This window comes from Oncorhynchus masou, chromosome 5 (genome assembly GCF_036934945.1).
Source record: "Oncorhynchus masou masou isolate Uvic2021 chromosome 5, UVic_Omas_1.1, whole genome shotgun sequence".
NCBI classification, from domain to species: Eukaryota; Metazoa; Chordata; class Actinopteri; order Salmoniformes; family Salmonidae; genus Oncorhynchus; species Oncorhynchus masou.
Genome location: NC_088216.1, coordinates 60,249,221 through 60,498,016, shown reverse-complemented (window position 1 = coordinate 60,498,016; position 248,796 = coordinate 60,249,221). Strand labels below are relative to the sequence as shown.

General features: G+C 43.3%; 9 protein-coding genes, 1 long non-coding RNA gene and 2 pseudogenes across 18 annotated transcripts; 6 read left to right on the top strand and 6 right to left on the bottom strand.

The window, feature by feature from the left end:
* Positions 1-10,441: 10,441 nt before the first annotated feature.
* Positions 10,442-13,911, bottom strand: bysl (bystin-like). The gene is made up of 7 exons (XM_064966316.1): positions 13,493-13,911; positions 13,113-13,272; positions 12,712-12,850; positions 12,450-12,583; positions 12,180-12,340; positions 11,600-11,702; positions 10,442-11,358 (listed from the first exon to the last, which is right to left on the bottom strand). The coding sequence occupies exons 1-7, from the start codon at positions 13,758-13,760 to the stop codon at positions 11,004-11,006; spliced, it is 1,320 nt and encodes a 439-aa protein (XP_064822388.1). The 5' UTR covers positions 13,761-13,911; the 3' UTR covers positions 10,442-11,003.
* A 178-nt stretch (positions 13,912-14,089) lies between these two features.
* On the top strand, positions 14,090-15,825 carry med20 (mediator complex subunit 20). Its single transcript, XM_064966317.1, has 4 exons — positions 14,090-14,187; positions 14,502-14,647; positions 14,786-15,039; positions 15,150-15,825. Exons 1-4 carry the CDS (start codon positions 14,174-14,176, stop codon positions 15,369-15,371), a joined length of 636 nt encoding a protein of 211 aa, XP_064822389.1. The 5' UTR covers positions 14,090-14,173; the 3' UTR covers positions 15,372-15,825.
* Positions 15,826-16,163: 338 nt separating this feature from the next.
* Positions 16,164-24,227, top strand: usp49 (ubiquitin specific peptidase 49). 2 transcript variants are annotated; one of them, XM_064966314.1, is made up of 7 exons: positions 16,164-16,298; positions 17,577-17,690; positions 17,875-19,347; positions 19,551-19,761; positions 20,457-20,565; positions 20,767-20,972; positions 21,444-24,227. In XM_064966314.1, exons 3-7 carry the CDS (start codon positions 17,944-17,946, stop codon positions 21,545-21,547), a joined length of 2,034 nt encoding a protein of 677 aa, XP_064822386.1. In that variant the 5' UTR covers positions 16,164-16,298; positions 17,577-17,690; positions 17,875-17,943; the 3' UTR covers positions 21,548-24,227. The 2 variants fall into 2 exon arrangements, with proteins under 2 accessions (XP_064822386.1, XP_064822387.1); XM_064966315.1 differs by lacking the exon at positions 16,164-16,298 and adding an exon at positions 16,305-17,274.
* Positions 24,228-25,345: 1,118 nt separating this feature from the next.
* LOC135527595 (transmembrane and coiled-coil domains protein 2-like) lies at positions 25,346-32,488 on the bottom strand. Of its 2 annotated transcripts, none has more exons than XM_064956087.1 (5): positions 31,745-32,488; positions 28,687-29,061; positions 27,417-28,030; positions 26,870-27,005; positions 25,346-26,734 (listed from the first exon to the last, which is right to left on the bottom strand). In XM_064956087.1, the coding sequence occupies exons 1-5, from the start codon at positions 31,760-31,762 to the stop codon at positions 26,435-26,437; spliced, it is 1,443 nt and encodes a 480-aa protein (XP_064812159.1). In that variant the 5' UTR covers positions 31,763-32,488; the 3' UTR covers positions 25,346-26,434. The 2 variants fall into 2 exon arrangements, with proteins under 2 accessions (XP_064812159.1, XP_064812166.1); XM_064956094.1 differs by lacking the exon at positions 31,745-32,488 and adding an exon at positions 31,602-31,651.
* Positions 32,489-32,780: 292 nt separating this feature from the next.
* Positions 32,781-46,318, bottom strand: cdkn1a (cyclin dependent kinase inhibitor 1A). Of its 3 annotated transcripts, none has more exons than XM_064966313.1 (3): positions 46,095-46,318; positions 43,166-43,614; positions 32,781-43,003 (listed from the first exon to the last, which is right to left on the bottom strand). In XM_064966313.1, the coding sequence occupies exons 2-3, from the start codon at positions 43,599-43,601 to the stop codon at positions 42,948-42,950; spliced, it is 492 nt and encodes a 163-aa protein (XP_064822385.1). In that variant the 5' UTR covers positions 43,602-43,614; positions 46,095-46,318; the 3' UTR covers positions 32,781-42,947. The 3 variants fall into 3 exon arrangements, with proteins under 3 accessions (XP_064822385.1, XP_064822384.1, XP_064822383.1); XM_064966312.1 differs by lacking the exon at positions 46,095-46,318 and adding an exon at positions 44,149-44,300; XM_064966311.1 differs by lacking the exon at positions 46,095-46,318 and adding an exon at positions 44,214-44,293.
* A 5,719-nt stretch (positions 46,319-52,037) lies between these two features.
* Positions 52,038-56,847, bottom strand: LOC135540016 (serine/arginine-rich splicing factor 3-like). The gene is made up of 7 exons (XM_064966310.1): positions 56,739-56,847; positions 55,915-55,979; positions 55,462-55,672; positions 54,885-55,025; positions 53,137-53,175; positions 52,779-52,865; positions 52,038-52,595 (listed from the first exon to the last, which is right to left on the bottom strand). The coding sequence occupies exons 2-7, from the start codon at positions 55,919-55,921 to the stop codon at positions 52,568-52,570; spliced, it is 513 nt and encodes a 170-aa protein (XP_064822382.1). The 5' UTR covers positions 55,922-55,979; positions 56,739-56,847; the 3' UTR covers positions 52,038-52,567.
* A 30,266-nt stretch (positions 56,848-87,113) lies between these two features.
* LOC135540015 (S-adenosylhomocysteine hydrolase-like protein 1) lies at positions 87,114-157,640 on the top strand. Of its 3 annotated transcripts, XM_064966307.1 has the most exons (17): positions 87,114-87,529; positions 133,940-134,051; positions 134,147-134,290; positions 136,029-136,129; positions 138,313-138,415; positions 143,321-143,415; positions 143,557-143,663; positions 143,769-143,885; positions 148,176-148,239; positions 149,034-149,122; positions 149,490-149,560; positions 149,788-149,882; positions 150,062-150,160; positions 150,240-150,308; positions 153,988-154,066; positions 154,449-154,569; positions 154,790-157,640. In XM_064966307.1, the coding sequence occupies exons 1-17, from the start codon at positions 87,341-87,343 to the stop codon at positions 154,794-154,796; spliced, it is 1,662 nt and encodes a 553-aa protein (XP_064822379.1). In that variant the 5' UTR covers positions 87,114-87,340; the 3' UTR covers positions 154,797-157,640. The 3 variants fall into 3 exon arrangements, with proteins under 3 accessions (XP_064822379.1, XP_064822378.1, XP_064822380.1); XM_064966306.1 differs by having other exon boundaries at positions 154,449-157,640; XM_064966308.1 differs by lacking the exon at positions 87,114-87,529 and adding an exon at positions 118,088-118,296 and having other exon boundaries at positions 154,449-157,640.
* Positions 157,641-163,639: 5,999 nt separating this feature from the next.
* On the bottom strand, positions 163,640-167,260 carry LOC135527585 (uncharacterized). 2 transcript variants are annotated; one of them, XR_010453460.1, is made up of 4 exons: positions 166,938-167,260; positions 166,347-166,510; positions 165,637-166,200; positions 163,640-164,398 (listed from the first exon to the last, which is right to left on the bottom strand). It is a non-coding gene; the product is annotated as an uncharacterized LOC135527585 (long non-coding RNA). The 2 variants fall into 2 exon arrangements; XR_010453459.1 differs by having other exon boundaries at positions 163,640-166,200.
* Positions 167,261-167,314: 54 nt separating this feature from the next.
* LOC135540012 (striatin-interacting protein 1 homolog) lies at positions 167,315-181,572 on the top strand. The gene is made up of 21 exons (XM_064966305.1): positions 167,315-167,445; positions 172,051-172,120; positions 172,221-172,295; positions 172,389-172,523; positions 172,666-172,786; positions 172,916-172,984; positions 173,082-173,188; positions 173,276-173,403; positions 173,483-173,665; positions 173,779-173,999; positions 174,145-174,210; positions 174,342-174,405; positions 176,424-176,495; positions 176,599-176,673; positions 176,776-176,873; positions 176,964-177,090; positions 177,233-177,333; positions 177,417-177,483; positions 177,666-177,770; positions 177,884-178,088; positions 178,288-181,572. Exons 1-21 carry the CDS (start codon positions 167,338-167,340, stop codon positions 178,533-178,535), a joined length of 2,445 nt encoding a protein of 814 aa, XP_064822377.1. The 5' UTR covers positions 167,315-167,337; the 3' UTR covers positions 178,536-181,572.
* A 69-nt stretch (positions 181,573-181,641) lies between these two features.
* Positions 181,642-201,802, top strand: LOC135540014 (tripartite motif-containing protein 16-like protein; annotated as a pseudogene).
* Positions 201,803-202,541: 739 nt separating this feature from the next.
* On the top strand, positions 202,542-207,237 carry LOC135529526 (potassium voltage-gated channel subfamily C member 1-like; annotated as a pseudogene).
* A 4,290-nt stretch (positions 207,238-211,527) lies between these two features.
* On the bottom strand, positions 211,528-236,861 carry LOC135540011 (sodium-dependent neutral amino acid transporter SLC6A17-like). Of its 2 annotated transcripts, XM_064966303.1 has the most exons (12): positions 236,753-236,861; positions 225,687-226,130; positions 223,454-223,611; positions 221,348-221,474; positions 217,194-217,375; positions 216,770-216,880; positions 216,078-216,319; positions 215,689-215,881; positions 215,034-215,226; positions 214,223-214,382; positions 212,996-213,158; positions 211,528-212,831 (listed from the first exon to the last, which is right to left on the bottom strand). In XM_064966303.1, the coding sequence occupies exons 2-12, from the start codon at positions 225,964-225,966 to the stop codon at positions 212,436-212,438; spliced, it is 2,205 nt and encodes a 734-aa protein (XP_064822375.1). In that variant the 5' UTR covers positions 225,967-226,130; positions 236,753-236,861; the 3' UTR covers positions 211,528-212,435. The 2 variants fall into 2 exon arrangements, with proteins under 2 accessions (XP_064822375.1, XP_064822376.1); XM_064966304.1 differs by lacking the exons at positions 211,528-212,831; positions 212,996-213,158 and having other exon boundaries at positions 214,227-214,382; positions 215,034-215,107.
* Positions 236,862-248,796: the final 11,935 nt, after the last annotated feature.

Here is a 248,796-nt window from a genome sequence, read left to right as displayed (position 1 = left end):
GCATATATACATTTTTTTAACCATTTTTCATCCTTAAAATGTGGAATAAGCAAAGGCTTTGATTTCTGGTCAAACAGATGAAAAAGGGGTAATTTTTACTTTGTACCAGAAAAAGTCTTAAAAGGTATTAGAAATACATCAAAACACAATAATGACCCCTGCCAACTAATATCAACACTTATATTCAACTTTTGAGAAATGTTTCTGCCTTCTGTAAGTTTAAGAAACATTGCCTTGTGCCTTGAAATTCTGTTTCCAAAAACCAACATATCTTATGTTAAGATATTTTCAAATTTCTCTCCCTCATGAGGAGGGGGGATAATGAAAGTTCACAGAAGTAACAAGTAAAGGTAGACCTATCAATTAGTTAGTGTTTTTAGTGATGTATATTTTGTTGAATTCTTAATTTTACAATGAATCATTAAGTGATTAAAACTCAAAATTCAGTATCTACACATGCTACAATGACGCACTTAGCGACTGTTCTCTCTTTATGCTCAATCACCATGTTGTAGGCCATCATTGTAAATACGAATTTGTTCTTAACTGACTTGCCTGGTAAGATAAAGGTAAAATAAATCAAATAAATAATCAGACAGATTCATCTGGGCCTGCAGAGCTGCAGGGTCTACAACTGACTTTTATTGTCTTTAGCATGTATGGTAACTAGTTAATATGTAACTTCCCCAGTGAACTGAAGAACTAGTCCAAACCAATACATGGGACAGTGCCTAGGAGCTGCCTAATCAGACTATTGAAACCTGATGATTATATCAAATGTTTATCAGGTTTCACTTGAATGTGTAACAAAATGCACACAAAGCTTTGCACAAGGGGCTGCAACATCAAGTTGCTATTCAGTGACTGGAATCTGATGATTACTTAGTTGCATTTTTAATAGGATGCTTTTAAATGTAAAGGGAAATACAGTATAACTCTTGGTTTTAGATGTATACAAGAGTGGTCGACAAAGGAGGTTAAGGCACAGATATTCACTTTGATGCTCAAACAGATTCAGGTGATTTTTCAGTATTATACAGGAACTACAAACCTTTCAAACAATTCCCTTAAGTGACCTAAATACGTTTTTGTCAATTGTTTGCCAACTCATGTCGACACAACCTTAAAAATATGTTGCCAGGTAATAGATGCAGCATGCAGGTTAATCTAAGCAATGATATGTAGGTCGTGATCCATGTTTGCCAAAGTTCCCAGCTTATCTTTTGCGTCACCTTATGCTCTATCCCACTGATTAATCATTTTAAAAAACGGAAATGAAACTATCATTGTCTTTGACCTTGTTTGCGACATATGATAGTTGTGGCATTACAATTGATTTAGTAGGCTGATTATAGTAGAATGCTGATACCAAAAAAACAATGCTTGGTTGTGCTGGCATTAGTCAGCATAGAGGTGTATTACAACACTCGTAACAGTCCTGACTTACTGATGTTCGCAGGATGAGAGAGATGTCAGAAGGGGTACAAACTAAAAAGCAGCATTTTAATAATAGTGAATAATGTCTTCACCAAGCTCACACAGTGCAAACATTGAAATAAAAATGTAGTGCAAAACAGCTGGCAAAATCACAAATAGCATATTTAAGTTAAAAGGATACCCCTCTGTGGTAACTCTTCAGAGAGCTTCCCTGAAGCTAACAACAGTAACTTCAACGTTTTAAAATGTCCTTAAAACACCAAGAGTATAGCAATGAAATAAAGAACTCAAACAAATGTCAACAGAAAGAAACATGGACATCTTATCAAAAAGATCACAATTCATCTTAAAAGACATGTTTCTTTATATCACATACATTGTTTTAGTGACTGAGCTAGTACTTCTCTGCCAAAAATTGTTGTAAGGGGTAGTCAAGACACCTTTCTCATTATGGTCACTATGGTAAACTAAGCCCCAGTCATTGTTAAGAAAGACCCATTAAAGTGATTGTCTGCTTGGTGTCATCTCTATCCCAGTAGGTCTTGGATGTCAGTGGCGGTCTAGCTGATCTCTGGGACGGGCATCCCTGAACGACAGCCCCTGGTGCCTGGGGGAGGGGGGCAGGCTGAGCTCCAGCACACCCTCCAACTGGTCAGAGCAGCAGCAGAGAGATTCCTGTTTGAGGACAGAGCAGTAAAGAAATTGTCTAGGAAGGGTGAAATGAAAAGCTGTAACACATCAAACTTAGAGTCCTCACCAACCAAGGCCCAGAGAAAACAATTACATTTGTACTATGTTTTTAAACTAGTTTGCTTCCTTATTGAATAAAGGAGGTCTTTTTTCTTCACCTTGTGGAATGAACGACCAGATTGTACTTCCAGGGAGAAGCCAGACAAACAAGGAAAATACAAGTGTATATATTTTTTATCAATAAAATGTTATTTGTCACATGCTTCTTAAACAGAAGGTCTAGGCTAAGTGTGAAATGATTCCTTACAGGTCTTTTTCCAACAATGCTGAGTTGTGACACGAGGAATAAATACACAGTTACTAACAAATAATAGAAACTAGTACAAATAACATAGCTACTGGTATATACAGGGAGTACCACTACCAAGTCGACGTGCAGGGGTACGAGGTAGGGGTAAAGTGACTAGGTACCAGGATAGATAATAGACAGTAGCAGCAGCGTATGTGTGTGTGCGTGTATGTGAATATGTGTATGACGTAAGTATGCATGTGTGCGCATGTTATGTGTGTATGTGTGTGTTGGGGTGTTAATGTAAGTATGTGTGAGTGTGTGGGTAGAGTCCAATGTATGTGCATAGAGTCAGTGCAAGTTACTGCAACAAAATGTATTGTTTAGCAGTCATATGGCTTGGGGGTAAGAAGTTGTTCAGGGTCCTGTTGGTTCCTGAACTTGGAATGTTGTTCAGGGTCCTGACACTTGGTTCCTGAGTTAGATGGTAGGGAGCTGGGCCCCAGTGATGTACCACTTGGAATGTGGTAACAGAGGGATGCAGCCATTCAAGATGTTCTATGACTTGGGTCTGAGGGCCTATGCCAAATATTTCAGTCTTCTGACACTGTCATTTTTTCAGCCTTCCTTAGTGGTGTGGACTTAAACTGCCTGGTTGAAGAGGTCCTAGCTCACAATCAGTTGCTTTGTCTTGCTGACGTTGAGGGTAGCTATCCTGGCACCACACAAGGTCAGATCCCCTCCTCCCTAGTGATGTATCAGTCTGGGTCGTCAGCAAACTTTATGATGGCGTTGGGGTCTGTATGCGCCTGTTAACCTGTTTAAAGGTCTGGTGGCTACAGAGAGCGAGATCACACATGTTTGATGAGGAAACAGACAAGGTTTAAAGCTCCTCACCAGATCAAGGGCCAAGATGTTTGCAAGGATGCAGCCATTCAAGATGTTCTCAAAATTTATACTCTAAAGACAGGGATCTCATGGGATCAGCAGAAATATGTTTGACCAGTCTTTCGTACTAATCTGTTTAGATGACATAGCAGTTGACAGACCCACTTTGTGGACAAGGAACATAATACCAGGTTGTGCGACAGAAAATAATGTATTTAACAATTGGGAGTTAGTGAGTCGGGAGCAGCATACATCCTTAATCCCTGAGGCAGGATTTCATAGGAGTAGAGGAATAGGTTTCAAATTCAGGAGTCAGGAATGGGCCGAATCCAGATACAATGAAACAGCCCAGTCAAAATGGCCTTGACTGTATCCCAGTGACTAGTTGCCTCTGGCAACATCGTGTGAGATTCATGGGAAATCAGGCAGTTGAATGTACGGGCATGGGTCTATAACACCGCATAATACAGGATTACACAAACTCAGCCCCCCGTCTCCCAAATGAACCGCTGACACATAATCAAAGTAATGGTTGCTGTGTACCCTTTGCCACACACAGGGCTGCATGATTTCTTTGAATAAATGAAACACAAGCTATTATCATCATTCATCAAATAAGTGCCATGCACATATCACATAGAATAACAATGATATGTTTGTTTTTCTATGCTAAAACTACTGGTGGGTGCTTCCTAAAATACTTGACTTGTAGGCCTAAATGTTTCTGCATTGCTAGTATCAACAGTCACACCTCGCCATGAGCTACCAAATGTCTGCCCCTACCTGTGGCTGCCAGTGCAATGTTGGAGTGGACATGCATGCGCAAGTCATGGAGGTTGTGAGAGATTATGGGTATGCCATGAAGAATTGGCTCCGGGAAGTCAGAGGGTAACACAGAAGCCAGGTCCCACTTTAACCCTGCCACCACCACAAGTTCCCACTGCTGCAAAACACACACATTACATTAAATCAACCATAAGCTCCAGCTGCTGCATAACAGATAAATACATGTGTAGGCTATTACATCAACAGAAAACAGGCTCCCACTGACTGAGAAGCAGAACATAGAACCAAAATGACAGTATATTCAACCTGCTATAACAAACAAAGTAATAACACACTTATTGAGTCAAAACTCATTCTTATGGCAAAAGCGAATGGAACTTGAAAATAAATCTTGTGTTTACCAGGAACTCTGACACTGGAATGACATTGTCAGCATAGATGCATAGCTTGCTGGCGCTCAGGGGTACTGTCTCTTAAGGTTTTGAGGCCAGGAACATGCAAACAGCACCTAAAGGCTGCAGGTTGGCCCATTGAACAGGAAAGAGACTCAAGTAATGGTCCAGTTAGTGGATGACCAAAGGAAATAGCTCACCCTCACACTTCTGCTCCCTGCAAACCTGTTGGAGGAAAGAAGTATGTTAAGCAATGATAAACTGCGACTACACTGGCTTCATGGATGGATTTGTTTCTATCCTCATGCATTAGTATCTAGGCAAAGGAGCTGATGAATATGGCCAGATTTTCTCTCTGCTCAAAAAGCTACCATTCACCAACTCTGCAAAGCGTTATAATGTCAAAATACATTCGTCACTCAAAAAATATGCATATTGTAATTTACTGCGTTACGCCGTGTACTTCCCATAAGCCTCCCAGCAGTGGGGTAAAGTACTTAAGTAAAAAATAATTTAAAGTACTACTTAAGGAGTGTTTTGGGGTGTCTACACTTTACTATTTATATTTTTTTATACTTTTACTTTTACTTCAGTACATTCCTAAAGAAAATAATGCACTTTTTACTCCATACATTTTCCCTGACACCCAAAAGTACTTGTTCTATTTTGAATGCTTAGCAGGACAGAAAATTGTTAAATTCACACACTTATCAAGAGAACATCCCTGGTCATCCCTACTGCCTCTGATCTGGCAGACTCACTAAACACAAATTTGTTGTTTGTAAATGATGCTGAGTGTTGGAGTGTGCCCCAGGCTATCTGTAAATTTAAAGAACAAGACAATTGTGCCATTTGGTTTGCTTAATATAAGGACTTTTTATTTTTACATTTAGACTTTTACTTAAGTAGGATTTTACTCTGTGACTTTCACTTTTACACAGTACATTCCTCATTTTCTATTAAGGTGTCTTTACTTTACCAAATTGTCATACTGAGTCAATTTTTTCCACCATGTCTAAATAAAAATGTACAAGCAACCAAAACAATGTCAATTTCTTGTTTTGACCGAAGGAGCGGTCAAATACAAAACATTTAAAAAAATAGGTTGCTTGTATTTTGACATAACTCTTGCAGAGCTGGTGAATGGTAGCTTAAATGGTAGCTTTCTGGTCAGAGAGGAGATCTCATCATATTCATAATCTGTTTTCTTGTAGCTTTTGTACTGTAGTCCTCCAATGTGTCTCTATTTTGTGAAACTATTTAGAGATGATGGTGATGCCCAACTGGTCTTTTCCAGGGACAGAAAGTTATACAACGTTTGAAGCAAACCAGATGGCACCATTTTCTTGCTTTTTATTTATTTACGGATAGCCAGGGACACACTCTAACATAATTTACAAAAGAGGCATGTGTTTAGTGAGTGCACCAGATCAGAGGCAGTAGGGATGTTCCATTTATATGTGCATGAATTGGAGCATTTTCCTGTCCTGCTAAGCATTCAAAATGTAATGAGTACTTTCAGGTGTCAGGGAAAATGTATGGAGTAAAAAGTACATTATTTTCTTCAGGGATGTAGTGAAGTAAAAGTAAAATATAAATAGTAAAGTACAGATACCCCGAAAAAACTACTTATGTAGTACTTTAAAGTATTTTTACTTAAATACTTTACACCACAAATTATGAGATAGTAAGTAATTTTTGTGAGATATGTAAGTCATAATTATGAGATAAGTCATTATGAGATACGTTTAGGCGATCTGTATCACATGAATCCAATGTGCACTTTGCATCAGGCCCTCCTTAACTTTCAAGGATAACATTATGTATATCCTTTAGTGTGGGTGTTTGTGTGCGGACGTGCGTGAGAGAGTTTGTGGTGATATTGTTCCATATTAATGGATTGGAGAGTTTTTTTAATGTGAATTGGTGACTGTATGATGACATCTGGATGATGTCAGATTTAATTAATTCATAAATTCAAGAATATAAATTGAAGAATAAAACTTAGAAATGCCTCATGAGCAATGGTCAGAACCCAAAATATAAGCTTGTTTTACTTTCCATTGTTTATAAAGAATGGAATTGTAAACAAACACTGTATAGCTTCAAAACATAGTTAAAACAAAGGTTACTTATGTAACCATGGTTATGTGAGCTTTATGGATCACTCCAATATATTAGTATCACTCCGCGGCGGAGGGATACATCCGAGGTGAGGATTTACAGATTTACTCCCGTATACACCTTTGTCACGTTCTCTACATAATTTTTGAGGCGCCTCTAGCACTGTAGAGGATTGGAGTGATCCATATAGCTCACATAACCGTGGTTACATACGTAACCTTCGTTATGTGAGCTATTTTGGATCATTCCAATACATTGGTATACCCGTAACAGATTAGTCGGTATTAGAGGGACCTGGCCAGCCAGCGGTGAAGTCCCAGCGCGGGACCAAGATGCAGGGGCCGTCAATGTGGAAGGGGGGTCCCGGCACAGTCCCCAGAAGGGGAGGCGACTCCCAAGACCCCTGAACCAACGACAGATGGAGGTGCCACATTTACCCGATAGTACCTAGCAAAGGTGCAAGAGGAAGCCCAGCTGGCTGCAGCACAGATATCAGTGAGAGCCCAGAATGCAGCCATACCTCATGTTGAATGTGCCACCACAGATCCCAGCACTGGCCTGCCAGCCAGGCGGTATGCTGTCGTAATCGTTATTGCAGCCAAATACCCTCTCAGTGTAGAGGCTGTTAAGCCCTCATCTAAGTGAGACTGCGGGTATTGGATGACATACTGCACCCCGCATGACTCGGGCACAACCTCAATACCAGTGCACCAAGAGCAGAACAACCGCCAGTGCAACTGGTATGCCACGGTTGTAGCCGGAGCCCTTGTGCTCTACATGGTGTTCATTTCATCCCCTGTAGTCCTAACATGGACCATTGGTGCCTTTCAGTGGCCAAGCCCACAGACTGAGGCGGTGCGGCCTCGGATACCACAGGGTTCCCCCGGCCTGAGGCAGCAAGTCAGGTCTCAGGGGAAGATGCCAAGGTGTCCCACACAACAGGACAGGAGAAGGCTGAACCAGGGTTGTCTGGGGCAGTATGGGGCAACCAGAAGCAGACAATGCTCTGCCATCCTGGTCCTGTCCAGCACAACCTGGATCAGGGAAAAAGGGGGGAAATGCGTAAAGCTCCAGCCCTGGCCAATCGTGAGCCAGAACATCTGACATGGAGTACCAAAGGGGGCAGTGTGCATTGTCCAGGGAGGCAAACAGGTCCACCTGCGCCCTCCCGAACTTGTCCCACAGGTGCTGCACCACCTGGGGATGTAGGCTCCAGTCCCAAGGAGGCAGGCCCTCCCTTGAGAGCATATCCGTTGCCACACTCAGGATGTCAGGTACGCGCGCTGCGCATAGACGTCCCTGAGCCAAGAGAAGTAGCTCCCTTGCTTTAAGATTGAGGTGGTGTGACCTAGGTTCACCCTGATGATTGATGTTAGCCACCACTGCGGTGTCGTCCGTTCTCACTAGGACATGTCTTCCCTTCAGACGCGGAAGGAAAGACAGCAGGGCCGGCAGTACAGCTCAGAGCTCTAGTGTATTGATGTGCCTGCCGCTCCAAGGGGGTAGCCAACAGCCAACCTGCCCTTGGTCACCCCCCCGGCAGCACATCCTCAGCATCTCTACCCCACCTGAAAGGAGCGACAGCGCCACCTCAACAACGCTGGGGCCACCCAGCTGGTGGTGACGGTGGAGAGTTGAACCACCTTATAAGAGGCCAGAAATGGAGCAGGCCTAGAGGAATATCAGCCAAGGCATTGGCAGGTCCACCCGCCCCTGCCGAAAGTGGTCGAGGCAAGATAAGATCTGACTGAGTCCAATTCTATGCCAATGAAGGCCACCCCCTGGGTGTGAGTCAGATGACTCTTCTTGTCGTTTACAGTAATGCCCATCCTGCTGATGTGGGTCAGGAGCATGTCTCTGTCTGACAGGACCTCGGTCCTGGTTGGGGAACAAATCAGCCAATCGTCCAGGTAATTGAGGATAAACAATCCTGAGGAGCCAACATGAACCGTCTCAGGGTCCCTGTGAACCTTATCGGTCTGCTCTAGAATGTCATCAACCCCTGGGCCAAACGTCAGGCCTGGGGTGATGGGGTGAGTGACAAATGTGCTCTAGAGAGCAGGTGGCAGGCGGGATTGGGCCAGCCAGAGATGGCGCCGGGAGGTAACCACCTGCACCATGGCCCGTCCGTTGACGTGGGCCACATCCCTCTGGAGCAGGGAAAGCAGACGAGTCACCTCCATCACTTCCCAGAGGATCTCCTATGTGCCCTTCTGCAGCCAGGAAAGCAGATTCTGCAGGTAGGCCTGCAGAGCCACTGGGGGCTATGAAGCCCTGCTGGCGGCTTCTGATGGTCTGTCAGCCTGGTAGCCCCGCTCAAGGGGGTGAACAGTGCTGACATCGCCCCCCAGGAACAGCCTATCACTGGCCAACAGAGAACAGCTGTCCTTGCCATCGAAGTTATCAACCTCCTGACACAGGGCATGCGCCCTCCGTTCAAAGTGGTCCCAGCAGTCCGACTCATGCTCCTGTCCAGGACTGGTAGCAGGCGGGCTCTGCCTGCAGTGGCTCCGGCCACGCTTCCTGGGAGGGGTATTGGGTTTAGTGGAGAGACTAACAGCTCGCTGACACACCACTCCTGAGGGAGCTCGTCCCCAGCCTGAGCCCGAGCCTGGCTGACCCACTCGCGCATGGCCTCCAATCGCGTCAGGTGCAGGCGTTCTGAGAACACCACACAAAACAGGCATCCAGTAGGGCGCTCCACCGCCCTAACCGTGTGACTCAAACACAGGCAGGGCATACACTAGGTATGGGGATGCCACCATCATACCTGTCACAAAGGGAATCCATAAGTTCAGCCAAGCCAACAAGGTCACAGAGCAGGGGTCCGACGCCCTGGGAGAGCTTATGTTGTGACCCCTTGGAGGAATAGGAACCCGGTGAGAAATAAATTACCCAGTACCTCTGCAAACACAGGGGCAGACCCCTGTGGGAAAAACAGGCAGACAGAAAAACAGCAACCAGGTAATGGATTTGATTAGGTTTTTTTTGTTTTAAGCCAACTGCAATATTACCTACCGGTTTAATGCACACGGAGTTGTCGTGTAATGCTAACGAAACGACAAACCACGGGCAGAAGATACAGATCAACCGCGCGCGCAGCACTCAAGAGGGGCTGGGCATGTGGCCAGCTGCTCCAGGATGCAAACAGCCTGTGAGTATACATCCACGCAAGATATTACACTTACCAGTGACATACCAAGCGAACTTCAGAAAGTTTATTCCTCAAACCATTACGGCCATCCGCCGAGAGAATTAAAGAGAACGTGTATATATAGGGGCGGACCCCAGCCATGACACACGGGAGGTGTACACGGGAGTAAATCTGTAAATCCTAACCTCAGATGTATCCCTCCACTGCAGTGATACGAATATATTGGAGTGATCCATATAGTGAAACACAACTATCATTTTGATCTCATGGATAGGCAGTCCTTGTATCCATATGTGAGAGTCCTTGTGTATACTACCGGTATGTATTTGAGAGTGGTTACATTTCTCCTGCCCCATTCCTCAGCTGTTTACCAATTACAGTGGCAGGGTGGGTGCTTTGTTAGTTTGAATCCCAGATTGCCCCTTTAAAGGGGGCAGATCTGCAGGACTATTCAACGTCCATTGATCCAGACTTACTCTCTCATAATCAGATTTGTTTTTGGGTAGTGGGAACAGGCATCCATAGGTACGAGTACTAGCTAAATGTCCTCTTGCCTCCTAATGTCCTCCAAACACTGTGGGAATTTCAGAAACACTCAAGCTGTCACACCTGGCCAGGATATCAGTCAGCATCTATGGGATTTTTTTGTGAATGGTGCCAATGCAACTTCCGACATTTCACTTTTAACCAAGGAAATCATTTATTCAAAATGTTAATTTTTACAGTAACATTTGAATAGTATTTTGTATAATTTTCCTTCATTAAGTTACTTATCCATGTTACAAACATGCACTCATTGAAAAGTTTTTTTTCCACCAAAAGGGTCAGTGTGCTGTAGCTTCTCTAAATTCCTTCGGAAATGTAGGTATCATACAAACAAGTCAGCTGTACATTATCTTTACCTGTGAAACCGACATTGCCTCAAAACTGGCAAACACAGCTCTATCATTTCCACTCAATAAATGTAATGTATGTTTACAACAGTTATGTATTTCAGTTTGTAAATGACATGCTTACTTGCACATCAGAAAGGAATTCCATAATATCACTTTGATAGTCAGGATGTTGAATGAATGTTAATCTGTGGCCTTTACTCTTATCTCCATAGCAATGATAGAGCATTTGGTAGGGGAAAAACAGTTTATACGTGTATGTGTTGTGGGCAGTTTAGTGAATGATGGTACGTTGGGGAGAAAGAGGGGAAAGGTGGGGACAGAGGGTGCAGCCTTGCTCAGCTCCATACTCAGTCCATGGCCATTGTGACAGGCATAGCGGTTTCCAGATCACGGGACTCTGAGTTCTGCAGCTCCCGGCGGATCTCTGCAGAAATCTGGGTGTGTGTCTGCACCTTAAGTAGCTCCAGTAGAGCAGCCTTTTGTTCGGATGCCAAGTCGGCCTTGTAGCGCTGTGCCAGGGTAAGCAGACTCTGGTGCCACAGAACAGGAAGGACACGCTTCTCACTGCGGAAGGACAGGAAGTGGCCGACCAGGGCATCCAGGACACGGAAGGGCAGGGCGTATTTTTTATCCAGTAGGAGTCGCAGGAAGATGCTGTTGGCTCCATTGTATTCCATCTCTGCCAGTTTCAGCATGGCAGCGCTGCAGAGAGAATCAGTCATTTGTTATCTGCATTATTTTCTGACAAGCCATGCTGTTCTACTACCTTAAATACTGTTGTACCATATATTCACATGAATTCCCACTTACATGATCAGCAACAGTCAAGCTGCAACGGTTAAAAACCAAGTCCCAAGCCAAGTGGCAAGCCGAGCAGTCGCATTAGGGCATCATACACCTTACAAAATTGCACACATAACACAGGTAAAAGAGTGTCTCTTACCTGGAGTGCAGTACAGGGATTGAGCACTTAGTGAGTATGCTGCCAATGATGATAGCCTCCCTCAGAGTACATGTTCCAGATTCACAGAGCGGGATGAGGATGCCTGAGTGAGAAAAATAGAAATGTGTGAACACACAGTAACACAAACATATGCTGGGTTAAGGGGTACAAAGTCATTACCTGCAAACAAATAGATAAAATACTGTACAACACATAGTACAAATGCACAAGAAATGTTAAAAGCTGCAGTATGTAACTTTTTGGGCAACCCAACCAAATTCACAAAGAATTGAAAGAACCTTCTCAATCTGATTCAGTCTGTGAACTGGTTAGACAATACTGCCACCTAGTGACAATGACTATCTTTTGGCTGATTGTCAAAGTGAACTCAGAACAAAACTCACTAAGTGGTATCTTTGGCAAAAATGTTGAATACCTGACAGATAATGTGTATTATCTTAATTACTTTCACCCCCCATTATTACATCATGGCAACCATACATTGATTATCAACCAAGCTTTTAAATTATCTACCTGACTATTTCTCTCCCCTTTGATACATGTTCTTGATTTGTCTCACCTTTGAACCATGCCCCTGGCTTGAAAAGAGCCTTCTTCAGGGCCATGTACAGGTGGAAGTTTAGTTTTTTATATTCTGCAATGTCATCTCGTATTCTTGGCAGTAGCACCAAGTTGTAGAACCGTTGGGCCATTCGCTCCTTCAGATTGGATGAGAATATTCTGTTCAGAAAAAAGAAAAATCAAGAGTCAATATCCATAAGATGCTTTCTAATAATTAAATAAAGGTTTTTGATAAAAAATGAACAGGATGATTTGTTATCTATCAGACCTTGTTGCCTGGTACATAGCAGCAGCAGTCCAGGTCTCAGGCTCTGTCAAGTACAGAACCTGCTCCCAGTTTGACAGTGCTGGAATGATCTTGAAAGCTTTGGGCAGCTTGCCGCTACGATATCTTGACAGAACCTGGAGCAACCGAAAAAAACAAGTTCATAATAGTTGGTAATATTCAGCCTCTGACTGAAATTTGATGAAGTGGAAAATAAGATGTGGCCAAGCAAATTAATACAGGAGGACGCAGGTGCATGGCTTACCTTGTTGACACCTTTGTACACTTCAATGATCCTTGGGTCCAGCTGGGGCATGGGTCTTCCTGACACCTCAGACATCACTGTCCCCACCTCTGTCTGCTTCTCTGTGATCTTCTCCATGATGATGTCTGCTAGAGTTCGTCTGAACAAAACCCCAGAACAAGGACAACACTGAGGAAATCCATATTCAGCTACAAAGTTATGATTCATTTTTGGAAGAGACAACATGAAATTCCCTTTTATGGCATGATAGAGCTGTTGTCATTCAATTGAATCTAGGTGTCTTTAACACACAAAATAAAAAAAGACAGAAAATGGCAAATCATTCATCATCAAGACTTTTCACTGCAATAAGTTTTTAGCTCAGTGGTTTGGCTCAAGAGTTTTGGGGCCTCATGCTGTACCTCATGGGAGGATTCTTGTTCATGAACATCTGCATAGCTTTCTCATCCTCTGGGTCCACCAACACTTCTGTCCCACAGTTAGCCTCTGCCTCCTCACCGGCCCCGGCTTCACCCAGTGCAGGCCACTCCTCATCAGAGTCTGCATCCTGAGAATCTGGCCCTGCAAGGATATAAGACAACATCGATATTCCATGAAACTACCACCAGTATAACTGAGCATAGCCCAACACTTCAAGAATAACAATGACTGGAATTGACCTCCATGCAAAAGTTCTCAGTAGTCAAGTGTAAAGTAATGTGTGGTTGTTGTGGATAGCTAGCTAGCAAGACAAAAAAAACAGATAGGCATTTTCTGGCTTGCAAATCCACCTCAACGTTACCTAAAACAGTGGCTTGCTTTTTCTTGACCTCTGGTGCCAAACCATATTCTGTCTGTAGTTCTTCTTGTTGGATTCGTGCCTGCTCCAGGATCTTCCTTGATAGGCGTTCGTCCACGTACTCGTCCTCATCTTCTCCCCGTTGATCCCTGGTCTTCACTCGGCCATGTACTCGAACCATATCCCCTTGAAGAATCTGGTCAGCAAGCGCAACCATTCCGTCGCCACTTTTCTCCCCACCTCCACATTTGGGTTTCTTCACTTTCGGCATCTGTGCTAGTTTATTATACAGACCTGTTAGAAATGTACTATTAATCTAGCTAGTTAGTTTAACAATTCATAAAGTAGCTAATGTGGAAATTCTCACTAAAGTTCCAGTCAACACACGTGCTTTTTTTTAATCCAACGGAAGTGACGTACTATCGGAGACGAAACATAATACCAGAGACATTTAGAAAAGGAAACATCGCATATGTCTTTGGTATGTATTACTGGATATATTGGAATTGTTCCATCTTCAAAAAATGTATATGAACAAAATGAGTGTATTAAAATGTTCTTCGCACGAGAAAAACGTCGGCGCAGACAGATTACCTAATTTCCTCCTAATACCGGAAACAGACCTTTTTTCAGCAGGAAGCGTGTACATTTTCTTAGTAAGAAAATAACAACCGTCTTGAATCAATGGGGGTGACTTGGTGAGATGCTATTGTTTGCTCTTTTTTTTATCAAACTTGTATCTAACAAAATATAAATTGCTAGCTAGCTACGTTACTTATCACACCTGGTATTTTACATAACCGTAGATCCCATGTGGATCCACATGAAACAGTTCACAACTCAATGATCTGTCACCTGGTTCATTTTTCTTCCAAGCTTCCTATCATCTTACATCACCATGCAGATCTGACATTGTTTCAATATGTGATTTTTGGAAATCAGTAAGTTAATGCTGAACAATATCTTAATTTTATTAACAGTTATACTCTGTTGTGCTGTCTCCCTTGCTTAGTGTGTGTCAGGTGCCTTTGGCAGAGGGAAAGAGTGTGCAGCAGACAATAGACATTCTGCACAAGAAGTTAGAGCAGTTGAGCGCTGTGAAGCAGGGAAACTTTACTGTGGACTGTGAGACGTACCATGCCACAGGAAATGCCAGCGGTAACTAAAGTTGTACTGCAAAGCTATGACATAAACAAAATTGTCTTTCATATCTTGTCATGTAATTCATTGGACTACATCATTTAAATACCCACAAGGGGGCAACAACCGTATTTCTTTTCTCTCTGTTTGTCACAGGCCAGCCCACCAAACTCCTGTATGTGATGCATAACTCAGAAACCCCCCTGAGCTGCTTAGCCCTGTTCGAAGGAGGTCCCTGCCTCACAGCAGATGGAAACTTTGACGTGCTCATGATTAAGCTGAAAAGCCACTTCCAGAACGCCAAGGGGCACAAGGTAGAGAGCCGTGGTTCCCGCTACCGCTATTGTGATTTCCTGATAAAGGTTGGAGCAGTAACAATGAGCTCCAGCGCGAGGGGAATATCAGTAGAGGTGAGTGGTCTGTACAGACAATTATCAAAATGGAGGGTAAAGGTTTTTTTTGATCTGTGTTACACTTTTTCTAAACGGATGTCCACGATCAAATCTCTTTATTTGTTTAGGTGGAGTACTGTCCCTGTGTGGTCCCTGGGGACTGCTGGAACCTGATGAAAGAGTTCATGCAAAGCTTCCTGGGCCCCAGCATCCCGGAGCTGCCCTCTGTGTTCGCCACCAAGCCTGAGGGCCTCTATGTGCCCGCGGACTGTGTTGACACCATGACCCAGTACCTGGAGTTGTTCAGCAAAGTGCGCAAGCAGCAGGTGCTCCCAGGGACCACACGTTGACATCTTCATGGTAGCAGGAATGTCCTGGATAATCTCAGCTGATAAAGAAGCACCACCAAGAGTACAGCAGTATTTCCTCCACACCCCAACACAAGCAACATGTAATCTTAAACCACAATGTTGTGTAATTTAAATTGTACTGAGTGTCAGTACAGCAACTCAAGCTTTTTGAAGCATTTCACAACCACTGCAAGGAATATATCATGGCAAAAATGAGAACAAAACTTTACTGGTTGAAGTCTGAACTCTTGAAGGAATAATGATGTGTCCCAAATGTGTCTTGTGGATTATCCTTGTGAGTAATCGGTTTAAAGGACCTTCAGTTTAGATACCAATGTTGTATCTGGGCATTATGGTCCTACTAATAGTTGGTTATTTTTGATAAAACAATTGTCTCACAACACTTAGTAACACTGTTTGTTTGTTTTTACTCAATAAACCTAAGTTTACCTTACTTGATTAAGATCCTCTTTTTCATAACTGTATTTTTGGAAATATATTAGATTTATTAACCATATGCATATTTTGTATACTGTTGCTGGTGTTTTTCACCAAGTACAGTCCTGTCATGAATGGTTTATAGGGGACTTGGTCAGCTGTTATGAATGGGAAAAGTATTTCAATAATGTATCAGTCTCCAGGTGAAAAGCCATGACTTGTAAAAATGACATAGGGTTTACCAACTGAGCTCACGGGGACTACTATGGGTAATAACAAAAATGGTTTGGTATGGTAATAATAACCATCCGATCAGTTTGGATCTTTTCACGACCAGAGTAATGAACGCTACATCCTGTCTGTACCAATGAGAGCTAAAGCTCGACGGAAGAGGGATCAGCTCAATCCAATCAGATTGACTTGATTCCAGGACCGAAATAGTTCGGTTGTCTCGAGGTCTAAAACAGCTTTCGCGTGCAGATGATGGCGGTAAATAGAAGCGAAATTCATTTTGTATTTTTTACAAATACAACAAACAGTTATTTTATGGATCAACTACTGACATTGTCGTGTACTGTTTTGTCAATCTCTGAAAGTTATGGGTTCATGTAACGGTTAGCTAGATAGCTACATTGCAGGTTTTCTGAGTATCTGTGACTTTATTTGTATGTTGACCTCTCGGTGTGTTGTTTGAAGATGTACTCAAAAGTTTATATACGACACATTTAGCTTTGTTTACATTGCGGCTCTGTGGATTCTAGCTAGCAAGCTAGATGACAAAACCGCAGTGATTTTTTTTTCACCCCCTCCGTGTAGTCAACCATATCAACTAGAAGTTGTTCAGTGTTCACAAGTGTGGATTTCAGACTAGTCTTTGTTCTGATGGCTAGCAAGCCTAGCTAGCTTAGCAAATGCTAGCCATCAGGCTATTGTTTCTCTGCAATGTGTTAAACTAAATAAATACATTACACCGGTATAAGGGACAACATTATGAGGACATTTTACATTTTCTTTATTTGATCACAATGTCGGCTATTGTACCATTCGCCAAATGATTGAAGAAATACAGTGAATGTGTTGTAAAACTTAATCGCCCTAGCTAGCTAACCATCATAGCTAGCTAGCTGGGTAGTTAACGTTCGCTAACGTTACCAACAAGTAGCTAGATATCTGTCTATTGGCGAGCTATGTAACGTTAAAGCTAATTAAACATGACAATAAGTTGGAACTTGCTAGTTAAGTGAACAAGAACACACTCTAACCCGCGTCGAGTGGTCAGCTGGAGTGAGTAGCTAACGTTACATTTTCATTGTGGCACGAGCCGAGACGCCACGTTATATGGCAAAACTGGTGCAAGTTGGCAAGCCAAGATGGAAAACTGCTAACCTAAGTTAACTAGTTAGTAGTTTGAATCGAACGAAATGATTGGTCGCCAAACCAATGCATGTTGACCAGCAGAAAAAAAGTATGCAGTTTGATTCCTTTGTTTGTTGTTATGGATAAATCGATTGTTTCTTAATTTTAAATCAGACGAATAGTGTTAAACTGCTCAACTCAATTGCCTAACATGATTATGATTTGTTTATAAACTGTTAAATTCTGCTCAGAAACTGTCGAGTAAATGTTCAGACATAGTGAATTAGCTACATGCTTTAAGTTAGTTAGAAACGTGTTTGCTTTGCTCAAATTAATGTCTTAATCTGCCAACTGTTAAGTTAAAAAAAACTCGCTATACAAGCACAACCTCTTTTCCGATTTTATTTTCAGTTTATTCAGGATCCCGAACCAGACGTGAGTGAAGCTGATTGATTGTACCTGTGAAGGTCCCTTTGCTTATGTTGAAAGAACACTGACCTAAATCAGCCCACGGTGTTTTTTACAGTAAGTAAAACAAGCTTACATGGTGTGCAAGTTCATATTCTTGGTCCTCAATCTTTTCCACACACTACACCAGCCAGTTTACGTTCAAATAGAGAACACATTTTGTATTTAGCATATCTGAAATGAAGCGGTTGATTTCTATCCCTGTGATTTACTGAAGTTGATCTCCTTTTCCCTCCTGCAGGATGAGCTGCTGCTTGGCACAGAGGCGTGTGTCCTGACGCTGTGGGCAGGCACATGTGCATTTGGAGAGATGGACCGCTGTAAGCACGTGGGGCGTCTTCGCCTAGGCCACGAACACTCCATCCTCAACTCACAGAAATGGCGCTGCATGGACTGCTGCACCACCGAGTCAGTGTGGGCCTGTCTCAAGTGCTCTCACGTGGCCTGTGGCCGCTTCATGGAAGAGCACTCCCTCAAACACTTCCAGGAGTCAAACCACCCCCTGGCCATGGAAGTGCGGGAGCTGGATGTCTTCTGCTTCGCCTGTGGAGACTATGTGCTCAACGACAATGCTGAAGGAGACCTCAAGCTCCTGCGGGGGGCGCTCTCTACTGTGCGTAGTCCTGGCAGGCGCTCCCTGCGCTCCTCTGCAGGGGGTGACTGTAACCCCTGGGTGGGTGAGAGCGGGCCCCAGCCTGCTATGCAGACGGCCCTGTGGCACCGAAGGAAGGTGCTGCTGGGGAAGATGCTGCGCCGCTGGAGGAACAGGCAGCAGGAGGAACAGAGCCAGCGGGAGGAGAAACTTGAGCAGGAGAAGGAGGAGGTCCGGCGCCAGAAGAATGAGATGAAGAGGAGACTCATGGGAGAGCTGGCCAATGTGCCGCCCAGGAAGAGTGCCAGGCTGCTCACCCAGGCGCCCCGCTCAACCATCACACTTATCCCCCTGAAGTTCCGCGACCCTCCGGAGCGTCTGCCTCCGCCCAAAAAACCCTCCCTTCTATCCCTGAAGCCCCCCAGCAATGGCAGGACTCGTAAACTCAAAGTACGGAGGTACTACTCCTCCCATAAAGCGACCCGTCGTAGACTGGCCCCGGGGGTCACTGGGCTACGCAACCTTGGGAACACGTGCTACATGAACTCTATCTTACAGGTGCTGAGCCACCTGCAGAAATTCAGGGAGTGCTTCCTCACATTGGACATGTGTGAGACTGAGGAGCTGCTGGCCAAGACAAACCAGGGTGTGGCTGGGGCTGTGGTGGGGAGTGGTAGTGCAGTCACACCAGGCTGCCCTCTGGGACGTGGCATGGGGAAGGCAGCCAGTGGGGGTCTCCCTGCTGTCAGCAAGCAGAGCTCGCCCCCCTGCCTAAATGCAGCAGAGCTGGTCCAGCCCAAGGAGCCGCGATCCTCCACCCGCCAGCAGATGTCACTGTGCCACGAGCTGCACACACTGTTCAGGGTCATGTGGTCTGGCCGATGGTCGTTGGTGTCTCCCTTTGCCATGCTGCACTCTGTTTGGAACTTGATCCCAGCATTCCGCGGCTACGACCAGCAGGATGCCCAGGAGTTCCTGTGTGAGCTGCTGGACAAGGTGCAGCAAGAGCTGGAGTCAGAGGGCAGCAAGCGCAGGATCGTCATCCCTATCACCCAGAGGAAGCTGTCCAAGCAGGTGCTCAAGGTCCTCAACACGATCTTTCACGGACAGCTACTCAGCCAGGTAAGGGACTCTACTCATTCCCATGACAACAGTACTCAACACATTCATTTAGGTTTGACCTTCAACACCCTATCATGGCTGAGGGTAGTCACTTGTTTATTAATCACAGTTGCAAACCAGGACTTAGATGGTGGCTCTGTCTGGGTTTTCAAACAATAACCCCTTGGTGAAATGTTTGCTTGGTTATCCCTTTATCTCTCCAGGTGACTTGTCTGTCCTGTAAGCACAAGTCAAACACGGTGGAGCCGTTCTGGGACCTGTCCCTGGAGTTCCCGGAGCGCTACCACAGCACGGAGAAGGGCTCGGCTGCGTCTCTGGCCTACCAGCGCAGCTGCTCCCTCACTGAGATGCTGGCCAAGTTCACTGAGACAGAGGCTCTGGAGGGCAGCATCTATGCTTGCAACCACTGCAACAGTTAGTACTGGGACAAAGACTAATGTCTGTTAATGGAATAGACAAATCCTCCTGTACTTTATTTTGCTGTTCTTTTTATTCAGCTATTCGACCGGAATCATCGTTAGGGAAGTAGGCCTATAGAGAGCAATAGTAATGGCGTCTTTTTGTAGGCACTAATGCCGCCTTGGTTTGTTAGACAAAGCCTATGGGGTAATTCATGTTTTTGTAGGTTTTGGATACATGCTGAAAATAAGGTCTGTGATAAGCACAAGCTTAGGAGATCGTCTACATTTTGTTCTATGAGATCATAATCAACTGAAGTCACTTTTTGAATTTTTAAGCATTTAATTTTTAAAAAGCACAACAGTGTCATAATTCATAAAGACCATGTTAACTGACTGATATTATCTCATAGAACAAAACCTATAAGATCTCCTAAGTATGTGTTTCCCCATAGGAATGGTTGAATGAACCCGAGGTAACTAAATTCTGTTTTCTAGGACTATACGCTGGGGAGCACTATTGTGTGTTTCTCTCTTTTCGGGCTAGATTTTATTTGACTAATTAATCAATTGATTGATATTGAAAGTGAAACTGAGTTTGTTCTTTTGGGGTAATCACAATATAGTTCTGCTTTTCTAGTGGTCACGTCCTGTACCTCCATGTCACACACATGTTACACGTCTGTGACCTGTATGTTTTATAATTGTCAGGGAAAAGACGGAAGACGTCCCACAAGCCCCTGGTTCTGTCAGAGGCATGTAAACAGCTGCTGATCTACCGCCTACCTCAGGTTCTACGGCTGCACCTCAAACGCTTCAGGTTAGCTTCAAACACCCAGTTTGTCTACTGCATTTGAAGACTTGGTCTGCTTACACAGTCAAGATTTACACCCACCGATTGTCTGTCCTTCTTGGTTTCCAAATGTGTGTTATGGTTTAGTTGGTATGATTGTATATTTCTGCAAGGGGATGTCTTGTAACAAGGACAAGCATAAGATAACCAATCCCTGTTCTGTGACAGATGGTCAGGCCGGAACCACAGGGAGAAGATTGGCGTCCATGTGGCCTTTGACCAGGTTTTGAACATAGAGCCCTACTGCTGCACAGACTCAGGCCAGTCGGTTCACAGAGAGGGCTACACCTACGACCTGTCTGCTGTAGTCATGCACCACGGGAAAGGCTTTGGCTCAGGGCACTACACTGCATACTGCTACAACACCGAGGGAGGTAAGTGGTACCAAGATACCAGACACTTGCATCCAAGCTAATAGAATAGCCTGTAGTTTAAGCAGGATTTTCACTTGGTCTTTTCAGATTTAAAAAAACATGATGAATTGGTCAAATGTTTAGTTGTGTAGTGCAGTTGACTCTCATAAACGTTTTGCTCTGAGTTTTTTTTATTTTTTTAAAACCTTTATTTACCTAGGCAAGTCAGTTAAGAACAAATACTTATTTTCAATGACGGCCAAGGAACAGTGGATTAACTGCATTATTCAGGGGCAGAACGACATATTTTTACCTTGTCAGCTCGGGGATTTGATCTTGCAACCTTTCGGTTACAAGTCCAACGCTCTAACCACTAGGCTACCTGTTGCCCCATATAACCTGATACTGTGAGATTACATGAGTTGCTGTTGGGACTGTAGGTGGCACAGTTTACCAAGCTGTAACCAGCCCTCTCCCTGTGTGTGTTTCCAGGTTTCTGGGTCCACTGTAATGACTCTGAGATGAACGTGTGCAGTGTGGAGGAGGTGTGCAACACTCAGGCCTACATTTTGTTCTATACCCAGAGGTCTGCCTAGGCCCTTCTCCCTCCTATACCCTAGACCAAGGTGTACTACCTGACTGATGTCTACCTGGTCTGGGGGACTGAGACCTATATCTGTGTCTGTTGCCTAGAGGTCTGCCTGGGCATGTTACACTTCCTCTACCAGGCTACATCCTGGTTTACACCTAGATTTCCCTTGGCTTGAAACAACTCAGCCCACATTTGTTGAGTCTGGTATGCTAACAGCCATCTGAGAGTTACTGAACGTTGTACCACAAGGGAAGGCAATGTTGATCACGGTTAGTTATATATTTCACCAGGTGTCAAAGTGCTTTACATTGTATAGGAGTTAACTTGCCTCATCCTCCACCAATGTTTATCTCCCTCCTGGGATGATGAACACCAGCCATTTGGAACGGAATAGGAATTCTTCTGTGGCTAAACTAATTGAGTTTCCCTTTGTGGCTCAGGATCAGAGATTCAGAGCCTGGGTGGATTACGGCAAGCCTGCAGATACTATCAGACACTCCATAACCAATGTTGCCTAGCCTACCTCTGCTCTGTATTCTCAACCACAATGAGATGTCAGCCAAGGGCATTTTAGTTTCCAACCCAGTGTCATCTGTATCTCACTATGACCTCTTTCGTTCTGACACGTTCTGCTGTGGATATCTCAGGCTGTAAGGCCTTGGTCTGGGCCAACAGAATGAACGGTATAGATGGTATGTAGATATTCCTGTATGTACTCCGTTTCCCTACCTTGAACAGAGGTATGGAGTTGTGTGGCAGAAAGCTACCTTGGAGATGGATGGGAATTGTATTGAGCCAACTGGCTTCATGCTGCACCTTTATGGAGGAGGGGCTTAGGTCGTTGATCCCATGATCAATGGGCTCCTTCTGATCTTTTATTGACTTCTATGTCATGTGGCAGCTCTCTTCTCCTACCTTAATTGTAGAGGCTAGTTTAGGCTCTGGTTGGAGTCCGGTGCACTGTAACTCTGTTCATGGTTAGAAATGGATGGAAGAATGAACAAAGGACTGAGATATTGGAGAGTGTGTTGTTGGGATAATTGTTTGGGTTAAGAGGGGTATCCATTTCACTGGAGTGGAGCACCTGCAAGCAATATATGTGTGACATGACATGAAATCAAGATAAAATCAGGAATTCTTCAGCTTTGTAATACGTTGTTTTTTTCTACTCTGCTGTTTCTATTTGGGGTCTTAGTTTGCCAGGTTCTCAAGAGTTATTGTACTGCTGGTCTTGATATGAATCAAATACACTGAACAAAAATATAAACGCAACATGCAACAATTTCAAAGATTTGACTGAGTTAGAGTATATATAAGGAAATCAGTCAATTTGAATTAATTTGCCCCTAATCTATGGATTTCACATGACTGAGAATACAGATATGCATCGGTTGGTCACAGATACTTTTTTTTTAAAATAGGGGTGTGGATCAGAAAACCAGTCAGTTTCTGGTGTGAACACTATTTGCCTCATCTCAACATCTCCTTCGCATATAATTTATCAGGCTGTTGATTGTGGCCCGTGGAATGTTGTCCCACTCCTCTTCAATGGCTGTGTGAAGTTCCTGGATGTTGTTGGGAACCTGAACACGCTGTCGTACACTTCAGAGCATCCCAAACATGCTCAACGGCTGACATGTCTGGTGCGTAAGCAGGCCATGAAAGAACTGACATTTTCAGCTTCCAGGAATTCTGTGCAGATCCTTGCAACATGGGGCCGTGCATTATCATACTGAAACATTAGGTGATGGCGGCAGCTGAATGGCACGGCAATGGACAGCAGGATCTCGGCACGGTATCTCTGCATTTTTAAATTGCCATCGATAAAATGCAATTGTGTTCGTTGTCCTAGCTTATGCCTGCCCATACCATAACCCCACCGCCACTCTGTTCACAACGTTGAAATCAGCAAACCGCTCACCCACACAACGCCATACACACTGTCTGCCATCTGCCCGGTACAGTTGAAACCGGGATTCATCCGTGAAGAGTACACTTCTCTGGCATGCCAGTGGCCATGGAAGATTATCATTTGCCCACTGGTCGGTTACGACGCTGAACTGCAGTCAGGTCAAGACCATGGTGTGCATGCAGATGAGCTTCCCTGAGACGGTTTCTGACAGTTTGTGCAGAAATTCTTTGGTTGTGCAAACCCACAGTTTCATCTACTTTCCTATAGTCAACATGCCAATTGCATGCTGCCTCAACGTGAGACATCTGTAGCTTTGTGTTGTGACAAAACGGCACATTTTAGTGGCCTTTTATTGTCCCGAGCACAAGGTTCACCTGTGTAATGATCATGCTGTTTAATCAGCTTATTGATATGCCACCTGTCAGGTGAATGGATTATCTTGGCAAAGGAGAAATGCTCACTAACAGGGATGTAAACCAATTTGAGAGAAATATGCTTTTGTGTGTATGGAACAGTTCTGGGATCTTATTTCCGCTCATGAAACATGGGACCAACATGTTGCGTTCATATTTTTGTTCAGTGTACAAAATTCATTTACGTGAACTGTAAAGTTGGAATAATCTAATGACGATGAATGTCTTACTTTTTAAGGTCAGGTATGGCCTTTCCATTGGCCTGTCATGATCTCTTCTGTATTGTAAAAGCACCTGTCATCAATGTAATTGTCATATGGGGTTTGCCTGACAATGATTAAAAAACAAGAAAATACTTACGTTTTTGTGTGTCACTTGCATATTTTGTTTAATGTACTAAAAGCTGAAACCTCTTAGATTGATGGGCTGTCTTAAACTGTCAGTGTTTCTCACTATTAGTTTACTGTGTTTTTCTAGAGTCGATTTTTCAGGTTTCAGTTAAGTTCTTGATTTTGTCGTGGAAACTACTAGCACATCCAATAAGAATTCCCTTGAACATGTAAGACCTCCCTTTATCAATTTTCAAAAATAATATTCATATCCACAATCCCATAGGTGATTTTCATCTGCACAAAGGCACGTCCTGGTGGAAAATATGGATATTATTTTTATAAATTGATCAAGGGAGGTCAAACTGCACCTGGCAACCATGACAAATCGTTTTTTTTAGGGCTCAGTCTTATCCTTTAAGTGTTCCATAGTTAGTTTATTTTGTACTATTGCTAAGAACAGTGAACTCATAAATTTTGGCAACAGAACAAACCTATGTGTTGTCTTTCCCAAACCATTTGAAATCCAATTGGTTACCTGGTCACATATGTGGATTAAAGGATTACAGAATTATTTTTAGAGGCTGTTCACGGCATGTTTGTAAGCACATACAGTATTTTAGATGTGAAACTAATTGTAAACTCAACCCAGCCCACACTGAATTATTATTTTTTATTTTATTTAACTAGGCAAGTCAGTTAAGAACAAATTCTTATTTTCAATGACGGCCTAGGAACAGTGGGTTAACTGCCTTGTTCAGGGGCAGAGCGACAGATCTGTACCTTGTCAGCTCGGGGATTCAATCTTGCAACCTTTTGGTTACTAGTCCAACGCTCTAAACACTAGGCTACGCTGCTGCCCCATGATGGACACTCGATTAGTAAAAAGATGCACTTATTATAGGTTACTGCTTAAACAAACTGTCTCCTACAGGGAGTTGATATACAAACCTTTAGCTTGAACCAGCCTGGAGTTCAATTTTGCAGGGGGTTACATTGAGGGACTGTCTTTGAAATTAGTACCATGATACAGATCACAGGTTATCACTGATTACTTATTATTCTTCTCTCTGGAGTCAATACTGTTAGATATACACAGTTCCATGAAAACCATCCGACTTTCCAATATCATGCAACATTAGCATAGTTTCAGAATTGATTTATTAAGAATGGAACAGAGTTGTGATGGAGTTAGCAAACTGGATAGAAATATGGAAGCAATGGTCAAACGTGCTGTGGATCTGACGTTACATATTCTTAGCTGCTCTACAACAGTGGTTATGAAATGGCATTGATGCTCAGAATAGCTAATAGATCATTCAGTAGTTGTGAGGATCCACCTCACTAGAATACGTCCTGGCCCTCCAAAGTTCTCCTTTACATCACACATAAGAGACGAAAACGATTGATGCGCCCAAAAAGTGTAGTTTAAACACCAGAAGTGATTTAGTTGACTGTTTTAGAATTAATATGGAGAAGAACATTTAGGTACAAACTGTCTATAGACAACAGAATAACGAGAAAAGAGCAACGTGTATTTCTGTTGGTGTTGGAATGTTACTCATGCCAAGTGCATCACACAGGTACAAATGCACAAGTGAGGACATGCATGAGTGGTACATACCCTAACATTCAGCAAAAAAGCAATCCTTTTGCTTAACCATGTCCTCCAAATATACAATTGGCTCAGTACAAAGGAACTGTAACAGCAAACATGATTTAGCAAAGCATCATTTGTTATTCTATCTATTATCATTTTTAAGTGTTGGCCTACACTACAATTTTGAGATGTCAAAGAATTTCAACATTAATTCCCAAATTGTAATGAAATCATAGTGACTACGATGGTGAGTTGACGCCACTAGATTAGTCAAGAGAAAGAGCAAATGCTTGAGTTGCCAAGCGACCAGGCAGATAGTTTCTCGGGTTCCTTGTATTGTAATCACAATTAAATCACCTCCTAAAAAGTCTCTCAACCAAAAATGGCCACCATCTGCCATCCAACGGGAGTCTACGTCAGTTGCTTTGTAAAGAAAAGGTTTTGTGCCTTACAACACTCATAAGTTCAACTCTCCAAGCATAAACCCTATGAAAAAAGTGCAACGGTTCCCTTTCAGAAATATGACTGAGTTCCAAACTTTTAGTTTGTCTGGGGCAGCTTAGTGTATCAACGTGGTCCCTCTGTCCACATCCTGGTCACTCAGACACAGGGGAGTGGGTGATTGGCTGTGGGGAGCTCAGGTGGGCAGTAGCCACAGCTCCAGGAAGTCCCAGTGCTTCCAGAGGATGAACAGGAAAAGGGCCAGCATGACCGTGGCGGCCACCCGTGCTCGGGTCTTCATGAGTGGGGTGATGAAGTTGGCCAGGGTGGAGACAAAGACCAGCACTACAGCCATGAGTGCCAGGATGATGTTGATGAGTTTGCCCAGTAAGGCACGGGCGTTGGCGTTCTCCACACCCTCCAACTGCACCACCTGCTGCTGTTGCTGCTGGAGCTCCAACTTAGTGATGCGAGTCAGGCACGACTCCACTGCTTCCTGCATGTATACACACCACACAAACACACACACAAACACAAAGTTACAACAGAATTAGGGGTTAATTTCTGGAGTCACACAGAAAAGGTGTTGTGCTATCTTACTACATATTATACTGTAAATCTAAGTATCTACCTGAATGTCTCTGGCTCTCTCATAGGACTGGTAGGCCACTTTCTCCTCTATGCTGGCCAGCTCCTGTTTCAGATTAGTCATCTCGTTTTGGTGCAGCTCTGTCAAGTCATTCAGCTGCTCTTCCAGTCGCTCGTACCTAAAAAGAAAGATAGATAAAAATGTATGTATAATTTAGACCAGCAAAGTGAAGACCAATTCAACGAGTTAGAGAAAGATTTGTACATATTTATGGTGTTTTCAAGGTGTCACTCAATCCACTTAATTTGAGAATCTATTTGATGTGTTAAAACAACTACTTCTGATTTTGACCATTTGAAATGTACCAAACCTGTTGTACCAGTTTTACTGACCTATTTAATTATCCTCATGAATATCATTCAGCATAAATCATGTAGAATGAAAACACTGATCATGATTTACACTGCTGGTCTGAAACAAGCTAAAAGCAAATCAGCTTGCTCAGCAGTTAGTGTGAGAACAATGTATACCACCAAATCTCATTTCATACTATGTGTCTTGGCCAAGGTGTGTTGGTCTGTATCTGTACCTGTATCTCTCCTCCTGTAGGCACTGGGTCATGTAGGAGTAGTCACTCTGCAGCTGACTCTTCATGTCCTCGATGGCATCCTCCATGTGGGCTTGGCTGGCCTTGATCTCCTGCAGGCCTTCCAGCAGAGTGTCCCAGGAGCTGTGGATGTGGTGGTGGTGGTGGTGGTGCCCTTCCAATCTGGGGCTCCCCAGGCCAGCCTGCCCATGCCCCAACATCCCACCTCCTCCCCCGGCCCAACCTGAGTGACTGCCTGGTGCTGAGCCAGAGGAGGCACTGGAGCACTCGTCGTCGCTACCGTACTTGGGGCTGGAGACCAGGGTGGCACTGCCACTCAGGGCTCTTTGAGCAGGCACGTCCTCCGAGTGCCCTCCCACCCCATCCTCTATGAGGTGGGAGATGTTGTCTGCACTGCCAAATTTGTTGCGGATCAAGCTGGCGAACTCCCGTGGCTTAGACACCACAGCACCTTTGACCCCTTCCACCCCTCCTTTGACCCCATCCACCATACCCCCGCCAAAGCCATGGAACCCTGCTCGTACATTGGCCCCCATGTCCTTCAGCCCCTGTTGCATGTCCCGCAGCACATCCTTAGGCTGACGAGCTGGACCATTCTATAAGGAGGGAAGAGGGAGGACGGGGGATGGAAGATGAGAGGAGAAATGAAAAGAAATGGGGCAGGGGGAAGAAGAGGGAAATAGATTGGCAGGATGTGAAGGAGCAGTAGATATATGGATGGAGAAGTGGTGAGAAAGGGATGGAAATAAAAGTGGAATGGTGGAGGTGAGACAACAGAGGTTGGAGATCAGAGAACATAAACACATCAATAAGAGGTCTGAACCGAATACTCAGATAATCTAGTTAGGGATAGGGTTGGGCAAGTATATGATAATACTGCATACCAGGGTATTTTGAAGTACTGGTGATATGATTTACAATACCGTGGAAATGGTCAATATTTGTAAATTCTAAATAAATACCTGCAATCAATGTGTGTAGTGGTTGAAAGATAAAGCGAATCATTCTTATTTGTTTTTCTATTATACAAGTTTTTCTTTAGGTAGTGAATAAGTGACATCTCATGTCTTGTTTTTTCAAACCCAGGTATTGAAATAGGTATTTTTGACTACTCGCTGTTACGGCACTACTTCCACAAAAATTATATGGGAATCAATATGGTACTGTAGATACCATCAAACCCTACTTAGAAAGTAACAATGTGCCATCTCATCAGAAAGCAGCAGTCAGGGTAAAACACACACACACTCACCTGCTCTATCTCCTTTAGCTTCTTGTGGTAGTGATCTAGCTTCTTGTGCAGGTGGGCGATGGTCTGTGCAGACTTCTGGTTCTTCTTCTCAAACACCTGTTTGATGCGCAAGGCCTGCAGCTTGTCTGCGTTGTGGGCCAGCTTCAGGTACTCAGCTACGTTGTCATCTCGCGCCTCCTGTTCTATGCGAATCTGCTCTGTGATCTTCAGGGTCTTCTGCTGCAGGTGCTCCAGAGCGAGCCGTGTTCGTTGCGGATCGACGACCCCTGAACCTTCAGCCCCCACCCCGGCCCCATCCAAGCTGATGTTACTGTCAGAGCCACCATGGCTGGCTGAGGGAGGCAGGCACAACGTTGTCACTTCGCTTTTATCCAGCTAAGCAGGGAAGGGGGGGGAGGTAACAGAGTGCACAGACACAAAGAAAGTGGTTGCCATGATTGATGTGAAGTAACCACTCTCAAATTCATAAACAGTGCTATGGATGCAAGGATTGACCATCTAGCCATATTTGGAGGCTATACAGTGTTTGTTTACATTTACATTGTTTACAAACATCGGAGAAAAACAAGTTTACTGTATATTTTGGGTTCTGATAGGGAACTCATGAGGCATTTATATATTTTATCTTCAAGAAGTCAATGGGTATATATCATACATTTATGATACCAAAAATGGATGTAGTAACTAAGGACACTAGCTTTAATAAACATATCTCATTCCCATCACGGTTTACTCAATAAAAGGGTTTTCATAGTGCATACTGTACATGTAAACGCAAACTATATAGACTACATTACCAAAAGTATGTGGACACCTGCTCGTCGAACATCTCATTCCAAAATCCTGGCCATTAATATGGAGTTAGTCCCCCCTTTGCTGCTATAACAGTCTCCACTCTTCTGGGAAGGCTTTCCACTTCCATTCAGCCACACAAGAGTGTTAGTGAGGTCAGGCACTGATATTGGGCAATTAGGCCTGGCTCAAAGTCGGTGGACCAAATCATCCCAAAGGTGTTCGATGTGGTTGTCAAGTCAAGTTCTTCCACACCGATCTCGACAAACCATTTCTGTATGGACTCGCTTTGTGCATGGGGCATTGTCATGCTGAAACAGGAAAGGGCCTTCCCCAAACTGTTGCCACAAAGTTGGAAGCACAAAATCGTCTAGAATGTTATTGTATGCTGTAGCGTTAAGATTTCCCTTCATTGGAACTAAGTGGCCTAGCCTGAAACATGAAAAACAGCCCCAAACCATTATATCTCCTCCACCAAACTTTAGTTGGCACTATGCATTGGGGGTGAACTGCCAGACGGTGAGGCGTGATTCATCAATCCAGTGAACGAGTTTCCACTGCTCCAGAGTCCAATGGTGACGACCTTTACACCACTCCAGCCGAGGCTTGGCATTGCGCATGGTGATCTTATGCTTGTGCACGGCTGCCCGGCCATGGAAACCCATTTCAGAAAGCTCTCGACGAACAGTTATTGTGCTGACATTGCTTCCAGAGGCAGTTTGGAACTTGGTAGTGAGTGTTGCAACCGAGGACAGGCAATTTTTACGCGCTATGCACTTCAGCACTCGGCGGTCCCGTTCTGTGTGCTTGTGTGGCCTACCACTTCGCAGCTGAGCCGTTGTTGCTCTTAGACATTTCCACTTCACAATAACAGCACTTACAGTTGACCGGGGCAGCTCTAGCAAGGCAGAAATTTGTCAAACTGGCTTGTTGGAAAGGTGGCATCCTATGACAGTGCCACATTGAAAGTCACGGAGCTCTTCAGTAAGGCCATTCTACTGCCAATGTGCTCGATTTTATACACCTGTCAGCAATGGGTGAGGCTGAAATAGCCAAATCCACTAATTTTAAGGGGCATCCACATACTTTTGTATATATTGTGTATATTTTAATCCACATGAATATCTTAACACATTGCCCTGATGATGGTGATGATGAGGGTTAGGCCTAAGACAATGATGCATACCATGATTATTAGCTATTTTAGTTAATAAAACATAACAGTCGCCTGCATTGTATAAAAATCTGCACTACCAATTCTATCCTTTTAAAGCTTGTGTGATGTATGATTTAGTGGTGTGATGCTGCATGACATAAGCCTGGGAGGGTACTCCATCACTTCAACCCTGCAACGTGGCAGGCAGCTCAACAAACAATGGGTCTAATCTCCCTCAGTGATGAACCTCGTAACAAGATCTAACTGAAAGACAACCATCTGTGGACTGTTTACATAGGATAAAAAAACATCTAGTTGTTTCTGATGGGGGATTTGTTGTGTTTAATTATTGCCCCATGTTGACTGGGCAGACATCACAACATTACTGTCACCAACCCCAGCAGAGCAGACAGGAACCAGGGAAGACAACCTACACCACACATCTTTCAGTTAGTGCTACCCTAATTCACCTAGTCAGGCCACTGAGGCTTTATTAGCATTTTACTAGCATGTGAAAGAGGTCTCAGATAAGCCCAACAGCCCTGAACTATTTTCCAACAGATCCACTGACAAGCAGGCGACACTTTAAGAAAGTAGGTTACAATCAGGTAGCTGCATTGAAACATAAGCATATGATTTTAAAGGACAAATTCATCTATTCATTTTATTCCAATGAGAGCTAATGAAAAGCCTATGAGGTTACAGACTGGATGAAGAAGGGAAGAAATACACAATGTTCATTCCTCTCTGGATGGATAATAAGACAAAAATAACACACACACACAGCAATGACCGATGTTCCTGGAAACCAGAGCAGAAGCAGGGGGATGACAGACGGCTGTGGCATAAAAAAAGTGGTCTTCACATGTGAGGAGGAGACATGCACCGTGTCAATGAGAATGGACGTCAACATAAAAGGATGATGAGACAAAGCCTGTGCAGTGACAGATTAATTTTAGAACATTACCATACTGTTTAATCCAAGATTGGCAGTGCCACTGCAGGTCTATGTTGGAGGCCCATCCTTCACCCCCCCACCCTCTCCGTGGTCACACGAGACCCCCTCTCCTCAATGTCACTCCCCTCCCCAATGTCAGCCTATCGCCTTACCAGAGCTTCATGCTCCATTGTTGATAGCAAAGATGTCTGCAGCCTCCCTGTCTTCCATCTCTCTTTCTCTCGCTCTCTCTGCTCTTGCTCTCTTTTGTATATTGTACGCTCGCTCTGTCTGCCTCTGCGTCTCTCTCTTTCTTTCCCTCCCTCTATTTCCCCTTCTCAAACGTTAGCCACCCTGCTCTATCGCAGCTGTCTGAGTTGAGTCACAGATGATGGGGGGACAGTTTAGCTCACGCGTGCATGTGACTGTGTGGGCTGAGACCAGGGAAGCATAGAGGGGGAGGGAGGATGGGAGAACAGAAGGGCTTGTGTCAGGACCTATCGCAGCCCATGCATCCATTAAACCCTGAATATACACCGCCCCACGCATGTTTATGGAGGGCTGCTGCAGTGGTTTGTAAAGAATGTGGAGCTACGGCCAGGCTTAAAAATTAGTGCCCTATCTTCAGTGTCCCACGATGCAGCAGCATTATACAGGCCGATATACAATGAAAACCATTTTCATACAAAATGAAAATAGAAATACACACTGGTTATAGTGTGCTTGGTGCGGGATTCCAAAACAGAGAACTAATATTAGTCTATTTGTGATGGAGGGGTTCATATTTGATGCCCTTATTTCTTATATATTTCTTTACTTCTCTGTGGTAAGGGGTTGTGGAGTCTGTAGGGATTTGGAGGGTTGTCAGGAGCTCTCCTCAGACTTCCTGAATGGAAAGGTTGGGGAAAAGGGGGATGTAAACTAGTTATTGTCATCTTGACAACGAGTTGGTCACCAAGGCACAAGTAACTTTAGTACCTGGCTTGAGGATTTCACCACTTTGATGACAATGCTTTAAATACAATATTTTTCTCTCTTTTTCAGATTGACAATGGATAACTTTGACTTTGTCAAATTATTGAATTACTCTAACAGTTTGATACATCATGTTTGATACATTATTTATTACTGATGGCCTGTCTCACACAGTCATACTTACATTCTCCGTTATGTTTATAACATAATTTGTTTTTATTGAGGGTTGTTTATGAATAAGCACAATAAAGGATTTTATTTTTTGGATTAACATTTATTTTCAACAATATACAATAACCTGCGCACATACTGGAGGATCATATCACAGATATCAGCAATCATGAAAATCCACACAGAACTAAAGTTCACATCACCATTCCTTGTTCCTTAACAGATTCTATCCACAATCCATAAGACTGAACAATTTATCAAATGGCCACCCGGACTATTTACATTGATCTCCCCTCTCCATTTGTTTTTACACTGCTGCTACCTGCTGTTTATTCTGTATGCATAGTCACTTTACCCCTACCTACATGTACAAATGACCTCTAACCTGTACCCCCGCACACTGACCCAGTACCAGTACCCCCTGTATATAGCCTTGTTATTGTTATGTTTTTGTGTTACTTTTTATAATGTTTTACTTTAGCTTATTTGGTAAATCTTTTCTTAACCAACAGTGCAGTTCAAGAAGAGTTAAGGGCTTGGAAGTAAGTCTTTCACAGTTGTATTCAGCGCATATGACAAATAAGGCATTCAGTTGTACAACTGACTAGGTTACCCCCTTTCCTTTTCCGTTCCCAGTTATTCATTCATCAGAGGTGAGGAGCAGAGCAGAGGCATAAGAGCACCTCACACAACAAGAAGAGACAGCATCAGAAACATGAACAACACAAAGTAGGTCATTGCTCTTCCCCTCTTCCTCCCCCTTAGTCAAGTCCTTGCAGCTCCAATGGATGAAATGAACAGCTGCCCCACCAACATCTGGACTGAACTCCTGGCTGTCAGAGACATGGTAGTGGAGCAACGCATAGTGCTGAGAGACACAGATGTCAAGTTGAGCGCCATAAGGGGTGTGGTGGACAAACTCAGCATATACTGTATAATGAAGGTACAGTCAGATATATATAAAGTCAGCTACTGTTGTTTTATTTGATAAATATCCTTCAATTATTTATGTCATTATAGCCATGGAGGCCAGGCTGAAAGTGAGTGGGGGCTTGGTAGCTGAACTGGAGAAAGAAATACCAGGTACTGTAATGCACAAAGCTAGATTTGGATAACTATTCACTGTTTTTTTGTCTGCTAGATAGAAGTAACTAACATTTCTTGCTATTTTGTAAAAATTAAGTGTTGCCATCAGTACAGTACTTTTTGGTAAGTGTCCTTGCCCTGAGTCCACAGAGAGGTCAGCAGTGGTGTTCTCTGCTGCACTGGGTAGCACCATAGGGCCTTCTGACCAAGATGGACCTTGAACAGAGAGGTGACCAAGAACCCAATGACCACTCTGACAGAACAGAGTTCCTTGGTTGAGATGGGAGAACAGTTTCTACAGCACTTCACCAATCTGGGCTTTATGGGAGAGTGGCCAAACGGAAGCCACTCACGAGAAAAAAGAATGTGAAAGTTCTTGAGTGGCCCAGCCAAAGCCCAGGTTGAATCTGTGGAAAGACTTAAAGATTGCTCTTCACCGCCACTCCCCATCCCGAACTTAACAGAGCTTGAGAAAAGGAATGGGGGAAAATCCCCAAATCCAGATGTGCGAAGACACAAGATGACTCAGTTGTAATCGCAGCCAAAGGTGCTTCCACAAAGTATTTACTCAGGGGTGTGAATAATTATGTAAATAGGATATTTATGTATGTCATTTTCAATACATTTGCAAAGATTTCTACAAAAATCTTTTCACTTTGTCATTATGGGGTACAGTGTGTTATGTCAAGTTGAGGAATAAGTAAAGGTATATTAATACTTTCTGATTTACAATCGCCATTTTACAGGTTTTACTTTATCATGTCTTACACAGTATATAGTCAAATTTCCTCATCTGTTTGTATGCCCTCTATCAAGGTGTTTTGGTGCTTCCCTTATGCACTACCCTTTTTACGTGCACATACTATACCAAAGGTATAGTCAACTGTCTATCCTGCGCTCTATCTATAATGACAATAATGGTAGTTGGATCGTTTGTTCAGACCTACAATAGGTTAAATAGCAGTCATACCACACATAAAATCATTAAAATCTGCACCAATGTTTAATATACAGTATATCCACAAGATAGAGGTATTATCTGATAGGCAGGTGAGAGGCCAGGTGTGTCATTGCTCTTGAAAGAACAGTGAAGAAATGCAGGTCAAAAAGCTCCCCCATTGATCTTGTTTAGGAACAATAAAAGTATTGTCAGGAAAACTATGATATATGAAGACTATGATATATCAGTGCTCGTCTATGTACTCATCTTATTTTATGCCCAGCTGTATTTATTGTCTTTTTTATATATTATTGACTATGATGACTATGATGTTACTTTAGCTAATACGGAGACAACAATGTAGGCTGTGTGTAGCGGTAATGATATGGTTTGGCTTAGAAAGGTTTTTACACCTGGACACATAAAGGCGATGTGTTGTGCATTGAAGTCCACAAGCAATTTTTATTTTATTTAACCTTTATTTAAATAGGCAAGTCAGTTAGGAACAAATTCTTATTCACAATGACGGCCTAGGAATAGTGGGTTAACTGCCTTGTTCAAGGGCAGAACAACAGATCTTGACCTTGTCAGCGCTGGGATTTGACCTAGCAACCTTTCGGTTACTGATCCAACGCTCTAACCACTAGGCTACCTGCTGCCACAAAATGGGAAAAAGTGAGAGGAGGAGAGCGCATAGATGCAAGAAGGAACACAACGTGGCTGCTATGAAAGTGAACTGTTTACGTGTGTATTCATTACGCCAATTCTGTTGAAAAATAAATCTTAAATGGAAGCAAATGGAACGAAGCGTGGATAAACAGACCTGAATTTGTCCAATAGAAACTCTCGTTTGCAACTGTTGGACTAATGATTACGCCTTAGATCAGCTAGATGCAGGCAAGAGTGTGCAAGGAGGTATTGAATGTGTCACTGTCTGTCCATGTGGCACTGTCTGTCACGTTGTAAACTATCATTCATAGGCTAGGTTGTAGCAATCTCATGATGGGTATAGGGTCAATGTTAGTATGATGTAGTAGCAGTGGTGTAAAGTACTTAAGTAAAAATATACTTTAAAGCACTACTTAAGTCGTTTTTTGGGGTATCTGTACTTTGCTATTCATATTTTTGTCAAAATTTACTTTTACTTCTCTACATTCAGGAGATGCAGCAGCAGCAAAAGCAGCAGCAGCAGCAGCAGCAGCAGTGGGAGAGGCTGCACTATTTGGAAAAATGGACTTGGGAGGAGATCCTAGATGGGAAAGGACCCTGGGCAGAGCCTGGGGAATATTGCTGCCCCAAAGCCGAGCTGGAGGCAGCGAAATCAGAGAGGCAGCATTATGAGGAGCTAGCACGGCAGAGCGGCTGGAAGCCCGAGAGGCAGCCCCAAAAATTTATTGTGGGGGGCACAGGGAGAGTGTGGCAGAGTCAGGAGCCAGACCTGAGCCAACTCCCCCTGTTTACCGTAAGGAGCCATGGATATTATCGGAGCTATCGGCAAAACTGAGGGCTGAGTCTGAGAAGGTCGAGGAGTTATTGGACAGAATGGAGGAGAGTGAACTGATGGGAGATGAGGAGACACTCGAGTAGGTGTTAATAGAATTGGGGGGAATGTGAAGAGAGAGACCAGTTGATTTGGCGTAGTATGCAAGGCATTCACCCTGAGGTGCGTGTCCCCAGCCCGGTACCACCAGTGCCGACACCCCGCAACAGGCTGTCTTGGCTGTGTGCTTAGGGTCATTGTCCTGTTGGAAGGTGAACCTTCGACCCAGTCTGAAGTCCTGAGCGCTCTGGAGCAGGTTTTCGTCAAGGATCTCTCTGTACTTTGCTCTGTTCATCTATCCTGACTAGTCTCCCAGTCCCTGACACTGAAAAACATCCCCACAGCATGATGCTGCCACCACCATGCTTCATCGTAGGGATGGTAACAGGTTTCCTCCAGATGTGACGCTTAAGATGTGTTGCCAATGAGTTCAAACTTGGTTTCATCAGACCAGAGAATCTTGTTTCTCGTGGTCTGAGAGTTCTTTAGGTGCCTTTTGGTAAACTCCAAGCGGGCTGTCACGTGCCTTTAATTGAGGAGTGGCTTCCGTCTGGCCGCTCTACCACAAAGGCATGATTGGTTGAGTGGTGAAGAGATGGTTGTCCTTCTAGAAGGTTCTCCACAGTGGGACTTTGGAGCTCTGTCACAGTGACCATCGGGTTCTTGGTCACCTCCCTGACCAAGGCCCTTCTCCCCCGATTGCTGAGTTTGGCCAGGCAGCCAGCTCTCGGAAGAGTCTTGGTGGTTCCAAACTTCCATTTAAGAATGATGGAGGCAACTGTGTTCTTGGGGACCTTCAAAGCTGCAGAAATGTTTTGGTACCCTTGCCCAGATCTGTGCCGCGACACAATCCTGTCTCTGAGCTTTATAGACAATTCCTTTGATCTCGTGGCTTGGTTTTTGCTCTGACATGCACTGTCAACTGTGGGATCTTATATAGACAAGTGTGTGCCTTTCCAAATCATGTCCAGTCAATTTAATATTCCACAGGTTGGAGTCTACCTGATAGTTTTCAGTCTCGTGTTTTCTATAACGACCTTAGTGATCAGTTTTACAGCCTGTGTTCGTAATGGCTGCTCAGTCAAAAGACCTGTCCTGATTTGTTATAGTCGCTTGCTAAAAAACTTTAATGAGCAATCCTTCCTTCATGTCCTGGCCTCATGGCAATATTTTCAATGATATTGTTAACAAACACGCCACCATAAAGGAAATGAGAATTAAAAACAGATGTATCCCCTGCTTCGACCATGATCTTGCAGAGTTACTCAACCTCAAGAATTGCATTTGGCGAAAGGCTCGGCACACACATACTCAGGCTGACTGGCTCGCATTGAGGCAAATGAGAAGTAAGTGCACTCAGGCTTTCCGGAAGGCCAAAGTTAGTTACTCTCTTTGTGGGTCTAACCCCAAGAAGTTCTGGAAAACGGTTAAAGACCTGGAGAATAAACCCTCCTCCTCACAGCTGCCCATGTCCCTTAAAGTTGATGATGTGGTTTTTACTGACAAGAAGCACATGGCTGAGCTTTTTAATCACCACTTCATTAAATTCCTATTTGACTCAGCTATGCCTCCTTGCCCGTCCAACATTTCCTCATCTCCCAACCCCTTCTTATTCTAATAATCGCAAAGCCTATCTCTGACCTTTTTAACATGTCTCTCCTCTTTGGGGAGGTTCCCATTGCTTGGAAGGCAGTCACGGTTTGTCCTTTATTTAAAGGGTAGATCATGCTGATCCTAACTGTTATTGGCCTATTTCTATTTTTCCCTGTTTATCAAAAGTGTTGGAAAAACTGACTGGCTTTCTTGATGTCCATATTATTCTCTCTGGTATGCAATCTGGTTTACACGCAGGTTATGGATGTGTCACTGCAACCTTAAAGGTCCTCACTGATGTCACCATTGCCCTTGATTCATACAATGTTGTGCTGCTGTTTTTATTGACTTTGCCAAAGCTTTTGATACGGTAGACCATTCCATTCTTGTGGGCCGGCTAAGGAGTATTGGTGTCTCTAAGGGGTCTTTGGTGTGGTTTTCAAAGAGTGCAGTGTATAAAGTCAGAACATCTGCGGTCTCAGCCACTGCCTGTTACCAAGGGTATACCACAATGGCTTGATCCTAGGCCCCACGCTCTTCACAATTTACATCAACAACATAGCTCAGGCAGTAGGAATCTCTCTCATCCATTTATATGCAGATTATACAGTTTTATACTCAGCTGGCCCCTCCCCAGATTTTGTGTTAAACGCTCTACAACAAAGCTTTCTTAGTGTCCAACAAGCTTTCTCTACCATTAACCTTGTTCTGAACACCTCCAAAACAAAGGTCATGTGGTTTGGTAAGAAGAATGAAGAATGCCCCTCTCCCCACAGGTGTGAGTACTACCTCTGAGGGATTAGAGTTTAAATAGCCACCTCATATAAGTACTTGAGAGTATGGCTAGACGGTACACTGCCCTTCTCTCCCTCCTCTTTCACCTCAGCTACCAAACTAACCCTGATTCAGATGACCATCCTACCCATGCTAGATTACGGAGACATAATTTATAGATCGGCAGGTAAGGGTGCTTTCGAGTGGCTAGATGTCCTTTACCATTCGGCCATCAGATTTGCCACCAATGCTTCTTATAGGACACATCTCTGCACTCTATACACTTGTGTAAAACTGGTAATCTCTGTATACCCGTCGCAAAACCCACTGGTTGATCCTTATTTATAAAACCCTCTTAGGCCTCACTCCCCCCTATCTGAGATACCTACTGCAGCCCTCATCCTCCACATACAACACCCGTTCTGCCAGTCACATTCTGTTAAAGGTCCCCAAAGCACACACATCAGTGGGTAGCTCATCTTTTCATTTTGCTGCAGCTCGTGACAGGGACGAGCTGCAACTCAAACTGGACAGTTTCATCTCAATCTCTTCATTAAAAGACTCAATCATGAACACTCTTAATGGCTGTTGTGGCTGCTTTGCGTGATGTATTGTTGTCTCTACCTTCTTGCCCTTTGTGCTGTTATCTCTGCCCAATACTGTTTGTACCGTGTTTTGTGCTGCTACCATGTTGTTGTCACATTGTGTTGCTGCCATGCTATCGTCTTAGGTCTTTATGTAGTGTTGTGTTGTCTCTCGTCTTGATGTATGTTTTGTTCTATATTTTTAAATCCCAACCTGTCCCTGCAGAAGGCCTTTTGGTAGGCCGTCACTGTAAATAATAATTTGTTCTTAACTGACTTGCCTAGTTATTAAAGGTTAAAAAAAAGGTTGTAGAAACATCATGGATGATCAATGGAAACCTGTTTTCGCTTTGTCATTATGGGTAGATTAATGAGGGAAAACGCTTTTTAAAAAAAATCAATTTTAGAATAAGGCTGTAACGTAACAAAATGTGGAAAAAGTCAAGGTGCCTGAATACTTTCCAATTGCATTGTATTTATTGTCAATTAACCAATTACACATATCTACTTTGTTTTACAATAAATAAGAATGTCTTAGTTGTAGCTATGAAAACACTATGTAAGCCTGGGCACCAACATCTATAAAAATAGGTGCACTTTTGGGGTAATGTATGCTGATATTTGCATAGCAGTGCATAAGTTGCTATGAACATTAAGCAAAGCTATTAGTTAAGTTTGGAATGTTGCCATACAGTGATGTTGTCTAACCACCATTCAAATTACCCATAGCAGCAGGATCAGCCATCATAACAATAAATAACCATTATGCACCAATAGCTTACAGTTTGAGGCAGATAAAGACTTAAAATAGAAGAGGCTGTAGCTCAGTCAAAAATAGCTATGTTTTTGAGGACACAATTTCTCTCTGTTTAGATTCAAATACCATACAGGCGCTTGTACCTGCTGTTGGCTACATGAAAAAAAATGTTGTGCAATACTGCAAGAAAACTTTAAATGTTTCACTGCTTAACAGTGATATTAACATCAAGATAAAGCTGATACTTATAGTCTATAATTTTAATGGTAGGTTTATTTGAACAGTGAGAGACAGAATAACAACAAAAAAATCCAGAAAAATGCATGTCAAAAATGTTATAAATTGACTTGCATTTTAATGAGGGAAATAAGTATTTGATACCCTCCTCAAAACATAACTTGGTGGCAAAACCCTTGTTTGCAATCACAGAGGTTAGACGTTTCTTGTAGTTGGCCACCAGGTTTGCACACATCTCAGGAGGGATTTTGTCCCACTCCTCTTTGCAGATATTTTCCAAGTCATTAAGGTTTCGAGGCTGACGTTTGGCAACTCAAACCTTCAGCTCCCTCCACAGATTTTCTATGGGTTTAAGGTCTGGAGACTGGCTAGGCCACTCCAGGACCTTAATGTGCTTCTTCTTGAGGAACTCCTTTGTTGCCTTGGCCGTGTGTTTGGGTCATTGTCATGCTGGAATACCCATCCACGACCCATTTTCAATGCCCTGGCTGAGGGAAGGAGGTTCTCCCCCAAGATTTGACGGTACATGGCCCGTCCATCGTCCCTTTGATGCGGTGAAGTTGTCCTGTCCCCTTAGCAGAAAAACACCCCCAAGGCATAATGTTTTCACCTCCATGTTTGACGGTGGCGATGGTGTTCTTGTGGTCATAGGCAGCATTCCTCCTCCTCCAAACACATCAAGTTGAGTTGATGCCAAATAGCTCCATTTTGGTCTCATCTGACTACAACACCTTCACCCAGTTGTCCTCTGAATCATTCAGATGTTCATTGGCAAACTTCAGACGGACATGTATATGTGCTTTCTTGAGCAGGGGAACCTTGCAGAAACTCCTTCACGGCGTAGTGTGTTACCAATTGTTTTCTTGGTGACTATGGTCCCAGCTGCCTTGAGATCATTGACAAGATCCTCCCGTGTATTTCTGGGCTGATTCCTCACCGCTCTCATGATCATTGCAAATCCACGAGGTGAGATCTTGCATGGAGCCCCAGGCCGAGGGAGATTGACAGTTCTTTTGTGTTTCTTCCATTTGCGAAAAATCGCACCAACTGTTTTACCTTCTCGCCAAGCTGCTTGGCGATGGTCTTGTAGCCCATTCCAGCCTTGTGTAAGTCTACAGTCTTGTCCCTGACATCCTTGGAGAGCTCTTTGGTCTTGGCCATGGTGGAGAGTTTGGAATCTGATTGATTGATTGCTTCTGTGGACAGGTGTCTTTTATACAAGTAACAAACTGAGATGAGGAGCACTCCCTTTAAGAGTGTGCTCCTAATCTCAGCTCGTTACCTGTATAAAAGACACCTGGGTGCCAGAAATCTTTCTGATTGAGAGGGTGTCAAATACTTATTTCCCTCATTAAAATGCAAATCAATTCATAACATTTTCGACATGCATTTTTCTGGATTTTTTTGTTGTTATTCTGTCGCACTGTTCAAATAAACCTACCATTAAAATTATAGACTGATCATTTCTTTGTCAGTGGGCAAACGAACAAAATCAGCATGGGATCATATACTTTCCCCCCCTCACTGTATCTAAGGAAACGTGAATGTCTGGCTTTGTGTTCAGATGCTAAATAGACTGAAAATACTTGAAAAGCTTGAAAGAACATAGCAGAGGTCCCTATCAACAAATTTCCAAGAGTATTATAGCAAGAAGCCCTAGTTAGGTAGAAAGGGGGACATTGGGTGGCAGGTAGTTTAGAGCATTGGACTAGTAACTGGATGTTTGCAAGATCAAAACCCCGAGCAGACAAGGTAAAAATCTGTAATTCTGCCCCTGAACAAGGCAGTTATAACCCGCTGTTCCTAACCGTCATTGAAAATAAGAATTTGTTCTTAACTGACTTGCCTAGTTAAATAAAAGGTGAGAAAAAAAAGAGTGCCATTTCTATATAGGAGTTTGCATAATTTTATGCAGAGCAGTACCCTTCAAGTAGATTCCAAGGAGTACATGTTGAGACACATATTTAAATTGTGAAATCTCATGTACAACAATACATACATTGGAAAGGAAGTGCTTGCAAATGACAGACAATAACATGATTCCTGGCCCTCTTCATGAGAGACACAGCATAATGAAAAAACATCAATCCATACATTTGGATATTTGAACTGGAAAGACTGTTGAAGACTATTGTGTTGTTGTGGTCATTTCTTTCAAGCGTCCTCTCAATGTGACACCATATTACAGTAGATTCAAACTCAGCACCGTAAACAGTATGGTTTCATAATTTCAACATGTCATCAAAACAAGCCGATTTATGCGTAGACCCAGAGGCATGGTTTCGATTGGTCTATATCAGTGCTGTGGAATGCAGGACCTTAACTGTCCAGACTTAGATTTTCAAGTCTTCCTTACACTAAACGGTCATAAAGGTGCAGAGGATGTTCTTTCATGACTCACAAATGGTCATGGATGCACGATTAGAATGTCCCTCCCTTACCACAGGGAGAACACAAGCCCCCTTACATTGAAATCAATTGTACATCGGTTAACCTACATGGATATTAAAATAAAACGGTATGCATCGGTAATGGATGCAATAAAATAGGTTGTTTCATTTTTCACTGCGTTTGTTTAGAGGATTGGTTATGTATTCCTCCTGGTAAGTGTACTGTATGTACTCAGTCTATTCAGCGTGTGGGTTCCTGAGAGAAGTAGTGCTTGCTGTGGTTTTGTCCGACTGTTGGCTCCCTGGCAGCTGTGACTGTGTCTCTGAAATCACCGGCCTGACTTAAGCGACGTACCCACCACTCTCTTCTTGGCTTGGTAGAAATCTGCAGACACCAATAGATGTTTTATTAGCATTGGACTCGGTGTTCAAAACTTAATTGAAGTAAACCAGCAGTTCAACCCTAACAACTTATAAACCCTCCCCCCAAAATATCCCCTACCCAAAAAACATCCCCTACATCCACTCACCACACCAATCCTCCTACCTGTGAGGTTGGTCTGTTTCCTCTTCAGTTTGTTCTCGTTCTTGTCTTGCGGTTTCTCCAGGTTCTGGAGGTTGGCTCTGTACTTCTCAGGGGTGCAAGGGATGTTTTCCTTACCACGGTGCCATGGCCCCGCCCTGACCCTCCCTGTGGATGCTGCCGGCCCTCTGATCTTCTGTGCCTCCCCCTGACTCAACAGGCAGGGCAGGTAGAGGAGAGGCACCTTAGTGCCCGGTACCTCTTCCCACTGGAAGTCTCCCCCAGCCAGAGGCTTATCTGACAGGAAGTCGAAGCCCCAGCGGCGACAGGCGTCCTCCAGGTCTCTGCGCAGGGTGTCCTGGTACTCCTGCTGCAGCTGCTCACGGTCAACTGGGCCAAACAGGTTCTGCCTGGCAGGACTTTTCCCCAGAGAGCTCAGGATGCGCTTACGACTGGCCATGGTTGTTCTGGTTCTAGATTGCAGGGGACACAGGGAGAGGATAGCATGGTTAGTTGACTGGGCACATAGAGCACAGCAAGTGGATAGTGGTCTGAGCCGCTGCCCAGGAAACAGTGACATCATCAGTAAGATCATGTGAAAAGAAGTCATATCAAATGTATACACTGGATGTACTTTGAGTATGTCACACTATTGAGTCTTCTACAGAATAGCAAAACTATCTAAAAGCACTGAAGTAGTAAAAAAATAAAAATCATGCAATGTTCCACTGCAACCAAGCAGATACTTCTCTGAACATAGGTAAAGATGATAGCAAGAATATATGTAAGACCAAGACTGTTTCTCACAGATTTAAACCTCAACTACTAAACTAACATAATGAAATGATCTTAATCACCAAAAACCATCAAACCGAAACAAATTAGTAAATGGCATCCTATAATTTGATATTCCAATATAATTCAAAACCAACTATCAAACCATAATCACTTAAACAATACTAAATGTAACAAGTTGTATAGCCTACCACAACCAATAAAGAACTTACCATTTATGCACAAGTAAACCGCTCTCAAAATTTGCACCGCTCTCAAAATCTTAATTGTAACTTACTTCATATGTGTAATGGAGGAACTGGACTGTGTATTGAGAACCCTGCAGTTCTATTTAACAGCCATCAGACAGTGATTCACAAAGCCTTCCTACTTTCCTGATCTAGTACATGCCTGGGCAAAGCTCTATGGACATGTAGAGACAAGTCCTGAACATCAACCATTATGACTGTTGTACAATAACTACTAGGCACCAGTGTTCATCCATAATTTAAGAAAAACATATTTCATGTAATTACATAACTAGTCTGAATGTACCACTTCTATCAACTGACACTATTGTCATGTTTCACAATTTTCTATCTATTTCCCTGTCAGACAATGGTTAAATAGGGGTTCAGGTGTGTTGAGTGTCAAATCCCAGCCCTCATATTCTTGCTCTATGACCACAGAGCACTCTCATGGTAAAGAACCTTCCCTTGCAATAACAAAGTGTACCCTAAGGGAAGCAGAGGCTTCTATTACCCCCTAGGAGATAATTACACAAGCTGTATTTATGTAACTGTAAGCTAAATGTATACATTTTTGCCAAGGAACCACATTCTTTACCATTCATTGCCATGCAAGAAAAATCAGTTCTATTATAATTTGTACACATATAGAGTTGTAAATGTATTATTTCCTTGAAGTGCATAAGAAGTAGGAAGTGGGGGAAGATGGGATCCCGTTTACTAAATTGTAGGAGATATACGGGTGCCCCCGCTCTTTGAGACATGCAGGGGGAACTTTGCCAGATCAAACTGGAAGTAGATCTGGTACAGTCAGTCAAGTTATTTACACAGAATTCCACTCAAAGCAAACTCAACCCCATCCCACAACATCCTCATGAGTTGGACTTTTCTGTTCTCATTTTGTATTTAAAAAACCTGGGAGAGAAAATCATATCCCAAGGAGCTCCAAACGGCTGTGAATGTATCTACTCTAGCCTACTTCTCCGTGTCTCTTTTCCTGTCTGTCTGCTGAGAGAAATCACCTGACAGGGTGGGTAGTCACACATGGGCAAGGCTGCAGAACAGACTGGCCTGAAGTCATTACATGAGACATGTCTGAGAATTTGAAGGCATGCCCCATGACGAAGACATCAGTATAGTTAGAAGTTACATTACAAATCATATTTAAGGCCTCAGCCTGTTTTTACATAACTAGACTCTGAGGGAGACATTAAAATCCCTGTATTATCCATTATCACATCACTGGGGATTTCTGTTATAAGTACTCAAAATCAAAAATACACTTTTCAAAATGTTAACTTGTGTGAAGTGAACATATCAAACTGAGAGTTGAGTATGGGGTAGATGTTGGGCTTATCTTACAGTATCTTCATGATACCATGTCTGATGTCATTCAAAACAATACAAACCGAGTTAACTAGCAGCTACAGTAAACGACGAGTCTACAAAAAATATGGTAAATATATGGAAACGTGACAGGAGAAACCCTTATTTCCTCTGTCCACTCAAAGAGCTCTCCGTTGACATCACTGAAAGGGGCGGATTCGAGTAAGTGGCGGGAGAAATACAGCAGACGCACATGACTTCAGAACCTGCCCACTTACTACTACACCCCACGTGAATCTGAAAATCGTTTGAACCGTTAACTGAGGAAATCAATACACACGGTTTCCAGTGGACAGATGTTGATGACCCGGTGAAAAATGACAAAAATGTATGACTAATAAGCAAATACATTGTATCATTGACAAAAACGTATCTTATCAAACCATAGCCACCAACAGCAAGGTTAACTGTGAGGATGATTACAACTTGCCTTCGTTCAGTTGTATGAAATAATACATTTCCATCGGTCTATAGCCTACAAATCGACAGGCCTTTTCAATTTACATAAAAAATAGCATGCATAGATATTTTAAGATTTTACTTACATTTAAATTAGCCTAATGTCAACGTCAGGCAAAGGTCCCTTTTTAGGTTTATGCGGGTTACTCTTTGAAGATCAAATGAAACAAAGGACGTTAGCCAACGTTAAGTAAACTTTTTCTTTTTCTTAGCATACCAATTTTCTTAAAACGAAGTCCTTGTGACACAACTAAATAAACTCAAACCCTCACTGAGTGCTGCTTCTCTTTGCTCGATACCTTTCTCAGTGTTCTAGTGATGCAGAAGTGGGTTTTTATAGTAGAGAATGATAGAGGCCTCTAGTGGCCATACGGCAAATTTAACATCGGCAGCACCTTCCCCCATATGCTTCAGCCATTTTAAAGTAGTCAAAGGCTGCGGTTCAGACTTATAAAAGACACATCCTCGTCCACTTTATTTATTTAATTTAACTAGGCAAGTCAGTTAAGAACAAATTATTATTTACAATGACGGCCTACAAAAAGGCCTCCTGCGGGACGGGGCTGGGATTAAAATATAAATATAGGACAAAAGAGGCAACACAACACTACATAAAGAGAGACCTAAGACAACATAGCAAGGCAGCAACACAACATTACAATAACACGGTAGCGGCACAAAACATGGTACAAACATTATTGTGCACAGACAACAGCACAAAGGGCAAGAAGGTAGAGACAACAATTCATCACGCAAAGCAGCCACAACTGTCAGTAAGAGTCCATGATTGAGTCTTTGAATGAAGAGATTCAAATGCGGTTCAAATGATGAGACAAGCATGGTAAATTTGCAACGTAAGCCCCTCATCTTTAGTCGAATTTGTGAGTGTACTGTACAATTATGTTCACTTCGGGGCCTGAAGCTCCCCATAATTCAATTCGCGACGATTGTACAACCGTTAAGAAAAGTCCGCCAAAAAGTAACGTCAATGTCAAGAGTCAACATACAAGTGTAAGTAAAAACGAATGTAAATAAATTAGAAATCTGCTACCAATGCACATTACGGCACAAACACGTCTCGTAAAAGTAATGATGTTTTTGTTTGGTTAGCTTTTGGAAATTGTATAAATAAAACATGTTCCTTCTTCAGAAGTTCCAGCTAGGCAGGCTAACGTTATTTAGCTAGCTATCATACAGTGGGCGAATATTAATAATGATATATTTAATGTAAGTAGACATGCAATCATAATTGACTGTAGCGCATATAAAGCACTCACACGCTACCAGTGGCTGAAAACACAATCATCGCGTTGAACGATTGACGAATTTCTGGGAATGGGCGGTCCATTTAAAAATCTGTCATTCCGTCCTTCCCTGCAAGTGTATACTCGTCAGACGTAATGATATGACAACAGAAGTGTACACTTAATTTGATGTCTGAGGGGATAGGGTGTTTCTTTTAAGTGTTTGGACTGCAACCAAAGTAGTCAAATGGGTGGGGATTCATATGAGCCTCAATAGCGCTGCCCATGTTGTCATAGACGCTATAATGGCTGAGATCTAAAAATGGGTTTGGTTTTCTCAATTTTGGGGGGAATGATCAGTGTTGCCAACTATTTTTCAGTGAGAATCGCTTCTGGTTGCTTGATTTGGCGTGCTGATCACACCGCCCGCGTTGGGTTCGCGAGCATTGCGAAAATACAATTAGAAATACATGTGGGTCATTCTATGAAAAATTGTGCCTTTTTGAACAGCCAACTTTTACAAATAGTAATTCTTTAAAAAAATGGTTTATCAAATCTTAGTCAGATAATAGTTAACCCCTTAACATTATAAAATCAACATACATTACAGTTTAACATATTTATATTTTTACCACATGACATAAAATGCTTGTGCTGTCTTTTTGGTGTTACCTATATTTTAGATGACAATTCAGGCTTTCTGGAATCTAATTTCTGTTTTTCATTTTCATATATAATCAAAGACAGAAAATGTTAATGATAATATTAAGAAATTGTTTGAATTAGTAATAATGTACTTTAAACATGCATGTGTAAAGTTCTATTGTCTGACACTTTTCCATTTATACTATAGTTTGTGTTGTAACATTAGAAATAGAGGTTGAGTCATCAAAATCGAATGATCATATCCTTCAAATGTTTACTAATGAATATAGCAACAGTTAGGTAGATACAAAAACCAAATTTAAAAACCAATCTCCATTGCTTTCTTGCTACTGACAGCTTCTTTACTAGTAGCCAGTTCACATCTGCCACTTTCACAGTGGCAGATGTGAAAGCCCTGTTCCTTTCTTTGTCAATTACACACGCTGCGCTGTTCATCAGTCTCTTAATTCACAAGACATTTGATACTATTGTCACCCTACAGACTATTGTCTATTTAATCTTGTATTTCTTCTACATCTATTATATATACAGTGTACAGGAGGTTGGTGGCACCTTAATTGGGGAGGACGGGCTTGTCGTAATGGCTGGAGCGGAATGGGTGAAAGGGTATCAAATACATCAAACACATGTTTTACATGTGTTTGATGCCATTCCATTCGCGCCGTGTCAGCCCTTATTATGAGCCGTCCTCCTCTTAGCTGCCTCCATTGACAGAGAGGTCCATCTGTAACGGCTGTCGTCGGTGGAAGAAGGTGAGGACCAAGGTGCAGCGTGGTAAGTGTTCATGATTTTTAATAATAATCCAAATGGAACACTGAATAACAAATCAACAAAGAAACAACTGAAACAGTTCTGTCTGGTGCAGACACACAAAGACTGAAAACAAAGGAACTAAGGTCAGAATGTGACACCATCATTTTTGGCACCCTTGATAAAGATGAGTAAAAATGACTTTATAAAATAAATAATTTAAATACTGAGCTATATTGCATGCAAAAAATATATATTTTATATTAACACAATTGCTCAGAGAAAGAGATTTTGTGTAACATTTAATTAAAAAAACTCAAAAAGATAGGGGTCACAATTATTTGCACCTGTTTCAGTTCTCCAGCACTCTCCCCCTTGCGAGGATAACAACACTGAGCCTTTTTCAAAACTGTTTTATGGGTTTGGAGAACACTTGGGGAGGGATCTTAGACCATTCTTCCATTAAGAATATTTCCAGATACTTGATACCCTTTGTTTATGGAATGCCCTCTTCAATTCAAACCACAGGTTTTCAATGGGGTTCAAATCCGGAAACTGAGGTTGCCATTGCAAAATGTAGATTTTGTGGTTAATTAACTATTTGTTTGTGGATTTTGATGTGTGCTTGGGGTTATTGTCTTGCTGGAAGATCCACTTGCGGCCAAGTGTCAGCCTCCGAGCAGAGGCAACCAGGTTCTTGGTAAAGCTGATGAAAATGTCAAGGTACTTGTCGTTGATGTTGTTGACTTTAAAAAGGGTCACAGAACCAATGGAAGCAAAATAGCCCCCATAACATCAAAGATGTACCACCATATTTTACCACAGGCATATGCTTGTTTTTCAATGCCAAACCCAACACTGGTGTGCGTGGCCAAAGAGCTCAATTTACAGGTTGTCTGACCAAAGCACTGCCTGAAGTTTGGATTGGAACTGGTGCTATGGTCAGATGACATGAAAATAGAGCTCTGGCCAAATAAACACTACATTTTTGTATCTATGATGTACAATGTGTTCTCCATCATTTCAGACTTCCAGGTGGCTATTCTTAAAAATTGAGTTTTTATAAAAATGTATTGCACAAATGACTAGGCCACTTGGTCAAGTTATCATGAATGTTATTATGAATGGGTTAAACACTTACAGCTCCACTAAATTCACATGATTTCGTAACAAAACTCTGAAACATAACTCTTTGCGGACACCCAGAAAGCCTGTAATACACTCCTGCTTTGTAATAATGGAGGGAATTCAACACAATAACTTTGAACGTAACCACCAACTTTATGTATACAGTATATAGCTCTTGGGGATATCATTCAAAAACATGTTAACTTTCACTGCTATGCAGATGACACGCAGCTGTACATTTTGATAAAACATGGTGAAGCCCCAAAATTGCCCTCACTGGAAGCCTGTTTTTCAGACATAAGGAAGAGGATGGCTGCAAACTTTCTACTTTTAAACTTGGACAAAACAGAGATGCTTGTTCTAGGTCCCAAGAAACAAAAATATCTTCTGTTGAATCTGACAATTCATCTTGATGGTTCTACAGTCATCTCAAATAAAACTGTGAAGGACCTCGGCATTACTCTGGACCCTGATCTCACTTTTGACGAACATATCAAGACTGTTTCAAGGACAGCTTTTTTCCATCTACCTAACATTGCAGAAATCAGACATTTTCTGTCCAAAAATTATGCAGAAAATGTATCCATGCTTTTGTCACTTCTAGGTTAGACTCCTGCAATGCTCTACTTTCCGGCTACCCGGATAAAGCACTAAATAAACTTCAGTTAGTGCTAAATGTGGCTGCTAAAATCCTGACTAGAACCCCAAAAATGGATTATATTACTCCAGTGCTAGCCTCCCAACACTGGCTTCCTGTTAAGGCAAGGGCTGATTTCAAGTTGCTAATGCTAACCTACAAAGCATTACATGGGCTTGCTCCTACCTATCTTTCCGAATTGGTCCTGCCGTACATACCTACACGTACTATATGGTCACAAGACGCAGGCCTCCTAATTGTCCCTAGAATTTCTAAGCAAAAAGCTGGAGGCAGGGCTTTCTCCTATAGAGCTCAATTTTTATGGAATGGTCTGCCTACCCATGTGAGAGACGCAGACTCGGTCTCAACCTTTAAGTCTTTATTGAAGACTCATCTCTTCAGTAGGTCCTATGATTGAGTGTCGTCTGGCCCAGGAGTGTGAATGGAAAGGCACTAGAGCAACGAACCGCCCTTGCTGTCTCTGCCTGGCCGGTTCCTCTCTCTCTCAACTGGGATTCTCTGCCTCTAACCCTATTACAGGGGCTGAGTCACTGGCTTACTGGTGCTCTTCCATGCCGCCCCTTGGAGGGGTGCACTCCCCCCCCTCCCCTCAGGTTGTGCCATGGCGGAGATTTTTGTGGGCTATATTCGGCCTTGTCTCAGGATGGTAAGTTGGTGGTCGAAGATGTCCCTCTAGTGGTGTGGGGGCTGTGCTTTGGCAAAATGGGTGGGGTTGTATCCTGGCTGTTTTGCCCTGTCCGGAGGTATCATCGGAGGGGGCCAGTCTCCTGACCCCTCCTCCAGTATTTATGCTGCAGTAGTTTGTGTTGAGGGGCGAGGGTCAGTCTGTTATATCTGGAGTATTTCTCCTGTCTTATCCGGTGTCCTGTGTGAATTTAAGTATGCTCTCTCTAATTCTCTTTCTCTCTCTGAGGACCTGAGCCCTAGGACCACGCCTCAGGACTACCTGGCATGATGACTATTTTGCTGTCCCCAGTCCACCTGGCCGTGCTGCTGCTCCAGTTTCAACTGTTCTGCCTGCGGCTATGGAACCCTGACCTGTTCACCAGACCTGCTGTTTTCAACTCTCTAGAGACAGCGGGAGCTGTAGAGATTGGTTATGAAAAGCAAACTGACATTTACTCCTGAGGTGCTGACCTGTTGCACTCTTGACAACTACTGTGATTATTATTTGACCATGCTGGTCATTTATGAACATTTAAACATCTTGGCCATGTTCTGTTATAATCTCCACCCAGCACAGCCAGAAGAGGACTGGCCACCCCTCATAGCCTGGTTCCTCTCTCGGTTTTGGCCTTTCTAGGGAGTTTTTCCTAGCCACCATGCTTCTAACCGGCATTGCTTGCTGTTTGGGGTTTTAGGCTGGATTTCTATAAAACACTTTTGAGATATCAGCTGATTTAAGATGGGCTTTATAAATACATTTGATATATTATTTATATTCCAGACTTCGGTCCGGAAGCCAATTTCCGTTTTTCTTCTCTCGTTGCTTCAGGATGTCAACATGAGACCACCTTTGAGTTCTGTTTCATATTTTAGAATATATCATTAATGAAAAAACTGCCACACAAGAAATGTAAGAAGCCTTTTTACAACTAGTTTAATTCAGAGAACATAAGTAGTACAAATATCAAGGAAAAGAAAAACAGTGGGCGCCATTATTTGCAAAGACAAACCTTTACCAACAGGAACTGGAAGAATAGTGGAAGTCCTAGAGGTCAATATAAAACATATCGGTATATTAACCGACAATAGGATAGCTGTCCATAGCCTTCCACCACATCCAGACACACTAATCTTGCTGACATGGAATATGACTTGAGCACTAGACTATTAGAATTGTGTGTTTCCGTACTCATGGACAAATAGAGAACGCTTATAATGATTGATGAAATACTGCTTGGGGACAACTACGGTATGTCTTGGCATTAACAGGACTAACAACCATTTTAGTCATGCGTTACACCTGCATACCAACTTATTTACAAAATACAGAGGAATTGGATACCTTACATATCACAGAGAAGCAAAAATGAAACCGCTAAAATATCCGTAAAAAAAAAAAAAGTTAATTCATCTTCTTCGCCGTCAAACTCGACTGCCATGCATTTCCTTACTTTCTCTCCGTAGACCTGGAGCGGCTGCGAGGGGAAAAACAGTTAAGCCAGAATGTTAATATAAACTTCCCCTGGAGCATTCATGCACTCCCTCAGAAAGAGGTTACACCATTGGCCTGCTACTTTTCCTTAAAAGCCACAACTAAAGTGGTTTCACTGTTGCTAGGAGAAGAAATTCTTGCTGTCTGTTAAACCCCCCCTGCTTACCTCCTTGATCGGGAAAATGATCTTGAGGGTTTGTGGTTCCTGTCCCGGGACAAAGATCTCTCCCTCTTCCTGTCTCTGGAGAGAGACCTGCATACAGAAGGAAAAAGAGAATTAACCAAATCAACCTGAATTTTACAGAGGCCCCTGTTGACAATGACAATAGGATCTAATCATTGACAAGTTTGGAAAGCTGTGCTGGGGTGTGGTGTGTTAAGAGATCAAATACTTGTCAGAACCATACACAAGGTTCAAAATTGGGTCCTTCAGTCCATGCTTCCATGAAAAATAATCTGCCTTAATCTTACTTGCCCACAGTACGGCTGTTAACTTTTACAATCCCTTATGGCTGTCAACATACCTGCTTCGGCTGCGGCTGAAGCTCCTCCTACGTGGGGATCTGGGGAGGGGGGGAATAAGAGGATGTTAAAAGCAGAGCATGATACATTGGTGGCCCATTGATTCCAAACCCATCCAACCCCCAAATTACCCTGAAGTAAACCCTACAGTCCCCACCAAAAACTGCCCCTCTGGGGGAACCAAGTTAATGTCTATTACACCCCCCCAAGGGATGGGAATGGGTGACTGCAGATAAGGCATTTGTAATCTGAAATTCAGTCATCGCCTCCCATAAAAGGCCATGGTTAGTTAATACTGCCAGCTGAGTGAATGACAAAAAAATGCTTCGGAAAGAGAAGTGCAATTATACCAAATGGGAAGGGCTAAGAAAATGGAGGGTTGTAACATAATTAATGGTCAAAAATTGGGTAAGAATGCTCTCAATACTGCAGTAAATTCAAGGCTACATATTGAGCACAAGTGCAAAGCACACACAAGATGGGACCACTGCGAACCTAAACCAGGGAAAGCACTGATCAGAAAAGCTCCTTTGAACAATCAGAAAGACCTTCACAGATTAATAATTAATGTTTCTCAAAAATGTCCATTCCCCTTTAAATCAACGGATTACAGTAATGAGGGAGAAATATCAATCCTGTTTGATTCAAATAAAAAAGGATAACCTTTTTTAAAGCAGCTTTCTCTTCACTTTTAAATTTGTAATCAGCAGTGTACTGTATGAAGCAGGTAAAACTTACTAGTCGTTTGGTTTTCAACAAGCTAGAAATGACGAAGGGGAGGTAGACTGTAGGCCGGGTAGGCAGATTTGGCTGAAAAGGACTGGCCAGATGCTGCGAGGTGATTAGTTGGCTGGTGGATGGGGGCTGGCTGTGGATTTTTCCTGCTTTTATTGGTTAGCCGAGGGCTGCTGCTGGTAGGTTGCAGTGTAGACATTTGGGGACGTAAAACGCTGATTGGTCGGGAATGTGAGGAGGGCCGCTGCCGATTGGGTTAAAGTTGGAGGAGGAAGAGGCTGAGAACTGCATGCGCAGGAACCAATGGGCTGGTGCAACCTGACGACTGGCCATGTGACACGACATCAGCCAAGCTGATTGGGGCACGCTGGTCAATGGTCACATGATGCTGAAAGAGGACTAGTTGACTGACTCAGAGGGTGGTGAGAAGAGGCATGGTGATGACTCTGTAACGGGGTTCATTTTTATTAATATAAATGGTCAATAAAAAAAGCAACCTCAAATTGTAACAAAAACAACCAACCTAAGCATCATTAAGCTTCCCTCCCACCCGATTCATAGTGAGGTACTGGTTTGAAATATGAATCACCTACTTCCAAAACACGTTCAGTGCTTCAGGTAACAGTGAAAAGCTTGCAAGCCAAATTTAGAGAAAATGTGGTAGAGAAAACGCAAATGTACTTATCACTTAAACTTGGCATACAAATCAGCACACTTCATTTCACACTACCCACCCCCTGGATCTAAAGTACCCCGGAAGTCATTAAACAATGATAATGAAGATGAACTGCATGCCTTCAGCACCACATTACACTAACCACTGTAGACTACCATGGAAAAGGGGTTATCAAACACTCAGTGCTAAACTATCAATATGGTGCAGTGAAACAGGAGATGCAGTTTGGAAAGAGGACACAGGAACAAAACAAGTAGATTAACTAGTAAAAGGGACAGAAAGGGATTAGTAGTCTGTTGGGCATTGCAATCACAAAGCCCTGTATGGGAGATGGGTTACCTGCGCCTGGCGGGCGGGCTACCACGACGCCCACGATGGTCATCTCGTGGACGTCGGCTCCACGATGGAGGAGGACCCCGGTTGCGGGTGCGTTTCTCACCATTGGACAGCTCCACTCGCACACGGGAACCACTTAATGTCCTGTGCAGAGCAATACAGTGTTACCGCAGAGCATGCTGTTAAACAGTCACCAAAACATTATGGCATGCATGGCCTTGTTTCACCCCCTTTCAGGAAGTTAAATGGAGGCAAGTGGCAACAAAAATGAATAGGCAGTCCTTCCAAATATCAGAGTGGAAACAAATATCTCCAAGCAAACTATGCTTTGTCATTAAGTTATTTTATACCAGAGTATAAAGCACATGTGGATCATTTGAATTCATATGGACAAACCAGAAAAGCTACTTCAAACAGTTCTGGAACACACCTCTGAAATTATCTACATTTATTTTGTCAAACTATCAAGTGTATTGGCATGCAAATGATGCAAGGAACAAAAACTTGAAAAATGACCTCAATTTCCTGATTCTATCATTCAGTTATTTTTACACCAGAGGAACTTGTTCTTAGGTTTTACCTTCCATCAAGTTCTCTCACTGCGTCGGTTGCATCCCTTGGATCTTCAAATTCCACAAAAGCAAAGCCTGGGGGGTTCCTAGCTACCCAGACACTGCGAAGTGGCCCATAATAGCCGAATGACCGCTCCAGCTCTGTCTTATTGCCATTGTTCCCCAGGTTTCCCACGTAGACCTTGCAGTCGAGAGGGCAATCTCGATGCATGGCTGGATCTTAAAAAAAAAAAAAATATTAAACAGGATGTATGTTTTGCTTTCTAGGAATCATTATTCAAAAGGCAGGCTATCAGCAAATTTACTTAACTTTAAAGGCATGCACCTGTAAAAAGAACCTGGGGCTCAATTGCATTCAGATAGACGTGAACCAGAAAAGCTACTTCAAGCAGTTCTGGAACACACACCTCTAATTATGTGAATTGTATTGGCATGCAAGGAACAAAAATGTAAGTAATTACCTCCCATTTCAACAGGCCTCAATTTTCAAAACAAAAATTGATACTCCGCAAACGTGAATGAGAAACTGAAAGAAGATTTGTCCATTTAGATTTTCATGTCGTACACATTTTCCACACAACAACAATGTATATTCAAGTAGGCCAATAGTCTGTTCATAACACTTATATAAAAATGGTCCTCCACATACAACTAAACCCACATTCAAACAGCCAGGTGTGTTTATAACAATCAAGCAGATGTGTATCATTATGGTTGCATTTGAGGTAGGCAACAATAGAGCATAAATAAAGCCAGTGGTGTGGAAATGCATAGCACATGGAAATGCATTGCGGGATTTCTTATTTCCGTGAAATTGCTAATTGGTCCTGCAATAACAAACTATAATAACAGGGTAAAACTACTAACTAACGTTAGTAAACGTCAATCACACCTCCAGCCTTTGTTCACATACGTTACTACGCAAAATGGAAGAAGGGGCCTTGCTGAGATAACCATAACCCTCAACATTTGCTGGCTCCCTCCCCAGTCCCTGTACTGACTAGTTTGCACCACCATTTGCACATGCCATGGTTACGTGTGAGAGAGTATAATTGCATAGAGTACAATTGCAAATGAACTGCAACATAATCAGTTACTTGCTGCGATACAGTTGGGTCTTGCCATTTCAGCTACTCGTTAGCTAACGTTAGCTACCTGAGAAACAAATGGCTAACTAGGGACAGCTAGCTAATATGAATACAAGAGAAAGTTCGAATAAATATCAAAGAAACAATATTAACTGCTAAATATAATACATTTTGTATTATTTAGAGGTGTTATTTACCGTAACGTATTTTAAAACAAACACTGATAGTCGATTCGTTTCCTGTCCTTCTTCGAACCGCCTGTCTGTATCTGCAAGCTACAATAAAATGGAGACCGGAAATCTTTATGGATCGTGTGTACCATCTATCCGTCTTACGTAACTGACGGATATGACCTACTGATCAACTTTTTGACGTCAATCCCTCTGCCTCCCTTCACATTTTCGTTAATATCGTCTGTGGATATGGATTTTGGGACGATGGGATATGTTGACTGACGGTATTGGTTCCACCCTGAGCTGTATGGGGTTTCCACTAGTTTTCACAGCGTTTTAGTCTTAATTTAAGGTTAGGCATAATGTTAGCAGTTTGGTAAACGTTAAATTTAGGTTTAAATTAACATTTTAAGAAGATAAATTGTAGAAATATGCAGGGTTTATGACTTTGTGGCTGTGGTAACTAGTGATTACCCCTGCATGGCCTTCTTCCCCATTGTTTTGTTCGCTTTCTCTGGTGAGATACATCCAGCCTCTTGCGAATTAAAGGACATTTACGAACCCAGAGAGACTAAATAAATTATTTTGCATTGTGGTAACCTCTCATGGTTCTTCATCAATAGTTGTTTAGTAGCTCGAAAATGTTGGAAACATTAACTTACTTGAACATGCTGTAGGTCATGTAACTTTGTTACATGCAATATGTTTTGTGGACTCCACCTGACAGATGTTGCTCTCCGCTTTTGTGATGAAACCAAGTTGTTAAATTTATTCTGCCACTCTTCTTACTATTTCGGCCTTAGGCCTATACAGTGGGGCAAAAAGGTATTTAGTCAGCCACCAATTGTGCAAGTTCTCCCACTTAAAAGATGAGAGAGGCCTGTAATTCTCATCATAGGTACACTTCAACTATGACAGACAAAATGAGAAAAAAAATCCAGAAAATCACATTGTAGGATTTTTAATGAATTTATTTGCAAATTATGGTAGAAAATAAGTATTTGGTCAATGTTTTCTTCAACGTCATTTTGCTTACTGGGACTATTCCTCTAGGGGTGGCATTTTTTAGTTTTTGTTGCCAGGGCTGGCCCTTAGGGGACACCATCACTCAACACACCCTGTAACACTAAAGACAAATCTCGTACACCCAAATACTTCTCTGCAGCTGCCACCAGAACATCTATTTTCCTTGATTTACGTCCAATGTAATATCCACTGTGGTAGTACAGATGAAGACTGAGCTGGAATATCGCAAGCTATTGAATAAAATTCCATATTGTATTCTGTCTCTGTTGTCATTCCTGTACTTGATTGAACCTGGTAACCTTACCATATGCAAACATTTGGTGGCAACGGAAAAGGGAAGGCAAACAACTTATTGACTAAGTTATTTTTTAAAATTAGGTTAATGTGGACCCAGTGACTCAGACTTGAGCACTTAGACCAGAACGTGAGCACTGGGACTTGGACTTGAGTTACAGTGACTCGTTACTTGGACTTGGACTGGAGCACAAGAGACTTGGGGCTCAACTCGGACCCAAGGTATAGTCACTTGACTACATCTCTGGTGGAGTGTACCTCCGACTACATTGAGCCGGTATCAGTTGATGCATGTAAAAATGTCAAATGTTTTTATGTGTACCTTGTACCTGTATTTGGGTGCTTCAATCTGTAGTTTTTGTTAACTTCAATCCTCTGATTTCCAATGGAGTATGAAGTTAGGAACTTCAAACATGCACTACCACTCAATACTTTTATAAATATCAATTATTTAACGCTTACTGTGTACCTTTGCTTGTCCTGATTACTATAGTTGTCCGTGGGAGTTGGAATCCAAAAAATAAACAAATATGCCGTGCAATGACAGGACTGCTCCGTTAACAAACAACGGCTCCCTTGGCAGGGGTGGCGTAAATTATATTTCTATCAAAAACTACAGATTGCAGTAGAAAAGAACAGAGTTACACAGGACAAACAAAGGTACAAGGTATGTATTAAAGAATAGACATTTTTACAAGTATCGACTGATGCCGACTAAGGCTGGGAATTGCCAGGGACCTCAAGACATGATATTACATTTACATTACATTTAAGTCATTTATCAGACGCTCTTATCCAGAGCGACTTACAAATTGGTGAATTCACCTTCTGACATCCAGTGGAACAGCCACTTTACAATAGTGCATCGATACTTAGGTGCTTTACAATTACCACGATACTTAGGTGCTGATACAGTATGTATTGCGATTCGTTACATCGATGTTATTGCGTTCCAAACATATTGCTCACTATGTCAGCTGTAGGAGAGAGCATTTGAAAATTAGTTTTGATCAGTCATGGAAATAAAAGTGCTAAAGACATGTTGACTCGCTATTTAAAAATAAGATGGAGAGCAAGTTATAGGATGAAAAAACATGTTGGGAGACTATTTAAAAAGAAAAAGCTACAGGATAAAAAATACCAGAGCTTGGGCGCAAGTACAGCCGGCTAGCGCTAGCAAAAGCTACCTTGTAAATGGATACTTGGAGTTAGGTCTGTGGCAGTCATGAAATTTTGTCGGACGGTTATTGTCAAGCAAATAACTGCCTATCTCACGTAATTTACTGTTAATGAACATAAACTCGTTGAGCATCTCCTGGCTTCCACGCATAGACTACAAGCCACTGTTGCTGTAATGGGTGCGTGTCGGTGGCAGGGAAGTCAGGCGCAGGAAAACGAACTTGGTAAAAATGGAGTCATTTAATAAGTGCTCATACAACTCCAAAAACCAAAATATACAAAAATAACATAAGTGGGTACAAAACCCGTCACATGACTTGCACAAACATACAATAAAACCACCTCAAACAAAACATGAGGGGAAACAGAGGGTTAAATACACAACAAAATGGGATTGGAACATGTGAAGGAAGACAAGACAAAACCAATGGAAAATGAAAAATGGATCAACGGAGAAGGCACCTGCCGGCCCGAACAAGGAGAGGGACCGACTATGGAAGTCGGATGGACCGACCTCGGCGACGACCCGGAGGGCAAGGCGCAGAGCGATACGGATGGAGACGGTGTAAATCTCGCAGCATAGACGGATCCAACACGTCCTCCACTGGAACTCAGCATCTCTCCTCCGGACCATACCCCTCTCAGTCCACGAGGTACTGAAGGCCCCTCGCCCGACGTCTCGAATCCAGTATGGAACGAACGGAGTACGCCGGGGGCCCCTCGATGTCCAGAGGGGGTGGAGGATACTCCCATACCTCAGACTCCTGGAGTGGGCCAGCCACCACTGGCCGGAGGAGAGACACATGGAACAGGGGGTTAATGCGGTAATCGGGGGAAAGCATACCTAGTAACATACCTAGTTCACTCTCCTCAGGACTTCAAATGGCCCCACAAACCGCGGACCCAGCTTCCGACAGGGCAGGCGGAGGGGCAAGTTTTGGGTCGAGAGCCAGACCCGGGCCCACCTCACTGTGGTGACGGTCTGCGCCCACTTTCTGGTGCAGTACGGGCGTGCTGTAGGTGGACATGGGCGGCCTCCCATGTTTCCTCCGTGTGCCGGAACAAGTCGTCCACCGCAGGAGCCTCGGTCTGACTCTGATGCCAAGGTGCCAGAACTGGCTGATACCCCAATACACACTGGAAGGGAGAAAGGTTAGTGGAGGAGTGGAAGAGCGAGTTCTGGGCCATCTCTGCCCAGGGCACGAACGCTGCCCACTCCTCTGGCCGGTCCTGACAATAAGACCTCAGAAACCTACCCACATCCTGATTAACTCTCCACCTGGCAGTTACTCTTGAGGTGAAAACCTGAGGGAAGGTTGACCGAGACCCCCCAGACGTTCCATGAACGCCCTCCAGACCCTCAACGTGAACTAAGGACCCCGATCAGACACTATATCCTCAGGCACCCCGTAGTGCCAGAAGACGTGTGTAAATAGAGCCTCCGCAGTCTGTAGGGCCGTAGGGAGACCGGGCAACGGGAGGAGATGACAGGACTTAGAAAAACGATCCACGGGCCTCCCGGGTTGCGCAGTGGTTAAGGGCGCTGTACTGCAGCACCAGCTGTGCCATCAGAGACTCTGGGTTTGCGCCCAGGCTCTGTTGTAATCGGCCGCGACCGGGAGGTCCGTGGGGTGACGCACAATTGGCCTAGCGTCGTCCGGGTTAGGGAGGGCTTGGCCGGTAGGGATATCCTTGTCTCATCGCGCACCAGCGACTCCTGTGGCGGGCCGGGCGCAGTGCGCGCTAACCAAGTTTGCCAGGTGCACGGTGTTTCCTCCGACACATTGGTGCGGCTGGCTTCCGGGTTGGATGTGTGCTATGTTAAGAAGCAGTGCGGCTTGGTTGGGTTGTGTATCGGAGGACGCATTACTTTCAACCTTCGTCTCTCCCGAGCCCGTACGGGAGTTGTAGCGATGAGACAAGATAGTAGCTTCTAAAAACAATTGGATACCACGAAATTGGGGAGAAAAAAGGGGAGGATCAGTCAGGAAATTCACCAATAGGTGTGACCATGGCCGTTGTGGAACAGGTAAGGGTTGTAACTAACCTCTGGGCAGGTGTCTAGGAGCCTTGCACTGGGCGCACACCGAGCAGGGGGAAACATAAACCCTCACGTCCTTAGCTAAAGTGGGCCACCAGTACTTCCCACTAAGACAGCGTCCGACCGATACCAGGATGACCAGAGGAAGGTGATGTATGGGCCCAATAGATCAGCCGGTCTCGGACAGCAGACAGAACGTACAGATGCCCAGCCGGACACTGGAGGGGAGCGGGCTCTGTACGCAACGCCTGCTCAATGTCCGCGTCCAGCTCCCACACTACCGGTGCCACCAGGCTAGAGACCGGGAGTATGGGAGTGGGATCCATGGGCCGCTCCTCTGTGTCATACAGCCAGGACATTGCGTCTGCCTTAACGTTCTGAGAACCTGGTCGGTAGGAAAGGGTAAACACAAAACGGGTGAAAAACATGGCCCACCATGCCTGGCGAGGGTTCAGTCTCCTCGCCGCTCGGGTGTACTCCAGATTGCGGTGGTCAGTCCAGATGAGAAAAGGGTGTTTAGCCCCCTCAAGCCAATGTCTCCACCCCTTCAAGACTTTGACGACAGCCAACAGCTCCCGGTCCCCCACAATATAGATTCGCTCCGCCGAGCTGAGTTTCTTCGAAAAGAAGGCACAGGGGCGGAGCTTAGGTGGAGTACCCGAGCTCTGAGAGAGCACCGCTCCTATCCCAGCCTCAGACGCGTCCACCTCCACCTCCACTATGAACGCCAAAGAGGGATCCGGATGGGCCAACACGGGAGCCGAGGTAAACAGAGCCCTCAGGTGACTAAAAGCCCTGTCCGCCTCAGCTGACCACTGCAAGTGTACCGGGCCAACCTTCAGCAGTGAGGTAATGGGAGCCGCCACCTGACCAAAACCCTGGATAAACCTCCTGTAGTAGTTGGCAAACCCTAAGAACCGCTGCACCTCCTGTATTGTGGTGGGAGTCAGCCAATTACGCAAGGCTGCAATGCGATCACTCTCCACTTCCACCCCTGAAGTGGAAATGCGATACCCTAGGAAGGAGACGGACTGTTGGAAGAACAGGCATTTCTCAGCCTTGACGTACAGGTCATGCTCCAACAGGCGACCAAGCACTCTGCGCACCAGGGACACATGCTCAGCGAATGTAGTAGAGTATATCAAAATGTCATCAATATACACCACTACACCCTGCCCGTGCAGGTCCCTGAACATATTGTATACAAAGGCTTGGAAGACTGATGGCGCATTCATCAACCCGTACGGCATGACGGGGCGGCAGGGTAGCCTAGTGGTTAGAGTGTTGGACTAGTAACCGAAAGGTTGCAAGTTCAAATCACTGAGCTGACAAGGTACAAATCTGTCGTTCTGCCCTTGAACAGGCAGTTAACCCACTGTTCCTAGGCAGTCATTGAAAATAAGAATTTGTTCTTAACTGACTTGCCTAGTTAAATAAAGGTACAATAAAAATATAAAATGATGAGGTACTCATAGTGCCCAGAGGTGGTACTGAAAGTCGTCTCCCTCTCGGATACACACCAGGTTGTAAGCGCTCCTGAGATCTAGTTTGGTGAAGAAGCGCTCCCCGTGCATTGACTCTATCGCTGTGGCTGTGAGTGGTAGTGGGTAGCTATACCTCACAGTGATCTGATTCAGATCCCAATAGTCAATACACAGGCGTAGAACTCCCTCCTTCTTCTTCACAAAAAAAGAAACTTGAGGAGGCGGGTGAAGTGGAAGACCGAATGTACCCCTGACGCAGGGATTCGGAGACATATGTTTCCATAGCCTCCGTCACCGCCTGTGAGAGCGGATACACGTGACTCCTGGGTAGTGCAGCGTCTACCAGGAGATCTATCGCACAATCACCTCGTCAATGAGGTGGTATTTGAGGCACCTTCTTTTTGGAGCAGGCGAGAGCCAAATCGGCATATTCAGGGGGAATGCACACGGTGGAGACCTGGTCTGGACTTTCCAACGTAGTAACACCTACGGAAACCCCTAAATACCTACCTGAGCACTGTCGTGACCACCCCATGAGAGCCCTCTGTGGCCAAGAAACAGTGGGGCTATGACAAGCTAACCAGGGTAGGCCCAGCACCACGGGAAACGCAGGAGAGTCAATAAGGAAGAGACTAATTGTTATGAACTGAGTGAAGACCCAAAAGCGGTTTTAACAGAAAACAGAGTTCTTTAATGAAAATACAGGAATGGCATAAATCCTCTTCCACGTTGTCAGCGGAACAAAAGAACGTTAGTATAGTGCAGGATGCTCCTGCCAGGCAGACTCCGACAGGACAGGACAAGGTGGAAGCAAACGAGACGACAGCTTGCTTCTGGCATCAAAAAACACAAACAAGAATCAGACACTGAAAGTAGCAGGAACAGAGAAAGAAATAGAGACCTAATCAGAGGGGAAGAGAGAACAGGTGGGGAAAGAGAGAATGAGCTAGTTAGGGGAAATGTAGAACAGCTGAAGGATGAGAGACAGAGAAGGTAACCTAAAAAGACCAGCAGAGAGAGAGAATGAAGAGAAAGGACAGGAACAGACATAACAAGACATGACAGTACCCCCCCACTCACCGAGCGCCTCCTGGCGCACTCGAGGAGGAAACCTGGCGGCAACGGAGGAAATCATCGATCAGCGAACGGTCCAGCACGTCCCGAGAGGGAACCCAACTCCTCTCCTCAGGACCGTACCCCTCCCAATCCACTAGGTACTGATGACCACGGCCCCGAGGGCGCATGTCCAAAATCTTACGAACCCTGTAGATGGGTGCGCCCTCGACAAGGATGGGGGGAGGGACGAGCGGGGCGCGAAGAACGGGCTTAACACAGGAGACATGGAAGACCGGGTGAACGCGACGAAGATAGCGCGGAGAAGAAGTCGCACTGCGACAGGATTAATGACCTGGGAAATACGGAACGGACCAATGAACCGCGGGGCCAACTTGCGAGAAGCTGTCTTAAGGGGAAGGTTCTGAGTGGAGAGCCATACTCTCTGACCGCAACAATATCTAGGACTCTTGGTCCTACGCTTATTAGCGGCCCTCACAGTCTGCGCCCTATTACGGCAAAGTGCCGACCTGACCCCCTTCCAGGTGCGCTCGCAACGCTGGACAAAAGCCTGAGCGGAGGGGACGCAGGACTCGGCGAGCTGAGATGAGAACAGCGGAGGCTGGTACCCGAGGCTACACTGAAAAGGGGATAGACCGGTAGCAGACGAGGGAAGCGAGTTGTGGGCGTACTCTGCCCAGGGGAGCTGTTCTGACCAAGACGCAGGGTTACGAAAAGAAAGACTGCGTAAAATGCGACCAACAGTCTGATTGGCCCGTTCGGCTTGACCGTTAGACTGGGGATGAAAGCCGGACGAGAGACTGACGGAAGCCCCAATCAAACGGCAAAACTCCCTCCAAAATTGAGACGTGAACTGCGGGCCTCTGTCGGAAACGACGTCAGACGGAAGGCCATGAATTCGGAAAACATTCTCGATAATGATCTGAGCCGTCTCCTTAGCAGAAGGGAGCTTATCGAGAGGAATGAAATGAGCCGCCTTAGAGAATCTATCGACAACCGTAAGAATAACTGTCTTCCCCGCTGATGAAGGCAGTCCGGTGATAAAATCTAAAGCGATGTGAGACCACGGTCGAGAGGGAATGGGAAGCGGTCTGAGACGGCCGGCAGGAGGAGAGTTCCCAGATTTAGTCTGCGCGCAGACCGAACAAGCGGCGACAAATCGACGCGCGTCACGTTCCCGAGTGGGCCACCAGAAACGCTGGCGAATGGAAGCGAGCGTACCCCCGAACGCCGGGGTGGCCGGCTAACTTGGCAGAGTGGGCCCACTGAAGAACGGCCGGACGAGTAGGAACGGGAACGAACAGAAGGTTCCTAGGACAAGCTCGCGGCGACGGAGTGTGAGCGAGTGCTTGCTTTACCTGCCTCTCAATTCCCCAGACAGTCAACCCGACAACACGCCCCTCAGGGAGAATCCCATCGGGGTCGGTGGAGACCTCAGAAGAACTGAAGAGACGAGATAAAGCATCAGGTTTGGTGTTTTTTGAGCCCGGACGATAAGAAATAACAAACTCGAAACGAGCGAAAAACAGAGCCCAACGAGCCTGACGCGCATTAAGTCGTTTGGCTGAACGGATGTACTCAAGGTTCCTATGGTCAGTCCAAACGACAAAAGGAACGGTCGCCCCTCCAACCACTGTCGCCATTCGCCTAGGGCTAAGCGGATGGCGAGCAGTTCGCGATTACCAACATCATAGTTACGTTCTGACGGCGATAAGCGATGAGAGAAAACGCGCAAGGATGGACCTTGCCGTCAGAGAGAGAGCGCTGAGAAAGAATGGCTCCCACGCCCACCTCTGACGCGTCAACCTCAACAACAAACTGTCTAGAGATGTCAGGTGTAACAAGAATAGGTGCGGATGTAAAACGATTCTTAAGAAGATCAAAAGCTCCCTGGGCGGAAACGGACCACTTAAAGCACGTCTTAACAGAAGTAAGGGCTGTGAGAGGAGCTGCCACCTGACCGAAATTACGGATGAAACGACGGTAGAAATTAGCGAAGCCCAGAAAGCGCTGCAGCTCGACGCGTGACTTAGGAACGGGCCAATCAATGACAGCCTGGACCTTAGCGGGATCCATCTTAATGCCCTCAGCGGAAATAACGGAACCGAGAAAAGGGACAGAGGCGGCATGAAAAGTGCACTTCTCAGCCTTCACATAAAGACAGTTCTCCAAAAGGCGCTGGAGGACGCGTCGCACGTGCTGAACATGAATCGAGAGAGACGGTGAAAAAATCAGGATATCGTCCATGTAAACGAAAACAAAAATGTTCAGCATGTCTCTCAGGACGTCGTTAACTAGTGCCTGAAAGACAGCTGGAGCGTTAACGAGGCCGAAAGGAAGAACCCGGTATTCAAAGTGCCCTAACGGAGTGTTAAACGCCGTCTTCCACTCGTCCCCTTCCCTGATGCGCACGAGATGGTAGGCGTTACGAAGGTCCAATTTGGTGAAAAACCTGGCTCCCTGCAGGATCTCGAAGGCTGAAGACATAAGAGGAAGCGGATAACGATTCTTAACTGTTATGTCATTCAGCCCTCGATAATCCACGCATGGGCGCAGGGACCCGTCCTTCTTCTGAACAAAAAAACCCCAGCTCCGGCGGGGGAGGAGGAGGAGACTATGGTACCGGCGTCGAGCGAAACCGACAAATAATCCTCGAGAGCCTTACGTTCGGGAGCCGACAGAGAGTATAATCTACCCCGGGGGAGTAGTTCCCGGAAGGAGATCAATACTACAGTCATACGACCGGTGTGGAGGGAGAGAAGTGGCCTTGGAACGACTGAACACCGTGCGCAGATCGTGATACTCCTCCGGCACCCCTGTCAAATCGCCAGGCTCCTCCTGTGAAGAAGAGACAGAGGAAACAGGAGGGATAGCAGACATTAAACAGGTTACATGACAAGAAACATTCCAGGATAGGATAGTATTACTAGACCAATTAATAGAAGGGTTATGGCGCACTAGCCAGGGATGACCCAAAACAACAGGTGTAAAAGGTGAACGAAAAATTAAAAAAGAAATGGTTTCGCTATGATTACCAGAGACAGTGAGGGTTAAAGGCAGCGTCTCACGCTGAATCTTGGGGAGAGAACTACCATCTAAAGCGAACAAGGCCCTGGGCTCCCCTAACTGTCTGAGAGGAATGTCATGTTCCCGAGCCCAGGTCTCGTCCATAAAACAGCCCTCCGCCCCAGAGTCTATCAAGGCACTGCAGGAAGCAGATGAACTGGGCCAGCGGAGATGGACCGGAAAGGTAGTGCGTGATCCAGAAGGAGAGGCCTGAGTAGTTGCGCTCACCAGTAGCCCTCCTCTTACTGATGAGCTCTGGCTTTTACTGGACATGAGGTGACAAAATGACCAGCGGAGCCGCAGTAGAGACAGAGGCGACAGGTGATTCTCCGTTCCCTCTCCTTGGCCGAGATGCGAATACCCCCAGCTGCATAGGCTCAGCATCCGAGCCGGCGGAGGAGGGTGGCAGTGATGCGGCAGGTGGCAGTGATGTGGAGAGGGGAGCAACGGAGAACGTGAGCTCCTTTCCACGAGCTCGGCGACGAAGATCAAACCGTCGCTCTATGCGAATAGCGAGAGCTATTAAGGAGTCCAGACTGGAAGGAACCTCCCGGGAGAGGATCTCATCCTTAACCTCGACGTGGAGACCCTCCAGAAAACGAGCGAGCAAAGCCGGCTCGTTCCAGTCACTAGAGGCGGCGAGAGTGCGAAACTCAATAGAATAATCCGTTATGGATCTATTCCCCTGACATAGGGAAGACAGGGCCCTGGAAGCCTCCTCGCCAAAAACAGAACGGTCAAAAACCCGTATCATCTCCTCCTTAAAGTCCTGATACTGGTTAATACACTCAGCCCTCGCCTCCCAGACTGCCGTGCCCCACTCACGTGCCCGTCCGGTAAGGAGAGAAATGACGTAGGCGATGCGGGCTGCGCTCCTGGAGTAAGTGTTGGGCTGGAGAGAGAACACCACATCACACTGAGTGAGGAATGAGCGGCACTCAGTGGGCTCCCCCAGAGTAACACGGCGGGTTGTTGATCCTGGGCTCCGGAGACTCGGAAACCCTGGAAGTGGGCGGTGGATCGAGGAGGAGTTGGTGAACCTGTCTTGTGAGGTCGGAGACTTGGACGGCCAGGGTCTCAACGGCATGTTGAGCAGCAGACAATTCCTCCTCGTGTCTGCCTAGCATCGCTCCCTGGATCTCGACGGCGGAGTGAAAAGGGTCCGGAGCCGCTGGGTCCATTCTTGGTCTGATTCTTCTGTTATGAACTTGAGTGAAGACCCAAAAGCGGTTTTAACAGAAAACAGAGTTCTTTAATGAAAATACAGGAATGGCATAAATCCTCTTCCACGTTGTCAGCGGAACAAAAGAACGTTAGTATAGTGCAGGATGCTCCTGCCAGGCAGACTCCGACAGGACAGGACAAGGTGGAAGCAAACGAGACGACAGCTTGCTTCTGGCATCAAAAAACACAAACAAGAATCAGACACTGAAAGTAGCAGGAACAGAGAAAGAAATAGAGACCTAATCAGAGGGGGAAGAGAGAACAGGTGGGGAAAGAGAGAATGAGCTAGTTAGGGGAAATGTAGAACAGCTGAAGGATGAGAGACAGAGAAGGTAACCTAAAAGACCAGCAGAGAGAGAGAATGAAGAGAAAGGACAGGAACAGACATAACAAGACATGACACTAATTCTCTCCGTATGACCCCCTGCGTCATCATGCCCAACGGCGCAGTGACCTCCCCTAATTAACCCTGACCCTAATGTTCGTCTATCTAAGGCGTGAACTGGGAAGGGCACATCCACATCCTAAACTTTATGCTAAAGCACTATCAATAAAATTCCCAGCCGCGCCTGACTCGACGAGCGCCTTATGCTGGGAATGCGGAGAAAAATTCAGGGAACATAACAGACACAAACATATGTACAACAGAGGGCTCTGGGTGAGAATGGTTCCGGCTCACCTGGGCTGACGCCAGAGCGCCCTGCCTGCTACCTCAATTCCCAGAGGAACCAACCTGGCACCGACCGGAAGTGTGACCTCTGCGGCTACAGATGGTGCCCGAGCGGGGATGCCTTCCAGTCACCCTGTGCACCGCCCCTCTCAGCTCCATGGAGAGGGGGTGCGGGAGGATGGAACCACCAGACCCCGATCTGAACGTCCGCGAGTAGCCAGCAGGTTGTCCAGCCGAATGGACAGGTCCACCAGCTGATCAAATGTGACGGTGGTGTCTCTGCAGGCCAGCTCCCGACGGACGTCATCGCGCAGACTGCAACAATAATGGTCGATCAAGGCCCTGTTGTTCCATCCCGCGCCGGCAGCCAGGGTCCTAAACTCCTGGGCGCTTCTCATCTCCTGCCTCAGATGATAGAGGCGCTCACCCGCCACTCTACCCTCAGGCGGGTGGTCGAAGACTGCCCGGAAACAACGGATGAACTCCTCAAACTGGTCCAACGCCGCATCTCCCTCTCTCCACACTGCGTTGGCCCACTCCAGGGCTCTCCCGGTGAGATGAGGGCGAGGGCTAACACCCTCTCACGGTCCGATGGAGCTGGGTGGACCGTGGCCAGGTTTAATTGAAGGAGGAACCCCTGACAGTTGGCAGCCCTCCCGTCGTACTCCTGTTGCAAAGAGAGACGGATCCCGCTGGGTTCAGGCGGGAAAGGGGCGCTCAGGGGAGACCCCAGTAGTGCTGATGGATGCGGTGGAAGAACTCCTGTCTCTCCCAGCGGCCCATTGTCTGGACAACGCGGTCCATGGCGGCGCCAAGTTGGTAAAGTGAAACTGCATGCTCCTGGACGCTCTCCTCCACCTCAATGGCCGGAGTACCCTCTCCTGCTGACTCCAAAGTATTGGTCGGAGATTCTGTAATGGGTGCGTGTCGGTGGCAGGGAAGTCAGGCGCAGGAAAAGGAAAAACTGAGTCTTTTAATAAGTACTCATACAACTCCAAAAACCAAAATATATAAAAAATAACATAAGTGGGTACAAAACCCGTCGCACACCGACATATGACTTGCACAAACATACAATAAAACAATCTCCAACAAAACATGAGGGGAAACAGAGGGTTAAATACACAACATGTAATTGATGGGATTGGAACCAGGTGTGAAGGAAGACAAGACAAAACCAATGGAAAATGAAAAATGGATCGATGATGGCTAGAAGGTTGGTGACGTCGACTGCCGAACACCGCTCGAACAAGGAGAGGGACCGACTTCGGCGGAAGTCATGACAGTTGCAGACCTTTGGAACATATTCATTATAAAAAGTCTAATAAATCCATTTAATATAGCCTGCACCATCACAATAAATCCATTATTTATTTTAGACAGGTCTAAAGAAACATGATTTGAAGAAAATTGAGTCTATTTCAGAAGAAGAGAATAGCTTACACCGAGTTGTCCTTATGTTAGACCCTGATATGGCTATGCCATATGGCTGTGGGCTACACTAGTTAATTTAGCAGGCAAGATTTGCTTAGAATTCTGTGGCATTATTTTTATTATTTTATAGTATGAAGAATACAATTGAAAGACACAGGTCCACCTATATGCTTAATTTAGAGTTATTTATGCAACTTTAGTTGTGATATAAACGTTGGGCTATATGTTTTGATTTTTAATTCATTCTAAGGCAGCATGATGCAAATCTAATGATGATTTGAAAAAAGTCGCATGAAAGGGATGAGCAAGTCTTCAACTGGCAGCTTCATTAAATAGTACCCGCAAAACACCAGTCTCAACGTCAACAGTGAAGAGGCAACTCCGGGATGCTGGGTACTATTTAATCAAGCTACCAGTTGAGGACTTGTGAGGTGTCTGTTTCTCAAACTAGATACGCTAATGTACTTGTCCTCTTGCTCAATTGTGCACTGGGGCCTCCCACTACTCTTTCTATTCTGGTTAGAGCCAGTTGCACTGGTCTGTGAAGGGAGTAGTACACAGCGTTGTACGAGATCTTCAGTTCCTTGGCAATTTCTCGCATGGAATAGCCTTAACTTCTCAGAACAAGAAGAGACTGATGAGTTAGACTGACTTCCAGAAGAAAGTTCTTTGTTTCGGGCCATTTTGAGCCTGTAATCGAACCTACAAATGCTGATGCTCCAGATACTCAACCTGTCTAAAGAAGGCCAGTTTTATTGCTTCTTTAATCAGGAAAACAGTTTTAAGTTGTGCTACCATAATTGCAAAAGGGTTTTCTAATGATCAATTAGTCTTTTAAATTGATAAACTTGGATTAGCTTTTGGAATTAGAGTGATGGTTGCTGATAATGGGCCTCTGTATGCCTATGTAGATATTCCATAAATAATGTGCAGTTTCCAGCTACAATAGTCATTTACAACATTAATAATGTCTGCACTGTATTTCTGATCAATTTGATGTTAATTTAATGGACAAAAAAATTGCTTTACTTTCAAAAAGGACATTTCTAAGTGACCCCAAACTTTTGAACGGTAGTGCATGTTTGAGAAAAGTCACCAAAAAAAGGCATGTGCTGTTCCAAGCCCTGACATTCAGTCATCAAAACAAATTTTATTAGTCACATGCGCCAAATACAACTGACCTTATAGTGAAATGCTTACTTACAAGCCCCTAACCAAAAGTGCAGTTTCAAAAAATACAGATACGAATAAGAGATAAAAGTAACAAGCAATTAAAGAGCAGCAGTAAAAAATAAAATAACAATATACACAGGGGGGTTCCGGTACAGAGTCAATGTGCAGGGGGTACCAGTTAGTTGAGGTAGTATGTACATGTAGGTATAGTTCATTAAAGTGACTATGCATAGATGACAACAGAGAGTGTCAGTGGTGTGGAGGGGGGGGAATACGAATAGTCTGGGTAGCCATTTGACTAGATGTTCAGGAGTCTTGTGGCTTGGGGTAGAAGCTGTTTAGAAGCCTCTTGGATCTTGTTGCAGGAATTAAATTCATCGGTTTTAATACCCAATTAAAATTAATCACTCTGTCAATTCATAAGAGTTTGTAAGACCCTTATTTGTATAAAATGGACAGAGACCAGTCTTTGAAATCAACCAGCTGTGTTTATTCTCGTGAGTACTGCTCATTATACATTTTATCACAGGTTATAAACTGAAAATGCCGTCAGCGTTTTCTAAACTGTTCCATCTCTTCTCGACACTGGTACAAAGGCTGTATAGTTCTCAAGCCTTCCCACATCGTCGAGAGCCAAGGTCACCCTGTGTAGATAAGCATTCTAGCCAGTCTGGCGATATAGTTCATTCATTTCTACCAAGGAACAGACAGTCATTGTTCTAATTCTTGATTATATTTACACACATTATATTCAGTACTAGGATTAGAAAGAAAATTCATACATATACAGTAACATAATAGTATTCTGATTAGTCAATCCTGATTGAAATGTATACATAATTAGTCATTATTGATAAACATTTCCTTAACAGATCTAGACTTGGCGCTGCGGTACCTCTTGCCGTGTGGTAGCAGAGAGAACAGTCTATGACGAGGGTGGCTGGAGTTTTTGACTATTTTTAGGGCCTTCCTTTGACACCACCTGATATAGAGGTCTTGGATGGACCCATGGCAAATACTTTCAGTCTCCTGAGGGGGAATAGGTTTTGTTGTGCCCGCTCCACGACTGTCATAGTGTGTTTGGACCATGTTTGTTGGTGATGTGGACACCAAGGAACTTGAAGCTCTCAAACTGCTCCACTGCAGCCCCATCAATGAGAATGGGGTGTGCTCTGTCCTCTTTTTCATGTAGCCCACAATCATCTCTTTTGTCTCGATCAAGTTGATGGAGAGGTTGTTGTCCTGGCACCACACAGCCAGGTCTCTGACCTCCTGCCTATAGGCTGTCTCGTTGTTGTCGGTGATCAGGGCCCCTGTGTTGAGGATCAGCGTGGCTGTGTAGTTAATACCCTTACCACCTGGGGGTGGCCCATCAAAAAGTCCAGGACCCAGTTGCAGAGGGAGGTGTTCAGTCCCAGGGTCCTAGCTTATTGATGAGCTTTGAGGGCACTATGGTGTTAACTGTAGTCAATGAATAGCATTCTCACGTCGGTGTTCCTTTTGTCTAGGTGGGAAAGGGCAGTATGGAGTGCAATAGAGACCGCATCATCTGTGGATCTGTTTGTGCGGTATGCAAATTTCAGTGGGTCTAGGGTTTCTTGGATGATGGTGTTGATGTGAGCCATGACCAGCCTTTCAAATCTCTTCATGGCTACAGACATGAGTGCTACGGTTCAGTAGTCATTTAGGCAGGTTACCTTAGTGTTCTTGGGCACAGGAACTATGGTGGTCTGCTTAAAACATGTTGGTATTACAGACTCGGACAGGGAATGGTTGAAAATGTCAGTGAAGACACTTGCTAGTTGGTCAGCGTATGCTTGCAGTACACGTCTTGGTAATCCATCTGGCCCTGCGGCCTTATGAATGTTGACCTGTATAAAGGTCTTACTCACATCGGCTGCGGAGAGTGTGATCACACAGTCTTCCAAAACAGCTGATGCTCTCAGGCATGTTTCAGTGTTATTTGCCTCGAAGCGAGCATAGAAGTAGTTTAGCTCGTCCGGTAGACTTGTGTCACTGGGCAGCTCTCGGCTGTGCTTCTCTTTGTAGTCTGTAATGGTTTGCAGGCCCTGCCACATCCGACGAGCGTCAGAGCCAGTGTAGTACGACTCGATCGTAGTCCTGTATTGACGCTTTGCCTGTTTGATGGTTCGTCAGAGGGCATAGCGGGATTTCTTATAAGCGTCCGGGTTAAGTCCCGCTCCTTGAAAGCGGCAGCTCTAGCCTTTAGCTCAGTGCGGATGCTGCCTGTATTCCATGGCTTCTGGTTGGGGTATGTACATACGGTCACTGTGGGGATGTCATCGATGCACTTACTGATGAAGCCAATGACAGATATGGTGTACTCCTCAATGCATTTGGAGGAATCCCGAAACATATTCCAGTCTGTGCTAGCAAAACAGTCCTGTAGCTTAGCATCTGCTTAATCTGACCACTTGTTTATTGATCTAGTGACTGGTGTTTCCTGCTTTAATTTTTGATTGTAAGCAGGAATCAGGAGGATGGAATTCTGGTCAAATTTGCCAAATGAAGGGCGAGGGAGAGCTTTGTATGCATCTCTATGTATGGAGTTAGGTGGGTCAGAGTTCTATTCCCTCTGGTGGCACATTTAACATGCTGATAGAAATTTGGTAAAACTGATTTAAGTTAAAGTCCCCGGCTACTAGGAGAGCCGCCTCTGGTTGAGCGTATCTTGTTTGCTTATGGAGGAATACAGCTCATTCAATGCTAGCTTAGTGCCAGCCTCTGACTGTGGTTTATGTAAACAGCTATACAGAATATAGATCAAAACTCTCTCTGTAGGTAATGTGGTCTGCAGCTTATTATATTAAACTCTACCTCAGGCGAGCAATAGCTTGAGACTTCCTTAGACATCGTGCACCAGCTGTTGTTTACAAAAATACATAGACCTCTGCCCCTTGTCTTACCAGACGCCGCTGTTCTATCCTGATGGTACATCGTATAACCAGCCACTTGTATATAATAATAATAATAATAATAATATTCCCAATAACGTGTCCATTTTATTGTCCAAAGATTGTATGTTTGCTAGCAGAATTTGGGGGGTAGTGGGGGTTTATTCGATCTCCTCCGACTTCTCAGAAGGCAGCCCGCCCTCCGGCCTCTCTTTCTCCGCCTCCTCTTCACACAGATCACTGGGGTTGGGGCCTGTTCCTGAGGGAGCCGTATATCCTCCGCCTTGGGCTTGTCAGAGTCGTGAAAGAAGAAAAAATATTCTGCTAGTCCGTGGTGAGTAGTCACAGTCCTGTTGTCTAGAAGTTATTTTCGGTCATAAGAGATGGTAGCGGCAACATTATGTACAAAAAAGAGTTTTAAAAATTGTTAGAAACACACAGATAAACAAACAAAAAAACACAATCGGTTGGGTGCACATAAAATGTCTGTCTTCTGCTCCGACGCCATCATAATAACTCTATAAGACATCAATTCAAAAGTGATAGGCTAATATTGTCACCCATCAGACTATTCTCAATTTAATGTTGTCTTTAGATATATTAAATCATATATGTGAGAAATTAGTTTTGATTTAGAATGGACCGCTATCATGCACCTGTCTCAGAACAGGGGCATGGACACATTTCCCGTGGTTAATTTTCATGCCAGCCATGTAGGCTATACTCCTGTTTTAAAGCAAAGCAATGTGCTTAATATTAGGAAAGTTGATAAATAAATTGAGTAGGCCTAGCCTATAAAAAGCTGATGGGATCCTCCTCTTTTTAAGAGGCCATGAAAACAGTTTTTTCATATAATTGCATAGCCTATAGAAATTATATGCAACATGAGCACATGGACTGTCATGAAGTGTTTGATTAGACTTTCCAAAACATTTGCATTGATGTCAGAGTGATTAGAGGGGAAATAGAGTGCTGAGTTCTAGGCAGTTAGCAAGTTTGGTAGGCTACTAATGATCATCAGCAGTATCAGAGCTTGGAGAAGCCTACCGTCGTGACTAAACGGTCATATGGAAGTAATATGTCACCATAACAGTCCAACTTGGAGTCCAAAATAATATTGCAATGTGTAACTGTATCAATATTTTACCCCATCACTAATACCAACTCAAGTACACTCCGCCGACACACACCGCAATTCAACTCTATCGAGATGTAATTTATATGGAGTTGAGTTTACAGGTGAAAGCCTGCCTAATGTCGAGCCATTTTGTTTTCACCTGTCAGCAAGTTTTTTACAATCAGTGTAGATCAAGAGAAAGGATAATCAAGGGAAAGGGGATACCTAGTCAGTTGCACAACTGAATGCATTCAACCGAAATGTGTCTTCTGCATTTAACCCAACCTTTCTGAATCAGAGAGATGCGGGGGCTGGCTTAATCAAGGTCGATGTCATCGTCGCCCAGAGAGCAGTTGATTTTGGGGGTTAACTGCATTGCTCAAGGGCAGAACAGCAGATTTTTACACCTTGCCGGCTCGGGATTCAAACCAGCAACCTTTCGGTTACTGACCCAATGCTCTTAACTGCTAGGCTACCTATCAAGAGAAGACAATTGACAAAGAGCCCACATGTTTTTCCTGACTGAGTCATTTGGGTAAAAGTCATGGCCTTAGTCATCATGATACTGAAATGCAATTTAAATCTGGATTGGCACGATTATTATTAGCCAATGGGCTGTAACATATATGCCCTTTCAAGTTAGATACTTTTATAAAAATAAGATGAGAATTGACCACCTATATTTGTCCCACCACCTAGCCCAATAAATTAGACCTATGTACCGACGGTTATGGTTGAAGACCATCATGACACCCTCCTTTTGACTGATATTAGAGTATGTACATGATATGCCTGGCTCATATGATTGCTATGGTCATAATGCTACTTGACAGTGTCATAAAGTGCATTTTCTTAATTCAAGCAAAGTGCCACAGGATGGTCATAATGCTTCATGACAATGTCATAACATGTGTTTTCTGCAAGGTATTTTAAATATGATGGAAAAAACATCACTGCAAAGAATTCATTACAACAACAACAACAAACTTTCAAATGAAAGGAAATTTCTTGGCAGAGAAAAAATAAATTTGAATAAATGTGGGTTTTGACACTCTTATGTAGGTGTCATAACCAGCCATAAAATATAGCAATATATGTCACAACAGGTGTACATACAGGGGTCATGACAGTGTTATGGCCATATTATGACATGGTTATGACTGGTTTGGACACTGGGCGTCAAGTAAAGTGTTACCGAATTGGTAAGCCTTGAGACATGGATTGTGTTTGTTTGCCATTCAGTGGGTGAATGGGCAAAAGGGAAATGGTAGTAGGTGCCAGGCACACCGGTTTGAGTGTGTCAAGAACTGCAATGCTGCTTGGTTTCCAGTGTGTATTCAGAATTGTCCACCACCCAAAGGACATCCAGCAACTTGACACAATTGTGGAAAAGATTGGAGACATCACGTTGGCTGACCCTCGCTTCATATCCGTCGCCAAACCCACTGGCTCCAGATCATCTAAGTCTTTGCTAGGTAAAGCCCCGCCTTATCTCAGCTCACTGGTCACCATAGCAGCACTCACCCGTAGCACGCGCTCCAACAGGTATATTTCACTGGTCATCACCAAAGCCAACTCCTCTTTTGGCCGCCTTTCCTTCCAGTTCTCTACTGCCAATGACCAGAACGAATTGCAAAATCACTGAAGCTGGAGTCTTATATCTCCCTCACTAATTTTAAGCATCAGCTGTCAGAGCAGCTTACCAATCATTGCACCTGTACATAGCCCATCTTTAAATAGCCCACCCAACTATCTCTTTCCCATATAGTTATTTATATTTTGGTCCTTGGCACCCCAGTATCTCTACTTGCACATTCATCACTCCAGTGTTTAATTGCTAAATTGTAATTATTTGGCCTCTATGGCTTATTTATTGCCTTACCTTCCTAATCTTGCTACATTTGTCCACACTGTATATAGACTTTTCTATTGTGTAATTGACTGTGTGTTTGTTTATTCCATGTGTAACTCTGTGTTTGGGTCGCACTGCTTTGCTTTATCTTGGCCAGGTCGCAGTTGTAAATGAGATCTTGTTCTCAACTGGCCTACCTGGTTAAATGAAGGTGAAATAAAAAATAAATAAAAAACATGGGCCAGCACCTTGTAGAGTTCATGCCCTGACAAATTGCGTCTGTTCTGAGAGCAAAAGGGGGTGCAGGTCAATATTAGGAAGGTGTTCCTAATACGTACGTGTGTGGTGTGTTTGTATATTGGAAAGGGGTTAAGAAAAATGTACCTACGTAAGAATGTTAATTCCATGTGTTTGGGCTAGGTTGTATTTTTATTCATGGTTTGGTAAAAGTTCCAGGTCTTTGGCCATAGTAGCTAAGTGTGTGTGTGTGTGTGTGTGTTTGTGTAGCGTTGAGTCTGTAACACCTACACAATATATACAAAGTATGTGGACACCCCTTCCAATTAGTGGATTCGGCTATTTCAGCCACACCCGTTGCTGACAATGTGTATAAAATCGAGCACACGGCAATGCAATCTCCATAGACAAACATTGGCAGTAAAATGGCCTTACTAAAGAGACTCTCAACGTGACACCGTCATTGGATGCCACCTTTCCAACAAGTCAGTTTGTCAAAATTCTACCCAGCTAGAGCTGCCACGGTCAACTGTAAGTGCGGTTATTGAGAGGTTGAAACATCTAGGAACAACAGCTAAGCCGCAAAGTGGTAGGCCCACACACGCTCACAGAACGGGATCGCATGTCCTCGGTTGCAACACTCACTACTGAGTTTCAAACTGCCTCTGGAAGCAACATCAGCACAATAACTGCTCGTCGGGGGCCTCATGAAATGGGTTTCTGTGGCCAAGCAGCACCACACAAGCCTAAAATCACCATGCGCCATGCCAATCATCTGGAGTGGTGTAAAACTCGCCGTCATTGGGACTCTGGAGCAGTGGAAACGGGTTATTTCGAGTGATGAATCTGGGTTTCACTTCACCATCTGGCAGTCCGACGGACGAATCTGGGTTTGGCAGATGAAAGGAGAATGCTAGCTGGCCAAATGCATACTGCCAGCTGGAGGAATAATAGCTTGGGTATTCTGCTAATTTTGTCGGTCTGTATGTTGTTAGATTTGCGTCAATTCGAATCTGGTATCAGGATAAATATGACAATGAGTCACCGATTGTATGCTATGTATTTTTATTAGCTAAGCAATAAGTGGTAAATGCAATTTTCGTATATACGGGCTCTCTGTCCCACCTCGCAGGGCAAAACAGAGAACTGACAGGATGTATGTAAACAGTATTCTTTATACTGTGATAGGCCAACAGGCGGGTTGGAACTATGTCTATCACAGTAGAGGCTGGGCGTGGTTTAAACTTGCTCAGCCTATTGCAGGTGCTCAGGCGGGTCCCCGCCTCTTGGCGCTTCTGTTGATAGATGTAACTGTTGCTGTGAAGAACATCCATGCGCTCATGCTCGATACCGTTATCTCGCATCTGGCCCCTGTTATCTAACAAAAGACCGCTTGTTCTCGCAAAACCCCGCTCTGAATGTGCCCCCCCCCCAACTCATTGAACAGTTCCTGTCTTCATGCTACTCTGTATTTTTCCATCATGAGAAAGGCCCATGGCCCTGAAACTGTTAACAATGTTTCAAGTCAGCTATGTTGCATAACACCTACATAGAGTGCCTTGCGAAAGTATTCGGCCCCCTTGAACTTTGCGACCTTTTGCCACATTTCAGGCTTCAAACATGAAGATATAAAACTGTACAACAAGTGGGACACAATCATGAAGTGGAACGACATTTATTGGATATTTCAAACTTTTTAACAAATCAAAAACTGAAAAATTGGGCGTGCAAAATTATTCAGCCCCTTTACTTTCAGTGCAGCAAACTCTCTCCAGAGGTTCAGTGAGGATCTCTGAATGATCCAATGTTGACTTAAATGACTAATGATGATAAATACAATCCACCTGTGTGTAATCAAGTCTCCGTATAAATGCACCTGCACTGTGATAGTCTCAGAGGTCCGTTAAAAACGCAGAGAGCATCATGAAGAACAAGGAACACACTAGGCAGGTCCGAGATACTGTTGTGAAGAAGTTTAAAGCCGGATTTGGATACAAAAAGATTTCCCAAGCTTTAAACATCCCAAGGAGCACTGTGCAAGCGATAATATTGAAATGGAAGGAGTATCAGACCACTGCAAATCTACCAAGACCTGGCAGTCCCTCTAAACTTTCAGCTCATACAAGGAGAAGACTGATCAGAGATGCAGCCAAGAGGCCCATGATCACTCTGGATGAACTGCAGAGATCTACAGCTGAGGTGGGAGACTCTGTCCATAGGACAACAATCAGTCGTATATTGCGCAAATCTGACCTTTATGGAAGAGTGGCAAGAAGAAAGCCATTTCTTAAAGATATCCATAAAAAGTGTTGTTTAAAGTTTGCCACAAGCCACCTGGGAGACACACCAAACATGTGGAAGAAGGTGCTCTGGTCAGATGAAACCAAAATTGAACTTTTTGGCAACAATGCAAAATGCTATGTTTGGCGTAAAAGCAACACAGCTCATCACCCTGAACACACCATCTCCACTGTCAGCAGCATCATGGTTTGGGCCTGCTTTTCTTCAGCAGGGACAGGGAAGATGGTTAAAATTGATGGGAAGATGAATGGAGCCAAATACAGGACCATTCTGGAAGAAAACCTGATGGAGTCTGCAAAAGACCTGAGACTGGGACGGAGATTTGTCTTCCAACAAGACAATGATCCAAAACATAAAGCAAAATCTACAATGGAATGGTTCAAAAATAAACATACCCAGGTGTTAGAATGGCCAAGTCAAAGTCCAGACCTGAATCCAATCGAGAATCTGTGGAAAGAACTGAAAACTGCTGTTCACAAATGCTCTCCATCCAACCTCACTGAGCTCGAGCTGTTTTGCAAGGAGGAATGGAAAAAAATGTCAGTCTCTTGATGTGCAAAACTGATAGAGACATACTCCAAGCGACTTACAGCTGTAATCGCAGCAAAAGGTGGGGCTACAAAGTATTAACTTAAGGGGGCTGAATAATTTTTAAGTTTTTGATTTGTTTAAAAAGTTTGAAATATCCAATAAATGTCGTTCCACTTCATGATTGTGTCCCACTTGTTGTTGATTCTTCACAAAAAAATACAGTTTTATATCTTTATGTTTGAAGCCTGAAATGTGGCAAAAGGTCGCAAAGTTCAAGGGGGCCGAATACTTTCGCAAGGCACTGTACATCCACACAAGCCAACAGCAGATAATATTCAATCACATACATGGTAACAGGCTATAGTACATAACACATAATCCTCATAATATATACACATTGTAGGTCTGTGCCCTATTTACTATTAGTTAACAAATTTCAGTAGAGTCAATGTGTTCCACAAACTATATAATATATATGTTTATAGATATGTGTTGTTTATTTGATGTAATGATGCAGGGTTCACACCCTTCTAAAATAAATGTTCAGTAATATAAGTCATAGTAAACTTGATATCTAACAGAATTTAAAAAATCTTCTGTAGTGCTAGAGACTGACTCAGATGACCTCTGGGAGCCAACAGCAAAGAGACCATATTCAAGTCCTCCAGTAGAAACTGGTTAATTCAGTCAGACCACTGCTGCTGTCTATGGCTCCACACCCACCCCGAACGGCCATCTAGATGTGTGAAGGTTAGTGCTGTATGTAGGGAAGCTAATGATCCATCATGTATGACATTCCTGGGAGTGTGTCAACTTGTATTTTTATTACCATAGCATTTGTGTATGTTCTCTACAGTTATGTACTTGAAAATGTTTCAATCTACCTGTAGAAAAGGCCCATGGAGTTGGTGGAATAATTCATTGCCATTTACTCAGCTGGGCCAGGGGCGCTTTAATTAGGTCAGGTGGAAATGTCCGACAGATCTCAACTCCATAAAAGGAGGAAATTGCCATCGCCTGATCTAGCTGCTTTCTCTTCCTTAACTCCGTCTGATCCAGAAGTTCTGTGCGTCCATGAATCCATGTAAGTCGACCGACTCTTACCTTTCATCTGAATTATCTGTGGCGATCGGGAGAGTGGGCCATTCAGTTACTGTTAATAGTTATTACCGCGGAGCGCAGCTTGGAGCGCACGCTTCAAACATATTGTGTAATGTGAATTGTCAATGATCACGGCCCTACGGATCCTCATAGGCCAATTATGCAATCGATATGGTTCATATGTATTGAAATTAATTATATGTACACATGAAGACAATTGAAAGAGTGAAATGAGAAACGTCATTGTTTGCTAACTGACTGACTTTGATAATGGGGATTATAGATTGTATAACCATTCACTGTTTGTATTCTTTCATGATTTATGATTAATAGTTACGAGCCTAAATGACTCGCGGATGATTACTCTTGACTTCTTAATGAACTGGACTGTTGAATTCCCTAAATTATGTTAATAATGAATGATATGATTTGATCTTTGATTATGAATTTGATTGGATACATGTTATTTGTTTCCTTTGTGATGCAGCACAGACTACTCAGTAAATATACCACTTTATGGTTAAAGGAATTCCTGCCTCAATCTCATCCATTCCTCTGTCACCTGACACGTGACCACCTGTTCCCCTTCACTGTCAGTCATCCTACCTGTCCAGCTACCCACACAGATTCCACTTATCTTTCAATGGTCCTTCGAACCGGAAGATGACTGAACCAAAGACGGGTGAAAAGGAAATGGAGAGAGGGAAGAATTGTCTCCACTGGAAGGAAGAAGAGAGGAGGAGAGAGCAGCTGAGGAAAGGTCTTGGAACAAAGGAAATATCCAGGAGCTAAGCCTAAAGCAAACAAAAAATTCATCCTCAACCACCAACATTACCAGAAGAACCAGGCAAGCACCTGGTTTTCTTAAGGATTATGTGGTTGAGTTTCCGACATCAAAGGGCAAGCCCACCAGATCTCAGTGTTGATGGATCAACTATACGTTTCAGCCATCAACCATCCCCTCTGAGCCAAGGACCGGAAACTGCTTTGGAGCAGGAAAGTGGTCTACATGAAGAACCTAACTCCCACCGCACAGGTCGACCAGCTTCCTGAGGCAGGCTCCGCTCACTCCTTAACTAATGGGAAATCGTCGAAGCACTCTAGACGGAGTGGGAGTTCGACCAGTGGATACCCCTTTGGAAGTGGCCATGGCAGCCGCCATTCACTAGCCCTCAGCGATTCACAGACCGCTGTCCTACAAGAGAGGATGAAACTATTAGCTTTGGAGGAAATTGAGCGTCAGATTGAGGAGGAACGACAGGCTGATGAACAATGTCACCAATTGGATGTGCAGGCCCGTAGAGCTCTACAGGAAAGGGAATTTATTGCTAAGGGCCTGGCACAGCAGCGACGGCACCGTCAAGCCAGAAGGGAATTGGAGGAGGCACGGATGGTCTCATCCTTCCTGGAGAGGAACAAACAGGGAGTTGACCTGACCACCCCTCCACATGGACCTGACCTGTCTGCCTTTCTTTCCCAATCTGCCCCTCTGGTACAGCATGGCACACAGTGCCCGGAAGCTCCGGGATCAACAGCCAACACGGAGCACGGGAGACAGGCCGCTCCGCCAGTGACACGAGTTAGCATTCCTCCATCTGGACAAAGCATCACTCCTTCGCCTTTTCGCCAATTACCAACCAAGGCAAATCGTTCCTTTTGTCCAGGGCCAGGCCAGTCCTCAAACAACAGGTCGGAGGGCTCTCACCCAATTCCGGCTGCCACAAATGGAGGGTCTGGGACAGTAGGGGACCGGCCCAATGAGGTCACAGTGGGCTCATCAGAAGTCCCGGGTTTATCCTTCACACAACCAGAAGAGGGAGCCAACATTATGAAACTTCTAGTAGCCTCAGCCTATGGAATTCCCAGACCCAAACTGCCATACTTTGAAAACGGAAAGGAGAGTGAATTTGTCCTTTTGGAAATGGCATTGGAGAGTCTACTGGGTATTCACAGTCATCTGTCAGAACGCTACAAATACCAAGTACTAATGGATCATTTGCGGTTTCCCAGTGCATACAGGCTGGCCCAATCCTTTATGCACTCCGCAACACCATATACACTGCAGCTCTCCAAGCCCTGAAGGCGAGATATGGTGAGCCACGTCAGCTAGTCCAGAATGAACTAAACATCCTGAACACATCTCCAAGTAAAATGGGAGACCATGCTGCCTTCCAAGAATTCTCCCTGGCTGTCCAATCCCTGACCTCGATGCTCCAATCCGTTGAAGGAGAAGACTGGAACGAGCTGAAATGTGGCTCCCACGTGGACAGGCTTCTTAGCAAACTTCCAGTGTACCTCAGAGACAGTTTCATTGAACATTGTTTGAATAAGGGCATCCTGAAAGAGGGCTCGAGAAGCACCTATGATCTCAGAGACCTTGCCACATGGTTGGAGGTGAAGGCAAAGGCGAAGATTCGGCCACTTGGGTACATTTGGGCAATCTCGTGAGGTACACCTGGGTGACTTCATACTAAATGATATGTAGCTCGCTCATTCTTGAAGGTATCAGTCTGAAACTTTGCACATACACTGTTGACCTCTTGTGGACAACATCTAAATTACCTCCATTCCTATCTGAATGTATGGCTTTTATTTTTCATGTCAAAGATGATACAACAAATAAAAATAGAAAATGTATGTTTTTGTTTTTATCTTTTACCAGATCTATTGTGTTATGTTCTCCTACATTAATTTCACATTTCCACAAACTTCAGTGTTTCCTTCCAAATAGTATCAAGAATATGCATAACCTTGCTTCGGATCCTGATTTGGGTATGTCATTTTAGGTGGAAATTGAAAGAAAGGGTGTGATCCTTAAGAGGATAAACAAAAATAGCAACAGACAAACACTAAATCAATCACAAATTTGATCCAATGATTGTATATACAATTGCATTGTTTACCTCAGTCAACAGCTGTAGCTCCCGTCCATACAGCAGGCGATAGGGTGAGTACTCTGGAGGCCTGGATGCTGCTGTTGTGTGCAAAGAGAATGACCTTCAGGTTGTCCTCCCACCATTCCTGGAACCCGTTAAGGGACTTGCCTGTGGCAGTCTTGAGGGTGTGGTTGGTCCGTTCTTCCAAACCTGGAGGAGGGAGTAGGAAAGGGATATCTATTGACAATGGACTATATTGAGAAATGTCTGATTATTTACCATGGAAAAACGAATTCTAAAACAAACCATTGGTGACAGAATATAACCGATAGCATCCGTATCTTGTTCCAGATTTTTGGTTCCAAGCACCCTTTTTAAATGGGTTACAGAAGGGAATTTAGAGTTAAGCACGTTCTTGTCCTTTACAGAACTTAATGGGTATTGCCTCCACCCACTTGGTAAAATAATCGGTCGCCATCATACACCAGCTGTTGCCATGCCTGGATTTCGTGAATTAGTCTCTTAATAATTGCATAACGGTGCAAGTTAGACATCTTCATTATCGTCATACTGAGTCAGTGATACAATGATTCGCTATCTTGCTAGATCCTCCAGAGACGCACAGGGCCTGTTACATTTATTTTTACGGAAAACCATGCAACCACCACTCTAATATAGGCCTACACTCAGAAAAAAGGTGCTATCTACAACCTAAAAAAGATTATTCCTCTGTCCCCATAGGAGAACCCTTTTTGGTTCCAGGTAGAAACCCATCTGTGCCTAGGTAGAACCCTTTTGGGCTCCATTCCACAGAGGGTTTTACATGGAACCAAAACATTGGAACCCCTTTCTCAAGTTTAGCCTGTAAGCTTACACCATTTCATTCTGTACTCAAAGATCTGCCTGGTATTCAAGATCACATGCAACATAGTACCACCACCTTTAAAAGGTTTTCGTCAACCTCTGCTCAGACTTAAATAGCAGTGTTCCAAGAACCTCCACTATGGGTGACTGTAGTATCCTCAAATGGACAAAAAGGAGACACGAGGGTACCCCACACTCATTTTAGATCCCAATGGGTCTTTATTTTCATACTGTATGCTCCCACTCTCATCACTATCTCCTTTGCCATCTTCTCACGTCTATTCTTGGATCTCTATCCACACACACACACACACACAACTGTAGCATCTTGTTTACATTTCTCACATTTTAGGCGTCCAGCTGAGGCCTTGGATGGATCATGTTGCACTGACATGGGCACAGGGGCATGTATATACAGTCATTTTTGTGTGGCACCAAATTAGTTGAACAGGATAAGAGGATTTGGTTGCTTGTGCAGGGAGATTTAATTGATCAATTAGATAAATAATACTAGCACATACAATTACATTATTGTAGAATAGGTTACCCCTGTATCCAGACTATTAGGATACCGTTATGATTTCGTTGGTCTTGTCAGGCATGATTTAAGGTCTTCGATCGAAGTTGTATGTTGTACCTCATTTCCCTTCTTCATTGAAAAGTACTTATGCATCCCCCATTCAATTCAGCTCTAGTGTGAATGTGTAGGCCTAGTGACAGTGGAAAAAATGCACACAATGTAAAATATGTATATCCTAAAGCAATACGTGTGTATATTTTCATGTACAATTGAATTCATCCATGAAATAAATAATACTAACACATAAAATTATGTTTTTATTAGCCTACTTGACACAGTAAATAATATTGCCTATGTGCCTTCAATTCGTTAACAACAAAAAGTAATTATTTTCAAATAAACCAAATTTGCTCAATCAACACAGTAGGCCAAAATATATCCTTTTTAAAAATTGTATTACATTTTTTTTACCACAATTTCGTGGTATCCAATTGGTAGTAGTTACTGTCTTGTCTCATTGCTGCAACTCCCGTATGGACTCAGGAGAAGCGAAGGTCGAGAGCCATGCATCCTCAGAAACACAACCCAACCAAGCCGCACTGCTTCTTGACATAATGCCCATCCAACTCGGAAACCAGCAACACCAATGTGTCGGAGGAAACACCGTACACTTGGCGACCTGGTCATCGGGCACCCGGCCCGGCCCGCCACAGCAGTCACTAGTGCGCGATGAGACAAGGATGTTCCTGCCGGCCAAACCCTCCCTAACCCGGACGAAGCTGAGCCAATTGTGCGCCGCCCCATGGACCTCCCGGTCACGGCCGGGAGTTGTTGATTGCGGGAGAGACATCCCAAGGTACCCGAATAGCACGGACCCTCTGCGAAAGCCTATGAACTTCTCTATTCGACTGAAAGTCACAGTCACAACTCTTATTGGTTGTCTGATACTGGGAACTGGTAACAACACCATCTGTGATTCGCTAACAACATTTAGATATGTATACAGCGAGATTAGATAATATACCATCCCATGAGGTGTTGAAGGAAAGACAGATTACCTATAGATTGGATATAAGATTTTCTAGGCCATTAGCGATAACAGGAAATACACCTTATGACTTTCATTAACATGCAGGCGTCACGCAGAGGTTAGCCACAGGGTGGTACTGTTGCCTAGGTTTATTAACACGCAGGCGTCACGCAGAGGTTAGCCACAGGGTGGTACTGTTGCCTAGGTTTATTAACACGCAGGCGTCACGCAGACGTTAGCAAGGCGTTGGTCTCATGTCATGCCAGTTAGACTTTCAATGGCAGGCTACAGCCACACGGTGGTAGGGTTGCCTAGGCTTAATTTTGGCTCATATCACCCCCCATAGCGCACATTTTCATTTGACTGCTATGCAAAAAGACTGTAGCTTGGTGCCCGCGAAGGAACTGCGCAGGCAACCAGCCGTTTTATGACAGCAATTGCTACACTAGTTTGTAAAGATAAAACGGCCAACTAATATACCAAATGGTTTCTTCAGCTGCACAAATAATTCACTCTTCCTCAAAATACCGAACAGTTGGCAGCAACATTAATTCTGTAGCTAACTAGCTACTACCACGTTCTAACTAATTTGTTGCACGATTTCATTATTTATCGGAATGTCGGACACTCTAGGGGACGGAAAGTTGGAGCTGAAACAAGCCAGCAAAGAAGTAAAGGAGAGCGAGAACGTGGCGGAAAAATACTCAGCCATGACAGTGAGCAAGAACAGCGAAATTGTCATGGGTGAACTGTCAGTGTCGTCCGCTGCGTTTAGTGCGGTCCCTACTCACAAACCTGTCAAAAAGGTAAGACACATTTTGCTACTTTTCTTATCTTCACATCATGTCCCATTCAGGATGTCCCATCTAAACATAACGTAATTCAAGTATATTATTGACTTCGTTAGTAGCTTCTGCAATCCAACCATTTATTCTCAATGCATTTATAGTATTATTGCAGGTGTACACTTGGTGCAGTAATTTACGGTCTATGTCTGTCACCCACCCCCATAACCAGTGTTCATTTTAGCATGTATATCTTGGTGGGGCAAACACATTTTTTAGATGCATGCCAGCAGAGCCACTACACACGACACTAAACAATACATTAATTGCAATATAACGGTGACAAACGTTGCCCACAAACCGTTGGGGCCTACGCAAATCTGTCCCAACAGCAGAGCTTTCTTTTCAACACCATGGTGTGAATCATTACCACTGCTACATCTGGTTATCAGTGGAGCCTTGTCTGAGTGTATTCAGCCTCATTTACTTCCTTTTTGCTTAAACAAATGTTGTTTCTACGGACAATTAAGCTGTACAAACTATGGTATAAGGGAATGATGAGCAGATAAGAGGGATTCCATAATTTCGATTAAGACATTAATGATTGAGCTAGGACGAATGTAGTCAATATAACTTTAAGTTCAGCACTTTTGAAATGTACAGTGACAGAATTCAGAACATGGGCCGTTCTTACGGTATTCTACCTGTACACCAAGTCAGAACCATAGGATAAATAAAGGGGGTATATAAACAGACAATGAAAGCTCTTACAATATTCGATGTTTACATTTATCTATAACAGGATATAGGCTATGCACCACCAACAGTAGGCTAAGTTATGAGGGGGAAAGGGACCAAATGAATAGAGTGAGGCACATGGGCTTCTAACAGCTTACTACACAACATACTAGAGGTCGATCGAATATGATTTTTCAACGCCGATACCGATTATTGGAGGACCAAAAAAAGTTGATACCGATTAATCAGCTGATTTATATTTTTATTTATTTATTTGTAATAATGACAATTACAACAGTACTGAATGAACACTTTTATTTGAACTTAATATAATACTTCAATAAAATCAATTTATCTTCAAATAAATAATGAAACATGTTCAATTTGGTTTAAATAATGCAAAACAAAGTGTTGGAGAAGAAAGTAAAAGTGCAATATGTGCTATGTAAAAAAGCTAACGTTTAAGTTCCTTGCTCAGAACATGAGAACATATTAAAGCTGGTGGTTCCTTTTATCATGAGTCTTCAATATTCCCAGGTAAGAAGTTTTAGGTTGTAGTTATTATCGGAATTATAGGACTATTTCTCTCTATACCATTTGTATTTCATCAACCTTTGACTATTGGATGTTTTTATAGGCACTATAGTATTGCCAGTGTAACAGTATAGCTCCCGTCCCTCTCCTCGCCCCTACCTGGGCTTGAACCAGGGACACATCGACAACAACCACCCTCGAAGCATCGTTACCTATCGCTCCACAAAAGCCGCGGCCCTTACAGAGCAAAGGGAACAACTACTTCAAGGTCTCAGAGTGAGTGACGTCACGATTGAAACGCTATTAGTGCGCACCCCGCTAAATAGCTAGCCATTTCACATTGGTTACACCAGCCTAATCTCGGGAGTTGTTAGGCTTAAAGTCATCAACAGCTCAATGCTTGAAGCACAGCGAAGAGCTGCTGGCAAATAAAGGAAAGTGCTGTTTGAATGAATGCGTACGAGCCTGCTGCTGCCTACCACCACTCAGTCAGACTGCTCTATCAAATATCAAATCATATAATTAATTAATTATAACATAATAACACACAGAAATACGAGCCTTAGGTCATTAATAAGGTAAAATCTGGAAACTATCATTTCGAAAACAATACGTTTATTCTTTCAGTGAATCTAACGAGTGGCATCCCTTAGTCTAAATATTGCTGTTACATTGCACAACCTTCAATATTATGTCATAATTATGTACAATTCTGGCAAATTAATTACGGTCTTTGTAAGGAAGAAATGGTCACAGTTCTGAGATTTCAGTTGTTTTGAACGCGGCAGAAGTCATGCTAGGTTGACAATGTATACAACCTTTTCTGGCCCATGGTGTTAAGTGTTTATCCTTTTAAGCTCGGAAAAAGAAACCCTTAAACCCAGACTTGGACTACACACCCACTCCACTGAATAGCAGACTAGTGATAGCTTTGCAACACTTGCAGTTAGCCACTGATTCCTTCCAAACCACTCACTGTTGAATTTGCGATTTCCAACTTGTGTAATGTTTGGCCGATGAGCACTTACACATTTGATCTATAACTTCTCTTCATATGACAAGGATCGAATAGTAGATTGTCGACTTGATCTGGGATGATGACTGCTTGTCTAGCTTGCGAGCTAAGATTTTGAAAGTATGACGACATGATCAGTCCAGTCAAAGCTACGGTAGATATAAGGTGATTTGGAGTCAATTTATCTATGGTCAATGACCTTGAGCCTTCTTGGATGGGCACTTCTAATGTAACTCTATGGCAGGACCCAAGGGGTTTGAATTTTCAAGCTATCCCTGTAGATTTTGCGGTGACGTCGTGTCCCCATGAGTGACAGAACATTAAACCAATCATGGCGCAACTACAGAACATTACCAACGTCTACGCTCGTATTTTCCACTGGGTGCCCCACCATCACAGAAAGCATTGAGCTAGGCTGAAACACCTGCATTTTGGAGCTGCCTTACCCAAGAAAGCAAAAAAGAGACCATGTTTGTATGCGGCTTTATTAACTCAATGTTTAATTATAAATGTTTTTAATTTATTTTTTACATTGTTTGCAAACTGATGTGACACCTGCCCTGAATAATGCAACGCCACTGCCCATAACCAGACTTGGGCACAGTGTTAATGGAATTTGATTTATTGGCCACAAGCTGTCAGCTACAGTAAGGCCTAGTATGCATTTAAAGTTGGAATATGTAACTTTTTGGGTGACCCGACCAAGTTATAGATTTGTCATTTTCATTACAAGCAATTGTAGTAAGTTGTAGATCTGTTCTATGTGCACAATTTCTATGCTTCCTGTTAAGTTTTAGTGTATTTTACTCTATAGTGTGCAACTGCAGTCTGCAATTTGGGGCGTTCCCCCCATCACCCCATTGGTTCCTTCATGAAACCCCTCCCCTAAGCATCCCATTTGTTCCTGCATAAAATCAGTTAGCTTGCCAGCACACAGTGTCACTCCTCCCATCAAGTGGGGTGAAGGACATGCAGGAGGTTGGGGGGACACCGTGTCCTAGCTAGCTAGCTGGTTTCATGAAGGAACCAGTGGGATGCTCGAGGGGGGAACACCTGCAGGAACGCCTCAAATTGCTGGCCGCAATTGCACCCTTCTTTTTCCTTTCAGTTTTATACACCAGGTTCAAACTGCTGAAAATACAATATTTTTGGTAAATTAAAATATATTTCAGATGTTTAGTTAACTACAGTGATTCTCAAAACTGCTTGTTTTGTCACAAAACTGAAATTAGGCGAACTATTCGAATTTTAGCACCCAGGAATAGGCAAAGTGGAGAAACTTCACACACATACAAACACACCTTGAAAAAAACACAATTAAAGGGGAATTTCACCCTGGTTCTGCCACGGCATATAGTCATTACTTTAATAACAACATTTTTTTTTATCATTAACAAATACATTTATGCATATCTGGTCTGGGTGGGAAAGCCCCATGCCCATTTCATATCGGGTCCTACCTGCAACATCAGTCACACCTGCTGCAACATCACTGTACAGCTCTAAGACTATATGGTCAGCAAGTGTGCAGGTGCCATGTCCTGTGTCACTAGTAACTTATTAAACAAGTGCCCTTTTTTATGTAGCTACTAAAACCTACTGACTTAGGTGTTTATCATCCATGGAAAGCATAGGAAATATGGTAATAATAGTATTATATGAACTTAGAAAATCAGCTTGGATAGCATTAGAAAGACTACCCTGTACAATCTCACCTTCTCATGCTCTGAATAAACATTAGCTTGGAGCGCTCTCCTGCGTTAGCACCCAGAAGCAGCCTGGCATATTATGCAAGCCAGAGGTGCAATGTTACACTCAATGAATGCACACACACACGCACACTTGGTGGTTGTTATGCAACACTGGTTCGAATCAATGATTTATGTGTGCACTAGATGACTGACAGGGTTTTATGTATAAAAACCTTTAAGTACCTTTTTTAAATGTTTATTTTTTAGAAAGTATTAATGTCAATATCCCCACCAAAACAAAAAATACTTAAATGCATGTGATTTTGTCCTTTAAACATTTAAATTAAATACTGCAGAATTCCATTCATTCCTATGAAGGTCTGCTTTTCTGAGTGCCAGTATGGCTTCAAAGCCTCTCCATGGCCAAAACATAGCATCAGCAATCCAGGGTTTATACACATCATTGGTTGGAGTCCAGCAGGAAGTGAGTCTGAGAGCAATAGAGGTTGACATACAGTTTCAGAATGAGAGCGAAAGGTTTTTGTTACATTTCAGTTTGTTCACACAGATTTATGGGCCTATTTGACATGATAATTCCAATACAATGTAGGCCTATTATTCTTTTGTAGAGAAAATGTAAGGACAGATACAGACAAGGAGCTATAGGTGAGCAGTTATGCTGGGACTTGACCTTAGCTATGTGTGGGTGGTATTTTATATTTTATTAGGCTCCCCTATTAGCTGTTGCAAAAGCAGCAGCTACTCTTCCTGGGATCCACACAAAACATGAAACATAATACAGAATGACATAATACATAACATCAATAGACAATAACAGCTCAAGGACAGAACTACATGAAAACATTTTAAAGGCACATGTAGCCTACATATGAATGCATACACCAAACTATTACATTTACATTTACATTACATTTAAGTCATTTGGCAGACGCTCTTATCCAGAGCGACTTACAAATTGGTGAATTCACCTTATGACATCCAGTGGAACAGCCACTTTACAATAGTGCATCTAAATCATTTAAGGGGGGGGGTGAGAAGGATTACTTTATCCTATCCTAGGTATTCCTTAAAGAGGTGGGGTTTCAGGTGTCTCCGGAAGGTGGTGATTGACTCCTCTGTCCTGGCGTCGTGAGGGAGTTTGTTCCACCATTGGGGGGCCAGAGCAGCGAACAGTTTTGACTGGGCTGAGCGGGAACTGTACTTCCTCAGTGGTAGGGAGGCGAGCAGGCCAGAGGTGGATGAACGCAGTGCCCTTGTTTGGGTGTAGGGCCTGATCAGAGCCTGGAGGTACTGCGGTGCCGTTCCCCTCACAGCTCCGTAGGCAAGCACCATGGTCTTGTAGCGGATGCGAGCTTCAACTGGAAGCCAGTGGAGAGAGCGGAGGAGCGGGGTGACGTGAGAGAACTTGGGAAGGTTGAACACCAGACGGGCTGCGGCGTTCTGGATGAGTTGTAGGGGTTTAATGGCACAGGCAGGGAGCCCAGCCAACAGCGAGTTGCAGTAATCCAGACGGGAGATGACAAGTGCCTGGATTAGGACCTGCGCCACTTCCTGTGTGAGGCAGGGTCGTACTCTGCGGATGTTGTAGAGCATGAACCTACAGGAACGGGCCACCGCCTTGATGTTAGTTGAGAACGACAGGGTGTTGTCCAGGATCACGCCAAGGTTCTTAGCGCTCTGGGAGGAGGACACAATGGAGTTGTCAACCGTGATGGCGAGATCATGGAACGGGCAGTCCTTCCCCGGGAGGAAGAGCAGCTCCGTCTTGCCGAGGTTCAGCTTGAGGTGGTGATCCGTCATCCACACTGATATGTCTGCCAGACATGCAGAGATGCGATTCGCCACCTGGTCATCAGAAGGGGGAAAGGAGAAGATTAATTGTGTGTCGTCTGCATAGCAATGATAGGAGAGACCATGTGAGGTTATGACAGAGCCAAGTGACTTGGTGTATAGCGAGAATAGGAGAGGGCCTAGAACAGAGCCCTGGGGGACACCAGTGGTGAGAGCGCGTGGTGAGGAGACAGATTCTCGCCACGCCACCTGGTAGGAGCGACCTGTCAGGTAGGACGCGCCGGAGATGCCCAACTCGGAGAGGGTGGAGAGGAGGATCTGATGGTTCACAGTATCGAAGGCAGCCGATAGGTCTAGAAGGATGAGAGCAGAGGAGAGAGAGTTAGCTTTAGCAGTGCGGAGCGCCTCCGTGATACAGAGAAGAGCAGTCTCAGTTGAATGACTAGTCTTGAAGCCTGACTGATTTGGATCAAGAAGGTCATTCTGAGAGAGATCGCGGGAGAGCTGGCCAAGGACGGCACGTTCAAGAGTTTTGGAGAGAAAAGAAAGAAGGGATACTGGTCTGTAGTTGTTGACATCGGAGGGATCGAGTGTAGGTTTTTTCAGAAGGGGTGCAACTCTCGCTCTCTTGAAGACGGAAGGGACGTAGCCAGCGGTCAGGGATGAGTTGATGAGCGAGGTGAGGTAAGGGAGAAGGTCTCCGGAAATGGTCTGGAGAAGAGAGGAGGGGATAGGGTCAAGCGGGCAGGTTGTTGGGCGGCCGGCCGTCACAAGAAGCGAGATTTCATCTGGAGAGAGAGGGGAGAAAGAGGTCAGAGCACAGGGTAGGGCAGTGTGAGCAGAACCAGCGGTGTCGTTTGACTTAGCAAACGAGGATCGGATGTCGTCGACCTTCTTTTCAAAATGGTTGACGAAGTCATCTGCAGAGAGGGAGGAGGATTCAGGAGGGAGGAGGATTCAGGAGGGAGGAGAAGGTGGCAAAGAGCTTCCTAGGGTTAGAGGCAGATGCTTGGAATTTAGAGTGGTAGAAAGTGGCTTTAGCAGCAGAGACAGAGGAGGAAAATGTAGAGAGGAGGGAGTGAAAGGATGCCAGGTCCGCAGGGAGGCGAGTTTTCCTCCATTTCCGCTCGGCTGCCCGGAGCACTGTTCTGTGAGCTCGCAGTGAGTCGTCGAGCCACGGAGCGGGAGGGGAGGACCGAGCCGGCCTGGAGGATAGGGGACATAGAGAGTCAAAGGATGCAGAAAGGGAAGAGAGGAGGGTTGAGGAGGCAGAATCAGGATATAGGTTGGAGAAGGTTTGAGCAGAGGGAAGAGATGATAGGATGGAAGAGGAGAGAGTAGCGGGGGAGAGAGAACGAAGGTCGGGACGGCGCGATACCATCCGAGTAGGGGCAGTGTGGGAAGTGTTGGATGAGAGCGAGAGGGAAAAGGATACAAGGTAGTGGTCGGAGACTTGGAGGGGAGTTGCAATGAGGTAAGTGGAAGAACAGCATCTAGTAAAAATGAGGTCGAGCGTATTGCCTGCCTTGTGAGTAGGGGGGGAAGGTGAGAGGGTGAGGTCAAAAGAGGAGAGGAGTGGAAAGAAGGAGGCAGAGAGGAATGAGTCAAAGGTAGACGTGGGGAGGTTAAAGTCGCCCAGGACTGTGAGAGGTGAGCCGTCCTCAGGAAAGGAGCTTATCAAGGCATCAAGCTCATTGATGAACTCTCCGAGAGAACCTGGAGGGCGATAAATGATAAGGATGTTAAGCTTGAAAGGGCTGGTAACTGTGACAGCATGGAATTCAAAGGAGGCGATAGACAGATGGGTAAGGGGAGAAAGAGAGAAGGACCACTTGGGAGAGATGAGGATCCCGGTGCCACCACCCCGCTGACCAGAAGCTCTCGGGGTGTGCGAGAACACGTGGGCGGACAAAGAGAGAGCAGTAGGAGTAGCAGTGTTATCTGTGGTGATCCATGTTTCCGTCAGTGCCAAGAAGTCGAGGGACTGGAGGGAGGCATAGGCTGAGATGAACTCTGCCTTGTTGGCCGCAGATCGGCAGTTCCAGAGGCTACCGGAGACCTGGAACTCCACGTGGGTCGTGCGCGCTGGGACCACCAGATTAGGGTGGCCGCGGCCACGCGGTGTGGAGCGTTTGTATGGTCTGTGCAGAGAGGAGAGAACAGGGATAGATAGACACATAGTTGACAGGCTACAGAAGAGGCTACGCTAATGCAAAGGAGATTGGAATGACAAGTGGACTACACGTCTCGAATGTTCAGAAAGTTAAGCTTACGTAGCAAGAATCTTATTGACTAAAATGATTGAAATGATACAGTACTGCTGGAGTAGGCTAGCTGGCAGTGGCTGCGTTGTTGACTTTGTAGGCTAGCTGGCAGTGGCTGCGTTGTTGACACTACACTAATCAAGTCGTTCCGTTGAGTGTAATAGTTTCTACAGTGCTGCTATTCGGGGGCTAGCTGGCTAGCTAGCAGTGTTGATTACGTTACGTTACGTTAAAAGAACGACAATAGCTGGCTAGCTAACTATCTAGGTCAAATAGGGGAGAAGCGTTTTGAGGTGTTTATCTGTTTTTTAAAAACCAGGTTGGCTGTTTATTTGAGCAATATGAGATGGAAGAAAGTAACATACAAGGGCTCTATATAATATTGTACACTTTCTTGAATTTGTTCTGGATTTGTGGACTGTGAAAAGGGCCCTGGTGCCATGTCTGGTGGGATAAGTGGTTTGCTGGTGTTCAGTGGGCAGTTATACAACACAACAGAGCCACTTTTGCACTTTTCTAAAAGAGCATACATCCACAAACTACTCCTCTTGAAACTAGGGGGCACTATTTTTTATTTTTGGAAAAATAATGTTCCCAAAGTAAACCGCCTATTTCTCAGGACCAGATGCTAGAATATGCATATAATTAACGGATTATGATAGAAAACACTCCAAAGTTTCCAAAACGGTCAAAATATTGTCTGTGAGTATAACAGAACTGATATTGCAGGCAAAACCCTGAGAAAAATCAAACCAGGAAGTGGCCTCTATTTTGAAAACTCCATGTTCCATAGCCTCCCATTGCTCCATTTAAAGGGATATCAACCAGATTCCTTTTCCTATCGCTTCTTCAAGGTTTCAACAGTCTTCAGACATAGTTTCAGGCTTTTATTTTGAAGAATGAGCGTGAACGACCACATTGCGTAAGTGGATAGGTGGGGGCTCTCAATGAGTTGTATGCAAAAGAGAAAGGCGGCCATTGTTACTCCCGGTCCTAGTGAAAAGCCAACTGTCCCGGTTGATATATTATCGAATAGATATTTGAAAAACACCCTGACGATTGATTATAAAAAACGTCTTTTGACATGTTTCTGTGGACATTATGGATATAATTTGGAATTTTTTTCTGCGTTGTCGTGACCGCTCTTTCCGGTGGATTCCTGGGCATAACGTACCAAACTAACTGAGGTATTTGGGTATAAAAAATATCTTTATGGAACAAAAGGGACATTTGTTGTCTAACTGGGAGTCTCGTGAGTGAAAACATCCGAAGATCATCAAAGGCAAACGATTAATTTGATTGCTTTTCTGATTTTCGTGACCAAGTTACCTGATGCTAAGTGTACTTATTGTTTTGTTGAGCGATCGATCGATAAACTTACACAAACGCTTGTATTGCTTTCGCTGTAAAGCATAATTTCAAAATCTGAGACGACAGGTAGATTAACTTCTTGGAACTCTAGGTGCGCAATTTCATTTTTGGATGAAAAACGTTCCCGTTTTAAACAAGATATTTTGTCACAAAAAGATGCTCGACTATGCATATAATTGCTACTGTTCAAAAGAAAACACTCTGACGTGTCCAGAAATACAAAGATCTTCTCTGTGCGTGCCCTTTAACGTGAGCTTCAGGCAAAACCAAGATGAGATGGCATCCAGGAAATGACAAGGATTTTTGAGGCTCTGTTTGTCATGATCTCCTTATATGGCTGTGAACGCAAGAGGAATGAATCAACCCTCTCTGTCGTTTCCCCAAGGTGTCTGCAGCATTGTGACGTATTTGTAGGCAGATCATTGGAAGATTGACCATAAGAGACCACATTTACCACGTGTCCGCCCGGTGTCCTGCGCCGAAATTGGTGCGCAAAAGTCACCTGCCAGTATTTTTCCAAGGAATACAGAGAGGAAAGCAAGCTTCCACGAACTGTATGTCAATGAAGAGATATGTGAAAAAACACCTTGAGGACTGATTCCAAACAACGTTTGCCATGTTTCGGTCGATATTATGTAGTTAATCCGGGAAAAGTTTTACGTTGTAGGTGACTGCATTTTCGGTTCGTTTCAGTAGCCAGGCGCAATGTAGAAAACGGAACGATTTCTCCTACACACAGACGCTTTCAGGAAACACTGCGCATTTGGTATGTGACTGAGAGCCTCCTCATTGAAAACATCAGAAGCTCTTCAAAGGTAAATGATTTTATTTATTTGGTTATCTGGCTTTTGTGAAAATGTTGTGTGCTACATGCTACACAAAATGCTATGCTAGCTTTGCATACTCTTACACAAATTAGTCCATTTCTATGGTTCAAAAGCATATTTTGAAAATCTGAGATGACAGTGTTGTTAAGAAAAGGCTAAGCTTGAGAGCAAACGCATTATTTAAATTTTATTTGCGATTTTCAGAAATCGTTAACGTTGCGTTATGCTAATGAGCCTGAGGCTTTAGTCACGATCCCGGATCCGGGATGGGGAGTTTCAAGAGTTAAGAAAAGGCTAAGCTGTGTTTTGCAATATTGCACTTGTGATTTCATGAATATGAATATTTTCTAGTAATATTGTTTGACTGTGGCGCTATGCTATTCAGCTTTGCTGCTGACAATTATCCCGGATCCGGTATGGGTGGTTCAGCCCGTCTGCTTTTTCTCTCTGCTGCACTAAATGTCACTGATCCCCTTAACCTATTTTCACCAATCTTTCCATTCCCCTCTGCCCAAATCTCTCTGGTCTGTAGTGGTATCCAGTATGATGGCTTAGTTGTTGATTTTCCCTGCTGTAGTAACATTGGGAGAAATACATTCCACCTACCTGTAAATTGTTTCCATTCCTGAAAGCAGCAGTCTTTTTTTTGTTGTTGAATTTTTACCCCCTTTGTCTCCCCAATTTCGTGGTATCTAATTGTTAGTAGCTACTATCTTGTCTCATCGCTACTACTCCCATACGGGCTCGGGAGAGATGAAGGTTGAAAGTCATGCGTCCTCCGATACACAACCCAACCAGGCCGCACTGCTTGTTAATACAGAGCGCATCCAACCTGGAGGAAACACCGTGCACCTGGCAAACTTGGTTAGCGTGCACTGCGCCCGGCCCGCCACAGGAGTCGCTGGTGCGCAATGAGACAAGGATATCCCTACTGGCCAAACCCTCCCTAACCTGGACGACACTATGCCAATTTTGCATCGCCCCATGGACCTCCCAGTCACAGCCGGTTACGACAGAGCCTGGGCGCGAACCCAGATTCTCTGGTGGCACAGCTGGGGCTTCAGTACAGCGCCCTTAACCACTGCGCCACCCGGGAGGCATGAAAGCAGCAGTCTTGTCATACATACCATTGGATATATGTCAAAACTTCCCAAGGAGATGTGGGTGTGGAGTCAGGTGCAGGAGAAACAAGTTCAGAATTAAAAGGGCGTTTAATAAACCAGCTCAAAAAAAAAAAAAAAGGATTGCTGGCAGCTAGTAGACCGGCGACGACGAACGCAGAGCGCCGCCCGAATAGGGAGAGGAGCCACAGTACATGACAGTACCCCCCCACCCTGACGCCGGCCTCGAGGACAACCCGGAGGGCGAGGTGCAGGGCGTTCAGAATGGAGGCGGTGGAACTCACCCAGCAGAGATGGGTCCAAGATGTCCCCCACCGGCACCCAGCACCTCTCCTCCGGACCGTACCCCTCCCAATCCACGAGGTACTGCAGGCCCCCCACCCAAAGTCTAGAGTCCAGGATGGACTGTACAGTGTACGCCAGACCCCCCTCGAAGTCCAGGGGGGGCGTAGGGACCTCCCATACCTCAACGTCCTGTAGTGGACCAGCCACCACCGGCCTGAGGAGAGACACATGAAACGAGGGGTTAAGAGGGGAGCTGTAACCTATAACACACCTTGTTTAGTCTCCTCAGGACTTTAAATGGCCCCACAAACCACGGACCCAGCTTCCGGCAGGGCAGGCGGAGAGTCAGGTTTCGGGTCGTGAGCCAGACCCTGTCCCCTGGTGCGAACATGGGGGCCTCACTACGGTGGCGATCAGCGCTCAGCTTCTGTCACCCACCGGCCTGTCTTGAAACTCCCCATCCCGGATCCGGGATCGTGACTAAAGCCTCAGGCTCATTAGCATAACGCAACGTTAACGATTTCTGAAAATCGCAAATAAAATGAAAATAATGCGCCTACTCTCAAGCTTAGCCTTTTCTTAACAACACTGTCATCTCAGATTTTAAAAATATGCTTTTGAACCATAGCAATTCACTAATTTGTGTAAGAGTATGCTAAGCTAGCTTAGCATTTTGAGTAGCATTTAGCACGCAACATTTTCACAAAAACCAGATAACCAAATCAATAAAATCATTTACCTTTGAAGAGCTTCGGATGTTTTCAATGAGGAGACTCTCAGTTACATAGCAAATGTGCAGTTTTTCCTGAAAGCGTCTTTGTGTAGGAGAAATCGCTCCGTTTTGTACATCACATTTGGCTACCGAAACGAACCGAAAATTCAGTCACCTACAACGTCAAACTTTTTCCGAATTAACTCCATAATATTGACCGAAACATGGCAAACGTTGTTTGGAATCAATCCTCAAGGTGTTTTTTCACATATCTCTTCATTGATATATCGTTCGTGGAAGCCTGCATTCTTCTCTGAATTCTGTGGAAAAATACTTGCAGCTGACTTTTGCGCACCAATTTCGGCGCAGGACACCGGGCGGACACCTGGTAAATGTGGTCTCTTATGGTCAATCTTCCAATGATATGCCTACAAATACGTCACAATGCTGCAGACACCTTGGGGAAACGACAGAAAGGGCTGACTCACTCCTCTCGCATTCACAGCCATATAAGGAGACAATGGAAAACGGAGCCTCAAAAATCCTGCTCATTTCCTGGATGCCGTTTCATCTTGGTTTTGCCTGTAGCTCACGTTCTAGGGCACGCACAGAAAATATCTTTGCAGTTCTGGAAACGTCAGAGTGTTTTCTTTCCAAAGCTACCAATTATATGCATAGTCGAGCATCTTTTTGTGACAAAATATTGCGCTTAAAACGGGCACGTCTTTTTATCCAAAAATGATATAGCGCCCCCAGAGTTTCAACAGGTTAAGGGATTCCTGGATGGCTCTCCAGGTCTCCTTTGAGTGCTGCACCCAATCTTCCACCGCAGTAGCCTCGGTCTGACATTGATGCCACGGTACCAGGACCGGCTGATAACCCAACACGCACTGAAATGGCGACAGGAGTGGCGAAGTGAATTCTGGGCCATCTCGGACCATGGGACGAACGTCGCCCACTCTCCAGGCCGGTCCTGGCAATACAACTGCAGATACCTGCCCACATCCTGATTCACTATCCACCTGCCCATTACTCTTGGGTTGAAAACCAGAGGTAAGGCTGATCGAGACCCCCAGACGCTCCATGAACGCCTTCTAAACCAGGAAAGTGAACTGGGGTCCCCGATCAGAAATTATATCCTCAGGCACCCCGTAATGCCGGAAGACGTGTGTAAACAGGGCCTTCGCAGTCTTTAGGGCCGTAGGGAAACCCGGCAAAGGGAGGAGGCGGCAGTAATTAGAGAACCGATCCACAACGACCAGGATCGTGTGTTCCCCTGTGACGGAGGAAGATTGGTAAGAAAGTCAACAGACAGGTGTGACCAAGGCCGCTGTGGAATGGGGAGGGGCTGAAACTTCCCTCTATGCAGGTGTCTAGGAGCCTTACACTGAGCGCACACAGAACAGGAGGAAACATAAACCCTCACATCCTTAGCCAAGGTGGGCCACCAGTACTTCCCCCTAAGAGCCCGCACTGTCCTCTCAATCCCTGGATGACCAGAGGAGGGTAGCGTGTGGGCCCACCTGATCAATCTATCACAAACACCAAGCGGGACGTACTTCCGGCCTGCTGGACACTGTGGTGGAGGAGGTTCTAACCGAGACGCCCGCTCGATGTCCGCGTCCCACCTCCCATAACACCGGTGTCACCAGACAAGAGGCCGAAAGTATGGGGGTGGGATCGATGGGCCTCTCCTCGGTATCATAGAAACGGGACAGTGCGTCGGCCTTCACGTTACGGGAACTTGGTCTGTAAGAGATAGTAAGGCGAAACCTGGTAAAAACATCGCTCACCTTGCCTGGCGAGGACTCAGTCTCCTCGCCGCCCGGATGTACTCCAGATTACGATGGTCAGTCCAGATGAGAAAAGAGTGTTTCGCCCCCTCAAGCCAATGTCTCCACACCTTCAGAGCTTTTACAACAGCCAGCAACTCCCGATCCCCCACATCATAGTTTCGCTCCGCCGGACTGAGCTTCCTTGAAAAGAAAGTGCAGGGGTGAAGTTACGGGGGCGCGCCTGAGCACTGCGATAGTACGGCTCCAACCCCAGCCTCGGATGCGTCCACCAGTATGTCATCAATGTAAACCACTACACCCTGCCCGTGCAGGTCCCTGAGAATCTCGTCAACAAAGGATTGGAAAACTGCTGGAGCATTTTTCAACTCATAAGGCATGACGAGGTACTCATAATGGCCAAATGTGGTACTGAACGCGGTTTTCCACTCATGTCCATCCCGGATTCGCTCCAAGTTATATGTGCTCCTAAGATCCAGTTTTGTGAAGAAGCGTGCTCCGTGGAATAACTCCACCGCCGTGGCGATGGGAGGTAGCGGGTAACTGAACCCCACTGTGATGGAATTTAGACCTCTATAGTCAATGCACGGATGCAGGCCTATCTCCTTCTTCTTCACAAAAAAAGAAACTTGAGGAGACAGGTGATGTGGAGGGAATGTACCCCTGTCCCAGAGATTTGATGACATGTCTCCATAGCCACCGTCTCCTCCTGTGACAGGGGATACACGTGACTCCTGGGAAGTGCGGCGTTTACCTGGAGGTTTACAGAAGGTGATTATTCGGGGGAATGCGCACAGTGGAGACTTGGTCTGGACTCTCCACCATCGTTGCACCGATGGAAACTCCTACACACCTACCGGAGCACTCCTCTGACTAACCCTTAACCTCTCTGGGTAACCCGACACGCCAGCGTCCCACCTTGTCAACAATAAATGCAAATGCGCTACGCCAAATGCTAATAACACTCGTTAAAACTCAAACGTTCATTAAAACTCACATGCAGGGTACTCAATTGAAGCTACACTCATTGTGAATCTAGCCAACAAGTCAGACTTTTAAAATGCTTTTCGGCGAAAGCATGAGAAGCTATTATCTGATAGCATGCAACACCCCGAAATACCAGAAGGGGACGTAAACAAAAGAATTAGCGTAGCCGTCGCTACACAAAATGCAGAAATAAAATATAAAACATTTATTACCTTTGACGAGCTTCTTTGTTGGCACTCCTACATGTCCCATAAACATCACAATTGGGTCCTTGTATACCCAAAATGTCCATTTATGAAGACCGTCAGATCCAGGAAAAACACAATTTTTAAACGCAACGTTATTTTTTTAAATTAAAAAAGTTGTCTATAAACTTTGACAAAACACTTCAAACTACTTCTGTAATCCAACTTTAGGTATTAGTAAACGTTAATAAATGATCAAATTGATCACGGAGCGATCTGTATTCAATAGCAACAAGTTTGGAAAACGTAGTCGACTTTCCCCCTTCCATTTTTTCCTGCTGTGTACCCGACGAACGGAAGTGCCTATTACTCAGATGACCAAGGATTTAGTTGCATAGATTTCACAACACTGGCGACATCGTGTGGAAGCTGTAGGAACTGTAAGCCCATCCCTATCTATTATGCCTTGCAATAGACAATACAGAGACTGGCGGATTGATTTTTTCTTCATCGATTTTGTGATCAGTTTTCCTTGCGATTTTGACCACATTCTGTTATAGTCACAGACATCATTGAACCAGTTTTAGAAACTTCAGAGTGTTTTCTATGCACACATACTAATCATATGCATATACTATATTCCTGGCATGAGTAGCAGGACATTGAAATGTTGCACGATTTTTAACAGAATGTTGAAAAAAGTAGCCCGATCTCTAACAGGTTTTAAGAGCCCCCTGCTTCCATGAAATTTTAGGATTGTGATAAGCCAACCAGGGAATACCCAGCACCACTGGAAACGCAGGAGAATCAACGAGGAAGAGATTAATCCGCTCCTCATGACCCCCCCTGTGTCACCATGTCCAGTGGAACCGTGGCCTCCCTGATCAGCCCTGAACCTACTATCTAGGGTGTGCACAGGGAAGGGTTGGTCTATCTGAACCAAGGGAATCCCTAACTTACGCGCGAAACCGCGGTCCATAAAACTCCCTGCTGCGCCTGAATCGACTAGCGCTGGGAATGAGGGGGAAAATCAGGAAAGGAAATCAACACATACATATGACCAACAGGGGGCTCTGGGTGAGCTGGGTGCTGACTCACCTGAGGTGTTCAAGTCGTGCTCTGCCTGCTCTTTCGACTCCCAGACAAGCTCCTCCAGCACCTGTCAGCAGTGAGTCCTCTCCGACCACAACTGGTGCAGGAGGAGGCTCCTCCTCCGGTTGCCCGAGCAGCAGCACCCACTAACTCCATGGGTGTCGGAGCAGGAGCTCTGGGGGGTGGAACGAACAGACCCTGATCAGGACGCCTGCGAGCAGCCAGCAAGTTGTCCAGCCTGATGGACATGTCTATTAGCTGGGCCAGAGTGAGAGTAGTGTAACAACAGGCTAGCTCCCTGCGGACGTCCTCCCGCAGACTACACCTATAATTGTTCATCAGGGCCCTGTCATTCCACCCCGCGCTGGTGGCCAGGTTCCGGAACTCCAGCGCAAAATCCTGCGTGCTCCTCGTCTCCTGCCGTTAAGTGAAACAGCCGTTCACGCCCCCCTCTGCCCTTCGGTGGGTGATCAAACACCGCCCGGAAGCGGCTGGTGAACTCTGGGTAATGGTCCCTCACTGAGTCCGGGCCCTCCCAGACCGCGTTGGCCCACTCCAGGGCTTTACCTGAAAGGCAGGAGACGAGGACGTTGACACTCTCTTCTCCCGAGGGAGTCGGGTGAACGGTCGCCAGATACAGCTACAGCTGGAGCAGGAACCCCTTACACCCGGCAGCCATCCCATCGTAGTTCCTCGGGAGAGCGAGTCGAATCCCGCTGGGGCCGGACGCCGCCAGAGAGGGTGGTGGTGCAGGATGGAGAGTGGCTGGAGACGGGGTAGGGAGGCCGCTCCTCTCCCATCTCTCCATTCTCGCCAACACCTATCCATAGCTGTCCCCAAACGGTGTAATACCGCTGTATGTTGTTGCATGGACGGGGTGGGCGCGTCAGCTCCTGCTGACTCCATGATATCCGGTGCGGGATTCTGTCAAAACTCCCCAAGGAGATGTGGGTGTGGAGTCAGGCGCAGGAGAAACAAGTACAGAATGAATAGGGTGTTTAATAAACCAGCTCAAAAATCACAGGACACCTGACTACAGCAGTAGCCATGAAACACACTCAAGGCACAGTCCAGGGAAAAACCACATGTAAAACATGAACTAGCGAAAAACGCAACCCAAACTGATAGTAAACGAAAACAATCCCGCACAAAAACCCAAAGGAAGTGTCAAGATAAATTCCCCCCTTAATTAACCAACACAAAACAGACATAACCAAAAGAAAAGGAAAAAGGATCAGTGGATCGGTGGCAGCTAGTAGACTGGCGACGACGACCGCCGAGCGCCGCCCGGACAGGGAGAGGAGCCACCTTCGGTGGAAGTCGTGACAATATAATGCCTTGGATGACTAACAATGGAGAGACTATCAGAAACTGGGATTTCCTTGACTTTATATGCGCCAATGAAGTCACTATCTTAACATCCTTCTTGACCCTGTGACTTCCTTAGCTTCTCAACTCTTACCCTCTGGTGACTTATTGGTGCTGTTGGCTGTCAGCGACAGAAATGTCATTACTCATCCATGAAAGAGTTGATACTGACTTCATCTGTCTTCTGTTAATCTAGCATTTCTTTCAAGAAACAGATGTTTTGTTGTTATTGGACCTTCATTTGTTTCTGTCGCTCAGTCTGCTGGTCAGTGTTATCCATTAACAGGTTTGAGCAATATACCAACTGAACCGTGTTACTTGCTTTTGTGGGAGAGTTTTTATGTGTGTGTGTCTGTGTGGTGTTCACACGTAGTGAGAGCAGCATAAGCTTGTTTCCCACAAATCAAATCAAATTTTATTTGTCACATGCGCCGAATAGAACAGGTGTAGTAGACCTTACAGTGAAATTCTTATTTACAAGCCTTTAACCAACAATGCAGTACCTAAATACCTAACAAAAGTAAGAGTTAAGCATAACAAATAATTAGACAACACAGTAAATCACAATAGCGGGGCTATATACAGAGGGTACTGGTACAGAGTCAATGTGCAGGGGGCACTGGTGTCGAGGTAATTATGTACATGTAGTTATTAAGGTGGCTATGTGTAGATCATAACAGAGTAGTAGCAGCGTGGGGGTGGGGGCGCAATGCAAATAGTCTGGGTAGTGCCGTGTCTTTGGCATCATTAAAAGTGAAGGCTGTTATTTTATCAAATCAATTCTCTGTAATTATTATTACGTGATTAAACTAATCATGTAAATGTAATTAACTAGGAAGTCGGGGCACCAAGGAAAATCTTCAGATTACAAAGTTATAATTTTCCTAATATAACTCTTCAGATATTTTAAAATGTGATCAATCAGTCTTCTAATTAATGAATTATTCTCTACCTCAAGTTAGTCCCATTCCAAATGCCGTTTGATTAGATGTTCAGGAGTCTTATGACTTGGGGGTAGAAGCTGTTTAGAAGCCTCTTAGACCTAGACTTGGCACTCCGGTACCGCTTGTCGTGCGGTAGTAGAGAGAACAGTCTATGACTAGGGTGGCTGGAGTCTTTGACAATTTTTAGGGCCTTCCTCTGACACCGCCTGGTATAGATGTCCTGGATGGCAGGAAGCTTGGCCACAGTGATGTATTCGCCGTACGCACTACCCAATGTAGTGTCTTGTGGTCGGAGGCCGAGCAGTTGCCATGCCAGGCAGTGATGCAACCCGTCAGGATGCTCTTGATGGTGCAGCTGTAGATCCTTTTGAGGACCCATGCCAAATATTTTCAGTCTCCTGAGGGGGAATAGGTTTTGTCGTGCCCTCTTCACGACTGTCTTGGTGTGCTTGGACCATGTTAGTTTGTTGGTTATGTGGACACCAGGGAACTTGAAGCTCTAAACCTGCTCCGCTACAGCCCCGTCGATGAGAATGGGAGCGTGCTCGGTCCTCCTTTTCCTGTAGTCCACAATCATCTCAGGTATTTGTCGTCCTTGCACAACACGGTCAGGTCTCTGATATCCTCCCTATAGGCTGTCTCATCGTTGTTATTGTTCTGGCCTACCACTGTTGTGTAATCTGCAAATTTAATGATGGTGTTGGAGTTGTGCCTGGTCATGCAGTCATGAGTGAACAGGGAGTACAGGAGGGGACTGAGTATACACCCCTGAGGGGCCCCTGTGTTGAGGATCAGCGTGGCGGATGTGTTGTTACCTACCCTTACCACCTGGGGGCGGCCTGTCAAAGGTAAGTGATTTATTTTATCGGTATTTCTGACTTTCGTGACGCCTCTGCTTGGTTGGAAATGTATGTAGTGCTTTTGTGTGCGGGGCGCTATCCTCAGATAATCACATGGTGTGCTTTTGCCGTAAAGCCTTTTTGAAATCTGACAAAGCGGCTAGATTAACAAGAAGTTAAGCTTTTAACTGAGGTATAACATTTGTATTTTCATGAATGTTTAATATTACGATTTCTGTATTCTGAATTTCGCGCTCTGCAATTTCACCGGATGTTGTCGATGTGGGACGCTAGCGTCCCAATGAGCCGTAAGAAGTTAATACATGGCTGACAGACAAGTTCCTTACTTTCTCCCCCTTCCTCTTGCCTCTTCCATTTTTGCAGTAATGCTGCAATTAGTTTGTTGTAATTTTGAGTAGAGCAGACATTTTCATATATTTTTGTTAGCTCCATGTGTGACAACACAGTAATGTAAAAGTTGTGTTTTTTTAATGATCCAATACAAAATATAATACACTTGTCATAATTTGGTTGTAATCCAGAGGTTAGAAAAATGATCTAGATCCTCTGAGGCTGTGGAGGGTTCCTGAAACCTTTACTCTTCAGTTGTAACACACACTCCCTCCCTGACACGCACTCTCTCTCCATTTTCTCACATAAACACACACACACCACTCTCTTTCCCACAAAGCATACACACACTACTGCCAACTTTAAAAACATTAGCCACTAATAAGAATGTAAGGAGCACCAGAAAGATGGATTCTTTAATATAGTTTAGGATTAAATTTTTAGGCCTATATTAATCCTACTTTTTAAAGCGCATCTCGTGACTAGCAGACATGACAGTAAAACAATTAGGTTTTTAAAGAGAAGTGTATCAAAACTAGAGGTCGACTGATTAATCGGCATGGACGATTATTTAGGGACGATTTTCAAGTTTTCATAACAATCAGTAATCTGCCTTTTTGGATGCTGATTATGGCCGATTACATTGCAATCCATGAGGAAACTGTGTGGCAGGCTGACCACCTGTTACGTGAGTGCAGCGTCAAAAGGACCTTGTGGCAGCAAGGAGCCAAGGTAAGTTGCTAGCTAGCATTAAACTTATCTTATAAAAAACAATCGATCTTCACATAATTACTAGTTAACTACACATGGTTGATGATATTGCTAGGTTAACTAGCTTGTGCTACGTTGCATATAATCCATTCAGTGCCTGTTAATTCATCATCGAATGACAGCCTAATTCAACTTGATGAAACGGGTGATGATTTAACTGTCAGGATTTGGCCAGGGTTGTTCCGGTTTTTGGTCACTAGATGCCCCCATTGTGCTTTTTGACCTTTTGCTTTCCCTTGATCCCCATTATTATTTGCACCTGTGCCTCTTTTTCCCTGATTGTATTTAAACCTTTAGTTTCCCTCAGTTCTTTGCTCTGTGTTTGTATGTTAGCACCCAGCCCTAGTATTCTGTGTACTCTTGTTGATCCCGGTGGACGCTCTTGTGGAATTCTGTTTTTTGTTCTTGTTTATTTATTTTTGAGTATCTTTTGAGGCTTTTTATGCTTTACCTACCACCTTGTGGATTTACCTTTTTGTCTTGGAGGATTACCTTGTGGATTACCTTGTTCTTGTGGAATTCCTTTTGAGGTTGTGGAGTTACATGTTTTCCTGAAGGACTTCACTTTTTACTTTACTAAATACACCGTCTCAAGTACTGCTGTGTCTGCCTCATCTTCTGGGTTCTGCTGACTATTCGTGGCTCAGTTGGTTAAGTGACTGTTTCTCACTCCGGAGACCCAGGTTCGTAACCTTGTCCTGACAGAAACACAGAGCCAAAAATGAACCCAGAGGCAGCCAGTTCCCAGGACCTTGTTGCCATGCTGTCCCACCACCAGGAGACTGTCCAACGCCACGAAGCCGCCCTGGTTCAGCAAGAGGCCTTAATGGCTAGACATTCTCATCTTCTGTCGGAGATGCTGACTTCCATAAAGCAGATATCTGATCGACTTACCCCGGCAACAGTTCCCGTCCCAGTACCTCAGATTCACGTACCCATGGCAGTTAAACCTCTGGCTGAACCTCGTCTTCCACCTCCCCAACGGTTCTCAGGTGATCCAAGTGCTTGTAAAGGGTTTCTCACCCAATGTTCTCTCTCCTTCGAGCTGCAACCCTCGTCTTTTCCCACCGACCGGTCTAAGATCGCATATATCATCACCCTGCTGTCAGAAAAAGCCCTGGCCTGGGCTACTGCTGTGTGGGATGCCCATAGTTCCTGCTGTGCCAGCTACTCTGCCTTTGCTGAGGAATTCAAACGAGTGTTTCAAGGCCCAAGCAGTGGTCCTGACTCAGCCAAACAGCTCCTGACTCTCCACCAAGGTCGGCGCAGCGTGACGGACTATGCCATCCAGTTCCGCACGGTGGCAGCAGCGAGTGGCTGGAACAACGAGGCGCTCACGGTGTGCTTTCTGAAAGGCCTTTCTGACACTATCCAAGATGAACTGGCCACTCGGGAACCACCGGACAATCTCGAGTCCCTGATCAAGTTGGCCTCACGCATTGACCAGCGTCTGAGAGAGAGAGAACTCAACCGTAGACCTCTAGCCCCTATCAGTCCCAGCTCCGAGTCCCCACCTTTATCCTCGCTGGCTCCACCGGAACCCATGCAGATTGGACGCATCTCCCAGGCTGAGAGAGACCGCCGGATGAGGGAGCGACGCTGTCTATATTGCGGCAAACCGGGCCATTTCCGTTCCACGTGTCCCGGGCTCCAGGGAAACGCTCTGTCCCGTACAGACCGGGAGGAACTGTAACGGGAAACATAATCTCCTCCCATCCGTCCAACTCCCGTCTGCTCATTCCAGTCACCCTTTGCTGGGACAACCACAAGCTTCACCTTCAAGCCTTGGTAGACTCTGGAGCCGCAGGTAACTTCATGGATGGTGTCTGGGCGAAGGAGAATGGCATTCCCTCTGAACCTCTAAGTGACCCCATGAGGGTTACTACATTGGATGGAAGCCCTTTGGGATCTGGACTTGTCACTCATGTCACTACCTCCTTGCGACTTTCAGTTTCACAACACCAGGAATTGATGAACTTTCATTTGATCTCCTGTTCCGAGTTCCCTCTCGTCCTTGCATACCCCTGGCTTCACAGCCATAACCCTCACATCGACTGGTCTGTGGGCACTATCAAGCAGTGGGGTCCTACGTGCCAAGCTACTTGTATTTTCCCGAATTCCCCGAGTTCTACTCCCGAGTCTTTAGAATCCATCGACCTGACCCGAGTTCCCGAGTGTTACCATGACCTCAAACTGGTGTTTAGCAAACAGAGGGCCACCGTGCTACCACCCCATAGACCTTAGGATTGCCCCATCGACCTGTTTCCGGGCACTTGCCCCCCCAGGGGTCGGATCTTTTCCCTATCTCCACCCGAACGAGCTGCTATGGATACCTACATCAAGGACGCTCTGGAAGCAGGCCTTATGCGTCCATCCACCTCCCCGGCGGGAGCAGGGTTTTTCTTTGTGGCCAAGAAAGACGGTGGATTACGTCCCTGCATCGACTACCGGGGACTCAATGCCATAACCGTCCGTAACCGTTACCCGCTACCCCTTATGGCCACAGCCTTCGAGCTGCTCCAGGAAGCAGTTGTTTTCACTAAGCTTGACCTGCGGAACGCATACCATCTTGTGCGGATCAGACCTGGTGACGAGTGGAAGACCGCTTTCAACACGCCTACTGGTCACTATGAATACTTGGTGATGCCCTTCGGCCTGACCAACGCCCCAGCGGTGTTCCAAGCGCTCATAAACGATGTGCTTAGGGATATGCTTAACATATTTGTTTTCGTTTACTTGGATGACATCCTCATCTTTTCGAGCTCCCTTCAAGAACACACAAAGCATGTCAGACAAGTACTCAAACGCCTCCTAGACAGCCATCTGTACGTTAAGCCGGAAAAATGTGAATTCCATTCATCCCGAGTACAATTCCTGGGATTTGTAGTGGAACCCGGTCGAGTCCAAATGGACCCCAGGAAGGTAGGGGCGGTAGCGGATTGGCCCACTCCCAAATCCATTAACGAAGTTCAGCGTTTCCTGGGCTTCACAAACTTTTACCGCAAGTTCATCAAGAACTTCAGCTTGGTGGCAGCCCCTCTCTCAGCTTTAACCAAGGGTGGCAATGCAAGGTTTTTGTAGGGAAGAGAAGCTGAGACGGCCTTCCAAGGACTCAAGCAGCGCGTCCTCTCTGCTCCCATCCTGATACTACCGACTACGGATGAACCGTTTGTGGTGGAGGTAGACGCATCAGAGGTTGGTGTTGGAGCTGTCCTGTCTCAGAGGGGTGAAGACAAGAAGCTTCATCCGTGCGCTTTCTTCTCACACCGGCTTACCCCGGCTGAGAGGAACTACGATGTGGGGATCGTGAACTCCTAGCGGTTAAGATGGCATTGAAGGAATGGAGACACTGGCTCGAGAGGGCTTCTCACCCGTTTCAAGTGCTTACGGACCACAAAAATCTGGAGTATATCCAGCAGGCGAAGCGGTTGAACTCTAGACAAGCTAGATGGTCTCTCTTCTTCAGTCGATTCCAGTTTATCCTCACCTATCGGCCCGGGTCGAAGAATCTCAAACCGGATGCCCTGTCCCGAGTCTACGCTCCTGCCATTCGAGATGACACGGACATGCCTGTCCTTCCTGCTGCTAAGATCGTCGCTCCGATCTCGTGGCAAGTTGAGGATACCGTGAGACGAGCTCAAGCTATCGAACCGGACCCGAAAGGAGGTCCTGCCAATCGGTTGTTTGTCCCCAAGGCAGTGAGGACTCAGGTCCTTCTGTGGGGGCACTCCTCTCGCCTCACCTGTCACCCGGGCGTAGGTCGCACCTTGGAGTTCATCCAGCGTAAGTTCTGGTGGCCTACCATAAGAGAAGACGTTGCCACTTTCGTCAATGCCTGCCCCGTGTGCTGCCAGGGCAAATCTTCTCACCTCCGCCCTCAAGGACTCCTTCACCCTTTACCTGTTCCCCACAGACCCTGGTCCCATATCTCATTGGACTTTATTACTGGCCTTCCTCCATCCCATGGCAATACTACTATCCTAGTCATAATCGACAGGTTTTCAAAGGCGGCCAGGTTCGTCCCTCTGACTAAGTTACCTTCTGCCAAGGAAACGGCTGAGTTGGTAATTAATCATGTGTTTCGAGTCTTCGGCATTCCTCAAGATATGGTTTCTGACAGAGGTCCCCAGTTCGCCTCAAGGTTTTGGAAGGCCTTCTGCCAACTCATGGGGGCTTCTGCCAGTCTATCTTCAGGGTACCATCCGGAGTCCAACGGCCAAACAGAGAGGATGAATCAAGAGCTGGAAACCACCCTCCGATGTATGACTCGTAACAACCCGTCCACATGGTCGTCCTTTATTGTTTGGGCCGAATACGCGCACAACACCTTGCGCTCCTCCTCCACTGGTATGTCCCCGCACGAGTGTCAGTTTGGCTATGCCCCTCCATTGTTCCCGGACCAGGAGGCAGAAGTCAGAGTGCCTTCAGCCTTGAAGTTCGTCAGACGCTGTCGGCTTATGTGGAGGAAGACCCGTTTTAATCTTATGCGTTCCTCACAGAGGTACCAACAACAAGCCAACAGACGTCGCCGTCCCGGGCCTACCCTGCGCCCCGGCCAGAGAGTCTGGCTCTCCACAAGAGACTTACCACTACGGGTGGAGTCTCGCAAGCTGTCCCAAAGATACATCGGTCCCTTTAAGGTTGCCAGGAGAGTTAACCCAGTTTCTTATCGCCTACACTTACCCAGATCCCTTAAGATTAATCCCACGTTTCACATTTCCTTATTAAAACCTGTTGTTTTTTCTCCCCTTGTCCCGGCAGACAGACCTCCCCCTCCGCCTCATGTCATTGGAGGCCAGCCGGCTTATACCGTCCATCGGATACTGGATACATACTGGACCCTGACCTCATTCGTCAGTTCAGGGCCCTCCACCCCGAGAGAGCTGGTAGGAACGTCAGGGGCCGTTCCTAGGGGGGGGATTCTGTCAGGATTTGGCCAGGGTTGTTCCGGTTTTTGGTCACTAGATGCCCCCATTGTGCTTTTTGACCTTTTGCTTTCCCTTGATCCCCATTATTATTTGCACCTGTGCCTTTTTTCCCCTGATTGTATTTAAACCCTTAGTTTCCCTCAGTTCTTTGCTCTGTGTTTGTATGTTAGCACCCAGCCCTAGTATTCTGTGTACTCTTGTTGATCCCGGTGGACGCTCTTGTGGAATTCTGTTTTTTGTTCTTGTTTATTTATTTTTGAGTATCTTTTGAGGCTTTTTATGCTTTACCTACCACCTTGTGGATTTACCTTTTTGTCTTGGAGGATTACCTTGTGGATTACCTTGTTCTTGTGGAATTCCTTTTGAGGTTGTGGAGTTACATGTTTTCCTGAAGGACTTCACTTTTTACTTTATTAAATACACCGTCTCAAGTACTGCTGTGTCTGCCTCATCTTCTGGGTTCTGCTGACTATTCGTGGCTCAGTTGGTTAAGTGACTGTTTCTCACTCCGGAGACCCGGGTTCGTAACCGGGTCCTGACATTAACATTGCGAAAAAGCACATTTGTTGCACAAATGTACCTAACCATAAACATCAATGCTTTTCTTAAAATCATTACACCGAAGTATATATTTTTAAACCTGCATATTTAGTTAAAATAAATACATGTTAGCAGGCAATATTAACTAGGGAAATTATGTCACTTCTCTTGCGTTCAGTGCAAGCAGAGTCAGGATATATTCAACAGTTTGGGCCGCCTGGCTCGTTTCGAACTGTTTCTTCCTAACAAAGACCGTAATTAATTTGCTAGAAATGTACAGACTTATGACATAACATTGAAGATTGTGAAATGTAACAGCAATATTTAGACTTAGGGTTGCCACCCGTTTGACAAAATACGGAATGGTTCCGTATTTCACTGAAAGCATAAACATTTTGTTTTCGAAATTGTAGTTTCCGGATTTGACCATATTAATGACCGAAGGCTCGTATTTCTGTGTGTTTATTATAAGTCTATGATTTGATATTTGATAGAGCAGTCTGACTTAGTGGTGATAGGCAGCAGCAGGCTCGTAAGCATTCATTCAAACAGCTCTTTACTGCGTTTGCCAGCAGCTCTTCGTAATGCTTGAAGCACAGCGCTGTTTATGACTTCAACCCTATCAACTCCCGAGATTAGGCTGGCAATACTAAAGTGCCTATAAGAACATACAATAGTCAAAGGTATATGAAATACAAATGGTATAGAGAGAAATAGTCGACACGTCATAATTCCTATAATTACTTGTTGAAGGAATTCTAAATTCCTCTGTTTTATTTCCCAATCAAAATTAAACACTCTGTCAATGCATTTAAGTGTTTGTAAGACCCTATATTTTATAAGAATGGACAGAGCCCCGGTCTTAAAAGTCAGGTAACAGCGTTTAATTCGAGAGAGTACTGGGTACATATACATTTTACCACAGGTTATAAACTGAAAATGACGTCAGCGTTTTCTAAATGTTCTATTTCTTCTTGACACTGGTAGAGAGGCCCTATAGTTCTCGAGCCTTCCCTCCTCGCCTAAAGCCAAGGTCAGTCCGTGTAGATAAGCATTCTAGACAGTCTGGAGATAGTCCGTCCCTGCCATCTGGAGATAGTTCATTCATTTGTATCAAGGCATTGTTCTAAACTCCTGACTATATTATATACAATTGGGAATGGGAGCAAGAGAGAAAATTCATACATGTACAGTACATAATAGCATTTGGACTAGTTAGTCCTGATTGAAATGTATACATAATTAGTCATCATTGATAAAAATTCCCTTAACATTACTACAACCTAAAACCTCTTAGCTGGGAATATTGAACCACCAGCTTTCATATGTTATCATGTTCTGAGCAAGGAACTTAAACTTTAGCTTTTTTACATGGCACATATTGCACTTTTACTTTTTCCCCAGCACTGAATATTTGCTTTATTTAACCCAAAATTGAACATGTTTCATTATTTATTTGAGACTAAATAGATGTTGTTTATGTATTATGTTAAGTTAAAATAAGAGTTCATTGTTCCTTCAGTATTGATGTAATTGTCATTATTACAAATATATATATAAAAATTGTCCGATTAACCGGTATCGGCTTTTTTTTGGGGTCCTCCAATAATCGGTATCATAATCGGTCTAATCAAAACACCAATAGTGCTAGGCTGTGAGAAATATCACTGATATAATTATTCTGAAAGAAATCTTCTAAGAACTAGTGTTGCACGGTATACTGGTAATATCATGTTACTAAGATGTCATGATACTTATCGTCCCAACATTTTAGGATACCTTAGTATTTCATATGATATTACCACATTTTCCGGCCCGACTGATCTAAAGAACCTGTTATAAGTGTCTGTTAGAAAATGTTCATAAATTCAGTTACATTTTTTAAGCAACAGACACTTACATGGCAGTTGGATATTCCCCAGTGAAGCATGAAGTGTGCTTAAATAAAAGTTCCCTTTGGTGTGGTAGTACGTTTTATTATGGTTTATATTGTAAAGAGGTCACTGGGGTCACTGCTGATAATCATCATAGAGGAGCATGGTGACTTAGGTGCGGGTACTATTGGCCCACAAGTGACCTTTTCAGGGACCCCAAACAAATACATAAAGAAATATTTTGCTGAATTTTAGTCTAATTTAGCGGCCAGGTGCGGGTACTATTGGCTAATGGAATTAAATGGCTAATGACTGACTGCTCATTCTAAAACCACACTGGTGGTGGTGGTGGTGAACAATTTGGTGTAAGTAGGATGGGTCAGAATAGTGGGTATTTTTAGGCTGGACCATATCTGTGGGCCTGGTCAGATCTGCTGCAGTGCTTTTAGGCTTATGGAAATAGGCTTTAATTCCCTTTCAATCCTTTTTATTAGCCAATGACCTCAGGCTCAATTAGCAAGCAGCCACTGCCGGGATTTCACAGGATGGAAAGGGGCACCAAACTTACAAAATCGAAGGGAATGGAACATTAGCAGAGAGACTGTGAGAGGGAACAGATCCAGACTGAGACAATACTGCAAACAGGGAAACGACTCAAGTTAAGGACAGCAAGAGAGAGGAGGGAAGTGGATTGGTCAGGTGGATGATGGTGGGGGCTACGGTACGGCCCTCTTTTGCCCTCCTGGAGTGGATATTGCTATGATAACAGATGCTGAACGTAACAGCCAGGAGAAGAGCTTGAGCACTGGTGAGGGATGAACGTGGAGCCTGTACTGCAAGTGGGGGGTATGGAGCTACAAGCGGGAGCCATGGCTCAGGCACACAGACACAGGGTAAGTGAGAGGGTGAGGAGTAGTTCTAAGCACTGCTCCATAAAACCCTCTATGACTGAGCCATGCAGCCTGATCGTGTCTCACTTAGGAAGATAAAATAATCAGTAATTTTGTATTTGACTTTTTTTTCAGCTCAGTTTATTTTTTTTCAAAAGGTTGTGAACTTTCAACACCCTTAAGGTGATATGAGTCACATTGTAGCAAAGTTACAATGCAAGCATTTTAATGCTAACTTGCTCAGTTATATTGGTGAGGTAGATAGAGAATCTCCCCTCTAAGCATATGCTGTCAAATGTTTTTCTTTGCAATTGATAGAGGTCAGCTTTCTGAAAGAGGATTATGGATGTGTACTGAATTTTGCTGTTGTGCTGTCCTGGTTCTCGACAAAAATGAAGTGGATAATTGACTGAATGCAATAGGGCAGGGTTAGGTAACTAGATTTAAACTGCGGGCTGGAACATAATTTTAATAATTTGCATACTGCAAATTGAACACAAGTAAGCCCAAAAAGAGATTATATTTGAAAATAATAATTTCATAACTTGATTACATTGACACAATCACATCTCTTTTTATTTGTGGGTATACTTGGCAACAGATTTCCTAAATTAGACTAAAATTCAGCTAAATATTTCTTTATGTATTTGTTTGGGGTCCCTGAAAAAGTCACTTGTGGGCCGGTATTGGTCCGTGGGCCGCCTATTGCCGACCCCCTGCAATAGAGAGTATTATGGTGGAAACAGTTCTTATAGCCGACAAGAACTTTCGAACGTCAGATTGGCAGTTACCTCAATTCCGGCTTCAATTTAGACTCCTCTGCTCTGAGCTTTTTCTGTAATTACAACCCAATTTTCGGGGTATCAAGAGGAAACACCTGCATTAGAGGCAAGAGAGGGGGAGTTTTGGTGAGATTAAAGCAAAGGTAAAACTGGCCACCTCTTCCCTCTAGTCTATTGGCTAATGTACAGTCACTTGATCATAATATGATTGACCTCCAATTCCGCATTTGCTACCAATGGAACTTGCGTAACAGCAAGTATTTCTGCTTTTCTGAAACATGGCTTTTGAACAAGATATCCGCCATGGCAATCCAACTCGATGGATTCTCCATTCTCTGAGTGGACACGACAGTGAAGTCAGGGAAATCGAGAGAGGAAGAGGGGTTTGCCTCTTCATCAACAACAACATGGTGTGCTGACTCGAGCACAGTGGACCCATTGTTCACTCATCTTGGAGTACCTGATGGTCAAATACCCTTCTACCTCCCGACAGAATTTTAAGCTGTTATTGACTGTTGTATACATTCCACATTCCATTCCATTTAACGAACTGTACAAGGCTATAAACAAGCAGGAAAATTTCACCCAGAGGCTGCTTTCCTTGTTACCAGCGATTTTAGTTATGCGTCATTAAGACACGTGATGCCCAACTTCCATCAACATGCTTTCTTTGCCACTAGAGGTGATAAAGTCAGAGACCACTGTTACTCTACCCACAAGCAAGCATACAAGACCCTCCCTCGTCCCCCATTCTGCAAATCGGATCATGACTCCGTACTCCTGCTTCCTGTTTACAAGCAGAAGCTCAAACAGGAAGTACCCATAACTCTCGCCTTTGAGAAATGGTCATCAGAATCAGGGATTATGCTACAGGACTGCTTTTGCTAGCTTTGACTGAAATATGTTCTAAGGTGCCGCCGATAGCATCGATGATCTAACAATCTCCGTCACTGGCGACATTAGGAAATGCATCGTCGATGTTGTCCCCACTGTGATGGTTTACTGCTTCCTCAATCAAAGCCCTGGATTAAAGATGCACTGCAGAAATCTCTCCGCCATTTCCTGGTTGCTAAGGTTGCTAAAATTCTAATAGTTCGCTTAATTTCAGTTTGTGACAAAGGCAAGCATAGTGTAGAGAATCATTGTTCCTTCTAAACCGCTGTGAAATATATATTTTCCATAACCAACAATATTGTATTTTCAGCTGTTTGAAGCTGATGTCCAAACCGAAAGTAAAAGATGCAAAAACTAAACTTAAGAACAGGAAGTATAGAAATGATGCGCATAGAACAGATTTACCGCTTCTTGCTTTCAATGAAAATGAAAGATGTCACGTTCTGACCCTAGTTCTTGTGTTATTTGTTTGTTTTAGTTGGTCAGGACGTTAGTTGGGTGGGCATTCTATGTTTTGTGTTTCTAGGTTGGTTTTCTGTGTTCGGCCTAGTATGGTTCCCAGTCAGAGGCAGGGGTCGTTAGTTGTCTCTGATTGAGAATCATACTTAGGTAGCCTGGGTTTCACTGTTGTTTTGGTGGGTGATTGTTTCCGTGTCTATGTTTGTTCGCCACATGGTACTGTTTCGGTTTTGTTCACATTTATTGTTTTGTATTCATTGAGTGTTCAGTTTATGTTTTAAATATACAACCATGGACACTTACCACGCCGCATCTTGGTGTATAAGATCTATAACTCACATTTCTATGTGATCTATTAACTCACAACAAAACGTTACAAATTGCAGCTGTAACACAAAGGTTGTTGCTAAACTAAAGGACAGGGCTAACGCACATAAGGCTATCGCAGACAACCCTGAGGCTACTGCTGAGGACTACGACTTCCGCAGAGTCCTCAAACGAGCAAAGGGACAGTACAGAACCTAGGAGGCTCATGGTTCTCACCCCCTTCCATAGACATACACAGTAATTATAACGTCCTCCAGCCTATCGGAGCTCTTGCAGCATGAACTGACATGTTGCCCACCCAATCAAAGGATCAGAGAATGAATCTAGTACTGAAAGCCTAAGATGCAGCTAGCTAGTACTGCAGTGCAAAATAATGTTGTGAATGGTTGACTGACAGAGAAGACAATAGTTGAACAGTTTTTGAACAAATTAATATTTTCCAAAATGAAGAAGTAAGACATCTCGTCATTTTATTTCAGTTTCACTTGCTTAGCTAGCAAATGCAGCTAGCTAGTTTAGCCTACTCAAACACCCTGCTCAAACAGAGGGATGCTATGTTAGCTAGCTGGCTATGACTATCCAACACAACACTGGAACTCTTCCAAGTCAAGGTAAGCTTTTGGTTTTACTCATTTATTGCCACTGCGGCCCGCCAGTGTAACTGCTTACTTGACTGTACACTAACTTTACTGCATGATTGTAGCGGGTTGACTAAAGCATTAGTTCTATTAGCTATGTTGACTATGATGTTACTTTAGCTAATATAGTGACAAAGATGTAGGCTATGTGTAGCAGTTATCTCTGGAGAGACCTGCAAATAGCTGTGCAGCGACACTCCCAGTCCAACCTGACATAGCTTGAGAGGATCTGCAGAGAAGAATGGGAGAAACTCCCCAAATACAGGTGTGCCACGCTTATGGCGTCATACCCAAGAAGACTTAAGGCTGTAATCGCTGCCAAAAGTGCTTCAACAAAGTACTGAGTAAAGGGTCTGAATACTTAGGTAAATGTGATATTTTTATTTGATTTTTAATACATTTGCAAAAATGTCTAAACCTCTTCTTGATTTGTCATTATGGGGTATTGTGTGTAGATTGATGCGGGGAAACTATTTAATCTGGTTTGGAATAAGGCTGTAACAAAAACTAAATGTGGGAAATGTGAATGGGTCTGAATAGATTCTAAAAGCGCTGTAGATGGTAAGTAACACTTTCCCAAAAACCTTCTCAAATAAATGTTAACTACAAAGTAACCTATTCCTACCTGGCAGAATTATAGCACGATTCTTTGCGTCAAGCCATTGGCCATCTGGTTAGCAAACTCTGCAATCACATGAGTGCTACAGGAACACAGCTAACCAAACAACAGACTCTGGCTGGTGTACACTTGCATTAAAGGGTCATTTTCCCCCAGAACTCAAGTGGTCTCCTGGTGTGGTTTAGGCATTGTTGTGGACTTAGAATGTCCAATTTGGTTGTTTTTCTATTTAAAAAGTCAGAATTTTTGAGAGTAAAATCCTAAAAACCAGAAATGAAAACCTGGAAAACTAAATGAAGAAAATGTTTTTATTTTATAGGCCCTACCTATTGGTACTTTATCCTCTATACCGACACAATTGTTTGGGGAATGTTCGTGTGCAAAATGGTTAGATCAATTTGCCATCGATGAGTGAAAATCAAACAAGACCTTGGTCTGAAGTTCATTAATGGTCCCACTGCCCTCAATCCATGTAAAGACCCTCTGGCATGCTAACATTCAGTACATATCCAGCGTCCCTCTCTGGCCTCCAGCCGCCCTCTCCCTCTCGTCCCTCTCTGGCCTCCAGCCGCAGTTTAACATGCTAATGTTTTCACTGGATTCTTCAAATACTGTGGAGATTATCCCACATTAACCTCTGGCTCTGTTTAGACTTCCCCAGTAACTGCATGTAGAATGAAGAGTGGGTCAGCCAAGCATGTCTTGGCTATGAGAGGGGTCACTGCCAATGAGAGATCTATTAGGTCAAATCACTGCACTCTATATTCTTCTGTAAACTGGTCATCTCTGTATCTCCATCTCAAGACCCACTGGTTGATGATTATTTATAAAACCCTCTTAGGTCTTACTTCCCCCCCCCTATCTGAGATATCTACTGCAGCCCTCATCCTCTACAAACAACACTCGTTCTGCCAGTCACACTCTGTTAAAGGTCCCCAAAGCACACATATCCCTGGGTCACTCGTCTTTTCATTTTGCAGCAGCTAGCGACTGAAACGAGCTGCAACAAACACTCAAACTGGACAGTTTCATCTCAATCTCTTCATTCAAAGATTCAATCATGGACACTCTTACTGACAGTTGTGGCTGCTTTGCGTGATGTATTGTTGCCTCTACCTTCTTGCCCTTTGTGCTGTTGTCTGTGCCCAATAATGTTCGTACCATGTTTTGTGCTGCTACCATGTTGTTGTGTTGCTAACTTGCTTCCATGCTGTGTTGTCATGTGTTGCTGCCATGCTATGTTGTTGTCTTAGGTCTCTCTTTATGTTGTTGTCTCTCTCTTGTCGGGATGTGTGTTTTTGTCCTATATTTTTATTTTTAATCCCAGCCCCTGTCCCCGCAGGAGGCCTTTTGGTAGGTAGGCCATCATTATAAATTAGAATTTGTTCTTAGCTGACTTTCCTAGTTAAATAAAGGTTAAAATAATAAAAAATATCAAAATATTAAGGTTGTAGTTTTCTAAACACTGGGAGCTATCAAAGACCCAAAGAAGCTATAGGACCTTTTTGCTAAGCATGGGCTATTTGTGTTCATCCTGAGCAGAAAGAGGTTTATATCTTAGCATTGTTGTGTTGTGTGACATGGGTGAGGTTTTACTTTGTCATGATTCATAACACATTACCTGAAATTGTGACACCACCAGCACACATGCACAATCCCTGTGATGAACCAGGTGTTTCTCATGTGAATCCGGGTTGTGTTATTTAAATAAATTTAAAAAATCTGTTTTTTTTCTTATGTTTTTTCTTCAACTTTAGTTTCAATTAGTTTTCAGACTTGATTTACTAGTTTTTATTTATACTGAACAACAAAATAAATGCAACATGCAACAATTTCAATGATTTTACAGAGATACCATTCATATAAGGAAATTGGTCAATTTAAATAAATACATTAGGCCCTAATCTATGTATTTCACATGACTGGGCAGGGGTGCGGCAATGGGTGTGCCTGGGAAGGCATAGGCCCACCCACTTGGGATCCAGGCCCACCCACCGGGGCTCAAGGACCCGGCCAATCAGAACAAGTTTTTCCCCACAAGGGCTTTATTACAGATAGAAATACTCCTCAGTTTCATCAGCTGTCCAGGTGGCCGGTCTCAGACGATCCCGCAAGTAAAGAAGCCGGATGTGGAGGTCCTGGTTTGGTGTGGTTACATGTGGTCTACTGCCAAATTGTCTAAAATAACATTGTAGGCGGCTTATGGTAGAGAAATTAACATTCAATTACCTGGCAACAGCTCTGGTGGACATTGCTGCAGTCGGCATGTCAATTGCACTCTCCCTCAGCTTGAGACATCTGTGGAATTGTGTTGTGTGACAAAACTGCACATTTTAGAGTGGCCTTTTTACTGTCCCCAGCACAAGGTGCACCTGTGTAATGATCATGCTGTTTAATCAGCTTCTTGTTATGCCGCAGCTGTCAGGTGGATGGATTATATTGGCAAAATGTTCACTAACAGGGATGTAAACACATTTGTGCACAAAATGTGAGCGAAATAAGCTTTTTGTGCATATGGAACATTTCGGGGATAATTTATTTCAGCTCATGAAACGGGACAAACACTTTACCTGTTGCTTATATATTTTTGTTTAGTATACTTTGTTTGATTTAAAAACATTTAATTACATTTTAATATTTAGTTTTAGTGTTGGGGACAGAAAGTAGCCAATGCGTGGGAGGCTAAGAGCCATTTGTTGGCCTATGTTTTGTTTTTTGTGGGGTGGGTGTCACTTCGTGCCACTGGGGGGCAGTAATATATAAGGTGATGGACCATAGACTTGGATAGACATAACATCTGTATCTGTGTCATGATGGCGTCTGTGAGAGCATGGGAAGCGCCATTGAGACCATCTCCATCTTGAAATCTTCACAAGTAAAACTCAATGGCTGATCCATCCTGATGACCCTGCTGTCATAAATACAACCGGGTCATCAGTTCATGCCAACCGGGTCAGGAGGGATTAGCCAATGAAGTTGGAAGTCCCGCCCAGTTGACTAAATCAAAATGGTGACAGTTCTCAATGGTGCTGACCATTCTAGCACAGGCTTTTGGACACTAATGGTTTCCTAACCCTCTCCTAGGCACCGCCCCCCCCCCAGACATTTCACATTTTTGTTTTAACCTTAAACTGGCACACCTGACTCAATTAGTCCTCAAGCCTTTGACTAATTGAATAAGGTGTGCAAGTTTAGGGGGAAAACAAAAATGTGCAATGTCTGCGGGGGCCTGAGGAGAGGGTTGTTGAAACCCTGCTAGAGGACTCCATATATCTTCATGGCCAGGACATACAGCACCAGTCAAAAGTTTGCACATGCCTACTCATTCAAGGGTTTTTCTTTATTTTTACTATTTTCTACATTGTAGAATAATAGTGAAGTCATCAAACTATGAAATAGCGCACATGGAATCATGTAGTTACCTAAAAAGTGTTTAATAAATCAAAAGATATTTTAGAATTTTCAAGTAGCCACCCTTTTGCCTTAATGACAGCTTTGCACACTCTTGGCATTCTCTCAATCAGCTTCATGAGGTAATCACCTGGAATGCATTTCAATTAACAGGTGTGTCTTGTTAAAAGTTAATTTGTAGAATTTCTTCTTAATGCGTTTGAGCCCATCACTTGTGTTGTGACAAGGTAGGGGTGGTATACAGAAGAGGGCCCTATTTGATAGAAGACCAAGTCCATATTATGGCAAGAACAGCTCAAATAAGCAAAGAGAAACATTCCATCATAACTTTAAGACATGACGGTCAGTCAATAGGGAACATTTCAAGAACTTTGAAAGTTTCTTCAAGTGCAGTTGCAAAAACCATCAAGCGCTATGATGACTGGCTCTCATGAGGACCGTCATAGGAAAGGAAGACCCAGTTACCTCTGCTGCAGAGGATAAGTTCATTAGAATTACCAGCCTCAGAAATTGTAGCCCAAATAAATTCTTCACAGAGTTCAAGTAACTTAAACATCTCAAAATCAACTGTTCAGAGGAGACTGCGTCAATCAGGCCTTCATGGCCGAATTTCTGCAAAGAATCAATTACTAAAGGACCAATAAGCAGAAGAGATTTGCTTGGTCCAAGAAACACAAGTAATGGACATTAGACCGGTGGAAATCTGTGCTTTTTTTGGGTGAGTCCAAAATTGAGATTTTTGGTTCCAATCGCCATGTCTTTGTGAGACGCAGAGTAGGTGTTCGGATGATCACTGCATGTGTGGTGTCCAGTGTGAAGCATGGAGGAGGAGGTGTGATAGTGCTTTGCTGGTGACACTGTCTGTGATGTATTTAGAATTCAAGGCATACTTAACCAGCATGGCTACCACAGCATTCTGCTGCGATATGCCATCCCATCTGGTTTGTGCTTACTTGGACGATCATTTGTTTTTCAACAGGACAATGACCCAACACACCTCCAGGCTGTGTAACCCAATTGAGATGGTTTGGGATGAGTTGGACCACAGAGGTGAAGGAAAAGCAGCCAATAAATGCTCAGCATATGTGGGATCTCCTTCAAGATGGCAGGGTAGCCTAGTGGTTAGAGCGTTGGACTAGTAACCGGAAGGTTGTGAGTTCAAACCCCCGAGCTGACAAGGTACAAAGCTGTCGTTCTGCCCGTGAACAGGCAGTTAACCCACTGTTCCCAGGCCGTCATTGAAAATAAGACTGGTTAACTTAACTGACTTGCCTGGTTAAATAAAGGTACAAAAAATGTTTTAAAAGACGGTTGGAAAAGTATTCCAGTATTACATATGGTGGAAAGACACTCTCTTGCTAATGTTTACACCAATCCAATGTTTTTATATTAGTAGATGTAAGATGAATCAAGTACTTTTTATCTGACAAAGAGAGGAAAAAAACAACAAATTATGTCATGGCACATTTAACATGTTATGTTTATGTAATATTAAACATGTATATCTCACTATCCCTTTCAAATAGGGTTAATAAAAACATAGGCAGTACAAAGTTTCTTCACAAATCTATCAGTTCAGAGAGGTCTCCATGAACGTTTGGAATGCAGGGGCAGAAACCAGTGCCACAGTGTGGATAAACCACCATCCTTTGCCTGCCAGAACTGGAGAGGTGACGCCGTGAACATGCCCCTATATACCTTTTCCAAGTATTTCCACAGATCACACGGGACACATAATGTCCTGCCAGGTTGACCCTCCGGCTGGACAGTGACCTCAGACACAATCACGACCTCAGGAGGCTATTTTTCTGAATCAATGTTGTTGAGATGCTTGCTGAATTTATCGCATTGGCATCTTCCTGGGGTCCTGCTGCTCCATGGCTGTACTCTCTGAATTTGCTGAAGTACAAAAGACTCCGCTTCCCTCATCAGTGGCTCCATTTCTGTTGAGCGAAGTGCCAGAGAAACACTTGGATCCATCAGGCAAGCTGCTGCAGGGGTGGATCGAAGATGGCTGCAAGACGATTCAGTATGCAGTGGTGTAAAATACTTAAGTAGTACTTTAATGTATTTCAAGCATTACAAGCATTTCATAAGTGTCAAAGGCTTTTATTGATAATTGCATGAAGTTGATGCAAAGAGTCAATATTTGCAGTGTTGACCCTTCTTTTTCAACACTTCTGCAATCCGCCCTGGCATACTGTCAATTAACTTCTGGGCCACATCCTGACTGATGGCAGCCCATTCTTACATAATCAATGCTTGGAGTTTGTCAGAAGTTGTGGGTTTTTGTTTGTCCACCCGCCTGTTGACGATTGACCAAAAGTTCTCAATGGGATTAAGGTCTGGGGAGTTTCCTGGCCATGGACCCAAAATATTGATGCTTTGATCCCGAGCCACTTAGTTATCACTTTTTCCTTATGGCAAGGTGCTCCACCATGCTGGAAAAGGCATTGTTCGTCACCAAACTGTTCCTGGATGGTTGGGAGTGGGAGAAGTTGCTCTCGGAGGATGTGTTGGTACCATTCTTTATTAATGGCTGTGTTCTTAGGCAAAATTGTGAGTGAGCCCACTCCCTTGGCTGAGAAGCAACCCCACACATGAATGGTCTCAGGATGCTTTACTGTTGGCATGACAGAGGACTGATGGTAGTGCTCACATTGTCTTCTCCAGACAAGCTTCTTTCCGGATGCCCCAAACAATCGGAAAGGGGATTCATCAGAAAAATGACTTTACCCCAGTCCTCAGCAGTCCAATCCCAGTACCTTTTGCATAATATCAGTCTGTCCCTGATGTTTTTCCTGGAGAGAAGTGGCTTCTTTGCTGCCCTTCTTGACACCAGGCCATACTCCAAAAGTTTTCGCCTCACTGTGCATGCAGATGCACTCACACCTGCCTGCTGCCATTCCTGAGCAAGCTCTGTACTGGTGGTGCCCCGATCCCGCAGCTGAATCAACTTTAGGAGGCGGTCCTGGTGCTTGCTGGACTTTCTTGGGTGCCCTGAATCCTTCTTCACAACAATTGAACCGCTCTCCTTGAAGTTCTTGATGATCCGATAAATGGTTGATTTAGGTGCAATCTTACTGGCAGTAATATACTTGCTGTGAAGCCCTTTTTGTGCAAAGCAATGATGACGGCACGTGTTTCCTTGTAGGTAACCATGATTGAAAGAGGAAGAACAATGATTCCAAGCACCACCCTCCTTTTGAAGCTTCCAGTCTGTTATTCAAACTTGTTACGGATACAGTTATCCTGTGTGTGTGTGTATCCTGTGTGTGTGTTTCTTTTCTCTCCTTCTCCCCTCACAGGTGAAAATCATCACTCCCCAATCAGTCAACAATCAATCTTCAATCAGAAGACACACCTCCTCCTATTTCCTAACCTATCACAGTTCCTTCCCCATGGTTTAAAAACCCCATCATTTGTTTGTTCTAGAGCTCAATCTCTCTGTAAATGCCATGTCTGTAGGTCTCTGTGTTTCACTCTCGCTTTGTGTCTTAACCTCTCTTTTGTTTAAGCACCTCATAGCACTTTGTCATCACCTGTGAGTATTGTTTTTGGTTATGGTGTTTGTTTGTTGCTGGTGAGAAAAGGGGGAAACCAAGACAAGTCGCCCATGGGCACACACTACCCGTAGGTGAACTTTGTTAAATACACTAGTTAGAACTGGGCGGACCACCCACTGTATTTTTGGTTAGTTAGTTAGCTGTTGTTAAAGTAGGCTAGTCTAGCTTAGGGGTGTTTTTGAATACTTATTGTTTCTTTCCTTGGGTCCAGCTCAGCCCCTTTTCCTGCTTCCCCCATTACCGTGTGTTTATAAATAAACCTGGAGTTTGACGGTAGATTTCTGTTGTTGTGGTTATTTTGTTCACACTTTTACTTTGTCACAATAATAATTTGCATGAGTTATGTTACGGGTCTCATTACCATCCCCCCTAGACTGTCGGGCCAAAAGGGATTCGTAACAAAACTCAATCAGCATGACAGAGGGATCTCCAGCCTTGTCATCGTCAACACTCACACCTGTGTTAACAAGAGAATCACTGACATGATGTCAGCTGGTCCTTTTGTGGCAGGGCTGAAATGCAGTGGAAATGTTTTGGGGGGGATTCAGTCCATTTGCATGGCAAAGAGGGACTTTGCAATTAATTGCAATTCATCTGATCACTCTTCATAAAATTATGGAATATATGCAAATTTCCATCAAACAAACTGAGGCAGCAGACTTTGTGAAAAATGTATATTTGTGTCATTCTCAAAACTTTTGGTCACGACTACATTCCTTAAGAAAATATTGTAATTTTTACTCCATACATTTTCCTTGATGCCCAAAAGTACTCTTTACATTTTGAATGCTTAGCAGGACAGGAAAATAGTCAAATTCATGCACTTATCAACCGAACATCCCTGGTCATCCCTACTGCCTCTGATCTGGCGGACTCACTAAACACACATGCTTCATGTGTAAATTATGTCTGAATATTGGAGTGTGCACGTGGCTTTCTGTAAATAAAACTGACCATCCTACCGATCCTCGACTTCGGTGATGTCATCTATAAAATAGCCTCCAACACTCAACAAACTGGATGCAACCTATCACAGTGCCATCCGTTTTGTCACCAAAGCTCCATACACTACCCACCATTGCGACCTGTACGCTCTCGTTGGTTGGCCCTCGCTTCATACTCGTCGCCAAACCCACTGGCTACAGGTTATCTACAAGTCTCTGCTAGGTAAAGCCCCGCCTTATCTCCGCTCACTGGTCACCATAACAGCACCCACTCGTAGCACGCGCTCCAGCAGGTATATCTCACTGGTCACCCCCAAAGCCAATTCCTCCTTTGGTCGTCTTTCCTTCCAGTTCTCTGCTGCCCATGACTGGAACTAATTTCAAAAATCTCTGAAGCTGGAGACTCACATCTCCCTCACTAGCTTTAAGCACCAGCTGTCAGATCATTTTACAGATCACTGCACCTGTACTTAGCCTATCTGTTAACAGCCCATCTATCTACCTACCTCATCCCAGTACTGGTATTTGTTTATTTATTTTGCTCCTTTGCACCCCAGTATCTCTACCTGCACATTCATCTTCTGCCGATCTACCATTCCAGTGTTTAATTGTTATATTGTAATTACTTTGCCACCATGGCCTATTTATTTCCTTAATTTACCTCATTTGCACTCACTGTATATAGACTTTTTGTTTTCTTTTGTTCTACTGTATTATTGACTTTATGTTTTGTTTATTCCATGTGTAACTCTGTGTTGTTGTATGTGTACGCTTTAACTTGGTTAGGTCGCAGTTGCAAATGAGAACTTGTTCTCAACTAGCCTACCTGGTTAAATAAAGGTGAAATAAATCATTTATTTTTTTAAATACATGCGCAGCGCTTACGCAGTGACTTCAGTAGGACCTGTGCCAACTGTTTTGCAACAATAGTTCACTGCAAGTGTTCCTCAAGTTTAAAAATGCACAGCACCACATAAGACAGCAACTGGCTGTCAGTTTGAAGTTGGTCGTTGTGGATTTCGAACGGCTCCAACAACTTCAGAAGCTGCTCTAGCTTGGCCCAGTCACGCTCCGTGCTTTCCCTCAGATTTCTTCCCTTTTATCTAGTGATAGTGATGCACAAGCTAGACCTATTTGAAACCTCGGCATCTACTGGCAATATTTACCCGTCAGATTCAGAAGCTCGAAAACCCCATTCGAAATAAAGCTTAAACCCCATTTTTAGATTTTTTTTATGTTTAAAAGGAAAAACAACAACAATTTGATGGTTTTATTTTAGTTTGTTTTACAGACAACGATAATCGTTTCGGCATAGTTTGTTTTTTATTTCTATTTCAGTTTACTAACATTTTTCCATTTTTTTCAGTTTCAGTTTTTGTTAACCACAATAACCTTGAAGAATTACTGTCTTACCTCAGTGAGCCACGAAATTCCTAGTTTTGAAGAACTTTACTGGAAGCTGTGCCACAACATTTTCCACCGCATGGGCCAGCCCCCTAGCAATTCGAGTTCTTGCTAATGAGCTTCAACCCCTTGCCATTTGAGTGACTGCTAGTAAGATGCATACACAGCAGAGCAAGAGAGAGCAATGATGTGGTGCACATATGTAGTACACCATTATCGGGGACCACTTTTGGCTCGTGAGTGCTACTTTCATAACTACTGGCTAAAAAGTATACAAAAGCACCAGAGAATCTCTGAATCTCACCAGAGAATCTCTTTAACCCATTTTTATTTCTAGTGTATAGCAGGGCTCTCCAACCCTGTTTCTGGGTTTTTGTTTCAACACCAGTTGTAACTAACTTCATTTGGTTTATCAACCATCTGATTATTTTAATCCGGTGCGCAAGATTAGGATTGGAACAAAAACCTACGGGATGGTAGCTCTCCAGGAAAAAGGTTGGAGAGCCCTGCTTTATAGGCCTATTTCTTGTTCCTCAAAAACTATAAAACTGGCCAACTGGACACACCATGGAAATTGTACTTGGAATAATAGCCTTGCCAGTTCAGTGGAACTCTTATTTCTATGCTAAGCCTCTTCTAAGGTGCAAGATGTCACACACCACTAAAGATGGCTTTTGAACTTTTGAAGTTCCTCCGATCTGGCAAGGTGTAACGATCTGGGTGTAGTGGGTGCAAAGTCAGGAGCAGGAAACAGAGAGTTCAAGGTAGTGCTCTTTAATGCACACACAGCGAACATAGGCCACCCCACAAAACACTGGGCGCTCACAAAAACAAATGCCCCAAACATGGGGACTAAAACAGTCAAAAAAAACCTGCGAACAGGAAGAAACACGTTTGTCTCAAACATGCACAAATGTCACACAAACAATCCCGCACAAAGAACAGGCGGGCCGGCTGGCTAATAAAGGCCAACTAATCACCACAATACATAACAGGTGTAACCAATAAACAGGCAAGGAGAGGGAGGAAAGAATCAGTGGCAGCTAGTAGGCCGGCGACGACGACCGCCGAGCGCCACCCGAACGTGAAGGGGAGCCACCTTCGGTAGGAGTCGTGACAGTACCCCCGCCCCCCGACCGCGCGCTGACACCGGCCTCGAGGTCGACCCGGAGGGCGAGGCACAGGGCGATCCGGATGGAGGCGATGAAAATCCCTCAACATTGACGGATCCAAAATGTCCCCCACCGGTACCCAGCACCTCTCCTCCTGACCGTACCCCTCCCAGTCCACGAGGTACTGCAGGCCGGCGTCTCGAGTCCAGAATGGCCCGTATCGTGTGCGCCGGGGACCCCTCAATGTCCAGAGGGGAAGGAGGGACCTCCGGCACCTCACCGTCCTGCAGGGGACCAGCTACCACCGGCCTGAGGAGAGACACATGAAACGAGGGGTTAATGCGATAATAGGAAGGGAGTTGTAATCGATAACACACCTCGTTTATTCTCCTCAGGACTTTGAAGGGCCCTACACACTGCGGCCCCAGCTTCCGGCAGGGCAAGCGGAGGGGTAGGTTTCGGGTCGAGAGCCAGACCCTGTCCCCCGGTACAAACACGGGCGCCTCACTGCGGTGGCGGTCAGCACTCCTTTTCTGCCGTCCACTGGCTTGTTGGAGGGATTTCTGGACGTCCCTCCTGGTCTCCTTGGAGCGCTGCACCCATTCCTCCACCGCAGGAGCCTCGGTCTGGCTCGGATGCCATGGTGCCAGGACCGGCTGGTACCCCAACACACACTGAAATGGGGACACGTTAGTAGAGGAGTAGCGTAGTGAGTTCTGAGCCATCTCAGCCCAGGGGATGTATCTCGCCCACTCCCCTGGCCGGTCCTGGCAATATGACCGCAGAAACCTACCCACCTCCTGGTTCACTCTCTCCACCTGCCCATTACTCTTGGGGTGATAACTGGAGGTCAGGCTGACCGAGACCCCCAGACGCTCCATGAACGCCCTCCATACCCGGGACGTGAACTGGGGACCCCGATCAGAGACTATGTCCTCCGGCACCCCGTAGTGCCGGAAGACGTGGGTGAATAATGCCTCCGCAGTCTGTAGGGCTGTAGGGAGACCAGGCAATGGGAGGAGACGGCAGGACTTAGAGAAACGATCCACAATCACCAAACCGTAGTGTTCCCCTGAGACGGGGGGAGATCGGTCAGGAAATCTACGGATAGGTGAGACCATGGCCGTTGTGGAACGGGGAGGGGTTGTAACTTCCCTCTAGGAAGGTGCCTAGGAGCCTTACTCTGGAGGCATAAACCTTAACGTCCCTAGCCAAGGTGGGTCACCAATACCTCTCCAGGAGGCTCCCCACTGTCATTGCCACCCCAGGGTGACCCGAGGAGGGTAGGATGTGAGCCCACCGAATCAGTTGGTTCCGGACACCAAGCGGCACGTACTTCCGCCCAGCCAGACATTGAGGAGGCGTGGGCTCCGCCCGTAACGCCCGCTCGATGTCCAAGTCCACCTCCCATACCACTGATGCCATCAGCCTCGAGGCGGGAAGGATGGGAGTAGGCTCGGTGGACCGATCCTCCGTGTCGTAAAGGCAGGACAGTGCATCAGCCTTTACATTCTGGGAGCCCAGTCTATAAGACAACGTAAAACGTAATCGGGTGAAGAACATGGCCCACCTTGCCTGACGTGGGTTCAGTCTCCTAGCTGCCCGAATATACTCCAGATTCTAGTGGTCGGTCCTGATGAGAAAGGGGTGCTTAGCCCCCTCAAGCCAGTGTCTCCACACCTTCAGAGCCCTGACCACCGCTAACAACTCCGGGTCCCCCACATCATAGTTACGCTCCGCTGGACTGAGCTTCCTCAAAAAGAAAGCACAGGGGTGGAGTTTTGGTGGCGTACCCGAGCGCTGTGATAGCACGGCACCCACCCCAGCCTCGGACGCGTCCACCTCCACTATGAATGCTAGAGAGGGATCCAGTTGCGCCAACACGGGTGCATCCGTGAACAGCATCCTGTCTGCCTCTGCTGACCACCACAAACGCACCAGGCCCCCCTTCAACAGTGAGGTAATGGGAGCCGCTACCTGGCCAAAACCCCGGATAAACCTCCGGTAGTAGTTGGCAAAACCCAAAAACTGCCGCACCTCCTTTACCGTGGTCAGCCAATTACGCACAGCCTTAATGCGGTCACCCCCGAGGTGGAAATGCAATAACCCAGATAGGAGACGGCTCGTTTGGAGAACACACACTTCTCAGTCTTGATCTATAGGTCATGCTCCAGCAGTCTACCAAGCACCTTGCGTACCAGAGACACATGCTCGGGGCTGGTGGCTGAGTAGATCAGAATGTCATCGATATAAACAACCACTCCCTGCCCGTGCAGGTCCCTGAGAATCTCGTCTACAAAGGACCGCCGAGCGCCTCCCAAACGGGAAGGGGAACCACCTTCGGTAGGAGTCGTGACACAAGGCTATTATTCCAATTTCCATGGTTTGTCCAGTTGGCCAGTTTTATAGTTAGAAGTGACTTCACTTTTCAATTAACAGCAATATTTTGGGTTACATAACACGTTTATTTTGGATTCCATGCAATAAATATAGAAGCTCACCTTTTCAAGATAGGATTACCTTGATGTGTGTCAGTGTACTAAGTAACTATCACACTTCACTCTCTCCTCTCCACTTTAAGACAAGGCTGCATGTAAACAAACTAGGCCACAAGCACATACCCAATTCCGCTCCAAAAGCACACCACAGTGGTTTATCTGTGAAAGCATTCAACATTCTAGTGCACTCTCAGAATAAGGAATCTGTTCATTTCTATCTCAAGGCTGACATACATACAGTGCCTTGCGAAAGTATTCGGCCCCCTTGAACTTTGCGACCTTTTGCCACATTTCAGGCTTCAAACATAAAGATATAAAACTGTATTTTTTTGTGAAGAATCAACAACAAGTGGAACACAATCATGAAGTGGAACGACATTTATTGGATATTCAGAGATCCTCACTGAACTTCTGGAGAGAGTTTGCTGCACTGAAAGTAAAGGGGCTGAATAATTTTGCACGCCCAATTTTTCAGTTTTTGATTTGTTAAAAACGTTTGAAATATCCAATAAATGTCGTTCCACTTCATGATTGTGTCTCACTTGTTGTTGATTCTTCACAAAAAAATACAGTTTTATATCTTTATGTTTGAAGCCTGAAATGTGGCAAAAGGTCGCAAAGTTCAAGGGTGCCGAATACTTTCGCAAGGCACTGTATATACTACACCCTTGATGTACATATCTATTAGCAATGGAATACCATTAGGCTACTGTTACATGGAAAGTATTGTTATTCTTATAGGTGTAGGGTGATTTCTTGAGACCAGATCTTCTAATCTTTTGATCCATGTTTCAAGTGAATTGAAGTTAGGGATGTATAAATTGTACTCTCTTTTGCTCCTTCAGCAAATCCAGTTTGTGGAAGACAAGCAAGAGTTCAGCAAGTTTCCTACCAAGGCAGGACGACGCTCCCTGTCTCGATCGATCTCTCAGTCATCCACCGACAGCTACAGTTCAGGTACTATACACACACAAACACGCACATGCACAGAGCTATGAATGGATTGCTTGACCCCTTTCTTGCTGACTTTTCCTATCGGTCTGATTTCCCAGCTGCGTCCTACACGGACAGCTCTGACGATGAAACTTCACCACGGGACAAAATACAGGTCAATTCCAAGGGCACCAACGACTTCTGTGTGAAGAACATCAAACATGCCGAATTTGGTCGCCGCGAGATTGAGATTGCAGAACAAGGTAGGATAACATGGTTCTGTGACCTGTCACCTCTCACACAAAGAACAATACAAGACCATCAGTGACCAGTGATAAACGTCAACATCCCAAGGGTGCTCCCAGGTATAAGTACTGGTTGTTGGTTATTTAAGCATGTTCTTGAAATTTGCTGTCTTATGGCATTAATCTCTTAGACGACTCAATGGGTAAGGGTCTTTGATCCTAGGTAATATCGGGAAATGTCAATTAAACCACTACTGGCATCAATCAGGTTGCAATGAGCAACACATACATTTCTGTGAACAAGGGACAGTAAAGTATATCTACATCTAAATATTGCTCTTGCCAGGACTTTGGGTCATTTGCACGGAAATGTACTAGAGTCTCACCCTCCAAGGCAATGATTGGCCAAGTCAGATTGACAGAGACACTGATTGGAGGGGAGAGTCTGTCATAAGAAAGAACAGCATCGCTCAGTTCTGTGCATAACTGAAATACTCTAGCAGCTAGAGTCTAGCTTGTTATCTGTATTAAGATTGTTATTTATATTTAGATTGGTTGAGGTCAATCTGTCTGCAGATATGGCTTCTGCTCTTAAGGGATTCAGAAACGACTCCTGTGTCGTATTATTAGGCTTTTCTCTGGTTTCGCTGATCAGTCATTCAAAGTGCAACTACATCACATCAGAGAGAGAGAGAAACATAGTGAGCTCCAAAAGTGTTGGGACCGTGACACATTTTGTTGTTGTTTTGGCTCTGTACTCCAGACTTTGGATTTGAAATTATACAACGACTATAAGGTTAAAGTAGACTGTCAGCTTTAAGTTGGGTATTTTCAACTATTTAGAAATTACAGCACTTTTTGTCATTGGCCCCATTTTAGGGAACCAAAAGAATTGGGACAAATTCATGTATATGAAAGTAGTAATATTTTTATTAGTTGGTCCCATATTCCTAGCACGTAATGATTACATCAAGCTTGTGACTCAAACTTGTTGGATGCCTGATGAGTGAGAAAGTTAGACACACACATATCATATCCCCAAGACAGGCTAACCTCTCACCATTACAATAACAGGGGATGTTAGCATTTTTTTAGGGGGGATGTAGGATATTTATACCTCTAACTTTCTCCCTTATCATTATTCACAATTAATTCAGGATGGTCAGTAATCATGGCCAGAGACTATGTACAAAAAGTGCTGTAATTTCTAAATGGTTCACCCGGTATGGATGAAAATAACCTAAAAAGAAAGCTGACAGTCTGCACTTTAACCCCATAGTCATTGTATAATTTCAAATCCATCCTTTGCTGGAAATGGGACATAATAAATTGAGCACTGGGATTAATTGTTACAGTGTAAGGATGAGTAAATGTATTTTATTGGTGTCGCGTTGCAGCTTAATCTACACGCATAACACTGTCAGCACAACCCCAGAGCTTGATATGGAGTGTTCATCCTCTAATGAATTGGCAGGTTGCAGATGGCATTGCTTATTTTAGGGCATTTGATTTTTATGGAGCTAAGAAGGTTCTGATGCAGGAAAATCTTTGAGACCCTCAATTATGAGAGATATTTGTGGGAAGGTCTTTATAGTCAGACAACTTTTCTGGTGTCTACTCTGAATGTGGCTATCAAGTTTTGGGATCTCTTTCTCTCCCTCTCTCGCTCCATCTCCTTTGCTCTCTTTATCACCCCACTTTCTCACTCCCTTCTCTGTCTCTCTCTCTTGGTCGCTTGCTCGCTCTCTTCTCACAGATATGTCAGCATTAATCTCGCTCAGGAAGAGAGCCCAGGGAGAGAAGCCACTTGCTGGGGCTAAAATCGTTGGCTGCACTCACATCACTGCCCAGACTGCAGTAAGATAACTATCCCTGTCTTACCTATCATAATGCCAAGGCTACACGGGGACATCTTTCTCCTAATGTAGTAGGATTTGAAGGTCACAGAGGCTTCTTCAGTAACCAAGTTGGCCCTGTTGTTTACACTAACTTACACTGTTTCCATTACCCAAGCTTTGCTGCAGTGAAATATCTCTCCCGTACTTAGGCTACATACCCAAATATCAGTGCCATGACTGCAGTATGATCTTTCTTCCAACAGTATCTCTACTGTACCTAACCACCACTGCTCTGCTACATTTTGCTCTGTGACTAAAAATGATAGCTGGCTCATCTCATGACGGTCCATAAATAATGTACAGCGTCTCTAAAGCCTTGTTCACATTGGAGGTTTGAAGTGACTCAAATTCTATTTATTTGCATATCTGATTTGAATCTGTTCTTTTTCCTGCAGTCTGAACAACCAAAAATCACTTGTAATCAGATATTTCAAGCCACATTTCAAACCACCTTCGTATCTGATTCCTGGCCATGTGACTTGTCTGAACAGTCAAATCTGATTTATTTGTCCTGGAGTGGTTTTTAGACTGTTATTCAGCATATCTTTTCACTTGCTAGCTACTCTGTTGACAATTTGACAAGAACATGTGGTAGCTAACTAGCTTGTTAATTGTTTTCAAACAAATGAGTGAATGTGCTAGAAGCTTAACAGCTACCCAGTTGGCCGACTGCTGTGGCTAGCCATAAATCTTATCCTTTGAGGCTTTAAAAGTGTTCTTTCCCTAGGATTTTGAACATTCAAAACAACTGGGAAATGTCCATGGCAGGCATTGTTGTCAGCTTAGCATGCTATATAACTTCTGAGTGATAGGAAGCACAAGCGCAACCACCAATCAGCCTACACCCCAGCACACTCACACATGTTGTTACTATGACAACTAGTGTAGCCTTGTTCACAAATGACTGCTCTCTGGACTCGCATCCGATTTGGTCACTTGTAACTTACTGTTTGGACAGTCAGTAGTCCAAAACATATTTGAAAAACAAAACTGATTTGAGCATTAAGGCCTGCTGCGTGAACAAGGCTTTATACCCCGTTAGTGTCTAAGATTTAATATATTGGTGCTGTTAATATGCTATTATATATTTACAGTGTTAGTCAAAAGTTTGGACACACCTACTCATTCAAGGGTTTTTAATAATTTTGTACTATTTTCTACATTGTAGAATAATAGTAAAGACATCAAAATTATGAAATAACACATGGAATTATGTAGTAAGCAGAAAAGTGTTAAACATATCAAAATATATTTTCTATTTTAGATTCTTCAAAGTAGCCACCCTTTACCTTTGAACACAGCTTTGTACACACTTGACATTTTCCCAACCAGCTTCACCTGGAATGCTTTTCCAACAGTCTGGAATGAGTTCCCACATATGTTGAGCACTTGTTGGCTGCTTTTCCTTAACTCTGCAGTCCAACTCATCCCAAACCAACTCAATTGGGTCGAGGTTGGGTGATTGTGAAGGTCAGGTCATCTGATGCAGTAATCCATCACTCTCCTTGGACAAATAGGCCTTACACAGCCTGAAGGTGTGTTTGGTCATTGTCCTGTTTAAAAACAAATGATAGTTCCAGTAAGCGCAAACCAGATGGGATGGTAAGGCAATAAATAGGCCACAGTGGCGAAGTAATGACAATTTAGCATTAGCACTGGAGTGATAGATGTGCAGATGGAAGGAGTGTTGTATGGCATTGAAGCTTGTTTGGAGGTTTGTTAAGACAGTGTCCAAAGAAGGGCCAGATGTATACAGAATGGTGTTGTCTGCGTAGAGGTGAATCAAAGAATTACCCGGAGCAAGAGCGACATCATTGATATATATACAGAGAAAAGAGTTGTCCCGAGAATTGAACCCTGTGGCACCCTCATAGAGACTGCCACAGGTCCGAACAACAGGCCCTCCTATTTGACACACTGAACTCTATCTGAGAAGTAGTTAGTGAACCAGGCGAGGCAGTCATTAGAGAAATCAAGGCTGTTGAGTATGCCGATAAGAATACGGTGATTGACAGAGTCGAAAGGCTTGGCCTGTGTTCTGTATTGCCCATTAGCTATTTATGATACAAAATATTACCTGTGCATCTCTGTATTGTTCTTGTTCCTTGTTCCTCTCATTCAACCTCCTCACTCTGCACTCAGGTGTTGATTGAGACTCTGGTGGCACTGGGGGCCCAGTGTCGCTGGACAGCCTGTAACATCTACTCCACACAGAACGAGGTGGCAGCTGCCCTCTCAGAGATCGGTAAGTAGAAGCTTTCAACATGACTACTTTACAGCTTTGTTACAGTAATGGCTTCTATGTGGAACAGAATGAGAGACTGACTGTACTTCATAAGAGGTTTTTTTTTTTGAAAGTCATCACATTCATTCACATTCATATTAATTGGTACCATTTCTGCATAAAATACATTAACTCGTATTAATATGTAATTAATTACATGAGCGGGCTAAATGTTGGGGGTGATTTGCTTCCCTGTGCCGTTTGAAACTAAAGAGACATTTTGGAGATGTTCTCAATAAAGTCCTGGAAAGCACAGAGAACATCAGACTTGCCCTCTAGTCAATGAACTACAGCACCAAGACATGCATATCTCTTAGGTTTCTGGGTGTTTGTGAAGTATATGTGTTTCCGTAGCGGGATCTTTTTGCTTTTCACAGCCTGTTAACCTGAGCAGTTCACAACAGATTCAGACTGCATTACAGTAAATATCACCAGTCACACAGCTCAAACTGGGAGAAGAACTGGTGCATAGGCTGTGGGCTGATTAACTTGTCCTACAAACACAGTATCCTCTGACCATTTACAACCCACTCTCAGCAGTGTTGACATTTTCTACGTGTGAGTTATGCCAGCAATCTTCATACCGTACATACAGCAAGCCTGCCAGAAACCTACTGACTTGACCAGATGAAGGGAGTAGATAGATAGTTGTACGTAGGTATATACAGTGCATTTGTAAAGTATTCAGACTCCTTGACTTTTTCCACATTTTTTTCCGTTAGACTTATTCTATGGATGAAATAGTTTTTTCTCCTCATTGATCTACACACAATACCACATAATAACAAAGTGAAATAAAAAACTGAAGTATTACATTTACATAAGTTATATCACAACCAGGCTGTATCACAACAAGCCGTGATTGGGAGTTCAATAGTTTGGCCGTTGTAGGCCGTCATTGTAAATAAGAATCTGTTCTTAACTGACTTGCCTAGATAAATAAAAAAATAAAGGTATTTACTCAGTACTTTGTTGAAGCACCTTTGGGAGTGATTACAGCCTCGAGTCTCCTTGGGTATGATGCTACAAGCTTAGCACCTGTATTTGGGGAGTTTCTCCCATTTCTTCTCTGCAGATCTTATCAAGCTCTGTCAGGTTGGATGGGGAGCATCATTACACAGCTATTTTCAGGTCTCTCCAGAGACGTTCGATCGGGTTCAAGTCTGGGCGCTGGCGGGGCCACTCAAGGACATTCATAGACTTGTCCCGAAGCCACTCCTGCGTTGTCTTTGCTGTGTCGTGGTCATGTTTGAAGGTTAACCTTCGCCCCAGTCTGAGGACCTGAGCCCTCTGGAGCAGGTTTTCACCAATGACTTCTCTATTTTGATCTATTCATCTTTCCCTCGATCCTGACTTGTCTCCCAGTCCCTGCCGCTGAAAAACATCCCCACAGCATGATGCTACCACCACCATGCTTCACCGTAGGGATGGTGCCAGGTTTCCTCCAGATGTGACACTTGGCATTCAGGCCAAAGGGTTCAATCTTAGCTTCATCAGACCAGAAAGTCTTGTTTCTTATGATCTGAGAGTCCTTTCGGTGCCTTTTGGCATACTCCACGTGGGCTGTCATGTGCATTTTACTGAGGAGTGGCTTTTGTCTGGCCACTCTACCATAAAGGCCTGATTGGTGGAATGCTGCAGAGATGGTTGTCCTTCTGGAAAGTTCTCCCATCAATCCTGTCTCGAAGCTCTACGGACAATTCCTTTGACCTCATGTCTTGGTTTTTGCTCTGACATGCACTGTCAACTGTAGGACCTTTATATAGACAGGTGTGTGCCTTTCCAAATCATGTCCAATCAATTGAATTTACCGCAGGTGGACTCCAAACAAGTTGTAGAAAACAGGATGCAGCTAAACTCAATTTTGAGTCTCATAGCAAAAGGTCTGAATAGTTATATAAATAAGGTATTTCTGTTTGAAAATATTCTAAACCTGTGTTCGCTTTGTCATTATGGGGTACTGTGTGTAGATATATGTTTTACAATAAGGCTGTAATGTAACAAAGTGGAAAAATACTTTTCAAATGCACTGTACACACAGAGAAAGATGCAGGGATTTGAGGACTAGATAGGAGGTTAACTAAGAAAAAACTGTCAGTAGAATAGAGGTTCTAAGCCCAGGTACTGTATAACATGTTTCTAGCTGTATGGTCATATGGGACGAGTAGCATGGCAAAATAATCATAGAGCTTTCAAAATCTCCCCACTCCTCCAATTCAATAGCAGGGCTTAGGGTAGTTTTTTTTTGTGTACCACTTTATTTTTTGGTAATTATATTTTTACGTAAGCCCTCCCTTTCCCACATCATTGTGTAAAGCGACATCTGTCACAGTATCTATTTCTAATAAACAGTTGCTCTTTATGGAGCTGTCCTCTGGCAGCTTCTGTTTCAGCCTGCCTGCTCTGCTCTCTCTGGGGTGGAAATTACCAGAAGGCCTTCTGTCCTGCTGCAGTTATTACCTGATGTCTGGTCCTCTCCTAAAAATCACTGGATAACAGCTTTAGAAACAAGAGACCTAGCTTATTATCCCCTCTTGGTTTAAAGAACAGACATATCCTTGTACATCTACAGAAAAGACAGGAATGCCTATGGGGTGTTGTATATATTCAGAGCCATATTCCAGTAATGCTTAGAGAGGATCTCATGTCAGATGTTGTTGAACTGTTTTAGTTGCAAATTCACTTGCCTCATCTAAAGCCTCTTCTTTTGGGGTGCTGCTGTTGGCCACCAAGTAGGGATTAACATGGGTAACCGGGATCACTTCACATTTCCAGAAAAAAATGTAATGACGACCTGGAAATGACTGACATTTTCCCCAATGTCGGCACTAATGCAATGCCACAAAATACACAACATGCGCAGCAACAGATTAGCAAAAAATAAAATGGCTCATTATCCAAACAGGTTTTCACATGGAAGCCTTAGCCCAGTGTATTTACTTCACACAAAGTTACCATAGATTCAAAGCAGACGCATAATTGACACTGCTGACCCAAATGTACTTGATAAACCCTACAGCAAACCCTTACGGTATAGACTATAAAATAATGTGTGCCTCTTTGAGCTGTCATCGTGACTCTTCAGACAATCATATATTTGATAGGCCTATGCACAATTCACTACATAGACATCTCTGTCAGACATTAAGTCTGTTAACAATTCAGAGGCATGAGGGAAAATGCTATGTTCTCCAGTCCTAGAGATGGAAAATAGTCTATCTAGTCCTATTCCACTGAAACCCCAAATCCTGACTCCTGTCTCGCATGAATATTCCTAACTTTATTCTGTAATCCATAGGTTGCATTATCAAAGCACGTCTCTTGCCTATGCAGGTCAAAATATCTCTAACATTTCCCACTATTTTCTGCACTGTCGTACTTTCTGCCCATATTAGAGCTTCCATAGGGAATGTATGATCAACAAACGGTATGAAAGATACCGATATTTTTAAAACAGTTGGTCCCGTTAGATGAAATATCAAGGTATCTGAATTATTTACACCCTTCATCTCCCCATTATTCATGTCTGTTATAAAAAGATGTTCTGCGTTTTTGACACAAGTTAACATTTTAGTCATTTAGCAGACGCTCTTATCCAGAAAGACTGACAGTTAGTGCATTCATCTTAAGATGGCACAATGTGAAAACCACATTTTACCTCAAAGTAGCTATCAGCACTCCCATCTCCATTTACTCAAGCAAACAACAAAATTATCTTTTAAAAAACTTAATAAACAACATCTTATTGAACGGCAGGGACTTTAAGGGGAGACAAACACACATTTTTGTTGTTGTATTGTTTTTATATTTTAAATTTGTGACTGTCCGGATCTATCCGTGTTTTGTTACTTGTTCTTTTTTTTGTGGACCCCAGGAAAAGTAGCTGCTGTTTCTGCTGAAGCTAATTCACATAAATAAATAAACAAATGGAGGGCTTTACTCAGGCCCTCTGTTTCTGCCATGCTTATAACATCATGCAGGCTTTATAACACAATGTTAAATATTCAAAGGTTAGGTCAGTTCACGATAATTGGTCATGACACAAATAGCAGTATAGTGACACACATACCAGTATAGGTGAATAGGCCTACAGTGAAGCTAACCCCGATAAACTAGTGTAGCTTAAATCCTACATGACTGTTCAATACTGATGTCAATACTGGTAGTTCTGGTGCTATTGACACCTGTTTCCTGAGTGATTTATGAGGGTGTGAAGTGGGCTTTAATGGTAGAGAGCTGAAGTGTTTAGTAGGGCCGGGATGATACCAGAATTTCAATATTCTTTCCATGGCAAAAAAGAAAACACGAAGCAGACATTACTCTTTGATCATTAAAAACCTGCTCTATGTAAATTATTGTGTGCTATATCTTGTAAAATAAATACATGTGACTCTGGATGACAACATAATGTTTGTTTCCAACATTAAGGCTGTTTTCCTAAAGAAGTTGAATCCACTTTGTGTATTGTTTCCTTGCCACGATACCAACGAGTATCATCCCGGCCCTGGTGTTTAGTGAGCAGGGTTATGTAAGTCTACCTGGAGGAGCCTACAGAGGCAGGGGCTGATCTAGGCTCTTTGGTGTTGTGGATAGACCGTTGTGCAGGTCCAGATGTCTAGAGTTAAGCTGCAGGTCGTTATATTAATGACTTTACAACAGATTATACGGACATCAAGCACCGTGTGTTCAAACGTCACCAGTTCTGCTCTCTCTAGAATGAAGGGTCTTGTTAATGGCTCAGGACCCTGTGCTGCTGTTTAAAAAGGGCCTTAGCTTCTATATTTGTTGCGACATATGTCTGATCTGGAGAAATATTGTAATTTCTAAACCCCTTTTATTCCCCCAACTACCTTGTCATTTCTGCAGGTGTGGCTGTTTTTGCCTGGAAGGGGGAATCGGAGGATGACTTCTGGTGGTGTATCAACAAGTGCATCAACATGGAGGGGTGGCAGCCTAACATGGTACCCATAGAACTCTTGTCAATTACCCTACTTTAACAGCAAGGCAAACGCCCTTGTTGACCATTTTGTGTTACTGATATGTGTTTGCGTGTTGTCACTGTTTGTTGAGAATGTTATCTCTTCCTGCTGTGTCTGTGGTAGATCCTTGATGACGGAGGGGACTTGACTCACTGGGTGTATAAGAAATACCCCAACGGCTTCAAGAAGATCAGGGGCATTGTGGAGGAGAGTGTGACTGGGGTCCACAGGTGGTTTTTATTTCTGATTAAAATACATTCTCAATCATACATGTTCATAAGACCAACAGGTAACTCTGAGCTTAGTTACTTAGTTACTTTCTCTTTGCCTTAAAGGTTGTACCAGCTGTCCAAAGCAGGCAAGCTGTGTGTGCCAGCCATGAATGTAAATGACTCTGTGACAAAGCAGAAGTTTGACAACCTCTACTGCTGCAGAGAGTCTATCTTGGATGGGTAGGTGTTAAATGTACCTTTCAAGCATACAAGTGAATGTTCCCTCGCTTCAACACCTCACTGCTCTTTGTGCATACACTTGAAGTCTGACGTTTACATACACCTTCGCCAAATACATTTAACTCAGTTTTTCACAATCCCTGTCTTAGGTCAGTTGGGATCAGCACTTTATTTTAAGTTGAAATGTCAGAATAATAGTAGAGTGATTTATTTCAGCTTTTATTTATTTCATCACATTCCCAGTGGGCCAGACGTTTACATACACTCAATTAGTATTTGGTAGCATTGCCTTTAAATTGTTTAACTTGGATCAAACATTTTGGGTAGCCTTCCACAAGCTTCCCCCAATAAGTTGGGTGAATTTTGGCCCATTCCTCCTGACAGAGCTGGTGTAACTGAGTCAGGTTTGTAGGCCTCCTTGCTCGCACACGCTTTTTTAGTTCTGCCCACAAGTTTTCTTTGGAAGTATGCTTGGGGTCCTTGTCCATTTGGAAGACCCATTTGCGACCAAGCTTTAACTTCCTGACTGATGTCTTGAGATGTTGCTTCAATATATCTATATAATTTTCCTCCCTAATGAAGCCATCTATTTTGTGAAGTGCACCAGTCCCTCTTGCAGCAAAGCACCCCCACAACATGATGTTACCAACCCCGTGCTTCACGGATGGGATGGTGTTCTTCGGCTTGCAAGCCTCCCTCTTTTTCCTCCAAACATAATGATGGTCATTATGGCCAAACAGTTATATTTTTGTTTTATCAGACCAGAGGACATTTCTCCAAAAACTACGATCTATGTCCCCATGTGCAGTTGCAAACCATAGTCTGGCTTTTTTATGGTGGTTTTGGAGCAGTGGCTTCTTTCTTGCTGAGCAGCCTTTCAGGTTATATCGATATAGGACTCGTTTTACTGTGGATATAGATACTTTTGTACCTGTTTCCTCCAGTATCTTCAAAAGGTCCTTTGCTGTTTTTCTGGGATTGATTTGCACTATTCACACCAAAGTATGTTCATCTATAGGAGACAGAACGCATTTCATTCCAGAGCGGAATGACGGCTACGTGGTCCCATGGTGTTTATACTATACTTGTACAGATGAACGTGATACCTTCAGGCATTTGGAAATTGCTCCCAAGGATGAACCAGACTTGTGGAGGTCAACAATTTATTTATTTTCCCATGATGTCAAGCAAAGAGACAGTGAGTACCTGTTTCCTCCAGCATCTTCACAATGTCCTTTGATGTTGTTCTGGGATTGATTGGCCCTTTTCACACCAAAGTACGTTCATCTTTAGGAGACAGAATGCATCATCTTCCTGAGCAGTACGACGGCTGCGCGGTCATTTATACTTGCATACTATTGTTTGTACAGATGAACGTAGTACCTTCAGGCATTTGGAAATTGCTCCCAAGGATGAACCACACTTGTAGAGTTCTACAATTGATTTCCCCATGATGTCAGTGAGTTTGAAGGTAGGCCTTGAAATACATCCACAGGTACACCTCCAATTGACTCAAATTATGTCAAATTAGCCTATCAGAAGTTTCTAAAGCCATTTTCTGGAATTTTCCAAGCTGTTTAAAGGCACAGTCAACTTACTGTATGTAAACTTCTGACCCACTGGAATTGTGATACAGTGAATTATAAGTGAAATAATCTGTATGTAAACAATTGTTGGAAAAATGCCTTGTGTCATGCACAAAGTAGATGTCCTAACTGACTTGCCAAAACTATAGTTTGTTAACAAGACATTTGTGGAGTGGTTGAAAAATGAGTTTTAATGACCCCAACCTAAGTGTATGTAAACTTCTGACTTCAACTGTATATATAATATTTAACTATGTATCTGATTTTTTTGTGGATCAAATACTGTAAATATACAGTGCCTTGCGAAAGTATTCGGCCCCCTTGAACTTTGCGACCTTTAGCCACATTTCAGGCTTCAAACATAAAGATATAAAACTGTATTTTTTTGTGAAGAATCAAAAACAAGTGGGACACAATCATGAAGTGGAACGACATTTATTGGATATTTCAAACTTTTTTAACAAATCAAAAACTGAAAAATTGGGCGTGCAAAATTATTCAGCCCCCTTAAGTTAATAGTTTGTAGCGCCACCTTTTGCTGCGATTACAGCTGTAAGTCGCTTGGGGTATGTCTCTATCAGTTTTGCACATCGAGAGACTGAATTTTTTCCCCATTCCTCCTTGCAAAACAGCTCGAGCTCAGTGAGGTTGGATGGAGAGCATTTGTGAACAGCAGTTTTCAGTTCTTTCCACAGATTCACGATTGGATTCAGGTCTGGACTTGGCCATTCTAACACCTGGATGTTTATTTTTGAACCATTCCATTGTAGATTTTGCTTTATGTTTTGGATCATTGTCTTGTTGGAAGACAAATCTCCGTCCCAGTCTCAGGTCTTTTGCAGACTCCATCAGGTTTTCTTCCAGAATGGTCCTGTATTTGGCTCCATCCATCTTCCCATCAATTTTAACCATCTTCCCTGTCCCTGCTGAAGAAAAGCAGGCCCAAACCATGATGCTGCCACCACCATGTTTGACAGTGGGGATGGTGTGATGAGCTGTGTTGCTTATACGCCAAACATAACGTTTTGCATTGTTGCCAAAAAGTTCAATTTTGGTTTCATCTGACCAGAGCACCTTCTTCCACATGTTTGGTGTGTGTCCCATGTGGCTTGTGGCAAACCTTAAACGACACTTTTTATGGATATCTTTAAGAAATGGCTTTCTTCTTGCCACTCTTCCATAAAGGCCAGATTTGTGCAATATACGACTGATTGTTGTCCTATGGACAGAGTCTCCCACCTCAGCTGTAGATCTCTGCAGTTCATCCAGAGTGATCATGGGCCTCTTGGCTGCATCTCTGATCAGTCTTCTCCTTGTATGAGCTGAAAGTTTAGAGGGACGGCCAGGTCTTGGTAGATTTGCAGTGGTCTGATACTCCTTCCATTTCAATATTATCGCTTGCACAGTGCTCCTTGGGATGTTTAAAGCTTGGGAAATCTTTTTGTATCCAAATCCGGCTTTAAACTTCTTCACAACAGAATCTCGGACCTGCCTGGTGTGTACCTTGTTCTTCATGATGCTCTCTGCGCTTTTAACGGACCTCTGAGACTATCACAGTGCAGGTGCATTTATACGGAGACTTGATTACACACAGGTGGATTGTATTTATCATCATTAGTCATTTAGGTCAACATTGGATCATTCAGAGATCCTCACTGAACTTCTGGAGAGAGTTTTCTGCACTGAAAGTAAAGGGGCTGAATAATTTTGCACGCCCAATTTTTCAGTTTTTGATTTGTTAAAAAAGTTTGAAATATCCAATAAATGTTGTTCCACTTCATGATTGTGTCCCACGTGTTGATTCTTCACAAAAAAATACAGTTTTATATCTTTATGTTTGAAGCCTGAAATGTGGCAAAAGGTCGCAAAGTTCAAGGGGGCCGAATACTTTTGCAAGGCACTGTATATCTCATATATAGTACCTGTCAAATTTTGAAAGCTCTCATTCAAGGGTTTTAATTTTTACTATTTTCTACATTGTAGAATAATAGTTGAAGACATCACAATTATGAAATGACACATATGGAATCATGTAGTAACCAAGAAAGTGTTAAACAAATCAAAATATGTTTTCTATTTGAGATTCTTCAAAGTAGCCACCCTTTGCCTTGATGACAAATTTGCACTCTTTGCATTCTCTCAGCCAGCTTCATGAGGAATGCTTTTCTAACCGTCTTGAAGGAGTTCCCACATTTTCTGAGCACTTGTTGGCTGCTTTTCCTTCACTCTGCGGTCCGACACATCCCAAACCATCTCAAGGCAAAGGGTGGCTACTTTGAAGAATCTCAAATATAAGATCTATTTTGATTAGCACTTTTTTTGGTTACTACATGATTCCATAAGTGTTATTCAATAGCTTTGATGTCTTCACTATTATTTTGCAATGTAGAAAATAGTATAAATTAAGAAAAACCCTGGATTGAGTAGGTGTGTTCAAACTTTTGACTGGTACTGTATGTGTATATATATGTGTGTGTGAGTTATTTATATATATATATACACACACACACACACACACACACACACAATAGGCCAATACATCAGGCTAACAAAATGGCCTGTGTGATCCAGTGGCCTGGGAAATTGCTTTTATGGACTGCTCCTGCCCACTTCACTCTTTCTGGAGTTTCAACTTAACATAGAAAGGCCAACTTCCTGTATCTTAATGTTTCCCCTGTCTCTATCTCCATGTTTCTGTCTGCAGCCTGAAGAGGACCACAGATGTGATGTTTGGAGGAAAGCAGGTGGTTGTCTGTGGTTATGGCGAGGTAAGGGGGTGTCATGGAAATTCTACACAGGGACATTCAGAAGTCAATCAAAAATGCATTATTCTTTATTATCAGCACGCTGGAGAGGTTCCAACTAACTCAATGCAAAGTACACATGTCGTTCAGTTGCTCCTTCCGGGGCAGTTCCGTTAGTTCTCTTATATACAGACAAGTTATATTTGCATGATTTAGCTTATTTATAATTAATTAGTCGTTAACATTTGCGTCATTCATGTTATCGACCAATACTGGGTCATGCATGTGACATACCAATACCTCATAATGCCTCTTCTCTCTAAGCTGAGACCTTAAAACTGAGATATCCCTTTCTCTAAAAAAGGTTTTAGGCGTACTGCCAAATTGCAGATACTGTTAGTGAGGATTCGTTCAATCAGTCACTTGAATGAATACAGAAATTGGTTATTAGAATAGCACACATTTTTTTATTTCCATCACAGGGTTTTCATATTGTATATGTAGTTATGTTTGAAGAGACTGTGTTTGTGCTGGCTATGCTAAACCTGCTATAAAAAATATGTGCACTCTGTATAATGATAATCACCTATACAGTACATACTTGTACATTTATATACTGAAGAGTTCAATGCCATGTCATGCTAAGTTATTGTATATTTAGTCTAAAGTAATCGGCCTCTATAGAGTTTTTAATGTGGACGTCAATGTTTACTGATATGCATGTTCTTTTGTGGGTCCATTGTGGCCTGTTCTGTTGATTGAGGTCAATGTGATGTGATCATATTATGTAATTCTAATGCGATATGCTCTCCCTGCAGGTTGGGAAAGGTTGCACTGCCGCACTGAAAGCCATGGGATCCATCGTCTACGTCACAGAGATTGATCCCATTTGCTCCCTGCAGGCCTGGTGAGGGACAGGAAACTGGAAGCAGAAAGTGCCAAATGTAGAGCACTGCTGACCCAGAGAAATGACACCATGAATTAGACCACAAAACCCTCTGGACAGAGGAGTCTCTCTGTCCTGCTCTAAGATTAACCTTTGAAACAGAAATTCTCCATCAAAATATAAACCCGAAAACCTGAACTGGCTTTCATCATTAGGATAATATGATAGAAACTAGATGGCAGCGTATTAAACCTTTTAAATAAAACAATAGAGCCTTATTAGTTGAATGGCACTCGTAGACCAGTACTAACCAACTCTACTGTAGGCAGAGCACCTGTCTACCCCCATCTGTTCTTACTAACCCGTCTCTCCCCATGTGTTTGAACAGCATGGATGGCTTCAGGGTGGTCAAGCTTAATGAGGTCATCCGTCAGGTGGACATCATCATCACATGCACTGGTAAACAACATCAAAATACCTTACTTATGTAATCAACTTTCTGTACAGGGGACTGCTTTTATATGGAAATACATTAATCTATGGGCTTCCAGTACATGCCTGTCACGATCAATATATGCATTGACATACATACATGGCCCTCTGTATCATCTAATCGAGAGAATTTGTGCTGCTAAGCTCTATGTAGATGGTAGTTGTAGACTGGGGTTTTTCCTGTGGTCTCCTAGGGAATAAGAACGTGGTGACCAGGGACCAGCTGGACCGTATGAAGAACGGCTCCATCGTGTGCAACATGGGACACTCCAACACTGAGATTGACGTGGTGAGGAACTTTAACACAACACAATTCGTGACTACAGTAGAACATAAAAATCAACGGAGCCTTTCCAGGGAAAATTAAGTTCATGATTGTTTAAAATGTACTGCATATTAAAACCTTTAGTAGTGTGCTTGAGAGTGCATAGTGTGTTGGTCTGCTGATATGTGTGACCTGCTCCCCAGGCAAGCCTGCGTACCCCAGAGCTGACCTGGGAGAGAGTGCGCTCTCAGGTGGACCATGTCATCTGGCCTGATGGCAAGAGGGTCATCCTGCTGGCTGAGGTGGACACACACACACACACACACACACACACATACACATATACTCCCACATAGCAAATATAATGTTTATCTCCCTCAGGGTCGTCTTCTGAACCTCAGCTGTTCCACAGTTCCTACCTTCGTCCTGTCAATCACTGCCACGACCCAGGTAATACAGACACTCCCCACAGTAGCTAACAAGCAGCTAGAGTAGTGCTGCAGATAGCAGTCTGTGGGTTTACACTGCCTTCAGAAATTATTCATACCCCTAGACCTTATCCACATTTTGTTGTTACAGCCTGAATTTAGAAGCTGTTTTTCAGTCTCGGTCCCAGCTTTGATGCACCTGTACTGACCTCACCTTCTGGATGATAACGGGGTGAACAGGCAGTGGCTTGGGTGGTTGTTGTCCTTGATGATATTTTTGGCCTTCCTGTGACATCGGGTGGTGTAGGTGTCCTGGAGGGGTAGAGGTAGTTTCCCCCCGGTGATGCATTGTGCAGACCTCACTACCCTCTGGAGAGCCTTAGGGTTGTGGGCGGAGCAGTTGCCGTACCAGGCGGTGATACAGCCCGACAGAATGCTCACGATTGTGCATCTGTAAAAGTTGTTTTTGGTGACCAGCCAAATTTCTTCAGCCTTCTGAGGTTGAAGAGGCGCTGTTGCGCCTTCTTCACCACTCTGTCTGTGTGGGTGGACCATTTCAGTTTTTCCATAATGTGTTAGCCGAGGAACTTAAAACTTTCCTGAAGTCCACGATCAACTCCTTTGTTTTGTTGACGTTGAGTGTGAGGTTATTGTCCTGACAACACATTCCGAGGACCCTCACTTCTTTCCTGTAGGCCGTCACATCATGTTGGTAATCAAGCCTAGCACTGTAGTGTCGTCTGCAAACTTGATGATTGAGTTGGAGGCGTGCATGGCCACGCCTTTACCATCTAAACCGCTGTGAAATATATTTTCCATAACCAAAAATATATATTTTTTATTTTCAGCTGTTTGAAGCTGGTGTACAAACCCGAAAGTAAAATACTTAAGAACGGGAAGCATATAAACAACGCACATATAAACCCTTCTTAGACTTGCTTTCAATGAGATCTATAACTCACATTTCTACGTGAATTTGGTCAGGTATCCCAAAAAGTTACATATTGCAACTGTATATAGCATCTTCGGTGACTTCTAGGAAGTTTTTAACCCACTCAATCCCAACGTTATTCACCATCATTGTAAAGCCCTAATTATTTTGTTGCTCTGACAAGGTCATTTCTGAAGATAGTTTAAAAAAAATGTGATTAGTGATTCATTTTAAGGTAAAAAAAAAACAACAACAATCCTGTCCCTCATTTTAAGGTAAACCCTGTTACGTGCACAGACCTCTCGTTTTAATATGGTGAAACTGTTCCTTTAAAAAGGTTTTTCAAAAGAAACATTGAACATGTAATAATGGATCGTAGTGTAAAAGCAAGTGAGCTGGTTCTACTCTTTATGGCCATTTTCTGATGTTTATTGGTGGAGCATAACACATCAACCCTGTTACCCCAGGTATCCCCCTTTCCCTTTGCCACAGCAATAAAAACAAACATTGTGAAGCTTGCATTTAATTGCCCCTCCCTTTTGCACACAACAAGCTTCCATTCCCCCTGTAACAAGGGGATTCATGGCTGATTTAAGATTAAGTCGTCAACCCTGTTACTTTATTTGACACTTACTGTAGTATTTTTTTCATGTAGCCCTGTACACTCATACCCGTAAACAGTTTGAATATAGCAGATTTGGACACTGATAAGTACCTAAATTGGAATGCAGTGGCTGTACAGTAACATGCTATACGTGATGTCAGAGTTCAGGGTCTCTGCTTCAAAACTCTGTATTGGTTTTGACTGACAGCCATTCTGAACTTAAGCACCATGTGCATCAACAAGTTACCCCCATCCAGGGGCATTATGTGTAACAATTGCTTAACGCTATGTTCAAGATTCAACTCTATTGGACCAGTTAGGTTCGGGTGAATTGAAAACCACACAACTGAATAATTTAGGAAAAAAATGCCGGCTTGTATTTGTAAATAAAAAATACTTACAAAAAAATGTATCACCTTGAGTAAATATTGATATGTTAAATTTGTACAATGAGCTTGTAGCGGGGTGCGTAATTGGTGGCAGAGAAGTCAGGCGCAGGAGAGCAGAACTGGGTAATAACCCAATATTTATTAAGCAAAACCAACGGCAATAAGATAAATGGGCACAAAATAACCCGTTGTGCGCTCACGGGGAACGTGCACAAGCACTACAATAAACAATTCGGCGGAAGTCGTGACAGAGTTCAATATAATTGAAATACTTCAATAGTACAATAGACTTAGATATTGGCCATATATCCTGCCTATAATTTGCTAGGGTGCACCCAACTCTATCTTAATCTGAGAATCTCTGATGTCAATGTTCAATAGCAATACAATAAACATGAATCCACAGAAAAACACAAACCAATTCCCAAATACTGACTTATAAATCACTACGATGGAATCAATGTGAGTGACTGTGCCTATCAATAAACACTGTAAGGTGTTTAAGTGTAGCATGTGTTTATAACAATCCCCCTGCAATGTCTTGCAAGAAAAATCCTATCACACCGTAGTATGGCAGTGCAAATTTAGTGTTCTCCAAGGAAAATAAATCTTTGCATTCAAATCTTCTTATCGATGTCCTGGGTTCGGCGGCTCGCCATCCTTGGTGGAACTGAATCCATACTCAAAAAACCTGACCAAATCCTAGCGTCAATCTTTCCCTCAATCCCTTCACAGTACGTTTGTATAGAGAAGTGAGTGTTAATATCCAGTTCTCTCCTTTTAGTTCAGATTCATACAACTTGATTTTTAACTTAGTTTTTCTTCCATGGAATGGCAGTAGCTCTTCACGTTCCGTTCTAGCTCTTTTTTTCAGCATGTTGGCGCCGACTGGTGTATAACGTGAGGTTAGGAGAGGGACTACGAGAATATTGAGTTTTGATTGGCTCAAAATAAACTGTCTGTCATGCAGCTTCTGACAGCTGATTTGTAATAGCTGTCAACTTAAATATCAATATCAATGGCAATATAGTATAATATGAATGGTTACTGGAATCTCACTAGTAACGATAAGTGTTCAACATTAGTTGACCTGTGTTACACATGCACCCCAAAATTCGGAAGGGAACAAGGAACGTTAGGATGTCTGGGTGTGTGGTCAGGAGAGAGGCTCGCCCCCCGTCTGGAAGTTAAAGTTTTTTTCTGCAATCTAAAGCCATAATCATATGTAAAAAAATAAATTATTTATTTATTTTCTGTATATCTAAGCATACCTCTTGAGCTGTCTGTATCCTCCTGCCTGATGGTAATTTGTTTAAATAAACAATATATGCTTCTCTGCATCTCTGGTAAATGATGGGTAAAAGATTGAAAGTTATGTGAGTCTTCAGTACATGTAGTAATTGCTTACTTTTCTTAACTCTACCAACCTTGCCAGCAGACATGCCAGCTAAGTTAGTTAGCTGGCATGCTAGTTAGACAAGCTAGTTACTCTAACTTGATTGATAACTAGCTCCATTTCAGGCTATCTGGGCTGAAGCCAATTTCATAAAATTGCTAGGTGACTAGTAGTATTACAGAGAAACGACTACAAAAACATTTAATAAAATAACATGTTTTTTTATGACGTTGAACATGTTTCTTTATGACACGGTTTAAATAATGTGAAGTCAAAAGTAGTTACACAAATCAAAAGGCACCTAATTGTTGTAACGACCCATCTATTCTTGAGTTTGTGTGTATACTAATGATTGTGTATTGTGCTTCATTTCTCCAACAGGCTCTGGCTCTTATTGAGCTGTACAATGCTCCAGAGGGCCGCTACAAACAGGATGTCTACTTGCTTCCCAAGAAGATGGGTGAGTAATGGACAGCCCTTATACCCTGCCATGTTTGGCGCGTTACAAGGAAATACAGATAAATAATGTCTGTAGTGGTAGTTATAATTATGTTATGATCTAGCTAGCTACACAACACAATTCCTGCTTTAGCTGTTTTATCCCTGTCTCTGTGGACATAATACTGTTTCACAAATGCCTGTTTTGGACAAGCTGTGCAAACCACTTTCACTAGTCTCTGAGGCCCTACTTATGCCATCTGGTGATGGGAATGAGACAGTACAAATCAATTCTGTAACTTTTATTTGGTATTCAAGCATACAGACACAAATATTTGTTGAATACAATTATAAAAACATTGCTTATTACTTCTATAATTGTATGTGTGTTGTGATTGTCTTAGATGAGTATGTTGCCAGCCTGCACCTGCCCACCTTTGATGCCCACCTAACGGAGCTCTCAGATGAGCAGGCCAAATACCTGGGCCTCAACAAGAATGGCCCATTCAAACCCAACTACTACAGGTACACATCTCCCTGCTAACATCCCTTTAAATGTCACCAAAATATCAGATTTATGTCAGATTTATCTTCATTTTTGCATTTCATCCCCACAGCCACAACACAACAACATCATCCCCCACAGCCACAACAAATGTTCTTATTGGTACAATCAAGTTAAGTCAAGGTTTTTATAACTTTAGTACATACATTTGACTAATATTTTTATTTTTGGTATTCATAGGTATTAGCTTGCATGAACAGACCACAACTCTGCACTCCTTGACTTGGACAAGGCCTGGATAAGATAATGAAATATATATATATATATATAAGCTCCTATTCCTTCATCTTCTACAGTAGGTGTTACCCTGTTTCACTTGCTGTTTTGTGTGTTTAGTTCCACCATTAGTTCTGTAAATACACACTCTAACAAACCAACATACAGGACCCCGCTGGCCATCAATGACCAATTGAAAGTACAGCACCTAAACTCAGCTATTTATATTTATTTATATACACGTCTGATTTCATTCCCACTCTCCAGTAGAATAGACATTTTTCTGATGTGTTATTTGTAGTTTGATAGATCTTTATTATTGTGCCAATTGATTGTGTAGGGAAGGGGATTCTTGTAATTGAGATGTATATTTTCTGTCTGCATTGATGTCGCTCTTCTCAAATAATTACATTCCAGCCAAGGGAACAGGGAGAAATGGCCTCCACACTAGAAAGACTCAACCTCAATGTCCCATTGAAATGCATTGTCACATTTCCTACTGGACCATGTGTATACCCATATAGATGTTTACTACCAGCTTGTCATTTTACTGATCTCTATCTCTCTTCCTCTGAAACAGAACTGATGTTTTATTGAAAATATGAGTACCTGTACTGACTTTACTGTATTGGGGCGGCAGGTAGCCTAGTGGTTAGAGCGTTGGGCCAGTAACCGAACAGTTGATAGATTGAATCCCCGAGCTGACAAGGTAAAAATCTGTCGTTCTGCCCCTGAACAAGGCAGTTAACCCACTGTTCCTAGGCTGTCATTGTAAATATGAACTTGTTCTTAACTGGCTTGCCTAGTTAAATAAAGGTTAATTAAAAATGTTTTTTTTTTTAAATAGACTAAAGGGCAGACATATAGTATATGATTTTCTTTGAATAGTACATGTGTGCATGTACAGTACAGAAATGCAATTATCTTCACTAACAACATTTCTAAGTGTAAGATACAGAAAGGTATGTGCAACCAGAAGAGTGACTATCCAATCTGGCACTGGTTTTGATTGAGTCTCACATGGTAATATGGTAATAACACTGGAATGTTTTGCATTGTAGGAGTCTTATCAGACTTACAAGGACAATAGTGCATTGCTATTTCTCCATTCCTGGTCTAAACAATGTGGAATTAAGTTTATTGAAGTTTATTAAATACAGTAGTTGGCTGATTTTAGTATTGTTATTACTAGTAGTAACAAGTATCCCTGTTTGTGTGACGTGAATCTGTTTTTCACTTAACGTTCCTGATCACCATGTTGTCCTTCTGTCTGTTCTCTGCATCCATACTTGCCTGTTTTCATGTCACCATCACATTGAAAGGTCTACTCCATAAGGAGAGTTGTTATTCAGTTGAGTAATGTTGTTTTTTAGTTCCACCTGCCGATGGATATTACACAGGGTAAATAATCTGTATGTATTACCGGTGCATTTAAAATGACATCCACTGTCACTCTGGTCTGGTAACATGGGACACTGAGTCTGTTGAATATAGACCACATCTGTGTGTACAATTTTCAGTGTTCTGTCCTTCCATTTTAGCTGTGTGAAACAACAGATACTGTTTTATTTGTATATATATTAGGTGATCCAACTGTGAGATAAAGCGCTTTCTTCTTTGCACTACTTAAAGCTGTTGAGCATTACAACCAAGGACATGCGTGAGAAGGACATTGTTGGAGGGGTATTGGCGTCGTAACTTTGGTTACTGGTCAAGTGACAGTGCCTTGTGACCTATCTGCTACTGCACATATTCATCAGTTGTAGGATTATGTCTGTCCACTCTATTCCTCTTTGAAAGCTGTCCAACAGTGTTCTGATTCTGCAGTATAATCACTATGCACCAAGATGTGCATCACTGTAGTGGTCTCATATAAATATTTGTACTTATTGGGGGTACCCAAACTGTTTAATGTGTCAGCATTTAGTTACTTCCATTGTAAGAGAACATAGTAGTTTGAATTTACCTGTTTTGGACTGTTTTTGAGTTACAGTAAATCTTTATTTCTTCCCTTGGGTATTGTCTGTATAGCACTACCAAAAGCATGCCATGAAGTAAAACCAGAATGCCTTTACATGCACTGTGTTGTTTACAAGGCCTCTGAATTCAAATTCTGTTTTAGTTAATTGAATCTCCCATACTTTAGATTTGTTTATACTGTCAGAACCATAACGACTAGCAGGATGTCGTAATAACTGACAAATATAGTCAGTTTATCAAACCCTGTCTAGCAGTTAAGTGTTATCTGACCAGCTCACAAGTCCAGGGTCATTTGGATGTTGTATGCAACAGTGTTCTGCAATTTGGGCTAATTAAGTGACTGTCGGTGACTGATGCACACTACCAAATTTCGAAATTGCACCTTGTGTATTCTACTATTCCAACTATCAAAAATAAGTTGAGACCCCGACTGAATTCCTCAAATGTATTTATTTATTTTTTGGGTGAAATTGATCCGCAGGCCTACAAAAGGGGGGCCGTGGGGCGCCAGTGCACATCCCTGATGTAAAGCAAGGAGCACTGTGATGTACATGATGCGAGAATCATTTATGTATCTCTGGTTGTGACAAAACTACCTTTTTTTATTTGAGCTTTGCAAATTAAATTATATTGTTAAATTATACAGCACTATGTATTATTTTTCTGTGTATTATCTGAGTGGTTGATGTATAGTCTGGCTGAGTCAACTCAAGTTGTTTTACTTTAATCTGACTGATCTCTGATGCTGCTATTTGTTTTTCTGCTTTCTGTTGGTTGATGTGTACCGATCCCTTTAATAAACTTTTCAGTGTTTGAAATAAAACCTGCTAGTGCACCATTGTTTAACAAGTGATTATTTACCTAATGTGATCAAGGTCCAATTCTGGAACTAACTGTATGAGGGTTTTTCACTTAAGCAACTATTTTTTATACAAATTCACAGTATAGACATTTTGAAAAACAACTAAGTAAATGGAATGAATAAACTATTTATTCATGTGAACAGTGCTGTAAATGACTAAATATAGATTCAAGTATAAACAATATTTGATTTGGCTGTTTACATTTTTTTTAAGACTGGGCCAAGAATGACTGTATTTTAGTCCAGGCTTGGTCTAGTGCTAGGATGTCTACAGCTGCCATAGGTGACACAGGCTACACTGCCCTCCAAACAGCGGAGGAAACTTCCTTTCATGGGTGAATTCATGATCATCTGAAAGAAGTATTTTAAGTATTCACCTCCAAATCCATTATATTCTGTTGGCTCACATGGTTTGTCCTCCAGTGTCAATCTGCCAAGTGCATACGAGGCTGCAAAGTTTCCTCAACTGTAAACCGACAAAATAACACCACAGTTGTGACTCACTAAATAGCATGTCTGACTAACAAACTGTATTCATAGAGCGCTTACTATTTTCGCTGTCTTCTGATCCTACAATGACTGCAAGGCTGTTGTTGATGGCAGACGGGCTCTAGAAATACAGCAACTTTTCAGCAGACCATTTGGGAGACATTAAAGCACAGCTCCTTGTCCTCCATGAAGGCATCAATACTCAGTTGGTTTGCAGAGAATGCTGCAACGTATCCAGAGTAGGGCATGTCTCCCAGGTCAGAGTCAACCTGTCCAGGTTCTCTTCACAAACAGGTCATTTCTTCAAGGCTCATAGGAGAGCTTTGCTCTTTGGCACTTTGGTGAACAACCCAAAGCTGCTGTGCCAAGCAGAAGTGCTTCTTCACATCTTCACCATTCACTGGAATTGTAGGGTCAATTGCAAAGATGCCATACACACGTGTCAATAATGTGTAGAAAGAGGGCATTTGGAACAATTCCAAGTTATATTATGGTCCAGTAGTTCACCGTTTTGTGCTCATCCACTCTGCAGTGCTCCCCAGTCACCAGGTCTCACAGGGTATCTCCCAGAGTAGCCACTGGGAAAGACCTTCATGGCTTTCACAATCAGACAGGTGATGTCTCTGGACACCATTTGGCTCTTAGAGGAGACATTGTACTGAACGATCATCTTGGATTCTGAGTGCTGGGTCATTTGATTATATGCAGAGGCTACAATCTCTTTCACCTCTGCTGGTTATAAGTTGACCTCTTGTTGACCAAGATCATCCAGAAAAGGCCAGTCCCTCAGGACGCGTATGGAATCCTCCTTTGCTGCACCACAGTAGATTTGGTCCAGAAGTTTGGTCACAATGGTGTGCAGGGTTGGAAAACCAATTACAAGACGTTCTCCATGGACAAGAGGGAACTTACTGCCAAGATGTGACTCAGAGTTCTAGATAAAGCAGAAGTTTATGCAGGAGCAGGGTCCAGTCTTGCAGTCACGTGAATAGCTGGCAGACACTGACTGGACCGGGCGCACGTGAACTCTGAACCAACTGCATTAATTTGGGGACAGGTTGAAAAGCATTAAACATTCATGGCAATTTAGCTATCTTGCTTGCTGTTGCTAGCTAATTTGTCCTGGGCTCCTGAGTGGCGCAGTGGTCTAAGGCACTGCATCTCAGTGCAAGACTTGTCCCTGGTTCGAATTCAGCCTGCATCACATCCGGCCGTGATTGGGAGTCCCATATGGCGGCGCACAATTGGCCCAGAGTCGTCCGGGGTAGGCTGTCATGGTAAATAAGAATTTGTTCTTAACTGACTTGCCTAGTTAAATTTAAAAAATAAACATTGGGTAGTTATTTTACTTGAAATGCACAATGTCCTCTACTCTGACAATTAATCCACAGATAAAAGGGTAAACCGAGTTAGTTTCTAGTAACCTCTCCTCTTTCAGTCTTCTTTCTTTGGATTTATATGTCGGCAACCAACTTTAAGGTGCATTACCACCACCAACTGGACTGGAGTATGGACCTCAGTTCATCGTTCAATCACCCATGTAGGTATCTGCTCCTAACAACCAATGAGGAGATGGGAGAGGTGGGACTTGCAGCATGTCAAGCGTCACAAATAGAACCAAGTTCCATTTTAGCGCCTGGCTATGCAGACACGCGCGAGCAGTGTGTATGCAATGATTGAATAATATGTACGTGTACATTTATTTTGCAACGTTCGCGCATATATAGCGAGCGGTTTGGTCAGCAGGTTCGACTGACAGCTGTCATGATAGTTCCTGTAACCTCTATCTCCAGCACTCAGGATTTTCTCAGGACAGTGGGGCCACCAGCCACACTCATCATGTCATCAAGTATGGAGCGCACAATCCTGACCCCAGAAGAAGATATGTAGCTGCTTCGTATGATTGAAAGCATCTGTGAAGTGCAGAGTACCAGCAAGTTCCTAAAGCAAAGATATCACCACCCAAATCATCAGGTCGACAAGTGCCTTGATGGCGGATCCCTCTCCCTCAGGGGAGTCTCTATCTGCAGGGTTGGCTCTGACGCTGGGAATAAGACTGGTGACAATTTCCACCACCACCCAAGATTCACTCTGTAGACAGGAAGCTGGGAGGCAGGTCAAGTCACTGCTGATGTGATGTCCTCAATTACCTTTTGGAGTAATGCTGCGTTCACATGCTAGTTGGAAGTAGGAAACTCTGAAATGTACAACTTGCTGATTTCGTTGAACGAGGCACGTGTGTAACAACAACCAGTTAGCAAGTTGGAAATGTCAGAGTTTCCTTGTTCCGACTAGTACTTGAACGCGGCATAAGCTTCTGGACGCAAACCGGGTGGGTCCCTTTGAGCCACGGTCTACACTTCAATTGCAGCTTTTATGCTACAGGAAGACAGAAAATAAAGGCCACAAGTTGAGAGATCATGAACACTACAGGAAATAATGAAATTGATAGCTAATAAACACCTGTATCAAGGGGAGTGACAGACTCTCACAGGTTACGACTGGAAAGGGAGAAACACAGTGAACCTCCAAAGCCATTCGACTGGGAGCCCCCCAGTGAGTAGGCCTAAAGAGAGATTGAGAGAGGATGAGTTTTAGTAAGGTAGGATTTCTTGCATTTACTGCTAAGGTTATCAACTAGCTCCACAATGAAATAGTGTGCAGGCCAGGAAGCAGGCTGTTAGCCAGCCTGACAGCTTAGTGGAGTCTGCCATTAGCACAATCAGTGTAGTCAGCTCAGCTATCCCCATTGAGACTGTGTCTGTGCCTTGATCTAGGTTGGGCAAAGGTAAACATGGCGGTGTTTGCCTTAGCAATCTCACTGGAATAAAGACCTCCTCCATTCCTGCCATTATTGAAAGAGATTGTGATATTTCACATCTCAAAATAGGGCTACTTAATGTTAGATCCCTCACTTCCAAGGCAGTTATAGTCAATTAACTAATCACTCATCATAATCTTGATGTGATTGGCCTGACTGAAACATGGCTTAAGCCTGATGAATTTACTGTGCTAAATGAGGCCTCTCCTCCTGGTTACACTAGTGACCATATCCCAAGCACATCCTACAAAGGCGGATGTGTTGCTAACATTTACGATAGCAAATTTCAATTTTCACAAAAAATAACGACTGTGTTTTCATATTTTGAGCTTCTAGTTATGACATTTATGCAGCCTACTTAATCACTTTTTATAGCTACTGTTTACAGGCCTCCTGGGCCGTATACAGCGTTCCTCACTGAGTTCCCTGAATTCCTATCGGATCTTGTAGTCATGGCAGATAATATTCCCATTTTTGGTGACTTTAATATTCACATGGAAAAGTCCACAGACACACTCCAAAGGCTTTTGGAGCCATCATCGACTCAGTGGGAGCAGCAGGTAGCCTCGTGGTTAGATCGTTGGACTTGTAACCAAAAGGTTGCAAGATAGAATCCCCGAGCTGACATGGTAAAAATCTGTCGTTCTGCCCCTGAAAAAAGCAGTTAACCCACTGTTCCTAGGCCATCATTGAAAATAAGAATTTGTTCTTAACTGACTTGCCTAGTTAAATAAAGTTAAAAATAAGAAACTAGCTCCCTGGTATACAGAAAATACCTAAGCCCTGAAGCAAGCTTCCAGAGAATTGGAACGGAAATGGTGCGACACCAAACCGGATGTCTTCCGACGAGCTTGGAAAGGCAGGAAGAGCCCTCGCTGCACCATCATCCTATTTTTGCAACTTAATTAAGGAAAATAAGAACAATCCCAAATGTATTTTTGATACTGTTGCAAAGCTAACTAAAAAGCAGCATTCCCCAAGAAAGGATGGCTTTCACTTCAACAGTGATAAATTCATGAACTTCATTGACGAAAAGATCATGATCATTAAGAAAGCAAATTACGGACTCCTCTTTAAATCAGCGTATTTCTCCAAAGCTCAGTTGTCCTGTGTCTCCTATGTTGAACATAATAAACATGTACCAAACTCACTAAAAGTGGCAGTAATAAAGCCTCTCTTGAAAAAGCCAAACCTTGACCCAGAGTATATAAAAAACTATTGGCCTATATCGAATCTCCCATTCCTCTCAAAGAATGTTGAAAAGCTGTTGCGCAGCAACTCACTGCATTCCTGAAGACAAACAATGTATACAAAATGCTTCAGTCTTGTTTTAGACCCATCATAGCACTGAGACTACACTTGTGAAGGTGGTAAATGACCTTTTAATGGAGTCAGACCGAGGCTCTGCATCTGTCCTCGTGCTCCTAGACCTTAATGCTGCTTTTGATACCATCGATCACCACATTCTTTTGGAGAGATTGGAAACCCAAATTGGTCTACACGGACAAGTTATGGCCTGGTTTAGATCTTATCTGTCAGAAAGATATCAGTTTGTCTCTGTAGATGGTTTGTCCTCTGACAAATCAACTGTACATTTCGGTGTTCCTCAAGGCTCCATTTTAGGACCACTATTGTTTTAGTGAACAACAGCAGCTGCAAATGCGGGCTAGGAAAGAACAGACAGAGTATCCCGTCTACCACACAACGACTGTAGAAAAGGCCCATGGAGTTGGTGGAATAATCCTTTAATTAATTGCCATTTACTCATTTGGGCCAGGGGCGCTTTAATTAGGTCAGGTGTAAATGTCCGACAGATCTCAACTCCATAAAAGGAGGAAATTGCCATCGCCTGATCTCGCTGCTTTCTCTTCCTTAACACCATCTGATCCAGAAGTTCTGTGCGTCCATGAATCCACGTAAATCCACCGACTCTTACCTTTCATCTGAATTATCTGTGGCGATCGGGAGTGGGCCATTCAGTTATTGTTTATAGTTATCACCGCGGAGCGCGGCTTGGAGCGCACGCTTCAAACATATTGTGAATTGTCAATGATTACGTCCCTACGGATCCTCATAGGCCAATTATGCAATCGATATGGTTCATGTGTATTGAAATTAATTATATGGACACATGAAGACAATTGAAAGAGTGAAATGAGAAACATCATTGTTTGCTAACTGATTGACTTTGATAATGGGGATTATAGATTGTATTTTATTCACTGTTTGTATTCTTTCATGATTTATGATAAATAGTTACGAGCCTAAATGACTCGTGGATGATTACTATTGACTTCTTAATGAACTGGACTGTTGAATTCCCTAAATTCTGTTAATAATGAATGATATGATTTGATCTTTGATTATGAATTTGATTGGATACATGTTATTTGTTTCCTTTGTGATGCAGCACAGACTGCTCAGTAAATATACCACTTTATGGTTAAAGGAATTCCTGCCTCAGTCTCATCCATTCCTGTCACCTGACACGTGACCACCTGTTCACCTTCACTGTCATCCTACCTGTCCAGCTACCCACACAGATTCCACTAATCTTTCAACAACGTATTCAATTGACCACCAGAGACATTCTTCAAAGGACAAAGGACTCGGTTTGGCAACACAGCCTTCCATCTACCACCAATCTACCGAAGCGCATCTCAGAGTAAATATTTATTGCATTTTCCTTTTCCAAATGGCCGGTAATTTAGAATGCATGAGATACTATATTTATGATAGCACAGCTTCTCCCTTTTGTTCCTCAGTCTTCCCGCTCGTTCACTCAAACCCAGCCCCTTTTCTTTTGTGTAACCAGCTATCATATCTGTTCCGCCCGCTAGGGACGTTTTCCTTTATGATGTAATTTGTAATCAAGGTATAATTCATTCTGTGTATATGTAATTCTGTGTGATTAGTTAGGTATTTCGTAAATAAATAATTAAACCCAATTTTGTATTGCTGATTCAACTTGTTAGCCAGGGTTTGTGAAGATAACCAAGAATGTACAACTTTCAGATGAGACTGAATTAAATCAAATCAAATCAAATGTATTTATATAGCCCTTCGTACATCAGCTGATATCTCAAAGTGCTATACAGAAACCCAGCCTAAAACCCCAAACAGCAAGCAATGCAGGTGTAGAAGCACGGTGGCTAGGAAAAACTCCCTAGAAAGGCCCAAACCTCAGAAGAAACCTCGAGAGGAACCAGGCTATGTGGGGTGGCCAGTCCTCTCCTGGCGGTGCCGGGTGGAGATTATAGCAGAACATGGCCAAGATGTTCAAATGTTCCTAAATGACCAGCATGGTCCAATAATAAGGCAGAACAGTTGAAACTGGAGCAGCAGCACGGCCAGGTGGACTGGGGACAGCAAGGAGTCATCATGTCAGGTAGTCCTGAGGCATGGTCCTAGGGCTCAGGTCCTCCGAGAGAGAGAAAGAGAGAATTAGAGAGAGCACACTTAAATTCACACAGGACACCGAATAGGACAGGAGAAGTACTCCAGATATAACAAACTGACCCTAGCCCCCCGACACATAAACTACTGCAGCATAAATACTGGTGGCTGAGACAGGAGGGGTCAGGAGACACTGTGGCCCCATCCGAGGACACCCCCGGACAGGTGACGATTAAGGTGACGATTAATATTGACTGCTATTGATGTAAAATATGACTAGGTCTTTAAGAGTTTATTCGGAAGATAACAGCTCTATAAATATTATTTTGTGGTGCCCCAACTTTCTAGTTAATTACATTTACATGATTAGCTCAATCAGGTAATATTAATTACGGAGAAAGGATTTTATAGAATTGCATGTCATATCACTTAATCCGGCATAGCCAAAGACACGACAGGTCTCATGAGTCTTCTCAAGTACCAGTACCCCCTGTGGACAGGCCCAGTGAACCAAGGGGTCCTAGTCAGTGAAAAATGTTAAATTAAGTGGAATGCATGCCAGGAAAGCCACTACACAACACTAAACAATACATTAGTTGTACTATAACGTTGACAAACGGTGCCCCCAAACTGTTAGGGCCTACGTAAAGCTGTCCTAACATCTTACCACTGCTACACCTGGCTATCAGTGGAGCCTTGTCTGGCAGCAAAACAGTTCATTCAGCCTCATTTACTGCTTTCTAAAAAAACACAGCTGATATGGCTGACTTGCTTAAAGAAATGTGGTTTCTAATGACAATTCAGATGTACAAACTAAGGCAAAAAGACACAACAAGCGGATAAGAGGCAATCCAGTAATTTCAATTAAGACATTGAGCGAGCTAGGTCGAACTTTAGTCAATATAACTATTTGTTTAGCACTTTTGAAATGTACAGCGACAGAATTCAGAACATGGGCCGTTCTTACAGTGCTCTCCCTGTACACCAAGTTAGAACCAGAGGATAAATAAAGGGTGCATACAAGCAGACAATATTCAGTGATTACATTTCTCTAAAACAGGTTATAGGCTACAGAAGAACAGTCAGAACAATAGGCGAAATTAAGAGGGGTAAATAGACCAAATTTTTAGGGTGAGGAAAATGGGCTACTAACATGTTACTACATAACATACACTTAATATTACTTTCTTAGCTACAGTATACATTTCTCCCTGGCATATTACATAATTTATGAAGCAGCATACAATACATTTTTGGACTCACATTGTTGTGCAGGAAGGTGGCGCGGCAGTCTTCCAAGTCAACAGTTGTTTTGACCTCAGCACAAGTCTTGCTTCATTGACAGCATGGCCAATGTTGAATGTTTATCATTTTAAACTGGGAAAAGAGCCCCTTAAACCCAGATTTGGGAACACACAGCCACTGTCATTGATTCCTTCGAAACCACTTGAGTGTAATGTTTATGTCCAATGGCCGATGAGCACCGATAGGTTATCTATAATTTCTCTTGATGATGACTGCTCGCTAAGATTTTGAAGGTATGATGTTGACATGATCAGTCCAATCAAAGCTACTGTACATATAACATGATTTGAAGTCCTTTTATCTGTGGCCAATGACCTTGAGCCTTCTTGGATGGGCACTTCTATGGCAGCAGCCGTCCCCTCTTACACTTGGCATTGACGTAAAGTCCCCATGAGTGACAGGGCCAATCAGGGCCAATCACGGCAGGGCCAATTACGGCACAAAGTTCTGTATTTTCTGCTGGCTGCCCCACCACCACAGAAAGCGCTGAGCTAGACTGAAACACCTGCAATTTGGAGCTGCCTTACTCAAGAAAACAAAAAAGAGACCATGTTTGTATGTAGGTTTATTAACTCAATTATATATATTATTATATTATCAATTGTTTGCAAACAATATATTATTTGGGGGGGTGGGGGGGGGGGGGTAAAAATGTGTCTCTGCCTCACCTGCACTGAATGACGGGTCGCAAGAGGACCTAGTACCGCTGGTTGGGAACCTCTGGGTTCGATGGTGGTGCGATTTATTCTTCTCGTTTTCCCTTTATTGGTGACAAATGTACAATTCACACTCCGACCTGTGAAAGGCAGAGACACTAAAGAAAGCGTCTAGTCTGCCGGAAAGCCATACGAAGAAGAAGAACTTTGTCAAAGGCAGTATGAAGATACAGTAAATCTGCCCTTCCAATAGCGCTTGTAGAAGTTGTAGGCGATGTCATGGCGACGTTGGCTAGCTAAACTTATTATTATTTTAGTTTAGTTTGTTATTAACAACAAATCAATACAGAAAGTACATGAGGGAACACAAGTATATATAGATGATATACAATGGACAATTTAGCTAGGGGGTACAATATCACATTACACAAGGACCTTAAGGGACATACATACACTTATAATTCTAACAGCTTTTTTGTTAGTATTTAATTGTCTTAAAAATAGAGTTCAATTTATTTTTGTAGGGTAAGAAAATGTTTTTTTGTTTGCAAATTTACATTTGTGAATATGAAATTTGGCCAAAAGAATAATGAAATCAATTACGTAAAAATGTTTCAGCGTATTCCTATCGTGGGTAAAGAATCCAAGCAGAACATCTCTCCACAATCGTTGGCTAGCTAAACTCATGCGTAGAAACACAATGAAATGCTCAAGTGCAGGCCGTCAAATCAAAGCCACTCCTTCGATATAAAGTTGTTTTTGACAAAAAATAAAACGTGTGAGTTTGTCACCTCCACGGGGTTGGAGTAATAAAATGTTCGACTACTTAGGACATTGTCTCGAATCTATGTTGTGCCTTTAGATTTGGAAAAAAACAACTAAGGAAGAATGTTTCCTTCTCAAACCCCAAACACCAGTCTGGTCTGTTTCCAAAGCGTTCCCCGAAGTCTCGCGATGTTGCGCCTCTGGGTTTCGAAACTGTGATTTTGTTATTGAATCAGAGATGGACGTTGGTGGTAATAGTGGTGGATTGATTATCAACAAACAGAGGGCTATGTTACCCAACAAAAGTAGGGGTGAATTTGTCCGTAATCAGAGAAAAGACTCGGAGGTAAGGAAGAAAAGTGATGGTTTATTGAAGTACGTTCTGCATCGTGTTTGTGCTGTCAACAATCCTAGCTAGAACTAGCTAAGTTAGCAAATTTACTAGCCGATACCTGCTGCTAGCTAACGTTAATTTAATTATTGAGCCCCCCAGTCCGTTTTTACCCATTACAACTGTTCTGTAGTATAGCGACCTCTCTGTAACAAAAATACGATATTAGAATGGTTATCCCTGAATTTGAAACGGCCACTTGTCCAACGTTAACTAGCTAACGTTAGTTTACTTTACCGACTAGTAACTACTGTAGTTAGTTAGGTGGCTAGCTTAATAATGGACTACATGAGCCTAACGTTACTCCTTTATAATCCAAGGATTTAACACGTTCTATTTAAATTAGAATTCTCTCTGGAAGCCAATACAGCAAAACAACCTATGTGTGTCGAGTCTCACATAGCTAAATCCCTGCTCTCTACATAATCACATCAAAAATAATTTCACAATTGCAAAATACACACTTACTGTAAAATCAAATGTTATTTGTCACATACACCGAATACAACTAGTGTAGACTTTACCGTGTACATATTAAAACCCTTCCCAACAATGTAGATTTTTAAAATTAAAATGGTAACGCTGTGTGCCAGCCACCCTCTTGAATTTACTCATATTACACTACTAGAACATCGAGTAAACATGAGGAATAAAACAAAATACACACAAAAATTGAGCTATATACAGGGAGTACCATTACCAGATTAATGTGCAGATGTACGAGGTACAGTGCTTTCGGCAAGTATACACTTCAGTGAGCAGGCCTTTCTAATCGACCTGGCCTGGGTATCCTGGAAGGATTATGACCTCAACCTGTCAGTAGAGGATGTCTGGTTCTTTAAAGATGCTTTCCTCACCATCTTAAATAAGCATGCCCCATTTCAAAAAAAGGTAGAACTAAGAACAGATATAGCCCTTGGTTCACTCCAGCTTTGACCTTCCTTGACCAGCACAAAAACATCCTGTGGCGTACTGCATGAGCATCGAATGGACCCCGCGATATGCAACTTTTCAGGGAATTCAGGAGCCAATATACACAGTCAATTAGGAAAGCAAAGGCTAGCATTTTCAAACAGAAATTTGCATCCTGTTGCACTAATTCCAAAAGGTTTTGGGACACTAAAGTCTATGGAGAATAAGAGCACCTCCTCCCAACTGCCCACTTCATTGCGGCTAGGAAACACTGTCACCTCGCCATCACGGTTGACAACTCCATTGTGTCCTCCTCCCAGAGCGCTAAGAACCTTGGCGTGATCCTGGACAACACCCTGTCGTTCTCAACTAACATCCAGGCGGTGGCCCGTTCCTGTAGGTTCATGCTCTACAACATCCGCAGAGTACGACCCTGCCTCACACAGGAAGCGGCGCAGGTCCTAATCCAGGCACTTGTCATCTCCCGTCTGGATTACTGCAACTCGCTGTTGGCTGGGCTCCCTGCCTGTGCCATTAAACCCCTACAACTCATCCAGAACGCCGCAGCCCGTCTGGTGTTCAACCTTCCCAAGTTCTCTCACGTCACCCCGCTCCTCCGCTCTCTCCACTGGCTTCCAGTTGAAGCTCGCATCCGCTACAAGACCATGGTGCTTGCCTACGGAGCTGTGAGGGGAACGGCACCACAGTACCTCCAGGCTCTGATCAGGCCCTACACCCAAACAAGGGCACTGCGTTCATCCACCTCTGGCCTGCTCGCCTCCCTACCACTGAGGAAGTACAGTTCCCGCTCAGCCCAGTCAAAACTGTTCGCTGCTCTGGCCCCCCAATGGTGGAACAAACTCCCTCACGACGCCAGGTCAGCGGAGTCAATCACCACCTTCCGGAGACACCTGAAACCCCACCTCTTTAAGGAATACCTAGGATAGGATAAAGTAATCCTTCTCACCCCCCCCTTAAATGATTTAGATGCACTATTGTAAAGTGGCTGTTCCACTGGATGTCATAAGGTGAATTCACCAATTTGTAAGTCGCTCTGAATAAGAGCGTCTGCCAAATGACTTAAATGTAAATGTACCTCCGATAAATCTGCGATAATTGAGAATTTCAATAAGCATTTTTCTACGGCTGGCCATGCTTTCCACCTAGCTACCCCTACCCTGGGCCAACAGCTCTGCACCCCCCGCAGAAATTTGCTCAAGTCCCCCTGCTTCACCCAAATCCAGATAGCTGATGTTCTGAAAGAGCAACAAAATCTGGACCCCTACAAATCAGCTGGACTAGACAATCTGGACCCTCTCTTTCTAAAATTATCTGCCGAAATTGTAGCAACTCCTATTACTAGCCTGTTCAACCTCTCTTTCTTATCGTCTGAGATCCCTAAAGATTGGAAACCTGCCGCGGTCATCCCCCTCTTCAAAGGGGGAGACACTCTAGACCCAAACTGCTACAGACTTATATCCATCCTACCCTGCCTTTCTACAGTCTTTGAAAGCCAAGTTAACAAACAGATCACCAACCATTTTGAATCCCACCGTACCTTCTCCACTATGCAATCTGGTTTCGAGCTGGTCATGGGTACACCTCAGCCGCACTCAAGGTCCTAAACGATATCATAACCACCATGAATAAAAGACAATACTGTGCAGCCGTGTTCATCGGCCTGGCTAAGGCTTTCGACTCTGTCTATCACCGCATTCTTATCGGCATACTCAATAGCATTGGTTTCTCAAATGACTGCCTCGCCTGGTTTACCAACTACTTCTCAGATAGAGTTCAGTGTGTCAAATCGTAGGGCCTGTTGTCTGGATCTCTGGCAGTCTCTATGGGGGTGCCACAGGGTTCAATTCTCGGGACGACTCTTTTCTCTGTATATATATCAATGATGTCGCTCTTGCTGCTGGTGAATCTCTGATCCACCTCTACGCAGACAACACCATTTTGTATACATCTGGCCCTCCTTTGGACACTGTGTTAACAAACCTCCAAACGAGCTTCAATGTACAATACTTCTTCCGTGGCCTCCAACTGCTCTTAAAAGCTAGTAAAACTAAATGCATGATCTTCAACCGATCACTGCCCGCCAAGCATCACTACTCTGGACGGTTATGACTTAGAATATACCTAGGTGTCCTAGGTGTCTGTTTAGACTGTAAACTCTCCTTCAACTCTCCTTCGACAGTAAACTCGCCCAATTTATTGTGGTACCTCCCTAATCTTAATACATTTGCACACACTGTATATAGATTTTTCTATTGTGTTATTGGCTGTACGTTTGTTTATCCCATGTGTAACTGTGTTGTTTTTGTCGCACTGCGTTGCTTTATCTTGGCCAGGTCACAGTTTTAAATGAGAACTTGTTTCCAACTGGCCTACCTGGTTAAATAAAGTTGAAATAAAAATCACGTTACGTTACAGCCTTATTCTAAAATTGATTACGTTTATTTTTTTCCTCTTCAAATTACACACAATACCCCATAATGACAAAGCTAAAACAGGTTTTTAGAAGTGTTTGCACATTTATTAAAAATAAAAAAACAAATACCTTATTTCCTTAAGTATTCAGACCTTTTGCTATGAGTCTTGAAATTGAGCTCTGTTGCATCCTGTTTCCATTGATCACCCTTGAGATGTTTCTACAACTTGATTGTCCACTTGTGGTAAATTCAATTGATTGGACATGATTTGGAAAGGCACACACCTGTCTATTCCCATGGTTGGCAGTGCATGTCAGAGCAAAAACCAAGCCATGAGGTCAAATTAATTGTCCTTAGAGCTCTGAGACAGGATTGTGTCGAGGCACAGATCTGTAGAAAGGTACCAAAATGTTTTTGCCACCTTGAAGGCTCCAAAAACTGTGGCCTCCATCATTTTTAAATGGAACAAGTTTGGGACCACCAACAGTCCTAGTTCCTAGTGCTGGCCGCCCGGCCAAACTGATCAATCGGGGGAGAAGGGCCTTTGTCAGGGAGGTGCCCAAGAACCCGATGATCACTCTGACAGAGCTCCAGGGTTTCTCTGTTTAGATGAGATAACCTTCCAGAAGAACAACCACCTCTGCAGCACTCCATGAATCAGGCCTTTATGCCAGTGGCCAGACGGAAGGAAGCCACTCCTCAGTAAAAGGCACTTGATAGCCCGCTTGGAGTTTGCCAAAAGGCACCTAAAACACTCTCAGACCATGAGAAACAAGATTCTCTGGTCTGATGAAACAAAGATTGAATTATTTGGCCTGAATGCCAAGTGTCACTTCTGGAGGAAACCTGGAACCATCTCTATTGTGAAGCATGGTGGTGGCAGCATCAAGCTGTGGGGATGTTTTTCAGTGGCAGAGACTGGGAGACTAGTTAGGCTCGAGGAAAAGATGAATGGCGCAGTCCAAGGGATCTGCTAAGAAGAATGTGAGAAACTCCCCAAATACAGGTGTGCTATACTCACTGCCAAATTTGCATCAACAAAGTACTGAGCCAAGGGTCTGAATAGTTTTTTATATTTAATACATTTGCTAAAATTTCTAATAACCTGTTTTTGCTTTGTCATTATGTGGTATTATGTGCAGATTGAGGAGAAAAAAACGAACAATTTAATCCTTTCAGAATGCACTGTATTTGTGTCTGTGCTCCAACACAGGGCTTCTCTGAGTCTCCAGACCTTGAGTTTGAGTATGCAGATACAGACAAGTGGTCTGCTGAACTGTCAGGTGAGGTATTACTGGACACTCCTTATTGCTTTAAATACTGACCTCTGTGACAGGTTCTCTTGTGAATTTGGTACCAGCTATGCCTACATCTCTTCTCCAGAGCTATACAGTTACACTGAAGGACCAGAATTTCTTCTCAACAGAAAATGCTTCGAGGAGGAATTCCGAACTCATGGTATGCACCTTTTCGACTTGAATGCATTGTCTTCCTCAAGTGTGGTTATACAGTACCTCTTACTGAGAGTGTTTTGCTCTTGCCCTGTCTTAGTGTCTGACAAGAAATGGACCGAGCTGGATGTGGCTCAACACAGAGCTCACGCCATGCGTCTACTTGACGGCCTGGAGGTGATCACCAGGGAGAAGAGGCTGAAGGTGTCTAGGGCAATCCTCTACATGGTTCAGGGTAAGTCCTCAGCAGGTTTAGTAGCCTGCTGTGACTAAAGAAGCCTGGGAAGAGAGAACTGTTTCCGTATGTTTTTATAGTGATGCAGTAAGCAAACAGTGTTTCAGCACTAAAGTCATGTTTCCCACCTGTGGCTCTACAGGGACATTTGCGGAGTGCAGCTCTGAGGCAGAAGTGCAGCACTGGATGAGGTATAACATCTTCCTGCTGCTGGATGTTGGCACCTTCACGGCCCTTGTGGAGCTGCTCAACATGGAGGTTGAGTAAGTTGGAACTACAAATCAGTGAGATGTCATTGTTTTTGGGAGGAGTTTCTTTGCAACACAAATGTGTTCAAAATCAGGTTGCTAATTCTTTCTTTCCTCTTTTCAACCCTTCTCTCTCTCTCACAGTAACAGTGCTGCCTGTAGCAGTGCAGTCAGAAAACCAGCAATCTCCTTGGCTGACAGCACAGACCTCAGGTAAGATTAGACACCGACTTTCCTGCAGCTCTATATAGTTAAACACCAGTGTATGGGAGTCCCCCTCTGATGCTGCGGTGTTTTTCTGGTTCAACAGGGTGCTGCTCAACATCATGTATCTGATGGTGGTGACCATCCAGCAGGAGGACCCAGCCGACTCACCTGAGTGGAGGGCCACCAGGGAGACCTTTAAAACAGAGCTGGGTAGGAGTGTGTGTTTCTATTAGATAGAAGGGTTTTGTCAAGGAGTAGTTTATAACTAGTCTTTTCTATTTCCCCTCTCTCTCCCAGGCTCTCCTCTGTACAACAACGAGCCCATCTCTGTCATGCTCTTTGGCATGGTGACGAAGTTCTGCAGTGGTCACGCCCCCCACTTCCCCATGAAGAAGGTTCTGATGCTGCTGTGGAAGAGCATACTGGTGAGAGAGAGATTTTATCATATTTTGTGGATTTTGGCTTGCATATCCAATTTACAACATGTCCTCTCCTCTGCCCCAGTTCACCCTCGGGGGGTTTGAGCAGCTCCAGAACATTAAGGTGCGTAAGCGGGAGGAGCTTCGCCTGCCCCCCCTCCCAGAGGACAGCATCCGGGTCATCAGGAGCATGAGGGCAGCCTCGCCCCCCGCATCTGCCTCTGACCTCATCGAACAGCAGCAGAAAAGGGCACGCCGTGAACACAAGGTAACCTCTACCACGTCTCAATGCGGCACACAAAAGTTACGCCTCCCCCTGTTTAACACCTGCTCAATGTACTATTGTGTAAGGCCTATTTGAAAAATACTCCTCTCTTACAGTCCCTAATAAAACAGGACAACCTGGACGCCTTCAATGAGAAGGACCCCTACAAGTCAGATGAACCTCGTGAAGATGAGGACGACAACGATGACAATGACAACTCCATGGAGGCGGAGCCTTTTCCCATAGAACGGGATGAGGTCATGCCCCCACCCATCCTACACCCCACCTCAGAGAGGGTGAACTTCCCCAAGGGCCTGCCTTGGGCCCCCAAAGTCAGGTACAGTCCGGGGCTGAGTGAGACATCAGGGAGACATTTGCCACAGATTAGTGCTGTTTCTATAGATGTGTTTTGTTATTTTATGTGTCTTGTATAGTGTTCCTAAAGTTTATGACTAGAGTTTTTTTGTTTAATGCTTTTACAGGGAAAAGGACATAGAACATTTCCTGGAATCAAGTAGAAGCAAATTTATCGGCTATACGCTTGGAAAGTAAGTTCAGTTGGTGTCTTTTTTTCATTAATAGAGATTAAATCTTCTAGAGATTTAATCCGTTTTAATGTTGTTTCTTTTCGAGGATCCTTGACCTAGATTTCATGGTTATTTCTGTATTTGTATTGCAGTGACACAGATACAGTTGTCGGCCTACCCAGACCCATCCATGAAAGCATCAGAACCTTGAAGCAGGTTATATTATACAGTACTTAACAAGTCTCAAACATTGTGAAACATGGATACATTTTCTAGATATTGCATAATATTGCTGCATTATGCCTGAAAGAGCCATTCTCCAGTTGGATGGAAAAGCAGTGGTGAAAGTACTCTATGGAAGATGGCCGACGATTACTAATGTGATAATTAGATTGGAAAGTCATAATTTAGGATAATAATACAACTCAATCATTGTTTGCAAAAAATACTGTTCAATGCAGCACATTGAGGCTATAGGCCTCTTGTTGGCCTTTTATAAACACATTTCATGCAATTCTACTATACTTTATATGAATGGAGACATTAGCAGAATTGTTCTTTAATACTACAAAAATTACACAGTATCCTACTCTGCTGACACTGACAAACAGATCAATGAAAACGTTGTTTCATCCATATAATTGGCCAATGATAAGGGGAGACACACAATATGACGTCCATCTAACCTGGAGGAGGAAATTATTGTCCAAAAACAAACAAAAGTGGCACTGACCCAATGATAAAGACAGTGAATATGCACACTCACTGGGGATATGGCCGACGTTCTCAGCTAGTGCCAATAAGATACGAGGCTACTTACTGGTCGCTCAATTAAGTTGAGAATTTTTAAACTAAAAGACAGATTAAAGTCTTTATTGTCATCTCTTTACAGCGAAAGCTATTTGCTTCCCAAACTGTTTTTCCGCAATTGTATTTTTTAATGTTGCGATATGCTTGGCTAAATCTCTCTGCTTTTCACTGACAGTCACAACTCAACAGTCATCTCTATTTGATACTTGCCTTCGGCGTTGCCCAAATTGCGGGCCTTCCGACTGTAGGCTATGTGATTAAAATAATCCACACTCCATCACACGTGTCCACTTGGACAGAGACTGAGGAAGCCGAAGGGCTGTCTGGTGTCCTGCCATCTAGCAACCTGACCCTAGCAACCGATCAGTGGCCTGGTCACAGATGTCACTGGGATTTTGAGGGGCAGGTTTATTAACACTAGAACCACTGGGTCTCAAGGGGCCCTCCTTCAAGCTACTAATAACGTTATAACAGTGTAATTAATACATTCTATTTATGCTATCATAAAAATAATGATTTGGTTGTGTTTATGAATGTCTTATGTAGCATTTGAACATTTATTTTTTTATTTTTTTTAAACACGACTATAGTATTTTCATTAGTTTATCTCAGTGGTGGGGAGTTGGATGGTACAGTAACTGAAAAAGGTTGGGAACCACTGAGATAAACTAATGGAAACACTATAGTTGTATACTTTTTTTTTTTGTAAAGACTCCAATCAGTGTTTTTTTTTTTTTAGTTATCAAAATTCTCAACTTAATTGTGAATTTTACCAGAAGGCCTATGGTCTCATGATTCTTCTAAAGTATCCCTAGTGGGCTTAGTACCCCTGTTTGGGACCACTGGTTTATCTTACTGTAGGCTATCTGTAAAAACACAAATTCAAGTGTTCATTTTTATTTGTGAATTGCGTTTGTTACAACTATGAAATAGAACGCATATATGTGTTGAAAAGCACTAACAGCTTCTTTTTATAACAACAAAATAAGAAAAGTATCCTACCCCAACCATCAAGGTGCACGGTCTAATGGAAAGCATCAGTAGCCTAAACATCATTATAAGTGCTAAGTGTGCTTGATAAATAGTGAAAATCATCACAAAAGCAATAACGGGGGGAAAACCATTAAAAAAGGACATGCACTAAAACTGGTTATAAGTCCAGTTCTGTTTGTGAATTAAGATTTAAACAACTGTGTTATAGATTTATTTTAGGAAAAGTCAAGGACGGATGGGGGATGACTTAAAAAATGTCAGAAATAAAATAATGAAAGTCATGAGCAGTCTAAATGACCGCTATAGCAATTCTATAGTGTTAACCCCCAGTCTCTCTGGCAGCATCGGGGGATGGGTGGAGTGAGCTGTGATAAGAGCACCACTGGCAGTGGGAGTTCTTTACAATGACAGTTGTTTCTATTTCCTTGCAGCATAAGTACATCTCTATAGCTGAGATTCAGATTGCCAAGGAGGATGAGTTTCAGAAAACTCCACTGTCAGGGGTGAGTGCCATTGCATATCACTGAAATGTATGTTGGAATATCACTGTCCTAGAGAAAGGGCAATGTGTTTAATTTAAAAAGCATGTTTTGTGTTTGCTTATAGGGGGAAGAGGATGTGGAGATGTGCTCCACTGAGCTGCTATACCAGGGCATTCTTCCCAGCTTGCCTCAGTACATGGTGAGTGTTCTGCTCCTCTTGTATACTGAATCTAGGTTTCCAGTGCATTTCTATGACCTCTAACCCTTGGCAGAATTGACCTGTGACTCTTCTCCCTCTCAGATTGCCCTGCTGAAGATCCTGCTAGCTGCTGCCCCCACCTCCAAGGCCAAGACAGACTCCATCAACATCCTGGCAGATGTGCTGCCTGAAGAGATGCCGTGAGTCAATTGTTTGATTTGAAAGGGGGCTGTAGTATTCTGTAGAGTTCCAACTGAAAGGGTTTTATTATTTGAATACGGTATCTGCAGGACCACGGTGCTCCAGAGCATGAAGCTTGGTGTGGATGTTAACCGCCACAAGGAGATCATTGTTAAGGCCATCTCTGCCATCCTGCTGCTGCTTCTCAAACACTTCAAACTCAATCACGTCTACCAGGTACTGGCAACCGACACTCAACCACTACCACCACAGACAGGCAAACTCTCAAAACCCTGAGAGTCATTTCTCACAAGCACCATACACTTGTGAGTGGCCTTCCCTTACCCTTCTGTTTCTTTTTATTTATTGAATTTGACAGTTTGAGTACATGGCTCAGCACCTGGTGTTTGCCAACTGTATTCCTCTCATTCTCAAGTTCTTCAACCAGAACATAATTTCTTACATCACAGCCAAGAACAGGTACGTTGGGGAATTTGAGCCATTCCAAGACTCTGATTATCTGAGACCCTTTTGGTAATCACCTCTCATTCTCTTTCCTGCAGTATTTCTGTGCTGGACTTCCCTTACTGTGTGGTGCATGAGCTCCCTGAACTTACTGCAGAGAGTTTGGTAAGTTTCACACTCCATCCCTCACATAAATAAAATACTGATTGTAATATCTGAACTCAAATGCCTGGGCAATGTTTTTGTAGAAGGGGGACACACCATTGTACCTAATGGAAATGTTACAGTAGTCAAAGGTTGGAGGTGAGGTGTTGTTACCCAATGGTTGGTTTGTCTGTGTTCTACAGGAGGCTGGCGACAACAACCAGTTCTGCTGGAGGAACCTGTTCTCCTGTATCAACCTGTTGAGGATCCTCAACAAGCTGACCAAGTGGAAGCACTCCAGAACCATGGTGAGTGCGAGACCCACCTAACCAAAACAATACAGTTACTCTTATGCACTAGGACAGACATCAATCTGGGATTATTTTAGATCATAATTGCATACCTTGCACTTCTCTGTCAGATGCTGGTGGTGTTCAAATCTGCTCCCATATTGAAGAGGGCGTTGAAGGTTAAACAGGCCATGATGCAGCTGTACGTCCTCAAGCTGCTCAAAGTGCAAACCAAGTACCTGGGCCGCCAGTGGAGGAAGAGCAACATGAAGACAATGTCTGCCATATACCAGAAGGTCCGCCATCGCCTCAATGACGACTGGGCCTACGGTAACGGTGAGTCACTGTCAACACCAAAATCAACCCACAAAGTGTCCATTGTGTTTTTCAGTCAGTGATTGATATGATGATTGATAGCCTCATATTTCCCACAGTGACTGTGAACTGTTAAGTGTAAGCACCCTATGTAGCTTGGGGTATGTCAAGTTTTAAAGAGAACCCCAAGTAATGAGCTTCTATGTTTCTTTGATGGCAGACCTGGATGCGCGGCCCTGGGACTTCCAGGCAGAGGAGTGTGCTCTGCGCGCCAACATTGAGCGCTTCAACAGCCGCCGCTACGACAACAACCAGAGGAACCCTGACTTCCTGCCCGTGGACAACTGCCTGCAGAGCGTTCTTGGACAGCGCGTCGACTTGCCGGAGGATTTCCAGATGAACTATGACCTCTGGCTGGAGCGAGAAGTCTTCTCCAAGCCCATATCCTGGGAGGAGCTTCTGCAATGATAACAGGGCTGGGTGGTGGGAGGTGGTGCTCTAGGAAGGTTTTCTGAACACACCTCCCCAAGGTGGCAACACTAGTCTACATCTCCACATCGTTTAGTGCTGAAAAAGCATACGTGTTACAGTATTCATAGAGCACTGCATTTGTTTCTGAAAATTACGCAGACAAGAGTCCCCATAACAAACATGATCCTTGTGTTGTCACCTCATGCAGAGAAAATAAGTCAGTAAGGGATATTCAAGAGTTAGAGGGTCAACAGCTAAGTCACCTAAATGTGGACCGTGCGCATTAGCATTACCCCTTCACAGTTGGATCAATCATTTATAATATCTGAATCCAGGCACTAGATAACTCGTAAAAAAAAAAAAAATGCAAATAGGGGGTGCTTATATTTGTCCTGTTTCACACATGTACAAGTGTGTAACCTGTACAAGCGTGTGGTGAAATGGAAATGTGTTTTTTTGCATATCCCATTTGGAGAGTGGTGTCACGCACGGCCAAGGTGAACCAGGTCTTGATTTACCCCATGTAGAGCCTTTTCTAGTTTTCAACTTTACCTTTTCAGAGTGATATAGGTTTTATCAGCCTTGTCCAACCTCCATGGTTGGGGATGTAAACCCTTTGTATTCTGTTACTTACACACAACTCCACACATCCAACCTGCCATGGTGCCACTCTCCTGGCTGTCGGAGCAGTACTCTGCCCTTCAAGCACTATAGTACACTATTATAACCCTTAGGAAGTACAAAATAAAGTGTTTGTGTGTGTGGAAGAGAGATTGTGAGGGAAGGGTTGCTTGAGTGTGTTTGTGTGTGTGTGTGTACAGTATGTCTTATGGTTACTGATATAACCCCCTGTTGACCAGACTTTTGATGTTCCATTAGTACTCTTCTCACTGAGTGACCGTTGGCTTATATGAATCACACACCTCTATCAACCATGGTGGAGACAATTTAGATTGGTATTAAGACATTTTAATGGAATTTACAGCCTAATGTTTTAACCTAAAGCAACAGGAACACATGCTGGCCACTTCACAACCGTATTGGCTGAGAACTTGGGAAACAAATCTTAATTCTGTGTGTGTGTGTGCACAGTATGTTTGAGAGAGTGAGGCAAGAAAGTGGTTCTCACTCACTCTTCGCTAGCTAATGTTTGTTTTTACTCAAGGGAACAATTATGCCCACCCGCTAACTCCTCATTTCTAAGATAATTGTATAGTTGCGTTGTGCTTATACTAATTTACCACCGCTATTGCTTTTTTGTGTTAGGTTTTATTTATTTGCACCAAAGACGAAACAGTACAGATAAAACAAAGAATGGTAGAAACGGTGTGCAGGAGAGGTTGGAAGCCCAAAAGGGCTTTTATGAAAAATATAAGTACATAAAATAAAGTATGTTCCATCAGTTAAACAAAGCATATTAATTATAATTGAACATGATATACTCATTATACAAGACTATGTGTGTGTGCATCTGTGTGAGAGTTAGACATGGAGTGGATTATTGGGTCGTTTGGTTCATCAGGCGGACCCCCAGTCTTCGCTTGAACGTATTGATAGATGATGAGTTTTGGCAATGTGAACATAAGAATTCCAGAGTATGGTACCTCTGTATCTGATAGAGAATTCTCTATGTGAGGCAGTGGGGAGGGTGAAGGTTATCGCAGTGTCTTGCGTTATGTAGATGGATTTCAGAATTTCCAGGGAGAATCCGTTAACGGGTTTAGGTAAACTGTCTGGGAGGTATATGTAGATGAAAGTGCATAATTGGCGTACCTTAATGTTGTAAATAGACAAGATATTGAGTTTCTTAAACAAAGGTGCAGATGGAGCAAGGTAATTAGAGGAGGTGGCTAGACTTGAAAATGTATTTTATATGATGAGTAATTTCTGTACGTACGAGGCATATGTATCGGCCAAGAAGTTTTTAATGTAATGAGATATGGGTCAATGAAGCTATAGTATAGAGTATAGAGAAGCAAGCCTGATGAACCAATCCATGTTTTTTTTCAACATTCTCTTATACACCAATTTTTCTACGATTTCTGAAAAACATAGTAGTACAGATATTGGGTGATGAATTGTAAAAGATCTTGGATCCCCAGATTTTATAGAGGGGGGGATAACTTTGGCAATTACATTTTTTTTTTAGGAACAATACCAGTTTGCATTGATTTGGTGAAGATCTACCTTAGAGGCTCAGTAATCAAGGAAGACACTGATTTCACCAGAGAGGCACCAATCTCATGACCTGCTGCTGATATCTTTGTTACCAATTACCTCCATTACAGCAGAAGGATCAAACTGGAGCATAGAAGGGAAATGCCACTTCATGTAATCTAAGTGGTTTTCTGAATTGTATTTGACAGAGAGGAACCCACATTCACAAAAACACATTAAATTCACATGAAATAACATCAGAATCACTCTAGGTATTATTTCCAACAATAAATTGAGATGGAATAGTTCTAGATGCCATTTTCTTATTCAATAGTTGATTGATTTTCCAAGTTGACTTTATTTTATTTAATCATTCTTGAAATGTGTTGGTAAAATATTTTTGGGGGGATATCTGAAGTAGGCTAGTAAATTTTTTCTTGTACTTTTTGTAATATGCAGAATTTAGGGGAGAGGGATTTGTGAGAGACCTTTTTATACAACTTCTTTTTAACTGAGGATGTTTTGAGACCGGTTGTAAACCAAGGTTTCCAGAACCCTTCTGCTGCTCTCTTACGTGGTTTAACTAAGGTAGTGAATTACATAATTAAAAGATGTGAGAAAAGTCTGGCAAGCAGACTCCACATCACCCTGATTTATTATAATGGTTATTGAAGAGAGAATCTAAAATGGATAAATGTAATTATGACATCGTATGATGTTAGGATGTTGGAAAAACCCTTATTTATCATGTCAATATGTTTAGCATTGTATGACTTTATACATACTGTATATATTACTATTTTTTTTTTGCTTTATTTATACACAGTGATAACAGAATAAGACTAAGCTTTTTGTCAATAAACCTTGATTTACTTGCTCTTTCAGTACTCTCTTGAAGGTTTTGAAATCCTACCCTTTGGCTTCAGTCCAGACTCACCACTCCCTCTCAGCTCTCAAACATACCATGAAACCACAACGCGTGTCTTTTCACAGAATTGAAACTGTTCTCTTCCTGGCGGAAAAGAAAGATCAACATGTTATAGTTCTCAGATATGGCTGTGTCTCGCATATCTGTCAGGAAGGACCACCTCAGCTGTCCACTCTGCCAGGAGGTGCTCAGTAATCCAGCTGCTATTCCCTGTGGACACAGTTTCTGCATGATCTGTATCCAGGACTTCTGGGACAATGAAGAAAAGGGTGATCGTTTCTGCAGCTGCCCTGAATGCCAAGACTCCTTTCAGCCGAGGCCTATCCTGATCAAGAACATTGTTCTGGCTGAAATGGTGGAAGGAATGAAGAAGTCCAAGTGTGGAAATAATGTGGGTGCTGGAGGTAAGCGCAGACCTGTTGAAGACGGTCAGGAGGCAGGCCCTTCGCCCAGTCATGTTCTGGGTTGGGCCAGACCCTCGAAGATACCCAAAACCACTAGAGTCTCAGAGGTACCGAAGAGCAGAGTATGTCCTATACATGGCAGACTGTTGGAGATTTACTGCTGTGATGATGATCAATGCATCTGCCCTCTATGCGCTCTGGTTGAGCATAAAGCACATAACAATTTGTTGGCGAAAGAGGGACGGAAAAGGAAGCAGGTACTGACCTTTATCTCAAATCTGGCGCTTGGAGTATCCCAAAGGTTATGTGTATAATTCTCACTTGATCCCTTAGTGATTCAATTCAAATAAGTACGTAGATAGCACTTCATTACCGTGTGCATTCCAAGATTTATGAGGTTATTATTGGTTTGACCTTGTAAATATTTAATCTGCAGATAAATTTGCCCTCCACAGGAACAGCTCCAGGACATTAAGAAGGAATCCAAGCAGAGGATCAAAATGAGGGAACAGGAGCAGAAGGACCTAAGAGAGAACATAAAGAGGGTTAAGGTGGGTATACAGTAGATCAGACAAGGAAGTAAATATAGTTATTTACAATGGTCTCTGGACAAACCCAACTATAATAGTAACATAGCAGCAAGGCCACAGTCTCCTTCCTAACTCATGGGTGTGTACTGCCCCAGGTGGCCCACACTGACAGATTTTAATGCCCAATGTGTTTCAAAATTCTAAAGGCACATTTGAGCTACAGTGTCTTTTGATGCAGGTGTATGGTTACATTTGAATAACATGAGAGGAAAAAAGGAGAATTCTGCATGCTGCTCTTGCTAGTGTTACTGTTCTTTATTTAGCTTTACGTATCGGCCTACAAGTTCTTCGTCAGACATTGCTTCACCTACATCCATTCAATGCACTGAAAGGGGTTGGAGTAATGTCAACATAAGGGTGCAAATTAAAAACACTCCCAAAGGCTCTGACGAAGGCCTTGAGGCTGATATACATTTACATTTACGTCATTTAGCAGACGCTCTTATCCAGAGCGACTTACAAATATGTAATGCCAATGTGTTAACTTTATATGACCTATTTAAAAACGTCCTGAAATTAAAAACAAACGTAAATCACGAAGTCTGTCCCTGACTGTATGTGTAACAGGAAGGTGGTAGGGCTACTGAGAAGCACTGCGAGGGCGTCCTCTCTGGGCTGATCGACTCCCTCCAGAAGCACTACTCCACAGTGAGAGTTGATCTTGGCCCAGAGACAGCTGCAGCGGCTCAGGCTGAGAGCTCCCTGTGCAGCATGGAGAAAGACATGGCTGCCCTGAAGAGGAGAGACGCTGAGCTGGGGCAGCTCTCACAGACAGATGATGATATCCACTTCCTCCAGGTATGGTTAGTTGTATCACAGGCAGTGGTGTGTATTCATGGATGCCAAGGTAAGCCAGGCTTCCTAAAAGAAATTGACCAATAAAAAAAAACATAAATTATTTTCTTTCATCTCTGTGTTTCATAACGTTCCTTCAATTCGCCAGAGGCTGAATGTATCTCACAGGAGAAAGCATCCGAGCGAGCGAAACAGCGCCCCTCTGTGTCTTTATCTGATCCTACTATCTGACGCTGTCTGGTCCACTAGCCAATCAGCACTGAGCTCAACTGTGAATGGTCCTGGCACACACAAAAAAAAGTGTCAAGGGAACCTAGCTAGCTATCAAATTGATTGGCCCTTTCATACCTTAAGGGAACATTTCGACAATCACCGTATAGTTAGTGAGAAAGTCCCTATTGGAACTGTACGGTCCCTTACTAGACGTCCGAAAACATTTTAGAAATTCGGGGACGGCGTCGGGCCGAGCGGTAGGGCCAGACCTACCGGGAAGTCATCAAATGAACTTTGTCGGACATTCGGTTTTCGTTTAATAAAATAAACAAATTTTAGCCCATTTTTGCGCAATGCCGGAATATCCCACAAGAGGGCATAAGCAATCATATTGCTATTGGACAAAACATCACGAATCACGACGTGCCATATCTCGGAAACCGAAAATATTTCGAAGCCGAAACTTGGTGAGCGTAGGTTTGGCATTATGGGAAGATGGCCCCGAACAAGATGGCGTCTAGGCCTCAACGGTTTTTGAGTTATGGCCATATTTCTGGGATTAAAGGTCCAAAATGAAAATAGAGAAAAGATTTTTTCACTTCACGTCAAAGTCAAGGAGCCTCCGGTGTCAATAAAAAAAAAATCGGCCATTTATCTATCGTCATTTACGAGAAATCGTACGTTGACCAGATCGTGATGTTCAGATATAGGTGTTTTTTTTTTTTTTTTATTTTTTTGTTTTTTTTTTTTTTCAACGGTTACAGATCCAGTTGCAGGGTGTTCATACGAGTATTTTTAAAATGTGCTGCGGAGCTCTGCGACATTTCTGTGATTTTCTATGATTTTCTGAAATAACACACACTCACTAAACCCTCCGTAAATAACTCAGTTCTTAACGTAAAGACTTAAAACTCAGGATTCTGTAAAGGCATACCCCAATGAGGATATGAGTTTATTTATAGCTTCCTGTGCCAACCGGAAGTGCCATAATTGGTGTCTCAGGGGCTGTTTGGAAGGGTTAAAAAAATCAGATCTGTCCAAAACTTCATATGTGTGATTAGACAACCCCCATGAACTGTAAATCAGTCATTTTTCCCAACAGATGTCAAAGAAAAGCTCTCACACACACACACACAGCAAGGATGGAGTGACAAAGCGTGGTGTTTAAAGACACAGAGAGCAGGCAATGGCATAAACATAATCCCAAGGCCGTGCCGAGTCCAACGATGTGTCCCGCTTGACCGTAGCTCACTCGGTCTGAGCGCAGCGACCATGAGAAAAATAGGCCCACAATGAAGCCTGCACCACAATGTCATTTGATTTTGGGTGACAGCGGCGGAACCGTTAGGTTTAGAAGGACAATTCAAACACAGGACTGTTCCTAAGGTCCTCCCGATCTGTGCAAGCCTAACCTTGACTGTGTGGCATTAACCTTTCACAGTTAAAAGAAGGTGTTTACAAAAAAACAGTGTGCATTGACTTCTCTCCCCATAGGAATACATTGCCTGCTCCCCTAAATACAACCTGGGGTCTTTATGGGTTATGAATGCTGTATGAACCTGTCTTCTATGACATTCCATCAGACCACTATGAGGTCTACCTGTGTCGATTCTAAGCTTCCTGGAGCAACCGGAAGTGGTTAGATTGACCCAAAAGGTATTTGGATGTACATCACCTCGAAAGGTGCCGAGGCCTCTGCATTATTCAACCCTGTGTAGATCAGTCAATTCTCAACTTAAAGACTTAAAACTCAGGATTCCCTAGGTTTCTATGTCAGTCAAGACATGTGTGTATTTATAGCTTCCTGTGCCAACCGGAAGTGCCATAATTGGTGACTCAGGGGCTGTTTGGAAGGGTTAAAAAAATCAGATCTGTCCAAAACTTCATATGTGTGATTAGACAACCCCCATGAACTGTAAATCAGTCATTTTTCCCATAAAAATTCAAAGGAAAAATAAATCACACAGATACACAACTTGGATGGAGGGACGTATTGGGGTGTGTAGAGACTGACAGTGCCTCCAATAGTTAGCTTTGTTCGAGCTAAAAAAGAACCGTCAGACCTAGAGTTCCGAAACTTTAGAATCCTGTTCTAGACCTCAGGTAGATAGTGCGTGGTGAGTTACGGCGCTCTAGGAGGTTCTCGGACCGAGAAACAGCGTCGAACATTTGCAATGACTTCAATTCATTTTGACCATTACGAAAATGGCGACATTTAGAAATGTCCCAGAGACACAAGACTAGGTGCATTGTGACCGTCTCGGCCCATAGAGACAGAACCCAACATCTCGGTCCGATAGCTCATTCAAGGACCCCGTAGCAAGGCATGGAAAAAAGTGGATTTTCAGCACCAATTAGGCTTTTACTCGGACACCAAATGACCTATCGAGCCGAAACTCGGGATTCGGGGTCGCCTCACATAGGACTACACATAATGTCCGAACTGGCCCCGCAGCTAGAAAGTAACTATGTGTTTTATGGTTTTTTAATGTTTTGTACCGAAGGCCTTGTGAATTTTGGGCCAGCTCTGAAGTATGTTATACTTGGCTCCTAAATGAGTTGGGAAAAGTGGGTTTGGTGTCAGTTTGTATCAGTTTGGTGTCAGAATGATATCAAATTGACTGATGGACGGTGACTTGCAGGTGACTCTTGTCCATTAGCAATATGTTTAAGCGGTGAGGTACCATCACCAAAAGCGACATTCTGAAATCAACCCAAACGAGCGATGGAGAGGTACCAGTATCACTGCCCAGACATCCCTATGTCATCGGGCCAGTCAATTTGGCATTCCTGCATGATTTTTATGGCATGACAAATTGGTGATGGTGACTGCCCAGTTAACCATATGGCAAATGCACAGTGACTTTGAAAGAGTGAGAAAACATGACCAAATGGACATTCTGGAAATCAACCCTAACGAGTGATGGAGAGGTACCAGAATCACTGCCAAGCCATCCCGAGTTCATCGGGCCAGTCAATTTGGCATTCCTGCAAAAATTTTCAGTGACTTTGCAAAAGTAAGGAACATTTGCAATATGTTTTAACAGTGAGGTACCATCACCAAAAGCGACATTCTGAAATCAACCCAAACGAGCCATGGAGAGGTACCAGTATCACTGCCCAGACATCCCTATGTCATCGGGCCAGTCAATTTGGCATTCCTGCATGATTTTTATAGCATGACAAATTGGTGATGGTGACTGCCCAGTTAACCATATGGCAAATGCACAGTGACTTTGAAAGAGTGAGAAAAATCACCAAATGGACATTCTGAAATCAACCCAAACGAGCGATGGAGAGGTACCAGTATCACTGCCCAGCCATCCCGAGGTCATCGGGCCAGTCAATTTGGCATTCCTGCAAGAATTTTTTGTGACTTTGCAAAAGTAAGGAACATTTGCAATATGTTTAAGCGGTGAGTTACCATCACCAAAAGCGACATTCTGAAATCAACCCAAACGAGCCATGGAGAGGTACCAGTATCACTGCCCAGCCATCCCGAGGTCATCGGGCCAGTCAATTTGGCATTCCTGCAAAATTTTTCAGTGACTTTGCAAAAGTAAGGAACATTTGCAATATGTTTTAACAGTGAGGTACCATCACCAAAAGCGACATTCTGAAATCAACCCAAACGAGCGATGGAGAGGTACCAAAATCACTGCCCAGCCATCCTGAGGTCATCGGGCCAGTCAATTTGGCATTCCTGCATGATTTTTATGGCATGACAAATTGGTGATGGTGACTGCCCAGTTAATCATATGGCAAATGCACAGTGACTTTGCAAAAGTGAGAAAACATGACCAAATGGACATTCTGAAATCAACACAAACAATGGCATGACCATAGTGTCCAGACTGTGCCGAGTCCAACGAGGTGCCCCGCTTGACCGTAGCTCGCTCGGTCTGAGCGCGGCGACCATGAGAAAAATAGGCCCAATATGAAGCCTTCACCAGTACGTCATTTGATTTTGGGTGACAGCGGCGGAACCGTTAGGTTTAGAAAGACAATTCAACCACAGGACTGTTCCTAAGGTCCTCCTGATCTGTCCAAGCCTATCCTTGACCGTGTGACATTAACCCTTCACAGTCAAAAGAAGGTGTTTACATAAAAACAGTGTTCATTGACTTCTCTCCCCATAGGAATATATTGGCTGCTCCACTAAATACAACCTGGAGTCTATATGGGTTATGAATGTTGTATGAACCTGTCTTTGGTACCAGTCCATCAGACCACTATAAGGTCTACCTGTGTCGATTCTAAGCTTCCTGGACCAACCGGAAGTGGTTCAAATCGCCCTAAAAGTGTATACCCATACACTGCCTGCAATTTGATGGACATAGTGCATTGAACCCTGTGTAAATCAGTCAGTTTTCATGGTAAAGACTTAAAACTCAGGATTCTCTAATGGAATAGCCCAATGAGGATGTATGTTGAGTTACAGCTTCCTGTGCCAACCGGAAGTGCCATAATTGGTGTCTCATGGGCTGTTTGGAGGGGTTAAAAATATCAGATCTGTCCAAAACTTCATATGTGTGATTAGACAACCCCCATGAACTGTAAATCAGTCATTTTTCCCAACAGATGTCAAAGAAAAGCTCTCACACACACACACAGCAAGGATGGAGTGACAAAGCGTGGTGTTTAAAGACACAGAGAGCAGGCAATGGCATAAACATAATCCCAAGGCCGTGCCGAGTCCAACGAGGTGCCCCTCTTGACCGTAGCTCGCTCGGTCTGAGCGCAGCGACCATGAGAAAAATAGGCCCACAATGATGCCTGCACCACAATGTCATTGGATTTTGGGTGACAGCGGCGGAACCGTTAGGTTTAGAAGGACAATTCAAACACAGGACTGTTCCTAAGGTCCTCCCGATCTGTGCAAGCCTAACCTTGACTGTGTGGCATTAACCTTTCACAGTTAAAAGAAGGTGTTTACAAAAAAACAGTGTGCATTGACTTCTCTCCCCATAGGAATACATTGCCTGCTCCCCTAAATACAACCTGGAGTCTATATGGGTTATGAATGCTGTATGAACCTGTCTTCTATGACATTCCATCAGACCACTATGAGGTCTACCTGTGTCGATTCTAAGCTTCCTGGAGCAACCGGAAGTGGTTAGATTGACCCAAAAGGTATTTGGATGTACATCACCTCGAAAGGTGCCGAGGCCTCTGCATTATTCAACCCTGTGTAGATCAGTCAATTCTCAACTTAAAGACTTAAAACTCAGGATTCCCTAGGTTTCTATGTCAGTCAAGACATGTGTGTATTTATAGCTTCCTGTGCCAACCGGAAGTGCCATAATTGGTGACTCAGGGGCTGTTTGGAAGGGTTAAAAAAATCAGATCTGTCCAAAACTTCATATGTGTGATTAGACAACCCCCATGAACTGTAAATCAGTCATTTTTCCCAACAGATGTCAAAGAAAAGCTCTCACACACACACACAGCAAGGATGGAGTGACAAAGCGTGGTGTTTAAAGACACAGAGAGCAGGCAATGGCATAAACATAATCCCAAGGCCGTGCCGAGTCCAACGAGGTGCCCCTCTTGACCGTAGCTCGCTCGGTCTGAGCGCAGCGACCATGAGAAAAATAGGCCCACAATGATGCCTGCACCACAATGTCATTGGATTTTGGGTGACAGCGGCGGAACCGTTAGGTTTAGAAGGACAATTCAAACACAGGACTGTTCCTAAGGTCCTCCCGATCTGTGCAAGCCTAACCTTGACTGTGTGGCATTAACCTTTCACAGTTAAAAGAAGGTGTTTACAAAAAAACAGTGTGCATTGACTTCTCTCCCCATAGGAATACATTGCCTGCTCCCCTAAATACAACCTGGGGTCTTTATGGGTTATGAATGCTGTATGAACCTGTCTTCTATGACATTCCATCAGACCACTATGAGGTCTACCTGTGTCGATTCTAAGCTTCCTGGAGCAACCGGAAGTGGTTAGATTGACCCAAAAGGTATTTGGATGTACATCACCTCGAAAGGTGCCGAGGCCTCTGCATTATTCAACCCTGTGTAGATCAGTCAATTCTCAACTTAAAGACTTAAAACTCAGGATTCCCTAGGTTTCTATGTCAGTCAAGACATGTGTGTATTTATAGCTTCCTGTGCCAACCGGAAGTGCCATAATTGGTGACTCAGGGGCTGTTTGGAAGGGTTAAAAAAATCAGATCTGTCCAAAACTTCATATGTGTGATTAGACAACCCCCATGAACTGTAAATCAGTCATTTTTCCCAACAGATGTCAAAGAAAAGCTCTCACACACACACACAGCAAGGATGGAGTGACAAAGCGTGGTGTTTAAAGACACAGAGAGCAGGCAATGGCATAAACATAATCCCAAGGCCGGGCCGAGTCCAACGAGGTGCCCCGCTTGACCGTAGCTCACTCGGTCTGAGCGCAGCGACCATGAGAAAAATAGGCCCACAATGAAGCCTGCACCACAATGTCATTTGATTTTGGGTGACAGCGGCGGAACCGTTAGGTTTAGAAGGACAATTCAAACACAGGACTGTTCCTAAGGTCCTCCCGATCTGTGCAAGCCTAACCTTGACTGTGTGGCATTAACCTTTCACAGTTAAAAGAAGGTGTTTACAAAAAAACAGTGTGCATTGACTTCTCTCCCCATAGGAATACATTGCCTGCTCCCCTAAATACAACCTGGGGTCTTTATGGGTTATGAATGCTGTATGAACCTGTCTTCTATGACATTCCATCAGACCACTATGAGGTCTACCTGTGTCGATTCTAAGCTTCCTGGAGCAACCGGAAGTGGTTAAATTGACCCAAAAGGTATTTGGATGTACATCACCTCGAAAGGTGCCGAGGCCTCTGCATTATTCAACCCTGTGTAGATCAGTCAATTCTCAACTTAAAGACTTAAAACTCAGGATTCCCTAGGTTTCTATGTCAGTCAAGACATGTGTGTATTTATAGCTTCCTGTGCCAACCGGAAGTGCCATAATTGGTGACTCAGGGGCTGTTTGGAAGGGTTAAAAAAATCAGATCTGTCCAAAACTTCATATGTGTGATTAGACAACCCCCATGAACTGTAAATCAGTCATTTTTCCCAACAGATGTCAAAGAAAAGCTCTCACACACACACACAGCAAGGATGGAGTGACAAAGCGTGGTGTTTAAAGACACAGAGAGCAGGCAATGGCATAAACATAATCCCAAGGCCGTGCCGAGTCCAACGAGGTGCCCCTCTTGACCGTAGCTCGCTCGGTCTGAGCGCAGCGACCATGAGAAAAATAGGCCCACAATGATGCCTGCACCACAATGTCATTGGATTTTGGGTGACAGCGGCGGAACCGTTAGGTTTAGAAGGACAATTCAAACACAGGACTGTTCCTAAGGTCCTCCCGATCTGTGCAAGCCTAACCTTGACTGTGTGGCATTAACCTTTCACAGTTAAAAGAAGGTGTTTACAAAAAAACAGTGTGCATTGACTTCTCTCCCCATAGGAATACATTGCCTGCTCCCCTAAATACAACCTGGGGTCTTTATGGGTTATGAATGCTGTATGAACCTGTCTTCTATGACATTCCATCAGACCACTATGAGGTCTACCTGTGTCGATTCTAAGCTTCCTGGAGCAACCGGAAGTGGTTAGATTGACCCAAAAGGTATTTGGATGTACATCACCTCGAAAGGTGCCGAGGCCTCTGCATTATTCAACCCTGTGTAGATCAGTCAATTCTCAACTTAAAGACTTAAAACTCAGGATTCCCTAGGTTTCTATGTCAGTCAAGACATGTGTGTATTTATAGCTTCCTGTGCCAACCGGAAGTGCCATAATTGGTGACTCAGGGGCTGTTTGGAAGGGTTAAAAAAATCAGATCTGTCCAAAACTTCATATGTGTGATTAGACAACCCCCATGAACTGTAAATCAGTCATTTTTCCCAACAGATGTCAAAGAAAAGCTCTCACACACACACAGCAAGGATGGAGTGACAAAGCGTGGTGTTTAAAGACACAGAGAGCAGGCAATGGCATAAACATAATCCCAAGGCAGGGCCGAGTCCAACGAGGTGCCCCGCTTGACCGTAGCTCACTCGGTCTGAGCGCAGCGACCATGAGAAAAATAGGCCCACAATGAAGCCTGCACCACAATGTCATTTGATTTTGGGTGACAGCGGCGGAACCGTTAGGTTTAGAAGGACAATTCAAACACAGGACTGTTCCTAAGGTCCTCCCGATCTGTGCAAGCCTAACCTTGACTGTGTGGCATTAACCTTTCACAGTTAAAAGAAGGTGTTTACAAAAAAACAGTGTGCATTGACTTCTCTCCCCATAGGAATACATTGCCTGCTCCCCTAAATACAACCTGGGGTCTTTATGGGTTATGAATGCTGTATGAACCTGTCTTCTATGACATTCCATCAGACCACTATGAGGTCTACCTGTGTCGATTCTAAGCTTCCTGGAGCAACCGGAAGTGGTTAAATTGACCCAAAAGGTATTTGGATGTACATCACCTCGAAAGGTGCCGAGGCCTCTGCATTATTCAACCCTGTGTAGATCAGTCAATTCTCAACTTAAAGACTTAAAACTCAGGATTCCCTAGGTTTCTATGTCAGTCAAGACATGTGTGTATTTATAGCTTCCTGTGCCAACCGGAAGTGCCATAATTGGTGTCTCAGGGGCTGTTTGGAAGGGTTAAAAAAATCAGATCTGTCCAAAACTTCATATGTGTGATTAGACAACCCCCATGAACTGTAAATCAGTCATTTTTCCCATAAAAATTCAAAGGAAAAATAAATCACACAGATACACAACTTGGATGGAGGGACGTATTGGGGTGTGTAGAGACTGACAGTGCCTCCAATAGTTAGCTTTGTTCGAGCTAAAAAAGAACCGTCAGACCTAGAGTTCCGAAACTTTAGAATCCTGTTCTAGACCTCAGGTAGATAGTGCGTGGTGAGTTACGGCGCTCTAGAATGTTCTCGGACCGAGAAACAGCGTCGAACATTTGCAATGACTTCAATTCATTTTGACCATTACGAAAATGGCGACATTTAGAAATGTCCCAGAGACACAAGACTAGGTGCATTGTGACCGTCTCGGCCCATAGAGACAGAACCCAACATCTCGGTCCGATAGCTCATTCAAGGACCCCGTAGCAAGGCATGGAAAAAAGTGGATTTTCAGCACCAATTAGGCTTTTACTCGGACACCAAATGACCTATCGAGCCGAAACTCGGGATTCGGGGTCGCCTCACATAGGACTACACATAATGTCCGAACTGGCCCCGCAGCTAGAAAGTAACTATGTGTTTTATGGTTTTTTAATGTTTTGTACCGAAGGCCTTGTGAATTTTGGGCCAGCTCTGAAGTATGTTATACTTGGCTCCTAAATGAGTTGGGAAAAGTGGGTTTGGTGTCAGTTTGTATCAGTTTGGTGTCAGAATGATATCAAATTGACTGATGGACGGTGACTTGCAGGTGACTCTTGTCCATTAGCAATATGTTTAAGCGGTGAGGTACCATCACCAAAAGCGACATTCTGAAATCAACCCAAACGAGCCATGGAGAGGCCATCAACCCAAACGAGCGATGGAGAGGTACCAGTATCACTGCCCAGACATCCCTATGTCATCGGGCCAGTCAATTTGGCATTCCTGCATGATTTTTATGGCATGACAAATTGGTAATGGTGACTGCCCAGTTAACCATATGGCAAATGCACAGTGACTTTGAAAGAGTGAGAAAAATCACCAAATGGACATTCTGGAATCAACCCTAACGAGCGATGGAGAGGTACCATAATCACTGCCCAGACATCCCGAGGTCATCGGGCCAGTCAATTTGGCATTCCTGCACAAATTTTCAGTGACTTTGCAAAAGTAAGGAACATTTGCAATATGTTTTAACAGTGAGGTACCATCACCAAAAGCGACATTCTGAAATCAACCCAAACGAGCGATGGAGAGGTACCAAAATCACTGCCCAGCCATCCCGAGGTCATCGGGCCAGTCAATTTGGCATTCCTGCAAAAATTTTTAGTGACTTTGCAAAAGTAAGGAACATTTGCAATATGTTTTAACAGTGAGGTACCATCACCAAAAGCGACATTCTGAAATCAACCCAAACGAGCGATGGAGAGGTACCAGAATAACTGCCCAGCCATCCCTATGTCATCGGGCCAGTCAATTTGGCATTCCTACATGATTTTTATGGCATGACAAATTGGTGATGGTGACTGCCCAGTTAACCATATGGCAAATGCACAGTGACTTTGCAAAAGTGAGAAAACATGACCAAATGGACATTCTGAAATCAACACAAACAATGGCATCACCATAGTGTCCAGACTATGCCGAGTCCAACGAGGTGCCCCGCTTGACCGTAGCTCGCTCGGTCTGAGCGCGCGACCATGAGAAAAATAGGCCCAATATGAAGCCTTCACCAGTACGTCATTTGATTTTGGGTGACAGCGGCGGAACCGTTAGGTTTAGAAAGACAATTCAACCACAGGACTGTTCCTAAGGTCCTCCTGATCTGTCCAAGCCTATCCTTGACCGTGTGACATTAACCCTTCACAGTCAAAAGAAGGTGTTTACATAAAAACAGTGTTCATTGACTTCTCTCCCCATAGGAATATATTGGCTGCTCCACTAAATACAACCTGGAGTCTATATGGGTTATGAATGTTGTATGAACCTGTCTTTGGTACCAGTCCATCAGACCACTATAAGGTCTACCTGTGTCGATTCTAAGCTTCCTGGACCAACCGGAAGTGGTTCAAATCGCCCTAAAAGTGTATACCCATACACTGCCTGCAATTTGATGGACATAGTGCATTGAACCCTGTGTAAATCAGTCAGTTTTAATGGTAAAGACTTAAAACTCAGGATTCTCTAATGGAATAGCCCAATGAGGATGTATGTTGAGTTACAGCTTCCTGTGCCAACCGGAAGTGCCATAATTGGTGTCTCATGGGCTGTTTGGAGGGGTTAAAAATATCAGATCTTTCCAAAACTTCATATATATGATTAGGCAACCCCCATGAACTGTAAATCAGTCATTTTTCCCCATAAAAATTCAAAGGAAAACTAAATCACACAGATACACAACATGGATGGAGGGACGTATCATTGGGGTGCGTAGAGACTGACAGTGCCTCCAATAGTTAGCTTTGAATGATATCAAATTGACTGATGGACAGTGACTTGCAGGTGACTCTTGTCCATTAGCAATATGTTTAAGCGGTGAGGTACCATCACCAAAAGCGACATTCTGAAATCAACCCAAAAGAGCCATGGAGAGGTACCAGTATCACTGCCCAGCCATCCCGAGGTCATCGGGCCAGTCAATTTGGCATTCCTGCATGATTTTTATGGCATGACAAATTGGTGATGGTGACTGCCCAGTTAACCATATGGCAAATGCACAGTGACTTTGCAAAAGTGAGAAAACATGACCAAATGGACATTCTGAAATCAACCCTAACGAGTGATGGAGAGGTACCAGAATCACTGCCAAGCCATCCCGAGTTCATCGGGCCAGTCAATTTGGCATTCCTGCACAAATTTTCAGTGACTTTGCAAAAGTAAGGAACATTTGCAATATGTTTTAACAGTGAGGTACCATCACCAAAAGCGACATTCTGAAATCAACCCAAACGAGCCATGGAGAGGTACCAGTATCACTGCCCAGCCATCCCGAGGTCATCGGGCCAGTCAATTTGGCATTCCTGCAAAAATTTTCAGTGACTTTGCAAAAGTAAGGAACATTTGCAATATGTTTTAACAGTGAGGTACCATCACCAAAAGCGACATTCTGAAATCAACCCAAACGAGCGATGGAGAGGTACCAGTATCACTGCCCAGACATCCCTATGTCATCGGGCCAGTCAATTTGGCATTCCTGCATGATTTTTATGGCATGACAAATTGGTGATGGTGACTGCCCAGTTAACCATATGGCAAATGCACAGTGACTTTGCAAAAGTGAGAAAACATGACCAAATGGACATTCTGAAATCAACCCTAACGAGTGATGGAGAGGTACCAGAATCACTGCCAAGCCATCCCGAGTTCATCGGGCCAGTCAATTTGGCATTCCTGCACAAATTTTCAGTGACTTTGCAAAAGTAAGGAACATTTGCAATATGTTTTAACAGTGAGGTACCATCACCAAAAGCGACATTCTGAAATCAACCCAAAAGAGCCATGGAGAGGTACCAGTATCACTGCCCAGCCATCCCGAGGTCATCGGGCCAGTCAATTTGGCATTCCTGCAAAAATTTTCAGTGACTTTGCAAAAGTAAGGAACATTTGCAATATGTTTTAACAGTGAGGTACCATCACCAAAAGCGACATTCTGAAATCAACCCAAACGAGCCATGGAGAGGTACCAGTATCACTGCCCAGCCATCCCGAGGTCATCGGGCCAGTCAATTTGGCATTCCTGCAAAATTTTCAGTGACTTTGCAAAAGTAAGGAACATTTGCAATATGTTTTAACAGTGAGGTACCATCACCAAAAGCGACATTCTGAAATCAACCCAAACGAGCCATGGAGAGGTACCATTATCACTGCCCAGCCATCCCGAGGTCATCGGGCCAGTCAATTTGGCATTCCTGCAAAAATTTTCAGTGACTTTGCAAAAGTAAGGAACATTTGCAATATGTTTTAACAGTGAGGTACCATCACCAAAAGCGACATTCTGAAATCAACCCTAACGAGCGATGGAGAGGTACCAGTATCACTGCCCAGACATCCCTATGTCATCGGGCCAGTCAATTTGGCATTCCTGCATGATTTTTATGGCATGACAAATTGGTGATGGTGACTGCCCAGTTAACCATATGGCAAATGCACAGTGACTTTGCAAAAGTGAGAAAACATGACCAAATGGACATTCTGAAATCAACCCTAACGAGTGATGGAGAGGTACCAGAATCACTGCCAAGCCATCCCGAGTTCATCGGGCCAGTCAATTTGGCATTCCTGCACAAATTTTCAGTGACTTTGCAAAAGTAAGGAACATTTGCAATATGTTTTAACAGTGAGGTACCATCACCAAAAGCGACATTCTGAAATCAACCCAAAAGAGCCATGGAGAGGTACCAGTATCACTGCCCAGCCATCCCGAGGTCATCGGGCCAGTCAATTTGGCATTCCTGCAAAAATTTTCAGTGACTTTGCAAAAGTAAGGAACATTTGCAATATGTTTTAACAGTGAGGTACCATCACCAAAAGCGACATTCTGAAATCAACCCAAACGAGCCATGGAGAGGTACCAGTATCACTGCCCAGCCATCCCGAGGTCATCGGGCCAGTCAATTTGGCATTCCTGCAAAATTTTCAGTGACTTTGCAAAAGTAAGGAACATTTGCAATATGTTTTAACAGTGAGGTACCATCACCAAAAGCGACATTCTGAAATCAACCCAAACGAGCCATGGAGAGGTACCAGTATCACTGCCCAGACATCCCTATGTCATCGGGCCAGTCAATTTGGCATTCCTGCATGATTTTTATGGCATGACAAATTGGTGATGGTGACTGCCCAGTTAACCATATGGCAAATGCACAGTGACTTTGCAAAAGTGAGAAAACATGACCAAATGGACATTCTGAAATCAACCCTAACGAGTGATGGAGAGGTACCAGAATCACTGCCAAGCCATCCCGAGTTCATCGGGCCAGTCAATTTGGCATTCCTGCACAAATTTTCAGTGACTTTGCAAAAGTAAGGAACATTTGCAATATGTTTTAACAGTGAGGCATGACCATAATGGCATGACCATAGTGTCCAGACTGTGCCGAGTCCAACGAGGTGCCCCGCTTGACCGTAGCTCGCTCGGTCTGAGCGCGGCGACCATGAGAAAAATAGGCCCAATATGAAGCCTTCACCATTTTGGGTGACAGCGGCGGAACCGTTAGGTTTAGAAAGACAATTCAACCACAGGACTGTTCCTAAGGTCCTCCTGATCTGTCCAAGCCTATCCTTGACCGTGTGACATTAACCCTTCACAGTCAAAAGAAGATGTTTACATAAAAACAGTGTTCATTGACTTCTCTCCCCATAGGAATATATTGGCTGCTCCACTAAATACAACCTGGAGTCTATATGAGTTATGAATGTTGTATGAACCTGTCTTTGGTACCAGTCCATCAGACCACTATAAGGTCTACCTGTGTCGATTCTAAGCTTCCTGGACCAACCGGAAGTGGTCCAAATCGCCCTAAAAGTGTATACCCATACACTGCCTGCAATTTGATGGACATAGTGCATTGAACCCTGTGTAAATCAGTCAGTTTTCATGGTAAAGACTTAAAACTCAGGATTCTCTAATGGAATACCCCAATGAGGATGTATGTTGAGTTACAGCTTCCTGTGCCAACCGGAAGTGCCATAATTGGTGTCTCATGGGCTGTTTGGAGGTGTTAAAAATATCAGATCTTTCCAAAACTTCATATATATGATTAGGCAACCCCCATGAACTGTAAATCAGTCATTTTTCCCATAAAAATTCAAAGGAAAACTAAATCACACAGATACACAACATGGATGGAGGGACGTATCATTGGGGTGCGTAGAGACTGACAGTGCCTCCAATAGTTAGCTTTGAATGATATCAAATTGACTGATGGACGGTGACTTGCAGGTGACTCTTGTCCATTAGCAATATGTTTAAGCGGTGAGGTACCATCACCAAAAGCGACATTCTGAAATCAACCCAAACGAGCGATGGAGAGGTACCAGAATCACTGCCCAGCCATCCCGAGTTCATCGGGCCAGTCAATTTGGCATTCCTGCATGATTTTTATGGCATGACAAATTGGTGATGGTGAATGCCCAGTTAACCATATGGCAAATGCACAGTGACTTTGCAAAAGTGAGAAAACATAAACAAATGGACATGATGAAATCAACACCACGAGTGATTGAAAGGAACAACAATCACTGCCCGGCCATCCCGAGTTCATCAGGCCAGTCAATTTTGCATTTCTGAAGGATTTTTGAGCATGTCAAATTTCTTATGACATTTGGCCCCCACAAAACATATGCCTTATGCACAAGCAAAAAAAAAAAAACATTATAATAATAAAATATGACTAAAGTATGTTGATACAGTTCTTATACGTGTGTAACTGACACAAAATTCGAAAAATTTCGAAAAACGGTCCAGAAAGCACTTTTTTAGGGGTGTGTGAAGTTTTTTATGAAATTTAATAATTTTTGACTTTTGACTTCTGACTTCCTATGAAATCATATTGCAGATGGACAAAACACATGCAATATGCGCAAGTAAAAAAAAAATAAAAAATTATGATAATAAAATATGACTAAAGTATGTTGATACAGTTCTTATACGTGTGTAACTGACACAAAATGCGAAAAATTTCGAAAAACGGTCCAGAAAGCACTTTTTTAGGGGTGTGTGAAGTTTTTTATGAAATTTAAGAATTTTTGACTTTTGACTTCTGACTTCCTATGAAATCATATTGCAAATGGACAAAACATATGCAATATGCGCAAGTAAAAATTTAAAAAAAATTATGTTAATAAAATTGGACAAAAGTATTTTCATACAGTTCTTATACATGTGTAATTGTCAAAAAAAGCGAAAGAATTTCGAAAACGGTCCAGAAAGCACTTTTTTAAGGGGTGATACGTTTTTTCAAAAATTCGTTTTTTCAAAATTTGGCTTTTGGATGTTGACTTGGAGTCCAATACCAATATGAAAAACCATGGTGGAGTGCAATCGCCACCTGTTGGATTTTTGAAGTGTTACAACTGGCAATACCCATATGGCAATAGAAGTAAACTTTGCATGAATCAACGCCGCTTTGGGTGGTATTGGCCAATGTGTGCATGGTTTGGCCTATGCCAATAACTTGCCATTCATTTTTGTCCACTACGGGGGTGAAATCCCTTACATAAATTAGCCATTTATGGAGATAGGGATTTGGACTTGTAGTTTTACTTAATTCTCCCTACTTGCTTTTCTCTTGGCTTTTCTCTACAAGTAGGTTGAGTCAACATGCTTTTCTACTTGCACGAAGGTGCACACACACAAAGAATGGCTTCCCCAGTGATTTTACCCACACACTGTTACTGATCAAAGACTGTAGTAGATAGATGTAGGATCTGGTTCTGAGGTTCACAAGTGTGTGCATGATGACATGGTGAATTTTCACAACTAATAATGACGACTATCATTTTCAAGTCTCTCTCTCTATCTCCCTATCTATCATGAAAAAAGAGATTGCCCTCTCTCTCTCTAACCTCCCAGAACCCCCTGACTTGTCCAGTGTCTCAACGGATCCACACCTACCCTTTGAGGCCATAAGGAGTGCTGTCTCAGAGTTTGGGAATCGACTGGAGGCTTTCGCTGAGGAGGAAATCAGTACAGTGTCTCAAACTGGTCAGTTGAAGGGAGGTATACCGCAGACAGACGTACACATAGGCAGACAGACAGAAAAATATACAATACATTTCTAAAGGATTTTATGATCTGTCTCAACAGTGGCTGGAAATAGAGGTTCCCAGTCTCCAGACCATAGAGTCATACCTGAGCAGCTTCCAGGTGAATCTTATCCTTCTTTTTATGTGTTATCCCCGGTGTTTCAGAAAATCAGTCACATTTTACTTGACCCATAGTAATGAGAGTTTGTAATTAACAAGAACTTTAACCACAACTGAGCCTTTCTCCTGACCTGCACAGTTATCAGTGCTGCACAGACCCCAGAGCCTACGACCAGAACATAATTTCTACAGTGTGAGTCCTATGTTCTTTGTGTAACACATCTAATCTTCACTCAACCTTTACAACAGAAACATAGTAATAAAGACATTTATTTTTAAATAAATCTGAACCAACCTCATGATAATGCTGTTTGAACATGATCATGTAGAGTTCAAAAAGTACTCGCACTCAAAACCATGAGAGGAATAATATCCCAAGGAGACCGAGATGCAAAAATAATATAATTAATTTAGACCATGTTCAAAAGAATACAAAAAAGTGAAAGTGTAAGGTGCTAATACATGTTTTTTAAAGAAACCGAGCATAAGTTTCAGCCTTGTGCCTTCATCAAGGCCTAAACGTATGCTTGTCATTCTAGCCTGAGCGCTAAACCCTCATACTGGCTTTCTATGAACATGGTCATGAACTTCATTTTACCATCGTCTTTGATCCTTCAGATGCTTGTGAGCTTACCCTGGACCCCAACACTGCCCTCAAGGACCTCTCCCTCTCAGAGGACGGCAGAATGGTGAGGTGGGATGCTAAAAAGCAGAAGGAACCGGTCCAACCTCACTCTGAGAGGTTTAACTACCGTCGCCAGGTGCTGTGCAAGAAGGGGCTTGAAGCTGAGCGCTGCTACTGAGAGGTGGAAGTGATGGGGAACAAGGCTGAGATTGCCCTGGCCTATTGGGGCATAGACAGAAAATCAGTCTCTAAGACATCCGCTTTTGGGGCCAGTGACCAATCCTGGAGCCTTGACCGTTCTGAAGGCTATTCTGTGTGCCACAACAGTGAAGGTGTTGCACTCCATGCAACCCCCAGCCAGTGCAGATTAGGGGTTTACCTGAAATTTAAGGAGGGCACCATAACATTTTATGAAGTCTCAGATAAGATGGAGTTACTCTACAGAACCAATAAGTTCACATTCACTGAACCCCTCTACCCAGGGTTCTGGCTTGGGGAGGAGAGTTGCATCACACTATGTAATCTGAGGCATGAAAGATTCTAACCATGAGAGTAAAACTAGGACATAGAGATCGGGTTGCAAAAATCTGGTAACTTTCCCCAAATTCCCTGTTTGCCAGAAATCCAGGTTGGATAATTCCCAGAATCAGGAGGGAATAAGCAGGAAATCCACAATCCTCCAAACAGGATTTCTGGGAATCTTGGGAAAGTTACCAGATTTTTGCAACCCTATATAGAAAATAATATACTAGAAAGTGTAGACTGTGGATAGAAATTCAAAATAAAGCTATATACATGGTATACATCCTGGATAACAGTTAAAATGCTTTAGAATGCTGTTAGTTTTTGGGGGATCATATCTTGGTTTTATTAGCTTGTAAACCTCTAAAATCAGCTTGTACCCTCTTTACATTTGTAATATTGATGTATTTGTAATATCTACTGAAACATTTGTACATTTTTCATACAATTTTTCTAAAAATAAAATCACGCAAATTAAGTGCTAGTGTTGTTTTATATAACTTTTATGACATACTTTTTCTGACTATTTCACACTAGAGGGCAGTGTCATGTCCCTTATACAGCAGGATGACATGAGAGGATGGGGTGATTTGTCCAGTAGTTACTGCTTTACACTTGCACTTTTCAAAGATTTAAAGTTTAGTCAATGTTAAAGATCAAGTAACTTAAAGTTTTTTCAACCATTTGTACTTTAATTTAAATATTAATTTTCCTATTATATACTGTTAATGCTTACAATGAAGGTGAAAGTGACAGGGGTTGTTCACTGATGGAAAAATTTCCTTAACTGTCTTCGAAAGGTTGTTCTTTGCCACAGATTTGTGTTTGGATGTCCTACTTATTTTGAAATCAAATCAAGTTGAATAGAAACTTGGTAATAGGCAAAAATGTGGCTGTACCCCTAACTGTCAGAAGGAGTGGCACTTTGGAATGCAGACAGGGGCCTGCCTACAGGGTGGGCTACTGATAAATAAAAGGAAGGTTCATGATGTCTTCCCAAACTGAACTACCAAAAGAGAGAGAAGATAGCCTGCCCCAATGTGTTTTTTCTTTACCCCTGGGCCTAAAAAACGTTTTGATTCTTCTCAACATTTTTGGTGCAAACGAGGACCATAGACTAAACAACATTCCTGGACATGCTATTGTCTCCACTCCAAGTCCTGATCTGCTCAATGTGTGTGTCCTCTCAGGGCCATACTCTGACCCACACCATGACCTCATCCAAAACATGTCTACGGGAAGACTGGGATGGAAAACAGGATGTCAGGAAAAAGGTTGTGATCAATGTTGGTGGCATGCGTCATGAAACTTACATGGCCACTCTCAAGAGCTTGCCGGTACCCGTTTAGCTAAACTGATGGACCATTTTTTAAAAACCTTTATTTTACTAGGCAAGTCAGTTAAGAACAAATTCTTATTTTCAATGACGGCCCTGGAATGGTGGGCTAACTAACGGTCTAACCACTAGGCTACCCTGCCGACCATGACCTCACTGAATTATTATTCGACAGACATCCAAGTTTTTTCTCCAATGTTCTGAATTATTACAGAACCGGCAAGCTTCACTGTCCAACAGATGTCTGCGGTCCCCTTTTTGAAGAGGAGGTGGCTTTTTGGGAGGTCGACGAGGCAGCTGTGGAACCTTGTTGATGGATAACATTCTGCCAACATAGGGATGCTGAAGAGGCCCTTGCAGCGTTCGGGCCATCAGATTCAAATGTGCGCCACAATGAAGAGTTTCCAGATCGATTCGATGTTGAAGACAACACAACAAATTCTCAGAGCTGCTTCAAAAGGTGGAAACCAAAAATATGGGCTCTATTTGACAACCCATTCTCGTCTATGGTTGCCAAGGTATGTGTTATTTATTTTCTCCTAATTAAAAAAAAAATCCACTTTGACCTCTTGATCCCCAATTCAAGAACAGACTATGGGAGGTGCACAGTACTACATAGAGCCATGGCTACAGGTAACTCTATTCCACTTCAGGTAACTGATGCAAGCAGTAGAATCAGATTTTCTTTTTTAAATACACCTTATGGAACAGCGGGGACTGGGAAAAGACACACACACACAGGCACAGACACACATACACATGATAAGATGTGCACATGTATGAAGGCTATTCTTAATCCAATTCTAAACCTGCCTTGAGGCCACAGGTGTGTGATGCCACAGGTGTGTGATGCCGCAGTCAGACGCGCTTCCAAGCAACCACAGAACAGGGAATCCAAAACTCCAATAGTGTCAAACAAACAAAGGGTCATTTCATAGCCTGTATTCCATCGATGAACAAAGTCAAAGCGATCAAATTTAAACTGTAAACAAAATATATAGACTAGCAGCAGGTTTCTTAGTTCCAAGTCGTAGCGTAGCTGTCAAAAAACGAAGGTACCGCCATACCTAAGGCCTAGTGGACCCATACTGCAAAAAAAGACTAAATAGGTAAAGGGAAGAGGAACATGGGGAAAAGGAATGGTGTCCAGGAAAGGCTCCATAATACTTTAAATACCCAAGATAATCATAATAGAAAACCAAAAACGTGAAAATATCTATAGAAAAGACAGAAATGCCAATGGTGGAGGAGTTGCTGTTTATAATCAGAACCAGATTCCTGTAAAGCTTAGTGAGGCTCATGTTAAATACTGTCAAAGTAATATGGCTACAGGTTCATCTTCCTCACCTAAAGCCCATTCTTGTGGGAAGCTTCTATATATCACCAAGTGATAACAGTCAGTATCTGGGTAATATGTGTGCAATGCTTGATAATGTATGTGATATCAACAGTATAACTGATCAAATTATGAAAGACAAGCATTGTAATTTTGATTTCTGTAAAGCAAATGTGGAAGAGTTGAAAAAATGATTGTTGTCTATCAACAATGACAAGCCAACGGGGTCTGACAACTTGGATGGAGGATTATAGTGGACAATATTGCCACTCCTATTTGCCATATTTTCAATCTAAGCCTACTAGAAAGTGTGTGCCATCAGGCCTGGAGGTCATTCCCCTACCTAAGAATAAAAAGCCCTCTTATCTGGCTCAAATAGCTGACCAATCAGCCTGTTACCAACCCTAAGTAAACTTTTGGAAAAAACAAGCATGACACTTACACAAATGACTAATGATTGGCTGAGAGAAATTTATCATAAAAAAATTGTGGAAGCTGTTCTGTTAGACTTCAGTGAGGCTTTTGACATTATCGATCATACTCTGCTGCTGGAAAACACATATGTGGTATGGCTTTACACCCCCTGCTATATTGTGGATGAAGAGTTACTTGTCTAACAGAACACAGAGGGTGTTCTTCAATGGAAGCCTCTCCAACAGAATGGTATCCAGTGTGTCTCCGTATGCGGATGTCTCAGCACTATACACGTCAGCTACAACAGCAAGTGAAATCACTGCAACACTTAACAAAGAGCTGCAGTTAATTTTAGAATGGGTGGCAAGGAATAAGTTAGTCCTAAATATTTCAAAAAGTATTGTATTTGGGACAAATCAGTCACTAAACCCTAAACCCTGAACCTCAACTAAATCTTGTAATAAATAATATGGAAATTGAGCAAGTTGAGGTGACTAAACTGCTTGGAGTAACTCTGGATTGCAAACTGTCATGGTCAAAACATATTGATACAACAGTAGCTAAGATGGGGAGAAGTCTGTCCATAATAAAGCGTTGCTCTGCCTTCTTAACAACACTCAACATGGCAGGTCCTACAGGCTCTAGTTTTTTCTCACCTAGACTACTGTTCAGCCGTGGTCAACTGTTACAAAGAGGGACCTCGGAAAATTACAATTGGCTCAGAACGGGTCAGCACGGCTGGCCCCTAAATGTACACGGAGAGCTAACATTAATAATGTAAATCTCATGTAAATCTCTCATGGCTCAAAGTGGAGGAGAGATTGACTCCATCACTACTTGTTTTATAAGAAGTGTTGAGAAGCTGAATGCACAGAGGTGTCTTTTTAAACTACTAGCATACAGCTCGGACACCAATGCATACCCCACAAGACATGTCACCAGAGGTCTCTTCACAATCTCCAAGTCAAGAACAGGCTAAGGGAGGCGCACAGTACTACATAGAACCATGAGTGCATGGAACTCTATTTCACATCAGGTAACTGATGCAAGCAGTAGAATCACTTTTTTTTAAAGATAAAAATACACCTTGTGTAACAGAAGGGACTGTGAAGAGACACACGCACACACACACTAGCACATGCACGTACATTGCAATATTGTTGCATGGTGGTACTATACATTTTGTACTGTAGATATGTTGTGGTATAACAATGTTAGATGATGTACTGTTTTATCTTTTGTTTTATGTGTGATGTAAGTGCCTTAATGTGTTTGGACCCCAGGAAGAGTAGCTGCTGCCTAGGGGTTCCCTAATAAATACAAATAAATACAAATACAACTCTAAATAAATGGTTATACCACATTTCATTGCTGCCTTGCAGCAGCACAATTCACTTCACAAGTCATTAAAACAAATACAAATTAAATAATAATAATTGGAGACAGTGAAGGACAATAATAACAACTAGTACAAAAGTAGTTGTATGAACCAACATTTTAAAGTAAGGAAAAGCAAGGCTAAAGGGTGCATCTCATATTTCATTTAAAAATGTCCAATGTTTCTGCTACCCTCAGGTTATCCAGTAGGCTGATCCATAGGTTGAGACGGTAATAACTAAAAGCAGCCTCACCAGAAGTGATGACTCAGGGTGAATCTCAATTCTATCAATTCTTATATCCCCCTTAAAACATTGCAGGAGAGGTTCACAGGGGACAAACCTCAGATATTCTGCACCAATATGCTTTGAGAAGGAAATCAGGAGAGAGGATGTGAGGAATCAAGAAAATACAATTGAGATTCACACTCAGAGTCATTTTAAAAGGTTCAGTCATGTAACTCCCATCTAGCCATGTCACCCAAATGGAAGGTAACGTGGCTCCATATGAAACAGCAGCCATGGGATTGAGTCAGTTTAGGAGACCACACACAAGCCTAACAATCTCACTGATCAACAGCCTTTTTGAAACCATTGTGTGTTCAACACATAAATCAAACCTAGAAATGAATAAATCAGACTTTCAACCTGGTTCATAATGTGTTGTTTGTGTTTTTAATCATTATGACAGTCAGACTCAGTCAGATGATGCCCCTTGTCCTTTGCAGGTCAATGTGTTTATTTCCCTCTTCTTCATCCTCCTCTCCATCACAGTGTTCTGTCTGGAGACACATCAGAACTTCCACACGATGGAGAACCGCACAAAGCTAGTCATGGTCGGGAACCACACCGAAGAGGTGACATACTATGAGATTGTGAACAATCCTGCTCTGACCATGGTGGAGGGTGTCTGTGTGGTGTTGTTCATCTTTGAGTTCCTGGTCCGTTTCACCTGCTGTCCCAACATGCTGGTGTTTGTAATGAACATACTGAACATCATTGACTTTATAGACGTCCTGCCCTTCTTCCTGGAGTTGGGGCTGAGCAGTAATGCCCTGGGCTTCCTGCATGTGCTGCGTTTTGTGAGGATCCTGGGGGTCTTTAAGCTGACGCGCCACATGGTGGGCATACGTGTGTTAGTCTACACACTAAAGGCCAGCGTTTAAGAGTTCTGCCTCCTGGCTGTCTCCCTCACTATTGGAATCCTCATCTTCATTATCCCCATGACCTATTCTGGTATGGTAATTGGAGCTCTATGTGCTCTGGCAGGCATTCTGACCATAGCAATGCCTGTCCCAGTCATAGTCAATAACTTCCGCCTGTACTACTCCCTGGCCATGGCCCAACAAAAGCTCCCAAAGAAGAAGAAGAGGCAACACCTGCCCTGTCTGGAGCACTCAGCCAGCCTTCTCCAAGAGGGGAGCAGCCAGAACGAAGCCTGTTAGGAGAGGAGAGGTCGTGTTCAGGTATTTCATATCATCAGTAGTATTTGTATATTTATATTCTTTTATTATGTTAATATCCCTATTTTTGTTGCTCAGAAAACAAGCTCAACATTTATCTCTCTTTCCCTCTTAGAGTCCAATGTGCCTTTGATTGAATCCCAGGCTTAGTCTGGTTATGAGACCCTGGAGATAAAGACTGAGTCCTGATATTTCCATTATACCAGATTTGGACATTATAGATATATTATAACATATTTATCATATTCATCTTTAAGTAAACATGGGAAAGGACTACTTGACTATTCAAGGTCCTATGTGTTAAAATTTCAGTCAAAATTATTTTCTTATACACATATGTCACATTTGTGTGAGTGTGATATCACCACAATATCTGTCTGTAATAATCATACACAACTCAAAAAGTTGTCTAATAAAATGTCTAATGCCTGTGTTCTGATGTGTGAAGCCTGAATGTGTTCAGATAGTGCAAGATATCTAATTCAATGGTCATTCATGGGCTTCCAATAAGTCCTTTAACTGTTCTCTGCCAAAACATCTGTTGAGGCCACAGTGAGGGAGGACATTTCCTCTGCCAGAATAACTATTTTATACAGATGTGTGTCATCTGTTGCCCTATCCAAGGGATTTCGTTACAGATCTGTACAAAGAGTATTTATAATGAATGTAAACGTGAATAAATGATCCTTGTGAACCATGACATTTTCCCATTTCCTGTGTGTACAATATGTTCCTCTGTGTAGAGTACTAACTGAGAGTGAGAACGTGTGATGGGGTTCCACTGTGGCCATGGTTATGTCCTAGTTTATTAGTTTTAGGAAACCCTATCCTCCCATGTTCTATTTATTATTTATACACTAAACACAGTGTTCCAGGTCAAGGTCCAGCCAAATCTCGCTAGCTACAGTTGAAGTCAGAAGTTTACATGCACTTAGGTTGGAGTCATTCAATTCGTTTTTCAACCACTCCACAAATTTCTTGTTAACCAATTATAGTTTTGGCAAGTCAGTTAGGACATCCACTTTGTGCATGACACAAGTTATTTTTCCAAGAATTGTTTACAGACAGATTATTTCACTTATAATTCACTGTATCACAATTCAAGTGGGTCAGAAGTTGACTGTGCCTTTAAACAGCTTGGAAAATTCCTAGAAAATCATGCCATGGCTTTAGAAGCTTCTGACAGGCTAATTGACATCATTTGAGTAAATTTGAGGTGTACCTGTGGATGTAGTTCAAGGCCTACCTTCAAACTCAGTGCCTCTTTGCTTGACATCATGGGAAAATCAAAAGAAATCAGCCAAGAATAAAATGTGTAGACCTCCACAAGTCTGGTTCATCCTTGGGAGCAGTTTCCAAACGCCTGAAGGTACCATGTTCATCTGGCACCATCGGACCACGCAGCCATCAAGAAACCACTGCTCCAAAACCCACCATTAAAAAGTCAGACTACGGTTTGCAACTGCAAATGAGGAAATGTCCTCTGGACTGATTAAACAACAATAGAACTGTTTGGCCATAATGACCATCGTTATATTTGGAGGAAAAAGCATGCTTCCAAAGTTGTAGCAAAATGGCTTAAGGTTAATTAACAAAGCCAAGGTATTGGAGTTGCCATCAAATCCTATAGAAAGTTTGTGGGCGGAACTGAAAAAGCGTGGGCGAGCAAGGAGGCCTACAAATCTGACTCAGTTACACCAGCTTTGTCAGGAGGAATGGGCCAAAATCCACCCAACTTATTGTGGGAAGCTTGTGGAAGGCTACCCGAAACGTTTGACCCAAGTTAAACAATTTAAAGGCAATGCTACCAAATACTAATTGAGTGTATGTAAACTTCTGTCCCACTGGGAATGTGATGAAAGAAATGAAAGCTGAAATTAATCATCATTTCACATTCTTAAAATAAAGTGGTGATCCAAGCTGACCTAAGACAGACAATTTTTACAAGGATTAAATGTCAGGAATTGTGAAAAACTGAGTTTAAATGTATTTGGCTAAGGTGTATGTAAACCTCTGACTTCAACTGTATATCTTGTCCTAAAAGTTCCACACATCACTTCCAAGTTGTTTATTCTTTATTGATATATGCAGCTATATCCACAAATCATTATTACACATGTAGCTTCAATTCTGTACAATCATCATGGCTGAAGAGAGAGTGCTTGGTAAGGCCCTGCACCCACTTAATATCAGAAGAAAACTACACTAACACAGATTCAGACACACAAATCCACACACTCATATATTATGTTGAGATTCACTATAACACTTTAGCTACAAAGGGGCAGTGTCTGACCACTATTTATTTTCCCTATAGAGGTTTTAGCCTCCCATCCCGTAGCTCCAGCAGTATAATATATATAATAAGATATTGCTTTAACACAGACTGTACCCTAGCTAGGGCAAACATTGAGCGTACCAATATGCAGACAAAACAAAAACAAAACAAGACTTATTGCAGATTGTGAAAAAGTGCTTTCATATTCACATTCAATAGTATTTTCTTCCACATGATCTGTTAAAACAGTTCTGCAGTGTTAAGACATTTAAATATTTCACAAGTGTTGTTCTATCTTTATAATACTTTGATTGTTATTGGTTGTAGAATCCTACAGACAATAATATTTACAGACTTTAAATGTGAGCAATTTCAACATGGTACAATTACAAGAGTGACTGGCTTCAGGCCAATGACTAAAACAAAGCTTGATTAGAACTTAAACCAAAGACTGGTGGGATAGTGCAGTAACCTACTGTATGGAGATGCTTATCCATGTGTTCTTATCTGGAGGGCTACGCCTCTTTATAAGCAGCTGAGAGAGGAACACATGAGAACCAGAGCTCGCCAGAGTTCGACAATATACCATCATAAAGTCTACATTGGGATCCCACAAGGTAAACGTACTGTATCCCCCCCCCCCCCAAACCATCTTCCCACTCATTTTACACTCCCATAATCACAGATAAGGTATACCAGCTACAAAATGGAGAAATATTCAAATATACAATGAAATGTACACCAACACACACAGAATATTATATAGTAAAATAAATATAGTCAATTTAATCATCAACACCATGGCTTTGAACATTGTGCTAAAAAATAAAATAAAGGAATCCTCTGTAAAAAATAAAGTTAGCTAAAATGGAATCATTTTGTAAATCAATTGAGAAGAGTGACAAGTCAAGTATAGTTTTATGAAATTGGGCTATGTTGTGGGGAAAATGTGCTTCCTTATTTAGCCTGTACTTTTGAGTTATGTTAACAGCATGTTTAAAATCTTTGCTGAGTGTGTAATGAAGGTCAGTAAATGCTTACGGGAAAAGGTCTTGGCAGATCAAAATAATAATGTGTGATTGTATGAGTTCTCTATCTGGCTTGATTAGTTGAAATAGTCAAATGGAAAATTGCTCTTGGTTTAAATTCAGACAATATTAAAGCAGGAAGCACTGCCATTCTGTTTATGAGTATAAATAAATAGAGACTGCCTTACAATCCGACTTTGATCTGATTTGGTCCAATAGCGATTGCCACATTGTTTGGTCCATTAATGTAGAAGATAAGAGAAGGTGAAGTGGGGAGTTTTATTTGTGCTTAAAGGGATCAATTCATGTTGCTTTTTGTTTGTACTGTACATTCAGCTCCAGTTCTCTTGGTCTGCCACGACCATAGTTTGTGCCTTAATCATCACATTGTCTGTAGTACAATCCTATTTGTGCCCACACAACTCTATTTGTGCATTCCTTATTTGTGACCATTCAAGTTTGTGCCTACATACTACAATTTTTCTTGTGTTGAATAATTATTTAAAGTGATTTGTTATGTCAATCCATTTGTGAAATTGTGCCTTTTATGTGCTTGGTTGTAATTTAAACAGGGAATCATAATATGAGATCGTAAAAAAGGTTTTGTGTCTGTCAGGGACTCATTTTGTAGCTTCGTCTGTACCATTTATAATTCTGACTGAACTATTCTTCTTTCAGCTTCTACATCAATAGCAGCACATTATACAGTGCATTTCTGCCTGTATTCCTCCTCTGAAATGGATGGTGATCTGTTAATTAATTTCTACGGTGTATGTACAGGATGTAGTCGACGGTATGTCCCTAATATCTAGTTTTCACTCTGTGGTGGAGGTACTGAAGTCTCTAATACACCAGCTATGCGTGGCCTGAAGTAACATTATATAACTCCTACATATAGAACTGGGCCTTTATTACCCCCCCCCCCCCTCAACTTTAAATGTACAGCCCCCCCCCCCCAACCCGAAACTAGCAAATAGACAATGAAGACAGTGGCTTTACAAAGCCCTCTAGACTGCAAACAATATTGTTAGGTTACTGTCAATCTCATACTTTATAGTGTCATTATTATTACCTATCAATATGCGTGAGGGGAAGAAAAAAATACATTTATTGGGTCCATCTCTATTGAGCCTCTTCTCCTGCCACTCTAAAAACATCTAGACCAGGTTTCCCCAATTACATTCAGCCGTGGGTCGATTTTTCCTTGAGTGGATGGTCGAGGAGCCGGAACATAGTTAGAAATTATTTGTACACTGCAAATTGACCACAAGAATCCCAAACAGATATAGTATTTGACAAAAACAGAATCATTTCAAACCTTGATTACATTGGGATACGATCACATATGCCTCTCTATTTTCCGTGGGAATACTTAGGAACATATTTCTTTAAGCTGATTTCCTGATGATTTTATGTCCAACAATGAACATGTTTGTTTATAAAAATTGGGGGGCAAAATGAAATCACCCGCGGGCCACCTTTTAGGGATCCCTGATCTAGACCAAAACATACTGCATGTTCAGCATTGCATACCCTCCAGTAGGGATTGATACATACCACTGCAACATCCCAGACACCTGAACATGTAGTTCATTGTCAAAGCAGAGGCCTGTGTGGCAGTCACCTCTGCTGCAGTAAACTCTAACCTCTGGGGCTGGGGGGGAGGGAGAGGGGGAGAGGGGTGTCCTGCGATAAGGGTCACTCAGTGGGTGAGGGTGGTGGTTGTGGAGTTTTGGGAAGCGCTGCAGCACCCCCTGGTGGTGAGACTCTGTAGGGTTGAGGGTGAGATGGCCTAGGAGGGAGAGATAGTTAGGGATCTAGGGTCAGGCTAGGGGAGGGACATGAAGAAGATGGACAGTGATCATGAGTTGGACTCAGTGGTGGTGGGGGTGGATAGGGGGAGGTGGAGGTTGTGGGCTGATGGCGTTCTGGTAGCTTGTCCCGTAGCAGCTGTTGGGGGACAGGGAGTTAGGGTTTTCCAGGGGGTTGGTGCCGGGGGGGCCGAGGTAGGCTTGGGATGGGGGCTTAGGCGAGGGCGTGTCTCCTGGGTTTTTGCCCAGGATGAAACGCGCCTCGTCCACCTCTTCCAGGTTGGAGATGTCCTTCATCATGCTCTTGCGATAGGAGACAGACAGCTTGTTGGAGCCGTCGGACATCAGATTGAAATAGCGGGCGATGAAGACGATGGGGAGAGGAAGCATGGCCACCACAATGAGGGAGAAGCACATGGCCAATGCCCAGGGAGGGTAGCTCTGGAAACGCTCCTGAGCCTAAAAAGAGAGAAACAAATTTACGAAGGGAAATAGAGTGAAAAATAAATACCCCTGGTGCTGACTGCAAACTCTGTAACAAGGCTAATACACAACATGTCAAAAAGTGTCAATACAAAGTGTCTATGTGAAACTTTGCACTGTTTGCCAACAGGTTGACTGACCAGTTCTTCTACCCATGCATTGTACCCTGGTGGGCTGATGGCCATCTCGATAACGGTAGCTGTGATGAGAACGATGAGACAACAAGGGGAGACGTACTTCCACATGTAGAAATAGAAGGCGTGGGGCCGGAAACCCAACATGTCCTCCAGGTCCTGCATAAACCTGATACGCACGCACGCACGCACACACACAGACACACACACACACACACACACACACACACATATACACACACACACACACACACACACACACACACACACACACACACACACACACACACACACACACACACACACACACACACACACACACACACACACACACACACACACACACACACACACACACACACACACACACACACATACACACACACATACACACACATATACACACACACATACACACACACACACACAGACACACACACACACACACACACACACACACACACACACACACACACACACACACACACACACACACACACACACACACACACACACACACACACACACACACACATACACACAGGTGATTTTAACATAGATCCAGCCAACTCCTTCAGTTTACAATGTTGGGTTCTGAGAATATGAAAAATAATTATTCATGTCACTGCAGGAGAGAGGGTAATGTATAACGTTTACATTATATCAAAAATCCTATTGAAATATTGAGTGCTTAGGGTTAGAGGGTCTACACCAGAAGTTAATGGTTATCTGTAGAAGGAAGGTATATAGTGTGTGCAATTACATTTGGAATGTGCTGAGTGCAGGGAAAGCAATCACATGTGGCAGGCATTGATAAGGGGAGAGAGCCATGGATTAGTAATGAAGGGGGGTTAAGATCAGGTCAGGTCACGTTAAGGGAGAAATAAAAATGTATGCCCGTATCACTTAGTGTCCTGCCTAGCAGTAAAGATACTATGTTTGTACAGATGTGTAGGAGGAGACTCAGGAGGAAGGGTTAAATATCAGTGGTTGTGTGAAAAGGTTTTTGTCTAATGCAGTTGTATTGATCCTCTGGGAAGAATAAACTTGGTTTAAGCTTCCGAAGTGTCCGTAGAGTTTTTAATTAGAACAGTATTCAGGTGTTCCTTGACTCTTTCTCAATTATTTCTTAATCCTATCCTTCTTCATATTCAACATTCCTCTTAATACATATGAAAAACACACAGCTACTTCTGACACTACAGGGCTCTCTGAGGAGACACCATACTTTACCTCTTGGTGCCGTAGATCCAGGCCACTGACACATTCTCCAGGATGACCACGATAGTGAGAGGCAGACCAGCAGAGTAGTCATCAAACATGGTGACAAAGTAGTTCCCAGAGCGCTGGACGAAGAGGAGGCCACAGAAAAAGGCTATGATGCAGCAGCACACTGAAAGAAGAATAAAGAGAGTGAATTGGAGCAAGATGAGCTAAAGGCATTCGTCTGAAAGTTTGCAGCGTCTTCAGCATTTTTATCTCTTCATCAGTGGTGGAGTTGAATAAACGTCACATTATGTAAAAACTTTGTGGCTCCTTGGATGAGAAAGTCTTTATTTATTCAATCCATTGCTTTTATTGCTATTACTTTGTATTCGGCCTTAAAGGACTACAGCAAAAGTAGAAAAAACTACTCATCCTTAAAAATCTTATGTAGTTACCCCACTTCGTCTTGGTGAAAAGTGCTGAATTTATGTTTGTAACGCAGTTTGCCGTTTATTATCATGAGTCTTGCCCTGGAGGCAGAACTAAGCGGTGTCAGCTAGCAAGACCAGCTGCGGAGTCAAAATTGGCTATATCTTCAAAATTCATGAAAACAAAAATGTGTTTTTTGGTCTTAATTTAAGGTTAGGGTTAGGCATTAGGGTTAGCAGTGTGGTTAGGGTTAAGTTTAAAATCAGATTTTATGACTTTGTGGCTGTGCCAGCTAGTGTCCACTCTGCAGAGCTGCCTTCAGGCCAAGATTCATGACAATAAATGCGAACCTGCATTTGTAACTATGATAGAGGAGAATGGGAGCACCACAGGGATTTTTAGGGCTGACCTGTGAAGAGCTCCTTCTGGACCTTGTAGGTGTCGAGGACCGGCGTGGTGATGCCTGTCATGGTGCCGATCATACTGCCCAGGCCCAGGTTGATGAGCATGAAGAAGAACATGACAGACCAGAAGGGAGAGGCTGGGAAATGAGTCATGGCCTCGGTGAAGGCAATAAAAGCCAAGCCTGTACCTTGCACAGACTGCAGAGGAAGAGGGATGGAGAGAGAGAGTGACGCAAAGGAGAGAGGGCGCAAAAGAAGACCCAAGAGATTGTGAGAGAGAGAGAGAGAGAGAGAGAGAGAGAGAGAGAGAGAGAGAGAGAGAGAGAGGAAAACAAGTTTGATGCAGACCCGAAAACAATTAGCCTCAAACCCAAATGGATCCGACCACAACAAGATCTAGACCCAACCTGGAACCCGTTATCTAGACCAGACCCGATTGGGGACAGAAGAGCCAAGAAGGATATTAGTTAAGTACAGTATAAGGATGATTAGAAAATCAAATCAAAGTTTATTTGTCACGTGCGCCGAATACAACAGGTGTAGACCTTAGAGTGAAATACTTACTTAAAAAGCCTAGTTGGTTTGGTGTTGTGGAACTGGTTCATATTTAGACCCAGTTTCAGTGAGATAGAGCTCAGAGACCAGACAGACAGACTGTACCTTGTTAAGCTCATCCTCCAGGACACAGGGGTCCAGGCTCAGCTCGGCGAAGCTGCCCTCCTTCACCGTCTTGATGACGGCGTATATCTCAGCGTAGTCTACGGTGGACAGCTGGGAGAAGTTCACGTGTGGCGGAATGAGGTCATGACTCAGCACGTTAGAGTTCAGGTAGCCAAGGATCTTCTCTCCATTCCTGAAGAGACCACAGGGAAACATGGTTGATAGAGCACAAGATGAAGATCACCGCAAAAGTCCTGAATCTGATCGCAGAGAAGGCATGATAATAAATATATGGTGTGAGGAAAGAGTCGTTTAATTCTGTATAAGACAGCTTGAATTCCCTCCACCATCACTATAGACGGCTGCTAGGGCATTTGATTTGAACTCACTCCATGACACACTTCTCGTTCATGAGGTTTGCCTTGAAGCCCAGCACGGCGAACACCACCAGAGTAGCCAGGATGGAGGTGAAAAAGTTGATGAAGGAGACGAGCACGGCGTCAAAGTGGCAGTTGTTGTCTATCTTGTTGTAGCTGGAGAAGGCAATCACTCCACCGAAGCCCAGGCCCAGGGCAAAGAACACCTGGGTGGCTGCCTCCCTCCACACCTGGGGCTCCAGCATCTTCTCCAGCTGGAACACACAGTAACACATTGGCTGACAAACTTGGACTCGGGGGTAGATGTAACATCGTTAAAGAAAATCCGGGACACTCAAGTTAGTATGATATTTTACGTTTGGTATGTTATGTATTCATTTGTGGATGTCCATCATACATTTCATATGATATGTTATGCATTACAATATGTACGATGTGTTACAAATTCCATGTTAGATAGGTGGCTAATTGGTTATAATCATTAGAAATGTTTATAAATTCTATCGGTATAGTAGCTCTGTCTTTTTCCATAAATGACAGCATACAACTGCAATGGAAGCTTTTCTCTATCTCTGTGTGTGTGCGTGTGTGTGTGTGTGTGTGTGTGTGTGTGTGTGTGTGTGTGTGTGTGTGTGTGTGTGTGTGTGTGTGTGTGTGTGTGTGTGTGTGTGTGTGTGTGTGTAACGGCCTCCTCTGAATCTCACCTTGGGAGTGAACATGTGTGCAATGCCATCAACAGCACCCTTCAACAGCAAACCTCTCACCAGGAAACAGAAGAGCACCACGTAGGGAAACAGCGAGCTGAAGTACATCACCTGACAGACCATAGGAAACAACTTAGTCACACATTCTGTACAATAACTACACTATACATGCCAGAGGAAGGTAGGAATCCAGTCCAGTCGGCTATTATTCCAGTGCAATTTTTTGTCATGTCATGTTCTTAAATCATATATCTTCCCTACACTCTTTTGACTCTCCCCCCAACACCCCCTTCCCCTCTTCCTGATGCCCCCTGCCCCTCTCCCGCCACATCAACTGTCCCTCTACCCATACCCCCTGCCCCTCTCCACCCACACCCACACCCCGCCCACCAACACTCCACTTCCTCCCCACAGCGCTCCCTACCTTCCCGGAGGACGCAATGCCTCTGATGACAGCCAGGCAGACGATGATCCAGGCCACCAGCAGAGACAGGGTCATCTTGACGTTCAGGCCACCGCTGTCTGCGATGGTGCTGGTGGTGTTCAGAGTCTGGCGGTACCAGAAGTAGGTAGTGGCCGAGCTTTTCTCACACTCAGGCTCCACGACTGCAGAGGGTTGAGGGGGAGGGGGGTGGAGAGAGAGAGGGGGAGTGAAAAAAGTTGTAGTGAAAAGGAAGGGAGGTGAGTAAAGGGATAGGGGTAGTGGAAGGGAGAAAGATAGAGAAAAATAAAATGAAGGAAATAAAATGAGGGAGAGACTGTTTACACAGGAACCAAATCCCCTCTCCCCCCTGGATTGGTTCTCCCAGATGTACATTAGCAAGGTAAACAAGGCCGTCCTTGTACTTGGTATGCACAGCGTGAGTCCTCATTCAAGACACTTGGCATTTTCCACTGTGCATATTTTCACCTTTTATAATTCAACCTTGGGGAAATGATACATGGATCTAAGTCTGGAGAAAGCAGTCTTACAGACGTATTACAGAAATATATGCATATGCACACACACGCATGCAAGAACATGCAGGCACACATACACAGAAAAAATGTGCCCACACACCCACACAGAGACACATGCACTCACAGAAATTGCCAGGTCAACTAAATGTACCAGTCTCTATTTATGTCAGGTAGATGGCAATGTTCAGCAGAGGAAATCACGGTGGCCTCCCATTATTCTATTTTTATCTTCTGTCTATGAGTGATGGCATTCCAGGTTACATGCAGTAACTCTGACTGTCTGCATCTCTCATCTCCCGTCTTCTTACTCCTCCACTCCTGCAAGTCACTCCAGAAGCACAGAACTGTATTCAAAGTGAACGCTAGGTATGAACAACCTTGGTCTCTGTGTTTAGCTGATCTGACCCTGCCGATATCAATGTGAACCACAGTTTATCTGAAGTGTTTACTGCAGACATGTGACCATGGGGCCAGGTCAGAGTGGGTGCAGAGCAGCGTGGTTCTGGGGAACCACACACCTGCATGAATGATAGGGTCTACCTTTCTCTACAGATGTACAGTGGCAAGAAAAAGTATGTGAACCCTTTGGAGTTACCTGGACTTCTGCATAAATTGGTCATAAAATGTAATTTGATCTAAGTCAAAACAATAAATAAACACAGTCTGCTTAAACTAATAACACACAAACAATTATACGTTTTCATGTCTTTATTGAACACACAGTATAAACATTTACAGTGTTGGATGCAAAAAGTATGTGAACCCTTTAATAACTGGTTGACCCTGCTTTGGCAGCAATAAACTCAACCAAACGTTTCCTGTAGTTGCGGATCAGACCTGCACAACGGTCAAAAGGAATTTGGGACCATTCATCTTTACAAAACTGCTTCAGTTCAGCAATATTCTTGGGATGTCTGGTGTGATTTGCTCGAGGTCATTCCACAGCATCTCAATCGGGTTGAGGTCAGGACTCTGACTGGGCTACTCCAGAAGGCGTATTTTCTTCTGTGGAAGCCATTCTGTTGTTGATTTACTTCTGTGTTTTGGGTCGTTGTCCTCTTGCATCACCCAACTTCTGTTGAGTTTCAATTGGTGGACAGATAGCCAAACATTCTCCAGAAAAATGCCTTGATAAAATTGGGAATTCATTTTTCTGTCAATGATAGCAAGCTGTCTATGCCCTGAGGCAGCAAAGCAGCCCCAAACCATGATGCTCCCTCCACCATACTTTACAGTTGGGATGAGGTTTTGATGTTGATGTGCTGTGCCTTTTTTTCTCCACACATAGTGTTGTGTGTTCCTTCCAAACAACTCAACTTCAGTTTAATCTGTCCACAGAATATTTGGCCAGAAGCGCTGTGGAACATCCAGGTGCTATTTTGTGAACTTCAGACGTGCAGCAATGTTTTCTTGGCATCTTCCATGGTGTCCTCCCATGAACACCCTTCTTGTTTAGTGTTTTACGTATCGTAGACTCATCAACAGAGATGTTAGCATGTTTCAGAGATTTCTGTAAGTCTTTAGCTGACACTCTAGGATTCTTCTTAACCCCATTGAGTATTCTGCACTGTGCTCCTGCAGTCATCTCTGCATGTCGGCCACTTCTAGGGAGAGTAGCAACAGTGAATAGACAATTTGTCTTTCCGTGGACTGATGAACATCAAGGCTTTTAGAGATACTTTAGTGACCCTTTCCAGCTTTATGCAAGTTATCAATTCTTAATCTTATGTCTTCTAGGATCTCTTTTCTTCGAGGCATGGTACACATCAAGCAATGCTTATTGTGAATAGCAAACTCAAATTTTGTGAGTGTTTTTTATAGGGCAGGGCAGCTCTAACCAATCTCTTCTCATTGATTAGACTCCAGGTTAGCTGACTCCAATTAGCTTTTGGAAAAGTTTAGGGGTTAGCCTAGGGGGTTCAGATACTTTTTCCAACCCACACTGTGAATGTTTAAATGATGTACTGTATTCAATATAGACACAGCAGACTGTTTGTCTATTGTTGTGACTAAAATGAAGATCAGATCAAACGTTATGACTAATTTATGCAGAAACCAGATAATTCAAGGGTTCACATACTTTTTATTGCCACTGTAGGAGCTTAATTTGAGCCAGTTTGCTACAGCAAGAAAAATAATCCTCCAGCAACAGGAAATGTGAATTATTATGTGGATTATAATTAATTGACATTTTTGTAGGGGTTGATACTTGATATTCCCTTATGAAAAATGTATGACATTTTAAAGTGTTAATTACAGACTTCAGAAGCCTTTTTAAAACTCATATACACTACAAGCTCTCCTGCAACAGGGTGATCAAATTAAATCCTACATCTGTATAACCATGGCGAGAGGTCACTTTTTCCACACAGAATTAAAGACAATTCTACAGACAACCTGTAATGCCACTGTGGAAAACCTCAAATACCACTATACTGTAGTGTAGGAGTGTGGCATGGTGTCGTAAACCACCATTTGTAAAGAGTAAACCTATGAGGAATCACATACAGTACTACACACACAGATGCTAGTATTGTATGATTACCAGTGCCTCCAGGATGTTGCTGGGACTTTGTGATATTTGTGGACAAAAATGCTTGATTTTGCTGCAGCAATTCTGACATTGTGCATGGCAATATGTGATGATTTTGTCCAATTTGTTTGCGAAAATGCACTGATGGGAGAAAACGTTTGTTGACGTGTGGCTTCATTGAACCATATTATAAGATAAATGTGCGGTGATTGGTTGTAAATTGCGAGCCTTCTTTTTGTACTGCGGTGATGGGTCAGTTTTATGCAATAATATTGCAAGGATGTGATTGTTTTACGAGGAAATACTGTGGTACTTGGTCAAATTTGCAAACCCTTACATAATATGCGGGGAATGGTTAATTTTGCTAAAATATTTGCGATCGCAGAATCACGGAATCCTGGAGGGACTAGATTAGACAGTAACATGAAGACTTGCAACACCATGCAATATGCCTGTCTGTCAGTGTAGGAACCCTTCGGTTGGAGCAGGACTATCTAACCAGCTACAGCTGCTCTCCTCCCTGGTGGCTGACTGTCTTCATACTGCTGAGTCATGTGAGGAGCAGAGGAGAGGAGAGCGCTGAGCGATTCTTGGAACCGTATTATCACCACCTCTAATCTAAGTCTCAAAGGACTTTAATCTGGATTATGTCCATCTGAGTCATGAAGGATCCTCATAAATAAGCTAACACCATCAACTGATCTAGTTAGATGTGTGATTCAGTGTCATCCTGGCCAAAACTGGATTGAACTGGAAGATTGAATTACAAAACAAAAATGTGTGTTTCTCTCAGACTGACCAAAAATGATTTTGTAAGTATGGATTATTCTACAGGGCAAAATGAGTCTGTATAACAAGATGGAAATGAGTAATATCTGATTAATCAAATACAGGCCTTATTAAAAAAAGGAGAGGCTTAATTCAATATTAATTGAATCCTTTCTAGTTTGTGAGACAAACCACATTGTCATGGTCACCCAGCTGCTTGGACTTTATCAAACAGTTCAGAGGAGTTATATGACTCCATTCTCTTTGCCCTCTGCATGTCTCCTCCGTCCTGATGTTCAGATCTGGCATCCACTCACTGGCTAATGATCCATTCCTCCTGATAGGGCATTCGGCCCATGGCAGTGGGTACTGGAAGGACTGGAAGAAGTAGAAGATGCTCCAGCCGATGATGACGTTGTAGTAGAGCCCCACAAAGCCACACACCTGGAATGTAGGAGAGGCAGAGTCTGTTAGAGTAAGAAAGTCCAATGGAACTCACAATTACCCCTGAGGTGCTCCGCTGCACGAGTCCCTGTCACTGTTGGTTGATGCCACTCTTTCAGTCAAATGGCAAGTGCGAATATCGATATATACACTACTGTACCGTGAATATATGTATCATTCAGATGGTCTATATAGGCAGGAATATGTTGTTTTCTCATGTTCCTAGGGTGGCAGATAGCCTAGTGGTTACAAGCATTGGGCCAGTTTTTTTAATGTATTTTTTATTTTACTAGGCAAATTCTTATTTTCAATGACGGCCTAGGAACAGTGGGTTAACTGCCTGTTCAGGGGCAGAAGGACAGATTTGTACCTTGTCAGCTCGGGGATATGAACTTGCAACCTTTCAGTTACTAGTCCAACGCTCTAACCACTAGGCTACCCTGCCAAAAGGTCTCTGGTTTGAATACCAGAGCTGACTATCTTAAAAATCTATCTATGTGCCCTTGAGCAAGGCTCTTAACAAGAACTGGCTATTAGGATAAGAGTGTAATCAGGATAAGAGTGTCTGATAAATCTTCTGAGCATCCATGTCAACAAAGGACAGGCAGAAGCTAAACAAGGTTGGGAAATCCATTAATAATTGAAGTACTCTTTCAGCCATTTCCACAGTGATCTCTTAAGAGGTATTTATAGCTGCCACTCGCAGTCACATACATCACCAACGAGGGGTTGTCTCTCACACCCTAACCCTCCCTACCATCTCTGCCTCGCTCTCATTATCTAGGACATTATCCATATTACTCATCTTTATAGTCCTTTTCTATGTTACTGACATACAACCTTCTGTCACATCTTATGGAATGAAGAATGTGAGATAGCTTTCTCCATCATAATAACACAGAGTGTGTTTGTTTTGAGCTGTGTAAGGTGATGCAGACATGGGGAACCATGTTTAGAGCTGCTATGCTCAATTAAATCAAGGTATATCTATCTATCCCCTAAAGAGAGTTTGCCTCATTCGTGATTATACATTCCAGTTCAACAGATTTACACAAGGTCTATTTCCTCTCACAATATTCAGAAATGGACAGTGAAAGCTTCCAACATAAATTATCCACCTATCTCTTGTTAAAGCGGGAGGTTGACATGTTATGTGATGTTGTGACAATTAAATTATGTGATGTGAGTCACAAAATGTCCACTATGCCAAATTCAAGACCTGGAGTAGTTTAAATTGATCCATCCTATCAAACTGGCACATACACAAAGCATGATCAACAGCTTTTATCTTAAAAGCCCAGTGCAGTCACAATTCATTTCCCCCTAATGTTTTGTATCATAATGTACAGCAAGTGATGAAACTAACAATGTAAAAGTGAAGAAATTTGATCAGTGTTATTTCCTGATAGTTGCTGGTTGAAATTACAATCTGCTCGGAACCTTCTAATCAGCAGGTTTTGCACAGGTGGAGTTTTGGCTTGCCTCGTGACAGCACTAGACAGTATAAGTTAATATAGACCAATAACAAAGACTTCCAAACCTCTTTGCCAATAACAGGTAGTTTCAGATTACATATCCCGCCCCCTCCCCACTCAGACCACTCCCAAACAGTCCAAGCAAAATTCTAGCTTGAGAAATAGTTTTCAATCAGAAATCAGAGCTCATTCATCGAAGCCCCCGGTGATAAACCCCACATCCAGCATCCATTATCCTCATCACACTGACTGACCCTCTGTTTCCCAGTGCACTGTGGTCAGTCACACTGTTTTTCTCTTGGGACACTGTCTATTTTGTTAAGTGGAACAAGCACTTCTAGAACATAAACAGATTACATAACCAAAATCATGTTAAAACTTATAGCATTATGTATCTGATGATTGGAGGGTGATCAGTTAAACTGATTGCCAGCCTCAACTTCAACCAAAAGGTGATATATGAGGCAACCTTAAACCAAAGACACCATCCTCACTGTCACTCACCATTAGACTGGACACCCCTATCCCACCCAGTTGGGGGCACACGTAGTTCCACACCCCGATGCTCCCACGTCGGATCTTCTGGCCCACCGCTAGCTCCAGGAAGAAGAGTGGGACGCCGATGAGGATGAGGAGGATGAAATACGGGACCAGATAGGCACCTGAAAGAAAGGGGTCAAAGTGATCATGCTATATTTCTCCCAATAGACTATTAGGTACATGAGTAGTACACATACTGTATGTGTGATATTACAGTACTAAGCATTGTGTAAAACGTGGAACACCTTTCCTTTGAAATAATGCACACGTTTCAATTGTCTCCCTTGCTGAATCAATGGAGATACTTAACATTTACTGTGGACCCTGGCTATATTCTTTTGAGCTGTTTCTAGAACACTAATTAGAATTAATTGTGTATCATTACAAAGCCAGAGGGGAAGGGGAGAGAGAGGTGGACAGACTGGGTGACAGGAAGACAACCCCTCTAGTTGATGGTCATGAAGTCCAACTCAGTGAGTCAGGGGAGAGGCCAGAGCTCTGAGCCTCAGGACACTATGGTGTCTGTTTGTACTTGACAGTTCTGCATCACTTGTCACTATTACTCTCCCACCCTGCAAGTCAGAGCCCATCCAACCAGTGATTTACTAAGGTCTATTTTAGTATTTGATTTGAATTATGGGGGATGTCTAAATCTGGTGCTTCCCAGCTTAATCCAAGAGAGGCTTAATCTGGATGTTTTTATGATCATCAGGATGCTAAGATTAACGCTGGAGCACTATCACTAATAATACTTCAGGAGTACCAGTTACATAGCCTAGAGCTCATAACCCACTGGACACAGACAGCAGTTCCATGTCTTGTTTTAATTAAGTTGTTACTAATGTCAATTCAACATGAGATCAAGAAGAAATAGAACCAGGTCATTGGATGTAGGTAAGAAATCAGATTTTTTTTTAAATATATAACTTTTTGCAATCAATTGCCTATCTGAACTTGGGCCAGCTAACAGTCCTGATATACTGTATAGCATGCAAACTGAGGTGAAGACATGTGTATGAAAGAGAAGCAGAGAACGCTGGAAGGGGAGAAGGAGAGAGAGGGGGAAGAAGGCCCATAGCGATAACCACCTAACACCACAGAGCCATTTAATGTGGCTGTAATTTGCTGCCTGGAGGTAAATTAGGGGGTGAAAGATGTCCGTTCTCCTGGTCAAACGACGAGGCTGCTTGGGTATAGGAGCCTTTAAATCCTGCCTATTAGCAATAAATCAGAAAGAGAAGGTGTGAGAGAACAGGGCTGGTGCACCAAACACATCATTCATTATCTGGTGAAGACAGGGAGACCGTGAGGTTTTGGAGGTGAATTGAGCATGCCTAATCGTCATTTCTATGACCAGAGATAAGAGATGTGCTCTTTTATGCTGCTGTTATGGTCAGAGGTGTGATGCACATTAAAACTGATGGGGCATATTTTTATCCATTTATGGTAGAGTGGTTAGGTTAGAGCAAGGGGCGCAGAAACTAAATTTAGCACATTCTGGAAAAACACTGTCAAGTACAAAACATACAATAGTAAGAAATCTGAGCCATTTCCACTAGATGAGCCAGCTGCAAAGTCAAAATTGGCCTTTGTGTAATGTTAGGGCTAGGCATTAGGGTTTTGCAGGGTGGTTAAGGTTAGGTTTAAAAATCAGTTAGTGACCACTCTGCAGAGCTGCCTCCAGTACATCAATGCCAACCTGCCCTAACAAATAGGGGTGTTCTGAACTACTATACCAGCAAAGACTTACAATGTGCACCTGTAACTACATGACAAAATAAAGCAAGTCATCATCACAATACAGAGCCATTAATGTTTAATTGAGAGTATCCCTTTCATGTTGATCAGAGTATCAGTTGAGCCTTGGCCTGCTCCAGTGCCAGTAGTAATCGATAGCACAGCTATATTTAGAGTGGTGTTTGTGGAGCTGTGCTTCTCTCTTGGCAGCCCAGCCTGACTGTGATGGCAGGCCAGTGTACCTGGCATGTCATTCTTACAGTCTGGGTCACTGAGCTGCCAGGAAGCAGCCGCCGCTATACTCTTCATCAGAGGCAGACAGGAAGATGAGGAGGAAATGACCTTGCTCATCCATTGATGAGCTATTAATAAATAATTATTGTTCTATATTTTGTGAAAGTTATTCAGTTATGGTTCTATTTAGTCAGCCAGCCCTTATAGGGCGCGGTCTGCCACTCACCTCCTCCATTCTTTTGGCACAGGTAAGGGAAGCGCCAGACATTTCCTAGCCCCACAGAGAAGCCCACCTGGGCCAGAATGTACTGAAGTTTGCTGTTCCAGGCTGGGCGGCCATCATTCTCGGGTGGCTCGAGAACAATCTTCTTCCCGGGTACCCCTCGAACATTCAGAGAACTGTTCTTGTAGTCGAGCGGCGCTTCGTGAGCGAGCAGGTCTGCCACCGACTCTGTGACATGCTCACTGGTATGCTCACGCTGCGTCACCTTACTGTTCTTACGCATCAGGGATGCTGAGGGGGGAGCTGGGAGGGGGTCGGCGCAGAGAGAGAGAGATAGACAGAGAGAGTTCAGAGTGTACTGTAGGTACGAAGTAGAGGGGTTGGATACTAGGTGCCAGACGTTGAGAAGAGAGAGAGAGCGCAGGGCTCCAGATTTGGGCTTTGGTCCTGTGAGAGAAAAACAAATTAAATCTGTCACTGCAAGTCACTTGACGGCTTTTACTATTTTACAAAGCGACATAGTAAAAACACGGAGGACATTTAACATATTATCACATTAAAACTGTCCTTAATAGATGAGGATTCATTTCCACTAAAATCGAGTCCTGACAAGGAACTTGTGTTTTCATTGCAAGTTATGTTGGCATATCTTCCTGTGTCACTGTGGGCCTCAAGCAACACTTCAGACACAGGATCACTGACACAATTACCCTGTTCCATTTAGTGCTTAGCCAGGCTTGTAATAAGATGCAGGTCTATAACACAGTCGAGTCTCTAGTCTAGTGGCCTTAAAGACAACATACTGTAAGTGTGGGTGGTTGCACTAACTTAACTAGACTTCCACAAGAATGAAGCTCCCTCCTCACTACAATGAATCATTTCTTAGGGGTACTCAAAGTAATTATAATAACCTCCATATCCACTGCAGACACTAATTGAACTAAACTGTATTGCAGGTTGCCATTAGTTGTCATGCCATTAATTTTCCATTAATTCATTTGCAATTAATTTTTAGGCCTCATACCGTATGCTTAAGAGCACACATATCACCTTGCAGACTGAGGCAGACCCTTAGTCTGCAACTCTCTCCCTCTGAGACTGACCATCAGATGCAGGAACAATCAGCCCAGTAAAATAAAAAATACAATTACTTAAACGTATGCCCACTCAGCAGTGCTTCACAAGTAATACGACGGATCTATTACCGGTGTGACCATATAGCCTACCTCAAATGTTGATTTTTTTTTATTTTAAATACCTCGAACAACAATACATTGGCTGGGCATTTAAGCAAAGCCAATATACGGTGATAATGTATTGGGCCTATAGCTTACTGCACAAACCTCATTGCTACAGGTGTCACAGATGTTGTCGTGGAAATGACAGGACCAAGGTGCAGCGTGGTGGATAAACATCACCAACAAACCACGCAACAACTGTGACGCCTACTAGGGCTATAGTGCCACTAACAAAGATAACTACCCACAAAATACAAAGGAAAAAAGGCTGCCTAAGTATGATTCCCATTTTGAGACAGCTTATTCAAGCCTAAGTAGCCAATAGGCAGAGGGTAGGATAATTTGTCTGAATCTCTGTAATAATGGTATAGGGATAAGAATGCATTTTATTTTATAAAGTGGTTTCTTGCATCAAACAACATAACATTTTCAGTGATCTCCTTGTCTGATGGACAAGTGGATAAACAGGTTAATGTTAAGCACTGCGTTTCCCCCCAAAAGTCTCATTGAATGTAGTCCTACATTGAACAATAAACATTGGCTGCTAATGTAGGCTGAATGATAGAACAGCTAGTTCCATGTTAAAATGTTATGGGATGCATTTTCTCCATTGTTTTTGATGGTAGGCCACTCTGGCAGGCCTACAATATGATCAAATACCCACAGTAGCCTACATGACAATTAAAACTGTAATGTAGAGCGGGTACAGCCTCAGTGTTCACAGTAAACGTGCTGGAAGTTGCACACAATTTTCACAATGTTCAAGTTTGCGCTCAGCAGACCTGAAATTTGCTCAGTGACACATTTTTCTTGCGGGAACATTGGTCACGTCCAATTACCTAACCCTTCTCTTACATGAAGAGAGAGGGGGTAGCAACTTGTTAAATGTGTTTTATCTACCTGTGGACTCATTTCCCCACAAAGCTGTCACTGAAAAAGCAGATTAGGCCACTACCTCCCTCAGAGGTTTAGGTTTCAGACATTCCCAATGTTACCAATTGTCCTACTTAATTTTCCTGTCATGTAAGCTTAACTTTCGGAAGCTTTTTCCTGTAAATCCCCTAATCCTCGGAAGCATTGCAGCAGGATTCTCTACCGCTTTTTCATGGAGCTGTTGGTTCAGCCCAAACATAATGGAGGAAGTCAGTCAGTACAAGGGAGGGGCTGGATGATCCGCAGTCATGCATTCTCTTGATCCACATCACAAGCCTGGCGTAGGCTCATTACTTATTGAGAGAGTCACTTCTCAGCCGTTACAAAAATCCACCATCGACGGAAATACAGAGCAGCAAAGTCCTATGGGATATGTGAGGGCCACAACCTATTCTAGGGGACAGAGAGACAGCAAAAACAAGAGAGATAACCAATGTGGGAGATGACTGTTCACTTAGTAAACCTTTATTTACTTTTGTTGAGGACTGACTAGGTGATGGCCATATGAAGTAGGGGAAGGTTAGAAATGGAGGTCACACAGAGGATATACAGAGCTGCAGTTTATGCTGTGGCAACATTTTGACAGCCCCATCTTTTACGGTATGATACAACAGCAGTGATGCACTTAAACAAGAATATTCCACATGATTCACATAATTCCTTATAAAGAGTACATAAGTGTATACACATACAGTGTTTCGTCTCTTCCAGCACACAACAACCATTTCATATTATAAGTCAACGTATCTAACGACAACATAACCCTTTCTGCCAAGCGTTGCAAACATGTCCTGTACAGCTCATGATGAAATAAATCATCCACGCTCAATAACAATTTGCATGGGAACCTCTATATAATCCAATGGGCATTAACTCTGGACAAGATCTGCATTGGTTCAGACATTCAATATCAACAGCTGCATCACTCCGCCTACGGAGCAACTGTGCCATGAAAACACGCCAACAACTGCCAGCTGGTGTTCAGATCACCACAGACAAGATTGATAAAAAAATACAGGTACTAGGTGACTTTTACATCATTTGAAAGTCATTGCATGTGTTATAATGGCTGCAGTGAGGGCTAAGAGTTTACGTGGAACAGTCTGCAGCACTTTACCTATATTGTCAGTGAATATCTAGATAACAAATTAAAAATGTATTTGGGGCCAGCTGCTTTGAATAACAAATTGCACTGACTAAATCACTTTAGCAAAAAACAAACATGCACTGCAAAAACACGCACAGCTGTAAGATGTGTCTTTTTGGCATTTACTTCTCTGTAGAGTTAGTTGATGCTGTGTGATAATTTACTACACAGACAAACAAAAGCCTTTAAGGTTTATTTAAATAGTGCTGAGGTACTCCCATTGAGCAAAGTTTTGTTCTGAAATCTAAGCTACTACTGTAGGCTCACTCCAAACCTAATCCAGCACACCCGATTCTAATAAATAACTAGCTGATAAACTGAACCAGGTTATTTAGAAGTGGGCTGGATTAAAGACCTATGGGAGGGTATCTCTCCAGGAACAGGGTTTAAGACCCATGCAATAGCCTGTGTGTGATTGATGTAAACAAAACAGGAACCTGCAGATAATACAATCCTGAAAAACATGATCAATGGGTCACCAAGGGCATATAGTACCTTCCGAAAATATTCACACTCCTTGATTTCTTTCACATTTGTTGTGATTAGGGCTGTTGCGGTGATCATATTACCGCCACACCGGCAGTCACGAGTCTAAAAGACAGTCAAATTCCACGTAACCATTTAGTCACGGTAATTAGGCTTCTCCAAGCTCTGATGCTGCTGATGGTCATTAGTAGCCTACCAAACTTGCTAACTGCCTGGAACTGAGCACTCTATTATCCCTCTGATCAATCTGACATCAATGCAAATGTATTTGAAAATCTAATCAAACACTTTGAAAGCCCATGAACTCATGTTGTGCAACATTTCAACAGGCTATGCAACTGCAGAGAGATGACCTTTACTGAAAAGAGGATCAACTTTCTATAGGCTAGGCCTAATATATTTTCTTGTTCAACTTTCCTAACATTGCTTATATCTACAAAAGGAGTATTGCCTACCTGGCTGGCATGAAAAAAAAACACTGGGAAGAGCATCCTCCATTCGCTAGTTACGTGTATTTTTTCCTACTGCACCTGTTTCGATACAGGTGCATTATAATGGTCTATTCTAAATCTAATTTCACACATATTGTTTAGTTACTACATGATTCCATATGTGTTATTTCATAGTTTTGATGTCTTCACTATTATTCTACAATGTAGAAAATAGTAAGAACAAAGAAAAACCCTTGAATGAGTAGATGTGTCCAAACTTTTGACTGGTACTGTATATAGAATAAAAAATATTCCAAAACATGCATTGTGTTGGCAACAATGCACGAAAGTAATACTACAAACATGTACTTTTTGTCCTGAATACAAATTGTTATGTTTGGGAAAAATCCAACACAACAATGGGTACCACTCTCCATATTTTCAAGCATGGTGGTGGCTGCATCATGTTAGGGGTATGCTTGTCATGGGCAAGGACTAGGGAGTTCTTCAGGATAAAAAGAAACAGAATGGAGCTAAACAGGTAAAATCCTAAAGGAAAACCTGCTTCAGTCTGCTTTCCAACAGACAAAGGGAGACAAATTTGTGACGTGGTAAGGTTGGACCCAGGTGCAGAGAAGAAACCAGACAAGGCATCAGTGCTTAGGGATAAACATAATACTTTTCTGAGAAATGGTAGCCTCGGGATAACAGTACACTTGAAAAAACAAACACTAAGTCTCGAAACCTCACTCAGGAAACGACCGCATTCGGTAAACAATTCAAGTTTCTGCAAAGGACAACAGAAAACACACCTCTTTTAACAGGGAAATTGTTATTTTTTTATTTTACCTTCATTTAACTAGGCAAGTCAGTTAAGAACAAATTCTTATTTTCAATGACGGCCTAGGAACAGTGGGTTAATTGCCTGTTCAGGGGCAGAACGACAGATTTGTACCTTGTCAGCTCAGGGGTTTGAACTTGCAACCTTCCGGTTACTAGTCCAATGCTCTAACCACTAGGATACCCATGAGTGTCATTAATGTCTGTAGGAAGGTTGAGGCCAGGGCTCTGTGCAGGTCAGTCAAGTTCTTCCACACCGATGCCAACAAATAATTTCTGTATGCACCTTGCCTTGTGCATGGGGGTATTGCCATGCTAAAACAGGAAAGGGCCTTCCCCAAACTGTTGCCACAAAGTTGGAAGCAGAGAATTGTCTATAAATTCCTTATATGCTGTAGCATTCATATTTCCCCTCACAGACACTAAGGTGCCTAGACCGAACCTTGAAAAACAGCCTCAGACCATTTTTCATCCTCCACCAAACTTTACAGTCGGCACTATGCATTGGGGCAGGTATCTTTCTCCTTAGCATTCGCAAAACCCAGATTCGTTCGTCGGACTGCAAGATGGTGAAGCTTGATTCATCACTCCAGAGAATGCGTTTCCACTGCTCCAGAGAACGTGTTTCCACTGCAATGCCAGCCGACGCTTGGCATTGCGCATGGTGATCTTAGGCTTGTGTGCAGCTGCTCGGCCAAGAAAACCAGTAGTGGAAAAAGTACCCAATTGTCATACTTTAGTAACAGTAAAGGTACCTTAATAGAAAATGACTTTAGTAAAAGTTAAAGTTACCCATTAAAATACTACAGTTGAAGTCGGAAGTTTACAAAGACTTTGGTTGGGGTCATTAAAACTCGTTTTTTCAACCACTCCACAAATTTCTTGTTAACAAACTATAGATTTGGCAAGTTGGTTAAGACATCTACTTTGTGCATGACACAAGTACTTTTTCCAACAATTGTTAACAGACAGATCATTTCACTTATAATTCACTGTATCACAATTCCAGTGGGTCAGAGGTTTACATACAGTGAGTTGACTGTGCCTTTAAACAGCTTGGAAAATTCCAGAAAATTATGTCATGGCTTTAGAAGCTTCTGATAGGCTAATTGACATAATTTGAGTCAATTGGAGGTGTACCTGTGGATGTATTTCAAGGCCTACCTTCAAACTCACTGACATCATGGGGAAATCAATTGTATACCTCCACAAGTCTGGTTCATCCTTGGGAGCAATTTTCAAATGCCTGAAGGTACTACGTTCATCTGTACAAACAATAGTAAGCAAGTATAAACACCATGGGACCACGCAGCCGTCGTACTGCTCAGGAAGATGATGCATTCTGTCTCCTAAAGATGAACGTACTTTGGTGTGAAAAAGGCCAATCAATCCCAGAACAACATCAAAGGACATTGTGAAGATGCTGGAGGAAACAGGTACGAAAGTATCTGTATCCACAGTCAAACGAGTCCTATATCGACATAACCTGAAAGGCCGCTCAGCAAGGAAGAAGCCACTGCTCGAAAACCGCCATAAAAAAGCCAGACTACAGTTTGCAACTGCACATGGGGACAAAGATCACACTTTTTGGAGAAATGTCCTCTGGTCTGATGAAACAAAAATAGAACTGTTTGGCCATAATGACAATTGTTATGTTTGGAGGAAAAAGGGGGAGGCTTCCAAGCCCGAAGAACACCATTCCAACCATGATCCCAACCATGAAGAACAGGGGTGGCAGCATCATGTTGTGGGGGTGCTTTGCTGCAGGAGGGACTGGTGCACTTCACAAAATAGATGGCACTGTGAGGCAGGAAAATTATGTGGATATATTTAAGCAATATCTCAAGAAATCAGTCAGGAAGTTAAAGCTTGGTCGCAAATGGGCAATGACCCCAACCATGCTTCCAGAGTTGTGGCAAAATGGCTTAAGGACAACAAAGTCAAGGTATTGGAGTGGCCATCACAAAGCCCTGGCCTCAATCCCATAGAAAATGTGTGGGCAGAATTGAAAAAGCGTGTGCGAGCAGGGAGGCCTACAAACCTGACTCAGTTACACCAGCTCTGTCAGAAGGAATGGGCCAAAATTCACCCAACCTTTTGTGCGGAGGCTTCTGGTAGGCTACCCTAAACGTTTCACCCAAGTTAAACAACTTAAAGGCAATGCTACCAAATACTAATTGAGTGTATTTAAACTTCTGACCCACTGGGGATGTGATGAAAGAAATAAAAGCTGAAATAAATAATTCTCTCTACTATTATTCTGACATTTCACGTTCTTAAAATAAAGTGGTGATCCTAACTGACCTAAGACAGGGAATTCTAACTAGAATTAAATGTCAAGAATTGTGAAAAACTGAGTTTAAATCTGAAAAATCTGTCGATGTGCCCTTGAGCAAGGTACTTAACCCCAATTGCTCCTGTAAGTCGCTCTGGATAGGAGCGTCTGCCAAATGATTAAAATGACAAATGTACATGTATAATTTAAAATTCTTTATATTAAACAAATCAGATGGCACATTTTTCTTGATTTTTTTTAAATTTGCGGATAGCCAGGGGCACACTCCCACACTCAATTTACAAATGAAGCATTTGTGAGTCCACCAGATAAGAGGCAGTAGGGATGACCAGGGATGTTCTCTTGATTAGTGCGTGAATTATACCATTTTCCTGTCCTGCTAAGCATTCAAAATGTATTTGAAGTATTTTTGGGTGTCAAGGAAAATGTACGGAGTAAAAAGTACATCATTTTCTTTAGGAATGTAGTTCAGTAAAAGTAAAATATTTTAGAACTATAAATAGTAAGGTACAGTACTTTTCAATATTTGTACTTAAGTACTTTACAGCACTGATGGAAACCCATTCATGAAGCTCCAGAAGAACAGTTCTTGTGCTGAAGTTGAATCACAACCGCAGACCACATGTAACCACGCCAGCCCAGGAGCCTCACATCTGGCTTCTTCCCCTGCAGGATCGTCTGAGACCAACCACCCGGACAGCTGATAAACTGAGGAGTATTTCTGTCTGTAATACATTTTGTAACAAGAACATATTCTGATTGCCTCAGCCTGGCTCCCCAGTGGGTGGGCCTATGCCCTCCCAGGCCCACCCATGGCTGCGCCCCTGCCCAGTCATGTGAAATCCAAAGATATGGGCCTAATGAATTTATTTAAATTGACTGATTTCCTTATTTTAACTAAGTAAAATAGTTGACATTGTTGGGTGTTGTGTTTATATTTTTGTTCAGTATATTAAAAGGCTAAGTATTTGGTCCCATATTCGCAGCACGCAATGTCTACATGAAGCTTGTGTCTACAAATTTGTCGAATGTATTTGCTGTTTGTTTCGGTCGTGTTTCAGATTAATTTGTGGCCAAAAGAATTTCAAGGTAAATAATGTATTGTGTCATTTTGTTGACACTTTTATATGTTTTTAGGGTTCTCCCGAGTGGCGCAGCGGTCTAAGGCACTGCATCACAGTGCTAGAGATGTCACTACAGACCCGGGTTTGATCCCGGGCTGTGTCACAACCGGCCGTGATTGGGAGTCGCATAGGGCGGTAACAATCGGCCCAGAGTCGTCCGGGTTTGGCCAGTGGGGCTTTACTTGGCTCATTGCGCTCTAGCGACTCCTTATGCCGGGCGCATGCAGGCTGACCTCAATTGTCAGTTGAACGATGTTTCTTCTGACACATTCGTGCGGCTGGCTTCCGTTTTAAGTGGTTGGGAGTTAAAACTTCTTCAGGCTAGGGTCCTTTTTTCTCAATTTCCGGCTGACTGACATGCCCAAAGTAAACTGCCTGTTGCTCAGGCCCTGAAGCCAGGATATGCATATAATTGGTACCATTGGAAAAAAGACACTTTGCAGTTTGTAGAAATGTTCAGATAATGTAGGAGACTATGACACAATAGATATGTTAGGAGAAAATCCAAAGAAAAACCAAACAGATTTTCTTTTGAGAGTCCATGCTCTTCCAATGGAAAGTATAGGGAAATAATTAAATCTGGAGAAAATGCAATTCCTATGGCGTCCACTGGGTGTCAGCACTCAATGTTCAAGGTTTCAGGCTTGTTTCTTCCAAAACGAGTAAGAATAATGAGTTTTACTACAGGGACACAGTCTAGGAAATGTGTGTATGTGCGCACGATGAAGAGTAGACGCACCTGCTAATATTGTTTCCCTATTGAACATACTTCTTTCTGTATAAAATATTATAGTTTGATTACATGTTAGGGTATCTGAGAAGTCAATAGAAACGTATTTTGACTTGTTTTAACAAAGGAAGAGAGGAAGATTTTCAAAAAGGTAGTGAATATTTAATCACTATTTGTGAATTTATGAAACCTGTGCCAGTGTAAAAATATTTTGATGTGAGGTGCCGTCCTCAAACAATCACATGGCATGCTTTCTCTGTAAAGCCAACTGTAAATCGGACAGTGCAGTTAGATTAACAAGAATTTACGCTTTCAACCTATATAAGACACTTGTATGAACATAAATGTTTAATATCCATAATGTTTACAATTATTTATTTGAATTGCGCACCCTCCAGTTTCACCGGAAGTTGTCCTGCTAATGAGACTCCTAGCCCAAAGAGGTTTTAAGAAGCGCGGTTTGGCGGGTCATGTTTCGCAGGATGCATAACGCTACCTTCGCCTCCGGAGCAGTTGGGGAGTTGCAGAGATGAGACAAGATCGAAATTGGGGGTAAAATACAAAACAAAAATACAAAAAAATCTATAATAATATGTTTCTAAATACTTCTACAGTAATATGAATGCCACCATGATTACAGATAATCCTGAATGAATTGTGAATAATGATGAGTGAGAAAATTATAGACACACGAATATCATTCCCTCCCAAAAATTGAGGTTAACATGTCTTGGAAGTATGATATTTGTGATTCTGTCACTTTCTTACTCATTTTCTCAAACACACACAGAGTAGAGAGAGAGAGAGAGAGAGAGAGAGAGAGAGAGAGAGAGAGAGAGAGAGAGGGGAAAAAAGTGTATGTATTGTAGGAGATATCTATGTGTGTGTGTGTGTGTGTGTGTGTGTGTGTGTGTGTGTGTGTGTGTGTGTGTGTGTGTGTGTGTGTGTGTGTGTGTGTGTGTGTGTGTGTGTGTCTTTTAGAATGCTTGTTGGCGGATGGGGATCAATATAGCCTATGAAGGCCATTTAATTTGGATTGTAAAAAATAAAAATACCACTACATTTTCTCCCAAGGCATGGATGTTTTAATTCTCCAAAAAGGTCCCTTTAACAGAATTAAACAAGTTCAATCACAACACCTACAACTAACTCTACAATCTGAAATACTGCCCTGGAGACTTGAAGGTTGTGGTCATAAAACAAAGCTCAAGCGACAGACAAGTACAGATAGGAAAGCGCTCTAAAAGGTGATCAATCTGATCAGCGCTCCAACACCTGTCATCCCTCACATCTACGACAATAGACCGGGACTGAACATCAGTCATTCTGTCTGCTTGGCATTTTAAACTAAAACAAATTATGCAAATATACTATTATTCCATTGAGTAAGCAATTATCTTACAATTATTGGCCAGACGATTGTAAAAAATAGCACTCAAGGTCACACAACCCAGTGATTCATGACAGCATGACTATTTAATGTCATCATCCAGGACAACTCTCACCCCACATAATAAACATGATGAGATCACACAAGTTCACCTCTGTAAATTGCTTAGCAATAGTTTTCTCAAGTGTCACTAAAAATCACTCCTTGCTATCATTACAATACAGGGACAAAATCGCTCCAACAATTGTCCCTTCTTTGTTTATCCAATAGTTTAGTATCGCAAAGCAGTCCCTGTTGAACAGCTCTGATATACAGTTAAAACAAATTAAAAACAAATGTCAAGGTGAGACACGTACGAGCCTAGTGACTAATGATGGGTACATCTGGACAGATGGGTGTCGCCAGGGACCTGGCGATTGTATAAACATGTGAAGTCAATAACGCATTTACTCACCTTAAATATTTCGAAGAAATAACCTATATCCAGTGTTTACAATGTAAAAACAATTCGAACACACCAGCATGGGGCAAATACATCTGCTCCGTGCCAATTTCGACCTAGTCTGGTGGTATGAGCGCGAGAGGGTGAGAGGGAACGAATCACGTGCAATTTTGGCTGACAATTGACATGCAAGCAGGGTGGCGAGCAGGCGAGTGCATAGTGACGCAAGAGTGTACATGATCACATTGCCAAATTATCACCATGCTAATAATAGTAATCTAATAACCCTGGCGTTTAACATAGGAAGCCTGTGCTTAATTTGGGGAAGAAAATTAAATGCACGCCCTGTGGTCCAAGGTGTATTTTGTATTTATTTATCTGGAGTAAGGGTGAATGTATTAAACCGAGTCCCCCTAAGATCTTTGGAAATAGAACGGTCAAGAAATATGTCGGTATTAGTCTGACGCATATGTTTGCGTCACTTACTACCATGCTTTTCCGATTGATAAAATTCATGGCAATTCAATTCATAAAAATAGCATTGTCAGCACCTATGGAGACATAAGCAATAAAACACAGATAATTGATAACGAGATACATGTGTTCATTGTAGGCAAAATAATTATGACCAGTTTAAAATGTATGTATTCTAGGCTATAATACATTTTGATATTAGTATATTCTACGAACCAACAATAATAGGCAACCCCTTAATCACATAGGACTATGTTGTTATTTGTTAATGCCCTTTTGACACTATGGAAAAAAAATCCCAGACATCACATGGTCCATTTATTGGAAGAGCGGTGGTCAATGTTTATTGAGACATCGAGACACAGGCGACACTTCTCTGTGGCTCCAGCCAACTGATGCACAGGTGACCATAAATCATGCGCCTTCCAGCAGACTATTCTTTAAAACCACGGGGTAGAGGAGGTAGATAGTGTCATTGGGACATTTTTCATTCTGACCCAATAGATTATTTTGTCCTTCTCTTGCCACATGACTGCATATAAAATCATCTTTATTTTCATCAACAATGCCTCTTTACCACGGTTGTTTCATCTACTACTGGGTATTCTAACAATATCTTACTTTCTATCTAAGTTAAATTGATTTCATGTTTGTACAAGTGACCTATTAGATCCACTCATTTTATGCAGAGAAACACAACCTTTGTAGAAAGTAGCCTACAATACACCCTATGCCTGTGCTGGATACCTAGAGGCACAACCTTCACTGGCATTCTGAAATAGCTTTTTTCTGTCCCCCCCAGTTTTATCATTGGAATGAGGCCTGGTGTGCTTTAGGACCATGCAGATGCCTCTGAGCGGTCAGGTAGGCTGTTTGGAGTGTTTATCTGACTGGATAAATAAATAAAATAATTATATCCCACCCACTTCTAAAACCAAAGTTGCGCCCCTGCCTAGAAGCACATGCAGTCTGGTGGCATGGGATTTGGACTTCAGTAATAATCTGGTAGTAGGTATCCAGTGTACATTTTATTTCAATATCTGGTCTGCCATGACACACTTTCCCAGAGATGGCTACTGACATCATTTACCACAACAGCCTCAAGATCATACCACAGACAGCGGCTGTGGCCGAAATATGGCTTTCCTACTACTTACTTAAACTACTGTGTACCAATCGTATTTCATACTATTTAGAATGTACTGTTAAGTACAAACATATGCATTAAGCAACTGATATCAACATACTACTCATCCATACTGAGCTGTCATTGATTGCGGAATCGTGCTTGTTCCCTGCCGTTCCCCTACATGACATTTTTGTCGAGAGTGTCCTCTATTCTGATTATCTTCTGTTGTCGAACACACGTGGGTGTGAAAATACGATTATCTTCTTCAATAAGGTTCAGCGAATTCTATTAGAGTAAATGCGAAAATGAGTATGACATATGGGCATTTAAAGTATACTAGATTTTCAATATTTCACATTTTATAAAACTACATGTTTTTGAATACTCAAACGGCCTTCTATTTAGGATCCAAGTATAGGTATTTGGGTTTAGCTGTCTCTCTTCTGCAACTCATTCCTCTTAAAACCCCCATGCAGTCATTTTAATAAATCATCACCATATGTCTAATAAATCACTGCGTTTGTTTATTTCATGAAAGTAACTCCAAATATACTTTTTTTATAATTTATTTCCCTGAACCTCCTTTTGCCATTGAAATGCTGTCTGAACATATGGGTGTGTTGATACAACTGTTAATATATTTAGATTAGATTGTGATGTCATGATCTGGGCCAAAAGCTCTATCCCACATGAACAGGCTGAAATTTCAGGATTTCTTTTCCAAACAGCTATTACACAAAAAGGGCATTGTCATCATTTTCACAATTTCAGTGTTATTTTGTCCTCGTAGTTTGGAAATATCATAACAACACAGGAAAATCACAACCAATTTTGTGCCCTAACACTCACCAGCTAACAGGTGAAGAAGGTATGATATATTCCAATTAGCAATGAGGGGGATGATTAGGTGGCCATGATGGAATGGGGCCAGATCACAATTAGTGCCATGGGATTTTAATGATTACAGAGAGTCAGGACACCCGTTTAACCACCCTGCACAGGGCAATGTCCCTTTTACTGTCCTGGGATCTTAGACCAGAGGGAAGAGTGCCCCCTACTGGCCCTCCAACACCACATCCAGAAGTACGCCATCAGTGAGATGCTGGGTGGTATGCTGCTGCTGGTGGAAGATGCATTATAAAACCAACACCCTTGCTCCTGAGCCTGAACCTGTGGCAAATAATGTTGGTTTTCCTCTTCTCTTTGGTTGTTATTAAATGCCACATAGCATAATCTCCCTTTCAAGTTACAGGTTTCCCATGAGACCACAAAATGATAATAGAATATGATAGAATAGAATAATAACTTATTATTTATCCCCTGAACTACTCAGCACTAAGTGATGGATGAGAGACTGGGCATTTTCTGGTGGGCATCTCTTATCCTACATTGTTCTCAGAACGCAACCAACTGTGTACATTTATGTTGAGAGCCTTCATCTGTATAAAGTTGCTCTGCATGGGTAAAGCAGTTTGCAAAGTGATAACATATGGATGCCCCCTCCTATCCATGCTTCCTCCCCTTCATCTTCTCCCTTTTTCCAACCATGCCTGCCTCTTCTTTCTCCTCCCCTTCCCCTAGGCAGTTTGCATGAGCGTGGATGGTGGATGGGAGGTGTGCTTGCCACCAACGCTCTCTTGTGACTCGCCAGTCAAAGTGGATATACCTTCTCCTACGAATGCTCCTTTCTTATTTCTCACATGCAGCTGACACCCCCTTCCGTAGGGAAGGCCGGTTCCCAAAAGCAACCCCAGAGACAAAAAAAAGGGCAGCCAAACATTGTTCAGATGACAGAGCCAAGTTATAGCATCCCATGGTACACTGCGGTAGAAGTGTCACGGTTTTGTAGGACACTCATCCTTCATTGAGAATCTGGTCTACAGTCACCTCCCCATGGTCCAAACCGGTCACCAAAGTTCAAGCTGTGAAGTTACTGTAACACCCCAAAATTAGGTTTCATTCAGGCATGAGAATTAATGATTGATCACATTTAAGTTTGTGTAACAGAGCTTCACATTTCCCCAGAGAATAAAAATAAAGGACTGAATTAACCCATCTGAATGGTCTGCATCTGAGCCCCAACAATTAGCCCACCTAATATCTGAGTCACCTCAATGTAATTTGTTGCATCCAGCCAGTAAGATAATGTCAGTGAACATTGGGTTGTATTTGGGTTGCAGTGATTCCTCTGTGCCAGCTGCCCTGGGGACCTGTGGGACTGTTGGCACAGCTGTGCTGCTGCCCTCTCTATTTAGCATGTGACCCACCAGTCCCATACGGTTTAGAGCTGCTTGGGTACCAGCCTTAGTAGTCTACCTTCTCATTTCCAGTGATTCCCACAAATCCTTTCCTTCATCCTATCTTTTTTCAATGTATCATCAGTCATTGTCTATCTTTGTAATGTTTTAAGTCATTCTGTCCTGTCTTTTTCTTCAGATCTTGCTCTCATCTTCCCTTTCTCTCTCCCTCTATTTTCATTCTCATCACCCCATTATCATTACCTCCAGTAGAATCTCTCTCCTCTATGTCTCTTGTCTTATAATAGATTGCAAAGTACCTCTCTCTCCTCTTGTCTTCAGTTCTCTATTTCTCCTGAAATCTCTTTATTTAAAGCCTCTCCTTAGCTGACGTCAGAGCATTCCTCCTGGGATTCAGCGACCACATGTTTCCACCCCTTTCCTGACACAACCATTCACCTTCAGTTGTCTGGATCCTCACATTTTTTTCAATCTAAAGTGCTCTCGTTCACTACCAGCCCTATGTTTTTTCTTTTTGTTTTGTGTTCCTCCTCACACACTTCCTCTCACGTGCACCGGCACATTCTGCATCTGCGTCAGCGCATCCCTCCAGTACTTTTCCTTCACTGGAGTCTCATTTATATTCCTCCTCCATCCCTCTCTCCCTCCCTCCTTCCCTCCCTCTCTCACCTTGTGTTGCACTGTCTGGGTCACTTTCGGCTGAAAAGCTGCAATAAAAGCTGCAGAGAAAAGCTGCAATAAAAGCTGCGTTATATATCCTCTTCTACAAAGACTAAAGTTCTCCCGCAGTCCCATCCTTTGCACTTAGCTACTCACAGGAGAAATAACATAAACAGTCACATATTCATAGTACTATCATGTTTATATGATTCACATGAGTAAAATGAGTACGTGCTATCTTTTCTGAGGAGCACTTACTGAGATGCGAAGACCCTTTTGATCAAAATGATTTAACCACAACAAGAGGAGATGGCAGTGTGCAATCAATACATTGATGTTCGAGGACCCTCAATGATACGAGTAGTAGGTGCTCTTAAGTCACCATTGACAAATTGATACTGTTGTGCATGATAAAAAAAGGTTGTTTTCAACACACTAAATGACATGGTCATTCATTATGCTGCTGTAGTAGACCTTGTTCCATGTCTGAAAGAACACACAGGTCTCTAACTTCCTGTCTACCCTACTCTTTTCCAATTTCTTCTTCTCTCATACATTTCTGTTTCCCAGCCTTTTGGCCAGAGCTCCACTGGTGTTGTGCAGGTGTTCAGACTGAATTAGTGCTGGGCTGATGCTACTGTATGTCTGAGTGTGATACAGGCCTATACAATATGTTATGATAAGCAATATAAAGCTTGTAGTCCTATATTTCCACAAGGAGTGCTTCAGGAGCTTGAGTGAGAAACAGTAGCCATGCTGTGACAGACAGATGTGTCCGCCAGCGACGATCTTTCATGTATGAGTAATTGTTCAAACGTTACAGCCCATTACACAGAGTGACACTTGCCTGTTACTCTACTGTAATTACACTGGAGATTAGATAATCCGTTTGCAGTGTATTCAAATGGCCTATAGGTGTTTTACCAAGGGTATAAAGTTTAAACATCCGACCAACCATCCAATCAATCAATCAAACAACCAATCCAAATCAACATTATTTGATCAAAGTAGTATTTTGAAGCAACCTGTTAAGAACATTTGGGATGCCAGCCATTGTATTTATCAGTTTTATTATCATAAGGCATTGTTTTGATGGAGTTCTAGTATAGGGATATTAGTGCACTATGTAAAGGGAGTGCAGGGAATCTGTCGGTGGGCTAGGGTGCAAGAGGTCAGGGCATGTTTTGACCCTGTCGCCATGGACAGGAATAGAAACTCATTCAATTGTGTTTTTGATCCTCACTGATCCTTATGAGATTTTCTGATGTCTAATTACACAAGTCAGTGTGTGTCACCTTGTTGCAGGTGCTGTCCATAGTGATCTTCACTGACCTTTTAATCACAGGGCTGTTGTAGCCATATCTGAACAGAGCACATGTGTATGAGCAGATGAAAGAGACAAGTCTGTACCAGTAGATTGTTATTTTCATTTCTTTCTTGGACTTACAGTGGGGAGAACAAGTATTTGATACACTGCCGATTTTGCAGGTTTTCCTACTTACAAAGCATGCAGAGGTCTGTAATTTTTATCATAGGTACACTTCAACTGTGAGAGACGGAATCTAAAACAAAAATCCAGAAAATCACATTGTATGATTTTTAAGTAATTCATTTGCATTTTATTGCATGACATAAGTATTTGATCACCTACCAACCAGTAAGAATTCCGGCTCTCACAGACCTGTTAGTTTTTCTTTAAGAAGCCCTCTTGTTCTCCACTCATTACCTGTATTAACTGCACCTGTTTGAACTCTTTACCTGTATAAAAGACACCTGTCCACACACTCAATCAAACAGACTCCAGCCTCTCCACAATGGCCAAGACCAGAGAGCTGTGTAAGGCCATCAGGGATAAAATTGTAGACCTGCACAAGGCTGGGATGGGCTACAGGACAATAGGCAAGCAGCTTGGTGAGAAGGCAACAACTGTTGGCGCAATTATTAGAAAATGGAAGAAGTTCAAGATGGTCAATCACCCTCGGTCTGGGGCTCCATGCAAGAACTCACGTCATGGGGCATCAATGGGGCATCAATGATCATGAGGAAGGTGAGGGATCAGCCCAGAACTACAGGACCTGGTCAATGACCTGAAGAGAGCTGGGACCACAGTCTCAAAGAAAACCATTAGTAACACACTACGCAGTCATGGATTAAAATCCTGCAGCACACGCAAGGTCCCCCTGCTCAAGCCAGCGCATGTCCAGGCCCGTCTGAAGTTTGCCAATGACCATCTGCATGATCCAGAGGAGGAATGGAAGAAGGTCATGTGGTCTGATGAGACAAAAATAGAGCTTTATGTCTAAACTCCACTCGCCGTGTTTGGAGGAAGAAGAAGGATGAGTACAACCCCAAGAACACCATCCCAACTGTGAAGCATGGAGGTGGAAACATCATTCTTTGGGGTTGCTTTTCTGTAAAGGGGACAGGACGACTGCACCGCATTGAGGGGAGGATGGATGGGGCCATGTATCGCGAGATCTTGGCCAACAATCTCCTTCCCTCAGTAAGAGCATTGAAGATGGGTCGTGGCTGGGTCTTCCAGTAAGAAGCATCTCAAGGTCCTGGAGTGGCCTAGCCAGTCTCCAGACCTGAACCCAATAGAAAATCTTTGAAGGGAGCTGAAAGTCCGTATTGTCCAGCGACAGCCCCAAAACCTGAAGGATCTGGAGAAGGTCTGTATGGCGGAGTGGGCCAAAATCCCTGCTGCAGTGTGTGCAAACCAGGTCAAGAACTACAGGAAACGTATGATCTCTGTAATTGCAAACAAAGGTTTCTGTACCAAAAATTAAGTTCTGCTTTTCTGATGTATCAAATACTTATGTCATGCAATAAAATGCTAATTAATTACTTAAAAATCATACAATGTGATTTTCTGGATTTTTGTTTTATATTCCGTCTCTCACAATTTAAGTGTACCTATGATTAGTATTACAGACCTCTACATGCTTTGTAAGTAGGAAAACCTGCAAAATCGGCAGTGTATCAAATACTTGTTCTCCCCACTGTACATGATGGTGCATGACAGAATACCCTCAGTGCTGTCATATAGGGGAGTAATAGAGCAGTACAGCATAACAATATTTCAAATTCAGTGCATTCAAAATGCATGTAAAGTCATATTGCAAAAAAATGGATGTAACACCGTGAAATATTGATTTGATGCTGTAGTGCTCCTTATTTGACACAGACTTGTTTTTGTTCTGAAAAGGACAGGCCTTAATCCAGCATCATCTTTCAAACATCAGAGTAATAATCAAATGTAGCCTCATGGGTGCCACTGACAGTAAAAACATCCCATAGTTCCAACTCCAGTTAGTTGACATTTCACCTGTAAGTGTTGTGTGCCTCATTTCACCAGTGACCACTGGCTGCTGTGGTTGCTCCCTTTGAGAAGAGTGATTGCCTGGATGACGGGAGGAGATTTAAAACAGGCAAATTTCCCTCTCATACATTCTTTATATAGAGCGTTAAGCCCATATTAACGCTGGGCCGTAGATTGCCATGCAGGGCTTGTCAGGCCATCTGACAGCCTATAGAAGAGCTCCACCAGATGGTCTCCCAGAGAGGGGTTTGTAGAGCCCAGAGAGCAAAAACACTGTCCTCTCCCTATTTTTTTTACACCATAATCTCTTTAAAACATTCCCATGATGCAGCCAGATATCACACAGCTACTAGGACTATCAATGTGATGTACATGGGAAAACAAAGACATTTTGTTTATCAGGGCATCAGTGCCACATTGTATTGCTTGAGGGAAACTGCATTTTCTCTGAGCATTTAATTGGCATTCAATCTCTTCATCCAACAGTGTGACACCATCTGGTATAGAGGTCCTGGATGGCAGGAAGCTTGGCCCCAGTGATGTACTGGGCCGTAAGCACTACCCTCTGTAGTGCCTTGCGGTCGGAGACCGAGCAGTTGCCATACCAGGTGGGGATGCAACCCATCAGGATGTTCTCAATGGTACAGCTGTAGAACTGTTTGAGGATCTGAGGCCACATGCCAAATCTTTTCAGTCTCCTGAGGAGGAATAGGCATTGTCGTGGTCTTTTCACGACTGTCTTGGTGTGTTTGGACCATGATAGTTCGTTGGTGATGTGGACACTCAACCTGCTCCACTACAGAACAGTTGATGAGAATAGGGGCATACTCGGCCCTCTTTTTCCTGTAGCTCACGATCATCTATTTTGTCTTGATCACATTGAGGGAGCTGTTGTTATCCTGGCACCACACTGTCAGGTCTCTGACCTTCTAATTTGTTACTGCACTGAGCAATCTAAATCTGGGCGATCTACATCAGGCAAATTTTTCACAGAACAAGGTCTGTTGGAAGAAAATAACTAGCTGGCTATTCTAACACAATACCCCATAATACCCCACAAATATAATCAGGTTTCTCCAGAGATGTTCGATCCGGTTCAAGTCAGGGCCACTCAAGGACATTCAGAGACTTGTCCCGAAGCCACTCCTGCAAATTCTTGGCTGTGTGGTTAGGGTCATTGTCCTGTTGGAAGGTGAGGTCCTGAGGTCCTGAGGGCTCTGAAGCAGGTTTTCATCAAGGATCTCTCTGTACTTTGATCCGTTCATCTTTCCCTCGATCCTGACTAGTCTCCCAGTCCCTGCCGCTGAAAAACATCCCCACAGCATGATGCGTGTCACCACTATGCTTCACTGTAGGGATGGTGCCAGGTTCTCAAGACGTGACACTTGGCATTCAGGCCAAAGAGTTAAATCTTGGTTTCTTCAGACCAGAAAACGTTGCATATAATCGATGTGGTGCCTGTTAATTTATCATTGAATCACAGCCTACTTCGCCAAACGGGTGATTTAACAAGCGCATTCGTGAAAAAAGCACTGTCATTGCACCAATGTGTACCTTAAACATCAATGCCTTTCTTAAAATCAATACACAAGTATATATTTTTAAACCTGCATATTTAGTTAATATTGCCTGATAACATGAATGTCTTTTAACTAGGAAAATTGTGTCACTTCTCTTGCGTTCTGTGCAAGCAGGGTCAGGGTATATGCAGCAGTTTAGGCCGCCTGGCTCGTTGCGAACTATGTGAAGACCATTTCTTCCTAACAAAGACTGTAATTCATTTGCCAGAATTTTACGCAATTATGACATAACATTGAAGGTTGTGCAATGTAACAGGAATATTTAGACTAATGGATGCCACCCCTACGGTTCCGTATTTCACTGAAAGAATAAACGTCTTGTTTTCGAGATTATAGATTCCAGATTCAACCATATTAATATTTATGTGTGTTATTATGTTATAACTAAGTCTATGATTTGATAGAGCAGTCTGACTGAGCGGTGGTAGGCAGCAGCAGGCTCATAAGCATTCATTCAAACAGCATTTTCATGCGTTTTGCCAGCAGCTCTCCGTTGTGCGTCAAGCATTGCGCTGATCAACTCCCGAGATTAGGCTGGTGTAAACAATGTGAAATGGCTAGCTAGTTAACGGGATGCGCGCTAATAGCGTGTCAAACGTCACTCGCTCTGAGACTTGGAGTAGTTATTCCCCTTGCTCTGCATGGGTAACGCTGCTTCGAGGGTGGCTGTTGTCGTTGTGTTCCTGGTTCGAGCCCAGGGAGGAGCAAGGAGAGGGACAGAAGCTATATCGTTACACTGGCAATACTATAGTGCCTATAAGAACATCCAATAGTCAAAGGTTGATGAAATACAAATGGTATAGAGAGAAATAGTCCTATAATTCCTATAATAACTACAACCTAAAACTTCTTACCTGGGAATATTGAAGACTCATGTTAAAAGGAACCACCAGCTTTCATATGTTCTCATGTTCTGAGCAAGGAACTTAGCTTTCTTACATGGCATATATTGCACTTTTACTTTCTTCTCCAACACTTTGTTTTGCCATTGTTTCATTTTTTATGTGAGGCTAAATTGATTTTATTGATGTATTATATTAAGTTAAAATAAGTGTTCATTCAGTATTGTTGTAATTGTCATTATTACAAATAAATGTAGAGAATGGGCCGATTAATCGGTAGTGGCTTTTTTTTGGGTCCTCCAACAATCGGTATCGGCATTGAAAAATCATAATCGGTCGACCTCTAACTCCAATACCTTGACTTTGTTGTCCTTAAGCCATTTTGCCACAACTTTGGAAGTGTGCTTGGGGTCATTGTCCATTTGGAAGACCCATTTGCGACCAAGCATTAACTTCCTGACTGATGTCTTGAGATGTTGCTTCAATATATCCACATACTTTTCCTTCCTCATGATGCCATTTATTTTGTGAAGTGCACTAGTCCCTCCTCCAGCAAAGCACCCCCGCAACATGATGCTGCCACCCCCGTGCTTTATGGTTGGGATGGTGTTCTTCAGCTTGCAAGCCTCCCCCTTTTTCCTCCAAACATAACGATGGTCATTATGGCCAAACAGTTCTATTTTTGCTTCATCAGACCAGAGGACATTTCTCCAAAAAGTATGATCTTTGTCACCATGTGCAGTTGCAAACCGTAGTCTAGCTTTTTTATGGCGGTTCTGGAGCAGTGGCTTCTTCCTTGCTGAGCGGCCTTTCAGGTTATGTCGATATAGGACTCGTTTTACTGTGGACATAGATACTTTTGTACCTGTTTCCTCCAGCATCTTCACAAGGTCCTTTGCTGTTGTTCTGGGATGGATTTGTACTTTTTGCACCAAAGTACGTTCATCTCTAGGAGACAGAATGCGTCTCCTTCCTGAGCGGTACCACGGCTACATGGTCCCATAGTGTTTATACTTGCATACTATTGTTTGTACAAGAGCGACATCATTGATGTAAACAAAACAAGAGTCGGGCCGAGAATTAAACCCTGTGGCACCCCCAAAGAGACTGCCTGAGGTCCGGACAACAAGCCTTACGATTTGACACACTGAACTCTGTCTGAGAAGTAGTTGGTGAACCAGGCGAGGCTGTCATTTGAGAAACCAAGGCCGTTGAGTCGATGAGGTCGATGAATACTGCTGCACAGTATTGTCTTAGGACCTTGAGCGTGGCTGAGGTACACCCATGTCCAGCTCGGAAACTGGATTGCAAAGTGGATAAGGTATGTTGGGATTCTAAATGGTCAGTGATCTGTTTGTTAACTTGGCTTTCGAAGACCTTATAAGGGCAGGGCAGGATAGATATAGGTCTGTGACAGTTTGGGTCTTGAGTGTCTCCCCCTTTGAAGAGGGGGATGACAGCGGCAGCTTTCCAGTCTTTGGGGAGGTTGAACAGACTAGTACTAGGGGTTGCAACATTTGCGGCAGATAATTTTAGAAAGAGAGGGTCCAGATTGTCTATCCAAGCTGATTTGTAGGGGTCCAGATTTTGCAACTCTTTAAGAACATCAGCTATCTGGATTTGGGTGAAGGAGAAATGGGGGAGGCTTGGGCAAGTTGCTGTTGTAATGGATTTCTTCTTCCTCTGAGGAGGAGGAGTAGTAGGAAGGATCAGAGGACCAAAATCCAGTGTGGTATGTATCCATGATGTGATTTAATGGAAAATTAATACAAAATACAAAAGAACAAGAGA

Bases quoted from the DNA above. Each gene is read 5' to 3' on its own strand.
- bysl (XM_064966316.1), bottom strand. From the start codon at position 13,760: ATGCCGAAAGTGAAGAAACCCAAATGTGGAGGTGGGGAGAAAAGTGGC. The intron at 12,584-12,711 runs GTAAGCCATGCA...CGGTTGCTCCAG, and splicing joins TGTACAAAGGTGTCAACAAG to GTTCTGTCAAGATATCGTAG. The intron at 11,703-12,179 runs GTGAGACAAATC...TTTCTCACTCAG, and splicing joins GCCAGGGGCATGGTTCAAAG to GCATCCTCATCCCGCTCTGT.
- med20 (XM_064966317.1), top strand. The intron at 14,648-14,785 runs GTAACTAAAGTT...TGTTTGTCACAG, and splicing joins TGCCACAGGAAATGCCAGCG to GCCAGCCCACCAAACTCCTG. The intron at 15,040-15,149 runs GTGAGTGGTCTG...TTATTTGTTTAG, and splicing joins CGAGGGGAATATCAGTAGAG to GTGGAGTACTGTCCCTGTGT.
- usp49 (XM_064966314.1), top strand. From the start codon at position 17,944: ATGGACCGCTGTAAGCACGTGGGGCGTCTTCGCCTAGGCCACGAACAC. The intron at 19,762-20,456 runs GTTAGTACTGGG...TATAATTGTCAG, and splicing joins TGCTTGCAACCACTGCAACA to GGAAAAGACGGAAGACGTCC. The intron at 20,566-20,766 runs GTTAGCTTCAAA...GTTCTGTGACAG, and splicing joins CTGCACCTCAAACGCTTCAG to ATGGTCAGGCCGGAACCACA.
- LOC135527595 (XM_064956087.1), bottom strand. The intron at 28,031-28,686 runs GTGAGTGTGTGT...CCCTCCTTATAG, and splicing joins AGCTAAAGGAGATAGAGCAG to AATGGTCCAGCTCGTCAGCC. The intron at 27,006-27,416 runs GTACAGATACAG...CTTTCTTTTTAG, and splicing joins CTACAGGAGGAGAGATACAG to GTACGAGCGACTGGAAGAGC.
- cdkn1a (XM_064966311.1), bottom strand. The intron at 43,004-43,165 runs GTAGGAGGATTG...TGGTGTCTGCAG, and splicing joins GAAACAGACCAACCTCACAG to ATTTCTACCAAGCCAAGAAG.
- LOC135540016 (XM_064966310.1), bottom strand. The intron at 55,026-55,461 runs GTAAAACCTAAG...TGCTCTGCACAG, and splicing joins GTGAGAGAACTTGATGGAAG to GACATTAAGTGGTTCCCGTG. The intron at 52,866-53,136 runs GTATGTTGACAG...TTCTGTATGCAG, and splicing joins TTCAGCCGCAGCCGAAGCAG to GTCTCTCTCCAGAGACAGGA.
- LOC135540015 (XM_064966306.1), top strand. From the start codon at position 87,341: ATGTCGGACACTCTAGGGGACGGAAAGTTGGAGCTGAAACAAGCCAGC. The intron at 149,883-150,061 runs GTGAGGAACTTT...CCTGCTCCCCAG, and splicing joins CCAACACTGAGATTGACGTG to GCAAGCCTGCGTACCCCAGA. The intron at 150,309-153,987 runs GTAATACAGACA...TTTCTCCAACAG, and splicing joins CAATCACTGCCACGACCCAG to GCTCTGGCTCTTATTGAGCT.
- LOC135540012 (XM_064966305.1), top strand. From the start codon at position 167,338: ATGGACGTTGGTGGTAATAGTGGTGGATTGATTATCAACAAACAGAGG. The intron at 172,296-172,388 runs GTATGCACCTTT...GCCCTGTCTTAG, and splicing joins GGAGGAATTCCGAACTCATG to TGTCTGACAAGAAATGGACC. The intron at 177,091-177,232 runs GTACTGGCAACC...TGAATTTGACAG, and splicing joins AACTCAATCACGTCTACCAG to TTTGAGTACATGGCTCAGCA.
- LOC135540011 (XM_064966303.1), bottom strand. From the start codon at position 225,966: ATGCGTAAGAACAGTAAGGTGACGCAGCGTGAGCATACCAGTGAGCAT. The intron at 221,475-223,453 runs GTGAGTGACAGT...CCTACATTCCAG, and splicing joins TAGGGGTGTCCAGTCTAATG to GTGTGTGGCTTTGTGGGGCT. The intron at 215,882-216,077 runs GTGAGTTCAAAT...TGGTCTCTTCAG, and splicing joins AACGAGAAGTGTGTCATGGA to GAATGGAGAGAAGATCCTTG.